General features: G+C 38.6%; 3 protein-coding genes across 8 annotated transcripts; all 3 read right to left on the bottom strand.

Annotated features, from left to right (window-relative positions):
• Nucleotides 1-69,963: 69,963 nt before the first annotated feature.
• On the bottom strand, nucleotides 69,964-216,646 carry LOC149208279 (uncharacterized). Of its 6 annotated transcripts, none has more exons than XM_089395981.1 (8): nucleotides 214,455-216,646; nucleotides 177,187-177,356; nucleotides 106,478-106,533; nucleotides 71,173-71,258; nucleotides 71,030-71,086; nucleotides 70,660-70,694; nucleotides 70,503-70,541; nucleotides 69,964-70,324 (listed from the first exon to the last, which is right to left on the bottom strand). In XM_089395981.1, exon 1 carries the CDS (start codon nucleotides 216,515-216,517, stop codon nucleotides 214,490-214,492), a length of 2,028 nt encoding a protein of 675 aa, XP_089252107.1. In that variant the 5' UTR covers nucleotides 216,518-216,646; the 3' UTR covers nucleotides 69,964-70,324; nucleotides 70,503-70,541; nucleotides 70,660-70,694; nucleotides 71,030-71,086; nucleotides 71,173-71,258; nucleotides 106,478-106,533; nucleotides 177,187-177,356; nucleotides 214,455-214,489. The 6 variants fall into 6 exon arrangements, with proteins under 6 accessions (XP_089252107.1, XP_089252106.1, XP_089252104.1 ...); XM_089395980.1 differs by having other exon boundaries at nucleotides 69,964-70,309; XM_089395978.1 differs by lacking the exon at nucleotides 71,030-71,086.
• A 22,373-nt stretch (nucleotides 216,647-239,019) lies between these two features.
• On the bottom strand, nucleotides 239,020-239,610 carry LOC149208278 (uncharacterized). The gene has a single exon (XM_089398291.1). The coding sequence runs from the start codon at nucleotides 239,608-239,610 to the stop codon at nucleotides 239,020-239,022; it is 591 nt and encodes a 196-aa protein (XP_089254417.1).
• Nucleotides 239,611-240,227: 617 nt separating this feature from the next.
• LOC149208277 (uncharacterized) lies at nucleotides 240,228-242,312 on the bottom strand. The gene is made up of 2 exons (XM_089398290.1): nucleotides 241,858-242,312; nucleotides 240,228-241,335 (listed from the first exon to the last, which is right to left on the bottom strand). The coding sequence occupies exons 1-2, from the start codon at nucleotides 242,310-242,312 to the stop codon at nucleotides 240,228-240,230; spliced, it is 1,563 nt and encodes a 520-aa protein (XP_089254416.1).
• Nucleotides 242,313-288,358: the final 46,046 nt, after the last annotated feature.

The raw sequence follows: 288,358 nt of genomic DNA, 5'->3' as shown, positions 1-288,358 counted from the left end.
AATCAAGGTAAATTATTTACACAAATCTATTTATGAGAAGGAAATGTTGGCAATACTACATGCCTTGAAGCAATGACACCCTTACCTAATGGGAAGACACTTCAAGGTAAAAATATGTCATGATAGTCTTAAATACTTTTTGGAACAAGTATTATCTTCTGAAGAGCAGGAAAAATGGGTCATTAAGATGTTAGGTTATGACTTTGAAATCATCTACGAAAAAGGGAAGCAAAATGTTGTTGCAGATGCACTCTTAAGATTGGAAGAGGATGTGGAAGCATTGTTTTATGTCATTTCTATTATCCACCCCGTCTGGATAACTAAAGCAAGGGAGGAATGGAAGAATTATGAATAGGTGTGGGTGAATCATTCAAATGTTGCAGTAATATCATAATACATCTAATACCTTTATCTAGAAAAATGACTCATTATGGTATAAAGATCGCTTATATCTATGTAAGAACTCCTAACTCAAACAAAAAATTCTTTTGGAATTGCACACATCTCCTTGAGGAGGGCACTCAGTATTTTTAAAAACTTACCATAGGGTCATCAAGGAATTTCTTTGGGATGACTTTAAATCTGATATTCAGAAGTTTGTGGTGGAATGTTTGCTTTGCTAACAAAATAAAGTTGATACAATTAAGACCCCAGGTTTGTTACAACCTTTAGCCATTCCAAGTCAGCATTGGAAGGAGATCTCAATGGATTGTATCATAGGTTTACCCAAGTCCGAAGGAAAGAGTGTCATCATGGTGGTAGTTGATAGACTTACTAAGTATGCACACTTTTTTGCATTATCTCATCCTTTTAAAGCCAGTACAGTTGCTATTGCATTTATGGAAACAATTCAAAAGCTACATGGAAACCCAAATATTATTGTAAATGACAGAGATCCCATTTTCACTAGAAATTTTCGGAAAAAAATTATTTTCTTGTCTTGTTACTCAATTAGCTCATAGCTCATCTTATCATATTCAATATGACAGGAAAACTAAGATGGTGAACAAATTTTTTGAATGATATCTTTGTTGATTTGTATCTGATAAACAAACACAATGGGTCAAGTGGTCACCTCTGGATGAATGGTGGTATAACACTTCCTTCCATACTGCAACAAAAATGATCGCATTTATGGCACTTTATGGAAGTTCAAGTAGTGGAATATCACATCGAGCATCAACAATAAGTTCTCTAACTCTTAAAGGATAACCTCACTCTAGCTCAGAATTGAATGAAACAACAAGCAGATCAACATCACAGTGAAAGAAGTTTTGACGTGGGAAATTAGGTATTTTTACGGCGACAACCATATAAACAAATGTCCCTCAAGCAAGCTAATAAGAATAATATATTATCACCAAAGTCCTACGTGTCCTTACAAGTTGTTGCAAAAGTTTGGAACTATTGCATACAAATTGGAGCTACCTGCATCTTCTCGAGCACACCCAATTTTCCATCTTTCATGTTTAAAGAAGGTTATCAGTGACAAGCTCTTAATTCAAACAATATTGCGAAAACTTGACGAGGAAGGAAAAATCATATTGGAGCCTGAAGCAATCACTAAAACAAGAACTCGACAACTACGGAATCGATGAATTTTAGAATATCTCATTAAGTGGAAGAAATTACATGTTGAATATTCCACATGGGAGGATGAGAATTTTATATAGAAGCATCCATAACTACTCAAGCGTTGATGAAAACACTTTTTCTGAAGGAGAGGGGCATGTTAGGTCCCTATAATACTAGTATAACCCCCTTATTGTTATTATTGTCCCCATCTATATCGTGCCCCATAGAAGCTCACTATTAATATTGGTGTACCCCATAGAAGCCCACTATGTTATTGTTGTGCCCTTACATTATTATTGTTATGTAGGCTCTGATTAGATTGTGACCCCTACACTCCTATATATACCAAGGAGGTCTTGTCATTTGTATCATCCAAGAATTATACATTTATGTGATGTAAAGGAGGTTGCCCCCTCAAAGATGCTAATTTTCAAGTCGTTGATCTATCTTTTCTTATGTTTTGTGATCTGGTTACATAACATTCTTACTATCACATAATCATTTAGTATAAAAGCCCCAACCTTCTTGATCACATACAAGATGGTATCAATGTTTTCATTAATGTTGTTCAAGCCTAGAGTTGATCATTCATGATTGCAATGTGTTTACTAGGATTTATCAGACTCACTCATTTCAAAGTTTACTAAGCCATTGATATCTTTGTAATACCATAGCATTGATTTTATAATTTGAGGAATTTACACCAAATCATATGACATGGGAACACTATTCGGCACTTAGTCCATTTCCATCTTAATTTTCTCCTTGCAACAATCATTTAAAATTGTTTATAAATAGCACTACTAAACCTAACTCTATTTGTTCTTATGCCTATTATTACATTTATGGTTTGATCACATCCATTATGATATCATCGATGATATTGACCTATCTTTTTAATCATCACACCAGCTCTAAATGAATTTGAATCTTTCGTATTCAAATATTATGTTACTTTCTACCAATAATTCATCCCCTTAACTATATAGTATGTATGTAAATGGAATTTTCTAAATACCACTTTTAAATTGATAAAGAATATTATCATTTTATAATGAATGTAATGGTGTAATTATCTAGTCATTCAACTTATCGTGTTATGATTACTTGTTAAAGTCATAAATTTTATCTGGCTCAGTTTAAATATATTTTTGTTTACATTTTCAAATTTATTCATTTAAAAGAATTTTAAATTTTTATTAAATATTTAGCAAAATATAGGTTTCATGTCTATTAACATATATTAGGAGAGTGATGGGAAAAATTCAACTAATTATGAAGGGAAACAACATAAAAGGGCATTTGAAAGCTACTACCTCAAGCGATGGAAACTGCATTAAAAACAAAGAGAGGAAAAGTGTATGTGATATCCAACGTTGGCCTGTATTGAACCCGTGGCCACTAAGTTGTTATGACAAATTCAACTTGTCAACAAAGGTATCCGATTTTTTTTTAATGAATTTATATAAAGTTTAAAGAAATTAATACATAATCAAAGTTATATTTATTTCACATATATGGAAACTTTATAAATAATTCCATTCACATTTTTCTTTAAAAAAGTATTTTGATAAATTTATTTCACACATATGGAAACTCTATAAATAAACTTTACAGGAAATTCCATTCACATTTTTCATGAAAAAAGTATTTTGATAAATTGATATGGCATGAGTATGTGTGACTGGTTTCACTTGATTTTTGCGTGATTTAAGATTAATAATATGTAAATTAGTTTTATTTAATTATAAAATCATGGTGTTAATGATTGATAATAAGAATGGAGAACTATAAATATTAGAAAACTAACTATGTTGATGTTGAGGTTAGAAATTGTTTTTTAATGTATAACTATTTATAAGCGAGTTTTTTAATTAATCGTTGGTTTCATATTTTTTTAGTGTAATTATAATTACATTTCCATAAAAAAAAATCACATTAATTTTCAATTCAAAATTTTTATTGTAAGCTCAAAAATTATGCCAAGATTATTTATAGAATTCTTTTAGAAAAATTCACATATAATTCTCTCATTGCTAATCATTACCAATAATAATAATATGATCATTATCTATAAAAATGTAAATATGATGTATCTATTGCATTGATGTATCATTGAGCTTCATCATTTGAGATTGAATGTATAATTGCTACTAAAAAATGGTATAAGGGTGGTAGATGGACAATCAAAGCCCCAAAATATTGTTGAAGCAAAAATGTGAACCAAAAGAGTAAGCCAATCATTGAATATCGAAGGTTTTAAGTGGGAAATCTACCTCCAAACACATGGATGCTTAAAAAATGCAATTATTGGGCGTCCTTTAGAGCCCAAAGATATAGATACTAAAATAGAAGACCCAAATATATAGATACTAAAATGGAAGAAACTCAAGGAAAGTATATTTCTAAAGTATATAGCTAAGAAAAATATAGGATAGAGGGCATTCTCAGAAAAGGAATTGGATCTTAAAGATAAGGAACTAGGAAAAAATGTTGTGAGAAACCATATGGATGAGGTTGTCAAGTGTTCTTTCCTAAAAAAGGTTTAAGTAGAATGGTGCTCTAAAAAATAAATTAAATATAAAATGTGAAGAGATGAAGAAAAAATGGAATGAAATTCCATAATATTTTTTGTCGAGGGTTTTCCTAACAAGATATATGCAAGGGGAAATCTTAAAAAAGAGAACTAGTTGAGAAAGTGGTCCATGCAAGCTTAGAGGATAGCCTTAAAACCTAGATTTGAATGAATGAGTAAAGGCCTTAATCACAAGCTTTAGAAGTTTTTTTAAGTGCATGTGGATCCAAGAGGAACTCTGACATGACCAATAGCTACCACAATAGAGCTTAAGGAAACCAGCATTTTGTTTTAGGTATTCAATTAATCTATTTTTTTTAAGTTTTTAAAATTTTAGGGTTAATTTACCTTTTTCTCCTTTGTCTAAATGACCATTTATCTCATTTGTTCTCTACCTCTCTTATGTATTTACTGCTAGGCTGCATTCTTCTCACACCTGTAATCAAAAGTCGATATAATTAGGACTTTTTAAGAGATTATATTTCATTTTCTACCCTCCAAATTGTTAATACCCTAAAAGTTTCAAATATTTTCCAACATTGTGTTTCACTATGGATTTGGTGATCATTTGTATGATAAAAATATTATTATCATAATATAATAGTGTAGATCCATATTAATTCTTGATCTATCATGGGTCTAGAGTTATCAAACCTCATTTTAAGGTGAAATACTTGATGAAAAGTTTGCACATCCTTCTAGTCACATGATAAATCCAAAGTTAAGATGGATCTATGCTAATAATAATATTATCATAATAAAATACTCTCAGATTGGGTTCCTGTGATGAAAGGGCAGGAAGGGGGAGGGGGTGGCGGGGGGGTTCCATTGTCCCACCTAGCCACACGACTAGGGGATTTGGCAACACGCCCCCATAAAGTGCTTTTATAGTTCGTCTACTCTCGAGACTCTGCATCATATGAGCCAACTTCACTCCGCCTAATATCATGCTTATACACCTTAACAGTATTGAATACATACCATCCTGCCAAGCTACTTGTTAGACCCCTACTTGTGTGGATACCATTCTTGCTTTAATTCAACTCTTGACACTCTCTTTCATGGTGAAATTCTTCTTTGGTTCTCCTGGATGTACCAATTCTCTTTATATGCATCTCTACTTTGACTTCTACTAATAAAAACTGGGGGAACTAGCCAACTCACCTCCTCAAGCCTTTGCCAAATACCCCTCTATTGTTCCTAATGTATTCTAGATGCAATAAAATTCGTAGGACCCCCTTCCTTAACTGAAGATACAATGACAATTTCCCATTGGTATCCTCGAATCCCAAACCAACTCAGTTGTTTCCCTCTCCTCGAAAGATTGTTTCCTAAGTCTTTGACTCCTCGTGCATGCTGAACAGAAGTCTTTCTAAGCATTGTATACCTTGGTGAGAGCCTCCTCCAATTCTTATGGTTTGAATTCCTTTCCTCTCCTGGTTTCTATTTTGTCACTTAACCTTGCAATGGTTATTCTCCTCACCAACTTCTCTATCTAATGATCTTCATAATTCTTCCTAGTTTTCTCTCAATCCCTTGTGCTCTCACTCTGGGTCTTCTCTCGAGGTTTCTCGCTTCCCACTATTGGTTCCTCTAATGGGCTTTGTTTTTTTCTCTCATTTCCATCTTGATATGACATAGCATTTACATGGGTCATTGACCGCTTTTAATTTTGAAATTTCCATCTTTCTTAGCCTCCTGGTCACTTGTCCCTTTCCTTTCTGCATGTGGACTTTCTCCTTGCATTTGTTTCTTGCTCCCTTCTGCCCTAACAACATACTCTCAAATCCTTGTTTTTCCTCCCACAATACCACGTCAATGTGCTTGTGTATGTTACAAGGAAGCTTACTACCAAGAGTTGGCCTCTCAATGACACACCCACCCCCACCGTCACTTAGAGGAATCAGATGTTCATTTATGGGATCTCACCCTGAGCCCCATCTAGGAGGAACTCGCTAGGCTGGTACATGAATGAGCCTCTCAAAATTAACATATTTTAGAAAAACGTTTTAGCTAAAATGGAATATTGGGTGTTAGAAGTGGGTCACGTGTTTCGTCACTTCAATTAGTATATTTACACCATCAAGTTATATTGGAATCTAAAGTTCCTTCTCAACATAATCCTGATGGATCGATTTGAACATCAAGAAGACATCTTAGACTTCCTAGATCACTTTCATCACCAATTAAGGGATCTAGACTAGTGCCTTGATTGCATTTAGTGTTGGATATTGGAAGCTTCAGTGGGAATTTTCACTAGAAAATTGATGGAGAAAAATAAAGGATGAAATTTATATTTATATTTATATTTTCCCTCCCAAAATAAATCTACAATTCGACCTCAAATTTTCTTAGGTCAACTATGCCACCAAGAGGCACCCATTTGACCCCCTCTTCAAGTCGATAAATATGAGGCATCCTCTCCTCATTTGTACACATCAAATTGCTCTTGTCTATCTCTGATCCAATGAATATTAAAAGGAAAAAAAAGAGGCCAAAAATCTAGAGGAGGGTTATGGGACTTGGGTTGGAATTTATCTTATTCATAGGTATTGGTATGGATATTATCTTGATGGTGTTTCTAATGTATTACTGAACTATGAACTCTCTGACTCTCATAAGGAAAAATTTATGGGTTTTCCCCTTATGGGTTTTTTCTTGGCCTCAGGCATAATTTTTGTGTCTCTTGTCTCACGGTTTCTTGGTGTTTCTACTATGATTTACTACTTCTCTTTCATGCTTATGAATGAATTTTCTTATAACTACTTAATGATGTAAAATGTTAATTCTATGTTATTTGTATAACAAAAATGTTCTAACATTTCCCTAGTAAAATCAACATGGTATCAGAGTTGGGGAGCGGGGGAGGGGGGGAATTGAAGAGAAATTTGAAGAAGACGAGAAGAAAGCTTAGCTGAATTTATGGTAGTTTTGGGCATTCAAATTAGATTGGAGAAGGCTAAATATTATATTACACTTGAAAATAGAGGTAAGAACCTATAATGACAGTTGTGATAGGATCGAATGTCATCTGAGGTATGTAACTATGCCTTTTATTCATGCAAGCCTCCATGAGTATATATGTGAGCTTATTCTTTATTGAGAGCATCTTTGTGACATCGTGTGAACCTCCTATGATGAACTATGGTATCATTCATAAATTGTGTGAAATTTTTTGTGTCATTCACAATTTACTATGCAATATTTTGTTCTGCTATGAAATTTTGAACCTAATCCAAGAGTGAGTAAAACCTTAGAGCAATGTGATCTCTGTGGCACCTTTGTGGCATCTCTGTGGCATCAAGTTACTTTGAAGATGAGAATTCAGGTGGCATCTCTGTGGCATCAAGTTACTTTGAAAATATGATAATTCATGTGGCATCTTATGAGAATTCATGTGGACCATACAAAGTGATTCATGTGATGTGGCATTCACTATATCTCCAGTGAAAAGTTGCAATCTCTGAGGCATGTTCATTCTCCGTTGGAAGGCTTAATATATATCTCTTTTTGCATCACTCAGGCTAATATGGAAGGTGAACTTCATTGTTTCATTATGAAACCTATCTGGATATCTTGATTTCCTCCTCTTCTCTAAATTTTTGTGCTATGTGGCTAGAATCACTATGGAAATATTGGAGTTTTGTAACATCATTACTCTGTGGATATATGCGAGACCATCCTCTGTTGTGCGAACATCTCTGAGGTATCTATCTTTGTGGTATGAAGAGTTACATCTATGATATGTGATAAGCGAGATCCTATGGTGATAAATGTTGAGTCAAGTCTAAAGATCCTCTCTGAGAGGAACCCAAGCTCTCTCTATGGATATGACCTCCATAATCTATCTTATTGCAGTAACAATTGTGATATGAACCTAGGCCAAATTCTATATTTGTCTTATACAAATTTTTGTAGAATCTTTGTTCCACGAAGATCCTTTGTTTTATGCAACTAATGGATATGTGAATATCCTATCCTTGTTTAAAAATATAACGTTCTTCCGTGGGACTTACTCATGCAAAGGTTTTCTCATGAAAGTGTTGTGTGTTTCCTCTTCAGTGGTTCATATGTAAGTATTTTGGCTTCTCTGTGGTACTTTTGTATGAGTTCTATGGAAAATTTCATTGTGGAAGTATAAGAGTCATGTTGATCTAGAAATGAAGCTGAAAACCCTGATTGTATCAAGCCTAATTACAATAATACTATTTTTACAAGTGACATAGTGCCAAAATATGAGATTTCAAGAACAACATGTTATTATTCTTTCCACGATCCAAATTCAAATGTTAATGGGTCTACAAGAAAGTTAATATTGTGCTTCTGGAATAAGAAGACCATGCTTGATGAGCATAGACTTTTCAATCTTAGGCTAAAATGAATCAATTCTTAATTTCCATTGAAAATATGCACACTGATCCATTATTATGGGAATTGTACACCCTGGGGTATGAGTTGAGAACCCCAACAGGTTGAAGGGCACACACTAATAAAAAGTAAGAAAACAAGAAGTCCTAATGCTTAAACTACTAAAGTAGGATGAAGAGATGGTACCCGAAGGTCCTACGTTTGAGGATGTTCCTATAGGGTCCAAACCCTCTGCTTCCTCCAATTCTTCAAAACTTGCAACTCATTCAAGAAACGCATATATACTAATAGTAGTTCAAAGCATGTTCAAGATATGAATGTTAGATAATATAATCATATAAGTATAAATCATGAAATCATACATAATTAGATCATAACATGAGTTAAAGAATAAAGATCATAACATCAGGAACAAGACAGAGCTTCTTTATTGATGCCTGCAAAAGACTGTGGAAGAACACAACCTGATTCATCCATTGATCCAAGTGAAACCTTCCTCTGGATCCGTCCAACCCAAGCCTTAGAAATCCTCTTTAAAATGCACACACATAGATGCCATATAAAGGAGATGGACATCTGTATGAGGAAACAAGGGTTTCCTATAGCTGGGAGTGCAAGAGGCATAGGGATAAATTAGACTTGATCCAGGAATAATTGGATATAATATCAATATCCTATATTTCTCCTCCCTTTATGCCTTTCCATGAGGTGTATTTATATCACCCCAAAACAGTTTTTTCAATTGGGATATAGCTAAGCAACGAGCTCTTGTAGGTAGGCTTCCGGTGCAACTCGTAAACCCTGCCCATAAAATAGGGATTTTATATTTTTATAATATTTAAATCATTTATGTGAGTTGGTTATAACTTAACCCATGTGTGCACGTGATTTTTGAAGGGTAGAGTCGCATATGGAATTTAAAATAATGTTTTTTAACAAATAGACCAAGTCTGAAGGGAAAGGGTTTCCCAAGGCCATGAATCAGAGCATCAAGTATACAAGGGTGAGAAATGATGCCCAAAATGTGGTCAAAAGGGGTACATGATGGCCAAAATGTATTAAGTGTATAGAAATAATCATGCGAAGACTTGGGAGGAGATCATCAAATTCCAGCCTGCCAAACCAGTGGAAGAGATTAGAAAGAAAGCTCATCTTTGAGGTGAGCATACCCATGCTCAGATATAGTAAAGCACGTCCATATATCAAGTGTAGAGTGAATCCAATGTATGCAAGTACAAAGGAAACTAAGAAATACATAGTGGATCATCTAATCATAGCCACAAAAGTACATATCAAGGCCATGTCATAATATCACATATAAAAGACTGATCAATGATGTTGAAGGAGATATATGATCATTGATGTCACATAACTAATCCTCAAAAGTACCAAGTCAAAAAGTGGAATAATGGTACTACATGTAACTTAGGTTCCAACAAATAAAATGTTGTTGTGATGAACTACAACATATAAGGTGGATGGTTTCACTGGCAGCAAACTAGAGGAACTGACAAGTGAACCAAAAAATGTTGATGCAACCTGAGGTCTTCACCAACCACCATGGTACATTTCTACACTATGGGAATAAATGAGCTGAGGTCGACCATGTGAGAAATATTTTGATTACCATTCATTAATGTATACCATTAACAAACACAAGGCAACTCACCGATAATGATGATGATAGTCAAGGTACCCAAGTACAATCTAATAAGTGTGAATAAATGAGTTGAATTCGAACACTTGAGAGAATCTATCAATCAAGAGATATTGATATATTCTCATTTTCGATAGAAAAGGAGTCTACCATTGATGACTACAAACCCTAAGGTATTGAAAAAGGACTCTAGACCTTATTCCCAGAGAAATGAGTTGGATTCGATGGGAAAAGATCTACTAGAAGGAAGGCATTAAGGCATCCCACATCAATCCAGCGCGAGTGTAATCCGCAGGCCAATAATTTGGAAGGAATCGGACGAAGAAAGATGAAGTAACGATACCAAAGCACGTTTCCGGCATACACAAGATGTGGCTAGCGCACAACAGAAACCCTCTGAACCAACCAATAATGAATGTTGACGCAAAGGTGAGGAATCCACTAATAGGGTCAAATGGAAACCAAGGTACTAAACAAATCCAAATGTGTGATAATGTAAGATGAAGTCGAACACAAGGGAAACCACTCAATTAAAGACCCATGATGCTGATTGATGTTGAGCACAAGGTCACCTATCAATGATGGAAATAGGGCCAGGGTGTGGCTCTAGGCCTACTCTCAGAGAAATTTGTCAAAGTCGATAAGAGCATACCTGCCCACAAGAAGTCAATGGATAACTCTTAACCAACATGAGAAAAGGACCAAATAGTTGATGTGATACTGAACATAACTCTGACAGACTAGGTATGGACGAATGAAAATGAGTCAACGGACACCTCAGAAAGGTCGACTTGGGTTAACTTCCCCTGAAGAAAAGCACAACTTAAATGTGACTATATGGCAGCATATGATAACTTTGTATAAGTTTGTCATGCATGAGGCACAAACAAACTCTCCATATGATTAGAAGAGATAACCAACTGAAGGAGTAATGACTCAATGACAAGGTTATGACTCTCCTAAGTCAAACTAAAGCCCATCCTGATGGAGGAAATACTTTCTTTGAGGGCTGATCCGGATTTAAATAGGAATGAAACAAAATACAGAAATACCCATATACACAGAGATGCAATAGAAATAATACTTCATTTCATTAATGTAAAATACTGAACTCTTATTACAAACAGAAATGGAAATAAACCAGCTAGGGCGATGGTAGCTTATCTCTGAAAAGAGATGTGGCGGCTACATGCCTCTGAACTGTGTTACAATGAGGCTCAAAGGCCTATTTATTGTTTAAAAACAATGTAAAACCTTAAACATCCAAAAACCTAACCCTAGGAGATGAAACACCAAACTGTGGGCCCCATTTGGGCAAATTGGTACTTCAACTTCCTGAGGTCGTAACTTTGGCATACGATCTCTGTTTGACGCACACAATATCTCATTAGAAAGATCTATCCGAGGACTACAACTTTGGGAAGAGAAACATCAGTCCATGGTCCCATGTTGCTCCCATATTTCCCGAAAAACGTTGTTTAGGGCCTCAAAATGGCTCCAGAAGTTCAGGACCCGAAAAATTGCTAAAAATAGTAAATTGTGCTATGATTAAGGAAACTGAAAGAGACAATTGTGGGGGTCCAAGTGGGATAGGTGGGTGGCCACCAACATCCACCTGGATCATTCCTCCCCCCTTAGGAAGTAATGTTCTGCATTGCGTTGAGTTCCTCCCTAAGATGAGGAATCTTCTGTTGAGTTGGGTCCCTGGTGAGTTGTTCTGCAACCTCTGATGTGTCGAGTAATGGTGGGAAGCATGGTCGACGGTGGTCCACATTGAACACTTAGTGAAAGCAAAGGAATGGGGGAATGCTATGCTCCAAAGCATTGTTTCCCATAGCCTCGGTAATGGTGTAAGGACCATGTCAGAGTGGTATGAGCTTCTGATGGGCTCTTGTAAGGAGTTATTTCTACAGATGCAACTAGAATTTGTCACCCAATTGAAACTTGTGTGGTACCCCTATGGGTTAGGAGAAGTGTTCCTGTGTTCTTTTATGACAGTATCCCTTTGTTGTTTCTGCTGTGTGGAGGAACACTTCATGGGGGTCATGGATGTGGCGATGATCTTCCCCTTACTTTGGGAGCGGACTAGACAAAAAATAAATTTCCTAGTCTGTGAGATGATCTTACTGCATTTCTTAGCAGAGATCAAAGAGGTGGTGGTAGGTGGGGCTACCTTCGGTATCCTGTATAACGAATTATTCAAAGAAATAATAACAGCGGGAGGCCTTGACTCATACACAGCATGTCACCTCCACAAGTATGGTTGGCCTAATAATACATCACAAGCATCCAGAGGTGCAACATCACACAATACCTCGTCTGTGAAGGGTTTGATGTTGTACGGAAGGCGACACTACTTGCGAACTCGAAGATCTCATCCTTAGTGAAGCCACCCGATATTGTATGGTTATGAGTGTGGTATGGTCGATAGTCCCAACCACTTCATGACCTTTGCCGAAATGAGGTTCTTTTGGCCACCACTGTCGACAATGAATTGTAGTGGTGAACCCTTCACCCACATTTGTGAGTGGAAAAGATGATGCCCTTCCTCTGGATCTTAGCGGTGGTAACAATGGCGTTGGGATCCGCATCAATGATCTGCTTCCCTTTTCCATTCCCCTTATCGGGTTCTAACTCAAGGTCGGAACATTCATCTGATTCTTAAGCCTTTAACTCAGCCACTAGTGACTACTTGGTTCAACGCTCACTTGTGTTGTGAGTGGGGCTCTTATGGAACTCACACCACTTTCTTGTGTCCTTCTTCGACTTTATGGTGTTGTTCTTTTCTTGTGGCTTCGACAGGTTGTCTTGGGTTGCCCCGTCTTGGCTTTGTCCTTGGTTCTACGATTTGGGGAAGCCTTTCCCTTGCTTCGGATTCATAGATCCAAAGTCTCGCTTCTTTTGTTTGAACTTCTGCTTGATTTTGACAGCATATCAGTACGTCATGCCGAGCAAGGAGATGTTCAGGAACTCCATCTCTTCCTAGATGTATCTATGTAGGCAACCGTGGTATTTGAGTACCAAATGCAGCTCAGAATCCTTGATACCTAACTGTGTGCGAAGGGTATGAAAAATGTTTGTGAACTCTGGCACATCTTGGTCCCTTCCCTGCCGTAGCGTGGTCCACTTTATGTATTTGTCCTCATAGCTTTTGACAGGGTAATACTGCTCCTTGATGGCATCCTGAAATGAATTCCAAGTGGGTGCGACTGAAAATAGTGAGCCCGTACTTTCATCCTTCTACTCGTAGTAGGTTTCCCACCAATCCTTGACATGGGGGCCTTCTTTGAGAAGAGCGAAAATAATCTTTTTCCGACTGGAAAAATCATGAACAAAAAAATACCCTTCTATCATATTTAACCATTTATTTATGACATCTACGTCTATTTTACCCTCAAAGATGGGGATTTCAAAATTAACTTGTACCTTAAAGGGTGTGGTGTTTCCAGAGTAGCTGTTGGACGCTGATGCGTCGCCTCTGGGTAGCCGCTGAAGGATCTGGGCAAAGTTGTCCATCATCGCACTCCTTTGTCGCTCGAAGGATTCTTTGAGCAAGATTTTGGTACGATCTCCTACCCCCTTGTATTTCTTTTCATCTGCCATGGGAGGCCTTTGGGATCTGCGAGGCTGATCTTGCAAAGGTTCGACCAGTTCAAGCCCTAACTCCTTATATCTTGATCTTGTTCGGGACATGCAAAGAAAAATAGAGAAAAAGCAGGTCGCTCTGATACCACTGATCCGAATTTAAACAGGAACACAACAAAATATAGAAATACTCATATACACAGAGATGCAGCAAAAATAATATTTCATTTCCTTAATGTAAAATATTGAAAGATGCTTATAAACAGAAATGGAAATAAACCAGCCAGGGCGATGGTAGCTTATTTCTGAGAAGAAATGTGGCGGCTACATGCCTCTAAACTATGTTACGATGAGGCTCGAAGGCCTATTTATAGTTAAGAAATAATGGAAAACCTTAAACATCCAAAAACCTAACCCTAGGAGATGAAACGCCAAACTGTGGGCCCCGTTTGGGTAAATCGGTACTTCAACTTCTCGGGGTCGTAACTTTGGCATACGATCTTCGTTTGATGTGCACAATATCTTGTTAGAAAGATCTATCCTAGGACTACAACTTTGAGAAGAGAAACATTCGTCCATGGACCCATGTTGCTCCTAGATTTCCCAAAAAAATGTCGTTTAGGGCCTCAAAATGGCTCCGGAAGTTTAGGACCCAAAAAACTGCTAAAAATAGTAAATTATGCTACAATTAAGGAAATTGAAAGAGACAGTTGTGGGGGTCCAAGTGGGATAGGTGGGTGGCCACCAACATCCACCTGGATCAAGGGATTTTTTCAAGGGCGACACAACTGGCCCTTGCTACCATCAATTATGGAAGTAAAGTCTTGTTCCCTCTCTTTTTGGAATATATAATATTTTTTTTTCTTTTTCATATTTAGAAAACCTGAAAAAAATAATAAAAGAATGCCTATGGTATAGTGGAAAGAACAAGTGTCAAAATATAGATGCACTAGTTCCTGGGAGGGGAACATTCCTATGCTCAATGCAAGGTGATGAAACTGATCAATAACACTCAAAGGAATGTTCTTTCCATGGGTATAAGGTGTCAAGTTGTAGAGGCTAAGTGATTGCAAGGTTGATTTTTCAAAAAGACATGGTCAAAAAGTGGCTTATACACAAGTACAAGTGAAGTCAGTCTAAGGCTAAAAGGTACAAATAGTTAACATGTAATGCAACAGTACAAATCAACATGTGGGAGCCTCTAAGGTATAAATCCAGAAAGATAGCGAAGAGGAAGGATAATGAAGCTTCATCGCAAAAGTCATGATGGGACTAAAGAGGACTCCCGAGCCTAATCAATACTTGTAGCATGGGCAACATATTCTAGTAAAGACCTAACTAAGAAGCCCATGTAAAGGATGGATCTACCATTATGTCATGATTTTATAAGTTGGTGAGTGAAAATGGTTTAAGAATCATAACACAATGGGGTCGGCCCTGTAGCAACATATCGCAGTATGGAGGCTAGAATGCATAATGCAATGGAAAAAGTGATCTTCCCTAACCTATATTCCAGTGACGAAAAATGATACCTACCACGATGGGTCAGTGATCATGGAATTGAAGTGGTAGAAAAAGTCTCAAAGTATTCAATTTAACCTGAAAGACAACCTATCCTAGCACGGAAAGCCAAAACCCTAAACAGGTCACCGAATTGCAGGATGACTATTACATGGAAGGAAAGAGGGCACAATTCGGTAGATAATGAAGTGATGAATGATCCATTAGCACTGGATGCACTGAGAGGATGTGGATTGTTGAAATTTTTCAAAATGCCAAATATGAAAACCAACACAAGGTTGCTAGAAATGCTCATCCTTTACTGGGATCTAGAAGAACATGCTTTTATGATTGAGCAGATGCCCTGCGCATTGAAGTAGAAGACATCTACTTGATTACTGGACTTTCCTAGAGAGGAGAGCCAGTCAATTTTCAAGGAAAGGCCCGAGGAAGCCTTAGTATGGATGATTACATTCGCATTTACTACCCCAGAAACAATGAGAAGGTAGGGACACATATCCCGATCAAGAATGTGGAGAGCTTTCCCCTAATGATTCTCCCTTTTACCATTGTGAGGGTAGCAGGGTCAGCCTCATTGCACCAAGCTTCACATATGACAATGAGCTTGGCAGTAAACTATCTCACCATATTTTTTGATTGGTGCACAACCCTCCTAATCAATATGAAAAAACAAGTTACTTCTATTAAGAAGAGTAATACCAAACATTTTGGGTATGGTACTATCCTTTGCACTTTCTTATTTGAGAGGCTACCAAGACTTCAACCCAAAGTAATTTCCACCATTAGGAGCCCAAGAGATCCACGGATATGTAGGTGGGTTGGCTTGATGAAGAGACTAGGGGGTGGTGAGGTCCCTAGAATGACATTTGATGATGATTTTTTCCTTTGGTGGGAACAAAAAGTCATTGCCATCGAGGACTACCCCTATGCAGGCATGGATTTTAGAGAAGATCTAGATCTAGTGCTTCCACCTGACGCTACATTGGGTGCCATTGGTAAAAAAAAAATGAAGTTTTTAATGTTATTTGATTTTTTTGGATTTCAAAATTATGAATTGAAATTATTTTTGATGAGAAAAAAATTCTTACAAATTTTTTTGATCATGATACAAATGTGGGACCAATAAGACCTGACGATCTACTCAAGCATAGGCATCATGGAAGAGATGTGGAGAGTGTCGCAGCTGAGACTGAGATATTTTTCCATATTGTATAGAGGAACTTGGAGAGATTGACTCACTAGGTACCTATGGCAGCAATAGAGGATCTACTAGAGGCAATGTAGAGACACGTGATAGGAGTACCACGAGATTGGGTGTAGCTTTTCCAACAGGTGGCTACTACCATCGTCTTCTTTCGAGATGCACATCCGAGGTTGGACCCATAGATATAGATTATATATGCCTAGATATTTTTGACAGACATGATTGGGCTTAAGCCCTAATTTTGTAGGAGATTTTGTCCCGATTTTGTATAATAATTTGAACATAAAACTTCTATCTATATGCATACAGTTTCATGATGTGATGATCATATATACAGATGATTTTTTATTTTAATGTGATGAATGATTAATATGCCAATCTAATGCTTGATTAGCTATGGAATCAGCAAATTAATTTTCTGATCGTGGTTAAATGTGATAAAATTAAATGATCTTTGTAATAAATGCAATCTCATAAACTGGAAATATAAATAAGGATCTCTCATACAATTGATGTTATTTAACTGAGACACCACCGATTGTGAATCCAAGTATACTACTAATGAATTAACACCAAGAGATATTACTTCAAATAGTAAGTTAACAACAATAGTATATTCGACAACATTGTTTGAAGTAGGGCCAATACATATGCCTCTTGAAACCAACAACTGACTGGATCGATAGCAAATCACCCAATCTGCGAAAGCCAAATTCCAGGTATGTCGACTAGCACCATTGGAGAACCCTAGATATACCAGACCATCCATTGATACCTGCCGAAGCAGATAAAAAATATCAATATCACTATGAAACCTATAGACAAATATGCACAAATATACACAATATCTACAACTAAGAAAATCCTAGGCAGAAGCCTAGGCATAATACTTTTTATGATAGATCCCATTTTTGGGCTCCACCAACTCATTTCCATCGAAATCAACCAATTCGTAAGCTCCTTTTTTAAAGACCTTTTTAACGATAAAAGGACCATACCACATAGGTTTGAACTTACCTGCCCCCAAGGCGTCTTTTTCTTGGTCATAGACCAGGACAAGGTCACCTTTAGAGAAAACCCTAGGACATACAACCTTATCATGTTGGATCCTCACTCTCTTTTTATGAGCTTCTTTAATTTTGGTTGTGCCTAGACTTTGCTCGACAGACGTTCCAAATAAACGAGGTGTTCTTCAAGACTGGGAGTGTCTGGAAGAAGTTTTACAACTAATTTAAGAGAAGGAATTTCACATTCCACAGGGAAGATAGATTCCAAACCATACACTAGTTGGAAAGGAGTGAAACCCATAGCAGTCTTAACCGACATCTGGTATGCCCAAAGTGCAAGATATAAGATGATATGCTAATTGGATCAAGCTTTATTAATTGTCCTTTGTAGGATAATTTTTAGGGATTTATTCATGACTTCCACTTGACCATTAGCTTGATGATTGTAAGGAGATGAATGCTCCTGCCGAAAAATCAACTTGAGAATCAATTCGGCTATCATCTTGTTATGGAAATGACTGCTATGGTTAGTGACAATATCCATTGGAATACCGAAATAAAAAATGACTTGGTTGAATAGAAACAGGGTTGTTGTTTCACCATCATTCACAACAGTGGGCATAGCTTCATCCCACTTAATAAAGTAATCCACTGCTACAATAATATACTTATGACCCTTTGCCGAAGGTGGTTTACAAGTTGTAAAATCAATGCCCCACTTTGTGAATGGACCGATGGTAATAGCAAGAAAGAGCTGAGCTGGATGAGCACGCATTTCTAAGTATAAACCTGATAAGGATGGAATTTTTTGACCACTTCAACACAATCTTCGAAAATCTAAGGCCAAAAATAACCTGCACACATGATTTTTTGGGTTCTAGAAAGCCTAGATAGATGACCACCACAAGCTCCACTATGGCAATCATTCAACACTAACTCAGATTCTTCCAAGGTTGAGTAGTGTCTAAGGATTGAATCAACCCCATGACAATATAAAGTGTCACCGATAATAACATAACTTTTAGCTAAGTGACGTAAATTTCTCTGCTCATCCTTTGAAAAAGTGAGAGAAAATTTTGAAGTCTGAAGTTATATTATAATATCTCCATACCATGGATCTTGTGAAGAAATAAGCAAAAGATGTTCGTTAGGGAACGATTCCTCATAAACCATTTCTTCTTCACAAGGAAACTCTAAGATTAATTTTGCAAATACTAACGATTTCTTAGATTTGGCTAATAAGAACTCGAGATCGAATTCTTGTAAAATAAAAATCCACTTGTTATATTTTCCCCCAATCAATCGCCTATTGAGAAAAAACTGAAATGGGTTGATAGCCGCAAAGACAAAAGTTTTTCTAAGTAGAATGTAGTGTCAAAGTCGCTAGACAGCATGAACAGCTGCCAAAGCTAATTTCTCTATAGGAGAATATCATAATTCAGGACTACCAAGCCTCGACTTAGATAATAAATCATGTGCTCCTGGAGAGTATCATCTTCCTGAACTATAACCATACCGATGGTTGAATCTGCTAACCCGAGATATAAGAGGAAATCCCCACTATAATCAGATGGACTCAGTAAAGGATCAGAGGTCAATGTTTTTTTCAAAGCATCGAATGAGCGTTGAGTGAAATCATCCCATAGAAATGGAACTCCTTTTTTCAGTAATCTCATAAATCCCTTTGTGATCTCAATGTAATTGACTACAAATCTCCTCAATAAATTGGCTTTTCCTTGGAGACTTTGAAGTTGACGGATGCTAGACGGGGGAGGAAATTGAATTATTGCCTCAACCTTGAAAGGATTTATGCGAATCCGTTGAGTAGATACTATGGATCCTAATAACCGACCGGATGTGATAATGAAAACACATTTATTTGGATTCAATTATATTTTATAATAACAACATCACTCAAAAATCAATTAAAGATGATGAGGATGATCGATTCCCTTTCGAGAACGAGCAGCTAGGTCATCCAAATAAGCTTCGATGATATGTTTGATATCATGGAAAGTGTAGGAAATGGCCCGCTGAAAAGTCACTACAAAATTTTTAAGGCCAAAATGCATCTTTTTGTATGAAAAGGTACCCCAGGGGCAGATAAAAGTTGTCTTATGCTAATCTTCAGGACGGATAGTAATTTGATTATAACCTGAGTAACCATCCATGAAGGAGAAAATCTCATTTTCCTCACATTCATCAATAATATGATCAATAAAATGTGTGGGGAAATTATGTTTTGGACAATACTAATTTAAATCCCTAAAGTCTATGCATACATGGCTCATTCCTTATTTTTTATCAACCGAGACTGGATTTGAAACCCACTCAGTCAATGGAACAGGGTATATGAAACCCGCCTTAAGCATCTTCTCAACCTCTACTTTGATAGCTGTCGCTTTCCTAGGTTTACTGATCAAAGCTTTTGCCATATAGGATTCACATTCGCATAACTCTTGATCTCATGTTGGACTATAGATGGATCAATTCCAGGAATTTCTACATAAGACCAAGAAAACACATCACGGAACTTGATGAGCCCCATAAATGGGTAATTATATGGGCTCATTTTGCCTTCTAACATAGTTTAATAACCATTCTCTTAGCTTATTGCATTTTTTAATTATATTTATGCTTATGGATTGAGTTGGGTTGGTTATGATGCCATGGAGTCCAATATGTGTTTAATGCCGATTTTTGTTGAAATTTGAAGACAAAGTCAAAGATTTAATGGACAGTTGGTGGCAATAATTTGAAGTGCACAAAGGAGAGGATTTATAGGAGGTAATCCCCCTCATTTATTACTCCCCACTGCGAAATCTCCTTGATGCAGCTTGGAGCACAAACAACGAAATCAATGCTGCACTAGGAGGCAACCGAGCAAGTGGAGGATAACTTATGCTTATCTCAAGTTTTGGGAGCCAAGCCTCCCTAATTTTGAGGAAGCTATTGGAAGCTTCATTTGTATAAGTAGAGAGGCCTAGGGCCTCACTAGGGAGTTGGTCAAATTTTTGTTCAATTTTTTTTGCAGCTTTGCTCTGCTCAACTTCGAGCTTACTTTTGTTGACAGTTTCATGTAATCCTATTATTATTTTGATAATAAATATGAGATCCTTTTTGAGATAGCACTGATTTACCTCAGAGGGCTGAAGCTCTTGGGTTAGGGCCCAATCCAAGCAGTCAAGCTCCTCTTGTTTGTATTTATATGCTTTGTTTCAGTTTATGAATTAGTTGTTGTTAGATGAATTTCTTTCTTGGTTAAGAATAGGTTGCTTTTGGTGATTTAGAAGGTTGTTTCCATTTGTGTTTTTCTATAGCAATTTGAACAGTGGTAAACAGAAGATACAAAAGTCCAGAAACAATGCCTTGGCCTCCTTTCCTCCCTTCGGGACCATGAACTAAGGCCAAGACCCTCTTGCTGCAACAAAAACACAGATTTTCCTTCTCCATAGGATTTCTAGTGTTACAGTCTGTTAGAAGGTTAATGCTTTGCTTTAGATCTCTTTCACCATGCTCATTTCTGTCTTTGCAATAAGTCTCCTTCCATGCTTTCTCTCATTATAGCATTTTTCAGCACTTCTTTCCATAGCTCAAAATTTATACTATCTTGATGCAAAATTCTGTTTTTTTGATGAACTTAATTTCCTTGCTTGCTTGATCTCCTTGTTTGATTGTCAGTTCTTTTGCAGCAAATCTCTTCTCATAGCAGGTTAGCCTATCATCCATCACATTCTCTCCCTAATCTATGCCCTACAGGTCGCCCAAAGTTCACCTCAAATCTGCCTTAGTTTTCTGCATTTTTCCATAGGATTTCTTCCTCTCTCCCAACCATATTTCCCTCTCCTAATGATCCTTGGTGAACCCTAGGTGCCTTAACACATCATCCCAGCCTTCAGCTACCCTTTCCACCCACTCTCACACCTTCAAAACCTTCAAAACTGCTCTCGGCATCCTCCTATAGACCTCCTGTAGATCCCCTGCAGCCTCTTGTAGATTTTCCTGTAGGCTTCCTTTTGAAGTTTGATTGTGGGAAAAGCCTCTAGAAGGCCACCTAAGACCTCCTAGGACCCATCCACACCATCCTACATCTTCTCAAGTCCCAAAACCGCCCTCCATCGCCACCTAATTGCTGCCACATTCACAGACAAATAAATTACATGCATGACAATTTCACATAAAAATCCAAAAAGATGTTTTTTGCTCATTTACTTCTAGAAATAGCTTGAGTAGATGTTGTTTACTTCCTGAGTAGGTAATGGAATTCATTTCATGTTTTTCATATTTCTTTCTGCAAAAGTAGGATTAGTTGGTTAAGTAGGGTTTGCTAGGTTTACTTTACATTTCAGTCTTCTTTTCCTTTCTACAAGTAGAGTAGCCTCTGTAGAGTAAGCTTTCCTTTCTTTCATCACATATAGAGATTCTTCTGGAATCCATAGAAGTTGGCTTGAGCTCCTAGTGATCTTGCACCAGCTGACCAACTGACAACCTATAGTAAGAACTAGTACTTGTGCATACAGCACCGTTGCTTCCAAGTTTGTTACGAACTACTGGGTTGATAAGAGTAAAGTAGGTAGCCCAGGAGTTACAGCATTATTGCTGCAATACTAGTGCTCACCACTTTTTGGCGCCATTGCTGGGGAAGCATCAGAGTATTATGTGATTACTGCGTTCTTCTATTTTCTCTTGCAACATTCTACTAAGTAGTTTATTTCAGCAAAAGTAGAGTAGTTGTTTCTTTTAGTTTCTGCATTTCCTTGCTTTCCTTTTCAATTCTGCAATTTCCATTTCAGCAAAAGTAGAATAGTTGTTTCTTTCAACTTCTGCATTTCCTTGCTTTCCTCTTCAGTTCTGTAATTTCCATTTCAGTAATTTCATTTCAGTAAGTTGCAATTTGTTTGTTCAATCAATTTCAGTTTTACAAGAACAATCAGTGAAAAAAAAACAAAAACCAACCAAAAAGATTTCCTTTCATGCCTTGTAGGAATAGAGATAATTCGAGAAAATTCTTGCCCAACACCCCCACTACATCACAAAGCCAACCTTCTCTCTTCTTCGGTGGCAGTGATCAAGAATAACCTTTAGGTGAACAACCAGAGATATTTGAAGAACCTATAGGGGAAGAAGAAGAAGAAGAAAACATCCCTCTTGAGCCAATGGCTGAAAACAGAAATGCTAGGGGAAATGGAGAGAGAATAGAGGGTACCTTTCCACGTAGTTAATAGGGGGTTTGAAGGGCACCCGTAACCCCACTTTATGGGGTCCGGGGCAGCGCCCCGGAAAATTTTGGTTTTGGATCATATGTTAGGTTGGGTGGACCCACCTATGGTTTTGTGCATGATTTTCGCACATGTTTTTTGGACGCGATGGTTTTCGGTCCATGGTATTGGATGCTTCGGCATGTATAAATATGTATTGTAACATTGAAAGGAACATAATGAAAAATCAAGCTGGTAGTCCCGGTTTTGGGATCCAGGGAAAAATATTTCTGCATATGTGTTTTATGGGTTATGCTCTCGCATTGTTTATTTTCTTTGTTTAAGAATTCGTATGCAGGTAATTTCTGTACAGGGTTAAAACCTACATTTGGTATCAGAGCTGTTTTGGCTTCAAGGGGACGCCTTTGTTGCTGAGGGGTTTCGCTCGGGCCTGTGGTAGACCCTGTTCAGTGGGAGATCTACGAGATCGATTCTGGTGGTGAAAGAAGATGGCGAGCAATGGAAAGATAGAGATTGAGAAGTTCAATGGTCAGAATTTTGAGTTGTGGAAACTCAAGATGGAGGATCTGTTGGTGGATAAAGATCAGTGGATCGCGGTAGATCCGGGTACTAAACCATCGGGAGTGACCGATGAAGAATGGAAGAAGTTGGATCGGAAGGCAAAGAGCACAATACGATTGTGTGTCTCGGATTCAGTATTTCTGAATGTATCAGGGGAAGCTACGACAAAGGCTTTGTGGGTCAAGTTAGGGACTTTGTACCAATCTAAGTCTCTGGTGAATAAACTGTTCCTGCGGAAAAAGTTGTATAACCTGAGGATGAAAGATGGAGACTCGGTGACAGAGCATCTGAATGCGTTTAATACTGTGGTAAGTCAGTTATTATCTGTTGATATTAAAATTTCAGATGAAGATAAGTGCATCAGTCTATTGTGTTCTCTACCAGATTCGTGGGATAGTCTGGTTATTGCAATAGGTAGCAATGCAACTGCTTTGCAGTTTGATGAAATAGTCTTAACCTTGCTGACGGAGGAGATGAGACGGAAAAATATGGACAAATAGAATGGTGATGCCTTGTCTGTATGAGGACGGTCCCAGAACAGAAACAAAAATAAGTCATCGAGTGGGAGATCTAAATCTCCAGGAAAACCTACAAAGGTGGTGTGCTGGAAATGCGGAAAGGAAGGGCACTTCAGAAGGGATTGTAAATCTAAAGCTCTTGATAAAGGAAAGGGATCTGATGATGCTCCTTCTGCAGAGGCGAAAACCACCTCAGATGAAGGTGGGGATGTGTACTTGGCTTCTTCAAGTACACATGTAGATCATGAGGCATGGTTGATTGACTCAGGTGCATCCTTTCACTTCACTCCCCATAGAGATTGGTTCTGCGAGTATGAGAAATACGATGGTGGTGATGTCTTCTTAGGAGATGAATGGAAGGCTAGAATCATTGGTCGGGGAAAATTAAAGTTGAAGTTGTAAGGTGGAAGGGTTAGAACACTTTCGGGTGTTCTACATATTCCTGCATTGGCCAGAAATCTGATTTCTGTAAGCAAGTTGGATGATGCAGGTGTAAAGACGGTGTTCGAGAAAGATACCTGCAAGATGGTTCGAGGAGCACTGATATTAATGTGGGGAGTTCGGATTGGAACTTTGTACAAGCTGCAAGGTAGCACTGTTGTTGATGGGTGCAATAGTTCTATGGTTCCTGAAAATGGAGTAGAGAATCTAGTGGTCTCTAGAGAGAAGACCATGTTATGGCATCAAAGGCTTGGACATATTGGAGAGAAGGGCCTTCGAATACTTCTCGTAGAGGTATGGTAGAAGGTATGAATAATAGCTCTCTGGATTTTGATTTCTGTGAAAATTGTGTATATGGGAAGCAGAATCGGGTGAGTTTCCCCTCTGGTGGTAAGAGCACGAAACAGAGATTAGAGCTTGTGCACATTGATGTGTTTGGACCTGTGAAGGTTCCATCACTGGGTAAGTCTGTGTACTATGTATCATTCATAGATGACTTCTCAAGGAATACATGGATATATTTTCTTAAGAAGAAATCTGAAGTCTTTGATAGGTTTAAAGAATTTAAGGCTCTGGTGGAAAATCAGACAGAGAAGAAGATAAAGGTGCTGAGGACAGATAATGGTGGAGAATTTTGCAGCAAGGAATTTGAAGAATTTTGTAAGAAGTGTGGTATAGCACGGCAGAAGACTACTCCATATACACCTCAGCAAAATGGAGTCGCGGAAAGAATGAACAAGACGTTGATGGAAAGGGCAAGAAGCATGCTCAGTGGTGCCGGGTTAGGACAAGAATTCTGGGCAGAGGCGGTGGATACTGCATGTTACCTGATCAATAGATCACCTTCATCAACGTTGGAGGATAAGACTCCACAAGAAGTATGGACTGGTAAGAAACCCTCTCTTTCACATCTAAGCGTATTTGGATGTGATGCATATGTACATGTTCCAAAGGAGAAACGAACGAAGTTGGATAGTAAATCTGAAAAGTGCATCTTTATTGGGTATAAGGATGGTTTAAAGGGTTATAAGCTTTGGAACCCAGTCACACGGAAGGTTGTGTACAGCCGAGATGTGTTGTTCAGAGAGGTTAAAGATGTTATTCAACATGAAGTCCAACCAAAGGAACCTGAGAAGATAGAGTTTGAGCCAAAGGAGGAAGAATCAGACTCTGCAACAGAGGAGGAATCAGAAGATGAAGAGCCACAAACTCCGGCTGTGAGAAGATCAGTTCGAGAAAGAAGGCAGCCAGAAAGGTATAGTCCATCTACTTTTAGTTCAAATTTTGCTTTGTCTGTTACTGATAATGATCCCAGAACTATGAAGGAAGCAGTGAATTCAGAGGATGGAAAACTCTGGAAAGAGGCCAAATGGCATCTTTGCACAAAAATGAGGCTTGGGATCTGGTGGAGTTGCCGGCTGGAAGGAAACCCATTGGCAGCAAATGGGTGTTCAAGAAGAAGACAAATGCAGAAGGAAAGGTGGAGAAATACAAAGCCCGGTTGGTAGCAAAAGGTTATTCCCAGGTGTCGGGAATTGATTTTGGTGATATTCTTTCTCCTGTTGCCAAGGTAACTTCTATTAGATTACTTTTATCTGTTGTTGCTGCTTTTGATTTTGAGGTAGAACAGATGGATGTGAAGACAACATTTCTTCACGGGGATTTGGAAGAGGAAATCTACATGAAGCAACCTGAAGGCTTTACGGTGAAGGGTAAGAAAGAACTGGTATGCAAGTTAAAGAAGTCTTTGTATGGGTTAAAACAGTCACCAAGGATGTGGTATTAGAAATTTGATACATTTATACGGGGACTTGGCTTCACCAGAAGCAAAGCAAATCATTGTGTGTATTTTAAATTAATTGGTGACCGTATTATTTATCTGGTCTTGTATGTGGATGATATGTTGCTAGTTGGAAATGACAAAGAAATTATCCAGGATTTGAAGACCCAATTGTCCTCCAAATTCGACATGAAAGATCTTGGTGCTGCAAACTATATTTTGGGCATGGAAATTAAAAGAGATCGGTCAAAGAGGAAGCTCTGGTTAAAACAGAGGAAGTATGTCGAGACAATACTCCAGAGGTTTAATATGCAGGATAGTAAACCGGTGAAGGTTCCTATTCCTGTAGGTGTGAGGTTATCTGCTGAACAGTGTCCCAAGACACAAGAAGAGCAAGAGGACATGTCCCGTGTTCCATATGCAAGTGCAGTGGGTAGCCTGATGTATGCAATGGTCTGTACTAGACCAGACATTGCACATGCAGTGGGAGTATTGGGCAGGTTTATGTCAAAACCTGGGAAGGAGCACTGGACAGCAGTGAAGCGGGTTTTCAGGTATTTGCGTGGCACTAGTGATTATGGTTTGTGCTACCAAGGAAGACCAAGATTGGACAGAGTGTTGGATATTCATGGCTTTGTTGATGCAGACTGGGCTGGAGATCTGGATCAGAGAAGATCTACAAGTGGGTATGTGTTTAACCTATTTGGAGGTGCAGTCAGTTGGATGAGTAAGAAACAATCTATAGTGGCACTATCAACTACAGAGGCAGAATACATGGCAGCCACTCATGCAAGCAAGGAAGTAGTTTGGTTGCAGAGATTGTGTTCAAGTATGGGGTTAGTACAGGGAGCTATAAGAATAGACTGTGACAGCCAAAGTGCAATTTTCTTGGCAAAGAACCTTGCTTAACATTCAAAGACAAAGCACATTGATGTTCAGTATCACTTTGTGAGGGATTTGATAGAAGACAGAAAGGTGTTGCTGGTAAAGGTGGACACTTTGAAGAATACTGCAGATGCATTGACAAAATCTATGAGCTCTGAGAATTTCTCTTGGTGTAGAGAAGCAATGGGAATCTCAGGGCTGAAAAAATGACTAAGCTCTCCTGTGGCCCCCTGTGGAAAGAAAACAACAAGTGGGAGATTGTTGGGTTGTGTTATATTCTTTCCACATAGTTACTAGGGGGTTTGAAGGGCACCCGTAAACCCACTTTATGGGGTCTGGGGCAGCGCCTCGGAAAAAAAAAAATTTGGACCATATGTTAGGTTGGGCGGACCCACCTATGGTTTTTTGCATGATTTTCGCACATGTTTTTTGGACGCGATGGTTTTCGGTCCATGGTATTGGATGCTTCGGCATGTATAAATATGTATTGTAACATTGAAAGGAACATAATGAAAAATCAAGCTGGTAGTCCCGGTTTTGGGATCCAGGGAAAAATCTCTGTGCATATGTGTTTTATGGGTTATGCTCTCGCATTGTTTATTTTCTTTGTTTAAGAATTCGTATGCAGATAATTTATGTACAGGGTTAAAACCTACAACCAAAATGAAGAATATAGTCCTTCAGTCGTACCTCACTTCCATGGTTTGAATACAGAAGATCTTGAAACCTTCTTGTCTGAGTTTGCTGTCACCTATCGAACCTATGATTATGCAGAAGATGAGAAAAAGTTGAAACTATTCCCTTCTACTCTCAAGGATGCAGCGTTGCACTGGTTCATGGATTTACCTCGCAATAACATCACAACTTGGGCTCAGATGCAGTAGGCCTTTAATAACAAATATCGAGACTATTGTAGGTTAAAATATACCAAGGAAGAAATCTTCTGAATAACCATGGGAAGTGATGAAACCTTGGAAGATTATGAAGAGAGGTTCCAGCTCAGTTACAAAAAGGCTAGGTGCACACTTGACCCTGAATCTCTGAAGTTGGTCCTGCTCAGGGGAATCCCGGAAGACCTTCTAGACACCCTCCATCTACTGGTCGGGGGATACATCTACAAATTACCTTATGAGGACATAAAGACTGTTTTTAGAAACTATTCTAGAGCAGCCAGAAAGACAGGTAGGGGGAGTCAACCCATAGCCAGTACCTCCTCATCCAATTCATCCATCAAAGGTGAACTTGGAAACATGCTGGAAGAATTCAAGAGGGAGAAGCTACAAACTCTTTCCATGCAAATGGACACCTTGCATATCAAAAGGAAACAAGAGGAAGTAGAGAGGTCTTTGGCCATTTTTTGTCCTAGGTGCACCAGGAAGCATCCTAGGAACGAATTTCCATTGAACTCTATAGAGGTTTGTTCAGTCTATGAAGAAGATCATTCTATAGATAAGTGCCCTTCCTTGCTCGGACTCAAAGCTGTATACCAGGGGGCCGAAGGAGCCACTGTACCACTCCATTTCATGAACCAAAGGAGACCGCATGGACCTAGACCATACCAGCAGGGGATGCAAGGGATATCTCAAGCATACTACAACCCCAACCAAGTCACTTCCATACCTTCTTGGGGACCCCCTGCTCATCCTTCCTAGTCCACACCTCCTCCTTGGTCATTTCTATCTCAATATCATGCCTAACCAGCTCCTCATTCATTTCAATCCTATGTTCAACCGCAACCTCAGTGGAATGCATCTCATCAGGGGTGGAGGCCCCAGTACAACTCTCCTCCCGCTCTTTTACCTCCACCACTTGCTCAAACACAACCATTACCTTCTGCTCCACCTAGGCAACCCCAAATTCCTGCCCAGCCGAACCCAAACCTGAACAACAAACAGGCTCAGCAAGTATATAGTGGGGAACCATCATGCCCAACTTATGCTATGGAGATTCAAGAGATTAACCTGTGATCTAGGAAGGTTCTCCCAGATAGCCAGCCTCCACCTAGGTAGGTTGAGGAAGATAAAGAAGAAAGTGAACCTAAAGCAATTCCACCCTTTCCTGAGAGACTATCTAGGACAACACAGCCTACCCTAGAAGAAACTAAACTTCTGGGACAATTGAAATAGTTATGAGTGAAGATACCACTTCTCCAAGCCATAAAAGATGTGTCTATATACAATAGGTTGATCAAAGAGAAGTGCTTTAGGCATCCAGGAAGGCGCAAGAGAGATGCCCCAACCATCAGTGTCATAGGACAACTAGCCGACCTGATGTTGGGACAGGTAATCTGTTGAAGATATCTGGGCCCTGGAAGCCCAGTAGTTGATGTCCAAATCAATGGCACCATGATCCCACATACCTTGATTGATCTGGGAGCTGCCATTAATGTGATGACAAAGGACACAATGCTCAAACTTAACCTCCAGGGCTCCTTGAGGAAGACCACAACAGTACTGCAGCTAGCAGACCGCTCCACCGTGACCCCTAAAGGGATTGTGGAAGATGTGATGGTCTCCATTGATTCTTGGGAGTACCCTGTTGATTTATTAGTTCTCTAGCCAAAGGCAAAGCTCACTGGGTATCCTCTCATCCTGGGAAGACCCTGGTTGGCTACTATCGATGCCTACATCAACTGTCGAGCTGGGAACATGACCATCAAGAATGGGCATATGTCCAAATAATTAATCCTATACCCTCCTACCCAACCCTTGCTAGAACATGATCTACCTCTCTAGTTGGAGGAGGATGACGAGTATGAAGTCTATTCTGCACCGCTTTGTGCATTAGAAACCGCCATGAGATGAGGATGATATGATTGAAAATTTGATTCAGAATCCACCCCCAGTGTCTTACCATTAGAGGACATAGGGAGAGAAACCAAAAACAATCCCTTAAATGATCTCTGTGTAGCCGAATCGACCTCTCTCCGTGTTAATAATATAGAGTTCGGCCCAGAAAAAACCTTGAAAATCAATCCATCCCTATCCACTTCCCAAGAGAAGGAGCCGTGGAGCTTATTGAGAAAACATCTAGATGCCTTCGCTTGGAGTTATAAGGAGATGAAGGGAGTGCACCCTTCAGTGTGTACTCATCATATATACATTAAGGAAGATTGCAAACCAGTCAGGCAGCCTCAAAGGAGGATGAATCCAGCACTTAAAGACATTGTTAAGGAAGAGTTGCAAAAATTACTTGATGCAGGATTCATCTACCCCATCTCTAACAGTGAATGGGTCTCTCCTTTAGTGCTAGTGCCAAACAAAAATGCTAAGTGGAGAATCTGTGTCTACTATTGGGAATTGAACAAAGCCACTAAAAAGGACCATTTTCCGTTGCCTTTCATAGATCAAGAGTTAGATGGTCTAGTGGGGAAAAAGTTTTTCTCCTTCCTAGATGGGTTTAGTGGGTACAATCAGATTCAAATCAGCCTGAAAGACCAAGATAAGACCACTTTCACTTGTCCTTGGGGTACCTTTGCATACTGAGTCCTTCCTTTTGGTTTGTGCAACGCTCCAGCCACTTTCCAGAGAGCGGTATTGAGTATATTTTTTGAACTGGTTCATGATGCAGTGGAAATATATATGGATGATTTTACTCCTTATGGTTTTGACTTTCAGGAAGCTTTATCTAACCTAGGAAAAGTTTTGGACAAGTGTATTGAGATGAACCTATCCCTCAGTCCGAAAAAATGTGAATTTTTTATGACTAAAGGGACCGTGCTAGGTCATGCAATATCTAAAGAAGGATTGCAGGTGGACCCCAACAAAGTTACTATCATCCAAAGGGTCCCACCTCCTCAAAAGGTGAGAGATGTTAGAAGTTTCTTAGGCTTAGTTGAGTTTTACAAAAGATTCATTAAAGATTTCAGCAAGCTATCCTCTCCGTTGTTTGGTCTTCTAGGCAAAGATGTCGACTTTGTATGGTCGGAAAACTATCAAGAAGCCTTAGGTACGTTGAAGAGTAAACTTGTGACTGCCCCAATTTTGAGAGGCACAAACTGGGCCCTACCTTTCCACATTCACACAGATGCCTTGAACAAAGCAATAGGAGCAGCCTTAGGAAAAATCGATGAAAAGTTACCTTATTCCATATACTTTATAAGCAATAAAAATTCAAAGACAGAATTAAACTATACAGTGACTGAGAAGGAACTCCTAGCTGTTGTGCATTCTTTAAAGAAATTTAGACATTATATCACAGGCTATCAGACCTTCGTGCACACTGATCATGCTACAATTAGATATTTAATGAACAAACCGGATGTAAATCCTCGCATTATTAGATGGTTTCTTTTTCTGCAGCAGTTTGATTTGACCATAGTTGATAAGCCAGATAAAGAAAATGTTGTTTCCGACTTTCGGTCTAGAGTAAATTTGCCTGTAGGTGAAGAAGGAATGGTGGATGATCAAATGCCAGATGAACACCTGTTTGCTATCTCAGTACTCTCTCCATGGTTTGCTGATATAGCCAACTACTTGGTTTCAGCACAGTTTCCACCACACATGTCCTCAAAGTAGAAGAGCAAGAACGTGAGGAAAAGCTCCCCTTTCACTTGGATTGGGGGCAATCTCTTCAAACTTGGCCCAGATCAGATCTTGAGAATATGTGTCAGGGAGGAGGAAGTTTTTGACATTCTCCTGATCTATCATGATGGGCCTTGTGGAGGTCATTTTGCAGCAAAGAGGATTGCCTTCAAAATATTGCAAGTAGGCTACTATTGGCCCACTCTTCATCAAGATGTGAGGAGATACACCAGCCAATGTGATCGGTGTCAAAGGATGGGGAAACCTACTCCAAAGGATGAGATGCCCATGCAACCTCAAGTGACCTTTGAGCCATTTGAGAAGTGGGGCATGGACTTTGTGGGTCCTATCAACCCTCCTTCAAAACAGAAGCAATACATCATTGTGTGCACCAATTACCTAACAAAGTGGGCAGAAACAAAAGCAATCAAAGCAGCAACAAAGGAAAAAGTAGTTGAGTTTTTGAGAGAAAACATATTCTACAAGTTCGGGTATCCAAGAGAATTGGTCACAGATTAAGGCAGTCACTTCACTTCCAATTTGACTGAAGACCTACTCACACATCATAAAATAAAGGACAGGACTTCCACCCCTTACCATCCACAAGCCAATGGGCAGGTGGAAGTCACTAATAGAGCTTTGGAAGGAATTCTGACCAAGGTAGTGAGCAACAGTAGAAAAGATTGGGCGGACAGATTAGTTGAGGCCACCTGGGCCTACAACACAACATGGAAGACCACCACAGGGTTCACACCCTATGAACTGGTCTATGGGAAGAAGACTTTGTTGTCAATAGAATTTGAATTCAATACACTAAGGATGGCAGCTCAGTTGGACCTAGACCTCAACCATGCACAGAAGGAGAGACTAATCCAGCTCAATGGACTGGATGAATAAAGATTTCAGGCCCTTCTCCACACAGAGGTAGTTCAGCTTCAAAGGAAGATATGGCATGACAAAAATATCAAGGAGAAGTAATTCCAAGAGGGAGATTGGGCACTACTCTATGATTCAAGGTATAAAGACTTCAAAGGCAAGCTGAGAGCAATATGGCTGGGACGCTACACTGTGGAAAATGCAATGACAATGGTTTAGTTCTAATCAGAACCATTGATGAGGAAGCCATCCCCATGCTTGTCAATGGACATAGGTTGAAAATTTACAAGAAGCCCCTCTCCAAGTGAGAGTTCATTGAAGATCTGAATAAGACAATGATGGTAGTGGAGCATGTCTCAGCCTCCACACACTGAAGAAACAAAAAAATAAAATAAAATAAGGACTCAAGTGAAAACCTCCCTGAGGCGCTTGAGTCCCATCATTGGGTTGAAAACCTCTTCTGAGGCGGCCCAGTGATGCCAAAAACAACAAAAAGAAAAAAAGAGAAAAGAAAAAGAATAAGATCCCTGGGTGAAAACCTCCCTTGGAGGTGCCCAGGGTAGGCAATCAGGGTGAAAACCTCCTTGAGGCACCCTTGTTGTCTTTCAAAAAAAAAAACAGAGAAAAGAAGAAAAAGAAAATTGACTTTTAATGTGTATTGCAGGTTGCAGGAGGACCACAGGGAGGAAGAGAAGATGCCAAAGATCCTATTTCACCTCCTCCACACTCTTCTCCATCATTTTCTGACCTTTCTTCCACCTCACTATGTTTTTTTTTTTTCCGAAAACTGTGTGTTCTACAGGAGGCCCGGTGTTTTCTACAGAAGGCTCCTGTAGGAATCATAGAGAGCCAAAAATGGTTCCAAAAAGCAGTTTGAGGGGATGGGAAGCTTCATGAAGAGCATGTAAACCCTCCTATAGCTATCAACCCTCCTTGCCATCCATTCCACACCTGCATCACATCATCATCATCATTTTTTTCCCTTCCTGTCACAGAAAAACACAGAAAACCAGTTTTTAGAAAAAAAAAAAAAAGGAAGCAGCACCTCAAATCTCACCTGCAGCTTACCTAGTACCTCTCCATCTCCATCATCATCTCTGGCATCATCCTCATAACTTCCAATACAGAAATAAGCTGAAATTTTAAAGGGAGAAGCAACTGTAGGAATTCCTGTTGCAGTTGATCCCATTAAAATCAAGACACAGCAGCAAAAGAAGTGCAATCATGGGATTGAAGGAGACATATGAAGCTTAGATCCAGCCAGAGGATACCTTCACAAGACAAACAACCACACATCAGAAAGTAGAGAGCATGCAACAAAGGAAATACAAGCATGCAGCAGTAAAAGGAGCCAAAATACCTCACAGCACATACATTCAACTCACAAGTAAGTGACTAACCCGCTCCTCTATTGCATTTGTGTAATTGAAAGATATGCATAAGCAAATGAGATGGTTGGGGTTGAACAAGAAAAGGTGGCCAGTTAACTTGGCCACCTTCATCCAGTTGACTGCACTCATCCGAAGATTCCACCACACGTGCACATAGTCAACTTAGAGAAAGATCCCAAGGATAGGTAGTGGAGGGTTTTCAAACTCCGAGGAAATGATGAGAGGTGATTGTGGGAAGAAACCATGATGACAAGGTAGGTGGGGACCAACGGTCCAAATATGGCCAACGTACCTTTTTTCCAGCTTACCCCCATCACTGGAAATATCTAAAAGAAGAAATAAGTACTCCCCTCGAAACTCCTTCGCCACCTTTTCCTTCATTCCACCCTAGTGCACTTAGCTGTAGCAAGCTCCTTGTCACCCCACAGCCTTGAAACCATCGTTCTTCATTTCTCTTATCCATCCTCCTGCTATCAGCGTTCTACAGGGGCACTTACAGGTTCTACAGGAGCACCTACAGGTAGTTCTACAGGAGGGGCAGTGAGTTGTTTTTAAGGAGAAAACGCGGGTTTTTTGCTCGATTTCTAGCTTGAGGAGGTAGGTTCCATGCATACCCAACTTTATTATCAATATGTGTAAGGAATGATATCATTTTTAAGGAGGAATTGAGTCCATAGAAGAAGGGGAATTACATAAAAAAAAAAAAAAAAATTACCTGTTTTCTTAAAAAAACACAGTTTTCCTCTGTTTCCCTATGTTCTTCAAAATTCTTGTCTCCACCTCTACATTGGGTGTTCAAAAGGGGTATAAGAACAATGACAAGAGGATTCATGAGGAAGGAGCCCACCAATTCAACCAGGCTCCATGAACATCCCCAAGTAGTAGCCATATTCACCAGGGCAAATTGGATGTCATTTTTTGAGAAATTCCGAGGGTTTTATGAAGAAGTTGCTCAGGAATTTTCCCTTTCTTTAGTCCCTCACTCAAGGACCCATGCCACTATCACTTTTAGAGGACTTTCCATGGAAATGACCCCATAATTTATCAGTAGGGTTACTGCCCTTCCTCTTGGATTACCTTGGAGAAAAGATGAAAAACCAATTGGACAGGTTGCCAAGAAAAACTTCCTCCAAAACAATGAATATCTTGTAGAAGACAAAAATGGCATTAGAAAGACAAGCATACCCTACCCTTGGGATGAGGTCAGTTACCAAATCATCAAATAAAGTTCTTGTGAAGGGAGGTATAGCACAGTCTATGGGTACCATTTTAGAATCCTCCGTGAGCTGAGATATGACATGGACACTCCAACACCCCAGAAACTTAGCATCCCCTATTTTCTCTTGTAGTCCCTCATAGACTCCAGCATTAAGTTAAAGGAAGGAGGTCCAGATCAGCTGGCTCACCATGGGTTAATCAAAATTTTAGTGGAAGAAGCCCTCCATACCTTCACAATCCCCATAGCATGGGAGATTTTCCAAAACATGACAGCAAAAGATGACATAAAGGCCCTCACCTATGATATCAGTCCTTCTGATAGTGAGGAGGAAGAGCAGCAAGGGGGAGAAGGGGAAGAAACTGAGGAACAAGAAACTAAGAAGGAACAAACCAAAACAGAGCAGGAAGAAACAAAACAAACAGAGACAGAGAAAAAGACAGAAGGAGGAGAAGAAGGGGCATAAAAGACAGAGGCGTCTGCTGAGACCCTAGAAAGAGAGACAGCAGCTACTCTCACTACCGTCAGCACCCAAATTAAACCAAAACAAAAGAGGTAGAGGCTCAATGTATTTTAGGGTTACGAAGAGCAAAAGGATCAAACAAGGGAAATACCAACCTTCTTCTAAAGTGCCTATTGTTATTGAAGATTCACCCTCTGCCCAAGGGAAGGAATCCCCTTCCAAGACACCTATCACTTATGAAAGGGGGGACTCCTAGATCTCCCACATGGAAGGAAAAAGTAGAACTACAGGACTCAAAAATAGTTCTATAGGAGGCACAGATTGTTCTACAGGAGACCAAAAAACTTGAAAGAAGGATAGAAGGACAGCCACAGAGGAAGGAGGAAGCAACAGAGGCACAAGAACCTGACCCCCAACCTAGTCTGGGCTCTTACTACAATCTTCTTGAGGGGGGAAGAATCATTCCACAAAAAATTGCAATCCCACTTTTCTTTGAGTTGGAGAAAGAAAGGATAAGGACCCATAGATGGATGCAAATAGCCAAATCTAAGGGAGTTGAGGATATTAGCCATATGGAGGATCAACTCAGGGAAATGGACAGAGAATTGAGTGTTGTCAGACATAGAGAAGAAATCATAAGAACTCACCTTGAAACAAAAATGAATTGCTAAGAAGACAACTGCAAGAAAAAGAGACATTATTGGCATGCATGGCCAACTAGTCCATGGAGGCACTGCACTGCAAAACACCAACAAAATCATATGGATTATACCTCAGGGACCAATGGCTACAGTTTCAGATAAAGACTTTGGCACAGAGAGGCACAATGCCTTTCCAAGATTACAGATAATTTATGGACCTATGTGACTAGAGTTCATCAGAAGACAAGGCAAAAATATCATAATTCTATTTGCATAACATGGCCCTCACAGACATGAATGTGTGGGACCCCAATGCTAGGCTAGGGGACCTGCAACTAATGGCAATGGCATCATGGATGAATAATGAGGAGTTAAGGGTAGCAGAAATAAGAAAGTTGATGATAAAGGAGCATAATGAGCCCTTAATGATCAGAGCTGAGCCATCAGATCCCATGGCTCTCATTAGCACACACCAACTGCTTGTAAATAATCCTCAAATTTCCGCTAAATATATCAATGATCAAGCTCAAGCAATTGCACATTTTAAGGATATGGAAAGATTACTTGGGGATGACTATATTCATGCTTGTATGAGGAGGTGGAACACCTTACCACACAGTTTGCAGATCAGGGAGTATCACTCCCCAACAAGGATGAAAGAGGCATTAAGGAGAGTGCCAATGTATAAGCGCTCCATGCAAAATTTGAAGGTCAATTGGATTGGCCTCAAATTGAGTCCCCCACTGTTGCTAGGCATGCTAGAAGGTAGAAAAGAGGAAGAAGAGAAACAATAGTGGGAAGAGGTAGATGGGAAGGCAGGATTCCATGACAAAGAAAAGGAGCTCACATCAAAAGCATGCGATGTTAGGGAGGCCACCAGGGCCATAAAAGATGAGGAGATGGCCTAAGTTGCTCAGAGGATGAGCAACACCTTCCGTAGGGGGGTGATGATGAGCCACATAAATGGGTAATTATATGGGCTCATTTTGCCTCCTAACATAGTTTAATCAACCATTCTCTTAGCTTATTGCATGTTCTTTTATTATATTTATGCTTATGCAGTGAGTTGGGTTGGTTATGATGCCATGGAGTCTAATATGTGTTTAATGCAGATTTTTGTTGAATTTTGAAGACAAAGTCAAAGATTTAATGGAAAATTGGTGGCAATAATTTGAAGTGGACAAAGGAGAGGATTTATAGGAGGGAATCCCCCTTATTTATTACTCCTCAATTTGAATTCTCCTTCATGCATCTCAGAGCACAAATAGCCAAATCAATGCACTAGGAGGCTGCCGAGCAAGTGGAGGAGAACTTATGTTTATCTCGAGTTTTGGGAGCCAAGCCTCCCTGATTTTGAAGAAGCTATTGGAAGCTTCATTTGTATAAGTAGAGAGGCCTAGGGCCTCGCTGGAGAGTTGGTCGAATTTTTGTTCAATTTTTTTTGTAGCTTTGCTCTGCTCAACTTCGAGCTTACTTTTGTTGACAGTTTCATGTAATCCTATTATTATTTTGATAATAAAGATGAGATCCTTTTTGAGCTAGCACTGAGTTACCTCATAGGGCTGAAGCTCTTGGGTTAGGGCCCAATCCAAGTAGCCAAGCTCCTCTTTTTTGTATTTATATGCTTTGTTTCAGTTTATGAATTAGTTGTTGTTAGATGAATTGCTTTCTTGGTTAAGAATAGGTTGCTTTCAGTGATTTAGAAGGTTGTTTCCATTTTGTTTTCTATAGTAGGTTGAACAGTGGTAGAAAAAAGATACAAAAGGCCAGCAATAGTGCCTTGGCCTCCTTTCCTCCCTTTGGGACCATGAACTGAGGCCAAGACCCTCTTGCTACCACAAAAACACAGATTTTCCTTCTCCATAGGATTTCTAGTGTTACAGCCTGTTAGAAGGTTAATGCCTTGCTTTAGATATCTTTCACCATGCTCATTTCTGTCTTTGCAATAAGTCTCCTTCCATGCTTTCTCTCATTATATCATTTTTCAGCACTTCTTTCCATAGCTCATAATTTAGATTAGCTTGATGCAAAATTCTGTTTTTTTTATGAACTTAATTTCCTTGCTTGCTTGATCTCCTTGTTTGATTGTCAATTCTTTTGCAACAAATATCTTCTCATAGTAGGTCAGCCTATCAGCCATCACATTCTCTCCCTGATCTATGCCCTACAAGTCGCCCAAAGTTCACCTCAAATCTGCCTTAGTTTTCTATGTTTTTCCATAGGATTTCTTCCTCTCTCCTGACCATCTTTCCCTCTCCTAATGATCCTTGGTGAACCCTAGGCACCTTAACACATCATCCCAGCCTTCAGTTACCCTTTCCACCCAACCTCACACCTTCAAAACCTTCAAAACGGCTCTTGGAATCTTCCTATAGACCTCTTGTAGACCTCCTATAGATCCCCTGCAACCTCCTGTAGATTTTCCTGTAGGCTTCTTTTTGAAGTCCGATTGTGGTAAAAGCCTCTAGAAGGCCACCTGAGACCTCCTAGGACCCATCCACACCATCCTACATCTTCTCAAGTCCCAAAAATGCCCTCCATCGCCACCTAATCGCTGCCACATTCACAGACAAATAAATGACATGCATGACAATTTAACATAAAAATACATAAAAATCCAAAAATATGTTTTTTGCTCATTTACTTCTAGAAATAGCTTGAGAAGATGTTTTTTACTTCCTGAGTAGGTAATGGAATTCATTTCATGGTTTTCATCTTTCTTTATGCAAAAGTAGGATTAGTTGGTTAAGTGGGGTTTTCTAGGTTTACTTTACATTTCAGTCTTCTTTTCCTTTTTTCAAGTAGAGTAGCCTTTGTAGAGTAAGATTTCCTTTCTTTCATCACATATAAAGCTTCTTCTGGAATCCATAGAAGTTGGCTTGAGCTCCTAGTGATCTTGCGCCAACTGACTAAGTGATAGCCTGCAAGAAGAACTAGTACTTGTGCATATAGCACCGTCGCTTCCAAGTTTGTTATGAACTACCAGGTTGATAAGAGTAAAGTAGGCAGCCCAGGAGTTGCAAAATTATTGCTACAATATTGGTGCTCACCAGAACTCTTTAAAAATATCAGTATAAATTTGAATTTCTTTAAGGGAGAATTCGGCTCCGATGAACTTTCTCAATTATATTGGGATTCCTGGAGATATTCACCAGAAGAGTTTCTGAAATGATAGAAATGTTTTCTTCAACAAAATTCTGTGTTGGAGCCAAAGGGTTTAAAATTGTGTGAGAATCACCAGTTGACAAAGGGTTAGAAAAACTTGAATCTACTTCATGCAAGTCTGGGAGAAAATATGACCGATGATGCAAATCATCCCACAGTCTTTCTATACCTATCATTGCTTCTAGGATTGCTTCCTCATATGGTAAAATAGTATCAAGGCAGTCCATAGAAGAAGTAGATTCAAGAGTCTAATATGGATCCACACCTCCATCTAAATCCTCAAGTGAAAGAGGAGTAGGATAGAAATATGTAATATTAACTATGAATTGATAGGAAATTTCAGTTGCATACATGGGACATGCCATTCCACCCACTTTCCCTTCTTCTAATATGGTGGTAGAAGAGGGTAAGGGCCAAGGATCCAAAAAATAATGAGTTCTAAAGAACTCTCTTCGAGAAGGGGCCTTGGATGATGAAATGAAATTTATTCGAGCAATAGGAGAAGGAAGATCAAAAGTACCCATCAACGAGGAATTAATTCTGACTCCTAAATTCTCAACATGTTGCTTGGAATTCTTCAACAAAGGAACAGAAGAATTAGAGGAAGCATTAGATTCTTTCAGAGAATACTCCTTCTGATCAACAGTAACAATCCTCCCTTCATGGGGAAAGCATAGGATGCGAAATAGTGACGATACAATGGCATCCATTTCATAAATCCAATTTTGCCCCAATATAAGATTATAATCCAAATTCACATTGACTATTTCTACCTCGATATTAACCATCTTGCCCCCAACACAGATGGGAAAGGTTGGAATAATTCCAAGTGGTCTATGAGAATGGCCATCAAATACAGTCAACAGAGTAGGTGAAGGAACAACTTGAGGAGATCCGAAAGCGTTCGAACATGCAATGAACATGACACATGTGGAAGTACCCTCATCAACTATAGTTCGAAAGATATTGATCTTTCGATACCTAGATTTAATCTGGAATTCCATATGATGAGGTAGTCTCTTCCTCATATTCGACATGTCAAATGTAACAATAAGAGATTTTTTCATATCTATCGCCCTTATCGTAGTGTGCAGCACACTCCTTTGTGATGGACACGACTAGAGTACCTCTAACGCAGACATCACACAAGGACTTTGAGATAGATCTTCAACAATGGAGTAGTTTTGGGCAACCATGGCATTAGGGTTAATCACTAAACATTTTGCAAAGCCTTTTGGCATATGAGGTATAGGCTCAATTATGGAGCAACTTTGGAACATTGGGATCGGCCTTAGTCTCAGAGGATCTTGTTCACCGTAATCATGTGATCTTTTAGCAACATCAACATGAGAACTCATCATGTATACATTCGATGGATTTTCTCTTCCTGGTTTCCCCACGGGGGTTCTAGTATTAACATTCGCACCAATAAACAATTGCTGCCCTTGGGAAAAGGGTTAGTTAGAACATCCTGGGAGCTAGAAGAACCCTGCTACACTAACAAGCATTGAGCATCCCGAATCTTAGGGAAAATACGAGTTAAAATGTCTCCATTTCAGAATTTGCAAGAAAACTTAATCCTCCCTCCACTTCAAACCCTAAGTCAATCAAGCCTTCTAATGATTATCACACACAAAACATCATATTTTGCCAAAGAAGGCATTGTATGACATCACAAAACAAGACAAAGGTAAGCAGGTTTCAGTTGAAGAACAACCCAATAATCTTGAGATGGAGACTAGCAGGCCTACTACAAGAGAAACAAAGTTGAAACATCGATGGATAAAACAAATGAAAGACTTTATTTTAGCCACCATTTTACATAAAAAAATTCAACCACATGAAAAAGAATATTTGTAAAAGGAAATAGGTTTTTCTCAATGACATGAAAAAGAACAATAACCTCTTCCAAATTTGTTACCGGTGTCACGGATCGGGAGATTTGATTGCATATTCAAAACCTATTTTTGGACCGCACAAACACTATGTTTTAGTCATGATTTTGTAGAGACGTTTATGGGTCTTTGGGGATGAATTTGAGGAAACAGAGTGAGGTTGCTCTCAAAAACAAGTTCATATACAAAAATCGCTCTTATTTTCTACACAGATGTCGCGGTTTTGGAATTATAGGTATCACTTGGAGACCCTTTTTTCACATTTTCCTGCTTCCAGAATTCTAAAATTTGTTTGGAAATTCGATTTGTAAATTCTGATTTTGAAATTTTGGATGCATGTTAGGAGTTATAAGGTGTTTCTTATGAATTTGTGGAAATTTTAATGCTTTTGGAGTAGCATGGTGGTGTTTTTTTAAGACTGGAGGGAACTTAAGAGACAATTTTGAAAAATGTGTTGTGCGGGTGGTACATAGTCATTGTGCAGTTGTTGCGCGAGCCATGCATGTACATTTGCACGTATGATGGGATGAATCAACCTATCATAATTTGAATATATGAGCGTGCAGAAGGTGTGGAAGCCAACTCACAGCTTCTATAGCCAGCCACGTTTCAGTTTTGAAAGAAAAAAGTCATTGCGCAAGCGCTGCCCAGTCAACACTAGCTTTTCCTGTTTTTTCTACTTTATTGGGTTCACGAAGATGGACTTCAAAGATATTATTGTTTTATTAAGACATTTAGTTTTTCTTTTTCATTGTAAGAGGAAAAAGACTCATGACAGTGAAAAACCTTTCCTCTTTTTATTTTTGATTCGATCCTTTCTTGGATCAATGATGCAACGAACTTAGACACATATGATACTTTATGTATGGTCTATTGAAGATGATGAATGCATGTGAAGAATTTTGTTGATGGTTCAACACTATTTTGGCTTCAATTTTTCAGAATTTATGTGATTGTGATCAATTCATGGTTATAATACTTATGACTTGAGGGTTATCGGTTATACTTTGCAAGGATTCTTATGGTATGATGTCTGGAGTTATCTTTGTTTATTTCTTAGTTATTCTATTGTTCCTTTTCATTTTATGAGTATAATGATCTCGATTGATTTAGAATTCAGTTAAGCTGCTCTAGTCAATTGTTTTCATATTTCAGTTGCAAATGGAATGTTATATACTCATGACTGTTATTTCTTCTATTTAATTCTCTTTCTTATGTATGAATAGCATTATTATTCGCATAGGAAAGATCTGTTTCTTTAATTTTTCTCCTCTATACTACAGCCTACTATTGTGTCCAAAGTCATGCCTAACAAGCCCTTGTAGAAGATGTCGATTTTACTTGCATAAGTAAAATGAATAAAAGGAAAATTGATCACATGTTATCACCCTTTCTACCATTTGTACTTCAACCAAATACATTAAAATCCCCTTTTCCAGACCTGGTCTCTATAAAAATTGTGCTTTAAAGTCTTTAAACTTCATATTTTTCGAGTGAGGGAGCCCCCTCCAGTTGGAGAAGACCAGTCTCTCAACCCAAAGCAGTTTGTGATTACCTCTGGGTTCCTCTCCTCAGCTTGGATGAATTACGGAGTGCTAACAGGTCCCTTGCATAATATGGGTTAACCACTTTATTTATTAACTAGGGCCCGTTTATAACTAATTGTGGTCCCTTTCCTATAATGTGGGTCAACCACTTACAATTAATATTAATGCAAATAATCACTTATGATCTTTATTGACTCAACTAGCTAAATATGACTTTGACTAGGCCCCTTGGGCTTATTACATAAATACAGGGGTTAGGGTTGGACCCTAACATTGATCTTCTATGGGATTCCTTAGATTTAGGGGAAAGATTTCTTGAATTAGATGATCTTCCTCTTCCTTCCATATTCTTGCCTTGAGAAGAAAATGCATAGGGTTCCTCTTCTTCATTCTTTTGAATTCTCCCTCTAGATATCATCCTGGTCTCTTCTTGAGTGCACTTTCCAATGAGCTCATCAAATGTCAGGAACCTGTCATTCTTGCTAATAGTTGTAATAAATGTCTCCCAAATTGGTCGAAGACCTCCAAGTGAAACTAGTACCAAACATCTATTAGAAGTAACTTTTCGATAGACAATAATTAATCATTCATTTGGGATATCCTCATGAAGTATGACTGCATAGTTTCTTCCTTATTCATCTTGATGTTGATTCTTCAAAGAAAGAATGTGGCTCAAGTTGTTGAATTCCTACATATCGACCAACTTATCATACATTTCCTTAGCCTTATTTAATTTTTAAATATAAACAATCAAATGGTTTCTTAAACAATCAACAATAATTTTCTTATTCTTTTATCTCAAATTTATTGTATTTGGCTTTGATGGCAGCAGAAGCATTCTCAGGAGACTCAAGATCCTTTCTTTCAACATATTCCAAGACATTATTTTCATCCAAAGTCACATCCAACATGGTTCCCCAAACAACATAGGTAGATGAGTTATTTAGCTTCTCTTAAACCTTGAAGTACGAGGTAAACATCTTGACCAAGTGAAAATAAGTTCCTTCAAATCAAATTCCTTCAAACGTGATTGCTCTTGTCTCCTTGGACTTCTCTTCAACTCAGTTCTAGTACCATGTTAATTTTCTAGTATTCTATGTTGACACAATCACTTGTTACAATTATTGTTCAATTAGAAATAAATTTATCCAGTAAATTCAATCTTCCAACAACAATAAGCAATTGAAGATAGAACAGTAAACTAAATAAACAATAGAAGACAACCAAGAACAATAAAGACAAAGAATTTGGTCAAAGACCAAGGAAAAACTCCACAAGGGGGAAAACCCTTTCCAAATTCTTCTTCTATTAGATTTTCATCAAATGTTTAGCAAAGAGATATAATGTACAACTACATCAATAATGAGTCAAAGGTTAAAGCCTTGACTATCCCAAACACCAATCCAATATCCAATAAAAAATGAGCCAAAATATCAAATCTGGTGAAAAGTTGAATATGAAAATTATGGTCAAAGGCAACAACAATAAAAGTAGTCCTAAAGAGTCAAAAGTCAACATTCAATTCAACCTCCAAAGAACTTTTTCTTCCAGTCAAAGTATGTGTTCGTCTTCCTTCATTCAAACCTTGTTAAAGTAGCCTCAAAACATCGGTTTGCAGTGAAACCCAATCAAAGTCTACGATTAAAGGTAGTCAACATGCCTAGAAAAAAAAAATTCCACAACCAAGTCAACTCGGCCTCCCAAAATAGGCCAAAATCCAAGTCAAATGAAGTCAATTCCTCCTTGTTTAATGTTGGTCAAAACATTCCAAAACAGAAGTCAAAATCGGTCAACAGAAAAAGAAGAAAAATGACTCTCTATCCTTCGCACTTGTGAACTCAGACCTACAATTTCAGATTTATAAGAACCAATCAAGAGAATATGTGATGTGTTGATGATTCCTCCAAGTGATGTGACATGTGGTTTATTTATATGAGGTTGTGGAGGACAATTTCCTTGCCTAGGCTGACTTGTACTTTTGTGTAGATGATGACTTCACATTAAAAATAATATATTTCCTTGTGCAAATAAAATTCTTCCAAGGGCTAGAAGGGTCTCTGTAGGATGAGGAGGGCTTCCCAAAGAAGGTAATTTCTCTGTGAGCCACCAAATTTCAACAAGTACCATAATCAGACAACAAATATGGCAAATGGTAAAAAAAACTTACCATAATTGGGTTAACAATTGTGACACATGGTACAACAATAGCATCAACGTTTACCATAATTTCGGTAAACACTTTATACCAATGGTATATCCTTACCATAATTAAGGTCAATGGTTTAGACACATGATAAATCAACTGCATCAGTTAATCCCATAATTCAGGTCAATACTTTAGACCTATGGTGTGTGCTCACCATAATTCGAGTTTGTACTTCAGACAAATGGGATATCATTTAGCATACAACTAGTCACCATAATTTGGGTTGGTACCTGACTCATGGCATCCAAACTAGTCTTGGTTCACCATCATTCAGATCAGTGACACATGGTGAATCACCAAAGGTCAAACTCTAGCAACAAAATCCACGATCCAATTCTAAATGAACATGATGCTCCAAGACTATTCTTCCTAATTTGGGTCATACATGACACAAAAAGAATGTTAGTCCTCTTTTCGACAATTCTATCTAATTTGGGTCAATGTACTTGTCACGGGGATGGTCTCCTTAATTCCAGTCAAATACTTGACACAGGGAGAATATCATTCCACGATGTTATCTCATCAACACTCTCTCTTAATGAACATAGGTTTTACCAACAAATTGCTATAATGTAGAGTAACACATAAGCCACTCTACTTATTTCTATACCATAACTTGGTACTAGATCTCATGGTGCTTCAACCTATCATCATGGACGTTACCTACACCTTCTCAAGACAATTTTGCAACTAACCTCTAAACCCAAATTTCTTCTCAAGTTTCTGATTCAGCTGCAATCATCAATACTAAGTGCAACAAATTCTACTTCACGCTCATATAAGAAATTATAGAGGAGCCCAAATTGAAGCAATATCTTGATGAACTCTTTATGTCCTTGACACTTTATTCCCAATATAAATTTGTATTTGTACTATAATTGTCCTTTCCATGACAAACTTTACTATTATGGTACTCCAAACTATGCCGAGAAACATGCTTGGCTCATAAAATGCATCAACCTTCTTTTACTGGATTCATCATCACAACTGCTTTCAAAGTTTCCTGTCATCCTAACTAGATGCTCCCTCTCACATTGAAGCATATTCAACTATGGTAATTTAAGTTTCTGCCTCTACCATTGTTGTCTTCTAGCAAACATTTATCTAGTCTATCAATGATGTTCCATTATCTCAAACTCAGTGGTCAACTCCCTCTTAAGCTAAAACATGGCTCTCTGACTACTCCCTTTGTTATGGAGGAAATTCTTTCTACCACAGTTTCCACCTCTAACACATGAGTCCCACTGCCATTAGAGACAAATCATATAGGATCAATATTGATCCATTAATCCAAGCCCAAGCTCAATGTGTCTACTTATTATGAGACTCATTCTCATGCACTTGAAATGGCTCTATGTACACTTCTTCTTCTTCATTAAGAAGAACAATATTTGCATCCACTTGGTGCGATTTCAAAGAAATGACAATGATTTTAATAGAAGTGTACCTTACAACTAGAGCAAGTATTTTGCCATGATCATATCCCTATTACTTACAAAACCTTTTATTCTCAATTCTATGTTGTCAACTACCGCTTTCCATATCTTGAAGATTCATTTGGAAGTTACCACTGACTTCTCTTCGGCACAATCTAGGTATAATTCAAACTTGTTGATATGCCTGCTCCCTTTGAGCTAAGATATGTATAAAATCCTATAGATTCACAAGCTAATGCAATTTTCTAAAGCAAGAGACAAGAATCTACTTATATTCGTTACATCGGAAGCCCATAAACATTGAGAAAACAATAATCAATAGAGGAAGAGACTCAAAGGCACATAACACAATAAATATCCAAGAAAAGCCACAGCTCAAAACCCCACTATTTTTTTTGTATTAATTTGAAAAATCAAGATGAAATTACAATGCTTGTTCTCTCAAAAACAATCCCAACACTCGGCAAAATCAATCTCCAACTCATAAGCAAGCTCAACGCCAAATCTTATCCAATTCACAATCTCTCCAAGTCTCTATTCCAATGTGTAATAACTATGAATGGTAGCTTGTAAATAAAGCCTCTAAAAATAGCACAATCCAAGGATCAGTTCCTAATTGTATGCACTAACAATGCAACTTAGAAAAACCTAAAACAAATAGTACATTGTCCCTACACTCTAGTTTCAACTAGGTCTTTGTTAGAATCGACATACATGAGTTTCGGATGAGTAAATATTCAGTTAACTAGAGTAGCATTGGTGGATTTCATTACTGTCACCACTCACTTTTAACTCATTATTAGTTCTCTCAATCAGTTTGAGAACTAATTTAATTGAATTGACTCATGAAACTGAATCTTCTATTTTATAACTCACAATTAACTCACACTGAACTCCTACAAAGTAGGGAGAACATATAAATGACTTCAAAAAGACTTCCAACTCGAATTTCCTAAGTTAAGTAACTTTAATAAACTTAATTTAACTATTTTAAGTTGCTATGAGAATAGAATTTGAATTTAATTCATAGTTTAATTCAAGGACAAATTAAACTGGAATTTCTTCTTGTCATTTCTCAGCATTCCCTCTCAACAAAAAATGGATTATCAACTACCCCAATCCTGTCTCTGTGAAACTCGAATTTACATCTTTACAATGCCTTTGTCAAGATGTCAACATCTTTCTCCTCTGTGGGAATGTAATCTAACAACATGATCTGTCTCAATACACAATCTCTGAGATGATGATACAGGATATCAATATGCTTGGACCGATCATGAAAGACTGGATTTTCAAAGAGTTTGATACAACTCTGATTATCACAATAAATCATTGTCAAATCCATCAGCTAACCAAACAAACCAACCAGGATCTTCCTCATCCAGATAGCCTCACATGCTTCCTAACTTGTAGTCATGTACTCTGCCTTTGCCGAACTAAGTGCAACTGATCTTTGTTTCCTGTTGTACCAAGAAACTATCGCTAACCCAATGCTAAAGATCGCTCTTTATGTGCTATTCTTGTCAAATGGACTCCCTACCCAATCTGCATCGGTGAAGCCTTGAAGCTTCACTCCCCCTGTCCGTCTATACCATAACCCAAACTGAATAGTGTCTCTGAGGTATCTCAATACATGCTTTGTTGCCTTCAAATATAGCTTGGTAGGCCTAACCATCACTTGACTAAATTGGTTAATTGCATAGAACATATATGTTCGTGTGTTCACTAAGTACATGAGTGAACCCACGAGCTGCCTATAAAATGTAGCTTCTACTACTTCCCCTGAAGTAGCATCCTCCTTCCTCTAGTTACCAGCTAGAGGAGTCTCCATGGGTTTACTACTCTCCCTGCGGAATCTCCTAAGTATCTCATTCGCATACTTGCCTAGAGATACAGACAACTCCCCATCTACCTTCCATACCTCCATGCCAAGAAAGTAATGCATGAGCGCCATGTCCTTCACCTCAAACTCTCTTGTAAGGTCCTCATTGCAAGATTTGATGAGCTTCTCATCACCTATCAGTATGATATCATCTACATAAAGTACAATGATAAACATCTTACCTTCCACCACTATGTGGTACATGTTCGCATCTACTTCACTCTTTGTGAAGCCCAACCTAGCAAAGTAGTTATCTATCCTGGTGCACCAAGCACGGGGTTCTTTCTTTAGCCCATACAACGCTATCTTGAGTCGGCACACATGCAACTCGCAGTCCAAGGTTTCAAAACCTTCGAGCTGCTCTATGTACACCTCTTCCTCAATCATGCCATTAAGGAAGGTAGTCTTCACATCCATCTGATGGATCTTCCAACCCATCTGTGTTGATAATGCCAAAATAGATCTGATTGACGCGTACCTTGCAATAGGAGCAAAGTTCTCATCATAGTCAATCCCCTCTACCTGTGAAAATCCACGGGCCACAAATATGGCCTTATGCTTCTCCACAATACCATCTATATCTTGGTTTACCTTGTAAATCCAATGGGAGATCACAACTAACATGTCCTCTGGTCTCGGGACCACATCCTAAACACTATTTCGAACTATGGAGTCATACTCCTCCACTATTGCATTAACCCAAACTGGTTGTTGCACTGCTTCCTGAAAGGAAGATGGCTCTGTCACAACACATTCACCCATAAGTGTCATGTATCTAGTGTACCTCTCTAATGACCTCCTCTGTCTGCACTGAGAAGTGGGTGCTCCCACATTACCCATGCATCATCCAACAATTTGTCAGCCTCTCTAGTGCGCTTTCTTCCCTCTCTAGAAGACTTTGCCTGAGTGGATGTCTCCACTCTGAACCTCTGCATGTGGCTGCTTGACATCAATCTCAGGCCCCTCGCCCTTAGGAGCTAAAAGCTCCTCATCCACAAGTATCTCAGGCTCCCTCTCAAGGGATACTCGCATGGCCTTCTTCTCATCGAACCTGATATCCTTGCGAACCACTGTCATCTGACTGGTCGGCATGTACACCTGATAGTTGTGGGGTGTATCAGTGTACCCCACAAAGATCCCCAACTTTGTTGTTGGCTCAAGCTTCTTCTGTGCATCTTTGGTCACATGGTAATAAACTGATAACCCAAAAATCCTGAAGTGACCAACGTCTAGCCTCTTACCAAAATAAGCCTCCTTTGGTGTCTTCATCTCAAGTATCTGATGTGGGCCACGATTCTGAACATAAACCATTGTGTTTCATGCCTCAGCCCATAAATGTAATGGTAGGCCCTGATCATGTAACATCGCCATTTCTGCCCCTACTATGCTCATGTTCTTCCTCTCGGAAACCCCATTCTGTTGAGGGTTATGGGGTGCCGACAACTCTCATTTAATCCCTTCCTTTGCACAGAGGTCTTAAACTCAATGGAGACATACTCACCACCATTATCACTATGTAGAGATTTAACCTTCTTTCCAGACTCTTTCTCTACCAATGCTTTGAACTCATAAAACTTTGTGAAATTTTGATTCTTTTTCTGCATAAAAAGTACCCAACATTTACAAGAATAGTCATCAAAAAATATAACATAATACTTGTGTTTTGTCGTGGATGTTGTCGATAATGGTCCACACACATATGAATGGACTCTCTCCAGAATAGACTCTGCTCGCCTGTCTTTGTATCCAAAGGAAGACTTGGTGTATTTTCCCAAACTAAAACCCTTTCATGTATCAACTTGCTCAAGCATACCTTTGGGAAGATCGGTAAAGATTTTCTGAAATATCTTCAAAGCCCCATGATGCAAGTGGCCCAATCCCCTGTGCCACAACTCAGCGATGTCTCGGCTCAACATATTTTCCACTTTTGAACTCAAAGAAACACATTCCTCTACCTCTATCTTAGAGAGATTTTGAACTCGGATCCCTATCTTCTTTACTTAACTCGTGGCTATGTGTCGAAGGAACGCCTTTCCTTTTGAAAAGATCACATCATAGCTCTATCCTCAAGCATGGCAATGGATACCAATTTCTTCGTCATTCCAGATACATGCATAACATTCTTCAAGGAAAGACACACCATATCCTCCTCATAACTATGCCAACTCCTTGGGAGTCCAAGAAGAGAAATTCACACCATATCCTCCTTAACAACCGTGATTCCAACAATTCCAAGTTCATCCCTACATTGATTGAACTTGGTCAAGTACTTTGGAATCGTCTCGCCTTTCTCTGTCTTGATTTTACGAAGTCTATCCTTTAGTGCCAACTTCCTTTGATCACTGCTATTCTGATACAAGTCCGTCAATGTTTTCTACATAGCATGTGGGGTATCCTTTCCATGGAGACTCGAAAAAATATGATCTCGAACTCCCTCAAGGATTATCCGCCTTGCCTTCGCCACTCACTTATTCCACTCATCCAAGTTCTGTGCATCCGTAGTTGTTGGCTTGGGGACTTCTTGATCAATGAATTCCTTCAAGCCATTATCTTCTAACACACCCTCCATCTTGTCCCTCCAGGCTATAAAATTCGAGTTGTCTTCCAAGGCATACTCAACCCTCAACCCATGGAACGCCGTCTGCCAATCCTGAAGTATGTATGCAAATTCAACTTTCACCTATAACCCAGAAACTCAAAACTTCAAAATATCCTCTAGAGAGATGATTTTAAATTAGTGATATCTCCCTCATCCGAACTCCATTCGGCCAATTGTTTTTTTGAATTTGGGTATATTTTCCCAAGGAATCCAAATCTGCAATTTTTTCCTGAAAATTTTTCATAGAAATTCTCAAATCTTCTTTGTAAACTCTCGGCCCAGAAAACAATCTTGCTCCAATACCATGTAGAAAATCTTGTATATTCACAAGCTAATGCAAATTGCTAAAGCAAGAGACAAGAATATAATTCTACTCTTTACAGTGGAAGCCCATAAACATCGAGCAAAAAATAATCAATAGAGGAAGAGAATCAAAGGCACATAACACAATAAATACCCGGGGAAAACCACAGCTCAAAACCCCACTATTTGTTTTGTATTAATCTGTAAAATCAAGATGAAATTACAATGATTGTTCTCTCAAGAACAATCCGAGCACTCAACAAATTCAATCTCCAACTCATAAGCAAGATCAAAGCCAAATATTAACCAATTCACAAGCTCTCCAAGTCTCTATCCCAATGTGTAATTCCTATGAAGGATAGCTTGTATTTAAAGGGAAATAAAGACTCTAAAAATGGTGCAATCTCTCAAGGATCACTTCTTGATTGCATGCACTAACACTGCAACTCAAAAAAATCTAAAAAAAATAGTACATTGTCCTTGCACTCTAGTCTCAACTGGATCTTTCTCAGAATCGACATGCATGAGTTTCTGATGAGTAAATATTCAGTTAACTAGAGTAGCACTGGTAGAGTTCATTAGTGTCACCACTTACTGTTAACTCGCTATTAGTTATCTCAATCAGTTTGATAACTAATTTAATTGAATTGACTCATGAAACTGAGTCTTCTATTTACAACTCGCAATTAACTCACACTGGACTCCTACAAAGTAGGGATAACATATAAATGACTTCAAAAAGACTTCCAACTTGAATTTCCTAGGTTAAGCAAGTTTAATAGCCTTAATTTAACTATTTTAAGTTGCTATGAGAATAGAATTTGAATTTAATTCACAGTTTAATTCAAGTACAAATTAAACTGAAATTTCTTCTTGTCATTTCTCAACAAGATATCATCTAATATACTATCTCTCAACACAAACCATGATTTTGGGAAAGTCCTCTTGTAATATGATTTGCTTCATTCATCCACTTCTTTCATCTACTGCCAAAGCCTTGGAAACCTTCAACACATACCTACAATACGTACAAGGAGGCCACGGAAGAAAATTTACAACCAACCAAAGAATATCCATATAAGGGACTAACTAACAATAAAAAAACAATAGTAATAATCAAAGAAGAGAGATATGAAATACTTATCTTTTGAGGACTATAGAGGAATCTCAACTCCCTCGTGATCTTAGCTTCCTTGTATCCATTTTGTAATTTTATCATTATCGTCCACATCATCAACATGATATCATTATGTTCTTCCATAGGCTAGGGTTTTTTCTTTCGGCGGGAATGATCATTTGTATTTAGTACTAGGGATTTTTCAATAAACCCTAAGGCTTTCTTCTCCAAACCCTTTTAGCCTGCTAGGATTTTATAACCCTAGATCAATGTATAAATTTCAAAACCTTAAATTTGATATGATCTTTGCACATGAGATGAACTCCATCATTCTTCATCAATCAATCACAAGTTGACTTGATCAATGATTATCAATAGCCTATTCAGACCAAGTAGCTTTTCTTTTAAAAATTTTGTGGCAATAATAACTTGACCTTGGATACTTGGTCTTCATTTCGAGTAAAACCCATCATTCATTCTGAGCATTTTATCTCAGTACCAATATTTTCCACAGCAATGTGTCAATAATTTAGAAACAAATCCATTCTAGAACTTTATTCAACATTTCTTCAGTTAATTATATCCATGGCCTGCTACAGTAGAGACAAGGCAATGTTGGATCTGCAAAGAGATTTTTGATCCCTTCAAGAGTATGTTTTCATCAAAGACGTATTATTGACAGTGATCCTTGTTGACTTTCTAAGTGTAATGATAACTAGCATAGTATTTTTGAAAAAATGATAATTACTTTTGATGTAGATCTTTTTTTTACTTTTATTCCAATATACGATTCAGTAATTATACTTCAGAAATTCAACCATAAAGAATAGTAGAAGAATAGAGATCACAATGCATAGAGAAGAGACAACATTTACCCTATGAAGACCCACCAATGGGAAAAACCCCACAACCTTTTCAATAGAGAAATTCTTTTTTTCAACAAGAGACACACCTAGACCTTGTAGAAATTTAGTGATAGAATTGCAACTACTCAAGAAATTTAATATAAAACAAGAGACACAATTCTACTCTACTGCTTTGTAGAAATTAATTCACAATTTAAAACAACATTTTCAAACATGTGTCAATCACACATACAAGTAAACAAATTTATCTAGGGGAAACCAACTAGTAAAACCCCCTTAAGCCTACTTGCATTAATCAAATGAATAGAGAATGTATTACAATTGCTTGCTCGCTCTAAGCTCAACTTGCAAAAGAATAACTATTATCTTTTTTCAATGGGAAGCTCTGACCCAAATTTGGTCCATTTCTGCCTCCACCTAAGCCCCTATTTACTTGCACAAATCCCGAGGAATTAAGCCCCTATTTTTTAGGAATTTTCCTCCAATTGATTGTGCAATCCCCAAAGATTGATCATTGGTTGCATGCAATGCCTATACACTTAATATTAGTCTAAAATTGATGTTACACTTCCTTGTAATCTCCACCACTACTCAAGAACTTGAATTCCTTGCATGCACTAGCTATTTTGGTTGATTGATCAGTTAACTCGATGATCCCTGAGTTAGAATGTTGTCCCACTGCACAACTAACCTCCAACTAGTTATATTAACTGTTAGAACTAGTTTAACTGAGTAAAACTTGAAATAACTGATCTCGGTTGCTACAAATTAGCAATCACACATGGCTAACTGAACTTCAAGCCCTCTAACTCGAATTTACTGAGCTGAGTGAGTGACAAGATCCATGTCACCTCAGTTAACTGCCTCCAAGTTGTCTTCTAATGTGGAAATTTTGAATTTCCTCAATTTGACTAAGGTTAAGTCAAATTGAGCCTTTCTTGCTACACTTCTCAAGACTCCCTCTTAGCAAGAAAGGGATTTTCAACCACCCCTATCCCGTACCTATGGAATTTCAACTTCCCTCTTGACAAAGACTTTGTCAAAATGTCAACATCCTATTCCTCTGTCGAAATGTATTGTAGCAACATTATCATCCTATGCACATAGACCCAAAAATTATGATACCATATATCTTTATGCTTGGATTGATCATGAAATATCGAATTCTCAATAAGCTTAATGCAACTCTTATTATCACAATAGATCACAATTGGATCCATTTCCTAACTAAACAGTCCCACAAGTATATTTATCATCTAGATTGCCTCACGTGTTGCTTGACTTGCATCCATGTGTTCAGATTTTGCTGAGCTAAGTGCCACAGACCTCTCCTTCCTATTGTACCAGGAAATTTTTGTGGACCCAACACTGAAAATTCCACTTGATGTACTCTTTTGGTCAGATGGAATTCCTGCACAATATGCATCTATGAAGCCATGCAAATTCACTCCCTCTGTCTATATGTACCATAATCCATACTAGGTAGTGCCTCTGAGGTACCGTAAAACATGTTTTGCTACCTTCTAATATAATTTGGTTGGCCTAACGATAGCTTTCCTCAACTGGTTGACTACATAGCACATATCTAGTCATTTGTTCACAAGATACATTAGTGAACACACTAACTACTAGTAAATGGTAGCATCAACCTCTTTAGCTGAGGTGTCATTCTCTTTCCTCTAGTTGGTTCTTAGAGGTGTCTTTCTGGGCTTGCAGCTCTCCATGCAAAATCTCTACAACATCTCGATGGCATACTTTCCTTGAGATGCAAACAATTCCCCATCACCTTGCCATACTTCCAGCCCAAGGAAGTGGTCTATGAGACCGATGTATTTCATTTTAAATTCCCTTGCAAGGTCCTCCTTGCAAGAGCTAATCAACTTCTCATCACCTGTCAATATTAAATCATCAGTATATAAAACAATGATATGCAATTTACCTTCTACTAATATATGGTAGAGGTTTGCATCCACTTCACTTTTGGTGAAGCCAAATCTAATGAGATAACTATCAACATCAGTGTACAAAGCTTGGGGTGCCTGTTTGAGACTGTACAATGCTCACTTGACTCTGCACACATGAGAATCCTAATTAAATGTCTCAAAACCTTTTGTTTTCTCTATGTACACTTCCTCCTCAATAACACCATTAAGAAATGTTGTTTTTACATCCATCTGGTGGATCTTCCACCCCGTTTGTACAACCAATGAAATAATTGATATAATGGATGAACACCTTGCTATGGGAGACAAGGTTTCCTCACAATCAATTCCCTCAACTTGAGAGAATCATTTCACCACAAATTTTGCCTTATACTTTTCTATGCTTTTGTATGTTGCATGCTTTACTTTCAAGATCCGTATCGAACCCACAATTGATTTTTTTTTTATCTTGGGAACACTTCCCAAACACTGTTCTTCATGATGGATTTGTATTCTTCCACCATTGCATCAACCCACTTTGGTTTCTCAAATTCTTCCTCAAAAGAGGATGGCTCAGTGTCTACAATCTCAGTAATTAGAGCCATGTCACCAATGTACCTCTTAGGTGACCTCCTTTGCCTATGAAAATTTGAAGGAGCTCCCAAATTATCCCTAGCATCCTACACTAGTATTTCAGCTTCCCTAGTTCTTTTCCCACCTTCTATGGATGGTTCTACTTAAGTGGTTGTATCCACTCTGCCTCTTCTCTTCTCCTCCATTTTTGGCTACTCCACAACTTCCTAAGGCTCCTCCCGAGGCTCCTCCTTTGGAGCTAAAATAGCCTCTTTTGGTGATATTTACAACTCCTCAAGAGAATATCTCATTGCTTTCTCCTTGTTATCACTTAGAGAAAACGTTGGTTTCCAAAAAAACTCTAATGTAACCTCTAACCAATATTTTGATTGAAAGCTATCCCTTTCAATCCGAAGGGGGATCCTTTCTATAACTCAGTCACAATGAATGGTTATGTATTCAACACATTGACTAGATCTAATTAAATTTGAGAAATGTTGCTATGGAAAATGACAGAAAAAATCATTAGGCATGGAGCCTGTTTGAGACAAATTACTACTTATCGGCTATATGAATAGAAGACAAAGGCAAGGTAGCAACAACTTTCTTAGACAATTTGTCACTTGGTTGTGATAGAAGCAAGTAGGGATAAACACCAAAATCAGAGAAATTAATTAATTATGTTTAATATATCTAAGTGGAAAACATATAGCAGTTTGGTATTAGTAAAATTGAGTTGATAAACAAAGTTCAGTTTTAATAACTTAATCTCCAAAATGTAGAACACATATGGGAAAATATTATGAAACAAGAGAGATAACAAATACTAGAAGACAGACTGGAAAACCATCACACATGAATCTTTGAACTTATAAAGAAATAAAAATGGTCACATTAGCTTATGTTAATGTCAAACTATATACAAAATGTCAAATTTATATATAAAAAAATTCTAACCCTTTCTCATTTTTCAGAAACTGTCTTTATAGAAAAGACTATAACTAAAACAAGTACCTAGCATATTCTTAATTGCAAATTGCTAAAAAGAAAAGAGATAACGCATATCTCTAAAATACATGCACATAAAAATATTTACAATCCTATCTGCATCTAAATATAATGTTGTTGTTGGAGTCATGGTTGGAGATAAGGATCACCAATTGGAATTTGATGAGTTGGCATCCAAGTTAACAACTATCCATGAGTTTTTTTCCTCACGAATCCCTGAAAAATAATGTCCAGTGATCCCTTTGAAACGCAAAAACCATGAAAACATTTAGAAAACAGAGAGAGGTTTTTGTTAATGGGTATGTTTTCGACAAAAAAGCTTTCGGTTTTCAAAAATTCATCACTAGTTGTTGTAAAACTTAGTTTTAAAACAATGAATAAAACGGGAAAAAACTAAATTGCAAAATCTTCAAAAATAGGTCTCAAATATTGATTTGAATCTCTCAAATAATTACACCTGTGTCAAATATGAAAGAGGTTTTTTTTAATTAATCTGATACCAACAAAAAACTCCTTTTGTTTTTAAAATTTCATTTCCAACTGTTTTGAATTTGTGCCTAAAATTATTGTTGTATAGGAAAAAACAGAGTTTTAATTACCCATTTTTTACAAAAATGTGTTGACACTCCCATTGTCAGCTCGTTAACCCTGTTTATTACAAATTCGTGTTGACACTCCCGTTGTCAATGCTTTTAAAAAAATTCAGATTAAACAATGTGATAAAAATTGGCTCCAGGGGATGTCGTCGATCATGGATGGTAGCAAGAACCCCATAGACCAGAGGTCCAATCCATTGGGTTGATCCCAAACAAACTCTGAAACCCGTGTCCTACTTTGTGACCTACTCTCTCACTTATTCCAATCATCCATTGAAACTGAACCAAACCAATTGAAAACTATACTACAATCTGAAAGCTGAAAAATTGTTTACTGCAATTGAATCCACACTCAAACTCTGGTTTCAACTTCAACACCAAAATGAGAGGATGATCCATCTTGTGAGATTATTTATGTACACTATTCCTATTCTAACAAGTTGAATTTATCTTTTTTCAAGTTATATGAAAATTCCAATGCAACCAATCTAAAATCTAATTTGAAAACCAAACTCCTTGATTATAATTGATTAAAACAGAAACTTGAAATTATAATGACAACTCACAATAAACTTGATCTTCACAGTGAAACCATGGTTGAATATTGAACTAATAAACTCTTTAATATAAATGTCTACAGGATCATCAAATTCATAGATGCCATATCTTGCTTGATCTTCAATGTATTATGTAATTTGATTATCAAGGTTGAACTTTTCATGCATGTTTTCTATTTCAAATTCATAATCCAAAACAAAAAATCCCCTCTCAATAACAGAGGAAAGCACTATGTCTTTTCATTGTTGTTGAGAAGAAATTCCAAACGAATGATCTTGATATGGAAAAATTTATTGATCCTCTAAGGCTACAAGCTCTATCTGAATTTCCTTCGAAAACTCTTCTAAGAAATGAATCTTTTCTACTAAGCTACATTTGCATGACTTTAAATAAGAGGACAAAAATATAGAAAAAATTTAATCCACTTCGCAATCAATATACCCACCATTCCATTCTCTAAAACCTTGAATGGAAACATGATCTACTAAAGATTCTTTTTTCTCCTGAGGACTTGGTAGAAATATCTTGCTCCTCCTTGGTAGCAAACACGTGTTTCTTTGTCATCAAAGCATCCAATGTATTGATATTCTTCCTTAGAGACAACCTCATCAACAAAGCTCTTTGGAAAATAAGGTCTTCAAGACCCTTTTTTTCTCTTGGAAAGTTTTGTGAGCCTTGAGGTCTCTTGAAATTTGGGTTCTGAACTTGAGGTTGATTTTCACTCCTAGGAGGAGTCAACTTGTCAACCAACTTCTCCATTGTTTTCAACATCACATCAAATTTCACATCTGGTGAGGAAGATGATTCCTCCTTGAATACCACTCTACTCCCAGTCTTCATCTTCACTTTCTTAGCAACAAATTTGCTTCTACTCCAATAGCATTGCTCTGTGTTGCTTCCAAGGTGGCATGATTCCTTTCTCAGAGCTGATAAGCTAATTCGGCATCAAAACTGTCGATATAGTGCAACAAGGGTAATCCAGGGCGGATTTTATCTTAGCTAGGATTGAATTGTAAACTCTTTTGAATCATGGTGTGAATTCATGAGTTGACTCAATTGGATTCCTTTTTAGACCTTCATAATTCAGCTAATATCCGCGGGGGATTTTTCTTCACCTCCCACCTAGCGAAAAAATATTGTTTAAAATGTTGGAAATTAGTGATACTTGTTGTTGGTAAAGATCTAAACCATCTCTTTACGTCCCCTGATAGACTCTATGAAAAAATCATAAGCTTCACATATTCATGATCTACTTTTGTAGATCAATCAAGTCATTTAACTTGTCTACATGTTGTTGAGCTGTGAAGGGTTCGTACCATCGAATTGAAGTAGGTGTTGTCCATATTTCAAAGCGAGATCATGTAGCAGCGTTGGGAGATTAAGAGGTGCGTATCTAGAAGCCATAGTGTTGTGAGATGAGGTTACACTGACAATAGGATTTTGAAAAGAAGATGTCAAGGGAAATGAGGTTGTTGTTGTAGTAGTTGATGAGATGGAAGTATGAAATCCCACAGAAAATAGAAGACCAGTTGAAGCAAAAAATGATGGAATAAAAAATGGAAAAGTTTGATATTTGGATGCAGCTACCTAGAGTTCATGGACTTTCTATTCCAATTTTTGAAAATGAAACCAAATCTCTTAGTCTTGTGGCAATAAATCTAATTCTTGGATGGCCGAACTAGGAATAAAGGTCTTTAAACTAGCTTGATCAAGGACAGTGTTTGAAAGATTGCTTTCAAACTTAGTTATGAATAAAAAAAATTCAAATTTAATATCAAGTTGTAAATCATCAACAACTTCAACGTTTTTAGGTAATGAATAATACCTTTTTAAGTGAACCGTACCAGATTTCTTTGGAGCTCTCTTCTGAACAAATTTTCTTGAATTGACAAAATCTATGGTGGATTCGGATCAAGGTTCCTCCGAGTATGAACCTCTCTATGAGCCAGAACTTTGTCAATATGATCACCTTAAATTTTCAAAGTGGAGTCACTAGAGAAAAAATCTTGTAGCCAAAACTAATGTCCAAATTTTTATTTTCCCCCAAAGATCTGATCTTAGACAATCAAATTGTTCGAGGAGAATATATCTTTCGTTCCTTGAAAATGGTGCCAAAATGTTATCACTTAGAGAAAATCCTAGCTGCGGGTAAAACTCTAAGGTAACCTCTAACCAATCTTTTGGATTGAAAGCTAGCCCTTTCAATCCGAAGGGGTATCCCTTTTATAACTCAGTCAAAATGATTGGTTATGTATTCAACACATTGACTAAATCTAATTGGATTTGAGTAATGTTGGTATGGAAAGGATAGAAAAAACCATTGGGCATGGAGTCTGTTTGACAAAAATTTACTATTTATGGGCTATATGAACAAAATACAAAGACAAGGTAGCAAAAAATTCTTAGGCAATATATCATTTAGTAGTGATAAATTCCCTAAGATCTTCCATGCCACTGCTAGTGTGATACTTTGATTTGGAAAAGCTGATATTGGTTCAGATTCAATTGCTTAGATCATTTCATGTCCTTTTACTATAGTTCTCTCGCATGTTTTCCTATTCATAAGGTACTGCTCAGCATTTTCTGGTTGTAGGTCAGAAATTAGGTGAAGCTAGACAAAACTCTGTTTTTTGTTCTTTCTTTGGTCAGTTTTGATAAGTAAATGTGCAGATCTCTTGCAGGACATCCCAGATCATCATTCCTCCATAAAACAGCCAGCACCAGCTCCCTCCTCATAGATTCCCCAGCTCATTCACCACATTTCGCTAATCTGCCCTAATTTCTGCGTTTTTTTCCATAGAACTACCTTCTTGCCATTTGAACAAATCCAACCATCACGTTCATCCATAATCTTCCTTGACAAGTTCTATACACCTCAACACCCTCATCTAGCGTTCATTTCCCTTTTCCCATCATTTTTCTACCTTCAAAACTCCAAAAACAGCTTTTGGCCTCCTCCTGTAGATCCTCCTGTAGAAACTCCTATAGATCCCCTGCAGCTTCCTGTAGAATTTCCTGTGAGTGATTTTTCGAAGTCTGATCCCAATGGAAGTCTTCAGAATGGTACTAGGGGCTTCTTAGGACCTTTCCACACCTTCCTCGACCTCTGCAACAACCAACTCCATCTTCCTTTGCCACCAATCCTCTGCATAGTCACAACCAGATAAATCACAAGCATAATATTCCACATAAAAACACTCAGAAGTACAGCAAGATGATTTCTCATTTCTTTTCAGAAGTAGCTTGAATAAATGCAATTTACCTTTTCAGTAGTCAATGGCACCCATTTCAATAGTTTCCATCTCTTTTCTTTCAAAAGTAGGGTTAGCAGGTAAACTAGGGTTTGTTAGGGTTTGTGTTCCATTTCAGTTTTCACTCTCTTTCTACACATAAAATAGCCTCTGTAGAGTTAGATTTCTTCCATCACAGTTAAAAGCCTCTTCTAAGAACTCATAGAAGTTGGTTTAAACTCCTAGCGAACTTGCGCCAGCTGATCAAGTGACAGTCTGCAGTAAGAGCTAGTACTTATGCATACAGCACCGTCGCTTCCAAGTTTGTTACGAACTATTAAGTTGATAAAAGTAAAGTAGGAAGCCCCAGGAGTTGCAGCATTATTGTTGCAATACTGGTGCTCACCAAAGGTATGCCCACCCTTGCAGATCAGCATAGTCCCTGCAACTAGCCAAATACATGCATGAAATGACCAATAACATAGTGAAATAAATTAACATGGAGAAGATGAGTTGAATTTGACTAAAATCTATTTTATCCCACAACACTACTTTGATCACTAAACAAATGACACTAACTCCTAAGTTGTAGAGGATAAGCATGCAAAAGGATCACAACTAACATCTATCCATTTCCAAGAAATCATAAACAAATATTTTTGGATTGTGATTGTCAATCCTTCCAATCACTCTTCCCACAAGAGAGGTGATAGGAAAGCCTACAATCACAAGTTTTTATGCTATAACATCTACTAAAACAAGAGAAGGACTACAATTCCTTGAAACAAGAACAAGAAGGAAATACAAAAGAGGGACTAAAGCCTCTGGGTTGGGCCCAAACCCAAGGGTTTCAACCCTCCAAACTAACTCAGATGCAAATCAATGGTAAGCTTCTCATTAATAGAAAATAATAGTCTCATACATCAGATGAAAGTTAAGAATAACAATGTCAAACACTAGGCTCAATAGCTACTCTTAGTTGCAACAAAAATTCGAATCCTAATGAGCCTTTCAGCAAGTTTACTTATACAAAAATGATTAAGGGGCAACTTCCTTGAAAGGAGGAATGCTCCCCTCCAAAATCTCGAGATTTTTGGATCTGGTTCCCTTTGTCCTTCTCATTCACTTGGAGTTCCTCAACTACTAGTGAATTCAAGTTGTTGGAGAGGATTTTGTGATCTCAAGCCAAGTTAGGGAGTTAATGAGGTGGAAAATCTCCCTATATTCTCTTTAGGTGTCTCCATTAAGCCCTTGTACGATAATTTCTCCAAAAATGCTTCCTTGACCTACATATTAATCACGTTAGGCCATACAATATGAAAAACACTTTTTAGTCTTCCTACTAAGCATATTATGGCTAAAAATGTGAATTAATGTGAGAAAATGAGAGTTTTAAGTGTTCGAGGATAGCACAATGAACACCAAAAGATACCTATTGATGGAACCCATCAATGCTCTATGCATCTATGCGTAGAACAGACACACGGTGGTGGGGCCAAGGTCCATGTGGCTTAATGAATGACAAATGTGTTGATTGCGCATCTAGATGACACTTTTACGTGGTGCGCCACGCGCCTGTGAGAGAAACAAACGCACGGTCGCGCACCTATTATTAGAACAGGGACGTGAGAGTAGAAATCACTGTTTTTAGGGACAATGAGGGAAAATTTTTATGTTTGCATCATTTTTGGCTGAATGGGTATGCTATGGGGAAAGTGTGACTGAGAGCCTCTCCACATCGTGATTATGGGTGATGCAGTGGCGAGCGCTAAAATAATGTGATGGGGGTTGTTGAATTTTGCTTATAACCCCTTATTAAGGTTGCAGGATGAGTTCCTGCAGTTTTTAATATGGTGTTGGGACCCAGAGCGCGAGGTGTTCCGAATCCAGAGCAAAGAGTTTCCCTTCATTGCAATGGTTGATATTTCTTTTGTCACAAGATTAGTTCCTTGTGGAGAGGAGTTGCCACTATCTAAACCAATTGGGCAAGTGGACATACATGAGTGGGTGAAGGGTCATTGTGGGCCCCATGTTGTTGATCAGGGGAGCATCCAAATTGGGACTGTCTTGGACTTAGCCGAGCGTGTCACTCTGGCAATAATTGTCTGTATTGCTAAATCAATCACCCCTTACAAAGTGTTAGGGCCACAAATTGTCATGTTAGAGAGGATGCATGCGGTCCATTTCTTTGCTTATGTGAGATTCCTATATAGAGGGATCATGTAACAGCTTATGCAAGTGCGTCGGGGGCAGTCCCAGAGTTTTTTTTTATGTGAGCATCTTATGTAGCAAGCTCTACAAGCGGGTTGTGATGCTCTAGCCCATAGTAGAAGTTCCATCAGGGACAATGAGAGACCCACGGATCCAACAGTTGGAACCAGTGATGTCGCGAGTGGGTGGGGTTAAGATGGGGTGCTATTGGACCATATCGATGGAGGGTTGGTTTCGGTCCAACTCTCAGATGATTCTAGAGTACCCCTATCATGGTGTGGACTTTAGAGGTGATTCAGACATGGGACTACCTTCTGGCGATGCCTGTGGGCCAACGAGTATTTAGTTTGTGTTTTCTACATTTTTGCTTACTTTCATGTACTTATGATGTACCTTTATGATGATGGTGACGTCATTTATGTTTGCTTTCATATGTGGGCCCAATGGATGATTGTTGGCCTACCTAGTGGGCAGCTATACTCGATGGTTGGGTGTATTTGGTGCGACAGTTGTGCTGCAACAACATAGGGATGAAATTATTTGGGAGGGTGATAGGCCAGAGTAGAACCGACACATGGAGTTAGTTGGTCCCTTTGGGGAGAGAGGTAGCTCCTATACCCCTTCAAAGACGACGAGGTTATAGGAGCGAGCAGAGGTGGTGAAGGCTCGTGTGGCTGCTCTAGAGGTGCAACAGATGGATGTAAAGGACGTTTGGTGTCCGGTGACAACCTTGCTGAGAGGGATGCCCGAGGAAGGATGGGAAGGGCTGGGAGAGGAAACGATGGAGACATTCATGGATCGAGATAGAGCGTGACGTCTGACTCTCCATCGTATTGCTATGGTAGTGGTGATTTCTTGTTCGTTCCTTGCACCAGATGAGGTTGGGGGACCTCAGGCAGGGGGCACTGAGGGTGGGGGGCCTCGACCCTAGATATTTTTAGTATGTACCAAGGTAAGCACCCATTATGAGCATGCTCCCCTACTTGATGACTTATTTTTCTAGTATGTGCCAACAAATGTATATATTTTTTGTACACATATATTTTGATATATATATACAAGATATGTATTTTTTACGGATCTCATGATGCGTAATGATGTACATGCTTCTATACAATGATGTATTTCTGCATTTATTTGATGGATATGATGTCTATGGTTTATGTGTCTCAATGATGGTATATGTGTGATACATGCCAATCTAGGATTTGATTAGCTATGTGATCAGCTATATGATTTTGATTTCTTGGTATATGTGAAAATGTAATATGATAAAAACCACGAGCTAACCTTTGTGCATGCAAGTATTTCCGAAAAAGGCATGGATCACATACTTTGAAGGCTTTGTTCAACTGTGAGACAACAAGTTGGGAATCAAGGAACACCTGCAGGGACCGATACCTAGATGGGAGGCATTAGTGAAAATTCCAATGACAACATCATATTCTCTTGATTATTGGTGGCTGACCTCATACAAATCCCATTTTGGTGAAGGGGTGTCAGGTCAGGAAAGTAATGGCCTAGGCTGTTGTGGCGAGGTATTGCGACCATCGAGAAGAACCATCGATGAACCTGTGATGATAGGTTGGAGGGTGATCCATCTGCGAAATAGGATGAGAGATTCATTTTAGTGTACATCCATGATGAGGTGGTCATCATAAATAATAAGTCATTGCACATACAAGTTTAGGGGTAGAATTTTTTGTGGTAAAGCCCATTGATGAGATTTTTTAGGTAAGTCCCATCCGACTCTACTAAGATGTATGCCCCCTTGCAAAGGCAATGCTTAATAATGTGTGGGCCCTTCCATAATGTCTCAAACTTCCCTAGTCCTAAATCTTCTTTAGAAACATTGTAGAGAAGGACTAATTACTCTTTAGTGAATGATCAAGGGGTGATAGTGTGATCGAAAGAGGCCCTTGTCAATTTTTTGTGTGCTTCATTGTGCTAAAGGGACTCTCGCCAACTTTCATCGACGTGTTCCATCTGCACCAACATCTTCTCTAAAAATGTGTTGTCGGGGAGAATTTCAATCGCTGAGTGTAAGGTAGGGATCTCGCACTTGATGGGGAGAACAACTTCAACCCCATAGACTAAATGGAAGGGTGTGAATCGCGTGGATAATTTGTGGTACACCCATAAGGCAAAAAACACCATTTGGTGCCAATTGGTTTTATGGTTATTCACCATACATTGTAACATCGTTTTGAGGACTTTGTTGACAGATTCTACCTAGCAGTTGGATTGAGGGTAGTATGGAGAAGGCGAACTCATGAGAGAAACCGAGGTGTTATGATAGCTCCTGAAATATCTCATTCTCGATGTGTTTGCCATGATCTAAGACCAACTCCTTGGGAACACTGAACCATGTTATGACATGGTTAAAGAAAAACCATGCAGCAGTGTCGGCGGTGTGATTATATGTGGACATGGCCTCTACCAATTTGGTGAATTAGTCGACGAAATCCACAATGTACTTATGGCTGCCTGAAGACGAAGGGTTGGAAGTCATGAATTATATGCCCCATTTACAGAAGGGGCCTGCAATGATGATTGGGTGTAGGGGAGTTGGTGGAGCTCAAGACTTATGAGTGTATTTTTGGCACCAATCACATCGTTTGACTGCTTGAATGTAGTCCTGAAATAGGGTGGGCCAAAAGTAACCAACACGGAGGATTTTATCAACGGTGGTCATCCCTAATAAATGGTCACCGTAAGCTCCACTGTGGCAATCATTTAAGCCCGGCTAAGCTTGTTCAAGAGTAAGGCATTGATGAAGGTAAGGCATTGATGAAGGATGGTGTCGATGCTTCAACAATAAATGACATATCCCATAAGGAGGTAGCAAGGGCTTGGTGGCCAATGTGCCTTCTATCGTCATGAGTAAGCGGAGGTCTGAATTTAGAGTCAATAGGAAGAGGAGGATGTCGTTGTACCAAGGGTCATCTATTGATACGAAGAACATGTGTTCATCAAGGAAGGCATCATTAACAGGGGACCCTTGGGTCTCTGTAGGGAGATCAGTGATGAACTCTGCAAGGATAAGCACCTTCTTGCTTTTAGGGGAAGAAAATTGTAGGTCAAATTCTTGCAAAATAACTACCCATTAGGCATATTTGTGGTTCATCATACGAGGAGTGAGCAAGTGTCTCATGGGATTGATATTTTCTATTATGGTGGTGGTCCATAGGATGATGTAATCCAAATATTTTGTACAAAGTGTACTACGGTTAAGGCAGTATATTTAGCTAATTCATTCTTCAAGGCAGGCCCGGATAGGTTCTTGCTAATATAATAGATTGTGTCCTCTCTATTGTCAAGTCCTTCTTGAACCAATACCCCAGCAATCGCAATGTCATATGCTGATAGGAAGAGAGTGTAGTCCTTATTGTGGTCAGGAGGTATAATCAATGGAGCTTGAGATAATGCATATTTTAGGGCTTCAAATGATTTTTGTGCCTATTCATCCTAGTGGAAGGGAATGTCCTGACGAAGGAGGCGGAAGAATCCATGCACACAAGTGGAATAGTCAGGTACAAAGAAGTATAAGAAGTTGGCCTTACCCTGCAAGCTTTGTAACTTATTTAAAGTTTTTCTAGCGGGTACTTCTTCGATGACCTAAACTTTGAGAGGGTCGACTCTAATACCTTGCTAGAAAATAATGAATCCCATTACTCTTCTCACGTTAACATAGAAGACACACTTGAGAGGATTCAAGTGTAGGTTGTATTGTAGACATCTCTGAAAGACTAGGAGGGAGTCCTCCAAATGATTAACGTGTTTTTTGGATCGTATAGTAAAGTCATCCAAATAGTCGAGGATGAGATGATCCAGATTGTGGAAGATATAATTCATTTCCTGCTGGAAGATGGCACCAACATTTTCAAGACCAAAGGGCATGACTCGATATGCGAATGTGCCCCATCAGGTTGTGAAGGTTGTTTTATACTAATCTGCATGGTGAATTTGAATCTAACTATACCCAAAGAACCCACCCAGAAGGATAGGCCTTCCTGACTGGCACAAGCGTAAATCACTTAGTCAATGAATGGTGTAGGGTAATTTTCCTTGGGAAAAGCTTTGTTCAGATCTCAAAAATCAGTACAAACGCAAATGATGCCCTGATTTTTCATGACGATATAGGGTTAGAAACATAAGAGGTGTAAGCAATAAGTTAAATGAAACCAACTTTGTGTAGCTTCTCAATTTCCTGCTTGATCACTTTGGCTTTAGAAGGGTGGAGCTGATGTTGTTTTTTCCGAACAGGGTGAGCATTAGACCATGTGTCAATATGGTGCTCCACGATGATGGGATTGATGCCTAGCATCTCAGAGTAGGTCTATGCAAAGATATCCCTATATTCTTGAAATAGGGCTTTGTATGAGGTTACTTGGGGAGCATGCTGCCCCCAATGAGATCTCTTCGATAATGCCAAGTTTGATTGAAATATCAACCTTAATGGTAGGTGAGATATTAGACATGTTCCCTTCCTTGAATGCATCTGGTGTAGGGATGGGATTTTTAAACCAATCTACCTGTCTTGGTGGCAGGAAATCCTTTGATTCTATGGTGCAAACATTGTGGGTCGGCGCATCAATAGGTATGAAGGATGTTTGTTGGCTTGAGGGGGGGTTGGACCCATGTTCAGAGAGTTGCGCTAACCAACAAAACCCTACAGTACTGGCCCTTTCGACAACAACCGCGCAAGTTGCAGTCTCACCCGAGGCAGTATTGGAAGATGCTAGAACCAGGTTTTTGCATCCAAAAGGCTATGTGCCCTATATTACAATCTAGAAGAAGCCTTAGACATGGACGAGAAAGAGTCCTCTTGAAGATCCTACAGCAACCCTAATAGCAGTCATGATGGAGAACCTTTAACATTGTTCTAAAGACTTTAATGTAGCCATGGAAACACAGCGAGGAGTGGGTAAAAATGCAAGTCTATAACAGACCCTAAGACATTGTCCTTATATGCCCTAACGTTGTCCCTAACACAATCATGGAAGGAGGTTTAACACAGGCCCTAACTGCTGGCCTTATTTCACTCATATGCTGGAAAGAAAGATGTCTCTTCTGCAGACAAGTAAGGGTTCAATGCAGCAAGAGGAGGATCTCTTCACACTGTCCTAAAAGAGACCTCTATATGCAGCAAGGAGAAGCCCTATAATACGCTGTCATAAAGGAGCTGGAAGAATAGTGAGGAGATCTGATCGCAAGCAAAGAAGGGAGATGTATTACGAAGCCCTCTAACATAAACGCAAGGCTAAAGTCAAGGCACAGTGATAAGCCCTAAATGTTGTCATAGGAGATGACCTTAATGCAGTCATAAAGGAGGTTTTCATCGAGTTTGAACATTGTCCTAAACATTGTGTCATGAAGACCTGTTGAAAGAGTTTGCATCTATAGCCTAGCTGCTCTGCTAGGTTGCAAGCCATAGCAAGCAGCTAAGGCTGGTATGCATTGATAATTGCAGCAGCATGTTGCAGTATGCATTGAGTGCATGATGGGTGCAGCATAGTGCAATGAAGGGTACAACATAGTGCAGCAAGTAGGGCATAATGATGATGATGTTGCAACATGATGGATGCAGCAGGATAGGCATGGTAATGAAGTGTAGCACCGTGATGATGAATGGTGCAGCATAGTGCAGCATGACAATGGTGCAGCATAGTGATGAATGGTACCGCATAGTGCAGCGTGACAGTGGTGCAGCATAGTGATGATGAATGGTGCAGCATAGTGCAGCATGAATGGTGCAACATAGTGATAATGAAGTGCACCATGATGGGTGCAGCGTAGTGATGATTATATGTCGTATGTTGAGTGCAGCATAGTGTAATGAAGTGCAGCACAGTGATGGAATCATCTGTGTTCAGATCTGCGACCTCATGTTATCTTCTTAGTGAAGATCTCTGCTCTTACTTTGTCAAGTCAAAATGTTGACTTCTGATGTATATGTATTATCTCTCTCGGTTGAACTATTGAAGAACATAAGAAGAATTGATCAAGGGTTTCCCCACATTGGGGTTTGTCTCTGGCTGGCACCACATCTTGTGTCCTCTTGTCTTGGCTTGTTTTATGCAATTTATGTTTATGTTCTATTTGCATTTTACTATCATGCTAAATGTGATTGCTAATCTGGAATTGATATTGAGCTAATATGGAAAATTGAAGTAAATTTGCTCTCAGCGTAGAACATACCTAAAATTAACATATTAACTTAATATGACAGTCCGAATAGGCAAAGGAATTGATATCCACAGGTATAAATCTAAAGTATTAAACCCGGTATGGAAATGGTGAAACTTATGTATAGTAATCACTTAGTAACGAAGTTCAAATCGACTTCTACTTGACGAGAGTTATAGGAAAGAGCCATAACGAAATAAGAGTATTGCACTTGCAACTAACAAGAGAAATTATCACAGTGATACTTATGTAGAGGAAATATAGATGGACTTCATACATAACGAAAATGCAAAGAGTTGAATTAAATCCATTTAGAAACCAATAATCAGATATCCTATATCTGAGCTATTTTTGTAACAGTAATTAAACTCAGGCTTAAAAGATCCAGTGAACAAAATATATATCCAACGATACAAGAAGAAAATAAAGGGCCGAAACCTTTTCTTCAACTCTATAAATCGATATAGAACAATAATAACATTGTGAAGCAATTACCAATTCGTGTATAAACAAAAGAGACAGGAACAGTTAAAGGAGAATATAGGTAAATCCTAAGTACGAAAACAAAGAGATTTTCGTCTAGGTTGCGTTCGACCAAACATTATTGTATACAAAATATATATAACCAATCCATGACAAATTCTGAGAATCATATATGCGCCTACATAGTCATATTATTAAAAGTAGAAAAGAACAGAGTAGCAAATATAGAGGTCTCATACAGGACCTTGGAGTCTTTTAGTTGCAAATATAACAAAGATTTAAATGTGTTATAAAAACATAGCCATTACAACAGTAATTGTCATCGGAGGTCTAGACCAAAATAGGCCTTTTATAAGCCCTTCAGACAATAATGAGTCGAACCCTAATAGGCTCGCTCTAAACAACAGAACAAACAACAACATTGAAATGAAAACTATGAGAACTCACGATTGAGTCCATAGGTATGCGCCCAGCTTAGCCACCCAAGATAAGTGGAGGTACCAGAGATAGTGTTGACCTGTAGGGTGAAAAGCTGGAATCAAAGTGTTGAAAATCCAAACTTATAAACCATTGCAGCTTCAACATTTATCCTGCAAGTTCCACAGTCGTTACCTGGAAGAAAAAACAGCATAAATCATTTTAGCATGAGGTTAAAAGGGAATGAACAGTTACAAACAAATTGAGAGAGAATTATGTCAAACCCTAGTTACCTGTAGAGATAGGTTGCAAGGCTATTCGAAGTCGTGGCGCTGATTACAAAGAAATTGAAGGGTTTAATATGCAAGCTTTATAACAAACCAGAAACATACCAACAACTATATGCCCAATTCTAGGATTGACCCCAAAGCGAGCCTTGGCTACATTTACCTGACGGAGATCTGATAAATTTTCTCCATAGAGACCTGTAGAAACAATTTGGGTCATATTAAAAAAAAATTATAATTATATTATCCATATTTCATATTGACATCCTGAAAGAATCATACTAATAAAGTCGGAGGTAAAAACCTTAATCGTAACTGAGGGTTTTAAACCCAAAATTTTAATAGAAAATAGCCATAACACAAGAATTACATCGTATGCCAAAGTCCAACAAAACAAAAGACCATGGCGGATGTAGGAAATCTTCTAACCGCTCCCACGAAAGACTTGGATACAATAACCTCCGCCACAATTGTGTCAAATGGCCACATTGTACAAAGAAAAGGAAGGGAGCTCAGAAATTTCAGTGTATTACTTGCTCAATAGACCTAGCGCCAAAAGTAGAGGAAAATCCTGGAACCTCCTCTGCAATCTTGCACGTGGAGAAGATAGGGTTTTAAAGAGGAAAATGAATCACCATGAAAAACCCTAGAGGCTCTAGAATGTCCAAAAACTTACCTGCAAATTAAATTGTCGACCACGCCAACGACTCATGGGGTTGGGCGCGAAGAGAATGTTAAATGCACGAGTATATTAGCTCTCACCTGCGACAACAGTCATGAGAATTAGTCCAAAAGAGAATAAATCTCAAGCAGAGATGCATATAAAATCGAACTATGGTATTTTCACTGTAAACAAACCCAAAACGAGAATTACCTTCATAATGTGGGTGCAGAACATAATCTTCATCGGATTTCCTTTGGGTAAATCAACGAGTTGCAAGCTATAATCATAATAAACACCTGGAAGGTCCAAAAGGTCGAGATCCCTTACCAGCATGCAGAGTGGAGCTTGTCCATGCAAAAGAATGGAATGAGTTTTGAATTGGGAGGAAGGCTTTTGTGTAAAACCCTAAACAAGGATCCATCGTTGGATCAGAACATTTCATTACAGTCGTTCGTAACCTTACCCATTTGTACGCCATGTGAAAACCACGTGAAAGGTGCAATGTGGTCTATAGACCAAGCGGCCGGTGTCAACCGCGACTCAAACCAATTAACACTTATCCCACATTGTTATGCAAACCAAGAAGGTGCAAGGTATATATATATATACCATCGCCTTGTTTAAATCAACATATGAATTGTATATGCGCCAGAACTTGAGACTTGGAACTATGTGTACAATAGTTGTAATTTGTTCATAATCGAATCAAGGGATTGAGTTAAAGTGCGAATGATTAAGGTTTCGACTATCCACGATATATGGAAAGGTTTCCAAATTTTACCTTACGAATAATGTGGAAACCTTTAATGTAAAGGTTGTAAATATAACCTTTCAATCAAGAACTTTAGTACAATAGATTAAAATGAAGATCCTTTGTACACATGATTTAAACTATAACCAAAGCTTTGAGAACTTAATAGTAAAAGCGGATAAGGAATGTGAGTGAAATTATGGGAGTTAAAATAATAATGTTATCAAACCAAAGGACAATATATATCCTTTAACAATGCAGAGATTTCAAGGAATTATTCATATAACCATGGGCACAAAATGGAACCCATTATCTGGAACGTTTATCCCAGATAAACGTTCCACTTCGTAATGACTTCCTAAAAGAACAGAATGTTCAGAACTTTGATGATGACAGTTAACACAATAAAATAAGGGATGGAACCCATTATCTGGAACGTTTATCCACTTCGTAATGACTTCCTAAAAGAACAGAATGTTCAGAACTTTGATGATGACAGTTAACACAATAAAATAAGGGATGGAACCCATTATCTGGAACGTTTATCCCAGATAAACGTTCCACTTCGTAATGACTTCCTAAAAGAACAGAATGTTCAGAACTTTGATGATGACAGTTAACACAATAAAATAAGGGAAGAGGTACTAGATTGCAAATATAATTTACAATGAAGACAAGTACAATTATAGTAGTACTGTATTAAAGAAAAGAAAATTTGGGTCTGAATTGAGGTATGTTACATCTAAATTATAAATAAGTATCCATCAATAAAATAAAATTGGCTTTCGTTCTTTTTTATACTAGCATGGTCTCTAAATTATAAATAAGTATCCATCAATAAAATAAAATTGGCTTTCGTTCTTTTTTATACTAGCATGGTCTCTTTGCTATCTATCAATAATCGACACCTTTCACCCATACCCATTGAGCTCATTCTCTTTTAGCTTCCTTTGACATCAATGACAACGCATGTTCAACATATATCCCCTATTTTTACCAAATACCGCTTCTTTTTAATAGCCCCCAATACCTATATAGCAGTGTTGTTAAAATCGCGATTTTATCGGAAAATCGCGATTTTTTCCTCTGCCCGATCAAATCGCGATTTTTATACCAAAAAATCGCGGACTTTTTTTTATAGCGATTTTTTCCAAAAAATCGCGATTTTTACAGAAAAAATCGCAGAGGCACGGGGCAGCGGGCTTTTAATAGGCGAAAATCGATTTTTTTTATGTCATTTTGCTGTTTGCGCGCGGAGGAGGAGGAGAAGAGGTGAGGGAGAGGAGCTGGAGGAAATCAATAGGATTAGACTTTCATTTTATTGTATATGACATTATGACATAATGAGATACATTATCATATTTTTTGTTGATATTTTGAGGCTGAGTTGGGACTCAGGACTTACTATTCAGGACATGATTCAATGTTATGTGTGATTTTAGCGCTAGAAATGATATTAAACATCTTATATATTAGTTTTTTTATCATATTTATGTGTCAATGTATTTATTTTATGTTGTAGATGGTTTAGATATTAAAAAAATTGAAAAAAAATGAAAAAAAAATGAATATTTTTGTGCCAAACGCTTTTTTCCCGCTTTTTTCCGCTTTTTTCCCGGCGCCGATTAAATCCCGATCGCGCTTTGTGCAACATTGCTATATAGTATAAACCCATTTATACCTCACACTTCCCTCCTCCCCTCCCCCGCCAAAAGAACAAAATTAAAAATTAAAAATTAATTTCAAAAAATATATATATATATATATCTATATACACCTTATTTTCCACAATTTTAAAACCCCCCTTTATAAAGAAACATGATAAAATATTGGTAAATGAGGTGAAGCCCCGTGCTATCAGAGTACAGCCAAGAGAGCAACGAACAAGGAAATAACATGCTAACACCTAGGCCACGAGCATAGCTCTGATAAAATACTTAGTCCAGGCAGAATTATCATGTAAGAAGAAAGCAAGAAGCTATCGTCCTTGTGATAAATTGGCATAGTCAAAACAATTTTGTTATGAACCAATGCAGGAATGCCCTCTGACATGTAGCTAAGTCCCCTATTGTCCACGAAACAATAATTTTTGCATTTTCCCCACATTGCTGCATGGCATCAGCATTTTTTATAATTACAAACATTTTATTAATAAAAATGTCTGCATCAAAATCAAAGGGATCCTCGAACAAAATAAGCATACGAAAATCATTTTCCACTAGCTACCAACTAACTTCAAAATACATGATATCTTCCAAATGCAGATGACCAACTCGCTGGGTTGTTTCTCTAGAGGTGGTTTTATAACCATTATTAGTAGCCATGCCAGCAGCATGACTGAAAACAATGATGGTACACAATGCTGTTTAGAGCAGCACTGCAATGTCCAGTCCGAAATTTGAGTCACCACCCCTATCCGGCTGGGAACCATAACTGCTTGAATCCTGTGAAACAAGAATTTTTGCATTTTCCCCACATTGCTGCATGGCATCACCATTTTTTATAATTACAAACATTTTATTAATAAAAATGTCTGCATCAAAATCAAAGGGATCCTCGAACAAAATAAGCATATGGAAATCATTTTCCACCAGCTACTAGCTAACTTCAACATACATGATATCTTGCCAATGCAGATTACCAACTTGCTGGGATGTTTCTCTAGAGCTGGTTATATAACCATTATTAGTAGCCATGCCAGCAGCATGACTAAAGACAATAATGGTACACAATGCTGTTTAGAGCAGCACTGCAATGCCCAGTCCAACAACTTGAGTCATCAACCCCTATCGTGCTAGTAACCAGAACTGCTTGAAACCTGTGAAAAGCCTAGGCTGTGCAAGAACTGCTTGGTAATAATCCAACCACTGTTCGACAGCTTTCAGAAAACAAATGGCCTCAAAATATTAAATTTCATTTTAATGACTTGCTTGCAATTCCATGAAAAGATTAATTTATTTGGATGGTGGCATCTTGATCCAGCTGAAGGATATGAATCAGTTTCAGAACTATAATATGAACTTCACTAGCAGCCAGTTTGGCCCTAATTTGAATAGTATTACGCACAAGCTTAATTTGGTATCTCCTACATAAGGGCATTCAATTCCTTGATCTGATGAGCAGTGGTATCACATTCTATTTCATGACAACTCAAAAGGTACTGTGTTTGGCATGACAGGAGGAATGGACAAAGCAATCATACTCCCAAATACCATGATATTAACAGCTTCTGGCAACAGGGAATTCCAAACCATTAGCTCCATGAGGATTGATGATACTACAGTGATAAAAGTACTTCCAGAAGCCAGCTAACCAAAGCATTCCTGATGCAAGACACAAAACTTACATACTATCTGTAGGACTTGAAGTTAGCTTCAAACACAAGCTACATAAACTTAAAAAACATTCATGCAAACATAAACATGCATAGAAATAACTTTCAATAAAAGTAACATGAACAATAAATCTGGCCACAGAGATACCTTGGTGACAGTTTGCAAATTTACAAGTAAAATACAAACACTTAAACCAGAGATTGGCAAGGGGTGGCAACTATTCATATCTAGATGGCATGTAGACACTTAAACAATGCATGAGATTGCCTGCATGATACAACATAACTCAACAAGGGGTCAGGTTCAAAAGCAAGAAAGTACCAATCTGTATGCTATTAGACAAAAAACCAAACATATTCAGATGATGTCTGGAACAACCAAAAATTGTACGAAGTTGGCTACAACTTCAAGTTACAAGGAACAGTATATAGGGTTGTTTTCAAGAGCAAGGGTGTATCAATAGACATGAAGTTGTCAAATGAAAAATGAGACAAAAACAAATGATAACAGCAATGAGACAACAAGACCAACCATAAAAACACTGATAGCCAAGGAACTGATAACAAAAACATTCAAAACCATAATTAAAAGACACTGCTAATCATGGCCTCGTGAACAGGCTTTTCAACTTTCAATCATAAAATGATCCATCGGATGATAGAATCAATGTTATTGGAACCGAACCGGTGACTGAACCAGAAAACCTTGTGGATCAAGAACCGATCATAACTGGACCAGAACTGGTTTTAAAAAAAGACCAAAAAATTGGTTGACCAAAAAAACATAAAATATTCAAATTTTAAAGAAAAACATATATATTCGTGTGCATCCATACAAATCCAAACTATTTATACACAAATAAGCAAAAGTTTTCATTTATATAGCATGTAAGGGTGCATATAACCAAATTAGCATCGAGTGCAATCCATATCTGCACCGAAAATACATTAACAAATAGGTTCTAAATGGCTTCTAACCTCCAAAAAAAATCATGCTACAACAAATACCTACATATCATCAAAATCATTGCCTATATTGGGATCTTCGTCATCAATAAAACCCTCTAAACATTAAAATAAGATAAGAAAAAATGTAGCACGTCAAGTCAGATTTTGTTTGAGTGCTGAGTACATTTTTAATAGAGTCATGATAGAGGAGTTCAACAACCAATACCACTAACATCAAAGGACATAGAGGGCTTGGTGCTCTTTATTAAATACTAGTTACATACCCTCGTACTGTTGAAAATTGGCAGCTGAGGGAGCAATTTACCCATTTGGGAAGACCAGCAAACACTAAAGAGACCCCACTTGCCCTTAGAAAATTTAAATTTGCACACGGGAAAATATTAATTTTAATGCTGGTCCAAGTCACCTCAGAAAGTACAAGTCAGCCTAAAGGAGAAATTTGTCCACTTGGACCACTTATAAAATTTAAATAGAACAAGCTTGGCATCACTTGGAGACATCATCACACACATCAATCTTCTTCATTTGATTCGATCTGGTCTGAAATTGCAGGGTCAGAGATCACATGTGCAAAGGAGAGAGAGGAGATTTTTGTTGACTATGTTGACTTTCTGTTTCGGCATCTTTGACCAGCATAGACATTGGGTGATTTGTCTTGGTTTGACTTGGCTTTTGGATCTGTTCTGGAAGGCCAAATTCAAGAAGAAGACCTAACCTTTCTGGGCACCTTGACCAACTTTGACCACAGATCTGAGGCTAGGGTTTCCGCAGGACAAACTATTGACTTTGACTGATTTGTGTGCAAAATTCTTGGACTGTTTTGACTGGGTTTGACCGAATTCTATGGAGCTGATTTGATCGTTGACTTTGGGCTGGTTAAGACTACGTTGGCAGATGTTGACTTTGACGGCTGAAAATTTGCAGAATTGATATTTGAGCAGATTTGACTTTTGTCTCATCTTTGATTGGATATTGGTTTGTTTGACTTGAAAAGTCAAGGCTTTGACCTTTGACTAGTTGGATGTGCTTGGACTATGTATCTGTGCTGAACATTTGATGAACATCTAATAGACGAAGAATCTGGTTGGGTTTTCCCCCTTGTGGGCTATTTCCTTGGTCTTTGACCTAAATTTCTGTGTCTCATTTATCTTGGTTGTCTTCTATTGTGCTTATTGTTTATTGTTCTATTTACAATTGCTTACTATTATTGGGTGATTGAAATTTAATTGGAAAAGTGATTGCTATTGTGAGAAGAAATTGTTAAAGTGATTGTTACAGCATAGATTGAAAAATTAACATGGTATCAAAGTTGAGGTGAAGGCAAGCCCAAGGAGACAAAAGCAATCACCCCTTTGAAGAGATCTTAGCTGCTGCTGAAGTTTATTTGACTTGATCAAGATGTCTACGTCATACTTCAAGATTGGGGCGAAGCTGCATGACTCATCAAATTTTGCTCCATCGAGGGTTGGGCTGGATTTGACTTTGGAAGAAAACGATGTCATGGAATATGTTGAAGGCAAGTTACCTGAGCCTCCGGAGCGTGCTTCCGCTGTTGTGAAGTCCAAGTACAAGAAAGGTGAGGTCAAAGCTAAGAAAATCATTATTGATTCTTTGAAAGACCATTTGATCATTTATGTTCAAATTTGAAGAAGTCTAAGGAAATGTATGATAAGCTGGTTCAAATGTATGAAGTCAACAACTTGAGCCAAATTCTTTCTTTGAAGAATCAACTCAAGGACATCAAAATGAACAAGGGGGAGACCATTCAAGCATAATTCATGAGGATAAGGATCAACTTTTGACTGTTGGAGAGATTGTATCTAATAGAGAGTTGGTGTTGAATCCCTTGGAGGTCTTCCTATGATTTGGGAGACATTTATCACAACCATTAGCAACAATGACATGTTTCCCTCATTTGATGAGTTATTGGGCAAGTGCACTCAAGAGGAGACCGGGATGATCTCTAGAGGAAGAATTCAAAAGCATGAAGAAGGAGAACCCACTACATTTGTTGCTCAAGCCAAGAAGAAGAAAGAGAAAGGAAAGCCCTCATATTGGAAGTCAAGAAAGCAAGGTCAAGGCTCCAAGAACAACAATCAAGGATTCAAGAACAACAACAAAGGATTCAAGAAGGACATATCCAACATCCAATGCTACAATTGTCACAAGCATGGTCACTATGCCCGAGAATGTCCGGAAGAAAGAAGTGCTCCAAGGAATAGTCGAAGAACGAAGAGAGGAGGAACCCCTACTTGAGAAGAGACTCATCGTCCTCCCAAGAGATCAAGGAATTCAAGGTATGATTATAATGCAATTGAAACCAATGTTTTAAAACTCCGACTCCGACTCGACCGAGGGTCGACTCTAACTTGGTATCAACTCGGTCGGCTCGATTTCAATGACTCGGTTGTTGTAAAAAATACATTAAATATTTAATTATTTTTATAAAAAAAACATAATTTTAAAGATTTTCATGCATGTTTCCAAACACACAACATTAGAATATAGATAGAAGATAACATATGATCAAAGTAGGCTCATGAATATATCCATTATATCAAAATGGCACCCAGTGCACTTTCCAATACAGTGTTACTTGGCAGCGGGAGCGAAAACGGGTGCAGGAGCGACATTTTCAGAAGCCCCCAGTTTGGGAGCGAATCCCGGAGCATTATATATATATATATATATATATATATATATATATATATATATATTGATACATATATGTCAACAAAAACATGTAAAGTGATGAATTAGATATAAAAACATTAAACAAAAAAAAAGACCTAGATTGAACCATATAACAACAATCATCTAGAAGTTATAATCTTCATCAACCACATCCACAAGTTAGTAATATAGTGACTTACAACATATTGAGTTTCATGATTCATCAATGTTAAAGTTTCAAGCTTTCAAAATTCAATATATAACATTTATCATCATTGATCACCAAAGTTGTACTTGTAAGCTAAGTGTAACCATTACAACAAATAATATCTAACATGAAATGAAATGCTATAAAATGAAATGAAATGAAACAACTTTTAACTTTCATGAAGCATCATATTCATAATTCATTACTAATGAGCAGTGTTGAAAATATCGGTATCGGCAAAATATCGGCAAGGGTCCAAAAAATATCTTATCGGCAATATCGGCAAAAATATCGGCAAAATATCGGCAAATATCAGCAAGCATAAAAAATAATTTTTTCAAATTTTTAAATATAGCCGATATTTTCAAAATATCGCGATATTTTGCCGATATTTGCCGATATTTTGAAAATATCGCGATATTTGCCGATATTTTGAAAATATCGCGATATTTTCAAAACAGAAAATATCGCGATATTTTCTCGGCGATATATCGTTTTGCCAAAAATATCGCGATATTTTCGAATATCGCCGATATTATCAACAGTGCTAATGAGTTATAATTGCCAACTTCAAACTTAAATTGTCATATATTGTTTGAAAAAATATCATAATTAATATGAAAGAGTCAATAGTTATAAAAACTACTAGAAACTAGAAAAGACAAGTAAATCTATTATCTATTGCTTATGCTTGGGCCTCTTGCCACCACGAGAAATGTCTAATTTTTTAGTCTTGTTGGAAAATCAGGATCTTTGTCATTAATATCACCCTCTAAGCATTAATATCCAGAGGTATCTTTGTCATTACCTCTCTATCTATATAGGGATCTTGTCATTAATACCACCCTCGAAGCATTAACATAAGATAGAAAAAGCATAGCATGTCAAGTCAAGATTTTGTTTGAGTGATGCGTACATTTTTAAGAGAGTCATGATAGAGGAGTTCGACAACCAATGTCACTAACATCAAGGTACATAGAGGGATTGGTGCTCTTGATTAAATACGAGTTTCATACCCTAATACATGACAAAATTCAATGGAAACATTGCAATCCCCCAATCCTGAAATCCTGAAACACTGATAAGTCTGTTGGATTTTGAATGAAATCTAAAATTCTACTTTCTCCATATGAAATCCAATGAAGTCGGAACCACTCTCAAACATCCTGAGTCATTTCATGGTAATGTTAAAAATTTAAGTAAAAGGATGAAATGAAGATTAAGGAGAATGTGACTTTTACTTTAAGAATTTAACATTACCATGAATCGCATATCAATACTAAGGCCATAGACTTGATCATTAAGCTACCCCACTCAAAACTTATTTGTTTCTTTGAAAAAAAATTGCATTTGGAACATTACTGCAAAAAAAAATTGCAAAAAAGGCTGAACGCTCCCAAAAAGGCAGGGAGCGGAAATTTTTTTAGGGAGCGCACTCCCGAAATCGCTCCCTTTTCGGGAGCGATTTCAGGAGCCCACTCCTGAGTCGTTCCCGCCCGGAGCACGGATTGGGAGCGGGATCAAGGGGGTGGCTCCCCCACAACATTAGTCCAATACATGCATGATCATGATATAGAGATCAAAACAAAAACACATAACCAAGGAGGCTAGAAATGGCCTCTACAACAAAAGTAAATTGTGACCAGTACTACTGGCCACTGCTAGAGGAGCCAAGATCATGTGGATCAATCTCTGGATCAGAGTCAGACAGAGGGCCCCATGGCTCCTCCTCATCATCATATCCAACTACAACTGTAGAAGTGGTAGCACTAGCAAGTTGTGAAGGAACTGCAAGCTAAGATAGATGAGATATGCGCTTCTGTCGTGGCTGAGCAGAGGAAGCGCCTGCAACTGGAGGACTCGCTGGCTCTGAGGTTGAGGCTGGTACAAGTGGATCACGATCTGCATTCAACTGAACATTATGTTCGAGTGATGCTACTGTCTGTAATTCATAATCCATATCCTCATCAGAAGCAAACTCTGTTGGATGACTCTCCACTTCCCAATCTAATGTTGGATCAATGTCTTCCAACACGATGGGATCTAAATCAGGTCTTTTGTTCAGCAATTGGTTGCGCCTGAGCCGGAGGTTGTATTGGACATATACTAGATCATTTAATCGTTTTTGATCCAAACGGTTTCTCTTCTTTGTGTGGATCCTCTCAAAGACAGACCAATTGCGCTCACACACAATAGCACTGCAAGTTTGACTCAAAATATGAATAGCAAACTTCTACAATTCAGGACAATGACTACCAAAAGCCTCCCACCATTGTGCTGCAAAAAACATTGGAGTGTAATGAGTTAGCTCAACAAAATTACAAATTATATACAACTTTCAAATTATAAACGATTTAACAAAATAAGTATTAAGAATTTGAAAATTGAAATTTTTGTTTACCTGGCTCATATGCTTCCCTTGCAATCTTTGCTAGGTTCTTCCCAAAGGTACCTGAGGCAGCGCTGAAGGTTGTGACCTGTTAGTGTATCTCCAGCTAATCACACTCCAATGGGATCATGCGATCAATGCAGTCAATCAATCCATCTCTAACCCCCCCCCCTCAAAGCTCCTGTCGCCTTAGCTTTAAAATGATACTGTGGGTTCAAAAAATACCCAGCTGCATGTATAGGGCGATGGAGTTGATTGTTCCATCTTTCATCAATGATTGCCCAAATGGGCCCATACTTAGCCACATTATCCTTGTATGCCCTCTTTATTTGCTCCTTTGCTTGATCCATAGCCTCATAAATGAAGCCCATAGCCAATCTTTCCCCATCCACCCACCACAACACCTTAACCAATGGCTCAGCAAGCTTCACAATCTCTGTTGTCTTTCTCCAAAATATTTCTTCATTAACTTTCTTTTTCAATTCTTTGCCTTCCAATTTGTGAGACCACTAGCGTTGACTCCATTATTCACTAGAAAAAATCTTTTGCAAGTTTCTATGTTGTGAAAGCATAGATTGCAATGTCAAAAAATGAGTAGCAAATCTAGTGATGGCAGGCCTAATAATATCCCTGCCCCCTGTGTGTTTCCTCATCAGGCTCAAAATCCATGAAAGATAAATTTTGTTATGCTTTTGGCATGATCTACAGTGTTTTTGACCCAATATAATTTGCCAATATCCTCAAGCATGAGGTCTATGCAATGTGCAACACATGGGGTCCAAAAGATGGTTCTGTGTTTTTCCTCTAACAGTTTACCAACAAGAACATAGTTAGAGGCATTATCTATGATGACTTGAACAACATTAGCCACCCCCACCTCCTCAACAACCTCATCCAATAGCTGAAACAACAATTGTCCATCTTTTACCTTATCAGATGCATCAACTGATTTTAGAAACATGGTTCCCTATGGGCAGAAGATAAGAAAGTTTATGATGGTATGGTTTCTTTGATCAATCCATCCATCTAACATGATGGTACATCCTTTTCTTGCCCATGAGTCCTTGAAATCTTTCAAATACTCATTAATGGAAGAAATTTCTTTCTGCAAACGATACCCCCTTAGCTCATGCATAGTAGGGCCTTTGAAGCCTTTTCCAACAGCATGTATGGCATCAAACATAGGCTCATAATATGATGAACGAGAAGCATTGAAGGGGATATCAACATCATACCACCATCTAGCTATGTGATCACAAGCAGTCTCCCTCAATTCTTTCTTCCAATGGTCATCTAAAGTGGGTTGCATATAACTTCTACTAGCTTGAGGACCATGTGCATCTGATGGAGAGGAGGGAGTGAAATAAATTTTGATATTCATATCACCCTTTTTCATTTTACCCTTTCCCTTTTCTTGAATAGGCTCAAAAGAGGGAGGAACATATTGGAAGGGGTTGGATGCATCAGTACAAGGGATAGAGGAAGAACCCTCAAAATCAAAATGGGGGTTGGTAGCCAGCAATTTTTGTATATTCTTCTTCCTCCCAATTTCAGCCTCTAACTCTTTTTGCCTAGCCTTATCTTCTTTAAACTTCTCAAAGCTGACTAACAAATCCTTCCTAATCTCCCCAATTTCTGGTAAGGTACATGGAGTAATTTGGCCTCTAATTCCCGCCAAGTGTTGTTTCAGCCTATTAATGCCCCCGAGACCTTCCTTAATTTTCCTATGGCAAAATTTGCAATGCATTTGACTATCAACCATTTCAACATATGCCCAAGCAACATCTTTCACTCTAGGTGCCATTTTTTGACTTGAAAATGAAAGCAAACAATCTGAAAATGAAAACAAAACAAAGCAAACATTGATTCAATGTTCATTTCTTTCACAAAAAGAACTCTTTTCAATTTCCAAATTTGCACATAAAGTTTAATAAGCAAAAACAGATTTTTACAAGTGAAAAAGAAATACCTCCAGGCACAAACTGCCTCCTCAAGGTTGCTCCAAGAAACCAACTCCTCAATGCTGCTCCAAATGGCTACCCAAGAAGCTCCTCACTCCAGCAACAACGCTTGCCCAAGACTCCTCACTGCTGCTCCAAAAACAAACTCAACAACTCCTCACAAACTCTCACTGAAATTCTCACTCAAATGCATGAGATGGCTGTGAGGAAATGAAAGGGGTTGGGTGGGTTAAATAGGGTTTAGGAGAGGGGAATGGACTCCAAAGACAAAATAAACAAAAAACAAACCGGTTTGGAGTCCCCCAAATAAAACATTTAAAAAAAAATCGTTGTTTTTACGGGTTAATGGGTTGTTGTACACAACCCGGCCTAGTTAATACGGACTCGACCGAGTTAATACCGAGCCGGCCGAGTTGTTAGACAACCCGGCAGGCTCGTTATTAACTCAGCCGGCCAAACTGTTTCCTAGGCCGGGTCACAGCTGGAGGGTCTGGCTCGGACCAACTCGGCCGAGTCGGTTCCAAGCCAGCCATTTTTGAAAACACTGGTTGAAACTCAATCTGATCACTTTCTTGTTTCTACTATTTCTAGTTCCTCTCCTCTAGATTCTTTTGATAGTTGGTTGGTAGATAGTAGGGCTTCTAGACATTTCACTGGCTATAGAGAAGTCCTCTCAAATTTGGTTGAGAGGGAGTCTGATTTGAAGATAATACTTGGGGACAATTCTACATATCTTGTGAATGGGTTTGGATATGTTTCTTTTCATTTGAACAATGGTCAAATCATACATCTACATGATGTCTTATAAGTATCATAAATGAAGAAGAACCTTGTACCAATTTTTGCCATGGAAAACAAGGGTTTTAAAGTTGCTTTCATTAATGGGAACGTCCTTGCTTGGCCAAGGAGAACTAGCATGAAAGATGCCTTCACACGTGGGACTAGAAATGAAGGCCTATATAAAGTTTGTGAGAGTCCTATGCAAGCCTTGGCTCCTGATGTTTCTCATCAATGTGAGTTGTGGCACCAAAGGTTCACTCACCTTCATTATGAAGCCTTGCCTAAGGTAAGAAAGATGGTTTCCAAAATGCCTAAGGTTCAAGTAAATCATGATGGAGTTTGTCAAGGATGTGCAAGTGGAAAGAAGGTTAAGGGACCACTCCCTTCAAGTAGAAGCAGGACAAATGGAATACTTCAACTTATACATTCTGATCTATGTGGACCTATGCCAGTGACTTCTCTTGGTGGCTATTTGTACTATATAATCTTTGTGGATAATTTCTCCCGCAAGACATGGATTTTATTATTAAAACACAAGGACCAAGCATTTGATATGTTCAAGGACTTCAAGGCACTAGTGGAAAATCAAACAGGGAAGAAGTAAAATATCTTCAAGTTTGACAATGGAGGATAATTTACTTCAAACAAATTCATTGAATTTTGCAAGAAAGTAGGAATCAAGAAGGAGACCATCATACCTTACAACCCCGAACAAAATGGTGTAGCTAAAAGGAAGAATAGGACTATCATGGAAGCAGCCAAAGCCATATTGCATGATCAAAAGCTACCAAAGTTTCTATGGCGAGAAGTCACTAAAAATGTGTTGAAGAATGTAACTAGGTTCGGTCTTCATAATTGTACTCGAGTCAAAATGAAATATATTTGTCAAAAGAAAGTAAAAAGAAATTTTATTATTATTTTAATTGACTTGTTAAAGCATGGGTTTCATGCTTGGGTCAACTGTTATAGGTCAAGCCTCCATTGTAGGCTTTAGGATTGTTTACTTGAGTCAAAAGTCAAAATTTGTTTGGTCAAAGACTCCTCCATCAAAGTCTCCTAACTGTCGACCACATTATCAAGTCGGCTTCCCTCAATGAACTCATGTAGGCCTAATATAGAGACACTTCTATTCAATAACTCATGTCGGCTCATTTATGATGGACAAACAACTATATATACAAGCCTAAAGACTTCGCATCAAGCATAGATAGGAGCTAGGATTTCAGATGAATGAACTCGCAGGATCTCAGAGACCAGTGCGGAAATCTCAAGTATGGGTTTGGTGTAAATCTCAGAAGAAGGTTAATTTCGGTATACAACAGTGAAAAGAAGTTTGATCAAATTAAGAGTGATGAGTTCTGAAGCAAGTGCAATTCGATAGTATCACAGTGTAGAAGCTCGGTGCTATTGCAGTGAAGAAGTTCGGTGCTACCTCAGTGATGAAGTCTGAATATTACAATGAAGACTTGGTGTATTACAGTGAGGAAACTCAGATTCTTGCAGGACCGAGATTTGAGTTTGGGGCAGTCATCACAGGATCGAGGTCAAGAAGTGTTGAGAAATCTAGGGCATCATGATTACGTCATTTCTCTACAATTAGTAACTGCTTGTGAGTGCTTTTTACAACTTTAGATTAGGATCTTCTTTACTTTAGTTATTAGTGTTCTTCTTCATCAAATAGCTACCAAGGCGTGAACAAAGAGATACAGAATGTAGGCTATCTACGAGGGCCAAAACCTCTCACTCTTTGAGAGGAAAACCCGCACAAAATCTTCTTATAGAGATTCCAATTGACGAATACCAAGACGAAGGCCCTTGACCTATTTGCCACTCCAAGACCAAGACACAAGTCCTCTTCTACCTTCTCATTCACTCTCTCTCGGTTCCTTCTCCTTCAGATTTCGCACCATATGAGATCATTGTAGTCATGAGATGACATTGAACTGAGATCACAAATCATAGTCACACCGAGACCTTCTTCATTCAATAACCTTGATGCATAGTCACACACTTGTGACCTTCTTCTTGAGTGGCATTGATCTCTCCTTTGCTGGGAGACAGAGTATCGAGGTCTTTGTTGTGATAAATCATGGGATAGTGAGGAGACATCAATGTAGTATCACCAAAACTTTCTCTGCTCCAATCCGCAATATTACCTCTGCAATTAGACCAAAACAAAGAGAGACCCTTCTTGTGATTATACCGAACCTTGATCATTGTAGTCTCACTGAATTTCTCCTTGTTGTACCGAGACAGAGTTTCACCCTTGACAGTAAGATAGAACCGAATTTATCTACAACATTTGTTCACCGAAAAACTCAGAGAGACCTTCGAACTGCTGACTATGATTTGTCCTCTGAAATCACAAAGATATATGCGAGCTTCTGACTGTCTGAAATGTGAAGACCCTAGCCACATATATATAGTAGTTCATCCTATATAATAAGCCGACATGTGCATCGAATAGGTGTGTCTTTATTTAGGTGAGTCGACATGATCTTTTACTTCGTCTTGAGGCCAACATGAAGAGGAGGACTTGTGCTTGTCGTTGGAAGGCTTTATAGACTCATATACATTTGACACATGCCCAAGAAGGGCTCTTCATACATGACATTAATTCTTTTGACAATTCCTAAAGGCTCACAATGGGAGCCATCTAAAAATAAAATCTCTTGCTCATGAAACCCATGAAGCAAGCCAATAATAATTTTATTTTCTTCTTTACATCATTTACAAAAATCACAATTACATGTCATTATGAAGACCGAACCTAGTTACACTTTTCAACACTCCCTCTTAACTAGGGAGGTATTCATAATGGTACTTAGTCATTCTCAATTTGACGAATTTCTCATAAGAAGAATCGGATTGGTAACCCATCTGTCTAGCATCATATTTAACCAGCATTATCACATAGCAAGGCCTTGACTAATAGCTCTATCCACATGATCAGAGCACAATGTTGGCGAGACCAATGATTTATAGACACCATAATCATTGTCTCTCAAGGTACATACCCCACCCGAGTGTTCACAGAGTATGACCTACTTTTGATTATTCTTATCTTAGATAGCCAATCCTCAAAGAATATCTGTCCTCTACTACTACTCTTATCTTGGATCCCCTATCTCATCCTCAAAGAGCATCGGATGCCAGATGTTTACCCAATCCTCCATTCTGTCTTCCCAGGTGAAGACCAAAATGATGTGTCTATCTCTCCCTCTCAATTAGGGAGGACATATCAATTCCAATAATGAAATGTACTCATTCCTATGGAAGGAATGTACCTAAGCTCCCTCTTGGCTTAGGAATTTCCAAGTTTCTTCCAAGTAAGAAACTTGTTTTCAAGCTCCCTCTTAATTAGGGACCTATAACAGCTCCTCAACCAGCTGCTTGAAGAGCTCCTTCCTTCGATGTCATGAATTTCTTTGTCAATGAGTCTTCATCTTTTGGGGCTTTTTCATAGGGCACAGACCATCCATCACTTTCATCCATGAGTCAGTCATGTCATTATTCTTTTCATCAGAAAGTGATCCATTAGTCTTCATCTGGCCTTGCTTCATGTCATGTTGCCTTCTTCATGCCATACTTTCCGAAAGGATCTTACATACTTCTATATGGTCCTCTTGGAAGATATCCACAGCTCTTCCCTTGGCAGAACTACATAAATCCATCTAAATAGTTGTTTAAAAATAAGAAATGGACACTTAAATCAAAATTACCTTTGTGATGGTCTTTCATCATGACATCTTCTAGTGTGCATCAACATCCTACATACATGTTGACATATCTCCCAAAGATATCCATTGTCAATTGTCTCCATCTTTTCTAGACTTCCATCAGAGTCTTCATATCTTTCTGGGAGATTTCCTAATCAAATCTTCTTGGCCTTCCGGATGTTGATTGTTTTTATCATGGTTGCATATCTCGCAATCTCTTTCGTCCTTTCTTCACACATTTCATTTCATTCCCAAAAGCTTCCAATCAGAGATCCTCAATTGTAGTCAACCACTTCATACTTCATATGAGAACATATTATGTTGATTTCATCTATGTGACTCATGCCTTCCAGAATCCTTTCATAGGAGGAGATTCCTTTCCTTTGATCATGCTTCTCAAGATAGAGCAGTGATCCATGTTACCTACAACCATATAACATGACTTTATAATATCGAATACAAGCACACATACCTCATTTACCTTTAGGTCATCATGGCTTCTTTCAACGGCTTCCTTGATTGAAAAGATCTTCAACCCCTTGATCTGCTTCATCTCTTATGTCATCATACCATCATCCCATGAATTTCACAAGTTGGAGTTCTTGATGAAACACTTGCTTCCTCTCTAGATTGGTGGACCCTTCGATGAGGATTCCATCAGAGAATCTTGAGGATCTTTCATATTCCTATCCAGCAAATGTTTCCTTTTGACTTGATGTATGAGGAGACTTGTCATTCCTTTCCTTAAGTTTCCAATGAGGTTCCCAAGAGCTATATCCTTCATATTTGACTACCATAGATTTTGTTCCAGCGGTCATTCATGTTTCCTTATGGTGATGTCACGAGCTCTTGCTTCTAATGCTTTTCCTTTTACAACTTCCTCTAATTATTCAGTGAAATGGACTTCTTCTCTATCTTCCTTGTTATTGCCCCTTTTTGAGCTTCGGACAATCTTTCCTGTAATGCTCATAGCATCAAGTCTTAGCTATGATCTTCTCCCCTTTTGACAAATGTATGAATACTTTTTGCCCTCAACCAATCTTCTTCTATAGAAACCACAAGTTGTTGAATGGGATAGCCTTCTTTTCCTCATAGACATTTGTTACCTTGTTCATTAGTTAGTGCATTTAGAACAATGAGGATTATCTCTACCAGATCTTGCAATTGAGATCTTATGAAGATAACCCTTTATCCTTTGATACCTTCAATTTGTGTAGATCAGATCTAAGTGATGTGACCTTCTTTATAGCATCTTCAGAGAATAATTTTACCAACTTATCATATATCTCCTTTGATGTCTCCAAACCTTCTATATGGGAATGAAGGGACCTTTGACTAATTTCATGACTTCACTTTCTTCAAGGACTATGTCTATCCTCCTTTTCCATGCAGGGAAGTTTAATGACCCAACCAACTTATAGATCTCCTTGCAAAACGAAGTCATTTTACTAGATTAGATTATAGAATAAAAGATACTTATTTGACAAGTGAAGATGAAATCTTCAACTTGATCACTTTGATCTGTTAGTGCCCCTTTTGGATGATCTTCTTCCAAATGAAAATCCCTTTAATAAAATGAGATTGCTCCTTTTATGATGACGTCTTTAGATCTATCTTCCTTTGTTGATGGTGATTGATTTGGATGTCTTGATGCTTCCTCGAATGATCTTCTTCAAGGATAAGGAGGGGATCCTTGCTTCAATGAGAGGGATCTTGCCTTATAGCCTTCTTTGGATAACTAGCCTTCAAGATACTTTGACCTTTTCGGTGGTGAATGAGTGCAAATCTAGAAATGTTTCAGCTTTCTCCAAGATGATGTGATCTTTGTCCTTGAAGTGCTTCTCTTGGATGTATATGCTTTGGGCTACCTTGCTTTGTAGATCTCTTCAACTTGATGAGGGTCTTTGTGGTCTTTTGATGATGACTAGAGGATCCAAAACTTTTGTTGGTGTAGACTTCTTCGATCTAGGGTTCGATGTAGATCTCGACTTCGCTTTGATATCCTTCAACTTGCTTTGATGTCTTTCTCGAGATTCGATCCTTGAGTGTCTCTTTGATTGCATGCCCTTTTCTTGACTTTGACACCTGAGCTCTGAAACCATGTTGGGAAATATAGGGCATCATGATTAGGTGATTTCTCTACAATTAGTAACTGCTTGTGAGAGATTTTTACAACTTTAGATTAGGATCTTTTTTACTTTAGTTATTAGTGTTCTTCTTCATCAAACAACTACCAATGCATGAACATAAATAGACAAGAGACACAGAATGTAGGCTATCTTCCAGGGCCAAAAATTCTCACTCTTTGAGAGGAAAACCTGCACAAATTCTTCTTATAGAGATTCCAATTGACAAATACCCTTGACCTATTTGCCACTCCGAGACCAAGACACGAGTCCTCTTCCTCATCTCTCTACCCTAGATTTTTCAACATGGTATCAAAGCTAAGGTGACAAGGGCAACTCAATAAAGGACACTCAAGGATCAAAGTTTGAGAAAAGTATCAAGGACATCAAAGCATCAAGAAGATTCTCTCATCTCCAAGGCATTTCAAGGACAAGGATCACATCATCATCTTGAAGGAAGCCAAAACCCTAGTCTGTTCAAAGAAGGCATCTACACTTGAAACATTCTTGGGATCCTCGCTCTATCAATCATCAAAGGGAAACAAAGGACTTTAAACCATCTTGAAATTTTCTCAATCAAGGGTAGAAGAAGAAAGGTGTTATCATCATCATCAAAGATATCAAGGCAATCTCCCTCTCATTGAAGCAAAGGATTTCATCTCAAAAGGGAATCCTTATTTCAAAGAAGATCATCCAAGAAGTATCAAGGCATCAAGTTGAAGAGTTCATCATCACTTGACAAGTAAGTATTTTTATTTCTATGACTAAATCTAGTAAAATGAATTCATTTTGCAAGGAGATCAACAAGTTGGTTGGGTCATCGAACTTCCTTGCATGGAAAAGGAGGATAGACTTAGTCCTCAAAGAAAATGAAGTTATTGATCATGTCAATGGCAAAGTCTCCAAACCATCTGAAGGGAAAACACTATCTAAATATATGAAAAAGGATCTAAGGGCTCAAAGGATTCTTATAGAATCCATCAAGGATTCCCTCATCCCATATGTAGCAGAGTTGGAGACATCAAAAGAGATATATGATAGGCTAGCAGAATTATTCTCTGAAAGCACGATAGGAAAATTCATATCACTAAGATTGAACTATACAAGTTGAAAGCATCAAAGGATGAAGGGATATCTACATGTCTTACCAAAGCATCACAAATAAGGAATCAACTTCAAGATCTAGGAGAGATGATATCCGATAAGGAAATGATTACCATTGTTGTAAATGCACTAATTGATGAACAAGGTAACCTTGTATCAAAGGCATCTGAAGAGAAGAAAGCTATCCCATTCAATAATTTGTGGTCACTATGCAAGATTGAAGAAAATAGGTTGAAGGCAAAAAGTGATGTAGGATCAAATGAGCAAGTTCAAACATTTGTCGTCATAACAAGAAGAAATAGAAAATTTGGAAAGTTTGGTCCTTGGAAAAAGATCAATATGTCACAAATACAATGTTATAGATGTCAAGAATATGGGCACTACAAGAGAGAGTGTCCTAAGCTCAAGAAGGACAACAACAAACAAAGAAGGGAATAAGCTCATATCACTGAAGAAGTAGAAGTAACTGAAAATAAGAAATCCAAGAAAAAGGAAGTAAAATATCTCTACTATTATTGAGATAAGTCTTCCCAACCTAGTTCTTTTCAAGTTTTTGTTTCAAGTTTTTTGTTGAAAAGTATAGCTATCACGGTAGGAATCATTATAAGCATGATAGGATGCATCATGTTAGGAGATGGCATGATAGAAGCATACAATTGAAAGCAAGAGCTCGTGACATCATCATAAAGAAGCATGAAATATAGCTGAAATAGAAGGCTATGGTTGTCACCTATAGAAGGATGTAGCTCTTGGTAACCTCATTAGAAGCATAAGTAGTACTTATGGGAAAAGGAAAGTCATCTAGTATAAATCTCATCACACATCATTCAAAAGGAGCATTTGTTGGATGAGGATGATCAAGATCCTCCATTAAAATCTTCATTGGAAGGTTCACCTACTGGAAGAAGCAAGTGTCTCGCCCAGAATTCCACCTTGTATGGGATTCATGGAATAATCAGGTCAAGGGATTGAAAATTCTTTCAATCAAAGAAGTTGTTGAAGGAAGTCTAGATGACATAAAGGAAGAAAATGAGGTATGTATGCTTGTATTTTATAAATTTAAGTCATGTCATATAGTTGCAAGTAACATGGAAGAATGTTCTACCTCAAGAGCATGATCAAAAGAAAGGATATACTCCTTTGGAAGAATGCATGAAGGCATGGTTCACACATTGACTAGATGAAATCAACATAATATGTCCTCATATGAAATATGAGGTGATTGACAAAGTTGAAGGAACTATGATTGAATGTTACAGAGAAGAAACGTGTGAATAAAGAAAGGAAGAGATCATGAAAAATGCAACTATGAAGAAGGCAATCAACATTCAAGGACTAAAACATTTGACTATGGTGTCTCCATAGGAAAGATATGAAAAGGAAAGTATCAATATCTTTTTGGAGACGTGTCAATATATGTGCAGAATGTTGATGCAAGCAAGGAGATGTCAAGATGAAAAGACCATCACAAAGGTATATATATTTTTGGAGACATGTCAATATATGTGCAGAATGTTGATGCAAGCAAGGAGATGTCATGATCAAAAGACCATCACAAAGGTAGGTTTGATTTTATGTTCATTCTTGATTTTTGAATAATATCTGGATGGGCTGATGCAGGGCTACCAAGGAAAGAGTCGTAGATGTCATCTACAACTGATACTCATGTGATAGGATGAAAGATCCTGAAGTGAAAAAGGTAGCAAGGCATTGAAGAAGGCCAGATATGGACTAATGAAAATATGGATGACATGACTAAATTCTTGAATGAAAGTGATGGATGGTCAATGCCCTACGAAGAAGTCCCAAAAGATGTAGGCTCCATAACAAAGAATAAATTCATGATATCAAAAGAAGGAAGAGTTGCTGCTAGAAATAGGTCCCTAATTAAGAGGGAGCCAGGAAGCAAGTTTCTAGCTTGGTAGAAACTTAGAAGCAAGTCCCTAAACTAAGAGGAAGCTTGGGTACATTCCTTTTATGGAATGAGTTGGTCATCCCTAAGAGGGAGTGACGGATATAGTTCTCTACTTCATGTGTCATGCACTAGAACAGGACTAACAGCTGTAAGTCTTAGTGAAGGCCATGAGGAGAGATTGACACATCATTCTTGTTTTCAGTTGGGAAGATAGAATGGAGGATTGGGTAAGCAGTTGGCATCTGATACTCTTTGAGAATGTGATAGGGCATCCAAGATAAGAGGAGTCGTGAAGGACCGATATTCTTTGAGGACTGGGAATCCAAGATAAGAATAGTCCTAAAAGGACATATCCTGTGAACACCCGAGTGGGGTATGCTCCTGGAGAGACAATGATGAAGGTGTATAAATCATTGATCTCACCAGCATTGTGCTCTGATCTTGTAGAGGGATAGAGTTGTTAGTCAAGGCCTTGCTATATGACAATGTTGGATTATATGATGCTACACAGATGGGTTATCAATCCGACTCTTTTTATGAGAATTCTTCAGATTGAGAATGTCCAAGTACCTTATATGGATTATGAATACCTCCCTAGTTAAGAGGGAGTGTTGAAATATGTAACTAGGTTTGGTCTTCATAATGACATATGTAATGTGGATTTTACGTATTCAATGAAAAGAGAAAAATAAATTATTATTATTGTACTTGAGGCATGGGTTTTGTTGACCACTACCGGTCAACTACCCATGCAGTACACCCCCTCTTTTCTTGGCAGAAAGGGGTTGCACCTGATCGACGTATTCGTGCCATCCTGCAATCATCAGCAGCTTGATCATTTTAATTGTAAACCCAGTCTGCATGTATGAATTGTAAATAATCTTAGCAGATCAGAGTCATGTATGTAAAATTGCCTAGGTGGACCTAACTTTCTAATGATAATCTACGTCCCGGAAGGTTTTTCGTCTCACCGATCTACGATCGGCAGAGTTTTCCTTCAACCTGACCCCAAAGCCAGGATGCATTTTGTTATTAGAACTTTAGGAGAATCCTAGTGTGTTAATCTGCTAGATTATAGTTGTGTCGCAGAACTGGGTGGTTTATGAGGGTCTATGTTAAGTGGGTTTGTCCCCTTAAGATGTAAATTGTAAAAGTCATGATGTAATGTGTCTTGAGGGTTGAAAAATGTTTTAAATCCCCCTCATGAGTCCTAAGTCCTAGGTCCTAGGTGATGTTTCCAAGGGCTTAGTTCGATGATCCATTTAAAAAATGAATTAAAAATTAAAAAATAAATTAAAATAATAAAATAATAAATTAAAATTATAAAATTATAAAATGAAATAAATAAAAAATAATAAAAAAATTATAAAATAAAGCAAAAACCCTAAATAATAAAATAATAATATTTTAAGTGAATGCATGCAAAATATCATTTTTTAATAAATCGACGGATGAGATTAAGAGATGTCTTGATCCTCATCGACGGTCGAGATCATTTCGACATGGATCACTCGAACTAGCCGTTGGGATCATTTCCTTTAAATAGGATGCTAGGGGTCATTTTCAGATCATCTGATCTGTGAGTCTGGTACTGAAGAAGCTCTCTTGTAAATCTGTTTCTGGTTAATAAAAGAAGACTTTGGGGTCCATATCTTGCTGGTGTTACTCTCTTGAAATGCTGTGAGATTGTTTAATTTTCTGCATATTTTATTTTCAGCCATTAATAATAGCTTATTGTAGAGTATTGTGAGCACAGGTATCTTGTTCACTTGCTAGGGTCTGAGTGTTGTTAGGGTTTCTGAAGTAATGGCAAGTATCTCCATTACTTTTTGAGATCTAGCAGCATTTTTGCCCTTTTTATTGATGGTTGTTTTGAGCTGTGCAGAAAACCCTTTCTGAAGGAAATTTGTGGGCGTTCGGGGAAGTTCTCGGCTGAACCAGCCAACTCCCACAAGCATTTTTTGTTGAGCCCAGTTGGATTTGATCCTGGGTCTATCATTCGGTTTATTTTTCTAAATTTGCATGAGAGATTTTCTGAAGTTCTTCACAGTGAAAATCTGAAATTTCTGCTCTTTAAATATTTATGTTCTCATTGCTGAATCTGGCTGTTAAGGGGCCAAATCTGTACATTAATCAGCTGTTCTAGGGTTTCAATTTTTTTGCAGTTTTCATTAGGGTGTTTTCTGAAGGTTTCAAAGGGATCTACTTTAAAAAAAAAATTGCATCTTGCAGATTACAGAGAAGATCCTAGCGTTTTGATTTCTTGAAGGGGAAATGCTGTAGTTTCAAGCCATGGCAAAGACAACCATATTCTCTTGACCTATAACCCACATATATGCCAAATTCCACACCTTCAATAAGGTATCCCGCCGCCTGACAGTGCGCTGATTTTCTACGCCGGAGGAGATCAGAGGCACGACTCCGCAGGAAGTGTTGGCCTCATTGCGCAGGGTGTGGGAGGATCGGGCTGTCAGCTGGAAGAATCGAATTCATTTTCAGGCTGCCGACAGACAGATCTGCGCATCGATTCAGCGTTTAAGCGTAAACGTATTATCAAATAAGCGTTGATCTCTTCTCCGTTTGCGTAGCAGACAGTCCACGCCCAGTGCAGCATCGTGTTTCCAATATTTCGTGCGAATGATTGTATGAGGTATCATTTCGGGCCAGGATCAGTGGCGTTTTGTGCATAAAACATCAAAATTGTAGCGGAAATCTTCAGGTAAGTCTCGAACCGTTTTATATTTACCATTGTCGTCGTCTTCAGGTATGTTTGCAAGCTTAAATCGATTTATATCTTCCCTGTCGCTGTCTTATTCTATCGCATCACACATTCAGGGTTACGATTCTGCGCCATTCGACTGTTAAAAATTTTGTTTAAGTTTTTGAGTCCGGGTCACGCTCCTTCCTCCGGCGGCTGAGACATCATAGTTTCAGCGTATTTTTTGGTTTTACGATATGTCATATTTGCTTAGGTTAGGACCTTTTTTTATTTTAAGTTTCATTTTTAAGTTTAGTTTTAAACTATCGTAGCTTTGATTTATATTAGATCGTAGATTTTTCTCTTTATTTTTAAGCTTTGTATTTTTTTTTTTTTTTTAAATGTTACTTTTAAAATCGTTTCTTTGTTTTAGATTTTTTTTTATAATATAAAATATATATATATATATATTTGAAAAATAAAAATTTTGTGGAAAATTATTTTTGCCAGATTCAGTTGTTTTCATGTTATATCTTTCATGCTGAGATCTAAATTTTCAAGTCGAGATACGAAATATGATATCTGGTTAATGGTTTATGATTCTCGTGGTGGTTTAAAGCATTCATCTCTTTAAAATTCTCAGTTGCTAGATATCGTTTTGATCATTCTAAGAGCATTGTGATGACAAATGATTGTTGTTCACGGTTTATGTTTCTATATCATCTAATAAGTAATCGTTTAAATAACAATCTCTTAAGGCACTGGTCTGCTAAATTAATCAAATCATTTTAGTGCTTATCTTAATCGTGTCTCGTGTCTCCCAACCAACTGGTCGACAGTTGGTCTCATCATCTCACAGGGACTACCCCCCTTAGCCGCGGGAGACAGGCTTAAACGGAGGGATCGGGGATCAGAGTGACAGCCCCCGGTCTGAGCGTTGTCGTGTCAATCCGCGCGACAACAGGTTTCATGCTCAAGGGAAATTTATTTTAGGTCAAGCTCCCATTAAGAGCTTCTAGGATTTGTCATTGAGTATATAAAGTCAAAACAGTCATAGTCATGTATGAATAACCCTTCATGGGCAGGTTACATATTGTAATAAATTTATTTGAGTCATTGTTAGAGTCAAAAGACACTCCAAGACCTCGTCATAATGCAAAGGACAAGTTGGCCTATCAAAAAGACATGTTGGCCTAGAAGCAATGTCAAGTCGGCCTAATAGGAGGCTCTAGGAAGCCTATATATAGGGCACTCGGCCTCATTCAAGAAGACACAGTTCTTACATCAAGGAACTCGATCAAGGATAAGAAAGAAGTCTCATATCTAGCGAAGAAGAGGGAGTCGAGAAGATATAAGAATCGAAATAAGTGTGGGTCTGTTTTGGGTCTTTACTCTCACACGTGCGAAGAGAAACTAGTGCAATCTGAAATTGTAGCAAGCCATATTGCAATCTAGGAAAGCCGAGAATCGTCTTCAAAGGAGTCTTCACTACAAGCCGAAGTCCAAAGAAGAAGAATTGATCCCAAGCAAAGTAAAGAAAGAAGTAGAATATTCATCTTTCCTCACACGTGCAGAAACTAGGGTTTCTACACTAGCAGAAATTATAGTCACGAATTGCGAGTCGAAGTTGCAGTACAAGGGTGCAGGTCTGAGATCCAAGACTAATGAAGGAAGGGTAGTTGTTACAAGACAACATTGACTTGGTTTGAATTTGCAAAAGAAGAAAGGTTTGACTTAGTCTTCGAGGAGTCTTAGTCAAGTCTTGGAATTCGTCAATTGAAGATTCTATAAGAAGAAGAACTTGTGTGGGTTTTCCTCTCAGTTTGGAGAGGTTTTGGCCCTGCCTGATAGCCTACATCTTGTGTCCTTTGTCTCATTGTTCTTTTTGGTTTGGTAGTTGTTTGATGAAGAAGAACACATAATAATAAACAAGTCAAAGAAGAACCAACTAAAAGTAAAAGTCTTCACAAACAGTTATCATTAATAGAGAAATCTCCTCATCTCTCTGCCCTACATTTCTCAACATTTAGAAGTGGATGCTCTAGGATATGCCCCCTTACTCCTTTATTATCCTTCCTTGGAATTTTGAGCCATAAAGACTCGATTAACCCTTGTAGGATCAAGCGTTGGTCTAAAACTGTGTTGATCACCTAAAAACTAAATAAAAACCTTATTATTTTTCTCTCTCCTAGACGGCTATGGTACCCACTAGGGTTTAGGTCTGATTTATGGATAGAAATTGATGTTGATTGCATGAGGGTGGTTTATAATTGAGGGTTAGTCTTTATAAACCACATACAAGCAAAACCTAGCATAGTGAATAGCCTTATACACCCTAGAAAGGCTAACGTCACCCTTTTACCTTGTTAGTCATGCACATCTAATAACCCTAAAATAGTTTACCCTAGTTAAACCCAAGCCTCTATTTGAATTCCTTGCTCCATTATTGTTGAAGATCATTTTCAAGCTTTTCTTACATTGTTATATGACATTGTATGCTCTATTATTGAAGATCATCCAAACCCTAACTTATAGCAGCCCATCTATTGGTCTAAATTTACAGCGCTTGAACCTTAGCTTTGAAAACCTAGCTCATCTTTCGCCTTGCAAAGCTCACTATCCATCTTTAGATCTTCAAAAACATACCTTGAGCCCTAGTATTAGAATACCCTTATAGGTGATTTAGGGATGCCTCCCTTGTGGTTTAAATCCCACAAAAGAGCAGGAAGAAGGTTGTTGAGGTGACAATAGAAACCCTTCCTCATTGTCGCTATAAAGTCTTGCCCCTCATCCAATGAGGCTTTGCATTGGGCCTGCTAAATTTTGCAGCAATAGGTACCTCTATGGATTTCATGAGTGGATTCCCTGGAGCAAGGAAGGGGCATCATTATCTGCTTGTGATAGTTGAGAGGTTTAGCAAGATGTATATTCTCATGCCCTATAAGAAGAACATCAAGGGACAAGTAGCATCAAACATATTCTTTGAAAAGGTCTAGGTGCACTTTGGGATCCCAATGAGCATCGTATTAGATAGAAATGCCAGATTTTTTAGTTCCTTTTGGACTACACTTTGGGAGAAGATTGATACCAACTTGAAGAGATCCACAGACTACCATCCACAAGTATATGGGCAAACAAAAATAGTGAACATGGCATTTGGTTCAACTTTTGAAGGGTTATAATCAAAAGCATCGAAGGACCTGGGATGAAAATTTGATATACATTTAGCGCTCTTATAATAGACAGTGTGCACTTCTACCAGCAACTCCCCATTTGAAACTTGTTTTGGGTATTTGCCTCACCCTTACATGTTATATATGGACAACAAGGAGGACTGAGGGAAGACAACACATGAGAGAGATTGAACGTTGAAAATTTGATTGATAAGATTAAGCTAATCCATTTGCAAGTATAGGAGAGATTGAAGAAGTCACAAGAGAAGTACAAAGTGTTGAAATTTGGGGCAGTTATGGGATGAATTTCCCAATAGGAAACCCATCTACCCCAAAAGAAGCCCACCTCGCCCCAAGGAAGATTTCGATTGAACAAAGAGAAATATTATTATTAATATGTGCAAATTGGTTTGGCACTCCTTTCATTAATATTTGGCGTGGCAAATTCCATATTGGGCAAAGTAATCCTCAAGTCAGCCCATCAAGAACCCAAGTAAAATAATTAAGTGGCAAATAATAAATTGTTATGACACAAACTCAGGTCGGTTCCACAAATACAGGCATCCATTCGGACCATATAGAAGCTTATATATTCGACCCCTTTGTGCCTCATCTTAACACACATCTTCTTGGATCGCATTGGTTTGTAAGACCCCATTTATTCTCTATGGTTTGTAATTCTTTGTGGATCCCATTGGTTCATAATTCGTTGTGGCTCGCATGTCTCTCTATGGTTCAATGTGTCTTGTATTGTATCCTTATGAGGCTCGCTTTGTTTCTATGTGGCTTGCATTTGTATACATAATGCACACATTCTACAACAGTTGGCTCGTATTCATACAGTGACATCACTCATACAATGGCATCGCTTATACAATGGCATCACTCATACAGTGACATCGCTAATTACAGTGACACGCTATACTTTATGTGACTCACACTTATATTCCAATAGCTCACACGAAATACTTCCTATAACTCACACATATATTCCAATGGCTCGCATTATAATTACAATGGAACGCAATACCCACAATGGCTCGCATTAGCATTTCTCTAAGGCTCGCATTAACATATCAGTGGCTTTCATTAAATCTACTATGGCTTGCATCACTCTTGGTGGCACGCACTAACATCTTTGCGGTTCGTATTACTATGATATCTAATAGTGGCTCTCATTACTATCTGTGGTTCGCATCTTAATCTCTATGGCTTGTATTATACTCTATGGCTCGCATTCTATGTAACAGTGGCTCGTTTTATATATATCTATGGTTCATTTATATATATGTGGCTCGCATCTATCTCGGTGATTTCCTTTGTTTTGTTTAGGCAGTAACTCTGCAGTGATGAAGGGAAAGATTTATGACAGTGATCACAAAGTAATCATATGGCATTAACCTTAACACGACAGCAACCTTGTTTTATGATAGAGCCTTTGATATGTATCTACATGACAATGCCTTTGATAGATATTAGTAATCTACACAGCAGTAACATTTGATGTAATATGACAGTGACTTTGATGTAACAGTGGCAGTAACTTTGTATGGCAGTGACCTAGTATGGTTGTGACCTTTGGAAAGGCGGTGACCTCAATATGTATATGACAGTGACCTTAATGCATGGCAGTGATCTTGAATCTTGATAAGGCAGTATTCTTGACATGGCAGTGATCTTGATAAGGCAGTATTCTTGACATGGCAGTGACCTTGGGTGCATGACAGAGACACTTTGATGTATGGCTTGTCTCTATGATGATGATATGACTGTGATGGCAACAACAGTGAAGTGTACAATGCTCTATGACTGTGACAATGATGTATATGTGATTTGGAGGAGATGTTCTAAGATGTGTCTGATATTTATTGTACTTTGCACTGTTGCGGGGGAGCGCCCCCCCCCCTTCGAACCCGCTCCCGAAGCGCGCTCCGGGCGGGAGCGGGTCGGGAGCGCGCTCCCCAAATCGCTCCCGGACGGGAGCGATTTTCGGGAGCGCGCTCCCGTAAAAAAATTTGCGCTCCCTGGTCTGTGAGGGAGCGCTTCAGGGAGCGATCGCTCCCGCGCTCCCGGAGCGCTTTTTAATGCCCGGGAGCGATCGGGGAGCGATCGCTCCCGGGCATTAAAAAACGCTCCGGGAGCGAATTTTAAAATTCCGGGAGCGGTTCGGCGGAAAAAAATTCCGCCGGACCCGAAAAAACAAAAAAAATTAACTAATTTTTTTTGGTTTATAAGCCCAATGGGCCAAAAAAAAATCATTTCAATGAGATTGAGCTTGAGCTTGAGAGCTGAGGAAGAGCAAAGGAGCAAGGAGCAAGAGCTGAGGAGCAAGGAGCCAGAGCTGAGGAGCGAGGAGCAAGTGCCAAGGAGCGAGGAGCAAGCTTGCAGAGGTAAGTAACTTAATCATTTAGTTAGTTTAGTTGGTTAGGTAGTTAGTTTGTTTAGTTTAATTTACCTGTTTGAGTTTAAAGATCATTAATTTAAATTAAATTAATAAATTAAATGAATTAATCCCAATAAACTAAATTAATTTGCAGATTCAAGACTCAAACCCTACAAACATCAAACACGATGGACCTGGGGATTTTTATTGGCATTTTCCTCTTCCTGGTCCCTTTTCTGGTTATTATGGTGGTGGAGAGTAGGAAACGGAGGGGGCCTGAAACTGAAGAGGTGGATGAAGAAGCCGAAGGAAGTCAAATAGGTGAAAACCCCAGTGAGGAGGATGTGGAGGAGGGTGAACATGAGGGTCAAAAAACTAAACAAGACCAAACTCCATTGTGGAAATATGTTCAGAGGCCTGAAACAGGGAGAGGGGGTGGAACCACTAAATTTCATTGCCCCCATTGCAACACTGATTACACAGGCTCATACACCCATTTGAGAAGACACCTTTGCGGGAAAAGGGCATGGGATGGAGAGAAACAAATAGGAATCAGAACTTGCGACGCGGTGTCAACAGCAGATAGAGCCAAATACATAAAGGAAGAGGAGGACGCCCAATACAAAGCAAAAAGATCAAGGGGTTTCTTTGAAAGCTCACAAAGAACTCCTTCAGCATCCTCCCAAGGCAGTGGATATGGACATGGAGGCTCAGGGTCATCATCTTTACGCCGTAGAACCATATCAGATTTCCTTGATGAGGGGTGTAGGAATGATGTGGATTCAAAAATTTACAGGTTCCTCTATGCAAATGGGATACCATTCAATGTTCTACGCTCACCTTATTGGCACGAAATGGTTTCTGCCATAAATGATGCCCCTAAAGGATACAAGAGCCCTGGGTATGACAAGGCAAGAACAGTTGGCCTTGATCATGAAAAAGCAAAAATATCACATTCTTTGAATAAAATGACAAGTTCTTGGACTGACAATGGGGTGTCCATTGTATCTGATGGATGGACAAATGTAAAAGGCAAGCCATTGATAAGTGTTCTTGCTGTGTCCCGAAGTGGTCCCATTTTTCTAGCTGCACATGATTACTCAGACAAGTTCAAGACCGCTATCAACATTGCAGAAGCATTGCTTGAAACAATTGAGCGTATTGGCCCATACAATGTCATCCAAGTCATCACTGATAATGCTCCTAATTGTAAGGCAGCGGGAGCAATTATTGAGGATAGATACCCGAACATATTTTGGTCTGGATGTTTGGTTCACACATTGAACCTTCTGTTGCATGATATTGTCAAAAACAAAAATGAACAATACCAATGGATTGGTGATTTGTACAAGAGAGGAAAAAAAATGATAAAATTTATTACAAATCATAGCAATACCCATGGCCTTTTCCGCAGTCACTCGAGATTGGAGTTGCTGAAGATTGCGAGGACTAGATTTGGTAGCTATTACCTCACCTTCAGGCGCCTTTTGAAGGTAAGAGAGGGTTTAGCTAGCATGGTATCAAGTCCAAATTGGCAGGTGTTAAAGGAAAGGGCTACAAATGTAGCTGACATTGCAGGTTTTGAAACGGTGGAGGAGGCCGCTCTTGATGGGCAGTTTTGGACAACTGTGAGACAGGTATTGGATTTCACCAAGCCAATTTATAACATGATTCGGTTTGCAGATACAAACAAACCAGTGATTGGCGAGGTGTATGAGCAAATGGATACCATGTTGGGGGAAATAAAAGACATTGTTAATAACAGAGATCCCGACTTGTACAATCTGATTCACGATTGTGTGTGTGAACGGTGGAAAAGGCTTAACCTTCCACTACATTGCTTGGCGTATATCCTTACGCCAAAATACTACTCAGATTCTTGGTTGGGCAAACCTGCAGCAGGGGGTGGTGTTAGGACCAAACCCCATTTAGATCGAGAGGTAACTAAAGGATATCCGGATGCATTAGAAAAGTTGGTGCCTGACAGGGAGGAATGTGCAGCTGTGCGCCTTGAAATAGGCAGATACTTCACTGGCAGTGGTTTGTATGGTAACTTCCATGCAATGGACGACAAAGATAAATTTGATTCTCTCACATGGTGGGAAACATATGGCGGCGACGGACTTTTGCGAAAATTGGCATTGAAAGTTCTTGCACAGGTTGTAAATTCTTCTTCTGCAGAGAGGTGTTGGAGCACCTACAGTTATATACATAATGTGAAAAGAAACAGGCTCAACGAAAACCGAGCAGAAAGCTTGGTTTATGTGCACTACAATTTGAGGTTGTTGAGCCATTACTGTGATCGGGCTAATGAAGATCCCACATATAAAATTTGGGACAATCACCCTGAGGACGACAATTTGGAGATGGCATTGTACATATGGAAGAACTAGAAGATGAGCTTGTACGGGATGAAGCTGAAGCAGCTGCAGCAGCCATGCCACCTCCACCTCCACCATCCAGTAGCAGTTCTCGGGGCCCGAGTCTTGTTCCATTGCTGTCGCCACCTCCATCGACACCCTCGCGTGGAGGCTCTAGTTCTGGTCGTCGGTCTGGGCGGGAGACTCCTAGAAGACCGCCACGACCTACTTATACTCCTGGAGACTCTCGTGGCAAGGGCCACTTGTAGATTTACAGTTTACTTGTCTTTTTTAGTTTCTATTAGACTTGTCACTTTAGTTTTCATAACTGTTCAGTGTTGAGTTTTGAGTCCTTGACTCTTGACTCTTGACTCTTTCATATCATTATGACATTATGATATTTTTTGTAAACATTATATCACTGTGACAATGAAAATTTGAAGTTTGAAGTTGGGCCTTGGCAATTATAACTCATTGGTAATGATTGTGAATTATGAATATGATGCTTTGTGAAAGACTAAAGTTGTTTCATTTCATCTCATTATTCATGTTTCATTTTATAAATTTTTAACATTTCATATCATGTTAACAGTTAGAAGTTAGGACTTAGAAATATCTTCGATATTACTTCTTGTAATGGTTAAACTTGGCTTACAAGTACAACTTGTTACTTTGGTGATCAATGATGATAAATGTTATTGAATTGAATGTTATTTTAATTTATTATTTTACTAAGGTTGATGACGATTATAATTTCTAGATGATTGATGTGATATGGTTCAATGATCAATTTATGTTTTTTTATGTTTTTTATGTCTATTTCATCATTCTACATGTTTTTGTTGACATATATGTATCAAAAATTAAAAAATATAAAAAATATATATATTTTTAAAAAATCGCTCCGGGATTCGCTCCCAAACCGGGAGCTTCTGAAAATGGTCGCTCCCGCTCCCGCTTCCGCTCCCGCTCCCCGCTCCCAAGTAACACTGGTACTTTGTATCTCAGTTGAACATTTGATGAATATCTAAAAAGAAGAATCTAGTTGGGTTTTCCCCCTTGTGGGGTTTTTCCCTGGTCTCTGACCTAAATCCTGGTGTCTCTATTGTGCATGCTTTTCTTCTATTGTTCCTTTATTGTTTCGTTGCATTGTCAATATTGTTCTCTCTACATAATTGCTAATGATGAAATGATGTTATGGGGTGAATGTTATATGAAAATGTTGAAAAGTTTAAAATTGCAATTACCTACAACAGAGAACAATCTAGCCCTGAAAATTAACACAAAGCTAGGTGCAATCAATGTAGAAATAAGAAGATAGTCAAGGTGGGAGACAAAATTTGGTTGCATCTAAACAAGGAAAGGCAATCGGTTCCTAGTAAGAAGATCAAGGCTCTATGGTATGGTCCTTTTGAAGTGATGGACAAGGTGGGTAGTAAAGTCCACATACTTAATCTACCCCGATATGTGTGTATTTAGTCAATAGTGAATGTGGAAAATATGAAACTCTATGTGCCTTCCATGTTGGACCAGGAAAATAATAAGCAAATTTTGCCTACCATAGAGGGCATAATGCTAGAAGCTTAGGTAGAGATAGCAAAAGACTCAATTCTGCAGAAAAAGTCTATAACAACCAAATGGGGGTAGCATGAACTCTAGCGAGTTGGGTTGAAAGGATAACTTCTAGGGAAAGGTCAAATGGTACTTCTAAAGATTCCCTAAATGACGAGATATGATCTAGAATGGATCATTATATAATTTTTCATCTATGTTTGAATATTTTGGGTGGAAAAAATAGAGCTATTAGCTTGTAGGGCCCCATTTTAGGGGTAGGTCCCACTTTGGTGATTTGGGGTCCAAAAACTTCCAGAGAATATTTAAGGCATTAAATGGTCCATTTTTGGGGTCAAAATGTTGTGAACAAATTTTTCAAACTCTCAACATTGTTCTACACATTGTGAGATTTCCAACAACATGAAAATCATCTTAATCAAGGTTTGTACACAGAATTTATGCCTCCCACAAGTTGATTTATCCTATTGACCACCACCATGAAACCAATTTGATGCCACATCAAATCACATTACTCACACATGTGAAGATAGTCATGTGTGTACATTCAAGAAGATTATAGATGGTCCAAAACACTAACGCTAAGCTAGAGTTGAGGCATGCAAAAACTCCAACCCTAACCCTAGATGGCTACAAGGCCATGTTAAACACTAGGCCACTAAGAAAAGGTGAGGTTACATTCTTAATGTATTGAGGATTGTTCCATAATAGAGCAAGGCATTAAGACCGAGATATTGAAGTAGAACAAAGGAAGCAGAATCTATGGTAGCCATATAGGCTGGCAACTCTATAGTGAGTACACTTTCTTTGTATTTGCATTTCATAATTGAGAATAAATGAGCAAGGCATGGGCTTTTCCATATTGAGTTTTCCCAAACTACATCTTGTGTTCATTCTGTGGATGGAATGATATTTGCATAGCTTCTTTCATTTCCATTTTTGGTTTTATTTCAATTCTTCATGTGCTAAGCTAGTCATATTAAATCTAAAGTTTGAAGTAAAACACTGCATAATATGAGATTACAGAATATTCTAAGATCTATTGTGATGAACTGTTCCAATAGATTATAAACAAAAGACATTTTTTGCAGAGTGAAGCAAACAAATGGCATAATAGACTGTTGAAACATTAAAGTCGGTAACACACACACACACACATATATACCGCTAATATGGCTGAGGAATTGACCACAGCATCTCACCTTCTCTGCAATATGAAGAGGCATCTCTCTACTACCCTCACCAAGACCGACCATTTCTGACAAAAAGCAAGATTCATGATTACAACAAAGTATACCAAGCTAATTGTAGCAACTATCACTCTTATAGGAGTAATCATCACCAAAGAGATAAATAAACAAAAGGTAATATTTGGCAAGCCAGCTACAATGTTGCATACAAGTTAGAGAACAATGTTCAGTGAAAAATGGGCAAAAAGTGCAGTAAAAAAAAGGGCATAAATTATTTCAAACGTACAAAAACACCTTTGAATTACGTTTTTGTATTCCCTTAATAGAAAAGTGAACATAGAAAGAGAATTGACGCATTCATAGACCGGCCAATCAAGAAAGGGGAATCAAACTTCACACTTACCAGAGAAACCCTTATTAAAGGACAGACAACCCTTATTACATCTTGTATATTTAAGTAACTAATGACAGCATAAACCCCTGAAAAAAGAAGAAATGTTCACATATGAAAGACACATTCCTCAAGAAATAGCAATCCAATGTCATGCTGTAGTAATGAATATAATACACGGGGGGAAACACTGACTTAGGTACAGAAGGACCACGTGATTCAGGATGACATCCTGACTTACAATCCTAACTCTAAGTTAATATGGTACCACAAAAAGACAGATTTGAAGGGCTGCTGTTAGTATATACTATAAATATTTCATGACAGGTGATTCCACATATTTTTCTCTTCAAAAGGACCCACATTCCTTCCTCCACGACTGCAGTGACTTGCCTTTCAACTACAATTTTACATATTGCGATGTATATTTGGCAATCTCTATCTATAACAGAGATATATTGATGAGTGTGCATCTAGACCATCGATTAAGGTATTGGCATAGTTACGTGCAAAGGAAGCTGACAGGCATGCAAGCACACAAGAAAGGCATGCACAAGAGAGACACAGGCACAGAGCTGTTTGTGTAAGCAGCAGACATAGATGAATCAAAGCAGAACAGATGTCTGTATGCAAGAAAGAAGTTCAAGTGTAGATGGAGGATGGTGCATGGAGGATCTGAGTTGCATGCCAGAGTGTTCATGCAAAACAAAAGGGCACGCAAGCAAGCTATGGCACATGAAGAAGCATAGGGAAGTTGAACCAACAGACAAGAAACCATTACACCCGACCTAAATATGTGTCATTTGTATATTGGCAGAGAAACCCATAAAAAAGATGATCCTGAAAGAGATCAGGTGGGCTCGAATAGAGATCAGGTTGTCTGGAGTAGAGCTGTTTGGTGATCATATGCTGAAGAAGGATGAAGGGTCGAGCAAAGAAATAGTTCAAAGGAAAAGGACTAGTTCAAGGGTGAATGTCAAAGTCTAAGAGAGTTGCAGAGGCCAAGTGTAGATATTAATGTTGAGGCAAGTGCTGCTTGTATATTTAAATACTCTATTCTGCTTGATGATAATAAAAGTAGACATGTTCTTTATTCTTCTTGTCTTTAAATGATCTATGTATTGTTTCTACATACATTCTTCTATAATTTTCAAATTGTTGTTTAAGCATCCACTGCATAGAAATTAGGGTTTGTGGAGAGCAAAGGCACAACCCTTGACCCCTCAGAAGACAGGCCCATTGCACATCCCTTGCACCATTTCGTATTAAAGAGAGACAAAACTTGGTAAGGATCCAATTGTTTTTAAATTTAAAATTTGTCATTTGGAGTGATCCACAACTGCAGAAATAGCACATAAAGGATGTATAGCTGTTTGCAGAAAATAGCAAAAGAGAGTACTTCCAAGTTCCAAGTCACAACTCGATGAAAATGAGAACCAAGGTCAACAACACAAATGATCCCACAGCCCAGTTGATAATTTTATTGTGGGATAAAGAAACACAAGAGTGAAAATCCCAAATTATAATGGCCACTTGAAGGCTGTGAGAGGTAATAAGGACCATTACTTAGTGCGAGAAGATCAAGGATCCCCAAATAACTATGTTTGCAGGAACCTGGCACCATATTGAAGGGGCATGTTGCTGTATGATGGGAGTTTGTAGAGCAAGAATGGGACTGCAAAGGAGAAGAAGATAAGGACTTAAATAAAATCGTTATCAAAAAGCACAAACACTGTATGGATCATAAGCAATCCTTGTTTAGACAAATGAAGAATCTCAAGCAAAAGACATAGATTGTACATGGGTACACAAAGGAATTTTATACACGTTCAATATGCATTAGACATGAAGAGGAGGAATATCAACGAGATTCCAAGTACCTAAATGGTCATAAATTCACCATTCAAGATGATATTAGCCTACACAAAGTGCATTTCATGGATGAAACTTATTAGTTGGCATTGAAACTCAAAGATGTAGGAATTTACAAGGTAAGTTCATTAGATAAAACACCAAAGGACACTGCTCACAAACAGATCACAGATCGGTACACCAGTATTCTTGACGTGGTTAAAACACTCAAAGAGAGAAACAGTCCATAGCTTAAGCCAACGCGGCCACTTCAAGGAATTTATTAATGTAAAAGAAAGAAAATTTACATAAGCTTCTCTCATGAACGGTCACCTAACAAATGACCATCCATGCTCTTTAAATAGAGATCATGGACCAATCGGGTGTTAAGCCACGGATCAAGTGTATTGTGTCAGTAATACTGAGAAGAGAATAAACCGTCAAATCACTTCATGTCTAGAACATATCATGACCGTCGGATTGTAAGTTACAAAAAGTAAATACTCAAGAAACACACTTTACCTAACTATACACTAGACCAAGTTATACTTAATTATTTCCTATGTGTTGAAATATCCTAACATCCCCCCTTAAGAACAACTTGGGATAGGATTGAAGGATGTACAAAGATGACAAAATAGGAGAAGGAATGAGGCATTAGAGCCTATCCCCCCTTAGTGACAACTTCCTGAACTCCAACCATAAATCGAAGTTTAGTAAACTTCGCCTCTGTGAGAGCCTTTGTAAAGATGTCTGCACCTTGATCATTGGTTTAACAATAGTGCACTTGAAGAACATGGTCATGAATGAGCTTTCTGATGAAGTGCTTGTGTAGTTCAATGTGTTTGTTGCGTTGATGTTGGATTGGATCTTTGCATAGTTGAATGACACTTTGATTATCACACCAAAGTGTAGTTAGATGTTGTTGCTGAAAACCAAACTCTAACAGGATCTAACGAAGCCATAGGGCTTCCTTACTAGCTTCAACGGCGCCACGATACTCTGCTTCTGCTAAAGAAAGAGAAATGGCACTTTGTTTCTTGCAAGCCCATGTAATAGGTCCAGAACCAAGAGTGAAGACATAACCTACAGTAGACTTCCGATCATCAGGGTCACCAACCCAATCAAAATCAGTAAAACCAACCAATAGAGGAGATGCTTCTGCACTGTAATGAATCCCAAACTAAACTGTACCTCGAACATAACGAAGCATTATTTTAGCTTCTTTCCAATGACTTTCATGTGGGTTTTGAATAACCCAAGCAACAAGACCAACAGCAAAGGAAAGGTCAGGATGGGTATGGGTCAGATACAAAAGTTTTCCAACAAGCTGACGGTATAAGGTAGCATCAACTTCAGGGGAAGTACAAGTGACTGAAAGTTTGGCTCCAGACTGAAAGGGAGAAGGGGCTGGCTTACAGTCTTCCATGTGAAAGTGGTGTAGAAGATCATAGGCATACTTGGACTGGGAAAGGGAAATACCTTCTTTGGATTGCAAGACTTGAAGACCAAGAAAATAATGCAAGTGTCCTAAGTCTATCATTTCAAACTGCTTTTTAAGGTTGGACTTCACATGGTTTATAAGGTTGGGATCACTACCAGTAAGGATAAGATCATCAACATAAAGAACAAGAATGATAAGGGACTTACCCACTTTCTTGGTGTAGACAGTATTGTCAAAATGACACCTAGAAAAGCCAGTATCTAAAAGAAAGTTATCCATTTTGGCATACCAAGCCCGAGGGGCTTGCTTGAGACCATAAAGGGATTTCTTAAGATGACATACAAGGCTAGAGTCTGTTTGAATAAAGTCGGGAGGTTGTTCCATATAGATTTTTTCATCCAAGTCCCCATGCAAGAAGGTTGATTTAACATCCATCTAATGGACTTCCCATTTGAAAGAGGCAGCAAGGGAAAGAACAAGGCGGATAGAGTTCATTTTGGCAACAGTGGAGAAAGTTTCAGTACAGTCAATGCTTTCAACTTGTGAAAAAACCTTCGCAACAAGACGAGCTTTATGTTTATCAATTTTTCCATCTAGTCCAAACTTGGTTCTGTAAACCCATTTGCATCTAACAAGTTTTCGTGACTTTGGAAGAGGAACAAGGTCCCATGTATCATTTTTCAATAGTGAACGATATTCTTCATTCATAGTTGTGTCCCAATTTGGATGGCCTGAAGCTTCTGCAAAGGTGTCAGGATCATAATTCGTTGAAGCTTGAGCCAGTAAAGAAGAGGCTCTATCGAACAGAGAGCGCATACGACGCTAATCTGTAGGATTGCCTACAAGAGCACATGCTGCATCTCGAGTAGCGCAGACCCATTTTGGAAGTTGAGGAGTCGAAGGAGGATCCCGAGAAGGTGGGGGAGGATTGTCATCCTCGCTGTCATCATCTGAAGAAGGAATATTTTCAAAAATAGAAGGGATAGAGAGAGATGGCACATTCGCCGAACTAGGCTCGTAGGCTGATATATTTTCAGCAAACTTTACATCTCTTCTAATGATAACATTTTTGGATTTAGGTTGAAAAAGTCTATATCCTTTGACATCTTCAGAATATCCAACAAAAATACATTTTTCACTCTTAGGTTCTAAGCTCAGTTGCACAAAACGGGGAAACGGAAACGAGTTTCCGAAACGGGAAGCGATACGAAACGCGACCTCCCCAAATTTTGGAAACGGGGAAACGCGAATATATATATGTGCAATCATAAAGCATTAATGATATCTGCTGCTACAGAAGAGAAATATGGTTGTAGCTGAGTCAAATCTGCTGCTACTGAAATCTCCTGCTGAAATCTCTTTCTCTTGCTGCTGAAATCTCTTTCTCCTGCTGCTGAAATCTACTTTGCTCACTGCTCAAAACACCCTAGCTGAAACAACTGCCAGTCTCCAAGAGAAACGACTTGCTGAATAGTGTGATGAGAGAATGAGACAAACTGCTCTTTTATAACTTTAGAATAGGTTTCTAGAACATCCTGGAAACCCTAAAAAAAAATAAAAACAACTGTTTTTTGGGGAAACATGGCCCGTACGACCTGGAAACGCGTTTCCGGCCGTACGGCCACGTTTCCGTTTCGGGAAACGTGGCCGTACGGCCGGAAACGTGTTTCCAGGCCGTACGGTACGGGGAAACACATTTTGTTTCGTTTCCCCTGGGGAAACGACCCCTAGGGCCACGTTTCCTACAACTTAGTTTCTAAGGCTTTATGTTTCTCATCTAGAATATGGGCCCATGCTTCACTTCCAAAAACACGAAAGTGACTTACATATAGTTTAATTGAGCTCCATGCTTATTCTAGAGTGATATTCTTTAAAACCTTAGTAGGAATGTGATTTCCTATGTAATTTGCACAGTTAATTGCTTCTACCCAAAATTTAAGACTAAGTCCTTTAGATTGAAGCATGCAATTAACCATTTCCTTTAAGGTTCAATTCTTCCTTTCAGCTACACCATTTTGTTGTGGAGTATATGGAACAGTATGTTGCAATTGAATTCCATGCTCAGTGCAAAAGTCGATAAATTTGTTGTTAACATATTCTTCGTGATTATCAGATCTTAGCTTAAGAATTTGATGTCCAAATTGTTTCTCAACAAAGGCCTTAAAGGTCAAAAACATGTTGAAGACTTCACTCTTGAGTTTTAAGAAGTATACCCAAGTGCGTCTAGAGAAATCATTAATGAAAGTTAAGAAATACTTGTAGCCAGAGAATGAAACAACTAGAAGTGGGCCACATAAGTCACTATGCACAAGCTGTAAAGGGGTTGAGGCGTTTCAAGAGGCACATTTTTCAAAACTATCCCGATGATGTTTTCCGAGTACAGATCCGGAACAAACACCATCTCTGCAAGATACCATAGGAAGACCTGTCACCATATTTTCTTTACATAGATTTTGAAAGGAGCGATAGTTTAAGTGACCAAATCACTCATTCCAAAGTTTGCTCACTTCATCATTATGAGCAACAAATACCGAGGGAGGAGTTGATGACCCAAAGTTGTTAAACTTATACAACCATGTAGAATCATCAGCAATGCCAGTAGCTAAAATTTGTCTAGGATCTCCTAGGTCCTTAATTACAACATCATGAGGTGAAAATTCAACGGTTTTACCTTCACCTGATTGAGTTATCTAATATACAGATAGAAAGTTGCAGGATAAGGTAGGAACACATAATACATCATTAAATTGACCATTGTCTAGATGAATAGTTCCAATCCCTACAACACTAAGAGATCTATCATCACCAACATATATATTTTTGGTGTTACAATCATTTAAAGAAGAAAACATGGCTTTGTTTTTGGCCATGTGATAAGAAGCTCCAGAATCAATGAGCCACTCATGAGAATGAGAAGAAGAAGATACATTTAATGCATAACCAAACCGAAATGCTTGACAACCACATGCAAAAAGTGTTCTTCCTAAAGTTGAAGTTGAAGTTGAAAAGTGCACCAAATGGATGTTATGCTTTTTCATTGCTGCTTTCAAGGCTTCCATCTTTTTAAAGCATTTGGATTCTAAGTGGCCATCACGATTACAAAAGTTGCAATGTCTATAAGTGTTCTTCCCTTTATTTTTAGTTGCCTTATCATTTTTTTGAGTTGATTTTTCATTGTGAGACTGAAATTGCTTAGGACCCTTGTTTGGTTTAGGACTATTCTCTTTAGGATGTTGTTGCTTAGGATTCTTTGAACTTGGTTGTTGTTGGGCTGCTAAGGCTTTCTTAGAAGAGTTTCCAGTGTTAAGAAGACCAAGATGTAAGAGTTTTTCTTTCTCTCTTATTAAAGAATCACAAAAGACATCAAAAAAGGGGGACTTGTAGTCTTGTCCTTGAGAAATAAAGGTTTCTGTAATAGAATGGAAGGTGGAAACAAACACAAAGTAGGCTGGTCCTAATAATGGAATAGATAAGGCTACCATCTTCTTTCTTAACCTTAACACCTTCCAAGAGAAGTCTAAGGGTCTTGGACTTGGACAAAAAATCTTCAATGGAAGAAAAATTATTAGGGTCCAACATAAGCAATTCATTTTCGAGTTGAAGGGCTCTAATTTCATTTTTAATTTCAAAAACTTTATTGAGTTTCATTGTTTCATTGGGGGTATCAATTTCTGTGATATGGAATCTACGGTTTGGAGAAATAGACATCCCTATCAACCCATGTGCTTGATTTTTCTTATTTTCCCATTTGGCTTGTTATCTTCATCTTTAGGTTTAGACTCTTGGCCTGAGGCTATTCTATAAAGACCTTTACTTCTAAGTAAATCCACAATGTAGGATAGTCATTGGAAGTTGTTGGTGTTGTCAAGAATAACTAGGCATGGACTTTCCATTTTAAATGAAACTGAAATCGTATATACTAAAACTAAGTGTTCTAATGGAAAGATCTCGAAAAATTACGCTGATTCAAAAAAACGGCTCTGAAAACGGCTTCTGAATGAAAAGTTATGGCTTTTTGAAGAAAAATTGTTGAAGATGCCAACGAACCACGTGAATGTTTGGAAGTGAATAATAATATTATATTTTAAAAAAATCTCCCCCTTTCCAAACTTAATCTAATTAGCTCACTTTTAAAAAAAAATTACTTTATGTGGTCCACTTTTATAAATAAGTGAAAGTCATTTTTACAATGGTACTTTATGAATTATCCACTAAATTGTAACTTAAATAAAAGATAAAGTGACTTTGGAATTATAAGTGACTCACTTTTTATAATGGGTGAGAACACTTTTACATAAAGTAACTTTAAAACATAAGTTACATGTGCTTTTTGAAAAAGTAACTCAACAAAAAGAAAGACTTGAACCGAAGACCTCTATTCTCATAAAGTAACTTTAGACCAAGTGAACTAGTTTAAAATGTTATTAATTTTTGGAAAGGAGGAAGGGGTTTTTTTTTTGCTCACTGAAGTTTTGGGATGCGTGCTTACTTGAAAAACCCCTTTTTGCCTGCAAAACAAAAAACAACCACACAAACCAAATGAACAAGCAAAAGTATCCAAGTCTTACGGCTTAAAGTTAGATTTGGCCGGAAACTAAATATTTTCCTCAATGTTTCTGATTTTCCGTGCGGCAGAAAAGAGCATACACATGAGAAAAATCCTTTCTTTCCGTTTCTGGTTTGCCCAGATCACACAGAGTCGCAGGACAAAGAGAATACACAGAAATGGAAGGTACAGATTCAGTAATATAAAAAAAAATTATAGAGGACTATAAACCGAAATAAACATAAAGATAAATAACTATAATTGCAAATAAAGACTGTATACCTCCAGATCTCAAAAATGACGTAGTTAGGACTACCGGAAACCTTTTCACGTGAAACGAAGGGGTTCCTCACTGGAACAAATGCTCCTAACACAATAAAGCAGTCCTCTCAGCCCGAAAGCAGTCAAAAACAGTAGAACTAGGAAACGACAGTCAGATGCAATTGTATCGGCTTCGGATTTGGATCACCAACAGATGCGGCCCTCGAATAGCTCTGATACCATGTAGGAATTTACAGGGTAAGTTCCTTACATAAAACACCAAAGGACATCACTCACAAACAGATCACAAATCAGTACACCAGTATTCTTGATGTAGTTAAAACCCTCAAAGAAGGAAATAATCCATAGCCTAAGCCAACACGACCACTTCAAGCAATTTATTAATGTAAAAGAAAGAAAATTCACATAAGCTTCTCTCATGAACGGTCACCTAACAAATGACCCTCCATGCTCTTTAAATAGAGATCATGGACCAATCAAGTGTTAAGCCACGGATCAAGCGTCGGTAATATCGAAGAGAAAATGAACCGTCGGATCACTTCATGTCCAGAACATATCGTGATGCTTGGATTGTAAGTTACATAAAGTACATACTAAAGAAACGCATTTTACCTAACTATACACTAGACCAAGTTATACTTAATTATTTCCTATGTGTCGGAATATCCTAACAAAAGAGAAGTCAACACACAATGCAAATAGGAGAAACTTTAGCAAAATAAGAGGAGTTCATGGTTAAATGCACAAAGGATATGTTGTGCATGGAAAAAAGACAAAGAATGCCAAAGAATATGGGACTTTGGATGCATACAAGGAAGGGGTCACAGAGAGTCGAGAAAGCATGAATGATGAAATGCATGTAGAACTATATTGTAATACATGTGGAGAAGAAGGCCATAAATCCTTTGAATACCCACAAAGGAAAGGTGTGAGAAGACTTTAAGAACTTGGTTAGCAGAGTATGAGGTTAGACAAGCAATTGCAACAACAGTGCCATAGTTATGAGAGAACCTGATGTTGCAGACGCATGACCGTGCAAGAATAACTAATACTATATGAAGAGACATGGGTGAAAAACAAAATTCAAATCCCAAAGCTAAGAGCTATAAAGTCATCATTGATAATGGAAGTTCAGAAAATATGTCCCATGTAGAGATGGTAGAGAATTCAGGGTTAACACAACAGAAGCACACCCCCTACCAAATAGTTTGTTTAGGTTCCAGAAGATTACATCGTGATGGTCCCAGATCAGTGCAGAGTATTTGTTTTCACACAAGTGAATATAAAGATGAGATTTTGTGCAGTGCCATTTCCATATCTGCTTGCAACTTCTTGTTGGGGAGACCACGTTAGTTTGACAAGAGCATACTGCACGACAATAGGAAGAACATTTATAGCATCAAGAAGAATGGCAAGAGAACTCAATCATTGCCTTCGAAGGGCAAGGATCATAGTGAACTGTTGTTAGTGGTACTCGAAGAATTCATGAGCACAATCAAACAGACAAAGAAATGTTATTTTGTGGTGCAAAGGAATGTTGCTAGAGTAACACTCAAAGATGAAGTTAAAAGTTCTAGGAAGAAAGAACCTTAAGCAGATTTAAGATCTGCTAGAGTATGAAGATATTGCACACAACGATGAACCAGTAGGTTTCCTAGAAAAGGGAGATTGTGCATGAGATATAGTTGATTCCAAGAGTGACAATGTTGAATCAGGTTGAACACAGAATCAGTCCTTCAAACTGGTTTTTCCCTTTGGGCTTTTTTCCAGGGTCTGAGATTGACAGAAAATATCAATGTCCAGATTTATGTGTGTGCATGCTTGTTTATTATCAACTGAAAGTGAAAGTGAAAGAGTAGTGGTAACCTAGCAGTGTTTCTTTTGAATTTAATATTCATGTTTAAATGTGCAACAAACATGGGGTTTGGGCATTAAACATGATAAGCAAAACAAACTAAACCGGGTGGGGCTACAGCACACCTAATTTTTTTACATGGTATCGGAGCACTTGTGAACCTCAGCTGATAAACAGTGAACAGAAAGATTAAAACCAGACCATATACCAGAGATTTGTGGTTGAGAGGGAGGTTGTTTTCTCAGTTTTCAGTAATTGAGAAGTTGTGTTGGTTGTGAGAGTCAGATGGCTATTGGTTTGAGGGTGGAGGATAGGTTGAGTGGGGTTGAAAATTTTGGTCCCTGGAAGGAGAGGATAATCTTGTTGCTTGAGGAGTTTTGGCAGTGGGATATTGTTGAGACAGCAGTACAACCACTTACTGATCCTGTTCAATTGGTAGAATTCAACAAGTGGAATGTCAAGGCTAAGAGGATCCTTCTAGATGCAGTGAAAGGCCACCTTATACCTTACATATCAGGGAAGAAGTTTGCCCATGAGATGTGGGAGTGCCTAATCACGCTTTACCAGAGCACCAATGAGACAGGAAGATGGTGTTGCGTGAGAGAGTAAGAAACACCAAGATTACCAAGACTGACACAGTGACCTCATACCTTACATGAGTTGGCTGCAGTGGGAGAGGTTACCCCTGATGACCAGTTGGTCATGACGGCACTGAATGGTTTTCCCAAGAAGTGGGATGGATTCATAGATGGCATTGTTGCTAAAGAGCATCTTCTATATTGAAAGAGAAGGTGGAATGATACCATTCAGGAGGAGACCAGGAGGAGTGCCAAGAGTGGCAGTGGAATGGATAAATAATGAAATGTTGTACGCCGAAGACTTCAATCACAATTACCTTGAAACTGTAATATTTTATTTATTAAAAGAAAAGATGATGGTTTACATGGTCATGGCGGTTCTCCATATATAGGAGTTGACTGGCCATGCCAACAAAGAGACATGTCTCTTTGATTCATGCCTTTTCACTAACTTACTTAGTTTAATCTTAATTATTTATAAATTGTTAATATTTTAATATTTTATTAAAACACTAATTTATGAATATTTAATTCATAACATTGCCTTCTTAAAAATGCTTTGTCCTCAAAGCATGGGTAACGCTGGATGATGCTGAAGAAAATGTTTTGATTCCCAAGGTGAATCTTCCTCTGGTAATTGCTTCCATTTAATGAGGTACTCTTTTATTGTCTTGGATCGTAGTACCTTCTCTCGGGTAGCTAGTATACCTTCTGGTTCTAGAATGATTCTTCCTTCTTCATCGATCTCCAGAATTTATGTTTGAGCTACTTGTTTTTGCCATAGTATTCTCTTCAGATTTGATACATCAAAGGTGTTATGGATTCGAAAGTTGTCGAGTAACTTCAGACCATAAACCACACTGCTTATTTTTTTGATTATTTGATATGGTCCATAATATTTAGGTGATAGTTTATTCTTTCCTTGTTGTTTCAATGGCAAATGCTTATAGGGTTGAAGTCTAACAAAGACCAAATCTCCTTCAAACGCCCTTTCAGTGTGATGTTTATCATCCTGTTGTTTCATTCTATTACGTGCCATTGTTAGATTCTCTTTCAATAAGTTAATGATCCCTTGGTTCTCTTCTAAGTGGTTTTTGACAGTTTGAACCTTAGAATCAAGTAGTGCAAAATCCTTCCATCTGGGTGGTTCATAACCATAGAGAGCTTGGAAAGGTGTCAATTTTAGCTGACGTATGGTAGGTGATGTTATACCACCACTTTGCCAAGTGTAGCCACTGAGTCCACATATTTTGTTTAACACTGACAAAGCAATGAAGATATGTTTCCAAGCACTTATTCACAACTTTAGTTTGACCATTTATCTGAGGATGATAAGTTGAACACATGTTGAGGAATATTCCTGCCTAGTGGGAGAATTCCTTCCAAAAATTACCTTTGAACCTTGCGTCTCTATCACTTACTATGACTTTGGGGAACCCATGCAGATGTAGATTGTTTTACAAAACATTTCCGCAATTTGTTTAGTTGTGTCTATTTTTTTGATGGCCATAAAATGGTTATATTTAGTGAGTCTGTCGACTACAACAAATATCTTGTCCTTACTATCATACGCATGTAATCCTTCTATGAGGTCCATCGAAATCTCTTCCCATTTCTGGTTGGGAATGTGTAGCGGGTGTAACAACCCTGGGGTTGGAATATTTTCACTCTTATTCCTTTGGCAAATATCACATTTTGCAACATATTTCTGAATTTCCTTGCTCATGCCCTTCCAACAGAATGACTATCGAATGTTGTAGTAAGTTTTGTAGAACCCGACATGTCCTGCTGCAGGTGAATTGTGAGATTCCTTTAGAATTTTCAATTTAAATTTGGATGATGGTGTTAAGTAAATTCTACCCTTGTACCACATTATGTCGTTCTTCCACTCGAAATTGGTATATTGATTGATATTCTTAATCATGGAATCACAATCCCCATCCTTGGCATATTCGGCTCGTATTTCGTCCAACCATTCTGGGACAACTATCATGGCAGCACATGTTGTGTTGTCATCATCCTTACGTGAGAGTGCATCAGCTACGACATTTTCCTTCCCCTTCTTGTGCAATATTTCTAGGTCAAAAGCTGACAACTTCTCCATCCACTTCTATTGTTTTGTTGATAATGTCTTTTGCTGAAATAAAAATTGAAGATTGTTGTGGTCAATTCGGATTGAAAATTTACTCCCGAGCAAGTATTGACGCCATTTCGTTAAAGCATGTATGATGGCGAGCATCTCCTTTTGGTATGTTGATTTTAAGCCCTCTCATTTATTAAGCTTCCTGCTCTCGAATGCTATAGGGTGATTGTCATGCATTAATACGACTCCAATTCTGAATCTCGAAGCATCACATTCGACTACGAACAGTTTGGAGAAGTCCGAAGTCGCTAGCACTGGTGTGGTTGACATTACTTCCTTTAGATTCTCGAAACACTTGTCTGCTTGGTTATTCCACTGAAAAGCATTCTTTTTTAACAAATTGGTCAAGGGTGTTGTCAGATGTGCATAGTTTTTTATAAATCTTCTATAATACCCAGTTAGCCCTAGAAATCCTCTTAGCTTGGATACATTCTTGGGTTTGGGCCATTCTTTGATTGCCTTGATTTTGTTGGGATCCACTTTGACTCCTTCACTAGATATAACATGTCCTAGGTATTCAACTTCCTTTTGCCTGAAGGTACACTTTGATAACTTGGCATAGAACTGATTCTTCTCCAATACATGTAATACTTCTTCTGAATGCTTGAGATGTTCCTTACATGTCTCACTGTAGACCAGAATATCATCGAAGAAAACTAATACAAACTTCCATAAATATGGGTGAAAAAGTTCATTCATGGTTGCTTGGAAGGTGGTTGGCACATTTGTTAAACCAAATGGCATAACTTTAAACTCATAATGCCCTTCGTGAGTTCTGAATGTTGTCTTTTCGACGTCTTCTAGTCTTACTCGTATTTGGTAGTACCCTGATCTTAGATCTAATTTTGAGAAGTATTATGCACCATGTAGTTCATCTAGCATTTCATTAACGAACAGAATCAGAAACTTATGTTTGATAGTGATTTTGTTTGACCCTCTGTAATCTATACACAGACGGAAGGACCCATCCTTCTTCCCGACCAATACTACCGGTGCAGTGTAAGGACTTCTACTTTTTGTAATGATTCCATGCTTCAGCAGATCTTGTATTAATCATTCTATTTATGTCTTGTGGTGATGGAGATAACGATATGGTTTAACGTTTACCGGTGTTGAGTCTAGTTTGACTTTGATGATGTGCTCAATTTGCCTTTCAGGGGGTAATTTCATTTGCAGATCTTGAAAAACCTTCTCGTATTTTGGGATCAAGAATGAGATTTCTGATTGCTGGTGAGTCCCTTCTATCGATAATAACTCCAATTGTTGACATTGTGCGACAAATGTTGGAGCTCCCTTGCGAATAAGTTTCTTCACCTGCTGAGCAGAGATGACTTGAGTTGGTGGAGCTTAAAACCCAAACAGTGTATATTTCCTTCCATCTAGTTTGAATTTAATGGACTGCTTTTGGTGATTTGTTGAATACATGCCTAGTGTTTGTAACCATTGTATCCCTAAAACGACGTCTACTCCCCCTAAGGGGACTATATAGAAATTGGACTCCATTTCATATTCGCTTAGTTGCAACTTGACTTTATGGCACTTGCCTACTCCATCTATACGTTTTCCATTTGCTACCATAACTTTTAAATCTGCTACAGGGTAAGCAAAAATGTTCAATCTTTTTGCAACATTGACATCTACGAAGTTGTGCGTACTCCCTGAGTCTATTAGAACGATAACGTTTTGCTTCTTGATGTGACCTTTAAGCTTTAGTGTCTATGGCTGAGCTATCCCTGTGATGGCTACCAAAGAAATTCGTGGCATATCTTCTTCTGATTCTGGAGTAGGGTTTGCATTTTCTTCATTGTTCTCTTCGTCAGAGCAAGCTTCTAAAGATTCTTCTTCTTGTTCGGCTTCGCAGTTGTACAATTTTGGCGTTGCGCATTTGTATCCTCCATAATACTTATCTCCGCATTTCCAGCATTTGCCAACGCTTTTCCTTTCACTACTAGATTGTTGTTTTCCTTCATTTCGCATTGGTGGTGGAACATACTTGCTATTGTTCTCTAACGATGGTTTACTTGACTTCCCCTTGGAACAGTTGTTAGTTCTCTCATTACTAGCATACGGTGCCTTGTGGAGTTTATATTTTCACTCGATAATTATAGCTACGTGTCTGGCATCCTCAATGGTTTTGGGTTTATATAATTTTAATTCTTCGTGAAGGTAATCTTTAAGGCCACAACAATACATTTTTAACAGCTCTTCATCTAAGAACCCTCTCTGCTTTACTGCTAATACTTCCCATTCGTGAGTGTATTCACTCACTGACCCTTTTTGTTTCAAGTGAACGAATCTCTCGTAGACATCATCCTCCTCCTCATCATGAAACCTTTTTAGCAGAGCATTTTTAAAGTTTTGCCAATTGAACGAGCAACTTGTACATTTAGACGACCACCACAGAAACTAATCATACGCTTTTGCTTCTAGGTAGTTGGATGTAGTCATGACCCTTTCTTGCTCGCAGAGTGGGGGGTTCTCTAAAAAAATGCCACCCATCTTATTTACCCATACGACTGCGCCTTTATAGTTTTTACCATCATATGTATGTAATTCATTTTTTATTTTAAGATGGTTCCTTTCCGAAGATTTGGTATAGTATTGGTTCCCTCAAAGTGTATTTGCTGAATTCGCAACTTTTCGTGTATCTGGAACTCCTGATCTAGCGAATTTTCTCCTTCCAAGGTTCGGGGACTTTGCGTGGCTGAAGGTGGATTGGCTCACGATGTCTGTTATGCCTCGGATATTTTGTGCCATGTCGTTTTGAGTCTTCCCAAAATTGTCTTGCTTCCTTTCAACATCGTCAAGGCATTTCCACAGCCTATCGAGTTCTTCTTTAATTTTTTTTTAATAATTATCATGAGCCATTTTGTTCTTTTTCTTCCTACTGGACCCAATTTTTAATAATAATAATATATTATTTTAATAATACTTTTTTTAATTATTAAAAATTATAATATAATTATTATAATGTTAATATTATTATAACAATGTTAATTAACCTCTGAAATGTCTTACCTGACGGTCACGTTTCGTTGATCATGGCTCCCGCAGCTATTATTGGTCGACGTACAACTGTCCACGGTGGTCGACGGTGTGACTAGTCCACAGCGCCACGCTCCAGGGTACGATTGTTGGAGACGGGATAGGTGATACGGTGGTCAACTTCTCAACAGCCAGCACGAAGTCGTAGACGGGAATGCGCAGGTGTAGCGGATGGCGAAGCAGGTGCAACAAATGGTGACAAGGGTATGCAGGTGCAGCGGATGGCGACGCAGGTGCAGCGGATGGCGACGCAGGTGCAGCAGATGGTGATGCAAATGCAGTGGATGGCCACAGGGGTGGTGCAATGGATGGTTACAGGTGTACGCAGGTGCAGCGGATGGCAACAAGGTGGATGCAGCAGGGCTGGGGAGGGTTTTGGCTAACTGTGGAGGGCCCGCAAGGCCAACGGCCCATAGGAAGTGTGGCGCTAGCTAGCAAGGGCGCAGCTCTAATACCACTGGAATGGATAAATAATAAAATGTTGTATGCCGAAGAGTTCAATCACAATTACCTTGAAACTGTAATATTTTATTTATTAAAAGAATAGATGATGGTTTACATGGTCATGGCGGTTCTCCATATATAGAGTTGACTGGTCATGCCAACAAAGAGACGTGTCTCTTTGATTCATGCCTTTTCACTAACTTAGTTAGTTTAATCTTAATTATTTATAAATTTTAATATTTTAGTAAAACACTTATTTATGAATATTTAATTCATAACAGGCAGCCAGCAGGGTGGGGTTGATGACGAGGAGAATCTTTCCCTCACAGCTAAGCACAAGAAGAAGGCCAAGGGGTCTTCTAGTGGAGCCAAGCAAAACGGCAAACAAAAGGAGAAAGAGAAGGGCATGAGCAAAGTGAGATGCTTTGCTTGTCAGAAGATGGGTCATTATGCCTTTCAGTGTCCCAATAAGGGGAAGAAGAAGGGCATTGCAGCTTCAGCCGAGGTGGATGAGTCTTCCACCAAGTTTGATACAAAATTTGCTTTACTGGTGAGTCTTGCCACCAGTGTTGCGTCTTCCAGTGTCTAGTTTGTAGACAGTGGAGCTCCCTGCCATATGACTAAAGTGAGAGAGCACTTTACGAGTCTTACAGAGAGGGATATAGACTTGGAGATGGTTCTTGGGGATAACTCCACGATCAGAGCAGCAGGTGTGGAGATTTTATCCTTTCAGAGGGATTCATTACCTCCTCTGAAAATGACGGAGGTCATATATGTTCTAGGGCTAAAGAAGAACCTGATTTCAGTCACGAGTATTGAGGACAAGGGATATGTAGTTCTGTTTCGGGATGGACAGGTGCTTATGTGTCCCAGAGGATCCAGTATCACTTGTGCTAGAGTGATTGGAGCCTACAGTGCGAGATTCTACAGGTTTATGTCTCGTCGTACCAAAGCCTTAGTGGCTACGACCACCAGCAGTGATTTCTGCAAGTTATGGCACAAGGGGATGGCCCACTTGCACCATGAAGCATTCAGGATGCTAAGGGGGATTGTTACTGGTGTACCAAATTTCTGCACTAAGCATCATGATGTGTGCAGGGGGTGTGCTTTGGGAAAGTACACCAAGACTCCTTACCCAAGCAGTGATAGCAGGGTAGCAAGTATCCCTGAGTTTATTCACTCTGATGTGTGTGGTCCTATGTCTTCTATATTGTTGAGTGCATACGAGTAATATGTGACTTTCATATATAACTAATCTAGGAAGACTTGTATTTTCTTTATAAAGACCAAGGATCAGGTCTTCAAGAGGTTCCAAGAGTCTAAGGCTCTTGTGGAGAACCAGAAAGGGAATAAGATCGGGGTCTTGAGATCAAACAATGGGGGCGAGTATACCTCCAATGAGATAAAGGAGTTAAGTGTGAGAGCAGGCATCGGGGGAGAGTTCATAGTGCCATATAACCCCCACCAAAATGGGGTGGTAGAGAAGAAGAAAAGGATCATAATGGGGACAGTGAGAGCCATGGTGCATGATCAAAGGCTACCTTTCTTTTTATGGCCTAAGGCTTGTAACATTGCAGTGAATTTGCAAAATAGGAGACCACACTGTGTTGGGGAGTAAGACTCTTGAGGAGGCTTTTTTCTGGGAAGAAGCCTGATATGGGCACATCAAGATTTTTGGGTGCCTTACTTATTCACACGTCCCTGAGGAGAAGAGGACGAAGCTGGAACCCACAAAGAAGGGTATCTTTATGGGTTACAACAAGATCAGCAAGGCATACCACAGATAAATTCTTACGCAGAGGAAATTTGTCCTAAGGCAGGATGTGAGATTTGAGGAGAGGGCCTTGCGGAGGTCTCGGGAGGTTGATCATGTAGAGCAATAGGCTCCTCAACAAGGGAGCACACCACAAGTTTTAGAATCTATAGGTGGCTCATTGGGTTCAGGAGGATCACCGACTTCTGGCGTGACGGGATCACAGGGCACAGATTTCCAAAGCATAGGTTCATCGCAAGCCACAAGAGGTGCATCCTCATCATGAGGACAGACTCCAAGGGAGGATTTTCCCACACCAGTTCAAGAGGCTACTTCCAGGAAGAGGAGGCCAAGATGGCTCTGTGATGCCTTGCAGGAAGTCGTGGAGTCACTGGGGAAACCCAAGTGGTCAGTGAGAGAGAGCAAACCACCAAAGAGGTTGGGTGGCTATGTGGCGAGGGTTGTGGAGACCAAGCTAGCTAGCTACAAGGAGACTACGAATCAACAGATCTAGAGGGATGCCATGGTGGAGTATGCATCCATTATGAAGAATGATGTGTGGGAGATATTGTCAAGTCCTGAGGGGAAGTCAGTGATGACTTATAGGTGGCTTTACAAAATTAAACAAGTTGTGGATGGCAGCGTGGAGAAGTAGAGGGAGTTGACTACGAGGATACCTTTGCACCTGTGGCTCGGTATACCTCGATTAGAGCAACGATCTCCATAGCAGCAGAGATGGGTTGGAAGATTCACTAGATGGATGTGAAGGTTGCCTTTCTTAATGGGATCATACAGGAGGCGGTTTACATTGAACAGTCACAGGTCTTTGAGGTGCATGGGAGAGAGTCTCATGTGTGTAGGTTTAAGAAAGCACTTATGGACTGAAGCGGGCACCAAGAGCATGTTATGAGTGGATTGATGCTTACTTGCAACTGATGGCTTTCTAAAAGAGTGATGCAGGTCCGAACCTATATTTCATTATGGCTAGTGAGGATCCACTCATTCTAGTCCTGTATGTGGATGATCCGTTTATTATAGGAGAGGAGAGACTCATAGAGCACTGCAAGAGACATCTTACTTCAAAGTTTGTAATCACTGGTCTAGGACTTATGCACTATTTTCTGGGGTTGGAGGTTTGGCAGGAGGATGGGCATATCTCCGTGGATAAGGGCAAAAATGCAGGAGACATACTGAGGAGATTTCGTATGGAGGATTGCAGGCCTATGGCTACTTTGATTTCTTAATTTCTAGGGCTTGATTGTTCTCTACTGAAGATAATTGCATTTTTCAAACTTTTTCATCATTTACACACTACATTCACCCCATTACATCATATCATCCTTAGCAATAATGCAGAGAGAACAATAAACATCAACAATGCAGTGGAACAATAAAAAAGCAATAGAATAAAAAGCAAGCACAATAGAGACACAATGATTTGGTTAGAGACTAGGGAAAACCCCCACAAGGGGGAAAACCCAACTTGATTCTTCTTCTATTAGGTATTCATCAATTGTTCAGTTGAGATACAAAGTACATCCATGATAAGATACATCAATAACATCAAACCTCCTAGGGCCAATCCAAGTCAGTTCACAACTTCGTTTGTGAACTGAATGATCTGACCTCTGATATTCAAATGAGTCCAAGAGAATTGTTACCATATCATTGTCATCTGTCTTTGTCAAGCATAAGATTACTGCATGCATCATAGACATGAAAGCACTACCATGTACATCATGGTCATAGACAGACCTGCCATACTATCATATATACTATCCCAACTGACATACTGCCATAATCAAGGGTATACATCAAAATTACTACCATAACAGACACCAAGGTCATTGTTATATATTATTCCTCATGAACCTATCATCACGTATCAAGCTAAGTTGCAGGAAACGTGGGTCCAAGGCCTGTTTCCGTACGGAAACGAAACGGAAACGAGGAAACCCATATGGTACAGCCCGGAAACTTGTTTCCAACCATACTGGCTCGTTTCTTGAGCAGGAAATGTGGCCAGTACGGCCAAAAACGAGTTTTCGGGCCGTACGGCGGAGTTTCCCCATGCAAATTGACTTTTTCTTTTTCTTTTTTTTATTATTTTGTTTTCTATTTTTTAATTGGGTGACTAAAGTGGCTTCTAGTTGCTTCTAGATGCCTCTCTCAAGTTATAAAAGTGACCTTCGCCTCATTCTCTCATCACACAATTGAGCAAGTCGTTTCTCTTGGAGACTGGCGATTTTAGCAAGGGAGAAGAGAGGAAGAGAGCAGTGGTTTCAGCTAGGGTATCTTCAACAGTGAGCAAAGGAGATTTTAGCAGCAAGAGAAAGAGATTTCAGCAGCAGATTTAGAGTGCAGAGTTTCCGGCTACGGCATTCTTGGCTTTTTGGCTCAGCTACAGCCATATTTCTCGTCTTTTCTGGCATTTTGGGTAGCTTCAACTACAAAAAATTAATTTGGGTAAGCAACATTCATTTTCTTAATTTTTTCCTACTATTTCTTCAATTTTTCGAGGCTTTATGCTGCCAAAAATATGAAAAACGTTTTTTATTTACAGATTTGTTTTTTTATTTATTTTTGCAGCAACGGCTTCCAACCAAACTACAGCTGCAGGTTCAAACCCTAGGGCCAACCCAAGGGCTGAATATTATTATCCTCTTTGGAGTCATGTTCAGAAGCTTCAAAAATGTGGAGGTGGTGGCTCATGGGAATGGCGATGTAATCTTTGCAATAATTCGTACAAGGGCTCCTACCCAAGAGTGAAGGCACATCTTTTGCATGGAGAAGGACAGGGGGTTGTGGGTTGCACAAAAACAGCAGACCCATTGGCAAGGAGGCATATCAAAGAGAGAAAGATGAGGCGGATGTTATTAAGAGAAGGCATGATGAGCTTACTCAAGCTACTCCTCAAGCTCCATCTAACATTGAGCCAAGGATTGTAGATGAAGCAAGAAAGAGGAAATCCGGTGCCACTCAACAACATGAACAACCAGCACCCAAAAATACCGAGGGGCATCCCCTTCAATTCAGGATAGCAGAATTGCTAAATTGGTGAATGTGCAAGCGAGAGAAGAAACTGATTCCAGAGTGGCTAGGTGCATTTATGCACGCGGTATCCCATTCAATGTTGTTCGCTCTCCTTACTAGCAAGATATGATAGGGGCAATTAACAAAGCTCCTCAAAGGTACAAGGGGCCCAACTATGAGAAATTCAGAACTCAGCTACTCAAAAATGAGAAGGAGCTTGGGGAGGATATTTTATCACCAATTCGTTCTTCCTGGAGTAGCTTTGGGTTACCATAGTCTCGGATGGATGGACAGATACAAGGCGCAGACCATTGATAAATATCATTGCCACTTCCCCCAAAGGAGCAATGTTTATCAAGGCGGAAGACTGCTCAGGAGAAGGAAAAAGATGCACAGTTCATTGCTGATGTTATTATAAAAGCTATTGAACAAATAGGAACTAACAAGGTGGTGCAAGTTATCACGGATAATGCACCAATTTGCAAAGCTGCAAGTTTAATTATTGAGGGGAGGTATGACCACATCTTTTGGATACCATGCATTGTCCATAATTTGAATCTGATCTTAGAGGAGATTGACAACAAAGTTTCATGGATAAAGGAAATCACAGGGGAAGCAAGGGAGATTGTCAAATTCATCACCAACCACCACCAATCTCAGGCCATATTTCGAAAGTACTCCAAATTGGAGTTGTTGAGACAAGATATGCCTCAAATTTCTTGATGTTGCGCCGCCTTGTTGAGTTTAAGCATGCATTAGTTTCTATGGTGGTGAGTCAACTTTGGATTGAGTGGAGACAAGCAGATTCAGAGCAAGGATATATGGTGCGTAGATTGTGCCTTGATGAGGATTGGTGGAGCAAGGTAGATTTCTTGCTAAAGTTCACAACCCCTGCATTTGAGCTTCTTCGGAGTGCTGACACTGACCAACCTTTCTTAGAAGAGGTATATGATCGCATGGACTCCATGGTTGAGAAAACTATGGAAATCATGCAAGAGTCTCCACAACTTTTGTTTGTTGATGATCATTTTGTTGGTTTAGTCAAAAAAATCATTGTTGATAGGTGGAACAATTTCAACACTCCATTGCACACTTTAGCACATGCCTTGAACCCCAAATTTTATGATGAGGAGCTTATTGCTCAAAGCAATGGGAAGAGGAAGGCAACCCATAAGGATAAAGAGGTGGCTAATGGGGTGAAAAAAGCCCTTATGAGAATGTTTTCTTCTCATCTACACAGGGAGGTAAAGGAAGAATTTGCCAGCTTTGCTGCAGGAATAGATGATTATGCAGATATATCAACTTTGGAGGAGAGAAGCACCATGAATCTTGTTAAAGTGGTGGATTTGTCATGGAGTAAATGGTGTATATTTATAAGATGACCCATGTGGAGTTTGGCCCTAGTTGCCAATTTTAACAAATATTGTATATTTCAATAAAATTTGGACCCTTGGACCTTGGTGGTTAAGTCAAAGTCAAATTTTTGAGGAAATTAGCTCAAAATAATTAATTTTGAGCTAATAAAAATGGAATTAAATGATAAATTCGAAAATTCCTCAAAAATAAAAAATCAAGGGCCAAGATTAAAAAATCTTGAAGTGTTTATCAACGGTCAAGATTATTTTGACAAGGATCAAAGAAATTAGTCGTTATTTTTCCACTTGGAGGATAAATCTATAAATTAGAGAGTCATTTGAGTCTCTAGCATCTTGATCTCTGGCTAGAAATTTTCTACTAAAGCAGCTTTGTAACTATTGTCCCACTGGGAACTATTTTTTCAATCATAATAAAGACTTTGGAGTGCAATTCAAGGTGTTCTTGCTTATTGATTTGTGGTATGTGTTGACTATGGGCATCTCTATGTTGTGTTGAATATTGGTAAGATTTTTTTTCATTAGATGGAGATAGAACCATACTATTGATAGTTTTGGGTTAATCTTAGGTGGTTTTATTGTTGGCATTATGATACATATGTTGTACTTGATGGCAACCCACTCATCTCAGATAATAAATTATAGTGTAGAGAAAAGTTCACGCACTTATATGCAGAGAAAAGTTTATTTCATGTAGAGAAAAGTTCACGCACTTTTATGCAGAGAAAAGTTTATTTCATGTAGAGAAGTTCACGCACTTTTATGCAAAGAAAAGTTTATTTCATGTAGAGAAAAAGTTCACACACTTTCATGCAAGGAAAAGCACGTATATGTTGGAGAACTTACCTTTGGTCCATGGTAGTTAGTCCTTGGTATTTGAACCTATGAGGAAAAGTGCGTATATGTTGGAGAACTTACCTTTGATCCATGGCGGTTAGTCCTTGGTATTATTGAGCCCCGTGTTTTTGGGCCCCTTGTATTGGTTATCTATGGTATTGATCCATGATTTTAGGAAGAAGCTTGCCTATATAAAGCAAAGGAGATCACTTGGCTAATTCATCCTTGCAATTGAATATCTTAAGATCTGAAATATTGGGTTATTGTTTTGAAAGTTTGATCTATGAAAGTGAAGTTGAAAGCGAATCTGTGAAGGGTGATCTCTCGAGCGCTGCAGCTGCGGAAGTGCGGAGGCACCATAGAAGGCGCAATGTGGAAGCGCCACAGAAGGCGCAGTGCGGAGACGCCACAGAGGCGCCACAGAAGGCGCAGTGCGGAGGCGCCACAGAAGGCACAGTGCGGAGATGCCACAGAGGCGCCACAGAAGGCGCAGTGCGAAGGCGCCACAGAAGGCGCAGTGCGGAGACGCCACAGAGGCGCCACAGAAGGCGCAGTGCGGAGGCGCCACAGAAGGCACAGTGCGGAGACGCCACAGAGGCGCCACAGAAGGCGCAGTGCGGAGGCGCCACAGAAGGCGCAGTGCGGAGGCGCCACAGAAGGCGCAGTGCGGAGACGCCACAGAGGCGCCACAGAAGGCGCAGTGCGGAGGCGCCACAGAAGGCGCAGTGCAGAGGCGCCACAGAAGGCGCAGTGCGGAGACGCCACAGAGGCGCCACAGAAGGCGCAGTGCGGAGACGCCACAGAGGCGCCACAGAAGGCGCAGTGCGGAGGCGCCACAGAAGGCGCAGGTGCGGTGGTCGCGGCGCCATAGAAGGCGCAGGTGCGGAGGTAGTACAGATATCCGCAAATCTATACCAGTGAAGTTGCGATCCCTGCTTAAAATTTGTTTTAACTGCCTTTGACTATTCTACAGGGTTTTGGGTGCATAACTGATGTTTGGTTACTGGTATTGAGTTCAGATAACAACATGATTAATGACTTATCTTTATGTACTAGATCTGGTTGATAACTCTCATAATATCATTGTATATGTATGGATCTGGTGATTGGGTGATTCAGAAGGTTGTTTGACTATGAGCTTCAATGTTGTTGTTGGGTCCAGTATGAAAATTGGATGAAAAGTGGCCTTTCAGATTATGTGTTGTGCTTCAGTGTATCCAGTCTGAAAATTGATGAAACGTGGTACCTGGAGGAGAGAAGATTGTAGGCCAGCGCCTATGTACTAGTATCTAAGCTAGTACAAAAGCTAAGGGAGATCTTTGGAGCATTGTAGCAGGTAGCAACCTGCGTACTAGTAAATGGATCGGCTAGTACAAGAGAAAAGGGGGTTGTAGCTCCCGTACTGGTATAAGACTGCACCAGTACAAATATTGTAGAAGGATTTTCTTATTAAGAAGAAGATTGAGATGACTTGCAGCAGGTGGTTTTTCTCCCGCATTGGGTTTCCACCTTATATCATGGTGTTCATGTGTGTGCCTTATGTGTGATGATCTATTCTCTATTACTGCATTTGTTATATGATAATATGGTTGATAATGTTCTAATGCACTCATTGAAGATCAATTAACTTAATCATAAGAAGTTGTGGAAGTAGCATATATGAATCTGATTATGGAAATGAAAAAGTTTTATTAATGTGATAATATTGATTCACCCCCCCCTCTCAGTATTATTTCCAACAATTGGTATCAGAGCGGGTCCTTTGATAGAAGCTTGATCGCTTGAAGGAGATCTGTGGAACAATGGGAAAGAAGCTTAAGAAGAAAGCACCTAAGAAAAAGAAGTCATCTCAGAAGAACTATGACAGTGGGAGAATCGATTGGGGATTAGGTATAAGAAGCTCTTCAGATTCAGAATCAGATTCAGAATCATTATCAGGTATGAATATATTATCCTCTGATGTTCCAGCTATCTTTCCTTTTGGAAGAGATGAAAGTGATAGCGAAACTAGTGGAGTTGCCATGGGTTCCCCGCTCTCACCTATTGTCGCTAACCTATACATGGAGTACTTTGAAAGGAAAGCCCTTGACTCCTTCCACTTGAAGCCAGCATGGTGGAAAAGATTCGTAGATGACACCAACCTGAATTGGACTCATGGTAGGGCTGAGCTTGAGAGGTTCTTCAATCATCTTAACTCTATATCTTCCGAAATCAAATTTACGATGGAGCTTGAGGAGAATGGCAAGATCCCCTTTCTAGACGTTCTGATCAGTAGAAAGGAGGATGGTACTTTGGGTCACCAGGTCTACAGAAAGAAAACGCATACTGATAGCTATCTTCACGCTGACTCTTATCATCATCCCTCCCAAAAATCCGGCGTCTTAAACACCCTAGCTGTGAGGGCTTTTAGGATCTCGGACCCTGATCACATAAAGGATGAGTTAGAGCACTTGACCTCTGTCTTCAAAAACATTGGATACAAGGAGTGGAGTATCAAGAAAGCTATAAGAAGGGCTCGGGATAGGGCCCTCTCTGAGCGTCCCCCTGGAGACAAGGAAGAAAATCAAGGGAAAGTTTACCTTCCATTCATCGAAGGGATTACAGATAAGATTGCAAAAATTTTAAGGAGGAAGAACATTCACACTCAATTTACAACATGTGGAACAATAAGGCAAATAATGAGGTCAGTTAAGGATAACATTGATCGTCAGCAGCTCAAGGGGGTGTACAAGATCGATTGTTCTTGTGGCAAGAGTTATATTGGGGAAACAGGTCGATCTCTGAAAATAAGGCTTAAAGAACATACTGCTGACATAAAGAATGAAAGATCCCGCACATCAGCCCTTGCTGAGCACTCATCCAAAACCAAACATCATGTGTGTTTGGAAAGCGCCAGGATAATTGCAAGGGAAGACAACTATCATAAAAGAAAAATCAGGGAGGCCATTGAAATTATGAAATACCCTCAGAACCTCAACAGGGACAATGGAAGTGAAATCAGTGGAAATTGGCTGCCTCTGATAAAGCAAATGAACCCCCCCGGACCCTTGGAAGCTCAGGATCGGAAATAAAGGGTGTTGCATTCAGGGGTTTACTTAAAGCAATTAAGGTAAATTTATATAAGTATATAATTATATTAATTATATTAATATAAAATTAATATAAATTAATTTATATTAATTTTATTAATTATATTAATCATATTAATTAATTTATATTAATTATATTATTTATTATATTATAATCTTTTAAAATCTTATAAATTGTATTAATTAATTTATATTAAATTATATTAAATTATATTAATTATATTAATTAATTTATATTAAATTATAGTATTTATATTAATATAAATATTAATATAATTTATATTAATTATATTAATTATATAAATCATATTAATTAATATTAATTATATTATTTATTATATTAAAAATCTTATAAATTATATTAATTAATTTATATCAAATCATATTAATAAAATTAATTAATTTATATTAAATTATATTAAAATGATTATATAAATTAATTATAAAAAAATTTATTTATATTAGATATATTATTTACATATATTAATTATAATAATATAATTAATATAATCTAGTTATATTAATTAATATAAATGAATTATAGTATAGATTTTAATATAAATTAGAAGGATTATATAAATTAATTTTAATTTATATATATTAGATATATTATTTTTAATAATATAATTAATATAAGTAAGTTAGTTATATTAATTAATATAAATGAATTATAGTATAGATTTTAATAATTGTTTATAATTTAATAATTAATATATTTTAACTATGGTAAAAATTTTATTCATTAATTTAAATAATAAAATCCTTATCTAATAAAAAGAAAAAAGAATAAAATTAAATCAATTAAAGCAAATTTATATAATTATATAATTACATTAATTGTATTAATATAAATTAATTTATATTGATTATTTTAATTATATTAATTATATAAATCATATTAATTAATTTATATTAAATATATAAATTTTTTAAAATCTTAGAAATTATATTAATTAATTTATATTAAAATATAGTAAATAGAAAATTTTTTATTAAATATATAAATTAATTAAAATAATTAGAATGATTATATATATCAATTGTAATTTAATTTATATATATTATATTATACATATTATTTATATATTAATTATAATAATATAATTAATATAATTTAGTCATATTAATTAATACAATTTAAATATAGTAAAGGTTTTAATATTTGTCCATAATTTTAATAATTAATATATTTCAATAAAAAATTTAAAAATTGTAAATAATAATAAAATCCTGTTTTAATGTATAAGAAAATAATAAATAAAATAATAATTAAAAATCATATGTCGGCCTCTATCTATTTATTTATGAATTTAGGGTTCTTGTATTTATTTTCAGGTCGCAATTCTATTCTCTCTCAATAATCTCTCATTCTTATTCTTTCTTATTTGTCCTGATGATGGACCCCCTTTGGGGTTTGAAACGTTGGCAAAATGAACTAAAGACTGTGGTTAATCCGGATCAGGAATCAAAAAACTCCCACAGAAGCCTAAAATCTAACATTACTGAATTTGCTCTTATGGGTGAACAAGAAAGATATCAAATAGAGGCAGAATTTAAAAGGCTGACAGACAAAATTAGAGATCAACAAGATCTATTGAACAAAAGGGAATGTGATTTCAAAGAAGAAGCTACCAAACTAAAGGCCCAACTAGAAGAAGGAAACAAGGTAAGAAAACTACTCAAGGACAAGGAAGACCAATGTCAAAAATTGCAGCATGAAGTGACATCATTAAGAAAAGAAGTCAACGAAAGAAGCACAACCATCAAGAAACTCAAAGATAGATCCAGCTATTATGAAAATCTTGAAGCTACAATCCTCTCACTAAAAGGAGATCTTGAAGAATCAAAGAAGCAGAATACAGATCTACTCCAAGCTATTGCAAAACAAGAAAACGAAGTCACCAGCTTAAAATCTCAACTAGAATGTGCCTTCCGAGTTCGTCAAATGCAGCAGGATCTGAATGAAGAACAAGAAAAGGAGATTCTCAAACTAAGGGAACAAATGGAAGAAGGAAGGAAAGCTGAAGAAGATTTGAAAAAGCAATCTCTTGAAAAGGAAGAACAGCTTCAGGTTGAGGTAAATATCTTGAAAGGTAAACTAGAAGAAAAGGATAAGCTTTTACGATTTCAAGATAGTTCTAAAGTCTTGGATGATATTCTTAGTAGTCAAAGGTCTCCTGCTATAAAGACTGGTCTTGGTTTCCATGAATCTGTTGAAGGTGAATCTAGTTCACAAGGTGAGGCAAGGAACTCTAAAGAGAAATCTAAAGTGATCAACGAAGAAATGAAAGATCAATCTCATCATCAACCAAGAAAAGAGATTCCTCAAAGAAAATCCTTTACTCCTCCTATGAATAATGTTGAATGTTATGTATGTCATAATCTTGGACATGTTGCAACTAGATGTAGAAGAAGAAGGGTTCAAGACCATTATGCAGAAAGATCATCACATTCAAGGTACTTTTATGGATATTGCTTTGCTTGCAATATGTTTGGTCACAAAGCTGCTGATTGTTACAGGAGGAATATGAAACATGTAAGATGTTATGCATGTAACAAGCTTGGACATATAGCTAAGGAATGCAGGAACAAAGTGTGGGCACCATATCAAAAGGAGAAAATGTCATCATCACGCTTGAAGATATGGAGAAAAAAGGAAGTACAGTCAGAAAAAGGCGGCACTGCACAACGTACAGACATACCAGAATCAGAGGGAGCTGAAAGTACAAAACTTCAGTGTCCTGAATCTCATATGCAAACTCCATAAAGGAAAGTTGCATATATACGCGAGTTAGTTACTGCACAGTCGCGTATATGATTGTTTGAAGAAAGGCAGTAGGGACAGATTCAAGAGAAGGATCAGTTTTGCTCTAGTTAATAATAATGATGTGTGGATATGATGGTTAGAAGTGTTTTGGTTCTAACTTGATATTGATGATGTCTTGATACTTCTTATTGATATGCATGATCAGACAGATGGCACAGGTTTAGAGGGAGCATATGGACTTAATGCATTATTGGCATTATGGTTAATAGTCCTTGGTGATGATACTTATATGGATAAATGATTCATCTTGCTATGGTTATGAGTTGTTCACATGGTTCTTGGATCAGATTTATGGTTGATTCTCTAATGATGCTTGCATGGGAAGCACTTAGCTTGAATTCACATCTTCTTGATGTTGAGTCACTCATATGCTGTTGTCGTCATATGCATAAAGATCATATATTACAGTTATGATTCCTTTCATTCTTGGCACAAATGGATGAGGATTGTTGGCTGGATACAGGGATGATTATTCAAAGTTGCATTGTTGGAGACATGATGATAATGAGCTCTTATCTATATGATGATAGGATTGTTTCATACATATGTTGATTAATGCAGATATTCCCAATTGATGATACTTGATTCATGTAGACCTGGATGGCTATAATGTTTCTCACATAGAATGTGAAATTCTGTTGATGCGGACATACCTTGATGATTCATGCACTAATACAAGTTGCTGGTCTAGTTGCTGTTGACAGATACTATGGAGCAGATCATACAGTGTTGTTGCTGATGTTCATCTTATTTAGGTGATGTCATATCAAGACTCATGATGTAATAGTGTCATCTCTTCAGGTCATGTAACGACCTATGTTGGTTTCCCCACTATGCCTGGGATGAAGATGTAATGTATTTGGTTTTCATTTTTCTGATATATCCCCACTTGGTTGGGTGATGGATGTATGTATTGAATCTTTTAGGAAGGTCATTTGTGATGTAGAACATCCTTTTGCAGACCTTGCTTACAGTCAGGGGGAGCCTGAGCATGAACAACACTATATAGCAGAGCAGACATTTCAGCTTGTTCTCAGAAAGAGCATGATCAGATTGGTGCACCATGACAGGTACTCAGGGGGAGCTTCTAATGCATTGTTGGCATTATGGAGGACGTACAGAAGGAGATCTTGGATGCTGGTCTGATTATTGCTGCAATCTATCTCTTTCATGGTCATGGATTATGGTTCTTCTTTGCAGATCTGGTTTATAGTCAGGGGGAGCATGTTCTTAGGGGGAGCATAACCCTTTGCCCTTGATGTCAAAGGGGGAGAGTGATTGGTTGTTGTTGCCATCAAGTCCAAAGGGGGAGATTGTTGGCATTATGATACATATGTTGTACTTGATGGCAACCCACTCATCTCAGATAATAAATTATAGTGTAGAGAAAAGTTCACGCACTTATATGCAGAGAAAAGTTTATTTCATGTAGAGAAAAGTTCACGCACTTTTATGCACAGAAAAGTTTATTTCATGTAGAGAAAAGTTCACGCACTTTTATGCAGAGAAAAATTTATTTCATGGAGAGAAAAAGTTCACGCACTTTCATGCAAGGAAAAGCGTGTATATGTTGGAGAACTTACCTTTGGTCCATGGTAGTTAGTCCTTGGTATTTGAACCTATGAGGAAAAGCGCGTATATGTTGGAGAACTTACCTTTGGTCCATGGTGGTTAGTCCTTGGTATTATTGAGCCCCATGTTTTTGGGCCCCTTGTATTGGTTATCTATGGTATTGATCCATGATTTTAGGAAGAAGCTTGCCTATATAAAGCAAAGGAGATCACTTGGCTAATTCATCCTTGCAATTGAATATCTTAAGATCTGAAATATTGGGTTATTGTTTTGAAAGTTTGATCTATGAAAGTGAAGTTGAAAGCGAATCTGTGAAGGGTGATCTCTCGAGCGCTGCAGCTGCGGAAGTACGGAGGTGCCATAGAAGGCGCAGTGCAGAGGCGCCACAGAAGGCGCAGTGCGGAGACGCCACAGAGGCGCCACAGAAGGCGCAGTGCGGAGGCGCCACAGAAGGCGCAGTGCGGAGGCGCCACAGAGGCGCCACAGAAGGCGCAGTGCGAAGGCGCCACAAAAGGCGCAGTGCGGAGACGCCACAGAAGGCGCAGTGCGGAGGCGCCATAGAAGGCGCAGTGCGGAGGCGCCACAGAAGGCGCAGTGCGGAGACGCCACAGAGGCGCCACAGAAGGCGCAGTGCGGAGGCGCCACAGAAGGCGCAGTGCAAAGGCGCCACAGAAGGCGCAGTGCGGAGACGCCACAAAAGGCGCAGTGTGGAGGCGCCACAGAAGGCGCAGTGCGGAGACGCCACAGAAGGCGCAGTGCGGAGGCGCCACAGAAGGCGCAGGTGCAGTGGTCGCGGCGCCACAGAAGGCGCAGGTGCGGAGGTAGTACAGATATCCGCAGATCTATACCAGTGAAGTTGCGATCCCTGCTTAAAATTTGTTTTAACTGCCTTTGACTATTCTGCAGGGTTTTGGGTGCATAACTGATGTTTGGTTACTGGTATTGAGTTCAGATAACAACATGATTAATGACTTATCTTTATGTACTAGATCTGGTTGATAACTCTCATAATATCAGTGTTTTACAAAACGGACTCGGATTCGGACTCGGCCGAGGATCGACTCGGACTCGGACTCGGAAACGGCAATGACTCGGCCGGCTCGATTTCAATGACTCGGTCGTTGTAAAAAATACATTAAATATTTATTTTTTTTATAAAAAAACATAATTTTAAATATTTTAAACATAATTTTAAAGATTTTCATTCAAGTTTCCAAACACACAACATCATCTCATCCCGTGGAGATATCTGTATTAGAGAAGGGAAACGGCTGTCAGTTCTTGTGATTTCTAGCTGACAAGCAAAGGACATTTGAAGCCACTGTAAAAGTTAGATAATAATAGACTTAGGTGTCTGCCAAGTGAAGAAAGATGAAGTTACCATTGCTGTAGCCATGGAATAGAGATAGAGAAAGGAATTGCAATTATAAAGGAGATGCTTGTGGAGATAACCGTGTTAGAGAATGGAAATGGCTGCCAGTTCTTGTGATTTCTAGCTGCCATGCAAAGGACATATGAAGCCACTGTAAAAGTTAGACAATACTAAACTTAGGTATCTGCCAAGTGAAGAAAATTGAAGCTACCATTGCTGTAGCCATGGAATACAGATTGAGATTCTGTTGTTGCAATGTGTGAATAGTTTCAAGGTTAAAGTTGTAGCCAAAAGGATTTGGTGCAGTCTTGGCAATCATAGAACTTATTTGGTGCACTTATGTCATGCATATTCCAAGCAATTTGTCACATGGAATATGATTAACTAGACTCTGACACAGTCATCAATTCAACCCAACCTCACTCTCCAAATTGTAATATTGTAGGTGAAACCAATTCCTCTTCACAACATCACACAAGCATTAGTGCCCTTTAACGACTAGCTTCTTTTATTAGCAATTCAACAGCTCTGAATTTCTCTTTGATTCTGACCATAAGTGTATTTCACCTTTTTTCCTAATTACAACCTATCAAAATTAAATGACAATTAGCAGTTATATGCGGACCTTCACACTCTGACAACAGCCTAGTTATATGCTATGACTCGGCCGTTTTTTGACGAGACCCGGCCGGGTTGACCGGGTCAGCTATGACCCGGCCGAGTCATTGGCTGACTCGGCCGGGTCATAGCTGACCCGGTCAACCGAGCCGGGTCAAAGGCCGTTTCAAATTTTTTTTTAATAACTCGGAACGAAACGGCCGTTTCCATTTCGGTACGGCCGTTTCGTAAAACACTGCATAATATCATTGTATATGTATGGATCTGGTGATTGGGTGATTCAGAAGGTTGTTTGATTATGAGCTTCAATGTTGTTGTTGGGTCCAGTATGAAAATTCAGTATGAAAATTGGATGAAAAGTGGCCTTTCAGATTATGTGTTGTGCTTCAGTGTATCCAGTCTGAAAATTGATGAAACGTGGTACCTGGAGGAGAGAAGATTGTAGGCCAGCGCCTATGTACTAGTATCTAAGCTAGTACAAAAGCTAAGGGAGATCTTTGGAGCATTGTAGCAGGTAGCAGCCTGCATACTAGTAAATGGATCGGCTAGTACAAGAGCAAAGGGGGTTGTAGCTCCCGCACTGGTATAAGACTGCACCAGTACAAATATTGTAGAAGGATTTTCTTATTAAGAAGAAGATTGAGATGACTTGCAGCAGGTGGTTTTTCTCCCGCATTGGGTTTCCACCTTATATCATGGTGTTCATGTGTGTGCCTTATGTGTGATGATCTATTCTCTATTACTACATCTGTTTTCTGATGATATGGTTGATAATGTTCTAATGCACTCATCGAAGATCAATTAACTTAATCATAAGAAGTTGTGGAAGTAGCATATATGAATCTGATTATGGAAATGAAAAAGTTTTATTAATGTGATAATATTGATTCACCCCCCCCTCTCAGTGTTATTTCCAACATTTATTCCCCATGTGAGCTAACAAATTATTTTGAGATAAATTCATAGTGCTTGCAGGTACTTCAGTCCTTGGCTTCCAAGTTCACAAACATGGGGAAGAATCATCATTGCTTGGATTCCAAAAATTTATATGGTGGATTAAATCTTCGCTAAGACTATAGTATACATTGCGGTTTCTGAAGTATTTTTAGAGATGCTTCTAAGGAAAAAAACTCTATAAAAATATTTTTCTCAAAAATTTAAAATTTTCAAAACCCTTGTATATATGTAAATCTTGTGAATAATTTTGTAGATCTAACTTGTAAATTATTTTTTCTAACTTGGGTTTTGGGGATTTTTAGTGTTTTGTATATATTTGGGGTTTTGGGGCTTTAAATTTTTGTACAATAATTGAGGTTTTGGGGTTTGAAATTTAACTTTTTTATATTGGATGTTGGGGTTTCTATTCTAAATTTGTTTCGGGATTGAGGAAGAAATTGGCATTGGAGACCTCAGAAACCCTAGAAATCTAGGGTTTTCAGACTATTTTTGCAGGTTGCTTATTTTCAAATCGAGGAAAGAACCCATTTTTTGAAGACCCTAGCCCTTACCCAACCTAAAAGGCTAGTGTTTGGGATCTATTTTGCAAGCATTAAGAATGCCATAAGCCCTACAAGGGCTAGATCTCATTGCAAACAGGGTTTCTTCAAAGGATTGGTATTTTATCTCTAACAATTTGTTTTGCAGCAATTTTGGCTCAAATCTTGTGCTTTTAGGGGCCAAGTACATTGGAGAAATTTGGGCAAGTAATCTACAAGACCTTGGGCCAAGGCTTTACTCTCTAAACCCTAGTTTTCTCACTATTTTGTTATTGTTGTATTTTTTGTTTCATAACAGTGATACATAAGCCCTAAAATCACATTTAGTTGGTCAAAATACTCTAAAATTGCAAATTTAAATTTTCTAGAAATTTGGCCACTTGGGCATCCCAGATCTAACCTAGATCTAACTTTTATGCTTGTTGGAATTTACTGCATAACTGAAGTTTTCAGATCTAAAATTTTTTAAGCAGACACTTAATAAGGGTCTAAAACTTGAAATTTTCAATTTCCGACCATTTTTCTATTTCTAGGCAATTTTGGCATTGATTGTAACTTCATTAGTTAGTTAATCTGTCAATTATTCACCACTGTAGTAAATAGATCAGCTCTGAAATTTTCTGAATCACACTCTAAAAACCCTAAAATTGATTTTTTCAAGTTGGGTGAATTTTACTATTTTTGGGTATATTAGGCATTGTTTCTGACATTTCTAGCTCGTTGATCTGTGGGTCAATTTACTGTTGTAATAACTTCTTTACAGGTCTAAAATATCATTGAATACATCTTCATAAAGTAAGCTAGACACATAAATTTATTTCTGCTGGTCATTGGAAAGTTTTGTATTTCATATGTTGAGCAAATGTTATAATTTAGAGTGATTTTTCTACTGTTGTCATAACATTAATAAGCGCTGGAATTTTATGAAGTACTACTGTTGAGATCTAACACTTGTGTGGTTTACTCTAAGTTTGCAAAATTTCTGGAATTTGGCACCTAAAGCACTCCTACATTTAAGCTTTAGATCTGATCTTATGATAATTGGAATCTAATTGGCATCTTTGTCTTTGGTAATCACTCTAAATCTTGACATCTAAGTTTTCGCTTGGCTATCTTGAAGGGTGATTAGTTTATCTTAAAGAGGTATCGAACATTGTTGAAAAATTGGCATTTTACATCTTGTGAAAATTTGTTGAAGTTTTGCATTGGTGTCTCTAAAGCAATTTATCTTGTTCAAGATTGTCATCTCATCATTGTTGAGTATTTTCGCTATAAGCTAATTCACACTAAGTACTTAAGTAACATAAACAATCTTAATTCAAGATAATCTCATTCACAATCTCTTGCATAAGCATCCTAGATCTAGCTTGCATTAAAACTTAACTCCTAGCATAAGCTAGGTTGATAGAAATCTAGAGCAACCTTTCTCACCTTGCTTGAGGGGTTTGGCAACTCTTCGGTAGTTAACATGTTGACCTTGCAGCCGTCAAAGCCACAGTCTCTGCAGCGCCGGAGGCATTGGGTGATAGGAGCACAAAAGAAAGTATCGTTAATCAAGGCCTAGTCTACTTCCTATTGGCCTCCTTCCCACAACCTACCTTGGAGCCCAGCTTCAAAATAGTTAAGGGAAAGCCATACTTAGACTAGGCATATAATTAAAACAAATCAAGATCACTGCATCTCACATAGATCCTAGGACTTGCACATCATATAGGATAGTTAATCATTCAAGCAGTGGGTGTCCATCTAATCACTTGGTTTCAAATTACGATAAGCAAGAATCATGACTCCATTAAAGCACTAGTCTCATACTTAAAATCTAATCTAATCATTAATCTTGCTAAATTTAACCAAGTAACTAGGCCACTCATCCATGTCTTCCAAACAATTTGGTTTCCAACTTGTTTTCCTTCACCTCATTCCATAGGTACTACCCCCCATAGCCTGTTGTTGGGAGACAACTATAACGAAGTGGGTGGGGATCAGAGTGACAGCCCCCGCCTTGAGCGATTGTCGCGGTGCTTGTACAATCTGAGCGATAACATGTCCTAAAAACCTCTTTTCGGCAATATCAGCGAAAATATTGGCAAAATATCATAAAATATCTGCAAACATAAAAAAATGCATAATATATTCATTTTTTTCAAAATTTTAAACATATAAAGTAACAACAACATGAAATAAACACATTGGCACATAAATATGAAGAAAGCAGTGATATATATGAAGTAGTGGATGTCAAATAAAAATGATACATCAAAGGCAATTCCAAATCCTGTTGATCCTTGATAATTGTCTACTCAAGGACTCAAATGTGGAGAACTAATACAAAATAACATCACATATATAAAATTATCTCATCATCATGAGTTATATGTAGCAAAACAAACAAAACTAGCAACTAACTATCTGAGATCAATGCCCTCTCCCCCTTTTACAGGAAAACATGATGAGCTATTTGTCAGGCCTGCCCCTAGCAGTAGAAGGCCCTAACCCTGCACCTAATGTCAAATGATGATTGTTGAGTATGGAGTTGTGCTCTCCTATATCTGTAGCAGATGGTGTTGTCGTTGTTGCTCTCCTATTGCTCCTCCCCCGTGTCCTCCTCCTCTTGTTGCCCCTATACTAATGGTTCCTCCTCTAACCATGTAGGTGACTCCTCCATGATGGGAACCTCAGACTCCACCCTCCACTTAGATAATACATCAATATTGTCTAAGGATATGGCATCCACATCCAATGGTTTCTCTATAAGCTTCACTCATAGTCGGAGATTGTAATGCCCATATACCAAGTCATTGAGTTGTCAGAACTCCAACCTGTAAGAGTGTCATAATAAAATTAATGAGTCTTGACACTTGAGGGTCATAAATTAGTAAATTACAACAAATGTAATTTCTTAATTTAAGGTTGAAGCTCAAAGTTATAACATGTTGTGCTTCTTTGAGTGTATTTTCTCTAATACACTCCAATTGTGCTCACACGCTGAAGAGCTATAGGTCTGACTCTGGATTCTAATGGCCAATTTCTGCAAATTTGGTGCCCTTGCACCATAGCTTTGCCACCAAACATCTACAAAAAAATAAAGAAAACTTAAAAGCTATGTTGCACAGGTTCGGGTACGGGTGCTTCTAAGAAGAACCCATAAGAACCAGGTTCTTCTATGAAGAACCGGTTTCTCCATTAAAAAAATTTGGGTTCTTTTGTCTTGACGGGTACAAAAAACCCTCCTGATGGGTACTTGGAACCCCAAAATCAAGTTCTTTGGGGTTCTTTGGGGTTCTTTGGGGTTCGTTTTAGTTTTCATTTTTAAATTTTTAATTAATTTAATAGGCTTCCCCTAATATTCCAGGTAGCTAGTTCTTCATGTTGCGAGAGGAATTGGAGTACTTATGCCTTTATCCATTCAGTAAAGAGAAATAGGTTGGGCTCAAAGAAAGCAGAGAATTTAGTGTACATTCATAGCACACTTTGTCTCATATCTCGAAAAGACCTTGGGTACAAGGAGGGTCCTTTCAAGAGAAGAGACCAATACACAGATGATGTTATGTGTGTGGATGAGGAGATACAACCAGATGGCCTTATTGAGCTACCTCCAGTAGCTATGGATGAGCAGGAGCCTCAAGATGAAAGTGATTCCTACCTGGAGAGCATGCTAACTGAAGATCTGAGTGATGTTGATGACATGGCTTGAAGAAACCATTGTTCACTATTAGTTATTTTTATTTTAGTATTTTAAAATTTCTTAGTTCTTGTTTGGAGATGCCTTAAGGCAAATTTTGAATGTAGTATGACAATGGACATATATCACGATTCTTATTAATATGTAAACCATAGTTTTAAAAAACGGCCGTTTCGAAACGGAAACGGCCGAGTTGGTCCGTTCCATTGCCCTCCGGAGTGACTCGGTACAGAAAACGGCTCGATTGGCCGAGTCAGCCAACTCGGCCGTTTCCTGTACTGACTCAGCCGAGTCAGAAACAGTGGCCCGTAACCCACTAAAACAGCGATTTAACATTATTTTAATGAAATTTTAAGGGGTTTGCTAATTGGTTTGGACTTCAAGGTGTTTTATGAATTAGCTAAATGTCATTTGGGGTCCATTTCCCCCTCCCAAACCCTATTTAACACACTCAAATGCTCTCTACTATTGATATGCTATTCAAATTTCATGGTAATGTTAAATTCTTAAAGTAAAAGTGACATTCTCCTTAATCTTCATTTTCATCCTTTTACTTAAATTTTTAACATTACCAAGAAATGACTCAGGATGTTTGAGAGTGGTTTCAGCCTCATTGGATTTCATATGGAGAAAGTAGAATTTTAGATTTCATTCAAAATCCAGCAGACTTATCAGGTTTTCAGGATTTCAGGATTGGAGGATTGCAATGTTTCCATTGAATTTTGTCATGTATTAGGGTATGGAACTCGTATTTAATCAAGAGCACCAATCCCTCTATGTACCTTGATGTTAGTGACATTGGTTGTCGAACTCCTCTGGGATTCGCTCCCAAACCAGGAGCTTCTGAAAATGTCACTCCCGCTCCCGTTTTCGCTCCTGCTCCCAAGTAACACAAAGAAGAGAAACCATTTGGATCAAAAACGGTTAAATGATCTAGTTTATGTCCAATACAACCTCTGGCTCAGACGAAACCATTTGCTGAACAAAAGACCTGATTCGGATCCCATTGTGTTGGAAGACATTGATCCAACATCAGATTGGGTAGTGGAGAGTCGTCCAGCAGAGTTTGATCCTGATGAGGATCTTGATTTAGATTTAGATATTGAGACATCAGTTGAACTTGAACATGTTGTTCAGTTGAATGCAGATCCCGATCCACCAGCCTTAGTCTCACAACCAACAAGGACTCCAGTTGTAGGTGCTTCCTCTGCTCAGCCACGACAAAAGCGCAACCGCATATCTACTCTATCTCAGCTTGCATCTGCTGCAGTTGCACAGCCTGCTAGTGGTACCACTTCTACTGCAGTTGGAGATGATGATGATGATGAGGAGCCATGGGGCCCCCTATCTGACTCTGATGATGATCCAGAGATTGATCGACATGATCTTGGCTCCTCTGGCAGTAGCTACTAGCCAGTAGCTGTAGTACTAGTACTGAAGTCTGGTCACAGTTTACTTTTGTTGTAGAGGCCATTTCTAGCCTCCTTGGTTATGTGTTTTTTGTTTTGAGTCTTTGATCATGTATGACAGTTGACTATGTATTGCCATTGGGTACCATTTTGATATAATGGATTGGTTCATGAGCCTACTTTGATCATATGTTGTCTTCCATCTATATTATAATGTTGTGTGTTTGGAAACATGAATGAAAATCTTTAAAATTATGTTTTTTTATAAAAAAAAAATATATATTTAATGTATTTTTTACAACAACCGAGTCATTGAAATTGAGCCGGCCGAGTCATTACCGTTTCGGAGTCGGAGTCGGAGTCGATCCTCAGCCGAGTTGGAGTCGGAGTCGGAGTCGATCCTCGGCCGAGTCGGAGTCGGAGTCGGAGTTTTAAAACTATGATGTAAACTCCAATTTGCACTTGATATCAAACTAGAAACTTTGAAATTTCATTGTGAATGTTGAATGTTCAATGATGTGCATGTTTAAATATATAAAGTTTAAATCATAAATATTTTAGTGTTCTTGTTTAAAGTTGAAAAATATACAAATTCATTTATATTATAATTTATAAAATATAATATTTATATATTATATATATAAATTATAATATACCCTCGACGAACCCACGCACCCTGTTTCAAAAAATGGCGTACCCATCTCTGTCCCCGTACCCAAACCTACGTTTCCTGGCAACATAGCTTAAAAGTTAAAAACTTAAAACATAATTAAGCTTTCAAATAAAACATGATTGAATTTAAGAAAACTAGAATTATAAATTAGTAAACTGAAAATTCTAATGAGTCGTGACTTGTCACTTACCTGGCATGAAGAGGGTCCTCTCACGAATAGCATCTTCAAAGCCAAATAGGCCATCGTCGTCTTGATACATCTGTATCTCGCGATTGATTTTGTTGCAAAGCTTAGGATCAGGTACCATCCTATGAATACAAGTATGGAGCCCTTCCATCACCTCGCCATCAAAATCAAAGCCACATTTGTATGAAAATCCAAGTTTGCAGAATATTGTTGTTGTATGAATGGGTTGATGAAGCACCCCTGTCCACCAACTATCAATCGCATCCCATAACATCATTTGTCTATTAAACCCAGTGGAACCCTTGTTTTCATAATAAGCACGAAAGGTGTCCTTGGCCCTATCCATGGCCTCATACAAATAAACCATTGTAGGCTTATCCCCATCTACCAATCTTAGAACCTTTATTAAAAATTCACTAACTGAGCACACTCTTTCTACTCCTTGCCAAAAAGTGTCAGTGTACAGTGTACACCATTTTTGCAATGGCTCTCCCATCCTGTCTCTTGTTGTATCTACAATCATGCCACTCATCGGAAACAAACATTTGCTTTAACTCAAACTGGCATCGAAGCAAACACTGAAAAGTAATAAAATTGGTGGAAAAACGTGTGATTACAGGACACTGCAACTCCCTGTTTCTGATGTATCTCCTCATGAGGCTAAGAACAAAAGCATGGTTATATATAAGCTCAAGGATGCTCCTAGCCATATCAATCACCTCCTTGATGAAGGAGAGTTCCCCATATCCTCAAGCAGCAAATCGATACAATGTGGTTCATGTCCATAAGCAACCTGTCGGCAACCACCTAATTAGTTGCATTATCTGTTATGACTTGCACCACATTTTGTACACCAATCGCTTGGACGAACCCATCTAACAACTCACATATCAATGTTGCATCTTTTATGTGTTGATGCATCCATTGATTTAATAAACATGGTACCTTTAGGACAATGTACCAGGAAATTTAGAAGGTACCTACTCTTCCCATCTGTCCAACCATCAGACATCACTGTACATCCAGAGACCTCCCATGTCTGCTTCAACTCCGTCAATCTAGAGGTGATGTCCTATTTTTCTGCTTGAAGGATTGGCCCCCACAACTCCTCATATGTAGCACTTTTGTACCCTGGGTCCACAATAGCAATAGCATCACACATTGATTGCCAAAATGGATTGTTTTTGGTGATGCTGAGAGGTAAGTCACTCTAGAAAAGACACCTCCCCATAACTTTGTCTACTTCTTGCTTCTCATTTTTTTTAACAACTGACTTTATGGAAGGTTGTGCTCCACGCCCGGTTCGTGGAACAAAAAATGATGACCTCCCACTCCCAGTAACATCAGTAGGTGACGCTATAGAGCCCCTCCCATTACCCTCAGGCTCAAACTCGGAAGCAAATATCCCTAAAGATTTGCCTGCACGTTCAGCCTTGTTTCTTTCTACCTCTTCTTTCTTTTTGTCTTTTTCATCAATTGCTTCAAGTGCAGCGTTTATAAGCTCCACACTAGAATTCTTACAAAGCCCAACATCATGTCCAGGGAGTCTAGCCAAGATGGTATTTCAATCGCGTAACCCCTCCTATCATCTTGGTCCCACACAATTTTCATGACAAATACGCCCAATTTGTCCCACCATCAGGTTCCCCATACTGCCAAAATGGGTCCAAGGGCTTCGGCATATTTATAGTGGATTAATGGACAATGTCAAAATTCAAACCTATGGCACCAAAAAGATAAGAAATTGGCATTAAACCCCCTTACACAAAAAATAACAGCCACCTCATTTTAAAAAATCAATTTTTTACTACATCATTTGCAATGAAAAATGGCAATAAGAGGATCCATAAGAAAGTTTGAAAAAAAAATGAAGCTTGTTGTCCAAATATGGCGAAAACCCTTGCATTGGCTCATGGGCATGAAAATCATAGCAAATGACAAAAAACCAAAGAAGTAAATATGTTGGTAGACAAAGAGGCAAGCAAGCGTAACCCTAAATCTATGAAAAAACCCATTAACATAGGGGTTTTTAAGAACATGCCTATTAATGGAAGAAATGAAGTTTTTCTCACTAATCTTGAATCTTTGATCCATAAAAAAATTGGTTGGTGATTATAATGGTTGCTTGATCCTCAATCCCTCCTTGAAAACCACCACAAAGCTCCTCCCCTTCCTTCTCCAAGACCAACAAAGCAAAATAACCAATTAAAAGTCAAAAAATTGGTTTTGTAGCTGCGGCCGCGTGCACCCAGGGATATTTTCAGCGGTCACGCGATTTTTGGCCGAAATATCGGCAATGTTTCGTAAATATCGCGATATTTTCAAAATAGAAAATATTGTGATATTTACCCGACAACATATATCTTTTCGGGGAAAATATCGACAATATTATCAATGTTGCTACAGCATTGCATGCCTCTACCTACAAGAACATAGGCAGTCCCTGATCATGCAACATGGCCTTGGCCGCTCCTACAATACTACGGTTGTTCCTCTTAGCCACCCCATTCTACTGAGGGTTATGGGATGTTATTAGCTCTCTCCTAATGCCCTCCTTCGCACACAAATCTTTGAAGGCATTAGAGACATATTCTCCACCAATGTCACTCCTCACTGCCTCTATCTTCCTCCCGGTCTGGTTTTTCTACCAAGACCTTAAACTCCATGAACATCATTAAGACCTCATATTTCTTCTTCATAAAAAATATCCATGTTTTTCGAGAATAATCATCAATGAAAGTAACATAATACCTATATCTCATAGGAGACGCAGAAGAGAAGGGCCCGCATACATTTGAATGCACCAGCTCCAAAATCCCTTTGGCTCCGTTGTCTCAGCCCTGAAAGGAAATCTTGGCATACTTGCCAAGTGTGCACCCCTTGCACACATCATGCTAGTCAAAATTGTGTGTTGGTAATCCTATGGCTATCTGCTGAAGAATCTTCAGTGCCCCATGATGCAAGTGTCCCATGCGCCTGTGCCAAATTTCTCCAACATCTTTATTCTGCTCACCACTTGCCTTGTTGCTCAAGGTTGTGCATGTCTCAACCTGCAACCTGTAGAGGTCCTTCGTCCTCACACCTATCTGCTTCACTGCTCCAGAGGCTAAGTGCTTAAGGTAAACCTTACCTCTGCTAAAGATGACAACATATCCCTTGTCCTCAAGGGTAGCTACTGAAACAAGGTTTTTCTTCAAGCCTGGGACATAGAGGACATCTCTAAGATGGAGAGGGCTCCCAGACTCCCCCTCAAAGTTAATTGTACCAACTCCTTTGGACGCATAATTGCCATCATCTCTTAGCTTGATCTGAAACTGCAAGTCCTTCTCCTTTAGCTGGCTAAAATACTCCCTATTCCTGGTCATGTGGAAGAAGGCTCTGGAATCAATATACCACGTGTTACTACCTATTAAGCTTGCCATGCAAGCTATCAACGAGAAATCTTTCTCGAACTAAGAAGCAAAACCATCTACCTCAACTAATGCAACTGCATGGTTCTTACTGGACCTCTTATTCCAATTAGGACACAGTAGCATAGTGCCCAAACTCATGGCAATGGAAGCACTTGATCTTACTCAGATCCTTCTTGTTCTTCTCGCCCTTCTAACTCGACTTGACGTTTTCTTTGCCTTTCTTGCCCTTGGCTTTACCTCCCAGGGAAAAGTTCTCCTCATCCTTTGTCTTTCCTGATCTACCATCTCAAGTTCATCTCTGGATCACCTCCTAAAAGCAATCAATCCATAACCTTTCCCTGGGAAAAAAATTTCTGCCACTGACAGCGTCCTAGAAACCATACTAAGTCTTGTGAAGTCCTAGTAAAGCAAAACTCACAAGGTCTTACTCAGGTACAGTGATACCCACATGACCTAGTTCATCTTGAACATGAGTGAACTTCATAAGAAATGTGACAATGGGCTCTCCTTGTCTCATCCGGATACTCCTTAGCTTCTCCTTAAGAGCAAGCTTTCTGGTATCACTGGTACTCTAATATAGATCTAAAATAGTTTTGAACATCTCAAAAGTTGTCTTCTTCTCATGGATATGAGAAACTATATGATCTTTGAACCCTTCTAGAATAATCCTATTGACTTTGATATCATTCTTAGTATGTTGGGTCAACTGTTGGGGATCTTGTGGTGGTGGTATAGCGTTCTTAACAAACTCTCCCACCACATTATTCTCCAATACTATCATGATCCTCCCTTTCCAAGAGACGAAGTTAGAGGCTCCCTCTACACAATGGTCTGATCTCAATCCTTAGAACGCATCTTGCTTACCCAAAGAGCTCTCCTTCACAATCTAGCACTAGCCTTCTTGACTGATCTGCGTTGGTCACAAACTGATCTCAATGTTGGTCTTTATATTGATCTCTACTCTGATACCATGTAGAATTTCCACGAAATCCTGCAACTGCTACGACGATAGATCTGAAACTAATTTCGTTGCACTAAGACACATAATTTCTCTATTATAGGTAGGCAGCAGAATAAAAGAAACATAGAGATAAAGAACATAGTCACACAATAACACAATATTTTTCTAGGGAACCCAACTGAGAAAACCCTCTTCTTGCTGTAGATTTTATTGACAGAAATTGAGCAAATAGAATTTTTTACAAGGCAAATTGTTTCAATAGAAAACAAGGTTGCTCTCTCTACTAATACTTAGCTCGAAACCTCCCTGCAAGAACTCGAACCAGCCCCTATTTCCTTGCGCAGCTTCTGCTCCTATCTTCTAGAGCTGGAAATCTCCTATTTCTTAGCGCAGATCTGAGCCCCTATTATTTAGGAATTTCTCACTAAATACTAGCGCACATCAGCAAGGAAATTATCTCTGTAACTGTGTATAAGTGTAACAGAACCCACCCGCCCCCCTATCTAATCTGCTAACTAGAGGTGGTTATTAAACTAACCCGACTCTAATTAACTAGTTAACAGTTTAAGGCAGAGATCTTTTGTTATGTCATTCACCTTTAATGTCTACTCAAGCTTTGTATTTTGTTTTGACTATCGTTCCATACAATTACGGTTTTTATACCATTTACTCCACTATAGAGCGCCGGTGCTTCCAAGGTTATCCTTTCCCATATAACATCTGAGTGTTGTTGTTAACCACCTTGGAGAATAAATCACACCATATTACCTTCCAAACTAGAATAAGAAGATAATGACAATAAAATGTACCAAGCCAATAGTTGACAACAACTTAACATGCATATGTGGACCATCATCGGAACAAATGACTGAAAGTTAAGCTGTAAGCATTACTTAACAGTAACAGCCATATTGGACAACTTACGCAGACCATATTACTCTATTCAAGAGATTCAAACATAGCAACAACCTTGGAATCAAAGACATAAGTTTTTCCACCCAAGAATGATAAGATAAAGGTCCAAGAGCAGAGCCATGCCAGGCAGCACAATTAAATCTTTAACCAAGGTAACCATCCACTGAGTGCTCCAGGTAATTATCACAATTATTTATGGATCTCAAAGAAATAAAACCCAGTTGAAAAATATCCCAGAAAACCTCTAACTATCTTCAACAAGGACAAAGAATACATAGTCGTGAATGCACATGATATGCTATTATTTTCATAAATCACTTAACTAAGCCTTTGATATGCTTAACGCTAAGGTCAAATATAAATATCTGCGAGACAAATATGAATTCGAACAACACCTTCAGGTGGGAGAGCGAGCTTGAACAATTCATTGACAGATTGACGAACTAGCAGCATTGACAACAACAGATATGGTCATTCTACCACCCTCCATGACATTGGACCAAATGCCTCGGTCTTGGTTGACTTTCAACCTTGCAGCTCATCTCACATTTAACTCAGTAACCACAACTTATATGAGCCACCACATTTAGATGAGGGTATATAAGTTGCAATTCCAACATATAGTTGTAGAGTTTCTACCACCCTCACAACCTATCAAATTGTTCCTCATCTACACAGAAACTTCTGCTCATCAAGTGTAGAGGGGTAGATACAATTTTGGGGTCTTGTTTGTGTTTGAATTCGACAGCACATTTCCTAGCAGTATCCATTTAGGGTATGGCTCAAGGGATTGTTAGTAAACACTATTGTATCCTGTGCCACGCTTGTGGTGAGCTTGCAAATACAAATAACATTATGCTTGGTTAACGCTTCACATTGTCCTCTAGGTTGTCCACATGACAGCATGTAATAATAATACATTGTGTCTGTCCAACTAACTTGTTCACACATATGGTATGTCTGTGCTTGGAGACAATGCATTACTAGGTAACAATTCCTACAGATTTCTATATATATTGTTATTACCAAGGACCATGACTGAATTTCTTATAGTTATATAGCATTCATCTAAATATATGAATGCTTAAACAATTTTCCACAGAACTTATTTCGAACAGTTCGAAGTAGGTCTATAATCACATAGTATTCCTTTTGACACATGATATTAACAATACTAATTAATTTGCCATTAAACAATAGATATCATTCCTGTCTATATATTCAACAAACAATATTCACAACACCATTATACCAGGTTGGATAATGAAATCGTGCAAGTGTAGGTCCTTTCACGATGTCATTGTTACATCTTGAATTATTACAAGATGTCGTTGTACATCTTGAATTATTACAATTGCTTCACTCCAACATTTAGTGCAAGCTTACATAGCATGTAATAGCATCATAGAACATTGCAATAAGTAGTGGATTCATTTTTAATCTCAACCTAAGTCCTTCTTTACCTATATGCATTTAGGTTGTTGACTATAGGCAGGATTTGTATGTTGTAGATGTGGGAAAGATTTGAGATCTATGAGCACATGTAATCAATGTGTCCATTAATTTATCATCTGTTTTTCATGACGCATCTCACATTAGTAATGGTAGATTAAAATCCTTGGTTGTGTGAAGTCAAAGGAACCTTTTACATATTTGCAAATATGAGAAAAACCAACAAAATGTTCATTTCGCAGCTCGGGGATAAATTCATTTCATTCAACAATATTCCTCATTCAGAGAGACCCAAAATTGCCCCTGGAAGCACTCAATTTGGTCAAGGAAAAAATAATTTTTGAAGTAAAAACCCACAATGGCACAAAAGTCAAGGTCGGCCTCTAAGGGTCTAATTAGCCCTCCTCCAACACCTCTAAATAGAAGTTTAAGGCACACTCATTTGGCATCATAATCACACATCTCTTCTTCTCTCTCCACATCTGATTGGTTCGTACAGGTCTGAGGCAATCGTCTTCTCTTCACACGTGCTAGGATTTCTTAGCAGCTCTGAAATTTCAGCATTGACTTTCTATGCGGGAGACTTTGACCAGCGTTGACCTTGATGTTTTGGGCATGATTTGACTTCGTCTTCTTTGGAAAGTTTTGTTTAACTAGGCCATGTTGCCACCTCGCTTACACACCCAAGTTAATGTGAGAAAAATCCTCAACCCCACAAGATGTGGTATTGGTGGCAAAGCTCGGAGAAGGGGCTATCACCTGATCCCAACTCTCTCCGTTAAAGCTCTCTCCTAGTAAAGCTAAGGGGGGTGGACCCTAAGGATGGATTTTAAATGAAGGTTTGTTAAGATAACAAGTTTTAGGAGATAGTTAGTACATTAGAACATTCACCATTCAACAACTTGAAAGATAACTTGAAAGCAAATAAATGATAAGCAAGTTCAAATAACCATGAGCATGCATATGAAGCAAATAAATTTCAACAAGATAAATCCTACAAGAAAATTATAGTTAGACCAATGCCAATATACTTGCAAGAAATAATATGCTCAAAGTGACATTACAATACTTGCATATAAAATGTGTCTTTCAAAATACAATAAATTGCTAAAATGGGAAAGTTGCCAAACAAATGTTAATTCAAGATATGAAATATGATCAACAAGAATATAACTTGCAAAAAATTAAATGGAACTTGCACTTGAAAGGGAAATGCTCAAATAAAGTGATAAAGCATCAAATAACCATGAGCAAATAAACTTAAAGATGACAAGTACATGAAATGGTATTGCAAGTAAAATGGAAAGTGTTCATAAATCAACTTGATGAGATGATGCTAAAACTAGACTATGTGAGATGCAATTATCTTGGTTGATTTTAAATCTAAATGCCTAGTCTAAAGTGAGAAATGTTCCTTTCAAATTCTTGCCACAAGGTAAAGATTGGGGTGAGTTGCAAGGAAGATGGGCTAAGGAGGCATTGGTCCATCGTTAATGATACCCTTCCCAGGATCCTTGTAATCCATATGTCTTTGTTCCTACAACGGCTCAACCACAAGAGAACTGCAAGGTCACGAGTTTTAACCTTACTCCGTACTAGGTGAACGAAAAATTAGAAAAAACTTGTCCTAAGATGTCTATTCAACCAAGCTTATGCTTGGAGGTAGTTTTTAGAAATGCAACCCTAAATTAGTATGCAAGTTGAATACATAAATATGAGTGAAATGCTTCCAATGAGATATGTTGATGACAAAGTACTTCAAATAAAGATACAACAAATGATATTAATTTTGAAATGGCACTCAATAGAATATGGACCAACAATTATTGCATGAAATCATAAGTTTAACAAGTTGTTTGTAAATGGAATGAGCTAAACACAATTAAATTGCTCAAGGTCAGTCGCAAATAAATGGACTTGTAAATATGTGTTCAAAAGATGTGCTCAAGAGTGAGATACATTATTTTGCCAATAAACCAAGATAAGCATGAAAATTCAAAATAAAATGGCAACTAGATGACTTGAGACAAAAATTAATGATTAGCATGAAATCATGAAAACGTTAGCTTGCCAAATAAAATGAAGGTGCTATGCCTTGTTGCTTGTCTATTGCAATAACTTGAGCAAATGGAAAATAAATAGCACAACACAAGATACAAGTGTTGGAATTGGCAAGTTTGATTGCAAAATACAAAAATGTTAGTGTTATGTGTTAAGGTTATGAGTTAAACATGCACAACTAAATTAGATTATCAAATGAGATAATGCATGCAAGTAAATTAGTTGAGCAAGTTGGAAACTAAACCAAAGAAAGTCAATCACCCAAGAAGATTACCTCCCTCTAAATGAGGAGGTGGGATACCATGGGAAAACTTCCCAAGCTCCCTCAAGAAAAAATCAGCTCTTTTATTAAAATTTAGAAGAGATGAGAACCCTTCAAAGGCCTCAACTACACTCAAGGAGGGTCTTTACAATAGTTGCTGCTATTAAACACTAGATCTTCTCCTTGAAATGCAAAACTAATAGCCAATGAAGTACAAGAGGAAAGGTCCTCCAATATGAAAATTTAAAAGGATTGTTGCATCCAAAAACCAGCCTCCAAGAATATGAAAGTTTGCACAAGAGAGAGGTTGGTGTTGATTTGGGGTAGCATCAGATGTGCTCTAGCCACCAAATTTGGTGGAGAGGTTGGGGCACATGAGATCTCCAATACCCAGAAAGGGTTTGGACAGATTCTAAACAGATCAGGAGATATTAAAATAATTAATATTTTTAATGGAGTCCCTAAGTCTAAACTTAGGGAAAATAAAATATTAATGTGTATTAATATGACTCCGTGTTAGAGTGGTCCAAAAGACATGGATCAAGACAGATCTAATCTTAGTCGTTGATTAGGGACTTAATCTCGACCGTTGAGATGTCAACAGGAAAAGTATAAGAGGAGGCTTGAGGGTCACTTGGAGAAGACACTAGAGTAATCAGTCATTCTATTCTCTAGAGCAGGGTTTGCTAAGAGAGATAGAATCAGTGATCGGGAGAGCAACTGAGGGGCATTGAGTACAGAGAGGCAGAGATAGTGTCGGGATAGCAGCAAAGCAGCCAGAGAGACATAGGAACAGCCAGTGCTCACACAGGACCACGCAGAGGCAGCTAAGTGTTGCGCAAAGCACTAAAGGGGCCAGCGCAGCTAACGCAAAGGCTCAGAGAGCTGATGCAGGGCCTCCTGGGCTGACATAGGGCAAGCGTTGGGTTAGGAGAGGCTGACGCAGTCCAAATTGGGCAGACGTTGGGGTTTCTGGGGCAGATTGGTGCTGAGTAGCTGCCGAAAGGATTATCTAGGGTTTCAGCGAGTAGATTTGTCAGAAACGGAGAGGTATTACTGCTAAGGAAATTCTCTGTTGGGTAAGCCAGTCTTGGCGCCCAGATTGTACTCTGATATTGCTTAATAAGAAAACCCTCAAATAGCTGCACTAGTTTTCCCGCATTGGGTTTTTCCGGGGACATTAGTCCAAAAATAATGGTGTCATGTGGTGTGTTTGTTCTTGTTTCTTTTAGTTGTTGATCTGTAATATGTTGAGCATGCACTGGTGTTTATTTTCAGTATTTACTTTGTAAGTAACTTGTTAAAGAAAAATAACAAGTAGGTAGGAATAAATCAGAAAAAGTGCACGAAGGGTTTCTAAACTAAGTAAATTTAGAAAATTCAACATGGTATCAGAGTGTGATTGTAGTTCACAAGAGGACTAAAAGACACCAGCCGAGCGGAGCAATAGAAGCCAAGGAAGTGTGACGCAGAGCCAGCCAGAGCCACGCAAAAGAAGTCGGGAACTGCACCGAGCCTCAGAGAGGCCAGCGTTGCTAACACAGAGGGCCAAAGGGCTGATGCAGGGCATCCCAGGGTTGACGCAGACCCAGCGTGGGGCATAGAGGTGCTGACGCAGTTCACAGAGAGGCAGTTGCTGGAGTTTAGAAGTCTGTAGAAATACTGCAGAGTGGAGTTGGTGAGGTACTGTAGTCAGAACAGTACCTGACAGAGCAGGGCCAGAGGAGTTGTTACCGAGGGTTTCTAGCCGAGGAACCTGGATCAGCAGTGTAGTTGCACAAGACGATCAGAGTAGGGGACATCTCGACAAGCGGCAAAAGGATTTCTAGGAGGGAAATCAGGACTCAGAGGGAGTCTAGAAGAGAACTTCCAGACAGGAAGTAGAGACTCAAAGAAGTTGAACAGAGAACTTCCAGGAGGGAAGTAGAGGAGCGTCATGGCACTATACGAGGTAAGAGACCAGGATAGACTGGACGGAGCATCGAACTTCGCAGTCTAGAAGGCCAAAATCTTATCAGTGCTTGACAAGAATCGCGTCAAGAACTTCGCCTTGAAGGTTATAGCTGTCCCAGTTGACCCCAATGAAAATGAAAGGTACGAAGAGGCAATGGCGAGGGCCAAGTGCATTATCCTTGATGGGGTCAAGGATCATGTGGTACCACATAAATCCGAGAAGGAAACGGCAGTTGAGATGTGCGAGGCTCTCAAAAACCTGTACCAGCATACTTTTGTGCAGAGAAGAATGTTGCTCGACAACCAGATGAGGTCGTATCAGATGAAGAAGGGTCAATCGATTGACACCTTCCTCGGAGGACTGAATGAGATCTGAGACCAATTGACTGCAAAAAGAGCGACGCCGGATCAGGAGCTTATGGTGAGGACAACCCTGAATGTTGTCTCAGAAGATTGGGAAGTGTTTGTCCAAAGTATCCTGGGCAGAGGGACTCTCCCACCTTGGGACGAGATGTGGGCAGCTCTTTGCCAAGAAGAGATCAGACGGCAGTCGAAGACAGGTAGCAGCAGCAAAGGGATCAAGGTCAAGCAGGAGGAGGAGGATGTGGCCCTAGCATCTGAGGGAAAGCAGGAGAAGCGGAAGAAGAAAGATCTCTCCAAGATCAAGTGCTTCCACTGTGGGGAGATGGGTCATTATGTGACCTAGTGCCCAAGGAAGAAGAGTAAGGGAGAGTCTTCCGAGACTAAGGCAACGCCAGCACGGGCAGAGAAGGAAGTTTTGACAGACGATGACTGTGCCATGAGTGCACACGCGCCACTTGAGCGGAAGTGGGGAGACATCGAGTTGTAGTCAGGCGGACTACAGGCGATGAGGGGCAGGATCCTTGAGGTACCCAGCCTCTTGGATTAGACCTTGCTACGGGAGCCCCGACGAGGAGTAGCAGGATTGGCTGGGTGGGTAGAGACGGATGCGGATGGAGCGGCAGAGAGAGCTACAGTGCAGGAGTCCCAAGACAGCGCAGAGCTAGCAGGCTGCAGCAGTGCGAGAGGCACAAGAGTGTTGCACCAATGCAAGACGGCACAGAGAGGTGTGCAACGGTGCGAGATGCAGGAGAGTTGTTGCAGCAGCGAAGAGGTCAGAGAGGGAGCACTTGTTAGTGGCAGAGGGAGCTTCAGCATCAGAGGGTGTTTCTAGCCCAACAGGGAGGTCAGTTGGGAGATCAGTTACTTACTTCTCAGTAACTGAGTTGCAATGCAGCAGTGGGCAGCATGATGAGAGGAGGAGCAGTGTGGATGCAGTGTTGAGAGAAAGGACCAGCAGCAGCACGGATGCAGAGGGAGCTGTCATACAGATGCAACAGTGGTAGTGGCAGAACCATGGGCAGCAATACAGGAGGCAGCAGTGCAAAGGATGTTGGACAGGAAGACCTAGCATCAGCATAGGTACCGATGCCGGATGATCAGAGTAATACTCAGTGAGGAGTATTGCTAGAGCACAGTCCTCGCTAAGAGGGAGTGTTGATTTGAGGTAGCATCAGATGTGCTCTAGCCACGAAATTTGTTGGAGAGATTGGGGCACATGAGATCTCCAATACCCAGAAAGTGTTTGGGCAGATTCTAAACAGATCAGGAGATATTAAAATAGTTAATATTTTTAATGGAGTCCCTAAGTCTAAACTTAGGGAAAATAAAATATTAATGTGTATTAATATGAATCTATGTTAGAGTGGTCCGAAAGACATGGATCAAGCTAGATCAAATCTTAGCCGTTGATTAGGGACTTAATCTCGGCCGTTGAGATGTCAACAGGAAAAGTATAAGAGGAGGCTTGAGGATCACTTGGAAAAGACACCAGAGTGATCAGTTATTCTATTCTCTAGAGCGGGGTTTGCTACGAGAGGTAGAATCAATGATCGCGAGAGCAGCTGAGGGGCATTGAGTACAGAGAGACAGAGAGGCAGAGATAGTGTCGGGATAGCAACAGAGCAGCCAAAGGGACACAGGAGCAACCAGTGCTCACGCAGGACCATGCAGACGCAGCTAAGTGTTGCGCAGAGCACTAGAGGGGCCAGTGTAGCTAATGCAAAGGCTCAGAGAGCTGACGCAGGGCCTCCTGGGGCTGACGCAGGCCAAGATAGGCTGACGCAGGGCCAGCGCTGGGCTAGGAGAGGCTGACGCAGTCCAGATTGGGCTAGGGTTTCTAAGGCAGATTGGTGCTGAGTAGCTGCCGGAAGGATTATCCGGGGTTTCAGCGAGTAGATTTGTCAAAAACGGAGAGGTATTACTGCTAAGGAAATTCTCTGTTGGGTAGGCCAGTTTTGGCACCCAAATTGTACTCTAATATTGCTTAATAAGAAAACCCTCAGATAGATACACTGGTTTTCCCGCATTGGGTGTTTCCGGGGACATTAGTCCAAAAATAATGGCGTCATGTGGTGTGTTTGTTCTTGTTTCTTTTAGTTGTTGATCTGTAAGATGTTGAACATGCACTGGTGTTTATTTTCAGTATTTACTTTGTAAATAACTTGTTAAAGAAAAATAACAAGTAGGTAGGAATAAATCAAAAAAGTGCATGAAGGGTTTCTAAACTAAGTAAATTTAGAAACTTCAACAGTTGGGCCTCTAAAAGCTCACGACCTAGTCAAAAGAAGAACGTTGCCTTGAGAACAGCTCACAGCCTATGTAAAAATTTGTCCAAAAAATATGCTCACGGCCTTGATGAAATTTTGTCCAAAAGGTGCTAGGATCTGCAAGACAAAGATTAGTAGTTCAGCCTCCTCGCTTTCCTTAAGCCTACCAACACAAAGGGTGAACAAAATCCTCAAAGTAAATCTGATTTTTCTGCAGAACAATCTTCAAAGTTAGTGGAAAAATGCATAAGAAAAGCATATGAATATCTACAAGAAGTATACAAAGGCTAAACTAAGGAGTGTGAGTAGGACTCTCCTCCTTGTCTAGCTATCGACATGCTCTTAAGTAGCAAATAAAATTGATATAAGCACAAGGTTTGCAAGAAATGATTTTAAGTGGAATGGACTTGTAGAAGCCAAAGCCCAAGAGACCCTGCAAACACAAATCGAATGATGAAAACTTTGGAATATCACAATGTGGGTTCTTCCATATTCATGCTCAAGAGTGGGATAATTTCTCCAAAAATGTCCCCTCATGCTTGAGATTTGATCCAAAAAAAAATCTACAACACTTCAAATCAAGTCATTAGATCCATATGGGTTAGAAACATATAATGAGAGAAATTTTAGAGATTTATATGAAAATCAACTAAAACATTCCTTATCTAGAATAAATTTCTAAAACCAAATGCTCATGCAAGATAACTCTACACAAACAAATCTTTAGCAAGCATATGGAAATAATGAGCACAATATTACCAATAGAAAATGAAGCTCATGATCAAGAATTATACCATGCTCATAGAAGAATAACACCTCATAGTTGAACCCCAAAGTCTTTTATTGCAATAGAATGTAAATGTGCAAAAGAGTAGAGCTTCCCCAAGCACAAGAGCTTGTATCAAGATGCTACAATGAGAGTCAAAGGCTCATACAAATAGAACTATGGGAGCAAATCCCAATGAGAGAGCCTTAATCCAAGTGTCACCATAGACAATCCCAAAGCCACACTCCATGCAAATTGAACTCCAAGAATGCCCCATGCAATCTTTGATGAGGAACTCATGGTGGTAGTAGAGAGACATGTGTATAGTGAAGTGGAGTGGTAGGAGACCACTCTCCACCAAATCGAACCATGTCATCACTTAACTCTTGACTTGATCTTGGAACTCGAGCTCACCTCCTCAATGTATGTGATTTGACTCTTGGAACTCGTGGTCCCTTTCTAGAAGTTTGATTTGCACATGTGCTCCTCATTTCTTGGCTTAGGTGGAGTCCTCATCATTTTAGAACTTGACTTTAACTCTTGATGAATTTCCACCTCATTTTTTAGCATCTTCAACCTAGAGAGAATCTTTATTTTCTCTTATTTCTTTTTGGCTAATTTATTCCCACATTTTCCCCTAAACTTAGAAAAAGTAGGTTTTCAAGGTTTATAATTTATTATTTACCCCAAAAAGTGTGTCTTACTAGGAAGTTGAGAAGAGGTCCAATTTTTACCACTCATACCCCCTACAACTTCTCTAGATATCACTTATTAAAATTTACATAGACAATTTATTAAAATTCTCGTCATGCAAGAAATTTAAAAAATTTAAAAGTCAACCCCCTAGACCTAATCAAATTCCGCGAAACTTTACGAGTGATCTAACATGGTAATATACATTGACTCTAGACACTACGACTCACTTAAGGCTTCACTATCAAGCCGCACTCCAACTTTAGGATTCTATTTTAGAGAAAAAAAGTCAATTAATTATTGCGCGCTAAAAATCACAAATAATCAACCAAGTAAAAAAAATCCCTAGATTGAACTCACTTGAGAACAAAGTCCTAAGCTACCTAGGCTTGTTACATGACCCTATTTCATCATGCTAGCATCACTTTACAATATCCCCACAGGGCTTGCAAAATATGAGTACAATAGAGAAGAAGAGAGCGAAGAAAGAGCTTAAAAGCTTTGATGACATCTGAGCTCTGCAGGTGCAAGAATCCTTTGACATATCCTTGGGCATGAAGTCTTCAAGTTTACTTCAATAATCAACAGGCCACATTAATTGGCACAGGAACCGAAGCATTCTGAGCACTTTGACCTGCATTGACCGCAAAGTTTGACTACAGAGAATTGGCCGTAAATCTCTCTCTATTGACCAGGTTTGACTACTTTTTTTGGGACTATTTTGACCTTTGTTTGACAAGCAAAGGAGGTTGAGTTTGCTAACCTTTGATTGAGCTTCATTAAAGGACTTTGACTACCGATTTGTTAACTAGTTAGGGCACACTTTGACTATTGTTGACTTGGACAGAATTGCAGATTTTGACCATTGACCAGAATTGACTATTGGTTCATCCTTTGAATATTTGTTGGATGGTTTCTTGGATAAGTCAAAGTTGTTTACCTTTGACTTCTTACTGATTGGATCTATGTACTCTCTCTATTGAACATTTTATGACAATCTAATAAGAAGAATTTGAAAGGGTTTTCCCCCTTGAGGGGTTTTTCCCTGCTCTTTGACCAAATTTGGTGTCTCTTGTCATTGCTTCTGATTGTCTCTTATTTTGCATTGCATTTACTGTTCTATCTACAATTGCTATTGATTACTGGAAGATTTAATTAATTGCTAATTGAAGTTAAGAACTGGGCTAAAGTGATTCTAACAGCATAGAACAGTGTAAAATTAGCACGGAATCAGAGCTAAGTTGGAGAGCAAAGCCCAAAGAGACAAGAGACAAGAGCAATATTCTTTGAAAAAGTTGATGGAGGCTATTTGATTTGGACAAGATGACTACCTCTATCTTCAAGGATAATGAGAAATTGGGTGATTCATCAAACTTTACTGCTTGGAAAATCAGGTTGGAAGTTAATACTAGATGAAAATGATGTTTTGGAGTATGTGCAAGGAAATATTTCTGAGCCTCCAGAGAATGCTCCCACTGCCACCAGGTCCAAATATAAGAAAGGTGAAATCAAGGCTAAGAAAATTCTCATTGATGGTTTGCAAGATTATTTACTTGTTTATGTTGGTAACTTGAAGGAGTCTAATGACATCTATGATAAGTTGGTTGGACTGTATCAAGTCAACAACTTGAATCGCATCCTCTCCTTGAAGAATAAGCTCAAAGAAATAAAGATGAACAAGGGGGAATTTGTGCAATCTTATGTCATGAAGGTATCCCAATTAAGGGATCAATTGCAAACTACTGGGGAGCCCATATCTAATAAGGAATTGGTGATGGTCACTCTAAAAGGTCTTTCCTCTGATAAGTCAAAGTTGTTTACCTTTGACTTCTTTCTGATTGGATCTATGTACTTTCTCTATTGAACAGTTTATGACAATCTAATAAGAAGAATTTGAAATGGTTTTCCCCTTGAGGGGTTTTTCCCTGGGCTTTGACCAAATTTGGTGTCTCTTGTCGTTGCTTCTGATTGTCTCTTATTTTGCATTGCATTTGTTGTTCTATCTACAATGTTATTGATTACTGGAAGATTGAATTAATTGCTAATTGAAGTTAAGAATTGGGCTGAAGTGACTCTAACAGCATAGAATAGTGTAAAATTAGCATGGAATCAATGCTAAGTTGAAGAGCAAAGCCCAAAGAGACAAGAGACAAGAGCAATATTCTTTGAAAAAGTTGAAGGAGCCTATTTTATTTGGACAAGATGACTACCTCTATCTTCAAGGATAATGAGAAATTGGGTGATTCATCAAACTTTATTGCTCGGAAGATCAAATTGGAAGTTAATACTGGATGACAATGATGTTTTGGAGTATGTGCAAGGAAATATTTCTGAGCCTCCAGAGAATGCTCCCACTGCCACCAGGTCCAAGTATAAGAAAGGTGAGATCAAGGCTAAGAAAATTATCATTGATGGTTTGCAAGATCATTTACTTGTTTATGTTGGTAACTTGAAGGAGTCTAATGACATCTATGATAAGTTGGTTGGAATGTATCAAGTCAACAACTTGAATCACATCCTCTCCTTGAAGAATAAGCTCAAAGAAATGAAGATGAACAAGGGGGAATTTGTGCAGTCTTATGTCATGAGGGTATCCCAATTAAGGGATCAATTGCAAACTACTGGTGAGCCCATATCTGACAAGGAATTGGTGATGGTCACTCTACAAGGTCTTCCTCCGATTTGGGAAACTTTCATCACTACTATTAGCAAAAATAATCAATTTCCATCTTTTGATGAGTTGGTGGGAAAATGCACTCAAGAAGAATCTAGGATGATCTCAAGAGGAAGGATTCAAAAGAAAGGAGGAGAGTCGTCAGCATTTGTTACTCAAGATAAGAAAAGGAAAGGTAGAGGAGGTCCATCTAATTCAAGGAAATCTGCTCTAGCACCCAGGGACTCCAATAGAAGAACAAGAAGATACAAGGATATGTCAAAGATTGAATGTTATAATTGTCACAGGTTTGGCCATTATGCTCAAGATTGTCAGGAAAAGAGGAATGCTCCAAGGTCAAGGTACAACAACAATCGTGGCTTCAATAATAGCAAGTTCAATAATAGAAGAATAAATGATAGAAGAAGAAGAGATGCTCTGGATGATCATGAAGAAAGACATCTTCCTGAAAAGAAGTCGAGAAACTCCAAGTATGAAAGTAATGTAGCTGCTAGTTAATCTTAATATATTCTTATTTCTTCCCTTTTTAGTTCTTCTCCTCCGGAATTGTATGATAGTTGGTTGGTAGATAGTGGGGCTTCTAGACACTTCAGAGTACAAGGAAGTCCTCTCAAATCTGGTTGAGAGGGAGACAAGTTTGAAGATCATTCTACATATGTAGTAAAGGGCTTTGGTTTTGTCAAATTTGATTTGGACTCTAGGGAATTTGTTCTTCATGAAGCAATGTATGTTCTAGAGCTAAAGAAGAACATGGTATCTATTTCTGCCTTGGGAGACAAAGGGATGAGAGTAGCCTTCATAAAAGGAAAAGTCCTCACCTAGCCAATGGAATCCTGAATGAGAGTTTTACTTTGGGATCTAGAGTTGAAGGACTCTATAGAGTCACTGGAAGACCTCTATTGGCAATGGTCCATGATACCAATCATCAAAGTGAGCTATGACACTGAAAATTGGCACATATGCATTATGAAGCCCTACCGAACTTGAAGAAGTTAGTCTCTAGGATTCCTGATGTTCAAGCTAAACAAGATGGAGTGTGTCTAAGATGTGCCAGTGGAAAGAAGACAAAGGGAGCATTCCCCTCAAGCAAGAACAAGACTAATGACATTCTCCAACTCATTCATTCTAACCTATGTGGACCCATGCCTATGTATTCTCTTGGTGGCCGTCTCTACTACATAACCTTTATCGATGATTTCTCCAGGAAGACATGGATATATTACTTGAAGCATAGGGATGAGGCCTTTGAAATGGTCAAGGACTTCAAGACATTGATCGAAAATCAAACAGGGAAGAAAATCAAGGTCTTCGGGTCTGCAATGGTGGAGAATATACGTCAAATGAGTTCGTTGACTTTTGCAAACAAGTTGGAATCAAGAAGGAAGCTATTGTGCCTTATAATCCCAAACAAAATGGAGTGATTGAAAGAAAGAAGAGATCCATTGTGGAAGTTGCCTAAGCCATGCTGCATGATCAAAAGTTGTCGAAGTTCCTTTGGGGAGAAGCAACAAATACAACAATATATGTTCAGAACAAGGTTCCTCATCAAGCAATGGACAACAAGACTCCCGAAGAAGTATTCACAGGTGTGAAGCCCGACATTGGACATTTCAAGATATTTGGATGCCCCGTATATTTCCATGTGTCGAAGGTGAAGAGGAACAAGCTGGAAGCCACTGGAAGGAAAGGTACGTTTGTTGGGTGTTGTGAAAATTTTAAAGCATTTAGGATATATATATAGTCAAAGGAAGATTGAGTTTAGCAGGGATGTAACTTTTGATGAAGATTTTGCCCTAGGAAAAGTAAGGGACCTCCCTCTGCCTCCTCCTCCTAAGAAGAAGGGTGATGATATGGATCTACTAGAAGGTCCTTCCGTGCTGGAATCTGAGAAGGACATTATTGATGACCCCATGGAGCCCATGGATCCTTTGGACACTCCTCTAAGTGATCTACTTGCCAGGAAGAGACCATTATGGCTTCGAGATACATTACAGGATGTTGAGATACATATTCATGCCTTACCTTCAGAGAAAGCACGAAGCCATGCCAATATCAAGGATATGTTGTGGCCATGAGTTTAATCATTTGGGCTAAGCCTTCTGCCTTTGAAGAAGCTGTGAAAGAACAAATTTGGAAGGATGCCATGGCCGAAGAGAATGAATGATTATGAAAAATGATGCATAGGGTGTCGTTCCGAGATCAAAGGGAAAATCAGTTGTGACTTCAAAATGGCTATACAAAATCAAGCATGGAGTTGATGGTAGCATCGAGAAGTATAAGGCAAGGTTTGTGGCCCGAGGGTTCTCCCAAAAAGAGGGAGAAGACTATGATGATATGTTTGCTCTAGTCACCCATTGCACCCCATTAGATCAATTGTTGCCCTTGTTGCTAGTCAAGGGTGGACCCTTCACCAGATGGATGTGAAGACGCCATTTCTTCATGGCATACTACAGGAAGAAGTTTACGGTGAGCAGCAGCATGCATTTGAAGTGACGGAACGAAAGGCGCATGTTTGCAGGTTGAAGAAGACATTATATGGATTGAAGCAAGCCCCTAGAGCATGGTGTGCCCACATTGACAGTTACCCGGTGAAGCTTGGATTCACAAGAAGCAGTGTCGACCCTGACCTCTACTTCAAGGTGGTCCAAGGTATGCCTTTAATTTTGGTCTTTTAAGTTGATGATCTATTCTTGACAGATAGTGAGCCCCTGATGATCGACTGCAAGAAGGAGCTGGCCTCTGAATTCAAAATCAAGGATCTTGGTATGATGCATTACTTCCTGGGATTAGAAGTTTGGCAGAGACCTGGAGAGATTTTCCTTTCTCAAGGAAAATATGTTGTGAAGTTGTTGGAAAGATTTGGAATGAAAAAATGTAAATCCTTGGCCACCCCGATGGAGATGAATTTCAAGAAATTGTGTGGAGATGTTGTTGAACCTGATCTAGCTAACCCTTCTGAGTATCGAAAACTGATTGGTGCATTGATGTTCCTTGTGAACACCCGTCTAGGCATATGCTTTGTAGTGAACACTTTGAGTCAATTCATGACCGAGCCCCTTCATGCACATTGGGTTGTTTCCAAACACATTCTGAGATATTTGCATGGGACAATTAACCTTGATTTGAGATGCATTACTGGAGATGTACAACTGCATGGATACACCAATGTTGATTGGGCTGGAAACATTATTGACAGGAAAAGCATATCAAGATGTTGTTTTAGCTTTGGGTCCGCTATGATATCTTGGATGAGCAAGAAAAAGAATTTTGTAGGTTTAAGCACAGACGAGGAAGACTACTTTGCTGATAGCATGGCTAGTTGTGAGGCAGTTTGGTTGAGAAAGCTCTTTGGAGAGCTATAAGAGAAGGTCCTGGATAGAACAGTGATATATTGCAACAACAAGAGTGGGATTCGTTTGCCAGAGAATCTCGTATTTCATGACAAGTCCAAGCATATTGATATCAGCTACCACTACATTCGAGACATGGTACAGAGAGGAGTCGTAAGACTCCATCACATTTTGACAGACGAGCAGATAGCAGACATCCTCACCAAGGCTTTACTGAAATGGAAGTTCTTGGTCTTCAGAGGGCAGCTTGGACTGATGGATGGGACCCTCTCGGGTAAGGGAATTAGCTGATCGAGAACACTGAGTTATGTTCTTAACCCTTGTTTGAGCTCTCAGGGAGAGGAATTGAGCCTAAGATCTCCTGGGGTTGAGGGATCTCTGGACAATAGGATGGTTGTGATCCTTACCCTTTGTGGTAAGTAGTATCTCACCTATTGTCACCATAGGGTGTGTGTGATCCTTGTCATTTATGACAAGTTGGGTATCTCCCCCTATCATGATTGACAAAGTATACCCTAGTATGCATCCTACCCACAAGCAAGGCTTGTTGGGATTGCCTCCCCATCTAGCCAATGGGTTGAGATGACTTGAGATGGTGTGATCCTTGCATAGCAAGTGGTATCTCGCTCAAGTATAGAGGATGCAGGTGTTCTACCACTTGACTCTTGAGGGTCAACGTGGGAAGATCAGCAGACATTGGGATGGTTGTGATCACTACCCTATATGGCAAGTTTGGTCTTGCCTGTTGACAAAATAACAAGATGGTTATGATCCTTGCTAGTAGATGGATCTCGCCCATTATCATTGGACGATAGGATGGATGTGGTCATTATCTTCTATGGCAAGTTTGGTCTCCCTTGTTGATCTAACAACAAGATGGATGTGATCCTTCCCTGGTTTATGGATCTCGGCAATTGTCATTGGATAGAGGGCAATAGCTTGAGCTCCCCTACGATGTCAAATTCCTCTTTTTTTAGATTCGAGAGTGTTCAACAGAGATGAGCAAAGATTAGTAGAGAAGAGCAGAGACGACAATTAATTGACGATGACAAGATATTGGAGATGAGACATATATATTGCAGTCGGAAATTTCTCCCTACATGAGAGGGAGTGTTAATTTTGGCAGCTCAGGGATAAATTCCCTTCATTGGACAATATTCCTCATTCAGAGAGACCCAAAATTGCCCCCGGAAGCACTCAATTTGGTTAAGAAAAAAATATTTTTTGATGTAAGAACCCACAATGGCACAAAAGTCAAGGTCGACCTAAGGGTCTAATTAGCCCTCCTCCAATGCCTATAAATACAAGTTAAGGCACACCTCATTTGGCATCATAATCACACATCAATTCTTCTCTCTCCACATCTGATTGGTTCGTACAGGTCTGAGGCAAACATCTTCTCTTCACACATGCGAGGGTTTTTGAGCAACTCTGAAATTTCAGCATTGACATTTTGTGCAAGAGAATGTGACCAGCATTGACCTTGATGTTTTCACATGATTTGACTTCGTCTTTTTTGGAGAAGTTTTGTTCAACTAGGCCACATAATTGGCACAAGAACCAAGGCATTCTTAGCACTTTGACCTGCATTGACCGCAGAAGATTGACTACATATCTCTCTCTCTGTTGACCAGCTTTGACTACTTTGTTTGGGACTATTTTGACCTCTTTTTGACCAACAAAGGAGGTCGAGTTTGCTAACCTTCGACCGAGCTTCATTGGAGGACTTCTGTTGATTTGTTGATTGGTTAGGGCACACTTTGGCTTCTGTTAACTTTGACAGAATTGCAAACTTTGACCATTGACCAAAATTGACTATTGGTTCAGCCTTTGAATATTTGTTGGATGGTTTCTTGGATAAGTCAAAGTTGTTGACCTTTGACTTCTTGATGATTGGACCTATGTACTCTCTGTTGAACAATTTATGACAATCTAATAAGAGGAAGAATTTGGAAGGGTCTTTGTTAAGATTGGCAACTAGGGCCAAACTCCATGTGGGTCATCTTATTAATGGCAGTTGATATTTTTCTTGGATCCCTCTCATCGAGAGGTGTAGGATTGATCTAAAGATCATCCAATTCCGATAAGTATTCATGGAGATATGAATTTATTTGTGTTATGGGACAATTCGTCAAGGTCGGCCAACAACCAAATAAACCCCACTTGTGCTCAACGTTTTAATATAAATAGAGGTGGCCTTCAAGTCATTTCAACACACTTGGATCTCTTCCTCTCTACTTGTCTTTGGGTTTTAGTAGGAGGAGAGATCCTAAGGGATAACGATGCCCTAATCTAGAGGGAGTGCTCTAGGCTCTATGCTGCCCTAATGAAGAAGCCCTAGACGCAGGAGGAAAGGGAGATATAGCACAGTGAAGGAGGCCTAACAACAAGCCCTAACGCTGCCCTATGGAGAAGCCCTAACGCTGCCCTATGAAGAAGTAATAATACGCAGCCATGGAAATGAAGGCAGAAACCCTAATCGCAGGTCTAAGGAGAAGAGATGTCCTAAACCTAGTTGGTATGTTGCCTAATGGAGATGGCACCTAAACGTTGTCCTAGAAGAAGTGCTCTCTACACATGGAATGCCCTTGGTGTCATGAAAGGAAAAGCCCTTATCCTATACGCAATCATGAAAGGAATACCATTGTTGTCATGGAAGGAATGCTCTCACATGTAAACGTTGAGATAAAGAAGCCACACCTTCAGTTATCCTTAATGCTGTTCTAAATAAGGATGCTTTATCTACCGTTTGGATTGAATCACAATCATGAATGATAGATCCAAGTCTTATGATGAATGTTGTAACATTATAGACAGCATAGTATATGACAGCGAGATGTATGGTGCAGCAATGGTGCAACAGTATGGACAACAAGAAGTATGGTGCAGCAATATGGACAACAAGAAGTATGGTGCAGCAGTGATAAGCAATGGGACAGCAAAGGCAACTTGGTGCAGTATGGTGCAGCATATGGTACAACAATGGGACAGCAATGGTCAATGGCATAGAGTGCACAACGGGACAGCAATGGTACAATGGTACAACATGGGACAACTAGTATTTAGTGCAGCAAATTCACGGTGCTGTTATGGTATGGCAAAGCACAACGGGACAGCCATGACATTGTGCAGTAGTGGCACAATGGTACAGCAACATGCAAGGGACAAAAAACTACAATTGCGACAGTTGTATGGTACATAGCAGCAAGTACACCAAGAATGCAATGGTACAGCAAGCATGCAAGGGACAGCAAACAAGCAATGTGAAGCGAACAAAGTTCCTTCTATAAATTAATTACTCCAGAAGACTTGGAATATGAAGTTATCCATTGAGGATATAAATATAATATTAAATATATGAATAAGAATGAATGAATGATTTACAATGAGAACGAGAGGCTTGCTTATATACCAGGCAAGTGTCTCTTCATGAAGAGTCATGTCTCATTTAGACATGCCTCTTCAACCTAATTACTAATTAACTAATAATTATTTATGCTTATTATCATTTACATTATTTTACATTATTTATATACATTTTATTCGTTACATTGCCTCCTTCCTCAAAAAGATTTGTCCTCAAAGCTTGTCGATGACAAAAGGCTTGATCTCTTTTTCGGCTTTGAACGTCTTTTTGTCTTGGAACAGTCATCTTTGTCGATACAAGCTTATACAATCTTCTTAGTGACAAACAGAATTGTCGCACTGAGAAGGGATCAAACCATCCCAGATTAATCTGCTATATAGTATTCTGATCACTGGAATTTTGTAACAACTTGTTAGCATAAGACTGGATTGAGGTTACATCACTATTATATGGAACATTAGTTTATTGTTTCTGGTCTGAATGGTACCGATACGTAGCATGGTTGATTGGTCTACTCTCATGATTCGGATGACGATATGGAGTTTTTAGATTTTCTTCTTCTTTTTTTAATTTATTATACCAAATGAAGCGAACAAAGTTCCTTCTATAAATTAATTACTCCAGAAGACTGGAATATGAAGTTATCCATTGAGGATATAAATATAATATTAAATATATGAATAAGAATGAATGAATGATTTACAATGAGAATGAGAGGCTTGTTTATATACCAGGCAAGTGTCTCTTCATGAAGAGTCGTGTCTCATTTAGACAAGCCTCTTCAACCTAATTACTAATTAACTAATAATTATTTATGCTTATTATCATTTACATTATTTTACATTATTTATATACATTTTATTCGTTACACAATGGGGCAACTAACATGGACAACATGGTTCAATCATGACACATGGGACAGCAGTACAGCATTAGGTGCAGCAGCCATAAGGTCCAGCACTGTGATGATGGGTGCAGCATGGTGAGGTGCAACATGATCACAAGATGCAGCACGATGATAGGTGAAGGAGTCACCTTGGAGAATCAGTTGAAGCAGCATGTCTTCAACTGATCTCATGTATCATCTTCTTAGAGATGATCTATGCTCTCATCTAGATAAGTCAAAGTGTTGACTTCAGTTGTAAATGTACTATCTCTCTCTGCTGAACTATTGAAGAACATATAAGAAGAATTGATCAAGGGTTTCCCCACATTGGGGTTTGTCCCTGGCTAGCGCCACATCTTGTGTCCTCTTGTCTTGGCTTGTCTTCTGCGATTTATATTTATGTTCTATCTGCAGTTTACTTTAATGCTGATGTGATTGCTAATCTGGAAAAGATATTGAGCTAACTGTGAAAATTGAAATAAATTGCTCTAGCATAGAACATACCTAAACTTAACAGTCTTCCCCCTCGAGGGGTTTTTCCCTGGTCTTTGACCAAATTTGATGTCTCTTGTCATTGCTTCTGATTGTATCTTATTGTGCATTGCATTTACTATTCTAGCTACAATTTGTTATTGATTACTGGAAGATTGAATTGATTGCTAATTGAAGTTAAGAATTGAGTTAAAGTGATTGTAACAGCATAGAATAGTGTAAAATTAACACACAATTGTTCCAGAACTTATGCTGCTCTGTTGTTCATTTTACAAGATTCCACTCATTCAGATTTTTAACCAACTACCAAGGAAATCATGCTCATAGAAGGTAATATATGATGAAATTCAATAACTTGTACAGAAAATACTAAAATGCACGTATTGACAGAAATTATATGAGAATGAAAAGGTCTCAAATCCAAGGAAAAATAGGTCCACGATAGCATAAGCTAAGTTGAGTTTGCATAAGCAATTATTAACAACTTGAGAAGCCATCCACAGCACTAACTGTTATATTTGTACATATTTTACTTCATCAAGACTAGTAGTTAAACTCCACAAGAGTCAAAACCATAAGCACTAGGTCACTATTAAATGTTTAGAAGCCTAGCCTTAGGAAAGTCTGATACCAGCTTTATGACATACCTAGTCCCCAATCACAATTTATCTGGTGGGAGTATTTTAGCCTATAAAATGACAGATTGCATTTTTAGCACAAATTATTCCATCAGTTTACAACAACCTACCATGAACAGAGTTGGAAATTGGCACTCATACCAGCAATCCAGGGATGTTTTGGTTATTACAGTCAATACACCATTCAATACTGTGGAAATTTAGATGAGCACTGAGACATAATCAACGATTCACCTCCCAACCATTGACAGGCTGCCATTACAGTCGTCACCCCCTAGCTCATGAAGACTTGTCCCAATGACCAGACCTCCAGGGATTCCAGAGAATATACTCCAATCTCCACCTTTTATTATAGGTCGATACAAGGATTCCAGAGGTAAACTTCCTCCACCTACGAGTTATTAAGGGTCTCCAGAGGCATGATCCTCCACCCTTAGGTTGACTGCAGCAGTGACTCCACTCTACACAGGTAATCTAGAGTTTAATGAAGTCTGAGTACTCATCAAGGAAGGCTAATTTAAGGGCAGCCAAAGGCCTCCACCCATTAGCCCATGAGGGGTTCCAAAGGTAAGGGCTCCACCCTCATTCAGTTCTGGGCCTACTAATCCACTGATCATAAGTTAACCAATCTTATCCCAGCAAGTAGTACACGGATTAGAAGATGTAGTCACTCTAACAATCACTTCCATAGATACAAAAAGAAACTCAGTCAATCTGCCTTATTTGAAATCAATGCAAATAGTAATAGCCTAGTATACCAGCTACTACAATGAATAGTTTATACAGTTATCTGGCTTCTACAGTTCTGTATACCAATGATGCCTCCAAAAGGAAACAAAACAATGCAATAATAACAGAATTGGGTGCACAAAACTGACTTATGGTTTCACCGGTAGCATCCTAAATCAAGAATTTCTACAAGTGCCCCATTCCTAGCCCCAAACTGGTATTCCCCAACAGGACCACCTGCACATGGCAAACCGGTGTTGCCCCAACTAACAACCTGTTGAGTTCATTATGCCCACACACCTACCGACACAGAGGTCGCAATCACTCCCTTGTTTAGGAAACAAGTCTGCTGGCAACTTACAGACAGCGATTATAGGATTAAAGATGAAAAGAAGGGTTTAGGGCATTGCAGCCCTGGTAAGCCTATTTTTCACCTCTTATAGGAAGAAAAACAATGTTGTAATAATAACAGATTGAACACACCTGAAGTCAAGGCAACTTAACAGCATAAATTGATATCATAAGTTATAAAATGGCCCTCTGTCAAGCCAATTCCACACATATCTTGCCTATTCGATGCACACTAAGACTGATATCTTCAATAGTGCAAACAGAGAATTAAGTTGTTGGGCACAGATTACAGGTGAAGCATAGTGACTAACCTTCAGCGCTAAGCCTGTTGAGGTGAAGTTGGTTCACCCTTCTCTCTTTGTGTCACAGCACGTCTAATTCCGCTGCCAATGCACCCTTTCTCCTGCACTCCTCATTTCAATCCTTCTCCTCCCCTTTCTATAGTTTGGTTTCGGTTTCCCATTAGTTAGGGTTCCCTGCAAGTAGTTAGAGTCTTGCCTCACCTGCCTTTTTGAAATGTGTTTATAATGACCTTTATAGGTATTTGCATCAAAACATTGACGCTACTCACACACATATATATTTGTGAATATATTTTCATAGGTGTATGTGCCATATATTGATGTTACTCACATATGTATGCGAAATGACTGGGGTCATTACAATAGGCTTCTCCTTACACACTCTCCTAGCAAGAACTCTTTCTCACACAAACTCGAGCTCAACAACTATGATATAATGATGTGCCTTTGCCCTCCTTTTAAGCCTTTTGACTCATGCTATAACTGGCAAGTTAATTTTTAGAACTCAGACTTGTGATTGATTTATTAACTGAGGCAAACTAACTATTCTAAATCAACCTTGCCTCAATTAGACACTGAGGCTCTCACTCATCTTTTTCCAAATATAAACTCGCACTTGGAGAACAAAAAAACTAAGCCTCCAATTTCTTCGCATGAGTTAACTGCTCCATGAAATCATCCTCGAACTCGTGCATGCTAAAGAAGGACTGAACGAAGTCTTTCTTGACCAAGGCACAAGTCAGAAGACCGTTCTCGCTACTATTTTCAACAAAATAGGCCCTTTAAGAAAGTCGCTTGATCCCATTGGCAATAAGAAGTGTTTGGCACTAATTTCAAACATCAACCACCATATTAAAAAATCCAAAACATTTTCCCCTTTTTTGTTTATTTGAAATCTGAACTGAATCTTTGAATATCTTTCTATTAGTTTTCATAATCAAGTCTAGTCATTTGGCATATATAAAATCGTATCCAAGAATTGTTTTATTTGATCACGATTTAGAATTCTTTCAAATTCATAGACATAAAATCTAAATTGTGATTTATTCTAAGTTTGTGCTTCAACTATTTATAATTTACAATATGGAATTTCATCTTGGATACTAAAAGTCAGATATATAAGTTCACATTTTGAACTTAATCTCAAATCAACTCCATAGGTTGAACAAGTGGTTTTCACCACTTTGTTCAAATCTAGAAATCGTCCTTACTAACACCATAAAAACCAGATTTGAATTGGGATCCATATAATTGTTAATTAGTTTATTTAAAAGTTGGATCTAGATGATGTATGCTTGGTTTATAAAATGCTAAAATTGACTTGTATGAAACATCACATCTTTAAATGTCGAATCCTTTACTTCCAAATCTATATCTTATGTTTGATTTTGTTCTTTTAATTCATAAAGTAAATATTTGTATCTCAATTATCATTTGGATTTACTTTTTAAAATCTTAAGCTCTCATATTCATCATATAACAAAGGAAAACACCCCTTGCCTCCACTAAGGTCATAGTGGTACTTCTAAAGGCTACCTCAAGGTTCATCAGTGAATTAGGACTCTTTCCACCTGAGGGTGAGTTGAAGAGATAGCACCTATAACTACATAATTTTTATTATTTTTTGTAACTTTGTAGTTTTAATACCTATGTTTCCCCATTTTCTTAATTTTTGAACTTGCTGTTTTGAAAGGTGTACATTTTTCAGAAAATTTTGGTGTACACCTATTTCATTCAACAAAGAACAGAATCCACTCCGTCATGACTCATCATGCTTTCCATCTTTAATAGCAATCTGACTTCTCTTAATATAATAGTTTGTGAGATTAATTATATTCATGTAGTTAAATTTAGATTGACAATTTACAAACTTGTGATGAAGAACCACAAATGGTACGGAATGAATGAAGTATCCAAAACTAAAAATACTATTTATTTAATATCTATTTTAACCCATTAAGAGGTGTCATAGTGTGTCCGCAGCAATACACAAAACCTAGAGTTTTACGATAGAAATTTTTTATTGCAAAATTATAAGGAAAAAAATTCTTCTCCTGCATAATAAAAATGGCATATTGTTGTCCCTAAATTTTCAACCCAGATTACAGTTAATTTCCTCCCCTCCTTGACTGTTACAATGTACTTAGAATGGTTTGCAAAAACTAACACTTTCTCCCATAGAAAAATATACATTACCATGTCTCTAAGGATTTGTAATCCAGCTGGTTTTATTGTGTGGTGCCTTTAGCATTTGCAAGTTACTGCCTTTTGAATATCGATAAGCATATATAAATGAAAATTAGTAGAATATGTTAAGAAAACGCACCAAACTAGAGAGCTGTTTTAAAATGCAGTTTAGTCCAAAAACAATCTGTAGCCCTCAAACATTGTATTGTCAGCAGAAATGACCATCTTGTTGCTACCATTTGCCAATTACAAAAGCACAGCCCAAGAATTGTGCTCAACTCCAAGCTAATTTCATTTGATGGCAGACATCTGATGCACAAACAAACACACTCCACATGAAGTTTCGAACATTGACATAAATTTAAAGAATAGTGGAAACAAAGATGTATCAGAGGTATCACTGAAAACAACACAAATAATTTTGATAGGAAGAACAAAATATTCAGTGATTTTTTTCCTGAAATCCAGTCTTTACCAAATTTGAACACAAATACCAAGTGACCACTGTTCTTATATTCTATTTTATTAGGGATATCAATTTGTATTGTTAAGCTTTTATTTTTATAGAATAAATATTACAAAATGAGCTAGATTACTAAATGAGGAAAGCATAGATAAGCACATAACCAAGCTCAATGGAATATACGATAACACAATAGATATTACCAATGATAACTGTCAGACCAGGCAGTAACTCCTCAACACAAATCAATTCATATTATTCCTTCAGGTTGGTCTTTATTATATACATGAGGGAGACTGTTCACTTCTCCTTAATTTTCATTTTCATCCTTTTACTTAAATTTTTAACATTACCATGAAATGACTCCGGATGTTTGAGAGTGGTTCTGGCCTCATTGGATTTCATATGGAGAAAGTAGAATTTTAGATTTCATTCAAAATCCAACAGACTTATCGGTTTTTCAAGATTTCAGGATTGGGGGATTGCAATGTTTCCATTGAATTTTGTCATGTATTAGGGTATGTAACTCGTATTTAATGAAGAGCACCAATCCCTCTATGTACCTTGGTGTTAGTGACATTGGTTGTCGAACTCCTCCGAGATTCGCTCCCAAACCGGAAGCTTCCGAAAATGTCGCTCCCGCTCCCAAGTAACACTGAGCCAGATGATGTTGACAACTCTAGCAGTAGCCAGTAGTACTGGTCACAGACTTTTGTTGTAGAGGCCATTTCTAGCCTCCTTGGTTACGTGTTTTTGTTTTGATCTCTATATCATCATCGTGTATGTATTGGACAGTGCACTGGGTGCCATTTTAATATAATGGATATATTCATGAGCCTACTTTGATCATATGTTGTCTTCTATCTATATTCTAATGCTGTGTGTTTGGAAACATGAATGAAAATCTTTAAAATTATGCTTTTACAAAAAATAAATATTTAATGTATTTTTTACAACTACCGAGTCATTGAAATCGAGCCAGCCGAGTCGATACCGAGTTGGAGTCGGAGTCGAAGTCGACCCTCAGCAGAGTCGAAGTCCGAGTCGGAGTTTTAAAACATTGCTCATGACAAGTGAGTGGTCAGATGCTTTTCTTACCTCAAGCTTGCCATCAAACATATGAATGGAGTGACCTTGCTAGCGGATGTGGACCAAGGACAGCGACTTTCTCTTGAGCTGTGGGAGATATAGAACATGATGCAGAAGAAAGTCTGGAAGACCAGGCAGTTTAAGCCTGATTGTGCCAAGCCCTAATGGCTTGATTTTTGATTGGTCTGCAAAGTATATTGCTCCATCAACATTGTCATTAAATTCTTCAAAAAAATCTTTTCTATGAGTCATGTGGCAGGTTGCTCCTGAATCAAGAAACCAATCATTTTTCCAAGAAGCAAGTGAAGCATTAAATAAATCTTCATTTACTCCAATATTACATTGTGCCACAACATAGTGAGCCGATTCAGGTGTTACCTTTGTTTGTATCATCAGTTTTACCTTTCTGTTGGTTTCTTTGCTGCTCAATTTTGTCCCATGGTAACTTGCATGTAGAGGCATCATGTGATCCATTTCTTTTGCAGCGTATGCAATGCAAATCTGCCTTTTCTCCTTGAGAGTGTCTACCCCCTTGCCTCTGAAATATCTTCCTCTTCCTCTTCGACCACCTCTTCCTCTTGAAGAATCTTGAGCAAGATGCTTTTCTTTATGAGCAAGGCACACAGCCTCTTCAGAAGATTCAGGGGTTGTCTTCTTTCCAAAAGCTTTCTCTCTTTCAGCAAATTTTTTCACAAGAGAGTCAAAGGTAATGTCTTTAAGATTTCCATTTACTTGCAATGACTCAAGATAATTGGAGTAAGTAGGATAAATTGCCTTGAGAAAAGCGATAAGAGGAATATCCAAATATATTTTAGTGGCTTGGATATCATGCATTGTAGACTTTACTTCAGATGCAAAAGCAAGAGGATCATTATTTTGCAGTTCAAGAGTGAAGAGTTTAATCATGAGTTGAACAACTTCAAGTGCAGAAAGTGAGTCATAGAGTTCTTTCAGCTTTTGTAAGGCTTCGAAAGCAGTTGAAAATGGCATAATATGGCAACTCACCTCTTCACTTACAGATGCTGCGATTAATGCATAGGCTTTGTTGTTCTTGTTTTCCCAAATGGCAAGCTTTTTGTCTGATGTAGGTTGTTATGGCTATTTGTCTTCGTCTCCAATGCACAATCCTTTCCACAACTCATTGAAAATGAGGGTGTGTTTTATCATCCGGGACCGCTCAGGATAATTCTCCTTGCCAGTGAGAACTATTCCCGCAATGGATATGATTGAATGCATTCTGTAACAAAAACTTTTGCTGCAAAACTTTTACTCTTAATAGGAAAAAATATAATTCTGATATGACTGGACAGCAACCTCAAATCGACAGCAAATGTCAATACCCAAGACTGTAAATGCATTCAACACTTCATGCCACAGTGCTTTGACCCACGACTTCGTTTTTTAAAAAAACTCTATTCAACACATGGCATTTAACGATTTTTATATGCCAAAAAAAACTTCAATACATATACAAGTGGGGCAGCATATGGTGATACCAGCGGCCTACTCATATCTATAACATTACATGATAATTATTTTCACAGATCCTCAATGTAACATTACTATGTAAGAAGACCATAGTATTGCTATCATATTATTGGCAAATTTGTCATATAAACCAAACCAATAGACAAACCTAAAAATCTCTCATGGCATCGGTTCGACTCCATCAGAACATTTTATAAAATCGCTCATAGATTTTCTAATACGAGCTTCTGAAATTATGAGTACTTGGCCAAGAATATATTAGCATCCAGCGGCTGAACAAAACTGTCCAGGGGTCATTGAATGAGATTTTCACCAGAATATATTAGCATCCAGTAGCATCATCGGTTATGGGGATGCGAACCAGGATTGCGCGCGCTGCCTTGTCTGCTGGTAGTTACTCGAACCATCAACGCAGCAGTGTTTCATTGCTCCTCCACATAGCTACTCAAACCATCAACGCAGCAACATTTCACTGCTCCTCCGCATAGCTACTCGGACCATTAACGCAACAACGTTTCACTGCTCCTCCGCATAGCTACTCGGACCATCAACGCAGCAGCGTTTCACTGCTCCTCCGCATAGCTACTCGGACCATCAACACAGCAGCGTTTCACTGCTCCTCCGCATAGCTACTCGAACCATCAACGCAGCAGTGTTTCACTGCTCCTCCGTATAGCTACTCGGACAATCAATGCAGCAGCGTTTCACTGCTCCTCCGCATAGCTACAAAACTGTCGGCCTCGAGGCATTCAATGCAGCGATTCAGAAATGGCATAGAATTAATTATGGCAGACAGAGCGCAGAATGGCACAGAATCAATTATGGCAGACAGACTCCACAGAGGGATAGACTACAAGACAATGGCAGAAGGGAGTTACAACTAATTTCGGGAGTTGGCTCTAATACCATGTCAGACCAAGCAGTAACTCCTCAACATAAATCAATTCATATTATTCCTTCAGGTTGGTCTTTATTATATACATCGGGGAGACTGTTCACTTCATCTCCCGATGATTGTTCATATCTCTTATTATTTATTTACATTGATTTTATTTATTCACCCAATCCTGATGATTAGGTGTCAACAATAATTGTTGTATTATTACAATGAATTTTACGGTTTACCTCCTTATATATCATTGCTCAGCAAGCAAGTCATTTCCACTTATGAATATGGGATAGAGCACCTTACACAAAACTTAGATATTAACAAATCCTAAAGTCATAAAGTAACTTTATTACATAGTAAGCCTTATATCTTGACACCCCTCTTAAGGTCTACAGTAATGAAAGAAAAACATATTGACTGAAGGCAAACACATACTGAATGAACATAAAAACTACAGAAATAATCAGAACCAAACATTATTCATCAACTTCTTCTTTGGAAAACAATTACTGGACCAGGTAGAGCTCCATAAAGCTGCTTTGTGAGCCTCATAAAGGTGTAGCTCCCAAGTTCAATTCTTGAGTTCCTGAATCCCACCTGCATGAACTTACAAATTACAAATCTCTCATATTAAATTTCCAGACTGCAATCCACATGCACGTCTCATAACCTCATTGTAAGAAAGATATCCACAAGGATATCTCAAAACTCTAATGAGGAACAATTCCCTAGAACCAAAAACTCCTAAACTATCAGGGCAACCATCCATGTTGCGCTGTATCTACACTAGATTCCTTCATGTCTTCAAATTACGGGCCACTTAAAATCTGTAAAATGCCCTTTCTTCAGAAAGTTCACACCACTGTCAATATCGATGGATCTTTAACAATGGCTACACTCACTACATGCAGTTTGTCTCTGACCTTGCCCTTGAGACCATTATTAGCTTGAAATATACAATTCCAACCCATGCAACCCATTTTCTTACAACTTTTGGATAGGTTGTCATTGATGTCAAAAGAGAGTTGTCACTGATGTCCAGAGTGTGAACACTGTCATCAGTATCCGACATTGAATGAGGATTATGGTCTAGTGGACCAGGTTATCTTTCATAATGGTATGATGGTTGGATTTCTCTTGTTGAGTGCTTTCCATCCATATGTGGTTCGTCACATAACTCCTCACTGTTGAGGAGATATGTCCTCCTAAATATGAAGCCCTGAAGTTTGGTCAAGGTGCCCCAAAATGAAAGGTTAATACAGTAGTATGATTTGGTTCAAAATTTGGAATAAGAATTCATGATAATAAATATTGCTTATGTTGGACCTTGTGTAAAGATTATGGGTCCTGGAAGTTGTTAAAAGAGCCTCCCTCTCAAACAAGCCGGCCCTTAAAAGGTAGGATTTCTATTTTTGAAAATGATTTTAACGTGGATGCTCAGGTCAACCTCATTAAGGGTTATCGAGTAGCAGGTGGCAAAGAAGCAGCACAGTAGATTTCCAGAGAGTTCCTAGTTCCAAAAGAGTCAGAAGAGGAGACCGAAATTATTCTCTAGGAGGTTGCACAAGCGCTGCGCAGAGCCTCAAGATAGGCAATTCGATTTGGCTGAAGGGAAGGTCGTTTTAGTTTCCAGAGGCTAGGAGGATTTTCCAGAGTGTCGAAGAGACATTTTCCCAATCAGCAGCAGGCAGGATGGCTTGATTAGCATCAATTTCAGGCCAAGTGTGTGAGGGTCTGCACAGAGGGTTTGGACATCTTGCTTTTCATAGGTCAGACTGAGTCGGGATTGCTTGGAGCGATGGTAAAATTACCTCAGATATTTTTGTCAGTATTTCTCTTAGATAGAATCGCCAATTTGGCAACATTTTATTGTACTCAAATTTTTGTTGTTGCATAATAATAAAAACTCTCATTGTTGCAACGGTTTTACAACATTGGGTTATTCCAGGGACTTTTGTCCAAAAATAACAGTGTCAATTTTTATGTGCATGTGCTAGCATTTCTCAGTTTCCAATATTTTTTTTATTTCCACAGCGTTTATTTCATTTTGTGAAGAAATTGTAGTGTGATTAATTTGATATTAATCAGAAAATTAATAAACTGAATAATCAGTTAGGAGAATTATTTCCAATTGTTGCATTTTAAGGAATTTTCACATGTTATCAGAGCATATTTGATGGACACAAAGCTCAGAGGCGGAGATAGAAAATCTCGTTGTTCAAAGTGAGCAGCAAGCCCAAATTTTTTGGTGCTACACAGTGCCTAGCCAGGCAATGTGGATTGTTGGACAGAGGGTTTGATTTTCAGTTGCAGGGTGGCAGAAAATTCGTTTTGTCCAGAATAGCGATTCCAACGGGCAGAGGAAGCAGCAACTCAGTATTTTTGCAAAGCAATCTCTTATTTGGGCGCAAAATGGTTTTGCAGCAAGTTTTGCTAAAGTAGAATCAGTGTCGAGTGGAAGAGAAAATGCACAGACAGAGGGATTTTCTCTCAGTGGATTTCTAGCTTCAGAAATCCAACAATTTCTAGTTGCAAAAAGCAGATTTTCTCACTCCAGAAGGGAGTGAGAAAAGCAGAGCAAGCAGTTGAGTAGGAGAAAGAGGGAAATTTCCATTACAAGTTTTGCAGAAATGGCCACCGCTAGGCTTACAGATCAAGACAGGTTGAAGGGAGCTTCCAACTATATCAACTGGAAGTCAAGAATGTCCTTAATATTAGATGAGCATGGCCTGAAAGTCTATGCAGAAAACGTTGAGGCAGAACCTACCGATGCAAATCAGTTGAAAGAATTCAAGAAAGAGATGACCAAGGCAAAGCGGATGATCTTGGATGGAGTCTGACACCATATAGTCTCACACATAACGACCAAGAATATGGCGGATGCTCTCTCAAGGATATATCAAAATCCTTTTGAGCAACAAAAGATGTTCTTGGAAGAGAAGTTGAGGAACGCTAAGGATGCAGAAGGGTGAAGGCATTGATCCCTTTCTCACCAGAATTCAGGATAACTAGGATGAGCTTGCAACCATAGGGGAAGCACCTCAAGATACAAAGCTTGTGTGTTTGGCCTTGAACAGTGTCCCTGAGGAATGGGAAATATTCATCCAAGGCATTTTGGGACAAGATACATTACCAAGGTGGGAGAGGATGTGGTCAAACCTGCAACAGGAAGAGATGAGGTGAACTCCAGTGAAGGTCAAAATCAGCGGCAGTAGCAACAAGGGATCGAAAGGTGTGAAGGAGGAAGATAATGTGGCCTTTGCATCAAAAGGGAAAACAAAAGATCTCAGTCTAGGGCAAGGCTTGCAAGGAGAGAAGAAGAAGAAAAAGGATCTATCTAAGATCAAGTGCTTCAGGTGTGGCGAGTTTGGCGACTACAGTACTCAGTATACTCAAAGGAAGAAGAACAAGCAGGAGAAGCAGGATCAAGCGGCAGCATCCGCAGAGATAAACAAGTTGTCCTCCAATTTGAAGGAATATTTCACCATGTTTGCAGCTATACCTCTAGGAGTGAGGTGGGGCGATATGGAGCTTTAGTCCTAGAGTTGTGCAAAGATTTGGGTAGGGTCCAGTGACACGGGCATTGGATGGTGTTTGCATCGAATGGTGTTTCCTCATGGATCATTACCCTCGCTACAGGGGCCCACAGATTCAGTAGCACAAGAATCAGTGTCAGTTGGTGCAATTAGTTCCAGAGTGACAGTTGTAGACAAGTTGCAATAAGATGCTAAGGGCCGTAGAGCAGGAGGCTCAGTAGCAGAGTCAACAACAATGCAGATTCCCCAGTGAACAGTCCAAAGGCTAGTAGCAATCAGATGCTCAATAGACAGTTGCAGCATAAAGACAAAATTGATTCAGTATTTTGGATGCTTCTAAGTTGCAGTAGTTGCAGTAGCAGCAGCAACAGTGAGAGGGATGTTAGTTGCGTTGCAGTGCAGATGCAAAGTTGGCAGCAGTACAAGATGTACAGTGCAGTGTCAGTAGCAGCACAGATGTAGCAGTTTGGTTCAGCTACAATCAGTAGCAGCGCAAATGTAGCAGTTTGGTTCAGCTACAATCAATAGCAGATAAATCAAAGTTAGAGCAGTGGTTGGTGGGCAGTGGCGGGCAGCTACAGTTGTCAGTCATCAACAGCGTGGTTGGAAGATGTTACAGAGACAAGAGTTTGGAGAGAACACCTTCCTCGCTAAGAGGGAGTGATAATTTTTGTAGCATCGGATGGTGTTCTATTCTCAAGACTTTGTGGAGAGGCTAAAACAAATGAGTTCTCCAAAACTCAAAAAACATTTCTGGAAATTCCACCTAGAGTTGGCTCAATTAAATTAATTGACCATAATTTAAAAATTCCTAAGTCTAACTTAGGAAAATTTGTTAATTAATAGTGATTAATTAAGAAAAGTGAGAATTCTCTAGAAACTCACACGAATTGACTTGTAGATGATCTCATCCATCGATTAAGTTTTAATCTTGGTCGTTGGAGTCCTAACTAGAGATTATAAGAAGAGGTCGATGGCTAGATGGAGAACACACTAGTGCAAATACTCCGCAATCAAGGCAATTCGATTTTGCAGTAGCAGGTGATTCAGCAGCAAGATTGAACCAAAGATCAAGTAGCAAGTGGCAGAGGGGCAACACAGTAGATTTCCGGAGGAGTTTCCAGTTCTAGAAGAGTCAAAAGAGGAGGCCAAAATCATTCTCCAAGAGGTTGCATAGGGACTGCGCAGAGCCTCAATATGGGCAGTTCGATTTGGCTGAAGGGAAGGTTGTTTTAGTTTCCAAAGGCCAGGAAGATTTTCCAAAGTGCCGGAGAGACATTTTCCTAGTCAGCAGAAGGCAAGACGGCTTGATTAGCATCAGTTTCGGGCTTAGCGTGTGAGGGTCTGCACAGAGGTGACATAGGGCTTGCACAGAGGGTTTAGACGACTTGCTTTTCAAAGGTCAAACTGAGTCGGAATTGCTTGAAGCGAGGGTAAAATTCCCTCAGATATTTTTGCCAATATCTCGCAGATAGAATCACCAGTTTGGCGACATTTTATTGTATTCGAAACTTTTGCCGCTACATAATAATAAAAACCCTCACTGCTGCACCAGTTTTCCCACATTGGGTTTTTCCAAGGACATTCATCCAAAAATAATGGTGTCAGATTGTATGTGTGTGTGCTAGCATTTCTCAGTTTTCAGCATTTTTTTATTTCCGCAGCGTTTATTTTATTATGTGAAGAAATTGCAGTGTGATTAATTCAATATTAATCATAAAATTAATAAACTAAATAATCGGTGAGGAGAATTATTTCCAGTTGCTGCATTTTAAGGAATTTTCAAATAATCTTCACATTTGGCTATGACCAACATCATTTGTACTTTTATAGTGTATTTTTATGTTTGGTTAAGGTTGATCTAGTAAACTCAATGTAGGCCCATAACCCCTCCCTAGGGACAGCACCTTACCTCTTTAACTGTATATAAATAAACAATGCTTATTTTTATTTTCATATATTGTGATCATTAGCCTAAGGGAACCATAAAGTATTGCACTCTCTTCTTCTTAGATTAATCTATCTTGTGCCTGGGCTATTTCTCTCTCTAGTGCACTTATTCTTTCTCTCTCTAGAGCTGCACCTTTCTTGGCTGCCCTAGTGTTGCCTATCTCTTTCTTCATTGCATTTGGGCCAGGGGGGGCAGGTTGGTTTGTTCCATTCAATTCTCTTGCTAACACTTGTGAATCTAAACATGTTATCTGAGTGGGTGTGAACCTCACCCATTCAGTTCAGCAGCTGATTTTAAAGGCCAGCATAACTTTCCAGCGTTTTCAAAACCCTCTTTTACACCCAGTGCACTCTCCCCTTTTGCAGCAGATTCGCTTTCTGAAAGTTGCTGGGTTTTCCTAGGGTTTAAAACCCTCTTTTACAGCTAACACAACCTTATCTTTTGCTGCAGAGCTGTTTTCCACAGCTGCTGATTTGTTTACCAGAAGTTTTTGGGTTTTCCTCCGGTTTAAAACCCTCTTTTACAGCCAGCACACTCTCCTATTTTGCTACAGATTTGTTTTCCAGAGTTGTTGGTACCTCTCATTTCTTGGGTCTATCAATGTGATTTTTGTAACTTTATAAGGCCGCTTGTTTTGCTTTTTCAACATAGTATATTTAAAATGACGTATTGCCTAATTGATTGGGGCAAATTATCAGTTTGAGTATGCTAAATGATTGCCTTTGTTCAAAGCAAGGATTTATGGATGTATCAGACAAAACATCTTCCTCCAGACAATGACGACAGCTATGATCTCATATGTCTAAAAAGGAAAGAATCCCTCGAGCTAATAAACCAAGATATCAGGCCAAATCACATTCATCATACCAAGGTCAATAAAATTGTGAAGGAAATCTAGGATACCTTCGAGAATCTTTTTGGAACTGTGAATACTACTCAAATCAATAGACTTTAAACCTAAGTAACTTGACACGTGGTTTCGGGATTCGTCGGATACGGAGATTCAAGTGTCGGATTTGGACACGTTGACCCCCTGGAACAGGACACGTTCGGATACATTATATATATTATATATATATTAAAAATTAGATATTTCTTACACAAATTCTCATTAATGATACAAATTCATTGGTTTCGAACATAGATCTTCATCTAGATGTAAGTTTTACTGTTTACAAAGTAAGTTAGTAACATTATAACATGCATAGTACATACAAAATTCAAATACATGTCACATATGATAAATCAATGAATCATAAATTCTAAATTCATAAATGATAAATCATAATACATATTCAATTCATCAATGATCCAATAGGAGAAAGACAAGATAGTAAGATAAAGACACTGACAGCTGTAGTTTTCTCATTAAGTCATCAAAATCAAAATGTGTTACATAGGTAGTGCAATGCCAATGGCAAATAGAAATAGAAAATACAAAACAACTACAAGTATACAAGCCTCAAGGCAGTAGGTAGCCCATGACTCATGAGTCATCAATCCTCATAGTCATCATCAAAATCAACATCAGGGTCATCATCATCATGGTCACCACTGCTCTCCTCTGCATCCTCCTCCTCCCCTGTATCCAAAGTCGTCTCAGCATCTGTTGGTGTGGAGGATGACCCCTCTGTAGTATCACCATCATCAAATCTAACCGGCTCTAGCACTGGATCATTGAGATCCATGTTGGCCAATGCCAACTCAACACTGTTGTCCAAACCCATATCATCAGGAAAGACATTCCACATCTTTGTCTTTCCCTTCAACCACTCTTCCCTCTGCCTGTAAATAAGACGAAGGTTGGTGTGCACATACACCATTGTCTCTACCTTGAACTGCTCAAGCTTGCTCTTCTTAACACTATACAAATTCCCATATGTGCTCAAATTCCTCTCGCAACAAGAGGATGAAGTCACCTGAGAGAGGAACCTCATGGCTTACTATTGTAGAGGAGGGCTTGTTGCCCCATGATTTGCCCACCAAGAATAGGGCTTCTTAGCCCCCCTATCTCTAATCACATCATATCCTGCAAATCGAGCAGTGCCAATGGAAAACTCTGCAAAGGTATCCTCCACCTCATCAAGCAATGCTCTATCCTGAAAAACCCGCCAGAATGCATCTTTCCTCCCCTGTGAGATTTCACCATCCATGTGAGAAGGGAATTTGCGAGAAGGTCCACCATTCGGCTACTCATGGCTATAGTATTTTGGGTTCAATAAGTGAGCCAAACAATGAAAAGGTGTGCAATTCTTGTCCCATCCACTGACAAGAATATCCTGTATAGTACCACATAAGGCTTCTGGTGATGTCTCATACTCAGGGCACTCACTCTGTAGAATAATGCTCCTCACAAACTCAATCATGGAATCCCATCCCTCATAAACCTCTCCTAGGATGGGTTTGTCTGTATCTGCAAATCGAAGCAAAGAAATGATAGGGTCCATGATCTGAATAATTAGATCTACCCTCTCCCACCAAGCATCATCTAGCACTGTGTCCTTCACTCTTTTAGAGGCTACTTGATTTGTCTTTCTCCAAAAAGACCAAAACTCTGAAATAACCATGGCCCCAAGAGTGGTCTTGACCTCCCTCAACCTCTTCAACATGATGAATGAAGAGGCAAACCGTGTATCCGCAATCTTCAACAATGATAGATTGTTGTACTCCTTGTAGATAGTGAGGGCATTTGTATGATTTTGTACAAAGTTACGGATATGCCATGCATCCTCAATAATGTTACCAATCCAAAGCACATCAGAAGCAATGAATTTCAGTGTCAAGTTCAATGAATGGACAATGCAAGGTGTCCAAAACACTTGTGGATATTTAGCTTCCACAATCATGCCAGCAGCCTTGCAAATAGGTACATTATCTATAATGATTTGCACACAAGAATCAACACCTACATCTTCAATAACTTTAATAAACAACTCACCTTATATTGTGCATCCTTGTATTCTCCAAGTGTATCCACTGCTTTCAAGAAAACTGGACCATTCAAGGAAGACACCATGAAGTTGATGAGTGGGTGTCGTGCTGGATCTGTCCATCCATCAAAAACAATGCTAACCCCCGATGTTGGCCATGATGCTTTAATAGGCTCGAGCATTTTTTGCACCTCTTTTTTTGCCTTCGTCGACAATGTGGTTCTAAGCTTCTTTGAACCAGGAGGCACATACCATGATGGAGCCTCGTGAGTTAGAGCTCGACACATCTCAATAAATAGAGGTGAGCATGCAACATTGAAGGATATGAAGTTTTGATAGAAAAAAGGCAATGGTGAGATCAAGTTCTTCCCGTTTCTCTTTTTGAAAAATCTTATCCATTGGACCAAGTGAGATTTTCTTTCTTTTTGCTGCTTGTCCCCCACTGGAACTCTCAAATGGAAATTTGTTGTTGTCTTTCCTCAAAAATGGAAGGGGGTCATCATTCTTGGTTTTCTTTTTTTTTCTTTTTTTTTTCTTTTTTTTTGCAGCGATATTTGCCATACCAACAGTAAACTCTTTTTCCATTTCTTTCATCTTTTGTAAAAGAACTTGTGTACAAGCTCCAACTCCACAACCTAGTAAAGCCAACAAATAGCCTTTCACACGAAAATATGTGTTTGTGAAAGTACTGTGGCAAAAGTTGCATCTCCAATTCACAATGCCTCCTCCCTTCACCTTGTTGCTTGGCCCATCCTCGCTTGTGACATATTTCCACAAGGGATATTTCTCAATGTTACCTTTAAGAGCAAGTCTTCCCTCAACATTACTTGTAGCAGACTCTAATGAAATTGGGGGAGGAGAGGCATCTCCAATGGGGACATTCTTCCTCTTCCTTTGCCCCCTACCCGCTGCCCTTGATTGAGCCATGAATACTGTAAAAAATAAACAAAACATGCACAAATTGGTATAAGAAATGCATATACAAACTGTTGTAATACAAATGCAAAAAATAGAGAGGAAATGCACTTACCTATTGCTTGAATCTCCTTGAAAACGCTCCAAACCCTTGGCTCATTGCTCCAAACTCCTCACAGCAAACCCACAGCTCAACTATTGCAAAAGAAATGACAGCAAATGATGAAAAGAGTCATTTTCGCCCTTTATTGGTCGCGCGGGTCCCAGAATTCTAGATTCGTGTCCGAATTTCGGGACACGATGTGTCCGATCAGGACACGATCCAGATTCGATCGTGTCACGAAATCCAGACACGATTTAGGTCAAACCGTATCGGATTCGACAGATTCGGACACGTGGCCCTCTAAGAGCGAATTTGGTTTCATAGCTTTAAACTAAGTTTCCCAATCTCAAGATGGGTGACTCTAAAAGTGCTAAGTATATTAGGAAGTTTTAGAACTTGAAGCATTACATCATTTCATCAGGAGGAAAGACAAAAACAGATTTGAAATATATAATTATTGTTATGAATAATCTATCTTCAACACTCAAAACCTTTGTAACTATGTACTATAGTATCCCACTATTTGTGAAGGGATGCACAACTCCTCGTGAGGAGGCTTTTGTTAATCTTATGTGACGTCAAATCACATTGAAGAATATGGGAGAATCACACTTAAAGATCAAGCCCATCCAAAGACTACCTCAAACTTTGCTAAGCATAAGCGCAAGCAAGTTAAGGGCAAATGGATAACTCAAAATCGCCATTCAAGGAGTTGAGGCTAGATGCAAGTCCCAGGCACTTAGTGCAAAACATCGTTGAACCAAAAAAGTTAAAAGTTAAAACAATAAAAAAAAAGGCTCTAAAAGGCCCTTTATAGTCCAAAATAACATGATAGTATGACACAACAGTCTACAATACTACAGCTACAGCCTACAAGTGCTAATTGTCAATGTCATCAATGATCAATCATCATCCTCATCCTCATTTAAAGAATGAGTAGCAACCAAGTCTACAATGGGATTATGGCTGATTCCCCTAGCCCTGAAGCTACTATTGGTGCTTCTAGTATATCTGCCTCTACAACCTGTGAAAGTGGGTCCATGTCTAACCAAGAAATGTCTGCATTGTAAAATTTTAGTGTTTGACTTTTCACAACCCATTCTGATGTTGGATCAAAGTCATCCAAGACAATGATGTTTGATTCAGGGATTTTATTCAGCAATTGGTTGCACCTCAATTTAAGGTTGTACTAAACAAAAACCATGCCATTCAACCGCTTTTGCTCCAAATAGTTTCTCTTATTAGTTTATATATGCTTAAACACACTCCAATTCCACTCACGCCCTAAAGCACTACATGTCTAGCTCAATATTCGAATTGCAAATTTTTGCAATTAATTGCATTCACCACCAAATTGTTGCCACCAATAGGCTGCAAAAAGGGTGGAAGGAAAAAAAGTATTAGCAAATGAATTTGCAAGTTGAAACTTGGACTCAACAATTGCAAATTGAAATGAGTAATATAAGAATTTGTAAATTTTGGCAGTTCTTACCTAGAGGATTCTTTGCTCTCACTGAAATTCAAGAGCTTGTTAGGAATGTGATCTTGAGTCTTGGAATTTGGGACCATGCGCTCAATGAATTTATATAATCCCCCTCATACCTCCCCATCAGTCTCAAAATTTGTAGTGTAATCGTACCTTCAAAATTCAAAAACAAAAACATATTCATCAAGTCAACAAAAGTTAAAAGTTAAAACTTATAAGCAATGAACATTGAAATCCAAAATTACATACCTTGGATTTAAGTAGTAGCCAGCTACATGTAAAGGTCTATGGAGTTGTTTGTTCCATCTTTCATCAATGATTCTCCATAGAGGAATGTACTTATGTCTTTTATCCCCATATGTTACCTTTATTTGTTCCTTGGCCTGATCCATGGCCTCATAAACAAAACCCATGGCAAGTTTATCACTATCCACCATCCGCAAAACTCTGACAAGAGGCTCACTAAATAGCACAATCTCCTCTACCTTTGACCAAAATCTTTTGTCAAATACTTGGTCAACCATTTGTTTCCCTTCAGCGTTTTTGCTCCACTGAGATGCATTCCATTCATCACATGAAAACATCTTCCTCAAGTTCGATTTTTGTTGAACAAGGGATTGCAACGAAAGAAAGTTGGTTGCAAATCGTGTAATGGTTGATCGAACAAGCTCTTTACCCCCTGTGTTCTTTCCCATAAGATTCAAACCCCATGAGTGATAGTAGATGTACTTGGTTATGGATTTTGCATCATCCACACACTTCTTCACCCACTCAATTTTTGCCAATATCCCCAAGCATGAGGTCCAAACAATGGGATGCACATGGAGACCACCAAATGGTGAGGTGTTTTTCCTCCAACATCTTTCTCGTTGCAACATAGTTAGAGGCATTATCTGTGATCACTTGTACAACATTTTCAACCCCTACTTCCATAACTAATTCATCCAAAAGACGAAATAGCAATTATGCATCCTTCACCTAATCAGACACATCAATAGATTTGAAAAACATAGTACCTTTTAAACAAGCAATTAAGAAATTTAATATGGTGCGATATCTACCATCAGTCCATCCATCAGACATAATTGTGCATCCTGTTTTGGTCCATGATTGCTTGAACTCTGTACGGTACTCTTCTATTCTTTAGACCTCATTTTGTAAAAGTGGCCCCTTAGTATCTTGAAAGCTAGGGCCTTTGAAGCCTACTCCACATGAAATTATAGCATCAATCTTGAGTTGATAATATGCAGAATTAGTAACATCAAAAGGCATGTTTGCATCATACCACCATCTAGCAATGCATTCATATGAAACCTCCTTCTCTATCTTCTTCCATTTAGCATCAAAGGTTGGTTGAGAACCAAGGGTGGTGCGGAGTACAAAAAATGAATCAATCTCTTTACAGATTGTTGTCTTCTTCAAGTTAAAAGCACTTGAACTAGGGCTAGAACTACCCTCTTCAACTCTAACAAGGAAACTAGAGAAAACTTGAAAACTGGGCATGTATTCTTCAAAATCAGGGTCACTAAGCATACCATCATCCTTTTGACTTTCGCTTATATCTTTTTTAATTCTCTTGTTTTCCCCTTTTTCTTCATTGTAGGCTTCAATTAGACTTTCCATCTCTACTTTAAGATCATCATAAACATTTTCACAAGGTTTTATTTGCCCTCTCCAATCTGCTAGGTGTTTTTTAATTCTATGGATCCCCCACCCTTAACTTTCTTGCCACAATAGTTGTAGACTTTTGTCTCTTGTTCATTTAAATGGCAGTGAACCCAAGCCGTATCATTCTTGTTTTTTGGGGCCATGACAACTTCTACAGTAAAAAATGAAAATTTGCATAGAAAACCCTAGGGTTTTTAGAATTCTATGGCAATTTTTTTTAGAGAAAAATAAAAAAGGAATAGAAGCCACAAAATACCTGGAGAAGATCTGTAAATTTTGAAAAGAAAAGAAGCTCCCACAAATCAGAAAATAAACTCTTCAATCAGCTCCAAAATCTCCCTCACAAATTTGCCAACGAAATCCCTCAAAATAACCTTGCAAATTTCAACAATTGTTGAGAAAAAATAGAAGAAAATAGTGGCCAAAAAAATTACAAATTTGTATTTTGCCTAAAAGCACGGGGGTTTTAAATTTTTTAGAGACAAAAGAACAGATTTTTGGAGAAAAATAGAACAATAATGGATGGCAAAAAATACCTTGATTTTCCCTCTAAATTTTCTAAAGAAAATCAGCTCCAAAATCCTCCCAAATCAGCTTTGTAGCAACCCCTACAAATCTGCATAAAAACACTAGGGTTTTTAATTTTTTTTGGAAAAAAGAACAATTTTTTGGAGAAAAATAGAACAATAATGGATGGCAAAAATTACCTTGATTTACCCTCTAAATTTTCTAGAGAAAATCAACTCCAAAATCCTCTCAAATCAACGATGTAGCAGCCCCCACAAAATAAAATAAAATAAAAAACTCTTCAACCAACTCCAAAAACCACTCAACAAAACCCAAAGATCTATGAGAAAACAAGAATCCTTTAAGTAGCTGAAAAATCTCCTTTAGTAATCAACCCATTAGTTCCCCAAGACTCCAATCTCCCTCATAACAACCCTGCAAAAAACTCTAAATTCTCTTCACCAAACTCAGCTCAAGAATTGCAAGATACTCGAATGAATAGTATGAGTGAAATAGAGGGGGTGGGTGTGTTTAAATAAGTTTAGGGGGGCCATATTACAATTAGATATTAGGAATTAAAAAAATAACATATATATATATATATATATATATATATTCTTTCCCTGGGTCGCGGGCAATGAGGACCGACGGAACCAGCCTATTCAGGTTCGAACCAGAAATGGCCCCAAACGAATCAAACCGGTCGGTTCTACCGATTCTGATAACAATGCTTAAAACTCACGAGGAAGTTGTCCCCAAGAATTTAGGCTCTTGTTAGACATCCCTTTATGATTGCTCAATTTTCGTAAATGCTAAGCCACTCAACATGATGGTTGATGACAAAGCACCTAATGTATATTTGAAATAAAGGAATTATACTAATGTCCACAAATGACCAAAGTAGGCCAATGGGACTTGTTATCATGCAAACCTGCACAAGCAAACTTGCTCGACAACTATAGACAAACCAACGCTTGTCACAGTCGAAAGGCATCTCAATTTAAACTAGTAGTGTTCCAGTCTCAAGGTGGCAACCCTAATAAATGTATGTTGTTATCAAACTAAGATTCCTTCACATATTCTACAAATGATCAGCACAGTAAACAGTGAAAAGCAAGGGTAAATTTAAATGATAGTAGTTTAAATGGTTGAGATCAGATTTCAAAGATGCTTATAACAATTAAAATAAATGATTAAGGTATGAAAGAAAAGTGCTTTAAGTGAAGAAACTTCAAAGTAAATACATGAAAAAACACAGCACACGAAAACAATTAGATCAAATCCAAGAGATCTAAAGCATTAGAACAAAGAATAATTATATCAAACAAGAAAAAACTTATTGCCCAGAAGATTGTTTGCATCATAAGTAGTGATAGGTGACAAGCTGCCAGTGAGTTCCTTGCCTGTAGTGGAGAAGGTGGCCAAGACCTTGTGGATGAAGGAATGAGAGGTTTTCCACAGCTAACATTGTCTCGGGAATGAACTGTATAATCCCTCAACTGCTTCTCCAAACTCCATATATAGAACTGTCTCCTCCCTTAAGCAAGACAACCCTACTCAAAGAAGAAAAGAAAATTGGAAAGGCTAAAATACATGCATGCAGAGTAAGCATTTCCTCCTTTTCTACCTTTGAAATGCTTTTATCCTTCTTTAGCATGATTTTGTGTGGTTCACCCCTCCTTTACTGTTGCATGCCTTATGACTTTTCTTGTCGCTTTTAAAAGACTTTTTGTTAGAAAATTATATATTACGAAGCAATGAAACACATAAAATATTGCAAAAATATAAACACAAAAAACACATAAAACAAGAGAGACACAGATATACGTGGTTCACCCAGTTTGGGCTACATCCATGGAGACACAGCCAGTCAGCCAGTCCTTTTTTTATTATATTATCCAGCCAACTGAAGAGATACATCCTACAGCAGATCTGCTATAACTCCCTCTCCGCTCTCAATCTCCTCACTCTTCCTCACTCAGAATACAGATCTACATAGACGCAATACAATTCCCTCATATATAGTGAGGGGTTGCCTTCTAGGGCAAAAAACCCTAAATTAAACATAACTTATATCGTCATATCATCTGCCTAATGAAGGCCCAGATTGACTAGAAATGACCAGACTTTACAAGGCAATTTTACATCTATTTTTAGCTTCGGGGGCGCTGCCCCGAACCCCCGCCGAGGGACCGTTGGCCACCGGACCCCTCGGCCGGGGGGGGACAAGTCCCCCCCCCCCCCCCCGCATGGAGGGGTGTACAGTCTTCCTGGGGTATACATCCGGCTGAAACCTTTGAATACAGAAGATAATCAGGCTCCACACCCAACAATCTCCCACTTGGAGACTGATTATAGCAACTCCACCGCTGCTTCATTTGCTAGACAATGACTCCACTTTGGACCTGGTTGTTTCTCATCTTCTTCATCATACTTGAAGACCAATTGAAACTGAGAAGATTCTCAGTTTCTCCCTGGTTACAACTTTTGTTAACATATCTGCAGGATTCTAACTAGTGTGTATCTTTTCCACAGCTTCAACTGTCCATCTTCCAATGCTGACCTTATGAAATGGTACTTGAGATTTAATATTTATATGTTTAGTCTTGGAATGAAATGCAGAATTCTTTGCAAGATGTATGTCACTCTGGCTGTCACTGTATAACCTTCCCAACTCCAGTTTTTTACCCAATTCATCCAAAAACCTTTGTAACCAAATCATTTCTTTACTAGCTTCTGTAGCAGCAACATACTCTGCTTCTGTTGTTGAAAGTGCAACAACACTTTGGATTTTTGAAACCCAACTGACAGTTGTTCCACTTACAGTAAATACATATCATGTAGTGCTCCTCCTGTTATCTCTGTCACCTGCCATATCTGCATCAACATATCCCTGTAGAGCAATGTTTGAACCACCAAAGCATAATGCTTGATTTGTGGTACCTCTCAAATACCTGAGAATCCACTTCACTGCCATCCAATGTTCTTTTCCTGGATTGTTCATGTACCTGCTTACAACTCCTACTGCATGTGCAATATCAGGCCTTGTGCAGACCATTGCATACATTAAGCTTCCAACTGCTGATGCATATGGAACTTTAGACATATGAGCCATTTCTTCCTAAGTCTTGGGACACGCCTCCTTAATTTGAAATGGCTAGCCAAAGGTATACTAACTGGTTTTGCATTCTGCATATTAAACCTTTTCAACACCTTTTCTATGTACTCACTTTGAGACAACGTTAATTTGCGATTCTTCCTGTCTCTAGTTATTCTCATCCTAAGGATTTGTTTTGCAACACCCAAATCCTTCATTGCAAATGAGTTTGCCAATTTCCTTTTGAGCACATTTATTTCCTGCATGTTAGAACCTGCAACAAGCATGTCATCTACAATTAATAACAATATAATATAGCTGCCATCATTTTGCCTTTTGAGATAAACACAATGGTCAGAGTGACATCTAGTATAACCTTGTTTAGTCATAAAACTGTCAAATTTTAGATACCACTGCCTTGGAGCCTGTTTTAAGCCATACAAGCTCTTCTTCAACCTGCACACTAGTTTCTCCTTCCCTTTCACCTCATATCCTTGTGGCTGCTGCATATATATCTCTTCCTCCAAATCCCCATGGAGGAAGGTTGTCTTTACTTTTAACTGCTCAAAATGCAAATCTTCAGCTGCTACTAGACATAGAATAGTTCTGATTGAAGTCATTTTCACAACAGGAGAAAATATCTCATCAAAGTCTATACCCTTTTTCTGTGCAAACCCTTTCACCACAAGTCTAGCTTTATACCTTTTCCTACCTCCATCTTCTTCCTTCAACGTGTAAACCCATTTATTTTGCAATGTTGTTTTACCTGCAAGCAACCTGACTAAGTCCCAAGTCTGGTGCTAAGGAGTCCATCTCTTCTTTCATGGTTTGCTCCCACTTCTTCCTGGTTTCTACCTGCACTGTTTCTTCATAACATTCTGTTTCACCAGAATCAGTCAACAATACATAATATAATGAAGGAGAGTATCGTTCAATGGGTCTACTTATCCTAGTAGATCTTCTAACACCACTTTCAGGTGTTTGAAGTGCTTGTTGTTGTTCTGGTTGTTGTTCTGGTTGTTGATCATTATGATTTTCAGGCACCATCACTTTTCCTGTGATAGCGTCAAGCACCGTGTATTCTTTGTTTTCTTTTTCTTGTTTCTTTTCCTGCAGCTGATCCTTATACAAAAACTTTTCATTGAATATGACATCTCTACTCCTAATGATTTTATGTTTTTCATAATCATAAAAGCGATAACCAAAATCATTAACACCATATCCAATAAAGGTACATTTCTTTGATTTTGCCTCAAGCTTTGTTATATTTTCTTTGTTAATGTGGACAAAGGCTTCACAACCAAAAGTCTTTAAAAAAGAGTAGTTTACCTTTTTACATGTCCATGCCTCCTCTGGAATACCACCATCCAAGGAACTTGAAGGCCCTCTGTTTATTAGATAAACAGCAGTATCTACAGCATCTGCCCAAAATTGTAAAGGCAATCCTGCATGCAATCTCATGCACCTTGCACGCTCCATGATTGTCCTGTTCATCCTTTCTGACACGCCATTTTCTTGTGGTGTTCCTGGAACTGTCTTCTCTCTACGAATTCCATTCTCTAAATAGTACCTATCAAACTCTTTGCTACAATATTCACCTCCATTGTCTGATCTGAGACACTTCAATTTCTTTCATGTCTCAATCTCAACCAAAGCTTTCCATTTCTTGAAAGTATCAAATACATCAGATTTATTCTTAAGACAATAAATCCAAGTTTTTCTAGTTGCATCATCAATAAAAATAACATAATAACGAGAGCCACCGAGAGATGATACCTAAGCAGGTCCCCATACATCTGTATGCATAAGCTCTAATTTTTCGCTCTTCTTTTCTTTCCCAACTCTGAGAAATCTAACTCTCTTCTGTTTTCCATAAATGCAATTCTCACAGAAATCCAAATCAACATTCTTCAAACCCGGCAACAAATTCCTTGAGTGAAGAATCTTCATCCCCTTCTCACTCATGTGTCTGAGCCTATGATGCCATAATGCTGCATCTGCTCCTTTGGAAGTTAAAGCATTAACAAAGTTAGAAATACCATTGCATAAATACAATGTATCAACTTTTTCGCCTTTTGCTATTACCAGGGCTCCTTTGGTGACCTTCCAAGCTTTATCTGTGAAAGTTGTCACACAACCTTCACCGCCTAACTGCCCTGTTGAAATTAGATTTTTCTTCAGATTTAGAACATGCCTTACCTCCTTTAGTAGCCATTGGTTTCCATTCTACTGTTTTACAAGAACCTTACCCATTCCAACAATTTTACAGGGTTTATCATCACTCAAACGAACTTGTCCAAAATCTCCTTGAACATAGTCATGAAAATATTTCTTATCAGGTGTGGCATGGAATGAGGCCCCTGAATCTACCACCCAGGATTCAGTAATATTTTCGAAAGAAAGAATCAAAGCATCTTGTAACACCTCACCTGTCACATTTGCTTCATGATTGTTTTCTTGTTGTGCATCTCCTTCTTTTCCCTTCCGAGATCTACAGTCTTTCTTTAGTTGTCCTTTCTTTCCGCATTTTCAGCACACTATCCCCGATCTGGACTTGGATCGGCCTTTCCTTAATTTACTGCGATACCTGAGCTCTTTCCTCTTTCCATTTTTCTTCCCCTAGACTCTGCACTCAAAGCATTACCCAATGTCTCACAGGAGCTTTTCCGTTGCATTTCCTCGCTAAGGATAGCACCAACAACATCATCAAACTTTAAAGTACTAGATCCAGAAACAGAGTTACTAATGGCCATTACTAAACCATTCCAACTTTCTAGCAATAAGCACAGAAGTAACAAAGTCCTAACTTCATCATCAAAATTTATCCCTACAGAACTTAACTGACTTGTAACTGTATTAAAATCATTTAAATGGTCTGCAACAGATTCACCTTCTGACATCTTCATGTTAAATAAACGCTTCCTAAGAAATACCTTATTTGAGGCCGAGGGTTTTTCATATAGTTTGGCCAATGCTGACATTAAACCCTTTGTTGTCGTTTCCTTTGAAATATTAAATGCTACCGATGCCGCTAGGCACAGCCGTATTGTTCCAAGTGTCTTTCTGTTGAGAATATTCCATTCTGTGTTTGTCATACTCGTCGGCTTCTTTGTCTTTCCGCTCAATGGTAGGTACAGATCTCTCTGATACAGATAATCTTCCATCTGCATCTTCCACAGCTGGTAGTTTTGGCCGTTGAATTTTTCGACCCTAAACCTACCATCTTCCGCCATTGCTCCCACTCGAACCAGGAACCCTTCTCTCCTGCGAGTTTATCAGCCAAATAGACCTTTGGCTCTGATACCAGTTGTTAGAAAATTATATATTACAGAGCAATGGAACACATAAAATATTGTAGAAATATAAACACAGAAAACACATAAAACAAGAGAGACATAGATATACGTGGTTCACCCAGTTTGAGCTACATCCACGGAAAAACAGCCAGTCCTTTTATTATATTATCCAGCAAACTGAAGAGATACAACCTACAGCAGATCCGATGTAACTCCCTCTTCACTCTCAATCTCCTCACTCTTCCTCACTCAGAATATAGATCTACATAGACGCAATACAATTCCCTCATATATAGTGAGGGGTTGCCTTCTAAGGCAAAAAACCCTAAATTAAACATAACTTCTACCGTCAGATCATCCGCCTAATGAACGGCCCAGATTGACTAGAAATTACTAGACTTTTACAAGGCAATTTTACATCTATTTTTAGCTTCGAGGGCGCTGCCCCGCACTCTCGCCAGGGGACCGCTGGCCCCCGGACGCCCACGGGGGGACAAGTCCCCCCGCGTGGAGGGGTGTACAGTCTTCCTGGGGTATACATTCAGCTGAAACCTTTGAATACAGAAGATAATCAGGCTCCACACCCAACACTTTTCTCTCGTTTATTTACTAGTACTACCTAAATAATTGCCTTCTCCCCCCAAGTCAAACTCCTTCCTTTCCATCATGACTGGCGTTTCCAAGAAAACAATGTTGAAGTTGATGTTTGCTTTCCATTTGATATGTGAACATCCTCACCCTTATAGCCACATTGTTTGTTTTTGGTAGAGATCCTCGAAGCATTGGTTGAAAGTTTCAAATCTTTGTTTTAAAAAAGACTTTGACACAGTTTTATTCTCTACAATCCTAGCACTTGCTGGTGTCGCTAATTCTTTGCCAACAATATGAACTATAGCGCCTTGCTCCAGGAAGTACACTAGCAACCACTTGCATGTTGTTCAACTAAGCAATGATGCCTCTGCACCCAATCTTCACCTAACAAGTTCCTTGCTTCATATTTTCTAACAGATTTGGCTATATAATGGATGTTGTTCATTAGAAAGAGATATATCAAAGATGTGGGATGTCATCCTGAAGTCATTCCAAAATGCTACCATAAATAGGAAGTTGATCCTCCGAGAGGAGCTAAGAAACACCAGGATGAACAAAGGAGAAGGCATAGTCAATTACCTCACCTGGATTAGACATGTCAAGGATGAGTTAGCACCTGTTCAGAGAGAAGATGAGTGATGGCAAGCTCGTGAGAACTACCTTAAACAGGTTCTCAAAGCAGTGGGGCGTGTTTGTCCAAGTGATTAATGGACGACATGACCTACCTGACTGGGATCGTTTGTGGAGCGATTTCACTAAGGAGGAGCTTAGGTTGAGTCTTTCTTGCCACCTGTTCAGAGAGAAGATGAGTGATGGCAAGCTCGTGAGAACTACCTTAAACAGGTTCTCAAAGCAGTGGGGCGTGTTTGTCCAAGTGATTAATGGACGACATGACCTGCCTGACTGGGATCGTTTGTGGAGCGATTTCACTAAGGAGGAGCTTAGGTTGAGTCTTTCTTGCCAATGGCAGCAGCAGTATAACCCAGAAACATGAGGATGACAAGAATTTTGCTCTAGCAGGAAAGGGAAAAGCCAAGAAGGGCTCAAGCAAAGGGCCTAACTCCAAGGGAGAGAAGAAGAAAAAGGACTTCAGTAAAATCAAGTGTTTTGGATGCGGTCAGCATTGTCACTATGTCAGACAATGTCCAAATAAAAAGAAGGCCGACAAAAAGAAGAAGCAGCAGACAACAACTTCAGTGAATATTGACAAGCTATCTTCAAGATTTGAAGATGAGTTCGCTCTCATAACTTGCTTATCTAGCTCTACCTCCCCAGAGGCCTGGCATATTGACAATGGGGCATTGTGTCATATGACAGAGGTTAGAGAATATTTCTCCAACTATAAGGAAGAGGAGATAGGCTTCTAGATTCAAATGGGAAATAAGTCCAAGTGCACTACAGTTGGGAGAGGGACAATTACCTTTCAAAGGGAATCAGGTAAGAGTACTCATGTTACAGATGTGTTGCATGTACCAAGTTTAGGAATGAACCTGATTTCAGTTTTTGCTCATCGGGATAAGGGATATGATGTCTACTTTCAAGGACATGAGGTGTACTTAAAACACCAAAATTGGAAGTCAATGATTCATATTGGGAGTTAGAAGAAACAAGTTATACAAGTCGCAGTTGGATGCTCCAAAGGCACTGGTTAGTAGCAACAACAATAACATAGATATGGGAGAATTATGGCATAGGAGGATGGGACATATCCATCATGGAGCACTTAAGTTGCTAAGGGAGACCATGACAGGGTTTCCAAAAGTAAACACAAAGCATGATGACGTGTGGAGAGGGTGCATACTTGGGAAGTTCGTGTTCGCAAAGCAGCATTTCCAAGGAGTGACAGTAAGGCCAAGGGTGTCTTGATACATTCTGATATTTGTGACCCGTTGTCCACAAAGTCTCTCAGGGGTTGGGAGTACTTTATGACCTTCATTAATGACTTCTCCAAGAAGACCTGGATCTACTTCTTGAAGACATGGGATGAAGTCTTTAGTCACTTCCAAGAGTTCAAGGCTCTTGTGGAAAATTCAACAGGGAAGAAGATAAAGGTTCTTCAGACAGATAATGGAGGCAAGTACATCAAGAAAGCCTTCAAGGAGTTTTATGCGAAGGAGGGCGTCAAAAGAGAATGTACAGCCTCGTATAACCGACAACAAAATGGGTTTGTATAGAGAAAGAACAGGACAATAGTTGGAGCAGTGAAGGCAATGTTATATGACTAGGACATGCCTAGATATCTTTGGGCCGAGACATGTAGTACAGCGATGTAGCCCTACACAAAGTGTTGGGAAAAATGACACCCGAGGAGGCACTTACAAGGAAGAAGCTAGAAGTTGGACATTTCAGGATTTTTGGCAATATCGCATATTGTCATGTTCCAGAAGAAAAGCACACAAGTTAGATTCGACTGCAGAGAAGGGATATTTCGTTGGTTACATCGAAACATCCAAGGCATACGAGATATACGTTCCAGGTAGCAGGAAGATTATTGTGAGATGGGATGTAAGTTCCAAGAGGAGAAAGCCTTCAAGAGATCTTGAGAGTTGCTAGCAATTAGTCAGAGTCAGCGAGCAGAAGCTCCAAGGGATGAACAGGGATCTCAGGTTCGAGGCACTAGTATGAGCGCAGTGACTAGTACAGACACAAGTACAAGTGCACAGGAGAGTCCACTGCAGGTGGAGTTGTTAGAAACAGTGAAAACTAGAACACTACTAAGAGGGGCTGTGAATCAGTAGCATGACCAAATTATATAATTCTTCACAGATTATACTTTTCAATCACTTTAGCAATCATTCATGGATCAGCAACACAACTCAATCATGTAAAACATAACATAATCATCATCATGCACATGAGCAACATATACATAAAACACCAATTTGTTGTTTATTTCTTTGGAAAAATACAAGCTTCAACTTGATTACATCATTGCCCCACAAGCTACTACTTGTAGGTTTATTAGCTGTTATTGAAAGGAACTTCTATGCATGCTCGTTTATCAATCTTCACTGAAAGGGACTGTTGCCCCTGCTTGTTTATCAGCGTTTGCTAAAAGGCACTGCTGCCCCTGCTCGTTTATCAGCCTTTGTTGAAAGGGACTATTGCCCCTGCTCGTTTATCAGCCTTTGCTGAAAAGGACTCTTGCCCCTGAAATACAAGCTGCCACTTATTGGCCCTGTTGATTCATCTTTCATTCATTTTCAAACTAGAACCAATAGACCACTTTCCTTCATAAACAAATAGATTGCTCAATTGCTCCTGCTCACCATAACCTCTTTACAAACATCTTCAACAATCCTTGACTACTGATAAAATCACTATCAAAACCACCTTCAGCAATCTCTCATTATTGAACACACCTACAACATTAATTCTTTCACCAATCACCTTCTCAAACACCTCTCAGACACCAAGATTGGTCTTTGATTCACCTCTGATGCATACCACCACTATGCATCTCGTTGCACTAACAACAACCTTCTTTGTTGCTCGAATTTTGCTTATAAAGAATTATGGACTGATATTTTGGTTAATGAACTTTAGTTCTCTCAAGCTCTTCCTCATGCATAACTCTTTATTTTTGTCTTCCTCCGCTTCAACTAACTCTTATGTATGTCATCTGTAGGTCTCAAACACTTTTCTGTTGTTTAAAACTCAATCTCTAAGTTAAACTACTCAAATCTGTTGTTCTAGAATTTTATCAGAATTTAGTTGAAGTTTTAACTTGCACTTTGATCTTTGCCTAAATCTATGATTTGTTGTCTTTGTCATGCTTCACTTGAGTCTTCTAAATCTTCTCTTTAAGTCATCAATCACTGATTGCCTGATTCTACAAGAAAATTTGATTAAAGCTACTAATTCTGGTAATCTGGCATTTATCAGGGTTTAGCTACAATTGTAACTTTAGTTGAGTGCTAAATTCAGCCAAACTACCAAATAATCCACTTAAATTGTCCATTCCGCCATATTTGCCTTTTAAGCCACTGTGTGTTGGCCTTTTTTGCCCATAAGACCACGGGCCATGACATTGGCCTTATCCTCCAAGCGCTTAACCAACCCATGCCTGTACACTAGCCCCTTCGCCCATACAACCAAAGGTTGTGGCCAAGTCCTTGGTTCCTGAGCGCTTAGCCCTCAACTCTTTATCCCAACACTTTTATATTGCGCCTTTGATTTCCTTTCGGGGTCATGCCGCAGGGATTACGTGTCCCATGGGGCCGCCTCTCCTCTTCTCTCATTGGCCACTGTTGCCTGACTATCTGCCACCGTGTCCCGTGCCTTGTCAGCCTACCATTCTCCTCTTTCACACTTTTATTTACCTCCAGCGTCACATAATCAGGATGAGTTGTCCCGGTGGATCCCTGTGCCATGTCAACCTACCATTCTCCTCTTTCGCACTTTTATTTACCTCCAGGATCACATAATTGGGATGAGTCGTCCCGGTGGATCCCTTGTTACACTTGAGCACCAAAAAAATGCTACCCAGGTTGAGTTGGCTCTAATATCTGCCACGTCATTGGCTGCCTCATCACCCCGCGGAACTCTTCACATGCACTGCTCAAACCCTCCGGGGTTGACCTTACGGGATGACGTCATGCTCACGTCATCAATGTCGCATGGTGCTCTGAGTGGTCCACATGTCACATGAAAATGGCCCATTCGAGTACCCTAAAACATCGAATTTGTATGCCACATGTCCACCTCTCATTGGGCCATGTCATGCTAACATCATCATCCACCTGTGCATCCATTTGTCTGTTACGAGCCAATCACATTGCGCCACTTATCTATTAGAGAGGAGAGAGAAAGAGGGTCTAGGCCTTTGGTTTTTTGTTGAATTCCATTGTTAATTTTTCAAAGGAAAACCACTGGGTTCAAGCCTTTTTTGTGCAACCATGTTGCCCGACATTACTCCATTATCACGAAAACCACTTGCGGTTTGCGTTGGGCAAACCACATATTCTGACACTCCTTTGCATGGTTTGTGGTATTGAGGGGGGAGGGTGTCGAAATCAATCTCTGTCGTTGATCACAAGATCGGCGGTATGGGCAAACCACCCATTCTGACACCCCCCTATGCTTTAACATATGTGCATGCTGACCCGTCAAAACTATCTCTAATTCTTTGGTGGGACACATGGGGCTTGATCCACCAATAAATATGTGTGGTGTTTAATTGTTGCCTCCCGCTCTAAAAATACGCCAAATCAATGTGCCTGCCACTACTGTCACAGCCACACGTTCGCCCTAGCTCACGTCATCCCGATTGTTCCCTTATGCGCTCCTTAAGCTTCTTTCGCGAAAGACCTACCAGGATGAGCTATTAAGTGGGCTTCGCCATGGGCAAATGAAACTACTTCCCGCTACACTATTGTCTGCCACATTTGCCCAGAGCTTTGGATAGTTGCTCTACCAACCATCTTCGTCGTATGTGGCTATGTGCCAAACTTAAACATGCACCAAAAGGTCCTCCAACCAACTTTAACTCTGCACATTTGACTTTTAGGGTTCTTCAACTTTGACTGGTCATAACTTATGATTGAGGAGGCCATTTTCAAACTTCCATATACCTTTCAGAGCGCTATCCATCTAAGTGGATTCCACTTGTGTTTGAGGTGATCTTTTGCACTAGAAATGGCTTAAAAGTCATTGGATCTTCTCAATCCATGTTGATCTTCATGCTTCTTATTGTGCCTGAATCTTGATCACCTGCGGCATCATCAATAACACTTTTGACACCTTTTCCATCCCTTGCCATCAATGACAACACATTTCTAACAGGAGGAGCATGAAACTCCACCCACCACTAGTGGGAGAAGGAACAAAGAAGTGCTTCAGACATTAAGAGATGCACAGGAGTTTGTGGGAGCTCCCAGATCGAGCACTAGGGACAGGAGACCACTAGAGAGATATTCAGGGTACAAGGTGTTGATGAGTGAGTTCATTGTTAGTGAGCCTTCCAATTATCAAGCGGTTGCACAGCACCAAGTATGGTAGGATGTGATGGTGAAGGAGTACAACTCCATCACGCAGAATGATGTTTGGGAGGCGGTGCCTAGACCGTTGGGCAAGGCAGTGGATAGTTCTTGTTGGATCTACAAGATCAAGCATGTTGCAGAAGGCAGTGTAGAAAAATTCAAGGCAAGGTTCGTGGTCAAGGGATTTGCTCAGAAGGAGGGAATAGACTATGAGAAGACTTTTGCTCCAATGACCAAATATATTTCCATCAAGGTCGTGATCTCACTTGCAATACAAATGGGAAGGCAGATCCATCAAATGGATGTCAAAATGGCTTTTTGAACAAAGTGATAGAAGAGGAGGTGTACATCGAACAGCCAAAAGGATTTGAGATACATGGGATGGGTACCCATGTATGTAGGTTGAAGAGAGCATTATACAAACTCAAGCAAGTTCCCAAAGCATGGTATGGTCGGATCGACAATTACTTGCAGCATATGGGCTTCATGAATAGTGAGACAGACTCGAACCTCTACTATTTGATGGTAGGAGGTGAGACTCTCATTCTCGTGTTATATGTGGATGATCTATTCTTGACTAGGTCATCAGGGTTCAAAGAGGATTGCAAGAGGGACTTGGCACTTGAGTTCGAGATGAAGGATTTGGGGTTGATGCATTATTTTCTAGGTCTAGAAGTATGGCAGACAGATGGGGGGATCTTCCTTGGTCAGGATAGATATGTTATGGAGATCTTGAAGAAATTCCAGATATTGGATTGTATACCCATGTCTGCGCCTATGATTACCATTAGGAAGAAGATTGATGTGTCTAAGCAGGAAGAAATGGACCCCACCTTGTATAGACAACTTATTGGCTTTCTCATGTATCTGGTCAACACAAGATCAAACATTTGCTTTGTGGTCAACACTCTTAGTCAATTCATAGTGGAACCAAAAAGGGTGTATTGGACAACAGTGAAGCATGTGCTATGTTATCTACAAGGTACAGTCGAATATGGGTTGAGATATACTCCACGTTATGGTGTCAAGTTGATGGAATATACAAACGCTGACTGAGTAGGTAGTGCAATGGACCGGAAAAGAACTTCAGGGTGTTGCTTCGGCATTCAATTAGGGGTTGTCTCTTGGTACAACAGGAAGCAGAAATTGGTTGCGTTAAGTTCTGCAGAAGCAAAATATATGGCAGCGAACATGGCTAGATGTAAGGCCATATGGCTTTGAAAGCTGATACTGGCACTATTTGGTCATAGCATGGAGACGACCAATATCTACTATGATAATTAGATTTGCATCAAGCTATCTAAGAATCCAGTGTTTCATGATAAGTCAAAGCACATTGACATCAGATACCATTTCATCAGAGATTGTGTACAGCGTGGATCAATTTGACTACAGTGTGTTCCCACATATCAGCAGGTTGCAAATATTTAGACGAAGGCCTTAGGTAAACCAAAGTTTGTTTTCTTCATGGATAAGTTGGGTATAGTGGAGAACACCTTCCTCGTTAAGAGGGGGTGATAGCTTTTGTAGTTCGGACGAGTGCTCTAGTCTTGCGAGGTGTCACTGAGACTAGAGACACAGAGGAGTTAATTATCTCCATGCCCATGTAATTTTTTCTAAGGCTCACCTAGGGAAAATATCTTAATTAAGTAAATTAGTGATTTTTCAAATATTTCCTAAGTCTAACTTAGGAAAAGAGAATAATTAATTGATATTAATTGGGACACGTCGATTTTACTCTAAAAGCTTGTAGAAAGCTTCTAAGACAAACTTAGCCATCAATTAGATCAACTGAACTTCTAATTCTGGCCATACATTCGTGAATGAATGATTATAAAGGAAATTGAAGGGCAGCTTTAGAGATTATACACATATTCGAGTGGGTGATTTTCAAAAGACAACAGGAGGGTTTCAACAGCAGTGATTGGGATAAGACTTTCAGGAGAATTTTGCTATCAGTATTTTCTGCAGGAGGCCAAGTTTTTCCCTGTGAGGCCATGAGTTTTAGGAAGTCGTTGAATTGCTTAGTGTATTCGCAGGAGGAGGTTGAGATTAGTTGTCGGAAGGCAATGCGAGTCTTCCAAAGGTAAAATCAAGTCTTCCAGTGCCGGGGTGAGTTCACCTGAAGCCAGTGCAAATTTGTTGGAGGCCATTTGAGTCTTCCAGAAGGCAGATCCAGTTTGCTAGAAGCTAGTATGAATTGCTAGAGGCTAGTGTGTGTTACTGGAGGCAGTGCCAATTGCAGAAAAGGGAAGTCGTGGGGTTTTCCAGATTAGCTAAAGTCATGAAATATTTTGCAGAGCTTTGACAATGGGAGGCAAGCAATTGTATTTCTCAATAGCAGTTTATTTTCTTAAGATAATAATAAAAGCCCTCAGATCTGAAAATTGGTTTTCCCCACATTGGGGTTTGTTTTTCCACACCGTTTTGTCCAAAAATATTGGTGTAAATTGTGTGATTGGTTTCTCGTATATATTCCTGCATTTTTAGTTTGTGATTGGTGTTGTTTATGTTGTGGTTTGTTGCTTCCAGTAAATCAATTATTTTTCCGTAAATAAGTGACAGGAAATAATTAATTAGTTAATAGCAACTTATGGGTAACCATAATTTCACAGGGGAGTCTCGAGGAATAGGAGACCTCTATTTTTTATTTTTTAGCACTCCCTGTGCACCAACGATGAACTCAGGGGACAGAGAATATCCCGAGCTCCTCCAGGCTCTCTAACACTCCTACCATTTGATTGTTATGATGGTGAATTTGGGAATTATCTCTCATGCACTGAGTATTCATCCTTTCAGGTGAATTCTAATATCTTTATTCAGGGCATATGGTGCAATGGGAGTAGCATATGGCTTCCAATTGTGTTACTTTGGCTCAGGATTCAAAGAGCTCAATGGGTAACTAAGAAGACCTATTGTGTGAGACGAAATATTTGTGACAAGGTGAAGAAGAATTTAAAATCCCAATCTATAAAGGTCTAGCTCTCCTCCTCTACATACAATTGGGATGAGGAGAGATTTCAAGTAGTACCCGTGGCACTTTTTCGGGAAAAGTCAGGACAGCTAATGGAACGTGTTTCTATACTTCAAGAAGATGTTCTAAATCTGCAATTTCAAATAAATTAGATTATAACCAGTGTGACTACATGTATGGACCGAGATGGAATATTCGTGACATCGCGAAGAATAATTCAGAATCCCAATCTGTAAAGGTTCAGCTCTCCTCCTCTGCATACAATCGGGATTGGAAGAGATATCGAGCAGTATTCATGGCACCTTTTAGGAAGGAGTTAGGACAGCTAATGGAACGTGTTTCCCTACTTCAGGAAGATGTTCTAAATCTGCAAATTCAACAGATTATAGCCAGTGTGACTACATGTATGGACCGAGACGAAATATTTGTGACGAGCTAAAGAAGAATTCAGAATCCCAGTCTGTAAAGGTCAAGCTCTCATCCTCTGCATACAATTAGGATTGGGAGAGATTTCGAGCAGTACTCATGGCAACTTTTAGGAAGGAGTTAGGACAGCTAATGGAACATGTTTCCCTACTTCAAAAAGATGTTCTTAATCTTCAAATTCGAATAAATCAGATTCTAGCCAGTGTGACTACATGTATGGACCTGATAATTGAACAAAGAACGACCATGCAGAGAACTCAAGACAAGGTAGTTTCCACCAACAAGTGGAAGAATTGCAACTCTCACTCAATAGGACCTGTATGGAAGATTCCACCTCCAGCAACTCTAGTGCACAGATGCTTCTTGATCTAAATGCTCCTCGTCTTCAGTTTGAGAAGGCAGGTTCAGGGAATGATCCACCTTAGATGAATTAACATGTATTGCAAGTATTGTAAAATTTTGAATGTATTTCCCACATATTTCCCTATCAGTATCGGCGAAATATCGGCGAGGGTCCAGAAAACATCTTATCGGCAATATTGGTGAAAATATCAGCAAATATCGGCAAGCATAAAAAATGCATAATATATTCATTTTTTTCAGATTTTTAAACATATAATAAAGCAATAACAACATGAACTAAACACATTGGCACATAAATATGAAGAAAGCACTGATAATATATGATGTCAAATAGAAATGATACATCAAAGGTGATACCAAATCCTGTTGATCCCTAATAATTGTCCAATCAAGGACTCAAATGTGGAGAACCAATAAAAAAAATATCACGTATAAAAGTATCTCATCATCATGAGTTATAAACTTATATGTAGCAAAACAAATAAAACTAGCAGCTATCTATCTGAGACCAGTGCCCTCTCCCTAGCAGCTATCTTTCTGTCTTGTTCAACAATTGCTGCAAGAGCTTTTTGTATAACCTACGCACTAGAAACCATACAAGGCATTACATCTACATCATGTGAAGGGAGTCTAGCCAGATGGTATTTCAATCGCGTAACCCCTCCTGACATCTTGGTCCCACACAATTTGCATGATAGATATGCCCGATTTGCCCCACCAACAAGCTCCCCATACTCCCAAAATGGGTCCAAGGCTTTTGGCATATTTGCCATTTGTAGTGAACTAATTCAAACCTAGGGCACAAAAACAAAAAATTGGCATTAAACCCCCCAACACAAAATATAATAAGTAATAACCACCTCATTTAAAAAAAATACTACATTATTTGCAATGTGAATGAAAAATGGCAATAAGAGGGTAGAGGCTCCCCATACTCCCAAAATGGGTCCAAGGCTTTTGGCATATTTGCCATTTGTAGTGAACTAATTCAAACCTAGGGCACAAAAAAAAACAAAAAATTGGCATTAAACCCCCCAACACAAAAAATAATAAGTAATAACCACCTCATTTAAAAAAAAAATACTGCATTATTTGCAATGTGAATGAAAAATGGCAATAAGAGGGTGCATAAGAAAGCTGAAAAAGAAAATGAAGCTTGTTGTCCAAATATGGAGAAAACCCTTGCGTTGGCTCATAGGCATGAAAATCATAGCAAATGGAAAAAAAAAAAAAAAAATCAAAGAAACAAATGTTGGTAGGCAAAGAGGCAAGCAAGCGTAACCCTAAATCTATGAAAAAATCATTAACATAAGGGTTTTTAAGAACATACCTGTTAATGGAAGAAATGAAGTTTGTCTCACTGTTCTTCAATCTTTGGTCCACAAAAAAATCTTAGTTGGTGGTGATAATTGCTGTTTGATCCTCAATCCCTCCTTGACAACCACCACAAAACTCTTCCCCTTCCTTCCCCAACACTCAAAAACAGAAATGCGGAAAAAAAAAGGCAAATTTCCCTTTTTCTAGCCGTGGCCTAGCCTGCCCGGCGATATTTTGCCGAGATACCGACGATATCTCGGAATTATCGCGATATTTCGGCGATATTTCCGATTTTTGGCGATATCTCGCCGATATTATCATCACAACTTTAGATATGCTAGATATCATAATATTTTGAGGAAGATGGTATTATTTGGCTGATGACACTTCTTAGAAGGCTATCTTAATCAGCTTTCCTTTAATGTACTGGCTGCACTCATCCCACAGATTTTAGTAATATAAATTTCTTGTTCCGGTTAAAAAAAAAAGGATGCGTGTCACAACATAGGGTGGTACTAAACAAATATAGGGGAGAAGAAATACAAGCTGCAGTGTACCTACTGAACAGAAGTCCTACAAAGGCAATACGGGACATGACAACAAAGGAGGCTTCATCTGTGAGAAAACCACAGGTGAGTCATTTGAAAACTTTGGTTCCATAGCTTATGCGCTAATTCCAGCTGATAAGAGGTCCAAGTGAAATGTAAAACTCGGAAATGATGTTTATTATAGCAAACAATCTAGGGCTTATAGATTGTTGAAACACTATTAACAAATAAACAATCAATAGAGATGTGATTATCAATGAAAATTCAGGAATTTCCCATTTGAAACAGATCCGATATCTAGCGATAATAGCTGATTCGATGCTGACAAATCAGCCATGATGCAAGGAAAAATGTTGAGGGCAAAGAAGAGATATGCAAGCTACACATGTTGATCATGATGAATAACACTAAATCAAGCAATAGAGAGCATCAATTTGGAGGGTAGTAAGAAGTTGCAGGGGGGAGGGGAATCGTCAAGAGTAGAAGATATGCAAGCTGCACATGTTGATCAAGAGGCTGAATAACACTAAATCAAGTGGTAGACAACATTGATTTACAGCGGAGAATTGAAAAAGGGAGACCAAAGTGTTACTACAGCTCTTTGAAAGACGTGTCCTTGGAGGAGCTTCCTCAATCAAGAGAAGAATGAAGAAATGGGAGCCCTGTGAGGAAAGATGAGCAGCGGGAGCATATTTACTTTGGTTTATATATTATTGTAGTAAAGTCATCAGTTCATTGTGTTGCTAAAATGATGAATGGATAAAGTGTTCAAGGAGAATATAGGCAAAATTGTTTCTATAACAAAGACAGACATGATATAGCCAGCATTGGGAGTCCAGTTTGACAGGTGAAATTCCAAAATGAATGTAAAGAGAGGTAGAGTTCAGCTAGAGGTACGGTGGACAAGTTGAGCTCTTTACAGGTCATGGCAGGTTCAGAAGGCCTGGTTTTTCAGCATTCGTACATTACACTAAGTGTAGAAAAAGTCCATTTGTCAGAGGAAAAAATAGATTTTGCATCGATGATAGCCAGGCTGAATTTTTCATCCATAACGAACTCCAATCCAAGTTCCAAAGTCAGCTTTATTTCTTGTGCAGTGGCAGCATTAAAGCGATATATGTAATGGACAGATCCATAGTGTATATGTAATGGTCATACTTAGTACTTTAGATGTTAAGCTAGAAAGTACATTTTGAATTCCATGTAATATGACTTTAGTAGCTTAGTTTAGCTTAATTGCTTGATTATTTCCAATCATGGAATATGAAAAGCGGCAAGCCTTTTCTTCTATGTACTCACATAAAAAGACATGTCTTGAAGAAATGTCGGAAGTCATTCGAATGGTCCTCTTTCTTATTTGCTGGTGTGCACTTTCCGGCTATGGTGGTGTGACATGGTGTACAATTACTAACAAGTGGCACTTAAGTACTTATGATCTAGGGCAGTTTTAACTTTTGATTGTGATGTCAACCCAAACAAACAGCTTGCAAAATCTGCTTATGCAGCCCACTTTTTTTGCGTAAGATGCCCTGCGTGTATATACCAGTTTTTTCTTAATAACTAAAGGAAGCATTTTATTCAAAAAAACAGAAACAGCAAACATCCAAACAATCAACTTCTTTAACATATAACCAGGTCTAAAGCACAAATCACTGCAGTTCTTTAATAAACCACCAATGTTGAAGAGAGACATTGCAATGACTCAAGTCAAACAACACGGAAAGATTAGGTGTTGAGCATTCAGTCTAATAGCGTACCATTCGTTCGTGTTAATTGAAGGCAGCTTTACCTTTGTGTTAAGACATGAACTGAACCTCCTTTAGATCAGCCACGGATCTTTCTCCAACAATCATCAATTGTTTGATGCACCTTTCTAATTTTACAGGCACCTCTGACTGCAATTATCCAAGTATAAGTATCAGGAGGAAAGCCCTTCTGTAACATTACTTCCAAAACAGTCAAAGCACCATGCATTCTTCCTTTCTTGGCAAGACGAATGACTAATTCCTCAAAAATTTGCCCAGCATTTTCTAGCTTCCCATTCTTGCATAATCCACCCATAAGAATATTGCAGGTAACAACATCTGGATCACAGTTGAGGTGCAGCATCTCATCTAGAAGGTCCATGGCACGATATATGTTGCCTTGTTTGCAAAAACCACTGATTAATGTGTTATAGGTCACAACATCAGGTTGGCAACCTTTGTACAACATCTCGTCAAGCATCTTAGCTGCTTCATCCAACCTGCCCGCCTTGCAGAAACCACTGATCAATGCACTGTATGTCACGACATCTGGATTGCAACCTGTGTCCAGCATGTGCTGCCATATTTTAGTGGCCTTTTCTATATTCCCATCCTCACAAAGCCCATGGATCAATATGCTATAGCTGACTGCATTTGGAACACATCCCTTATCTATCATCTCGTGCCACATAGTTGTTGCTTCATCTACATGGCCAGCCTTGCAGAGGCCATCTATCAAGGAGCTGTATGTGACAACGTTCGGGACAAATCCCTTACCGGACATTTCCTTGAGCTGTTCTTTTGCTTTCTCAATATCCCCATCCTTACAAAGACCATCAATCAGAGTGCTATAGGCAACGACATTTGGTTCACAGCTCTTACCTCTCATTTCATGCCAGAGTTTGACCGCTTCTTGCACCTTGCCCTCCTTGCAGAGTCCGTGCATTAAAGTGGAATACGTAAATACATTCGGACTGCAACCTCTCTCCAACATTCCAGACAATATTCTTGCTGCATCATCGACCTTGCCACGTTTGCAGAGACCGTTTATCAGCGTACTATATGTGATCGTATTCGGAACACCCTTATTTTCCAGCATTTTATGCAAGACCTTAACAGCTGTATTCACTTTGCCCTGCTTACACAGGCCATCAATCAGAGTATTGTAAGTTACCTCGTTCGGCGAACATCCTTTAAGCACCATACTGTCTACTAGCTTCAAGGCCCGGGCCATGTCACCCTTTCTACAGAGACCATGAATTAAAGTATTGAATGTTACCACATTCGGCAAGCACCCATCAACCTCCATTTCATCTAAGAGCAAAATCGCCTCATCGATCCTATTATCTTCGCAGAGACCGTTCATCATAGTGGTATATGTAAAAACATCGGGAACGCAGCGCCACTCCGGCATTTCTCTAAACAACTGATAAGCAGTATCTACACGATTGCTCCTGCAGAGTGCCTTGATGAGAATGTTGAAGGTAAGGAAATTTGGCCTAATTCCAGTTGCCTTCTTATGTGAATACAATTGAAGGGCCTTATGAAAGAGCTTCTCATTGACCAGGACATTCAGCAGACAATTTAAAGACCTGAATGTGGGTTTGCAAGCATAGTTGTCAAGCATTGCGTTAAAAATGCCAAGAGCTTCTTCGGGCATATGGGCAGTTCCATACGCTTTCATAATGAAAATAAATAGTTTCTCGGGGAATAAGCGGCCCTCTTTCTTCATTCGATTCAAAACGCTATGCATTGCAGAAAACTTACCTGATGACGCGAGTCTTTGAATAACAGTATGGTAAGTGGCGTCCCCTTGCTTGTAAGCGCCTGTTTCTGGAACTGTATCGAAAATTTCTCTTGCGAGAGGTATCTCGTCATCAGTTTCATCTGCCTTAAACCTCGCTGATGCCTTCTTTTCTGGGGTTTCATCCCTTGGAGGTATAGAATCGTCTCTCGCAGCTGAGTAATGGGAATAAAATAATTTTGCAGTAACGGGATCCGAGGGTAGCGATATGATACACTTGCAGAGCGGAAGCAAGGAAGTTCGTCGTCTTCTTTTCCTGCGTATGAAAATCGCCATGGCCGTCGTCACGGCTGCTGATACCATTGGGCTTTAACTCCTGCTGCTGCTTGAATCCATACTGCGGCGCGGGATATGCGTGAATGTTTGGAAACTCATGCTGTGAGTTACACAGTGGATTGGAATCGATTTGCAAGAGGCTTACCGTGTTTTATGTTTTATTACGTTACCGAGGACGAGGTGTATTTGAGGACGAGGTGTATTTGGATAATGAATTTTTTTTAAGTCTTATAGAAAGAAGAAATAAATAAATTATTTCAATTTTACAGGGTTAAAGATAGTTTATGAGACAGATTGCTTCTTCATCTGCTTGATGTATTTTATCTTTTATGTTTCCAGCGTTTCGATAAACCCCCCCTCGCTAAATAGATTATCCCAAGAGCTAGCTGCCAGCATATCTACATAACTTTCCTTGTTGTCTTTGAAGGCCTCACATTCTAAAATGAAATGTTTTTTTGTTTCCACTTTTCTGGAAAAACAAAAAATGCATACCCTTTCCTCCCACACTTCTTTTGGCCTTTTCCAGCGCCCTCTTTCACAACAGAGTTGATGAGAATTTTTTTCAAAAAAATAATTACGATTACGATTTTGTAAAAAAAATGGGTTAAATTTAAAATTAATTGATTAGTGGTATTATTTGATTTTTATGTTATTTTAATTAAAGAAAAACTATGAATTATTTGGTGATGTTATGTTTAATCATTTTAAGTGTGATTTTTTGGAGTTTTTGGTGGATTTTTTGTCTGAATTCAGCGAAAAGAATTGTGGCCAAATTTTGATTTGTGTTGTTTAAACTGGTTTTTGACTCTATATATATATATATGGATTCAACATCCTCAAAAACCTCTGGGGCACTTCGAAGACTTCACCTATAACACCCTCCTCCCACATTTAACCAAGTTAACCAGTCCGCTAAGGTAAACATGTAATAAAAGGCTATTGTGATCTTATTCAACTCTCCATGTACAGTTAAGGAAGTGGAGCCGACACAACACAACCAATCTGACCTTCTACACATGTCGCTGAACCTCCAAGAGCCAACCACCCCCTTTAGGGGATCAACTCTTGAGACAACTTGACATTTTACTAATATAGAGCCTTATTCGCTCCCATGAAATGGGCATGCATGCGACAAGGACCCTCCAGTCGCTCTCACAACAAGGGCATGCAAGCAACTGCGGTCTTTTTCAACTAGTTCAAAGCCAGCAACCCCAAATTATGTGCCACTTTTTCAGGGCCAGGACTCAAGCCATTGCGCAGAACTTCATGAAACCTTCTGGAATGAAAAGTAACATCAAAACAATGATACTAAAGCAAATACTTGAACAAAGACTTGACTGGACCCCTACTAGCCATGACAAGCATTTCGTCAAACATGTCACAAATATGCATTCTACAGGTCATAACAACATATCTGAGTATAGGGGTCTCATACTTATCTGAGAATTGCTAAGAAGCATTGATGCCTTATCACATTGGTTGCATTATCATCTATTAAGTCATATATTCATTGTTTCATTTACAAATCAAAACATGACAAGAGCCATACATCATCGTCGTCATAAAACATACTCATAACCAGCGTATAAACAACAAAAATAATAAGGATGCAACAACCATAAAATCCACATATAAACTAGTACATTTACACATGAAATACTAGGAACAAAGAGCTCTTATTAATGAATGCAAAAGCCAACTCGGTTTGGGGCTTCCACAAACCACCCAACCATAGATTGGTTGAACCAAATCTTTCTTTCAGTCAATCACATGCCATATTCTAAGCATGGATGTGGGACTCATAACCAAAACTCAACCAGGGCTTCCTGAGGCTACACCACCTCACCCTCATCAATAGAATCACGTTTTACCGCAATCCACACCTAATCATTAGGCCCTAAACAAGCATGGATGCCACCAGATTTCTCCACCTATGTCGTGAGGAATTTGCTTGTCTCCTAATCTCTAGGATTTACTACAATCCACACCAGATCACTAGGCCCTAACCGAAACCCCACCCTCTAGTCTTTACCGTATATCCTTCCATTCACTGGCCAAGGATTCCTACGCCTGATCGAGGGCATCCACTTTTAGGCTTTACCATATATCTCGCCATTCACTGGTTGAGGATTCCTAGGCTCGTCGAGGTAACACAAAATTTGGCTTTACGGCAACCCACAGTCTTGTTCAGGGGTTACTAGGCCAAAGATTTACCACAATCCACAGTCTGATTTAGGTATCACTAAGACATGTGTTTTTTATTTCAGAGACCACCTCACTCAATTTCGACTCCATTTGACAATCCAGCTCAACCAAAACATGAGAACCCCATCACACCATGGTTATTCAGAAATGGCAAGGGAAGGTTCAAGAACATTGTCACACCTGACAAAACCCATGCCAATGGCAGCAAGAGAACCAAGAACACATATGCATAACCATGCATGCCAAAACTAGCAAGGAAATCACACATGCAAATCGATACCTGCAAATAATCTTGTTGTAGTTGCTTGATCCTGCTCTTCATGGCTTTCCTTGCTTTCCTTTGGCTTCTTTGCTTTTCTTGATCCAATGTTGAAGTGCTCCAAGAAAACTCTTAAGTGTCCAAGAGTGTGACAAAGAGAGAATAGAGAGAGAGCTCCAAAACTGAACTGGCAAAAGGTACCAACTGATCCTCAAAAGCCTTTTTATTATTGAGGCTTCTATTTTCTTCAAGTTTTCATTATTTTCCTTCATTTTCTTCTCCACTTGCAACTTGTGACCTTTCACCTTCCTTTTCTCATAATTTCCTTTATTTTCATAAACAAAATGACAATTAATGTCACTTTACATTTCCAAATCCTTTGTCATTTCCAATTTCCTTAGCCATAATAAACCAAATGAACACCCACACTAGGATGTCTTGCCCAACATTCAACTTGGAATGAGTGTCCCATAACCATGGTTATTATTTTACCTTTATTAACTTCATTTACATGGAATTTTCACTAGGGTTGTTAAATCATCTGTCAAACTTTTTGATTTCAATAAATCCTTATCAAATTCTAAACAAAGTAGATTGGAAAATAAATTGGAAATGTTTCCAAAAAGTCGCACTTAAAAACTATTCTCAAGTTAAGCAAAAGTCCTTCACATGAATCTATTTTAATGAAATTGCAAAATTGAAGTATTGTTATGACATAAAAGGGGTGTTTTCAAGGGTTTTGATATTATTGTATGGGAAATTATAATTCACAATTATTATTGTTTTAATGTTGATTTTAGTAAAATATGATTTTTTTTTTTTTTTTTCATTGAGTTTTTCGCGAGTTATCTAGGTTTGTGAAAAAATATTTTTTTTATATGGCATTTATGAGATGGAACATACGAAATAGTTTGAGTATTAAATAGTCATACAAAATAGAAAAAAAGATACTTCATAATTGTTGAATTGTATCATAAAATATATGTCATGTTATTCATAATTCACATTGTTATTTTGTTATAGTTTGGATTATGTTGAGTAAGAGGAGAATTGATAATCAAATTATTTATAATTTTGAGAGAAAATAAGTTGTGTTGGAGATTTTTGGAATTAAACTGTGTAAAAATTTTGATCCATTCAATGTTTCAGATGGTCATTTGTAACCATATGAAATGTTGGACGGATCAAAATCTGTACATTGTTTAATTCCGGAAATCTCCAACACAATATGAATAGTTGCAAAAGTCTTCAATCACTTAGACAATAAGTTATTATATACCATCGGGTTAGGATGCATTGACATAAGTTTATGTGCAACATTGAAATTGTTAAAAAAAATGTTTAGCATTAAGACCTATTACATACTCTAGAGAGAAAATTATGTGACCGTGAAATTATGATGTGCCTCGACATGTTTTGTTCTATGAGTAAAGCATAGTATAGTTATGAATTAGAATGCATATCAATTTCCACATACATGCACCATAAGGCTTTGAACAAATTGTGGTATGAAACATTTGTAAATCATAAATTTATGTATGTCTTATAGATAGTAATTGTCAATAATTCAAGCTATGTTTAGTGAAGCACTATGGAAATTGATAATAAAAAATTTGTCTAATAACAATACTTTTTTCATAACCATGGTGAATTGGTAGCTTGTTAGAGTAATATGGGCAAGGCCCAAGATCAAACCTAGTCGCTGCCACTAGTGGTTTTCATTATAACACCAAGAGTGTATCCAACAACCCATAAGCTACATATACCAGTGATTTATGACTTAGCAAGAGCCAAGACTCCTTGAGGGTGGGAGAGCCTACTTCTTGAGTCGCATTATCACAATGAGCCAAAGATGTGCCCTTATGGAATTTGGAACTGGGTGGAGGAAATAACATCCCATTGTGCCAACCACTTGGTCGTCCCATGAGGAGACACCTAATAGCAATACTCATTATACATAGTTAAATAAAAAACCCATGAAATAAGGATACCTCAATAAGTGAAATTTAGTGTTACATCTAAGTCACTAAAAATAAGGTTTGTCCAATGGTGGGGCCCTCTACACACAATGAAGAGAGAATGGGATATTGAAAGAAATTTTAACCCAACAAGCCATGACTGTTTATTGTGTCAAAAATGCTAAAAAATAGTTTGTTTGATAATGACACACTTTATGCATGCTAAATAATAAATATACCGACAGAAGAGGAGGAGGAGGAGGGAGAAGAGGTTGTAGGAGGAGGAGGAGGGAGAGGAGGCCAACCCTATTGAGCCCAAAGCCATCATAATTTTCAAGTCTAAAAATAGATTTTAAGGTTTCAAGCATCTGCATAACTTAGACAATAAAAAATGTAGTTGCTTTACATATTTACATAATATGATTAATCCTTTAGGGACTACTCAAACCCAAGCCATTACAACAAAGGCTTTACATATTTACATAACATGATTAATCTTTTAGGGACTACTCAAACTCAAACCATTACAACAAAGTTCATCATGTCACTTGTAAGAATTGATCGTGAGTAGTGAGGATAACAATCACTCATCTCAACCACTCAAGATAAACCCGATTGACTATTTTTTTAACAATTTTAATGGACAATAAATTAGTAAATATCCTCAAAACATAAAAACAATTTTGTATTCAAAATTATTTGATCAAGACTTATATATGTAACACTTGTGATTATATTAATGTGTCGTTTTTTCTAAAATACTATCTTTATGCCATACTTAAATTTTATATTCAAATTTGTTTGATAAAAAATATATATATATATATATATATATATATATAACACTATTATTATAATAATATGCTATTTTTTTTCCAAAATGGTTATCTTTCTGCCATGCTCCAAATAATCATTGCACTACTCATAAAGCTATTGATTTAGCCTTCATATAGGTGTGGGTGCATTTTGGCTTGCTTTGGAATATGGTTTATGTCTGATATTTAGGTTTTCTTAGTCATTTCTGGAAAATGTTATGACAATTGTTGGGGTGTAAGTTGTAATATCCACCTTTAATCCTCAAATGGATGGATACATAGAGATGTCAACCATACTTTAGTTTGTGCTTTGTGTATGGCCTATATGCCTCGCCACCAATGGGATGCACTACTCTATGTCACCCATCACTCCTATAATCAAGTTGTTCATTATGCTACCACTTTCTTACAATTCAAGGTTTGTTATGGCTATCAATTGACAATCTCATATGGGATGCCAATGCTGGTCTACCCAGTGACATCTACTAAAAAACACAACAAACCAAGAAAAGTCACCACTTTCATCCAACATTTGCAATGCATTCGTGAATAAGTTTAATAAGGTTTCTAGTGCAAAGTTCATCATGATAAGCCTCATAGCCCTTTCAATTTGCAATTTGGAAATTGGGTCTAGTTATATCCCCAAAAGGAGCATTGGAAGGACTCGAGGCATCATAGACTCCACCCTCACTGATATGGCTTGTGCACCATCCTACAAAAATTGGTGAGAATTTGTTTCAACTGGATCTCCCCAAAATCTCGCCATTTATTTCCTTATTAATGCCAAGCAACTCAAACCATATGAACTAACACATTTGGAAGAGGATGTGCTGCTCTTCCATCATGTAATAATGTCCCTGATTTTAGGGACTTTTGACATTATTTTGGAGTTAAGCAACTAAATTACCAAAGGAGAAGTTTGTCAACCAACTTCCTCCTTTCATAGAGCAAGTGGGGACATTTATCACTCGATATTGGAGGGATTGTAATAACTTAGACAAGGAAACATTACCGGTATTTGTGGGAATCCTATGTATGGCACCTATTAATGGGTTGTGCTTTTGCATTCAACATAGATTATGATCAATGACATTGTCAAAGAAATATCTACCTCCTATTGGTCATCTCTATGTTTACCATTATAAATAATAATGAAAAAACAGACACAAAGTTATTTATTTTTGCCAATATTTTTTAGCTTAGTCTAATAGTGTTAGTTTTTTTTAGTTATTTTTTCCATCCAATTTTACCTTAAATCCAGCATAATTTTTTTACATTGGTAAGTCAGACATGTAATTTATAGAATCTGAATGCCCTAAAGTTTTGTAGGGTGTTGAAACTCTTTATGCATTGAAAAATGCATTTTAAACAATAGAAAATTACAATTTCACCCAAAATTACATCACTAGATTCATGTGAAAACGACCATAACATCTATTAGTTAGACTATGCCATATCTTTGTGTTCGCTTGTTTCTCTATGCATATTGGAAAAAAGAAAGAAAAAAAATTGATTACATTGATACATATCTTCTTACCTAAACTTATTTGAATATAACCAACATACCTAAACTTTGAATCAACCAAGCACCTTGAAAGATCAAATATCTCAAGATGCAAAAAAATTGAGGAAATATTTGCACCTTGAGAGATATGATCCCTCTCAATACTTAATAGATTCAAAGTTAAGATGGATCTATGTTAACTCTTTACAATACAATTTATATTATATATAATTTTCTCTCTCTCTCTCTCCAACATATATATATATCATTGACTTTTATCTGTGAATGGATCATCACCGTTATTCAAGTAAAATCATACCACCTAGAATTACCTACTATTAGTCCTTAAGGGGGTAGACTTACTCCTGTCGAATGCCTGTGAATCTTGGGCCATTAACGTGTTTCCTTACGTTCTAGGAAGATGAGCTCTTAGCCAAGAAAAAGCATAGAACATACTCCTATATATATGTGCTTTATATATATTTATTAATTAAATATCATAGTTATAAATGTGGATCATCATTGTTTCAATTTATATAGTAGATGAATTTATATATATATATATATTTCACATCTTTATATATATATAAATATTTTTATTTTTAGTTTTATTAAAACCCTCATAGTACATACAACTATACACATTGCATATAATATTTTTTTAGATGTTTTATAATTCATTTTATTTTAATTTTTTAATGTGATATGCATAACATAGATTGGTTATATACCTCGATCGGGGTGCAAGCCAGTGGTTGGGAAATCAAATAGAGGTTTAATGGAGGGTACCTCTGAGTACTATACCACCGTCCCCACACGCTCGAGGTGATGGGTGCGGTGACCCTTTGCATGATTGCATGCAAGGAAGGTGGGAAAGGTGGCAGTGAGGGTTATGGTTGTGAAGGCATAAATAGGAGAAAAGGGAGACAGTTGGGTGTTGTAGTTTGGTTCGATCATGGACGGGGAGGCTAGTGCACAGGGCAGTTTTGCGACGCCATCCACAACACCAAGCAATTCATCTGACTACAGGAGTTCACAGGTATGTACTCTGGTATCTCTCATCCCTCGCAATGTTGACATGTTTTGGTTTTCGTTGGAGGGAGAGGGGGAGAATTATGGGTGAAAACTGTGAAATTGAGAAGCGATGGAGGAATTGGGGGTGGAGACTGGTGGTTTTTGCATGGTCTTGCATCTATATCCTGCATCTACTTGGTATTGTTTCCATTTCCCTTTGTTTCAAAATTTTGTTGTCTCGCATGGGAACCCTGGGAATTCTAGGCAGAGGGCTGAGCAAGGATGCTTGTAGAGGTCTTGTGGGTATAGGTAGAGAGATAGGCTTGGGGAGGAGAGTGTGTCAATCCACCTGCAATTTAGGAGAAGGTTCCTGTTGTAGATGCAAGTGTAGCTGTTGGGTGGTAGATAGAAACCACAACAGAGAGGGAAAGGCTAAGAACTATGGGCGAGAAGTCTGGCAAGGGAACAATAATGGCTATAACAGGCAGATAGGTGATGGTGGCATCATGGGCTAGGGATGAGGGGATGACTGGGTTGGGCTCTTTGATTGCATCTTGGGCAGAGGGGAAAGGGTATGCATACCATGGCTAGCTGAACGAAGGCATGCGGCAATGCTCACCAAATGGTAATTGGGGAGTGGTAGCTAACCTACCTAAGGCTGAGAGGAGGTGGTTGTGGCGACGGGGTACCACTGAGGATGGTAGTGGGTCAGCCCCCTTTGGGGAATTGACCTACGATCATGAAGGCCCTAGCAATTTAATCGATGGGGAAGGGGAGGAACAAGGTGGGGTGGGAACTTGTAATAATACCACCCGAGGGCGAGACTATTGTTATATCATGTTTAATTGTTTCTAGTTAATGAATTGTTACAATGAACAAGATTTGGGCAGCACAACCATGGCTCATCATGCGAAAAGGCGTGGCCATGGAAGACGGGCCCAAGCGACCATAAAGGAAACAAACTCGGGCATGTTTGAGGCATGCAAAGGTAGGAAATGTGTGGAAAGACTTATCAGTGAAGCGATAAAGGCATATCGTGAGGGCACAGATGAAGGTATTCGTAAAATTCTAGAGGAATGGGAAGAGGAAGTCAAACAGGAAAGCGAGACGAACACGAAAATGGAGGATTGGAGGACCCTTGTCCCAGACCCTGGAAACACTAGAGGCAGGATCACCCAATTTAAACAGACCTTATACCTGTACTGGCTGATGAAAAGCCTGCTGGGCAAGGCTATGGAGCAGATTTCGGTGGGCATGGCTGTCACTGTCCAAGGCATGCCGAATTATAAACAAGAATTCCAGAAAGTGCAGTTTCAACTACACAAGCAGGATATCAGACTTGACAGAATTGAGAGGCACATCCCATGTATCTTGGAACTGACAGAGATGCCAGGTTCGAACGCCAAAGACCCAGTGCCAGTGGAATCAGCTTCGACTGATCAGAATGATTAGACAATCTCCCCTGTTAAGTTTTGTTTATATATGTGGGTAGCTTTTACATTTCCTTATGCAAGAATATGTATAGGTAGATATCTAGAGTATGGACATGAATCAGAGACTTATATAGCTTGGATAGAAAGACTGAAACTCTTTTGTTACTAGATGGCATACAATGCAGATAGGTGGCCAACAGACTTGGTTTCCCACTCGGCAAGTTGAGGCCACATAGTCAATCTATGTGGTGTAAATTTTCTTTATAAATGAATGAAAAAGGAGGACCTACCAAGCTTAACAAAAAAAAACATAGATTGGTTATATATATTGAGAGAGAAAGAGAGAGAGGTTATATATATATATATATATATATATAATTTTGTAAATATTGAGTTTATATGTAGTTATTATTTTAAATTTTGAATAATCATTATTTAATGTGATATCTATATTATTATTTTTTCACTTTAAAAATTGTTTATAATTTTATTAATAAAAACAAAATTGCAATATAATAAATTGGCTTGTTATTTTTTAGTTACCTTTATTACTTTTTACTTTTAATTATTTTTAGCTTAGTTAACATTATGTTTTATTGTTATTATTTTTTGATTTAATGTTTTATTACAACATCTCCCAAAGTAGAATATAGAGTGTCTCTCACCATAACAATATTTTATAAACATTTGTTTTTATGCGAAGAGGCGTTTTCCAACTCAGTATAAAAGAGATGTTGTAATGTCATGTCGTGTAAATATTTTGACTTGGTCAAATCACATAAAAATAAAAGTGAAAATAAAATAAAATAAAAAATAATATTAAAAAAATCATAATTAAAATAAAATTGAAGTAAAATAGTCAATTTATTGTTCGTAGATATATATATATATATATATATCTTAGCTTTCAATCTACCAGTGCTGAAAGGAATCAAATCTTTTGAGGTGAAAATTTCTTTTACAATGAAAAGAGATCTAATTTATCTAGACTTGGGAGATCTGGAGTTAAGATGAATATATTCGGGTATTGTAAATCATATATATACAACTTTAATATATATATATATATATATATCTATCTATATATATATATACAACTTTGATGCTTTTTTAATTCAATTTTTTAATCGCATATCTCAGTCTTCTTTGTTTTCCCTAAATTCGAAAAAAAAATAAAAAATAAAATAAAAATCAATGATACTCTCGACAAATTTCTTAGAGTCGATTTTTAAAAATCGAGATTCAGTTTCCCTCAATTGATTTTCAAATGTTGGACTTTGTCATCCATCATGTCCATGGCCTCTACAATCCCCACCATTATTTTTTCGATCTTCAATTTATTGTTGGGGTCCATGGTTGTTTGTTATTCACAAGAACTAGGGTTTGAATGCAATTGCTTTTGATTTTCGTCAATAAAGCGTGGACAATTTTTTCCCCTTAATTTCCTTGAAATCATTGCTTTCTTCTTGGAATATCAACGAAATCTTGTTATTGAGAAAAGCATATATTTGATGACTATTGAATACTGGGGAAAATTCTCCATCGGATTTTTGAATGGGGCTGCTCATAATTTAGCCTGTGGATGCGACACTTATTTAGTTCTGGATCCTGGTTTATATTATGTTTTCAGTTGGTATGGTGGTCTTGGGACAAACTCTAAGGCGAAGGTAATGGCCTTATGGGGTCTTCTCTATTATGCCCTATGGTTATCACTCAGATCCCTATCGATCTTCAGAGTTTCCAAGGTTACCATAGATTGGGTTAATTATAAATCTTGTTTTAACTCTCCTCTACTTTCCAAGTGGTTAAAACACACTAGGGCATTATCTAAGCATTTCAATGATCTCTCTTTCACATATACTCGACATTATGAGATAGCTACAGTTTTCGTTTTGTTTAGCCTTGGCAATGATGTGCCTTGGCATTTCTATAATTATTACGACATTTATCTTCTGAATATTCATCTATAGGATATTCTTCTGTCTTTGAGATATTGTATTTTGTGTGAGCATAAAACACAAAACAATATACATCTATGAACTTTGGTACATGTAAAGTAGTTCAATTAATATAAAAATATTGTTTTTTCTTTCTTAAAAAGAATAAGAGGCACGCATAATGCAAGTGGGATTCATGTCATATTTGTATATGAGATGCAAATGTTAGAAACATTATTAATGACTCCAAAGACATTTGAGTCATATCTTGTAACGCATCTTTGTTGGGGCAAGATAACCTTGAGTGATTGACTTGAAGTTGGAAGATAGAATGGCCTCTTTTTCCACTTTTATGGAGCAAGTGTGAAAGTTGAAACATGAATTAATATGAAAACTTACATTATAAATATGAGTTGCAGAAGTATCAAAGCTCAAATATACATTAATATGAAACTTGCATTGTAAGTTCATTATAATTTTTTTAAGAGAATTTCATTTATTTATTCTATATAATTTAAAGATTTTTTATATGTGGTAATATTGGAAATCAAGCAAGTTCATTATAATTTTTTTTAAGAGAATTTCATTTATTTATTTTATGTAATTTAAAGATTTTTTAAATGTGGTAATATTGGAAATCAAAATAACATTGTTATAAAAAAAAAATCAAGCTTTGATAATGAATTTTATGGTTTATATTTACCTATAGTGCAATTCAGCTCAAATTAAGTGTCCTTGGTATATTTGAGCAAAATAAATCAAATGTTTTTTCATAAACCTAAATGCATAGTACCAACAAATGTGGATTAGTGAACATCGCCACCTAAAAATAATGAATGCCAAATTGAAGTTCAATGACACGAATTATAGAGATATTTCAAAATTTTAAAATCGTTTGTCTTCAACTCACATAACAACCAAAGTCTCGTTTCCTCATTGCTTTGGAGTATCTTTAAGGCGAAAATTAACCTATTTTGTTGCTAGTATTTTCTTTCTTGTTTTAAGATGGGATACATGGAATTTTAAATGAAGGTTTGAAAACCACATGACATAGAATTACTAGTATATTACAATCATGGTTTGGTCTAAAGATTTTTTTAGTATGATGGAGTATTTTTTTTTTTTAAATAAGAATTAGTATATTTTGTATTATTACAAAGTTGTTATACTGGTTTTGTTCAACATAATAAAAAAAAAATTAGGATAATTATCTTCAAAAATAGATATAGTTTAAAATTTGAATTTATTAATTTTGAGACAAAAATATCATTTGCATAAGGTTTTGGAAGCTATGGTTAATATAGATTTTGAAAACAACTTATATTATTAAATAAAAGTTGTAAAACATTAAGCATTATTATTGAGTCAAGACATGATGATTGCAAGCTTCATCTTGATTCTCTATGTTGATTTTCGAGTCTCCAGTTTGATGTTATTTTCAGCGCCACATAATCCCTTTCCACCTAAAATATCTTATCCTTTCACATTCCCCTTTAGCCTTTTGATACATTATTTGATGATTTTTAATATAAATGGTATCCAAAGATATAAGGTAGCTATGTTGCTCATTTAAATGTCATTGCTATAGTTTTAAGTGAATTAAGAGGATCAAGAGTCTATTATTGCTAATCACAATTTTTAGATAGTTCAGTCCCTATAAATCTTGTATAGTTCTGATAATCAACATCTAAGGTTAACATATATGCACGAATCCGGAAGAAAACTGAGGACATGGGTTTCATTCTTAATATCTCCAATATGGATTCTTATTCCTCGGATCGTGCCTAGGTTGCACGTGTGAATCGCCAACTCACAAAAAGTGCTCTAGTCAAAATTAGAAGCAAATTCTAGGCAACAAACTTCCAGCGTGATTTCCAAGTAGATGGTAATGAATCTGAAAAATATAAAACATGGTTTTGTGCAAAACACCCCCAATTAGGTGTCTTGCTAATTGATTTTCTAGGAAGTGCGTGATTTGAGAGTAATGGGTAGTTCTTCCAATAACAATTTTCTTGTTATGACCATCCCTAAATCACGTCCCAAACATAATGCCTTCAGTAGAGAAATCAGGTTATGACGCGAGATATTGATATTCTTATGCATAAAAATCTTATGAGGATATCTTATGACTCAATTTCGACCTTATTGGTCTAGGAATTACTAATTAACCGAGTTGCAGCTATTTTCATCATGTTACATTGTTCACATCGTTGTGATGTAACATAAAATGGGGGATTGATCTCTTCTGCATCTTTTTTAGATGCAAATGTATAAAACCTAACATATTAGATAAGGGAGGTTAACGGTAGTATTGTATAATTTTCATTGTAAACCAATCAAGTTTTATTACTGGGACATTTCTACAAGTATATGCAATTTGAAGAACATAGTAATATAAGTTGTTGTTGGTATTTTGCTTGGATGTATTTGTGTCTCATTTGTGTGTGATATAAGTTTGTTTCTCAAGCAACATGTGTTACTTGGAAAGGGCCCACCAATCCAACCATGTTGCACCTCCCTTGTGTTATATTTTATAATGTATTTTTGGTTGCATATTTGATCGTGGTTTCCAGTGTGCATTTGATTCATTTTAGATATATCACATATTTGATATCCATTTATAATGTATCTCTAGACGTATTTCGATTAGGATTTGTTATGTGAATGATTGATTTGTTTCATTAAATCGTGGGCTCTAATGCATCTTGTATGTTGGAAAATGTAACTAGTTTTGGTCTTCATAATTTTCAATGTACTCAAATCATTATGTATATCTTTTGTTACAAGAAAAGGAAGAAATAAATTTTATTTTTTAGCATATGTTTCATGCTCCATTTTGATGGTCATTTAGGTCAAATATGTTCTTCATGCCTCTAGGATTTGTTATGTCAAAATAATAATTTTCTTGAGTCAAAAGAGTATTTTATACTTATATAAGACCCTATTGAGCAAGATGTAAGATGTAAGATGTAAAAGATATTGATTTTGAGTCTAGAAGGTCCTAGAAACCTCCAAGCACAAGTCGGCCCAAAAGAAGGAATTCAAACCCCACAAATGTGCATAAATAGAAGCAACATCGACCTCATTTAGCACCAATTCGATCTCTCTCATCACGAATTTTGATATGAGGTTGGTAGCATCAAGGACGCAAGTGCAAAGGTCTAGAAGGCAAGAAAAACTCAAGAAGAAAGAATAAAAGTTTATTTTTGGGTCTTTCTCTCTCACACGTGGGAAGGTTAGGGTTTTTGCAACTTCGAGGAAGGTCACAAATTGTAGGTATGAATTGTAGGAGGTTGAATTGCAGATCCAACTTATTGGAAAGCCAAATACTCTAGTTTAATCTAATTTTACTTTGGAGACCTTGTCTTGTATGAAGGAAGTCTTCTTGAAGAAGTGACGCATGCTAAAATCAGAGTTTCTACAGCTGCTATAGGGCCGAAGTTGCAGATCGAAGTTGGGGGATGAAGTTGAAGTAGGAATTTGGTTGAAGAAGGATTGACTGTTGTTATATTGGTTGATCTCCAACTTAACTAGAAGGGCTTCTTGAAGAGTTGACTTTGTGCTTGGAGGAGGGCTTGTTCTAGGGTTTAGGTCTTGGTTTTCTCATTTAAATTAGATTCTATAAGAAGAGAATAGTTTTTTCTGGGTTTTACCCTTGAAGGGGTTTTTCCCTGGCTTGGAGCCTAATTTCTGTGTCCATTATCTTTATTGTTTTTGCACTTGATAATTGTTTAATGAAGAATATATAAGAAAGAAACACAAGAATAAAAATAAAGTTCACAAGCAACTAGTAAGGTTAAGGAGAAATTGAATTAATAGTTGCCCTATGGCATTCTCCAACATGGAAGCAAAGCTAATGTGAACAAGAAAATGTAGTTGGAAGGACACAAAAAAGGTTTGATTGTAAAGGGGGAATCATTTGCAGAAGGACACAAGGAAAGAAGAAGAAGATCTATTGATTTATAAGGAGGGTTTCCACATCAAGCTTTTGTTGAAGAAGACCTCATCATCAAGGTCTCATTAAAGGAAGGAGGGTCAAGTATTTGTTAAATATTATCTAGTGCATCATCTTGAAGAAGAGGAAGCATCAAATGATCTTAATATCATCACTCACTCTTTGAAGTTGTATGAATACATCATTGCTTAAGTTATCCTAGAAGACATCCTTCTAAGACATCTTTGAAGTCTCCTTAGAGGTTTTGACAAACATCAAGATAGTTGGTGACATCATCAAGAGGGAAGACTCTTGGCTGACAAGTAAGTAGTATATTATTTTCTTTGTCCCAATCTACAGATAACATGGCTACATTTTGCTAGGAAAGCAACAAACTCATTGGATCAATAAACTTCCTAGCATGGAAGAAGATGATTGATTTGGCACTCAGATAATGAAGTCATGGAGTATGTACTAGGAGAAGTAGTTGTACTAGAAAAAGAGAAGACTCAAGAGTTAGCAAATTACAATAAGGGAGAAGTAAGGGCACAAAGGATCATTGTTGAATCCATTAAAGATCATCTAGTTCCCTTTGTTGTTGATTTAAAGACATCAAAGGCTATGTATGACAATTTAGTAAAGTTGTACTCCATAAGTACACAAGGTCAAAAGATTTCCTTAAGGAATCAACTATATAGAATAAGGAAAACAAAGGATGAATACATGGCCACCTATCTAATGGAGATCTCACAAAAAAAGAGATGAGTTGTAAGGGGTTGGGGAGATTGTTACGGATTCTGAAACGACCAGTTGTGTATAAAATGCTTTGCCACCTGATTGGAGTAGTTTTGCAACTAGCATCTACTTAAAGAAACATGCCACACATTTTGATGAATTGTGGGCTCAATGTATCTTGGAAGAATCGAGGATCAAGGCAAAAGATAATACTGAATCAAATGAAAGATCTCAAGCCTTAATTGCAAGAACCAGGAAGTTAAGGAAAGGAAAGCTTGGAAAGTCCAAGAAGAAGACAAACATGTCCAAGATTCAATGCTTTGGATGCAATGAGTATGGACACTTTAAGAGGGATTTTCCAAACAAAGTGAACAACAAAAGAAAGAAAAGAAGTGAATCTCACATAGCCCAAGAAAAAGGAGAATCTAATAAGAAGCCGAAACGAGAAGATCCCAAGGATATTTACTATTGAAGGAAGCTCCATCTATACCAGGTTCTTTATGCAATTTGTCTTTCTGGTATTAGGTAGAAATTAGAGTAGTAAGCATTATTGTATACTCTATAAGAGCCTTGGTTTTTATAAAAGAATGACATCATATATAGAAGCATATGATAATAGAATTAGATTCTACATGATCAAGTTGCTTTGGTAGGAATAATCTAGCTTTCAAGAATGAGAAGATTGGGACCATATTGCATATTATTATTCATCCAATCATTTTATAATATCATATTAGAGGTAGTCATTTTTCAAAGAGGGATCATCAAGATTCTGTAAGAAACATTGTTTTGGAAGGTTCTTGGAAATAACATTATGACATGACTAGTATATATTCCATATACTATGGAAAAATTCTTTTGAAGGATGAAGGAATGAAAATGGTAAAGTTGAAGTGTGATAGGCATAATGAAAGTCTTTCTACTCCTGGGAAAATGAACATAACTTCAACATGTACAAGAAGGAAGCTCAGTGAAGAAAGGATGGCTAGATGATTATGGAAGCAAGTTATACATATTTTAAGTACTCTTCTCTAAGGTAAGGTTCATATCTACAAGAATCTTGCAAAAACAATTGGATATAAAGTGTGCTCGGTAAGTCTTCCATATGGCTGCATGATGCTGGAGAGAATAAACCTGACATACTTTGGAATGAATGGAGATCAAGACTCTCTCACAAGGTTGCATGACACAAATATGACAATATTGATCAACATCAAGTATAGTCCCCAAATGAAAGAAAGTGAGTTAACAATGATAACTCCAAGAAATATGTTGTAGCTTGGTAATCAAGTTTGATCCATGGGCACTCTCATTAAAGTTAATGCATGGAGAAATATTCATATGGAGATGGATCATGTGAAAGGATGTTGATATCGAAGAAATCAAGTAAGTTGATGTTTTGATGAGAAGGCCATCATGATAAGGTAAGTTTGATATTTATATATATATATATATATATATATATTATTGGTTATCCTGTTAACATATTATTTTGCTACCTTGAAGGATATGCAAGAATGCATGACGACAGTTGAGGAAAGTTAAACTGTTAGTGTTGAACTCGATTCAAAGAACATATGAATTGAGTATATGGTGTTGTAATTTTTGTAGTCAAGGTGTTTACATCATCAACTTGGGATTGAAAGGTAACAATATATAAAGATAACATGATGTTCATCAACAAAGATCACTTTTTTGTTTAGAGGGAGTTATGACTAGCTTAAAGTTTGATAAGGCTCAATATAAGTCCTTCATTGATGATGACTAGAGGAAAGTGATATGCAAGATTGATGGCGTGAACCCTGACATATGACTAAAGAAAGAGGATGGCTCCATAATATCCTAGAAGGAAGAAAGTTTGATATAATGATATGAAGGAAAGAGGGAGCCACGACACTTATACATGTATGAAAACAATCTATTAAATCTTGTGGTGATGACTTCCCAAATTGGAAATAAGTCAACAATCTCCTCTATATTTAAGAGGGAGTAATGGGGAATCCTTAAATAGGAGCAAGGATTTATTCCCTAATCAAGAGGGAATGGGGATCTACTATTTGGTTGAGAGGGAGTGATGATGAACATTACATTTATATTCTCTTCTTCATGTGTCATGCACTTGACCAGGAATAATAGTGGTAAGTCTAAGCAAATGGAATGAAGGGAGATTTGTGGAGGATTGGATAAGCATATGTGATTTCTTTGAGGATAGAAAAATCCAAGAAATGAAATGGATCGACACTCTTTGAGGATTGGACAAGTATCCAAGACAAGAGTGGTCGAAGAGGACAAATATTTTTTGAGGATTAGGAATCCAAAATAAGAATAGTACTAAAAGGGCGTAGCTAGTGAACATTTGATGGGGTATGTGTTTTGTAGAGGTAGTGTGGTATCTCATGTAAAGCCTCCCATCATTATGCTTTAGTACAAGAAAGATCTTGTGAAGTTAAGGTCTTACTATGTTGACAATGTTGGTCATGGTGTTGATAAAGATGGCTTGCCAATCTGACTCTTAATATGATAACTCTTCAGTTTGAGAATAACCTTATATTAGGTGTACAATTATGACTATCTCCCTAGTTAAGAGGGAGTTTCAGAAAATGTAACTAGTTTCGGTTTTCATAATTGTTAATGCACTCAAATCATTATGTATATCTTTTGTACAAGAAAAGGAAGAAAGAAAAATATTATTTTTGAGCATGAGTTTCATGCTTCATTTTGATGGTCATCTATGTCAAGCATGTTCTTCATGCCTCTAGGATTTATTATGTCAAAAGAATATTTTACTTGAGTCGAAAGAGTCTTTATCATTTATATAAGATCCTATCACGCAAGATGTAACATGTAAAGGATATTGGTTTTGAGTCTAGAAGATCTGACACACCTTCAAGCGCAATTCAACCCAAGAAATGACAAGTCGACAAAAAATAAGGAATTTGAACACCCCATATGTGTATAAATAGAAGCAACATCAACATCATTTAACACCAATTCGATCTCTCTCATCAAGAAGTTCGATATGAAGTTGGAAACGTCAAGGACACAAGTCTAAATGTCTAAAAGGAAAGAATAACTCAAGAATAAAGAAGAAAAGTTTTATTTTTGGGTACTCCTCTCACACATGTGAAGGTTAGGGCTTTTGCAGCTTCAAGGAAGGTCGAAAATTGTAGGAGGCCAAATCAAAAATCCAAGTTGTTGGAAGGCCAAATACTATAGTTTGATTTTGGAGACCTTGTCTTGTCTGAAGGAAGTCTTCTTGAATAAGTGACATGTGTTAGAATTAGGGTTTCTGCAGCTGCTACAGGGCCAAAGTTGCAGGTCAAATTCGGGGGCCAAAGTTGAAGCAGGGAGCCAATTGAAGAAGGATTGATTGTTGTTGTCTTGGTTGATCTCTAACCTAAGTAGAAGGGCTTCTTGGAGGGATGACTTGGTGCTTGGAGGAGGACTTGGTCTAGGGTTTGGGTTTTGGTTTTCTCATTCAAAGTAGATTCTATAAGAAGAGGAGTTTTTTTGGGTTTTCCCCTTGGAGGGGTTTTGCCCTGGCTTGGAGCCTAATTTTTGTGTCAATTGTCTTTTTTTTTTTCACTTGATAATTGTTTGATGAATAAGATATAATAGATGAACACAAGATGATAAATAAAGTTCACAAGAAATTATTAAGGTTAAGGAAAAAATTAATTAATAGTTACCCTATTTCATTCTCCAACATTGTAAACATATAAATACTGCACATAAGACATCTCTAGATTTGAAGTTGGGATGTGCATGCTAACCCAACAACATACTTGATAGGTTTGATGGAAGAATTGCCTGTTAGCTTCAAGCTTCCTTATAGATTCAATTTCATATCTTCATTTTATTTGGTCTTGAGTTTGTACTTGGAGTGGCGAGGTTGATCATTGAAGGATATCAACGATATATTGCAACCTTTTCATGTTTATATGAATGCACTACTTACTTGGTGTGAAAGACTGAAATAAGGAGAAAGTGCTCTTCATTAGCACCCAATGATCCCTCTAGTTAGGGATTTCTATTTAGATTGTTTATGTAGTGGGTTGCTCACTAAAGGTTCATAGACTGCACTATAACCTTGTCACTCAAATACTTTTTTCCAAAGACATTCTAAAGATATTATGATTTGAGAGCAGGGGATTTGCAATTAGATACTCCGAAGAGTAGACACATTGTAGGATTTCCTCTTTGAACCTAGTTCCTCTTACTCACAAGCACAATGGGTGAGGATTCTTTATGATAAGACTTATAAGTAGTCTATAGGAACCCTTGAGGATCATTTCCATCCCCTTATACAACTGTTGATAGGTCTATTATATAGTAATCCAATCCTTTGAGGACTTCACAATAAGTTGTTTGACTTTTACACAAGAATTTTTGTTGTCGTGTTAGGCTAACATACCTATGAATGTCCTAATATCCACACATACATTGTAGTGACTTAAAGCTACATTCTTAGATTAACAAAGTAATGTCCTGAAATTAAAAGTAATTAAATTCAGCCAACATTTTTGGTGTCATTGGCGAGGAGGTGCTAAAAGGATTTGGGCATTAGTAGTCTACCTTTGTTTTTCTTACAAATTATTTTTCTTGATTTCCCAAACACTTAAGACTTGGAGGAGTGAGAAGGTAATAATTTGTGCATGCACTCTGGTGAGTCTCTACAAACCCTTGTCTTGTTGGAACATAGTGTTTCTTTTATGAAAGTGTGTGTTTTTTAGTTTGCTTCATGTAAAGGAAGAAGCTAACTCATGTCAATAGACAAATTTGAGATAGTAGGGTCTTATTAGTGCGAGGGCATCTAAGTACATGATAAATTTTGCTATGAAATTGTTTTATTTTTGCATATTTCATTTTTTAATTTTATTTTCAAGGTGTTGTAAGAACCCCCATATATTATTCCCTATGCCAGACAGGACCTACCAGCTAAAAAAAGAAGGATGCTAAATATATTGTGGAGCAGAGGAGGAAATGTTACTGTAGGAAATCTTTCAAATATTAGAAATAGCTAGAAACATATTTGCATCTCAAGAGGAGAAAATCTGGACAATATGCAATAAGATACATGTGCTCCAGGAAGTAATAAAAGATAAAAAAATCCATGAGAAACATCAAGAAGAAGACCTAGAGGAGACCAAAGAATCATGGACCACATTTAATGGAAAGCAACCATTAGAGCCCGAGATCAAGGAGTTTGTAACATACCTATCATCATATCCTTTTTGCATCTAAGAGACCAACAATCTTGTTGAAAAATGTAACTAGTGTTGGCCTTCATAATTGTATTTGACTCATAATGTAAGTATTTATCAAAAGAAAGAAACTTAAATTTTATTATAAAATAAATTGACTTATTAAAGCATGTGTTTCATGATTTTTAGGTCAAATCCTCCATTGTAGGCTTCTAAGGTTTGTGTCAAGTGTCATTGTCCTTATCAATATGGAAACGATCCTTCTTAGGCTTTATCTATCAAAGAAGAAATTATTTTGATGTAAATTAGGTCTTTTAGACCTCCTCCACCAAGTCAGCCTCAAGAAGGAAAAGTCAGCTTCATCAAGGGAATTTGACCTCACAATTTCACTATATGTTGGAAACTATTTGACCTCATTTGAAGCAAAAACTAAGAAGACCGATCTTTAATAACTGGAAGGGTAAAAATAAGAGTGAAATACCTAGAAGAAGTAGGAAACCCTAGTGAAGGATAAGGAGACACTTGTCTAACAAGAATAGGTTGATTTTCTCTCTCTTTTGTCTCACACGTGCGAAGAAGCTGAAGCTGTAGGAGGGAAAAAGTTGTTGACTTGAAGCTGGGCTGAAATTTAGAAGTAGTAGGGCCAAAATTCAGTCTTTGATGCAGTATTGTTGGAGTTGATCTTTGAAGATTGGAAGGACAGTTTGAGGGTTGACATGGTGGAGGAGGAAGGTCTTTTGGTTTGGTCTAAGGTCTTGGATTGTGTCAAGTTTGATTTGAATATGCTAGTGGAAGAGTTTGACTAGATTTTCCCATATATAGGGGTTTTAGCCCTGGCTAAGTTCCTATATCTTGTGTTGTTTTTTTTTTCGACAGTAACGGTTAATTTTATTTGGGCGGCAAACAAGCTACCGCGTGCTTTTACAATGCTGCGAAGTCAGAGACAGAGTTCTGAGGAAATCAGAATGGAATTGGATTTGTTCGCCTCCAAACCGGAGATTTACCAGTCCATCCGATGTTCGAAGTCAGTGAATTGAGCTTCATCGACTTTGACATGAAATCTCTCAGTGCTGGCTGTTGGACAAGGTGGAACATCGCACAGAGCCAGAGGACTTCCTTGGATGAAATCTCTCAGTGCGTCGATGCTGTTGAGTGGTGGAGGAACCTGATTGACCATGCTTTGGAGAGATTGCTTCTGCAGCGGGGAGCTCCATCGCAATTTTTGCGTAGCTCGGTGGATGCTGCTTTCCGGGAATGAGAGGCTCTGTTTATGCTGATCACGGCCTTCAGGATTGAGAATAAAGAGAAGATCAAAGCTGAACCTGAGTTTCCCCCATGGGGATCCTTTGATGGCTCTTGGAAAGCAGGAACTCGACAGGAAACAGTGGTCAATGAAAAGGAAACTGAGATCAGGCTTGAGATCATCGATTTACTTAGTTTGATTTGAGAAGAGGTCCCGTAGAGCAGGAAATGAGGAGAGAATAGGTAGCCTTTAGATCAAATAGGATAGGAGGATCGGTCAATAGGCATATTAAGGGATGGAGCAAAAGGATTCAATCGAGTTGACCACCAGGGATCTCCGAGTACAGAGGGAGCCAAGATTGGCCTCCATGTCAACTTGAGAGTTGAGGTTCCTTAAAATATGAAAAAAGGAGATTTTATTGAACTTGGGCAGTAATAGCTGGATTTTTCTGATAATAGTGGCTAAATGAACCTGATGGGAGGTCTTAGGATATAGCAGTGCCTGGATGATAATTCTTGAATCTCCAAAGACAGAGAGAGAAAGGATATTTCTGTCAATCGCCAGAGTCAGCCCCTGCCACAGTGCAAGAGCCTCCGCTCTGTTGTTGGTTTCGATTCCCAGACCCCAATGAAATCGCAGTTCCGGAAAACCTCCAGGACTCAATAGAACTCCACCACTGCCAGCAACCCCAGGGTTTCCTTTGGAGGCCCCGTCGAAGAATAAACAGTGATCATCCAGGGCCGATCTCCACTTAATGAACTCCAGTTCTTCCAGCCTAATCTCCCAGTTGGCATGGACGGATACAGGAGGAATGGGTCTTTCCTTCAGATTTGGAACCAGATCTTTGAACCATTGCTCCTCCTCTTTGACCAGACTCATTTCGTTCCTTGAGGAAGTATTGGCTTCCAAAGCCTCGCCCAGCAAAGCTTTTATTTTTGAGATAACTCTTATAGCAGTGCAGCTTTCTTCTCGAAAAATTCTGTTGTTCCTTTCCAACCACAGTTTCCAGCAAATGAATTTAGGGATCCACATCCAACTGGTTTTAAGAAGACTTTTATTTTTAAGGCAGAAGGGAGATAAGCTGGCCCAAGTTCGAAACAGGGAAGGGATGTTATCTGGAAAATCAGGGTTAGCTGGATCTAACAACAGAACTCCCCTCCAGACTTCTTGAGCAAAGGGGCAAAGCAGTAACAGGTGACTGATAGTTTCTTCATCAGACCAGCAAAGTGGACATCTGGAAGGTCCTTCCATCCCTCGTCTTCGCAAGTTATCTCTGGTAAGAATGCTTTGGTGTGCAACGGTCCAACATAAGAAGTCGATTTTGGGGAGAGAAGGGAAATCCCAGATAAATTTCCATTGGGCTGGATTGGGAGGAGCATATGGGACAGCCATAATTCTTTTATAACCTTCAGAAACAGTGTAAGAGCCTGAGAGGGAGCCCCAGCCTCTTTTGTCTTTAGTAGTGGCCTTTGAAGGAGATTTTCCTTGGAGCAGATCTAACAGTAAAGAAGCTTCCCCCTGCAGCATAATGGGGACCTCCCCCAGGTTCTATCAGGAGCTTCCTTCCAATTCGAAATATCCCATAGAGTGTGCAAATTGCAAGACTGAAGCCAATCTTTGATGTTTGCAAGACCTTCCACATGGTTCAATGGTTGGTCACCCAAAATTGAGTCATCCCAGATTTTGATTTTTCTTCCATTACCAGGGATCCAATAAAGGTAATGGCTGAATTGCTCCCTAGCAGCATTACAAAGATTGAAGATCGGGGATCCTTTTAGAAGTCTTGGAGGCTTATCCAGGCATCTCAAGCGTTGCCCTTGGAAGTATTTCTTCCAAATAACTCTTTTACTCCAGCTAGAATTTCCAGAGACAAAGTTCCATAGAGTTTTGGATCCCAAAGCAAGATTTTGGGCAGCCAAGTTACGCAGATGGAGGCCTCCTTCCAGAAATGGTCTCTTGAGAGTTTCCCAGTTCACTAAATGGATCCTTCTATCATTGTTATTCCCACCTTCCCACAGAAATCTTCTCAACAGGCTGTCCAATTTGCTGAGAAAGGTTTTGGGGGCAAGGAGAATAGAGTTTTGGTATAGAGGCATACTTATTAGGACCGATTTCATAAGGGTGACTTTCCCTGCATTATTCAGCCAAGAGGCACCCCAAGCTTGGATTCTATCCTTTATCTTATCGAGCAGAGGAAGCCAGTGAGCAACTTTAGGCTTAGATTTGAAGATTGGAATCTCGAGGTATTTAAATGACTCCCAGTTTCGAATTCCATCCATTTCTAAAAGTCTTGCAATATCAGACAGCTCTTTGATCGAGCAGTTCCAGCCATAGATAGAGCATTTTCGATAATTGATTTTGCTGCCCGAGATCAACCTGTAAATGTCCAGCTCCCTCTTGAAATGTCTGGCAGAGATTATGCTGGCTCCTCCGAGCAACAAGGTGTCGTCGGCGAACTGGGCATGATTAATGTCTTTCACCTTGTGAGTGGTTCTGAGGCCAGGCAGAGTGTGATTTTGCTGATTATGATCGAGTTGGAAACTAAGCACCGAGGCCTGAACAACATATAGGAGCGGAGACAAAGGACATCCTTGTCTCAGGCCCCTAGAAGCTTGGAAGAAGTCAGTAGAACGGTCATTGACCAAAGGCGCAATCCATGGTGAGGCAATACAGGCTTTCACCTAGTTTATGAAATCTGTTGAGAAGCCTAGCTTCGTCATCATAGCGAACAAAAATTCATGTCTCACCCTATCAAATGCGTTAGCCAGATCGAGCTTAATCACCATACCTTTCTCGTTTCTTTGGCAGCTAGAGTGAACTGCTTCTTGCACCAGCACAATGTTGTCCGATATCTTTCTTCCTTTTATGAATCCGCCTTGATTTTCAGGGATGATGTCTGGCAAAATGTTTTTAAGCCTATTGGCTATTATTTTGGAGACCAACTTATAACTTGAGTTGCACAAGGATATTGGCCTAAATCTGCTGAAGTCTGAGGCGCCTTTCTCTTTTGGGATCAAGGCGAGAAAGGCTGAGTTGATGCCACCGCCCAGCTTTACACAATTCTGGGATTTTCTGACCATTCTCAATAGGTCTTTTTTAATTGTTGACCAGCAAGTCAAAAGAAACCTGACAGAGAACCCATCTGGGCCTGGGGCTTTATCAGGATCCATGCTGTTCAGAACATCCTTTAGCTCTTCCATACTGATCGGAGCTGTCAGCATGGCATTGTCCGAATCCTGGACGCATTTGGGAATTAAATCAATCGGATAGGCCTGGGGATCAATAGCTGGTTCTTTAGGAGCAGAATAAAGATCTTGATAGAAGGAATATGCAGCTCTCTTAATGCCTTCGAAATCCTTAATCGCAGTATTTTGGTAATGAATCTCTAAGACTGATTTGAAATTCTTTCGCGCTTCGGCTTGCGTATGAAAGAAGCTGGTGTTCTTATCTCCGGATTGCAGCCATATATTCCTAGACTTCTGTCGCCAAAATTCTTCCTCCTCCCTGCTAGATCTATGAACCTCTTTTTGAAGCTCGACTTCTTTTAGGAGCAGGCTTTGAGAAACAGGACTATGCTCCATATCTAACTGATGAGCAACGAGCCTGTTTAGAGTTTCTTTTCTTTTGGCTGTAGGGGATTGCAATCTTTTAGCCTAATCTTTAAGGTTTCTTTTTAGAACCCTGATTTTCTCTTCCCACACAAAGAATGGAGAACCATGGACGAGCCTATTCCAGGATTCAGAGACCACCTCTTGGAAGCCTTCTTGCTGGATCCAAAGAGGGCTGAACCGAAAAGGAATGGGGCCTAGATTGCTATCCAGGGAAAGCTCGAGGAGAATGGGCTTATGATCAGAGGTGAGATTTGGAAGAATTTTAGAGGTTGCCATGAGACCGCAAATCAGGAAAGAAGAGTGGACAAGGAATCTATCCAACCGGGCAGCAATGTGATTGGGGGCTATTCTTTTGTTGGACCAGGTGTATTTACCTGAAGAAGGTTTAATGTCCTCCAGGTCCTAGCCCAGCATTATATCTTCAGCCCATTCTCTGGCAGGATCCCTGACAATGGAGCCTCCCTTTTTCTCATCAAGAGCAAGGGTGACATTCAGGTCACCTGCAATGATGATATTCCCAGGATTTTGCTCTAAAAGAAATGAATGAAGCGAGTTCCAACAGATTTTTTTCTCGCTTGGCAATACAGGAGCATAAACATTAAACATACTTACTTGCTGACCAGAATCCTTGTGGAGAAGCTGAATGAAAAGCCAATGGGGGCTGCTTTTTTCTTGAATAAAATCATATATGGCGCTGTTCCAGAAGGTGGCTATTCCACCAGAAGCGCCTCTTGCACTAACCGCTCTTCCATGGCCTTTTTTCCAAAAAACTTTACTGGAATGGAGGAGAGGAAGATCCTCCAGCTTTGTCTCCTGGATGAGGAGGATTTCAGGCGAGTATATTCTCACTATATCTTTCAAGGCTTCCTCTTTCGACCTGCTACCTAAACCTCTGCAGTTCCAAGAGACGTATTTCATTATTTACTGGTTTGGGGGGATGAGGCTCCTATTGGAGCCTTGTTACTCTTGTGCCCAGATCTGGTGTTCATCATTGCTTTGAGAGTTTTTTGGGAACCTTGGAGAACATCTATGTAAGTTTTTTCCTCTCTCTGTTTCTTCTTGGATTTCCGCCCTCTAGTCGTCTTGATTGGGGTGACTAGCGAGTTGTCAGCTTCAGAATCTCTCTCTTCTGAGTCTCCCTCAGAGTCTGAGGCTAGACTGATGTGTTCTTCATTGCCTTCATTTCCCCTCTGATAGTCCTCAGCTGGGGGAACTGTTGGTTCAACTTCATTTACTTTCCCTTGTTTCTCCTTATTTTCTGTTTCCTCTTGGGTCTCCTTGACATCCACCTTTTCTCCAGAGGAGGAGCCGTCTTTAGAAGCAGCTGCGGCTTTTGGATTAAATTGAGACTTCCCCATTGGAACGAAGATGTTCTGTCCTGGAGGCTTTGGAACAGCCTTTCCCTTTCTGATTTCTTTCCATCCTTCTTCTTCAACCGTGTTCCCTGTTGGAGCTTTTGGGCAGTTTCTCTGGAAGTGTCCGTGCTCATGACAGGTTCGGCATTTGAAAGGCAACTGCTCGTAGTCCAGCTTCTGGTAGTGCTGCCATTCTCCAACTTTGAGTTTGATCGCTTCTGGAAGCCCGGATTCCAAATCGACTTCCACGCAGATTCTAGCACATGTATATTGGCCCTTGTGATCAGCTTTGTCAATGAATCGACCCAACCCATTACCAATCTTCTACAGAGATTGATAGCTCCAACGGTGTAACGGGAGGTTAGGTAAGCGAACCCAGACCGGCACCTCCTTAGGGACATCGACGGATGGGTCAAAGTCAGGACTCCATTTGTTGAGATACAGTCCCTGATTTCCCATAAAATACGGCCCGTTTCTGAACACCAGATCGCGATCTTCTTTGGTGGTAAATTCAAAAATGAAGTAGCCTCGTCCCACAGCATAACAAATCACATTATTTTTCAGCTGAGGTCTCCAGTTTCTCTGAATCCAATCGTTCGTGGTTTTAGTGGACGGCCATCGGCCCATAAACTGCCCTACCAGGCCTCTGTCAGACAGAGCGAGAGCTATTTTAATCGGTTGTTCCTCTGGAAGTGCTATCTCTGGTATTTCCTCAAGCTTTTTTATGAATTTCGGCACCTCAGAGTTCTGTTGCTTCTTCCCTTTCTGCGTTAAAAGTCTTTGAAATGCTTCTTCAGAGGATGATGGAGGGGTGGGAGCGGACTCCCCACCCCCAGGTCCGCTCATGGCTGCGTCCAAGATTGGTGGCGGCAGCAAACCTAGTCTCGGCTCCGCGGTCCCTATATCTTGTGTTGTTGATCTACATGTTTTGATTTAATGATTTCTTGATGAAAAGAAGATTAAAAAAAAGTTAATAATACTACAAGAATACCACAAGTAATTATCAATATAAGAGAATATTTCTGCCTTTCTGATTTTGTATCATGGCATCAAAGCCAAGGTGAAGGAGGAAAGAAAAAGGCAGCTTGAATATCTATTGAAAGGACGGTTAAGAGGGAAGGAACAAAAGACGATCATTTAGGAAAGGATCATCTATATCAATTGAAGGAAATATTATAAAGTCTATGACAACCTCAATGAAGAGTGAAAATAAGCTAGAAGGAGCCTCTAATTGCAAGGCATGGAAGAAGAGGATAGATCTTATTCTCGCTAAGCATAAGGTTTTGGATTTTGTTTAAGAAAAAGTTAAGAAACCTATAGATGATGTAGAAAAGAAAGGTAAAGGGAAACTGACATCTTGGCCATGAATCTAATAATAGATGGAGTGAAGGACAATCTAATCCCATACATATCTAATATAGAACACGCAAAAGAAAAGTATGAATCCCTCTCCATGTTGTTCACCATCAAGAACATTGGTTAGATAATGAGCCTCAAGAATGAACTAAGAACAATAAAATTGACAAAAAATGATATTGTATCATCATATTTTATAAACATATATAGAATAAGAGATGAACTTCAAGCTATTGACGAAGTTGTACTAGAGAAAGAACTCATGATTGCTGCAGTACTAGGTCTTCCAAAATCTTGGAGCTCTTTTGCATCAAGAATTAACAGTTGGAAAGGTACACCAAACTTTGAACAAATGTGGAATTCATGCAGTCAAGAAGAAGCCCGCATCTCACTAGTAAGTGACAAAAAGGAGGTTGAAGAAAACAACACTTCAAATGCCTACTCTGCTTGTCACAAAAATAAGGGAGTATACAAGAATTTCAAAGGACTAAATAATAAGGTTGATCCATCAAAGATTAAATGGTACAATTGTCATAAGACGAGACACTACAAAGTTCAATGTCATGAAAATCCTAGAAATAAGAAGAGAGAAAGAGAAAATGCAAATATTGTCAATGAAGCTCCACCTAAGAAAAACAAGATTGAAGAATATGAAGTCAAAGACTTATACTATTAAGTCTTCTCTTACATATCCTTCTAAGTCTACTATTTTATGTTTCGTAATGTTTTCTTTTATGTTTTGATTTTTAGAATTCATAATATGCCTTGCTAGAAATTCTTGAATGGTTTAAAGTTGTAGGTATCCCTTAGAAAGACTATATTAAGAGGAAGCCTTCATCATTTTACCAAAAGATAAGTATATTTCTCTTTGTTTCATTTTTCATGTTTGATTTCCTCCTCACATTAAGACTTGTTTGTATTGAATTCTCATAATCTTTTCTTTATATCTTCCTTGGTAAGAAAGCTTGCAAGAATACACAAAGGTTATGGGGGAAACTTAAAAGGATAGACTTGAGTCATGAAAGGAGTTTTGTAGCAAAGGAATCCCTTCAAGAATTGATGCCTTGCAAGGTTTGTGAAAGAACAACTCAAGGTATGTCTTAGACTACAAGTTTTGGTGCAAGGTTTTCTTCATACAAAAGGTTTGATCACTCTTTTTTTGAAATTTATTTTACACTACTAACATCTTTATGTCTAGAATTTCGAGTCATAAAGATTCTTGTTAGGGTGATTAATCATTAGATTAAATCTACCCTTGTTATATTGTCTCTTTTTATTTAATAATTTTTGTGAAAACCTAACCTTTAGGGTTCACTGTGAAAACCCTAACCTCTTGATACTAAAGGTATGCCAATGTTAATAATGAAACCCTAGTTTACTTAGTGGTTGTTGATAAAGTCTACAACACATGATGAAACCCTATTCTTTTGAAGTTTAGGGTTTTCGTAATGTCATAGTAAAAACCCTAGTTCTTTAGGGTTTGTTGTTAATGTCTAGGTTATATAATGAAACCCTAGATTTTAAGGGTTTGATGAATTAGGGTTTATGAACTAAACCTTTGTAATAGTCAATATAAAATCCTAGAAATGGATCTTTGGGTATTTGTGCTTCTGTATAATTAAAACAATAGCTTGGTCAAAATTGTTGTATATCTAATTTCGATGTCTTGATGTTTGTATCTAGGGTTTACCGAATAGATATTGATATGAGATGTTAGTGCGAGATAATGAATCCCTCGTCATTTTAATTTTAATTTTTCTAAGTTACCTCAGTTTGTTGAGATGATAAAGATTGTTAATAACTTGAATTTTGAGAAAAGATGAAATAAAATTTTTGAATGCAAAATGACAATGTAATAGTATTGAACGATAGAAAATGTGAATAATTAGAATGTACTCAATTACAAATAGTCTTTGTTGTGATCAATCTCAAACAATTTTCTTCTATTGTTCGTATTGTCACACCTATTAGTTTTTCCATCTTTTCATATCAATCATATGAAAATGGTGGTTGAAATCATAGGCCATTGAAATCTTTAAGTCGAGCTATTGTAGTAAACGTCATACCTTGTCTTGCTTGCTCTCCAATATTAATAGTGCCTTTCTCCAAGTCAATCATTGTGACTTATGGACTGTTAAACTCCAAGTAAGTTTCAAAGGTATTTGTTTTCTATTACCTCATTTGAATGCAAAGTGACTAACAATGTTGAATAACATAACATGAGAATAATAAGAATATAGTCAATTACAAATAGTTTAGAGTTTCAATAAGCAAATATTTCAGGTAAGTGAACATTTTATATGAGATTTTTTCCCCAAGGAAAAATTGTAACTTTCAATATATAATATATTGAAAATTACATTTTGTATATGCTTCAAAGGAGAAAATCTCAAAAAGGGTGATCATGGCTGACCACACCAACTGTAACATAACCCAAAAAATATATGATGGGACAATATCAATCCAATAAATAGAAATATAGAAAGAAATACATAAACAATCATCATAATAGTAACATCTGTATAATCAAAATAATAAAAAAATTCCATAATATGTTGCGATGGATCATGAAAGAGTTGCATCCTAAGGTTGATTTTCATTGAAAGGTTGATGATAATATTGATAGATTTCTTGTCCATTATGTTTAGAAATCGTCCAAGAACCACATACTTGTTGTGTTGTTCTTTGGATAAACAGTCAGAAACTTGATTATTTTCCCTGTAAATATGACGACAGATCACAAAATCAAATTGGGATTTTAATGATAAAAAATTTTCCAGCAGATTCCTGAGTGTGTGCACATGATAATTTGACTGTTGATTGAACCGGTTACTAATGATTTTAGAATCTCCAAATATTTAAAGTTGTCAGAAACTTTTCTCAAGGGCAAAGAGGAGCAAAAGCCTAAGGTTGTTGAGCTTTGCATAATTGTTTGTACCACTCTATAACATTTTATTTAAGATGAAAAATCAAGTATTTTATTTATGGTTGAATTACTGTAACTCAAAAATCAATGCACGTCGTCAATAATTTTTTTTGTTCTTACACTGAAATAAATGCGCACTTAATCTAATTACTTTGAAATTAATTACATCATACATCAAGTTACATCAAATTAGAAATCAACATCTACACTTAAATCAATGCACATGTTGCAAGCAATCAAATAGGATTAGAAATCAATATCCACACTGAAATCAATGCATCTAATGCAAACAATAAAGTAGGATTATAAACCAACATCCACACTTGAATCAATGCATCTAGTGCAAGTAATCAAATAGGATTAGAAATCAACATCCACATTGAAATCAATGCATTTAGTGCAATCAATCAAATAGGATTAGAGATCAACATCCATATTGAAATCAATGCATCTAGTGCAAGCAATCACATAAAATTAGAAATCAACAACTACACTGAAATCAATGCATCTAGTGTAATCAATCAACTAGGATTAGGAATAAACATGTATACTAAAATTAATGCATTTATTTCAGTGAATAACATTGTCTTTCCCCCTCTCTTTCTCTCCCATCTCTCTCCATCTGCCCTTCCCTTTCTCCCCCATCTCTCTCTCTCTCTCTCCCCTTGCCATCTTATCTCCTTCCATCCCTCCTTTGTTTCTCTATTTCACCCCCTCAAACACACACACATGCTCTCTCTCTCCATATCAATCTATCTCTCCCTCCCTCCCACTCTCTATCTCTCTTTTCTTCCCTCTCTTCCCCCTCCATTGTGGAATATCCCGTTTCAGAGATATTCCCCAAAAACCCCAGTAAACTCCAACCAAATACACACAGATGATATAATAACCAGGAAGCTCAAAATGATAAAAATAACAGTGGTGCAACATATAATAATGTAAACATGAAATATAAGTAGATACTCGAGAAATGCAGAGAGAAATGCTAAGCCATTTTATTATACTGAGTAATGGAATGAGTACAGGAGGTGATAAAAAAGATGGCACCTCGACTTGCACCAGGTAAGTGAAGAAATACACTCAAAATAACAACTGAATGGCCTCTCTTTGAACTACGTGGGTGCTGTTGGAGAACTTCCGTGCTGCTGCTACTACTGGAAATCAAATGAGGAATTGGGGTTGTTCCCCTCCTCAGAAAATTCTGAAACTCTGGAATCATGGAATTAGCCTCTACTCAGGAAACCCAGAAAAACCCAGAAAGCTTTTCTGAAATGGCCGACCCATGAAAATCGCCCCCTTGGGGAATCACGCAATCCCTCAAGGCTCTGCGCTACCACTGAGTAAAATCCTCCAAAATACTGCCTGAAACTCTATCAAACTCCTCCAATATGCAAGAGATGATCTCTTGATCAATCTCACAGCTCAACTCCTCCACAAACCCCTAATCCGGAACTGCCCCTAGAAGAATTGCGTCCCTCTCTCTAAAGACTGCGTAGTCCTCCAATGCTCAGCTCCACCTCAATGCCAAAGATCAAAACTACTGCAAAAATACTGTTGTAACTCCCTTACCCAAGTAGGCACTCGAAGTCCCCCCCGATTAAGGGTGAGATCTCCGAATGGAGACACTCAGTGCACTAAACAGTGCTACAGATAGGCTAAACAGCCAGCGTGCTCCAAGTCAAAGTGACTAGCTCAGATGCTCATAACTGAATGCCAAAATGAGGAGGCTCCTCTCTCCTTTATAGCGCTGGCCTCTCTCAATCCCAAGGCTCACCTCCTCCAACGTAATCTCCTCTTGCCACGTGTTCCTTTTCCCATCTGCGCAGTCCCTCCAAGTGTCTGGGTGAGCCCCATCTCTGCGTGGTCCTTTGGCCCCCTTGGCTCCCTTTTATGTCACAATGTTGTGCTACTAGGAAGTGAATTTTATTCTAAAAGTAAGTTATGTCCCATTTTCCTCACCTTTTTATTTACAAATAGCTATAGAAGGCAAAATTGAGCAAAATCGAATATTCCAATTAGCCATAGCTAATTAGGAATATTACAGTCTCCCCCGGAAAAATGTTGCTTGTCCTCAAGCAACTGAAGTGATGGATGCTGCAAAATTTTCTCACTTTCCCAAGTGGCATCCTCATCTAGTAAATTCTTCCACCTCACCAAGAAGTCCTAGACCGTCCTGCTCCGTAGCTGCCTCTCCCTGGTATCAATAATAGCCTCTGGCTGCAACACCAAATGCCCCTCATCATCCGTGGGTGGCAGCTCATCTGTCACTATCACATGCTGCCCCAATGCCTTTTTCAGGCATGATACTTGAAAGATGTTTATGAATCTTTCTACCTTAGGGCAGCTCCAATTCATATGCAACCTGTCCAATCCTATGTATCACCCTGTATGGCCCATAAAAGCGGGGCTTGAGCTTCTTAGCCCCCTTCTGCTTCAGTGACGACTGTCGGTATGACTATAATCGTAGGTAGATCAAGTCCCCTACCTCGAGCTGTCTCTCCACCCGACCCTTGTCGGCATACAGTTTCTGCTGGTTCTGTGCTGTAGCCATATTATCCTTGAGAGCTCAGTGAATATCCTGACTCTCTTAGATCCAAATCTTGGCTCTCGGAGCCTTGCTAGCACCAAACATCACGTCAGCAAAAGATAAGGGATGATATCCATACAAAGCATAGAATGGTGACATACCAATGGACATGTGATGTGTAGTGTTGTAGCAGTACTCCCCTAGATGCAGCCACTTCAGCCATGCTTGCTGCTGCCCACTGACATAGTTACGCAAGTAGCCCTCCAGCCACTTGTTAATTATCTCTGTCTACCCGTCTGTCTATGGGTGATAACTGGTACTCGGTGTCAACTCCGTCCCCACCAATCAGAAAAGCTCCTGCCAAAATCCGCCCATGAAACGGTTGTCCCTGTCACTAGCGATGGTCTTGGGAAGACCATGTAACCAAAAAATCTCTCTGAAGAACAACTCGGCCACCTATCTACTATGTAGTGCGCGGATATGGCAAAAAAGTGCGAGTACTTTGTCTGCCGATCAACGACGACAAAGATGCAATCCTTGCCCTGTACCATGGGCAACCCTGTGATGAAGTCCATCGAAATACACTCCCTTTTCCCCTCTGGAATGAGAAGAGGCTGCAATAGTCCTGCTGGATGGTTCATCTCCCCCTTGTTCCTCTGGCAAACATCGCACTCCCGGACATGCTGGAGTACGTCCTCCTTGAGGCCCTTCCATGAGAACCTCTCTCTAATGGCCTTGTATGTTTTGGGAAAACCCTAATGACCTACCAATGGTGAATCATGTGACGCCTGAAGTATCTTCTTTTTGAGCTGAGATCCCTCAGTCAAGAAGATCTGGTCCCTGTAGTAGATGATCTTATCGACCACCCTGTACCTGTCATTCGCCACCTGCCCATCCAGAACCTCACATGCAAGTCTATCCTTGGAGTACTCTACTAGGAGTCAAGCCCTCCAGTCTATGTCCAAGCTCATAAGAGACAATGTGGCTGGTCTACGTGAAACGACATATGCTACCACGTTGTTCTTACCCTTGACATACTCAATGTCAAAGTCATTCGCCTGGATCTTGCTGATCCACTTCTGCTGCCTCTCCTGTAGCTGCTTCTGCTCCAAAAAAAACTTGAGGCTGTTGTGATCAGTCCTCACCCTGAACTTGTTAGCCACCAAATACTGTCGGTACTTGGCCAATGCATGCATGATGGCCAGCATCTCCTTGTCGTATATAGAATACAACCTCTCCTTCGGAAGGAGCTTCCGACTCTAAAAGGCTATAGGGTGTCCTCCCTACATCAACACAACGCTGATCCCCTCTCCTGATGCATCACACTCCAAAACAAATAGCTACATAAAATCTGACAATGCGAGCACTGGGAAGCTGCTCATAACCTCCTTGAGCCTGTCAAAGGCTCGATGCGTTGTATCCGACCAACTGAATGCCCCCTTCCTCATCAAATCTGTCAGGGGTGCAACAAGCTGTGAGAAACCTTTGACGAAATTCTAGTAGTAAGTACAAATGCCAATGAATCCTTAAAGTTCTGTCACGTTTCTCGGCTCCGGCCAATCTCTGATGGCCCTGATCTTCTCCTCGTGGTCTCTCACTCCGTCCACCCCTATGATGTGTCCCAAGTATAACATCTCCATCAACCCAAACTCACACTTGGAGATCTTGGCATAGAACTGCTGCTCCTCCAAGATGCGCAATACTGTCTCAATGTGCTGGAGATGCTCCTCCTAAGTCTTGCTGTAAATGAGGATATCATCAAAGAATACCAACACAAATTTCCTTAAGTGACTGCGGAAGATGTGATTCATGTAAGACTGAAATGTAGCTGGGGCGTTGGTTAGCCCGAAGGGCATCACCAAAAACTCAAAGTGCCCATAGTGACACCTGAAGGCGGTCTTGGGAATGTCCTGTTCCCTCACGCGAATCCAATGGTACCCAGATCTCAAATCAATCTTTGAGAAGAACCGTGCTCCTCTCAACTCATCCATCAACTCATTGATCTTGGGTATCGGGTACCTGTTCTTCAGTGTCTTCTTATTCGGGGCCCTATAGTCAATGCACATCCTCAATGTGCCATCCTTCTTCTTCACCAACACCACGAAAGAAGCAAAAGGACTTGTGCTCGGACGAATGTGCCCAAGAGCCATCAACTCCTGAATGGCCCACTCAATCTCATCCCGATAGGCCTTAGGATGCCTATAGGGGGTAGTAATCACTGCCTGTATGCCCTGCTCAAGCTCAATGGTGTGCTCAAACCCCCAGTCCGGTGGCTGTCCCGGCGGAATCTCCCCAAATACTGTGGCATACCGGTCAAGGATGGACTGTATCTTGGGGTGCATTGTCTACCTTGTAGTCCCTGCCTCTGATGCACGCAGCTCCACTGCCCACTCTATGTCTCCCTTCCATAAGACCATCTCCATCTTATGAGCCGAAACAGTCTGAGGCGGATATGTGTGTTGTCCCCGTATCTTCTCATGCCTCCTTGTCTTCTCATCATCCCACTCCATCTCTAGGGCCTTCCAATCTGTAGTGACCTTCCCTAGAATGATAAGCCACTGAACACTAAGTACTATGTCGGTGTCCGGAATATTGACCACGAAGAAGTGGTCAGTCAGTGTGTAGGTGCCCATCGTCACTGATAACTCTTGAACATAACGAGCACACACTATGGTCTGATCTCTTGGGAACAAAACTGAAAATCCATCGAATCTCTCTATCGGTATACCCCTCCGCTCAACCATCTGTGCATCGATGAAGTTGTGGGTGGCCCCACTGTCAACCAAAACTGATATTCGTTGGCCATGTACTGTTCCCCGTACGCGCAACATCAAATACTTAGTAACTCCTCGCAACGTTGCAAGGGCTCCTCTGGTAGGTGCAAAAGCTGCACCACCTGCTGGTGGTGGTGGAGGCGGCAAGGGACCCTGCATGGCATGACTATCTCCTGCCTCCACATCCTCCTCCTCATACTCTTCCCCGCTGCTCTCGGAGAAGACCTCAATAAAATGTGCTTTGCCAGCAGCACATCTATGTCCTGGTGCCCACGGCTCCTGACAGGTGAAGCACAATCGCTTCTTCTTCAACTCCCTCCTGGCATCATTGTCAATCTGTACTTGTCCTGGATTCCCCTTCGGAGGCGGAATCCTCACATCTTTCTCCTTAGGCTAGAAAGCCTATGGTTGGGGGTAAGGTGTCTGGGTCTTAGGTAAGACATCCTGTAAGTCCCAAGTCCTGCTAATAGCATCCTGAAGTGTGGTTGGTCTAGCGGACTTGACTAGACCCCGAAGTGGCTCTGCTAACCCCTCAACATACATGTAGATCCTCTGTGCCGTGGATAGATCTGGCACCATCACTGAAACCCTCAAAAAGTCTGCAATGTAGGTCTCTGGGCTCCCTGTCTGTTTGAGCCTCGTCAGCTCAACAAAGTGTTGTTCCGGATCCCTCCAGTCAAACCTCTCCATCAATCTCCTGGTGAACTTGGCATACGTCGTCACTGTGGAATGTCCGAGTGTAACCATCCCATGGAACCACCAATCCTAGGCCTCACCATCCAAATGTAATTTCGCCACCTTAATGGCCTCTACCTCCGACATCTGGTTAAGCTGGAAATAGATTTCTAGCTTCTCCACCCAAGACCTTGCCGAACTGTTTGATGAACCATCAAACGTAGGCAAGTGGAATCTACTAGTTGTGCGGTGGGTGTCTCCATCATGATAATGTCAGTGTCCTCTGTGATGGTCGCAGGGTCTACTATCCCACTAGAGCTGAACAAAATCCCTGAACTCCTGCGCATAGGCCTGGTACTCTGCAAAATAATTGCCCATGTGACCGGGCTCTGCCTCCTGTTGGGCTCCGGCCCCCGTGTCTGCTCCTAGGAAAGTGGGCATGGTAGAGCGTGTAGGGGCGTGTGAGGCCATCTGCTGAGTAGTATCACGCTGAGCGGCATCCTGCTCTAGAAAATGGTGGGATGTACTCAATCCTTCACCAACCTAGAAAACCCATGGGTTCTCACGCTGTCTAGCCTCCATTGCCATTAATCTTTGCCCCATCACCTTGATCTGCCTCGACATATCCTACACTGATTTGAGGAGCACGTCCACAAATCTCTTCCCGTCCTCATCTGCCATTAGATCCTCCTGCTCTGCGTCCACCACAGGCCCCCCCTGTTCTGTGTCCACCACAGGCTCCTCTTGTTCTGTGTCCACCACCTGAACACAGTCTTCCTCTCCATAGGTGTTCTCCAACATACGCCTAGTGTCTCTATATCTCATACCTCTATAATAGATGTAAGGTTTCTCCTCTGATGTCATAGATTGCTAGCTTCACAGGCTGAGCCAGATCTATGCTCTGATACCACTATAATATCCCGTTTCAGAGATATTCCCCAAAAACCCCAGTAAACTCCAACCAAATACACACAGATGATATAATAACCGGGAAGCTCAAAATGATAAAAATAACAATGGTGCAACATATAATAATGTAAACATGAAATATAAGCATATACTCGAGAAATGCAGAGAGAAATGCTAATCCATTTTATTATACTAAGTAATGGAATGAGTACAGGAGGTGATAAAAAAGATGGCACCTTGACTTACACCAGGCAAGTGAATAAATACACTCAGAATAACAAAGGAATGGCCTCTCTCTGAACTGTGTGGGTGCTGCTGGAGAACTGCCGTGCTGCTGCTACTACTGGAAATCAAATGAGGATTTGGGGCTGTTCCCCTCCTCAGAAAATGTTGAAACTCTGGAATCAGCCTCTACTCAAGAAACCCAGAAAAACCCAGAAAGATTTTCTGAAATGGCTAACCCTCGAAAATCGCCCCCTTGGGGAATCACGCAATCCCTCAAGGCTCTGCGCTGCCACTGAGTAAAATCCTCCAAAATACTGCCTGAAACTCTGCCAAACTCCTCCAATATGCAAGAGCTGATCTCTTGCTCAATCTCACAGCTCAACTCCTCCACAAACCCCTAATGCGGAACTGCCCCCAGAAGAACTGCGTCCCTCTCTCTCTAGACTGCGTAATCCTCCAATGCTCAGCTCCACCTCAATGCCAAATATCAAAACTACTACAAAAAGACTACTGAAACTACCTTGCCCGAGTAGGCACTCGAAGTCCCTGGGGGCTAAGAGTGAGATCTCCGAATGGAGACACTCAGTGCACTAAATAATGCTGCAAACAGGCTAAACAGCCAGCGTGCTCCAAGTCGAAGTGAATAGCTCAGATGCTCATAACTGAATGCCAAAATGAGGAGGCTCCTCTCTCCTTTATAGCATTGGCCTCTCTCAATCCCAAGGCTCACCTCCTCCAATGTAATCTCCTCTTGCCACGTGTTCCTTTTCCCATCTGCGCAGTCCCTTCAAGTGTCTTCGTGGGCCCCATCTCTGTGTGGTCCTTTGGCCCCCTTGGCTCCGTTTTAAGTCACAACGTTGTGCTACTAGGAAGTGAATTTTATTCTAAAAGTGAGCTATGTCCCCTTTTCCTCACCTTTTTATTTACAAATAACTATAGAAGGCAAAATTGAGCAAAATTGAATATTCCAATTAGCCATAGCTAATTAGGAGTATTACACATTGATATCTCTATCTCCCTTTGTCTCTCCTTCTTTATCTCTGTATCGCATCCCCCAAACATACACACTATCTCTCCATATCTATCTCTCTTTGCCTCCCTCTTCCTCTATCTCTCTCTCTCTCTCTTGGCACTTGGTAGATGTGGAGTTAAGATGAATCTAGGTTGGTTTACTTAATTTTTATGATTTTTTAAATCTTGAAAACATGAGATGTAATATTAGATAGGTGTTTTGATGTTAATTAGGTCAATTAATTTATATAACTATGTTGGTTAAATTTTAAGTCTAGTGATTTAATATGAACATCTCCCTACACTAAATTATAAAACAACGCTTAATACAAAGAATTTTAAACAAATAATTTAAACAAACCCTTCTTAAAAAAAAATTAATTCCAAGAGTAATTAAAATTTACATCTTATCTCTAATCTTACATCTTAATCTTAACTCATACTCATGTAAATATCATATTTACCATCAATTACTTTCCACCATAATTTAAGCAAGTCTTTACATAAAAAAATGGATAGAAATAAGATGTAAGTAAATAGATAAGAGGTGCCACTTCCCACCATTATGCGGACTTACTAATTGTTATTGCCCATCGAAATTTGCAAGTCCTTATGCATCAACAATCAATTAATTTATCCACTTCACATCTCAATTTATTAGCTCCTTCCAAAGTGGGATTATAGGATTCAATTTGCATGTTGACCACTATTAATTTGGTGTTGACCAATTTAGGTTATAATTTTTTATGCAGTTTTTCAAATAGCATAATTTATAATATGAGTGGTAGGGACTAAATTGCTGTGCAACACTTATTTTACTTTATATGGTAAAAGGAATCTTAATTTACAACTACTATTTATATGTGATATTTTAATGTGATATGTATATTATGATTTTCTTTTATCTAAAAAAAGTAGTCAAAATTTTATTTATAAAAACAAAAAAATTACAACATAACAAATTAAATTTTATTATTTTGATTACTTTTAGCTTTTTATTATTAATTGAGTCTACATGTAAATGTTAAATGTTTACAAACATTTACATTTACACATCTCTCCTTCTACTTTATATTATGTTTTAACATATAAATGTTTATGTTAAATGTTAAACATTTTTGTCTACACATCTCCCAAGGCCTCGATTCGAATACTCAATGAAGTTTAAAAGCTGAAATATATTTACTAAAAAAATTATAATTTTTTAATTTATTTATACTAAATATTGAATTTAATAATTAGTAAAAATAATTAAATTAATATTTTAAAGATTTATTAAATAAAATTCAATCTTCATTTAATTTTTCTTCATATTTGAAACTTGATATACTCTTGATTGAAGCTAGCCTTTCCCCCATCTAAATCATGGCTATGTTTAGGTATCTAATGTATAAGAAGAAGCTTTACAACATGGAAGCCAAGAGGTTCCCCAAAATTGTGTCTAGCTCTAGCCAAAACTCCCACCTTGGGCTCAAGCGAGACCGACATAAGGATACCTAGTCTTGGTTCAACCATTGGGAAATAAAGGAGGATATCATCTTAGAGAATAAGGATAATATTAAAAATGTTATTACTTCCAAATTTAATGATAAATTATAGGACAATAAGGAGTTAGAAGGAAAAAAGAAGCTAAGGTATTATAAGGAGGTGATCAACCCCAATCTTGCTAACCAGAATTATCTTTTTGTCTTGACTAGTACTAAGAAGAAAATGAACATTGCAAAAATAATAACTAATTTTCATGAGCTTCGAAGTGACAATTCCCAAAACATCGTGGGAGAAAGAGTTTGTCACATTTGTGATACTAAGAAGGTTGAAGATGAAAAACACTTTCTCTTGGGTTACTCGACTCTTACTCACATTAGTTCTCATTTCCAAAACCTTTGCCACACTACCAATCTTCTTGAATTGTGAAATCAACAAAATTATAGTGTGGGAGAAAGAGTTTGTCACCTTTGTGATACTAAGCGGGTTGAAGATGAAAAACACTTTCTCTTGGATTATTCAACTCTTACTCACATTAGTTCTCATTTCCAAAACCTTTGCCACACTACCAACCTTCTTGAAAACTATAGTGATCTCAAAACGCTTCTCTCCCTTCTTTGTGATCATAGAAATAAAATTTTCAAGAGTTTCAATTAATCTCTTAATTTCTTAAGATCCCATAGACCATATTGGTCTTAGTGGATGTTAATCATCATCATCATTATTAAAAAAATGTTTAAAATAATCTATAACATGTTGAATATATTTCTTTAGTTATTACAATAGTCCATTTAAAGTAAGTGATTTTTATTTTCTCTTCTCTTTGTAATTTTATGTTTTCTTCTTCATTTTTAATATTTATTTATTTATTTTTATATTTGTGATATTTTTTATTTTCTTTATGTGTAGTCTAACTAATAGATGAAATAACCCTTTTCTGAATATTTTTAGGTTAATTTTGTCCAAAATCCACAGAGATTTTTTAGAACCATAAATTTAAGTTGTTTAAGCTACAAAGTTCAAGTACCTTAGGGTTTTTTATGGCGTTGAATCTATTCAAAGATTCAAAAGTGCATTTTAAACAAGTGTTGCAAGGCAACTTAGTCCCTTACACTCAAGTTAGAAATTATGCTTTGTTAACCCACATTTCTCAATGTTAAATCAATAATGGTCAATAGTGTACAAGCCCGAATAAACTCCACAATGAAAGAGCACAATCAAAGAGCATTGTATTAATGATAAAATCACTTATTTATACATTTGTAATCTAGGTACGAGACAATTGTGTCTCGATAACTTATTAACTGTAAAAATGAAATATGAAACTAATTACATATTGTACAATAACAATCCCGAAGGATTAGTTAACATTCCCCCTTAATCCGAAGGGACATTTGAAATGCCGAGTAACATTCTGAACTTTTCAAACTTTTCACGTCCCAGTGCCTTTGTAAATATGTCTGCAATCTGCTTTGAAGTAGGACAATGTGTTAGATGAATAACTTTGGCCTCTACATAATATTGAATCAAGTGATATTTGGTGTTAATATGCTTGCTTTGATCATGAAACTTGGGATTCTTGGCCAACTAAATTACAGAAGAGTTGTCAATAAGTAGTGGAGTTGAAGCCTTTTGTTTCTCTTGCAAATCTTTAAGTATTTTGCGAAGCAAAATGATTTCTTTTGTAGCTTGAGTTGTTGCAACATATTTGGCTTCAGTGGTAGATTTAGGAACATATTGCTTGCATGATCTCTGTTGGGTCCCTATAATACTAGTAATTACCCCATTACTATTGTAGTTATACCCCTTATTTATATTGTTGTGCCCCTATTACCCCCATATTGTTATTTTTGTGCCCCATAGAATCCCTCTATTGTTATTTTTGTGGCTTTATATTATTATTGTTAGGTCGGCTGGATTATATTGTGACTCCTTAGACTCCTATATATAGAAAGGAGGTTTTGTCATTTGTATCATCCAAGAATTGTTCATTTATGTAATGTAAAGGAGGTTGCCCCCTCGAAGAGGCTGAATTCTAAGGCGTTGATCTCTCTTTTCTATCTTTTCTTGAGCTGGTTTCATAACATTTGGTATCAGAGCTTTGGATTCTAGGGTTTCGCTGCTCCAAACAGGTCATCGTGGCATTTTCGCTATAACTTTTTTTCTGTGACGTTTCAGAAGTCGCAAAAAAAAACCCATTTGAGAAGAAATCGCGCTGAACCTTGGGTCCGAATTTCAGAGCTTTTCGCACGATATTTTCGGAGATATGATCTGAGGAAGTTGGTCTTTTTGCAGACTCCTGAATTACATTCAAAACAGGTGACCTGGGGAAAATCGTCATAACTTTCTTTCTGAGCATCGGATTGAAATTTCGTAAGAAGGTACAGAAAGAGGACGGACTGTAGTTTTCTTTTATATAATTTTCAGAGTCAAAGGTTGAAACAGTGACACGTGGCACTTCATACAAGTTCGCTCTACTGAACTAGTCTATAATCAGGTCACTGTGGGAGATTGTGCATAACTCTTTCTTGGAGAATCCAATTTGGATCAGACTTGTGGCATTGGAAAGAGGACATAGAAGGCTACTACAGGTCACAATTTCAGAACTGGATGATTCGAAATTACAGAGATACATCAGATTCAATATCAGGCTTCTACAAAGTGAAAAAAGGTGTGTAGTTTTTTTTTAAATTTTTGCATAAGCTTGGTTTGAAGGAATTCAAAGGGCATAGTAAAGCATTATTATCGGTAACTGATGCCCCGAGGAAAGAAAATGCAAACACCTAGTAAGGAACCTGAAAGCTCTAGCATGACTCATGAAGAAGAGGAAGAAATGCTACATGATATATCAAAATTACAAGAACAAGTGCAACAAATGTCACGCTCACAAAAGCTAACAGATGCTAAGATAAATGGCGTGGAATCTAAGATAAAGGGCATGGAAGCTAAGATGAATGGCATGGAAGCTAAAATTGATGGCATGGATGATAAGATGGAAGAATTGAAGATAAATATGAATAAGTTGCTACAAGAAATGGTCACTAATGGTGAAAGAGTAGTAAAGGAAACTCATGATGAGAACAAAAGAAATGTTAATCATGATTCCATAGACTCTAATGTTGGATCGAAGACTCACCATGTTCCAAAAATCGATATGAGGAAGTTTGATGGCAAGGATCCCGCCACATGGATATTACAGATGGAGCAATTCTTCGATCTCAATAATGTGCAAAACACACAAAAGGTACGTATGGCAACTTTATATTTGGAACCAAATCAGTTTGTATGGTATCAATGGCTTTGTTCTCGTAAACAATTTATCACTTGGGCAATTTTTACGGAAGAATTGATAGCACATTATGAGGATACAAAAAGCAACACTTTTTTTAGCCAATTGATAAGTCTCAAACAAAAGGGTTCAATAATGGAGCACATTGAGGAGTTCCAAAAATTGAACATAAGGGTAAAAGATATTCCAGAGGAGCATAGGATTGATGTGTTCATAGGGTCTTTAAAGGATAATATCCAACATGATGTGCGCCTTTGGGAACCTGATTCATTAGAGAAGGCATTCAGGTTAGCAAGAAAAATGGAAAGCAAAATTATGGCAACTAGGAAGCATACCATTCACAACTATAAAGACGGAAGTGTTGTTGCCCATAGTCTTCCACAACCTACAAGGTTGACACCACAACAATTGGAAGAAAAAAGAGCAAAAGGGCTTTGTTACAATTGTGATAGCAAATACACAAAGGTCATAAGTGTGCTGAGAAGAAATTATTCTACATAGATTGTGAAGAGGAAGAAGAAAAGGAGCAAGAAAGGTCAAAAGAAGAGGATATATTCCAGGAACAAAGCCTAGATGAAGAACAAATAAATCCGACCATATCTTGTAATGCATTGGCGGGAATTACCACTCCTCAAACCATCAAGATAGAAGGACAAATCAAGAAGAAAAAGGTAATAGTGTTGATTGATTCAGGAAGCACCCACAATTTTATTCATTGTAGGGTAGCAAAAGAATTGAATTGCTTCCTATATCCAGCACCAGAGTGTCAAGTGATGATTGCAAATGGAGGAACAATAAATTGTTCTGGAAAGTGCCATAATATCAAGCTATCCATGGGAGAATATGTATTGACTAGCCCAATGCTTTCCATTCCAATGGGAGGTGCTGATGTTGTACTAGGAGTCCAATGGCTACAATCCTTGGGTACAATAGCTTTTAATTTTCAAGAACTTTTCATGAAATTTTCTGTGGAAGGAAAGGAAGTTGAATTAAGGGGTATTGCAGGGAAACCAGGAAAGATAATCAGCTCTAATGGCATGACAAAGCTTCTAAAAAAGGAGCAAAGAGGTGTAATTGCACAATTATGTTCGCTAGATGTTTCCACATTGGAATCATCTATTTCTCCAGATCTCCAAAAAGTCCTGGACAATCATTCCAAGGTATTTGAGACTCCCAAAGGTCTCCCACCTATGCGTGATCATGATCATGCTATTCATCTGATTCCAGGAAGTGTTCCTCCAAACATCAGGCCGTACAGATATCCCTATGTCCAAAAAAGTGAAATTGAACGTATGGTTGCAGAAATGCTAGAGGCTGGTATAATTCAACCGAGTCAAAGTTCTTTCTCAGCTCCAGTAGTATTGGTGCACAAGAAGGATGGATCATGGCGCATGTGTCCAGATTATAGGGAGCTCAACAAGCTCACTATTAAAGATAAGTTCCCCATTCCTGTCATTGATGAATTACTGGATGAATTGCATGGATCAATTTACTTCACCAAGTTGGATCTTCGTTCGGGATATCATCAAATCAGAATGAAGATTGAAGACATTCCGAAAACGGCATTTAGAACTCATGAGGGTCATTATGAATTTTTGGTCATGCCTTTTGGCCTTACCAATGCACCTTCAACATTTCAAGGTTTGATGAATTCAATTTTCAAACCATTCCTTAGAAAATTTGTGTTAGTATTTTTTGATGATATACTAATCTACAGCAAGTCTTGGAAGGATCATGTTGAACATGTTGACAGGGTGCTACAACTATTGGAGGAGAAACAATTATATGCAAAAAGATCCAAATGTTTCTTTGGAGTCCAGGAGGTGGAATATTTGGGTCATATTGTATCTCATGAAGGAGTTAAGGTAGACCCTAGCAAAATTAAAGCCATTAAGGAATGGAAAATCCCCACATCCATAAAGCATCTGCGAGGATTTCTTGGGTTGACAGGGTATTATCGCAAGTTTGTTAAGAATTATGGGAGAATAGCAGCACCTCTAACAACATTATTGAAGAAAGATTCATTTTCATGGACTCCGGAAGCAACAAAGGCCTTTGAACATCTTAAAGAGGCAATGTGCCAAGCACCGGTCTTAGCTACACCGGACTTCACAAAAACCTTTATTGTGGAATGTGATGCTTCAGGAAATGGAATTGGTGCTGTTCTAATGCAAGATGAAAGACCCATTGCTTTTGAAAGTCGTCCAATCAAGGGAAAGTTTTTAAGCAAAGCTATTTATGAGAAGGAAATGTTGGCAATACTCCATGCACTTAAGAAATGGCGACCCTACCTAATGGGAAGACACTTCAAGGTAAAAACGGATCATGATAGCCTTAAATACTTTTTAGAACAAAGATTATCCTCTGAAGAGCAACAAAAGTGGGTCACAAAGATGTTGGGTTATGACTTTGAAATCATCTACAAAAAAGGGAAGCAAAATGTGGTGGCAGATGCACTCTCAAGAAAGGATGAGGATGTGGAAGCATTGTTGTGTGCCATTTCTATTATCCAACCAGATTGGATAAACGAAGCAAAGGAGGAATGGAAGAATGACGAAGAAGTGTGGGCACTTATTCGAAAGCTACAACAAGATTCCAGTACTTCTGATACATTTAGCTGGAAAAATGATTCGTTATGGTACAAAGATCGCTTATACCTCTGTAAGAATTCCCAGCTAAAACAAAAGATTCTTATGGAATTGCACACTTCTCCCTTAGGAGGGCACTCAGGATTTTTAAAAACTTACCACAGGGTTAAGAAGGAATTTTTTTGGGATGGCCTTAAATCAGATATTCAAAAGTTTGTGGCGGAATGTTTGGTTTGCCAACAAAATAAAGTTGAAACAATTAAGACACCGGGTCTATTACAACCTTTATCCATTCCAAGCCAACGTTGGGAGGAGGTTTCAATGGATTTTATCACAGGTTTACCCAAGTCTGAGGGAAAGAGTGTCATCATGGTGGTAGTTGACAGACTTACCAAGTATGCACACTTTTGTGCATTATCACATCCATTTAAAGCCAGTACAGTTTCTACTGCATTTATGGAAACAATTCAAAAGCTACATGGAAACCCAAAGATTATTGTAAGTGACAGAGATCCCATTTTCACTGGAAATTTTTGGACAGAATTATTTTCTTGTCTTGGTACTCAGTTAGCTCATAGCTCATCTTATCATCCTCAATCTGATGGGCAAACTGAGATAGTAAACAAATGTTTGGAAGGATATCTTCGTTGCTTTGTATCTGATAAACAGACACAATGGGTCAAATGGTTGCCTCTGGCTGAATGGTGGTATAACACTTCCTTCCATACAGCAACAAAAATGACCCCATTTATGGCACTTTATGGGTATCAACCACCATCCATCACATCATATTTAAGAGAAAATTCTAAGGTTCAGGCAGTGGAACATCACATCGAACATCAACAACAAGTCCTCCAACTCTTAAAGGATAACCTCGTGTTGGCACAAAATAGAATGAAACAACAGGCAGATCAACATCGCAGTGAAAGAAGTTTTGATGTAGGTGATTGGGTATTCCTACGGCTACAACCATATAAGCAAATGTCCCTAAAGCAAGCTAAGAAGGATAATAAATTATCACCAAAGTATTATGGTCCGTACAAGGTGTTGCAAAAGATTGGTACTATGGCATACAAATTGGAGCTTCCTGCAGCTTCTCGATTGCACCCAGTTTTCCATGTTTCATGTTTAAAGAAGGTTATAGGCGACAAGCTCCCAGTTCAAACAATATTGCCAGAACTTGACGAGGAAGGAAAAATTATATTGGAACCGGAAGCAGTCACAGAAACAAGAACTCGACAGCTACGAAATCGATCAATTTCAGAGTATCTTATCAAGTGGAAGAACTTATCCGCTGAAGATTCCACATGGGAGGATGAGAATTTTATGCAGAAGTATCCAGAACTACTCAAGCGTTGAGGACAACACTTTTTTGAAGGAGAGGGGCATGTTGGGTCCCTATAATACTAGTAATTACCCCATTACTATTGTAGTTATACCCCTTATTTATATTGTTGTGCCCCTATTACCCCCATATTGTTATTTCTGTGCCCCATAGAATCCCTCTATTGTTATTTTTGTGGCTTTATATTATTATTGTTAGGTCGGCTGGATTATATTGTGACTCCTTAGACTCCTATATATAGAAAGGAGGTTTTGTCATTTGTATCATCCAAGAATTGTTCATTTATGTAATGTAAAGGAGGTTGCCCCCTCGAAGAGGCTGAATTCTAAGGCGTTGATCTCTCTTTTCTATCTTTTCTTGAGCTGGTTTCATAACAATCTCCAACTGATGGTTGCTGATCCAAGACTCAGCAAATAACTAGAAGTAGAGACTCCATTTTCCTCATCTCAATCAAAATCAGAATCTAAATAACCGGTGAGATGGCAATTTGCAACATTGGAATATTTGATGCCATATGTTCGAGTTCCTTTAAAATACTTGGCACTCACTTTGTTGCATTCCAATGACCTTCACATGGTTGATGCATGAACCTGGAAAGTATCCCTACAACAAAAGCTATGTCAGGTCGAGTAGTAGTTAGAAAATTCAAACTCCCAACAAGTTGCATAGACTTTGTTGGATCATCAAACGTACTTCTTTCATTGGAAGTAAGTTTCAAATTCTTCTCCATAGGAGTAGCGACAAGATTACAATTCTGCATCCCAAATTTGTCCAATATACTTTTTTCTGAGAAATGAATATGTATTTGGATTTTTGATCAACTTCAATCTATAAATAATAATGTAATAAACCCAAATATGTCACGTAAAAAACTTTCAATAATTCTCTTTTAATGGACGCTATATAGTCATCATTGTTTCCTGTGATCATCAAATCATCTACATACAAAACCAAATATACAACTGACTTTCCAATTTTCTTAACAAAAAGAATTGCATCATCCAGATCAAATAACATATGATTCAAATTAAGAAGGTGTTTAGTTAACTTTTCATACCATGCACGAGATGCTTTTTTCATGTCCATACAAATCCTTCACTAACTTACATACATTTTTCTCTTTGCATTTGACAACAAAACCTTCTGGATGAAACATATAAACATCCTTCAAATCACCATTCAAAAAAGTTGTTTTAACATCCACATGGTGGATCTTCCATCTATTCTGAGCTGCAAGAGAAAACAAAGTTCTAATTGGGCCCCATTTTGTTTTAGGAGCAAATGTCTCTGTTGTAGTCAACACATTCCTTCTGAACGTAGCCTTTTGCTAGAAGCCTTGCCTTGTATTTATCAAGCGAGCCATTTGCCTTGTCTTTGATCTTATACACCCATTTGAAACCAATAAGTTTGACACCTACAAGAGGATCCACTAACCTCCAAGTTCCATTCTTAATAAGTGCAACATACTCCTTTTTTATCACATCCTTCCATTCATCACAATTAGCAGATTCTCCAAACAACTGATCATACCAAAGTTCATAAGGAGTCTTGTTGTTAATAACAGAAGAAGGACAATGATTTCTAATATAAGCCACACAAAGAATTTCTTTGCCCCAAAACATCAATTTCACATTCTTAAAAAACATCAAAGAGCTAATAATATTAAAAAAAGTTCTATTCATTCATTTTGTGACACCATTATGTTATGGATTAGAAGGTATGGTAGTTTGATGTTTGATTCTATTGTCCTTCAAATATTGTTCTAAATCATGAGAAGTATACTCGCCACCATTATCAGTTCTGAAAATGCCTATATTCTGTTGAGTTTCATTTTTAATCATGAAATGAAAAGTTTTAAAAACTTCAAACACTTGTGACTTATCCTTCAATGAATACACCCAACACATTCTTGAGTAATCATCAATAAATGTTAGCACATATTTATTTCCATTTCCAGTTGCAACAGGCATAGGTCCACGTAAATTTGAATGTATACGACCTAATTTTTGTGAAGCTCTAAAAGAAGAACTATGGAAAGGTTGTCTACAATGTTTTCCCAAAATACAAGCATCACAAGGTGTAGTCTTTCTTGGAACTTTTGGAAGACCTTTAATACCTTGCTTTTTCATAATTTTGATGTTGTCATAAGTCATGTGACCAAAAAAAGCATGCCACAACAAGCTGGGAGATAGGATATCACTTTGTTGTGCCAAAACAACGAAACTTTCATGAGAATTAGTAGATGAAGTACCATTTAATTTTAAAAGTTTATCTTCTTGCACATCGGTCATAACAACTGCATGGTCAGATGCTCTTCTTATCTCGATGATGTCATCAAATATATGAATAGAATGCCCCTGCTGCCTAATATGGATAAGAGACATCAAATTTTGTTGAAACTATGGAATATAAAGTACATCATGTAGAACATAATCTGCAAGATTCGGTATCTTCAAACGAATAGACCCAATGCCAGATGGTTTTGTTATTATACAATATGTAATTAGTTTCATAATCCATTTTTATAGTTAATAAGTTACCGAGATGCAATTGTCTCGTACCTAGATTGAACATGTATAAATAAGTGATTTTATCATTAATATGATTCTCTTTCATTATGCTCTTTCATTATGGAGTTTATTCGGGCTTGTATAGTGGTATCAGAACCCAGGTTAAGCTGTTTGTAAACTCCATGCTTACTGAGTTTGTTTTTAAGGAGGCGTTGGTTTGAAGTTTATGGAGAGAAGAATGTACAAGTTTCATAAAATGCATTTTGAGGAACACATGGCTTGCAAAGGCATGAGATAAAGATTACAGGAGTGTTGGAAACCGATTTAAAAGCAACCAAGGTAAAAGTGATTACCCACCAGTAACTTTTATTGTTGGCACAATCGATAGTGAATAAATAACATTGAATATTAGGGAAGATTTGAAGCATTTTTTTTGGAAGTGAATTATTAATTATTTTTAGTGGATTTTTTTTCTCCATATTTGGGGTTTGAATTTAATCCACATATTACTGGAAAGTAGAGAATGCTTCAAGGTTCATGAAAGTGAAAGTAAATTAATATTTACATAATTTTTTGACAAGAATTTGTTAAAAAAATAAATTAATATGGAGACATTTTCCAAAATATGAGACCATGAATAAGGTGAATACATTTTCTATATATTTTATATTACTTCCAGAAACAACATTTTTGTGTGGAAGTAGGCAGAGCCAGAAAGGTCAAAGTGAAGAGAGAAAGAGGTAGAGCTAGAAAGGCAAAAGTGAACAGAGAAAGAGGAAAAGCTAGAAAGGTGAAAGTGAGCAGAGAAAGAAGCAGAGCCAAATAGGTGAAAGTGAGTAGAGAAATAATCATAGAAATGTGAAAGCTAATAGGAGAAAAAGTTGGTGAGTATCAAGTGAATGGAAACTATATTAAATTGTGATTAAATAAAATATTTCTCATTTCTTTTATCAATTGTATTTAAGAAAAAGAAAATGGTTAAAGAAAGGTGAAATGAGAAAGTAAAAGTAAAAATGGTTAATTCTGAAATTAAATTGGAGTTAAAAGTGGTGAAAAAGAAAAAGGGAAATAGTGAGATTTGAACTTAGTTCTCTGCTTAAATATTTTTGGAGCCCACCATCAAATGACTAAGCCAATTTTTATTTAAAACAAAGGGAGAAAGGGATTTATAATTTCTTTTAGAGGACTACTTCACATATGTGAAAATTTGAAAATGATTTTTTTGAAGAAATTATTTGGTTGTAAAACAATTATGGCTTCAATAGTTTCCATAGTTGGATTTTTCCTTAGTGGAAAGGAGAATTATCAAGAGTGGTTTAGAAAACTCAAAAGTGCCCTTGTTTTTTAATTATTTGTGGGAAGTTTGTCAAGGAAAAACATATAAAGATGGAAAAGAAATTGCACCAAAGCTACCTGATAACGAGAAGCAACGTGCAATTTGGGAGAGAAAAGACAACAAAGCATATGCATTAATAACTGCATCGATGATAGAAGAGGTATGCCAATATATCGTTTCTTGTGATATTGCATTTGAAGCATTAAAGAAGTTGAAAGAATTGTATGATTCACACTAATAACTCGAAATTATTCAGTTGATGTTGAAGTTGTTTAATTTGGAGATGAAGGATAATGATCCTTTGAAGAGTGCCTTTGAAATAAAAGCCATTTTTCATGATATAAAGGCCATTGGAATTGAAGTTGATTTACAACTCACAACTTTTATAAAAGTCCTTCACCCTTTCTATTCACACTATTTGGAATCTCTCCAAGCTAGTAGGCAATTAAAAGACATTACATTTGATGAACTTGTAAACAAAATAGCTAAGAGAGAAAAGGTATTTCGGAAGAAAGAGGCTCCACCTAACTCTAATGTAGAAACTTTGTGCCTTGCACAAAAGGATCAAAAGTCTAATGTTGAAACTTCTAGAGGTGATAAAAGTAGTAGAGGTCATGGTAGGAGAAATTATAGAGGCAGGGGGGGCAAAAATAATCAAGGATACAGACAACAAAATAATTTTAATGACAAACGAACTATCAAATTTTTTATATGTGGTAAAATTGGTCATACTACTGCTAAATGTAAAATCCCTTGGGAGAAAGTGAGTGAGAGGAGAGAACAGTCGAAGGATTAGCCACCACCAGATAAGGGAAAATCATCTGAGTATGCACATTACATTGTTGCTCACTATAATTTTAATGTTAATGATGTTTTCAACACTGCATTTTATTCATGGCAAGATAGTTGGATTTTGGATTCAAGAGCCACTTGTCATATTACATTTAGGCGATATTATTTTTTAAGCTTTCAGTGATGATATTGATGGTGCTATTTATTTTCCTGGAAAGTCTCAAATTAAACCATCTAGCATTGGGTCTATTCGTTTGAATATACCGAATCTTGCAGATTATGTTCTACAAGATGTACTTTATATTCCACAGTTTCAACAAAATTTGATGTCTGTTATAGACATATTTGGGCACTGCAACCCCAATCACATATGTCCATAAACCAAGGGTTTTTAAACCCCTAAAAGTGTTGTTTCATACCCTAAAGGAACAAGGTCAGATTACATCATTTCCCAGAAGTTCTCCCTGAAAAACTACTCAAAACTGGTCAAAACTGGACCATACAGACTGCTCAGTGCTAAGAGTGCGATGCATCTCACTTGTGACACACAAAAGGTGCGATGCATACTAAAAATCCCTCCTGTAGGGTGCGATGAGTGAGGGCAGACAAATGGCAGGGGCAGTTTGCTAGGTGGAAACCCATAGAATCTTCTAGAAACTGCTCATTTGACACTTGCCTCTCTGAATTCGCCTAGGGATGAGTAAGAGATCATGAAATCTCCAAGTGGAACCAAGAACTATCAATGAAATGACACTAATCAAAATCCCAGAAGCTGACTCACCCACCTGCAAATATCTACATATGGATCCCTCATCCTAGAAATCCAAAGGCTGGAATTTTGTAATTTGTAAGGAAGTGCTGTTGGTTTCTCTTTGAGACATTGTATTGTTGGGTGATCTAGCTTTTCATGAGGTAAAGAGGGCTTTCATGTTGGGAGGATGGTGCTGGATCAGACAGCTGGGTTGTAATCCTCTCTTCTACTACTTCTATCAATAAAGCTATTTGAGTTTTCCTCCATATACTTGTATATTTCTGAATCTTGTATTTCTGTATGCATTTATATGGTTAATGTACATCTAATTCTACATTGTTTATGGTTATAGATCTCTATGCTTTGATGGTATTGTGCTGTTTTGACTCTATAGGTGTTATTTGAAGTGGGACAAGTGAGAAAGGAGTGGCGAAAGCTCTATCAAAGGAGAGAGGAAACAAGTAAGGAGCCAAGCGAAAGACTAAGGTTGGTGCTCTCTGCTTCTCTCTCATCTATCTCTCATAAAGGAAAACACAAGTAACTTTGAATTGTTTGTTTCTAAGATAGCTACCTGTCTTAGTGGGACTAGCAGCTCTGAATGGACACTAGTTTTCTTGATAACAAAATGGTGACTCCGCTGGGAAGCGAATAGTTTGATTGTTAGTCACTGTTTTTTGCTTTATAAACTACAAAAGGAGCCTGAAGTTAAGCGAGCTAGCCTTCGAACTGCTTTTGCTATGCAACTGCAAAGTAGATCAACGCTGCTTCAATCAATCTCCGGGTTAGTTTATGAACTGAACATTTGAAATGCAAACATCCTAAGTGCCCTGGTGGTAGCTCAAATAACCTCATTAGATCAGCCCCTATACTTTGTGTTTACTATCTATCATTAGCTTAGCCTAAATCCCTGAACTTAGCTGCAAACTGTGAGTGAAAACCAAGCTCAGTCTTGTCCCTGGACCATTGCACTGTGTCTAATTGGCAACCTGGATGCATCGCACCTCTCATGTGTTGCAGGTGAGATGCATCCCTGTTTCCCTGTGTTACAGGTGCGAAGATTGAATGAGACTGTTTATGCCTCCAAATTTTGGCTTTTCCTTCATTGTTTTCACCTCTAGTCAGTAGTTTTGCTGTTTATGATCAGTATATCACTGTTGAAACTCTCTTCCTTTGCATTATTCAGCCTCCATTGATAAGGAATTGTGAATGTTTTTTTTAATGTATTTTTCATCATTTACAGTCCTCCTTTGCAAAAAATATCTTAATCGAACTGTCGTCTTTTGATTTGAAAGTGTCGCAACTGTCATTTTTAGTCAAGTAAAAGAGTGTCGTAAAGTCTTCCTCTTTTAGATAGTCGATTGTACTTTTGCCATTGTATTTGATTTGAATTGTCAATTCTTTGAAGTGTTGAAAGCAGTTTTCCATTCGAAAGTGAAAGTGTCGTCTTAATCTTCATTTTTGTTTTTTGAAAAGAAATTGCTAAGGTGTTGCTTTGAAGAAAAGTAGTTCAGATCTGTACTTAGTTTTGTTTTTGTCATTCCCACATTAAGGAAACTAAAAAAAAAATACATGCATGTGCATTTGCATTTAGACTGCATGCAGAAATTGATTTAGGACAGTGCATCTTAGTGTGTGCTCTTTGCTCTATGTTGAAATAATTTTACTCCTCTTTCCTTAGTAGCTAGGATTTTCATTGCTAAAAGAAAATAAACGACTGTTTATCATCTTAGATCGCATGTTTAGGAATTGCATATCTACATCACGCGGTGAACCTTAAAGGCGAACTTCTTAAGAAAGATCAACTGTAAAATAAACCTCAATGAACATAAAAACACTTTGGAACCTAACGAGCAACATCTAGAAGTTTAGGCTAGAGACGTATTCCGGCATCATAAAGCCTGGTAACTATCTTTTTCATTGTAGGTTGGGTGATTCCTCCTCTTTGATACGACAAGTGCCAGTACGAACTTGTGCTCCCACGTACCGTCGAGTATATATTGGAAGACCACAATAGGTTATATCCTTTATCCTTAGGAAGTTTTGTATGCCGCCCTATCGATCACAATGCACTGAACACAACATTTGGAAATATTGACTGCTGTACGTAAAAAGTATTCTGCAGTTTTGCGATTGGTTTGGTAATCCCTCTGTCTAGATTTCCAGAGTAGTCACTTTCATTCCTTTTTAAACTCCTTAAAAGAAAAGGTCCATTTGAGCACTTGTCACTTCAGGCTCATTAAAAAATCGAAGGCGACTAGAGTCATATTTAGCTTTTTCTCGACTCTTAAAAATTGAAAAAGCAAGTTGTGTCAAAGCGTCATAAAATTTATTTTAATCAGAATAACATCACTGCTCCCTCGTTGGTCTTAGGTTGAGAAAATGGAGTCCACCAATCAAGGATTCCCCCTTGGGGGAATCCTAGTCCTTTCTCTTCTTGGGGGAGATGTTGGTGCTCCACACATGGCTACATTGTCCCTTCCATGACTCACAATTGGCCTACTAGTATGGCTTTCTCGACCTCTGTCGTTCAAAACATCGTAATTCCTCAGCAATCAAATCAGCAACCAGATGATACTGAAGTCGCTTCCCCACCTTCTACTTCGTTTGTTTCTCCCTCTCCTTCTTCCTCTTCGCTTGATGAAGCTAGTAACACTAAAAACCAAGTAACCGAGAAGAAGAAGAAAGGGAAGGAGAAGAATAAGAAGAAGCCAATGGTGAAAGGGGGCAACCATGCATCGTCTGGCAAAAACCCACACACTGCACCATCCAAACCTAAATCTTCATGTGTCATTTGCAAAGGAGACCACTATCATCGAGATTCTCCTTGCATTCCACAGATCTTAAGAGACTGGTCTCCTCGCTTGCACAATCCGGTGTCTTCAACCTCTGACGATCATGTTGAGAGCACACCATCAACTAGTGAAAACGAAGTCAATGAACAGAAAGGAAGATCTAAATTTCCTTGTAGACTATGTGAAGGCGATCATGCCCTCCACCATTGTCCTTTCCTGGACGAAGCTAAAAGAGTCTTAGATAACCGTCCTGCTTCACCGTAGCGACTTCCTCCTGGATACAAGAAACTCTTGCCGAGTCCATCGTTAGTTGAAAATCTGACTGACACACCTTTGTTGTCGGTCGAAGCACCTACCATTGAAGATAAACCCTCTAAGTCCACACCGGACCAAAGTCAACAGGTCAAGATGACAGTTGACCCAATCTGGTCTTCAAAAGGTCCACCTTAGATGATACAGTCATCAAAGAGAATGAGAATGACACCGTTAAAATTCTTTTTGTTAACACATAATCCAATGAACATGGGGGTAATCTACCCGTTCCTTTACCGTAGGAAGGAAGTTCGTCAGAGATTCATTCCGCTGTTTATTTGGTCCCTCCTCCAAGAAATTTAGTCGTTTCCTTCGATTGTAATCTACTAGGGAGACCCCACCTACCATCTAATGTACCATTCCGAATCATAGTGCAAGCTTACAGAATGATCATGGCTGGTACTATCATAGATGAAGGGGCTTCCATGAGTATCCTTTCCTCAACTGCTTGGAAAGCGTTTGGTTCGCCACCGCTTCTGCCTGAGATCCGAAACCTATCAAGCTTCAACAAAGGAACCAGTCGACCTTTAGGGATCCTTCCAAATTTGCCTATAACTTTGAGGAGGAAAACTGTTCATCTAAACGTAATGGTAGTCCAAGGGCCTCTAGATTACAATCTACTCCTTGGGCGTGACTACATTTACAACATGAGAGCTATTGTTTCCTCACTCTTTCGAGTGACGTGTTTCCCATATGAAGGTAGAATGGTCGAGCTCGTTGACCAATTTTCATTCCCCGGTTCAAACATGAATACTAGTCAAATGCCATCCATAACTGGTCTTTTTGCACAAGGAATGTCTCATCAACCTCCAGTCCGTCCACCTAATGAGCGCGAGTGATTCGGTGAATGTGACTAAACCCATGGGGCATGCACCCTGGTCTGCTACGGTAGGAAAACCCCAGGTATAAGGTAGGTTTCCGCGTAGGATATACGACTAGTTTGACACACCCGTCCGTTTAGGAAAATGGGATTAGATTGGAAAAGGATTCCCTCATCAAAGGTTATGTGAGTGGAAGCTCCCACCATTCACCTTTGTCTATTTTGATGGACAGAGCCAAGGAAGTGTTTTGTCTACAAATGTAGACGAAACAACCTTGCTTTAATGCAAGAACTTCCATATGGTAACCTGGAAACTCTACTTCTCTTTATACCTGGGGGCATGCAAACCTTTTGTACACAAGTGAAAAGCAACCAGCATAACTCTAACCCCGTAGTTTTTTACTAACTTCAACTGCTTAAGTTAGGTGATTGGTCTGATCAACCATTCACCTTTGTAAGGGCCAAATGGCACTGGCGAAGTAAAGGAAAGGTTTCCCGTCGAGAAGCTATCCTACCTAACCTCAGTAGTTCTTTAACCCCTAGGACAATAGTTGGTCGTTCCTAGCTTGCATACAAAAGGCTCCGGAGCAAAGTTGCGCATGGGGCAAGCTCCCTAAAAAATGAACCTACTAATGAGAGACATCCTTATTATACGACTGGCACGAGCAATGTTTCCGCAAAGTTCAAGCTCGTTAAAAAATAAACCTAGCTATGAGCATATGTTCCCCCAGAGTTCAAGCTCATTAAAAAATGAACCCACCTTCGGTAAATAACCTTTGTGATCGCATTACTATCAGCTTTTGAGCCTTGGTCGTGTTCTTACCATCACCTCCACTTTTTAGCCGATCATATGCCTCCACTTGATTGTTTACCCTTTTGAGGAACAGCTGCGATGAGTGATTCTGTTAGCCACCTTCTTTACACTGCTGTGATTGAAAAGTTCCAAACCTTACCTGGAACCAGTTGCTACCCGAAAATATCACTCGTTCCTCAAAGACGAGTCTCTTTTAAGCTCTTTTTAGACTCGTAAAATATAAAAATATTGCCGAGCAATTGGCCTCTCCAGCTCGTTAAAGTGATTGGAAGTGCCATCCCTCCTCTATATTTTAATCTTTTTGGACCTGAGGGATCATTACACAAAAAGATCGAGTGCTTGTCTTTTTTGGCTCATTAAAGTGATCGGAAAAGTCATCCCTTTCGTATTATTTTATACTTTTTCGGACTTAAGGGATTATACTATGAAAAAGGATTACTGGAGTTTCCTTTCCATCTCTTTTCAGACTCTCTAAAACTAAAAAGGACCGAGTTATCTTTGTCATTAAACTCGTTAAAACAATAGCGACAAACTTGTCCATTACAAACAAGAGTGAGTTTCACTGTTGCTGGGCTCACTAAAACATAGCAACAGGTTTGCCCGAAGGGAAAATTATAGAAAAAGCACATGTTATCCTCCTCAGGCTTGACAAAAATAAAGAGGTACTGGTCAGCAATGAATGGGGAAAAATTGGGAAGAAAACTTGAGGAACTTCATTGGTAGCAGGTTGCTCTTGAACATGACACTTTCACTCCATCACCATGATTGAATCGGGTTGGGTTATTCCGTTCACTAGCCATATCACCATTGGTCCTCCGTACCATCCATTTTTGGGGTTAACGCTATCAATCCATTTTCAGTGTCACCGATATGTTCAAGAGAAGTTGCTCAGAGAATTCACCAACCCAGCTTACGCCTCATCTACTGCAATACCTTCACTCTCCATTTTTCATGACCGCCACCCTGAACCTTGTATCATCAAATCGTTTTCATCTCCACAAAATCATTTGCTCCGTTCCATGTCGTAGATGTGGGATTCATTAAGGCCCTCCTACGACAGGTCACTTCTTGTCGACATCAGCTCATTATCCAAGAAGTCGACTTAGGAACAACCTTTTTAGTACTTTGAAGCTTGCATGCCTCAATGGCAAGTTTCTCACTTCCAGTGACAGGTTTATATCAATGGCCTTCGACCGAAAGATTTTACGTGGTGTTCGACATCGACTCATGTATACACACCATGTGAATTGTATTGCAGTACCTTGAGGGTCATTATCATTATTGATGATTCCTCTCGCACCTATTAACAACTTACATCATTGGCTGGTAATCAGGCGATGTCTTTCCATGTTTGACACCAGAACATCTTTTCACATGGATCGACTTGTACTTTGGGTGAAGATTGAATGAGTTTGAAGACCTCAGATCTAGTTTCATCCATCTGGGCTACGATATATTCAGGAAAATAAAGAAATCAAATCTACATCATGGCTACACAGATAATCATCCAAGCCAAGGGATGATGACTCTACCAGAATCATCAGTCTGCCACATAGGTGGTTGTGTGTCTTATGTATATGAAAATGAATTTATAAAGCTGAGCATGGGAATGCCTGCCTCAGCTAGATCATGAAAACATTATGAAGATAATGTATTGTATTGTATCTTATTACAGGTCACTTCCAATTCAAAAAAACCTCGGATCCTCATGATAAAGCATTTCACCCAACATCAGAAGATTTACAACCTCATGCTTTAGGGGGCAACTGTTATAGACTTATTTGGGCACTGCAACCCCAATCACATATGTCCATAAACCAAGGGTTTCTAAACCCCTAAAAGTGTTGTTTCATACCCTAAAGGAACAATGTCAGCTAATTACATCATTTCCCAGAAGTTCTCCCTGAAAAACTATTCAGAACTGGTTAAAACTGGGCCATACAGACTGCTCAGTGCTAAGGGTGCGATGCATCTCACCTGTGACACACAAAAGGTGCGATGCATACTGAAAATCCCTTTTGTAGCGCATGATGAGCGAGGGTAGACAAATGGCAGAGGCAGTTTGCTAGGTGGAAACCCAGAGAATCTTCTAGAAACTTCTCATTTGACACTTGCCTCTCTGAATTCGCCGAGGGATGAGTAAGAGATCATGAAATCTCCAAGTGGAACCAAGAACTATCAGTGAAATGACATTAATCAAAATCCTAGAAGCTGACTCACCCACCTGCAAATATCTATATATGGATCCCTCATCCTAGAGATCCAAAGGCTGGAATTTTGTAATTTGTAAGGAAGTGCTGTTGGTTTCTCTTTGAGACATTGTATTGTTGGGTGATCTAGCTTTTCATGAGGTAAAGAGGGCTTTCATGCTGGGAGGATGGCGTTGGATCAGAGAGCTGGGTTGTAATCCTCTCTTCTACTACTTCTATCAATAAAGCTATTTGAGTTTTCCTCCATATACTTGTATATTTGTGAATCTTGTATTTGTGTATGCATTTGTACGGTTAATGTACATCTGATTCTACATTGTTTATGGTTATAGATCTCTATGCTTTGATGGTATTGTGTTGCTTTGACTCTACAGGTGTTCTTTGAAGCGGGACAAGTGAGAAAAGAGTGGTGAAAGCTCTATCAAAGGAGAGAGGAAACAAGCAAGGAGCCAAGCAAAAGACTAAGGTTGGTGCTCTCTGCTTCTCTCTCATCTATCTCTCATAAACGAAAACACAAGTAACTTTGAATTGTTTGTTTCTAAGATAACTACCCGTCTTAGTGGGACTAGCAGCTCTAAATGGACACTAGTTTTTCTGATAACAATGTCTCTTACCCATATTCGGAAGCACGAGCATTCTATTCATATATTTGATGGCATCATTGAGATAATAAGAACATCTGATCATGTAGTTGTTATGACCAATGTTTTTTTTTTTTTTTTTTAATTGGACTAATTCTATTAAAAAAAAATATGGTACAAGATGATACAATCAAGAGAGACAGGAAACCGGGAACCGGAAATGATAAGACTATCAACCTCGGTTCCAGAGAAGGAGTGAAACAAGAAAGAAGCTACAACATATGGCTGGAAGCAAAAAGACTGACTTCTACCCAGAATGGGCAGAAGCCTCAACACAAAGATTTTTCCCTTTCCTTTTTTTGACTTCGACCCAACCATCCTGGGGTGAATGAGCAATAACAACTTGAAGATTGGGGTTCTCCACAGGGGGGCCCTCCTTTTCTGAATCAGAGGAGGAGGTCATATGGACACATTTCTGGGCGATGGCTGTATCAGAGGAATGCGCCGGACCATCGATGGAAGGGACCACGGAATGAGGGGCTTGATCCAATTCTGCATCGCTACCTTCATCTTCAGAGCTAGAGGAATCAGAATCCACAACTAGAGGTGGAGAGCATGGAGCCCATCGTTTGGACTTGGGCTTGGAGAGGTTATCCTTATTCTTTTTTGTCGGGAGAGATGGGCAGGTGTTCTGCAAATGCCTTGATTGGTGGCAATGGCGGCAACAGAATGCAGTATTTTCGTAATCCAGTGTCTGGGTCCAGACAAAGTCATTTATCTTGAGATTGATTTGTTCTGGAAGTCCTTTGCTCAAATCTAACTCCACACATATTCTGGCATATGTGTAGAGACCTTTGTTTTCCTGCCAGTAATCTCCCATAATGAAACTGCCCAAGGTGTTGCCTATAGCTTTATAGACTACAACATGCCATAAGTGGGCAGGTAAGTTTGGAAGCCTGATCCATACAGGTGTCCTGGTAATGACTGCAGTTGCTGGATCAAAATCTGGGAACCAAGGAGTCAAGAAGAGCCTTGCAGTTCCCATGAACCAACGACCTTCTTCTAAAGCCTTTTCATAATGCTTACTATTATCAAATAGAACAATGAAGCATTTGTTATGACCAATGTTGAAGAAGGTACACTTTTAAAATTAAATGGTACTTCATCTACTAATTCTCGTGAAATTTTTTCTCTTTTGGCGCAACAAAGTGATATCCTGTCTCCCATCTTGTTGTGGCATGCTCAATTTGGTCACATCAATTATGGAAGCATCAAAATTATGAAAAAGCAAGGTATTAAAGGTCTTCTGATAGTTCCAAGAAAGATTACACATTGCGATGCTTGTATTTTGGGACAACATTGTAAATAAACTTTTCATAGTTCTTCTTTTAGAGATTCACGAAAATTAGGTCTTATACATTTAGATTTATGTGGACCTATGCCTGTTGCAACTGCCAATAGAAATAAATATGTGTTGAAATTTGTTGATGATTACTCAAGAATGTGTTGGGTGTATTTGTTGAAGGATAAGTCACCCGTGTTTGAAGTTTTAAAAACTTTTCATTTCATGATTAAAAATGAAACTCAACAGAATATAGGCATTCTTAGAACTGATAACGGTGGAGAGTATACTTCTGATGCTTTTGAACAATATTTGAAGGACAATGGAATCAAACATGAAACAACCATACCTAATAATCCACAACAGAATGGCGTCGTGGAACAAACGAATAGAACTTTGCCTAATATGATAAGATCTATGATGTTTTTTAAGAATGTGAAGTTGATGTTTTGGGGTGAAGCAATTCTTTATGCATCTTATATTAGAAATCATTGTCATTCTTTTGTTATTAACAACATGACTCCTTATGAACTTTGGTATGACCGACACTCAACTGTTCAACATTTCAGAGTTTTTGGATCAAAATGCTATGCTTTGATTCCTAAGCAACAACGAAATAAATTAGGAGTAAGAAGTCAAAAATGTATATTTTTTTGTTATTCTAATACTTCCAAAGCATATAGGTTGTATGATGAAGAAAATAAGAAGTTTATTCTTTCGAGAGATGTTAATTTTCTTGAATCAGATAAAGATAATTCCACTATTGATAGACAACTAGCTCATTTGGAGAAATTTGCATCTAAAAAGTTCTATTTTGAATCTGATAATGATGTTCCACATACTAAAGGGGGGGTTCCCATTATGGATTAGTCTGTGGTTTTTCCATCTTTGACTCATGAGAATGATGAGGATGTTATTGCTGAAGAAAATTTGGAGGATAATGTTGTTTTTGCAGGGTCATAAAGTGTTCTTGAAGAACCTGTACTTCAGGATGAGCAACCATCACAACCACTTCAGCAACCTTTATGAAGATCTACACGTGCTCAAAAAGTTCCAAGCAAGTATGATGATTTTGAAATAAGAAAGTATTCTAAAGGTGATTCAGGTAATGTTTCTCATGACTGTGAATTCAATCATTGTACAATTAGCGAACCTAATTGTTTTGAAGAAGCTGCTTATTGTGATGAATGGAAGGATCGATGAAAAAAGAGTAATGTGCACTTTTTACGAATGTAACTTGGAGGTTAGTGGATCCTCCTGTAGGTTTCAAACCTATTGGTTGCTAATGGGTGTATAAGATAAAATACAAGGCAAGGCTTGTAGCAAAAGGTTATGCTCAGAAGGAAGGTGTTGACTACATAGAGACATTTGCTCCTACAACAAAATGGGCCATAATTAGAATTTCTTTTTCTCTTGCAACTTAGAATAGCTAGAAGATACACCATATGGATGTTAAAAAAAAAAAATTGAATGGTGATTTGAAAGAGGATGTTTATATGTTTCAACCAGAAGGTTTTGCATCCAAAGGCAAAGAGAAAAAGGTATGTAAGTTAGTGAAGGCTTTATATGGGCTGAAACAAGCATCTCATGCATGGTATGGTTGGAAAGTCAGTTGTATATTTGGTTTTGTATGTAGATGATTTGATGATCACATGAAACAATGATGACTATATAACGCCCGTTAAAAGAGAATTATTGAAAATTTTTGACATGATATATTTGGGTTTATTACATTATAATTTAGGGGTTGAAGTTGATCGGAAACCAAAAAACATTTTCATTTCTTAGCAAAAGTACATTGGATAGCTATTGGAAAAATTTGGGATGCAAGATTGTAATATTGTCGCTACTCCTATGAAGCAAAATTTGAAGCTTACTTCCACTGAAGGAAGTATGTTTGACGATCCAACAAAGTACAAACAACTTGTCAGAAATTTGATTTTTCTTACCACTACTCGACCTAACATATCTTTTGTTATAGGGATACTTTACAGGTTCATGCATCAGCCATGTGAAGGTCATTGGAATGTGATGAAAGGAGAAATTTCGATAAGGCAATATCCCTTTCATTTCCAAAATATCAATTGCGGACTTGTGGGTTATGGCCCACATTTCTATCGGAAGTGTTAATTGGAACTTTTAAATTAAAAATCGGGATAACAACAGTCACGACAAATACAAAGAAATACATGAAAACCTGACCATTGACGCCTAAGGCCGGATTTCAAATAGAATAGGTCTGCATCCATAAACTTCTTGGGTCCGTCTCTTCACCCAAACTCTATTAGCTTCAATCTATGCCGTCCATCACATTCTCTGATCCAACGGCTCACGCTTCATCACGTTCTCGCTCATCGCAATATCGCAAATTTGGTTCATCGCAATATCACAATCTCGCCTCATCGCATATCACAGTTTTCCACAGTCTGCCAACACTTGACTTCTGCGAAATGTGATTAAATCTCGACCATCGATCTGGCTCTTGATTCGACGGTTGTCACATCATCGCACGAGAACTTACTCGACGTTTAGCCACCATTTCGGAGTCGATAGGATTTTAGGTTGCAATTTATAATTTTTCGGGTCCGGCTTTTTTCATGTGCCTATTTCCTTTGGACGGAGCCGATGGGAATATTAAACTGTGATTTAATCGATATCGGGTCCAGTTTTTGAATTAACTGGTGTGCATCTTCTGACCCAATATCTGTCGATTTCACCCATCTGTAGATCTGATGATCCATATCAGTTCTTGTCTTCGCCTCGCCTTTCGCCATTGATCATCAATACTAACCGTCAATCTATAAGATTCGACGGCTCCTGCGCATTACTCCGTCTATTCCTCCTTTGACTTGATCTCATTCGCTCTTGATGTAATCTGCGTTAAAACATAGTTCCCCTGCCATACTCTGATTTCAGACACACCACCCATATAACAATAATTCGAATAACACTTGATCACCATCGATCCTTCTAGTGATCGATGGTCGATCAACACTCCAACAACACATAATAACTCAGAAAGGCATAACTATCCAAATACACGAATTTCACACAACTCACAGATATTTTCATTATATATATATATAGACTTCTATTACAACCTAAGGCATTTCAACCTTAGTCACACTTCCCCCTCTCAACTAGATTGAATCTACACTTCGGTTCCACAAGTCTCTATCTATCACTCTATATCTCTCCCCTCCTTACACAGACTCTCTTATATATGAAGTTACAAAAGGGAGGGATCGTTTACGATCCATGAATTTCTCCCACAATCGCTCAAAAAACCCCTAAATCTCTCTATACGCATACACGGAAGATTAAATTGCATTAAATAGGTCTTCTAGAGACTTTATCCATTCCATCATTTTAGCACTGTTTTAATAGAATTTGCCTCCTGTTTTGCACGTTTGTCCATGTCTCCTCGTTCTCAGCTTTAGATTCCTCTTTTAATGAAGAGTGCTCGGATTCTCCTGCATCAGACTCTTGAGGCACAAAAATTTGTGACCTCCTGGTCATATGCTTCTCCTTAATCCCATAGTAATTCTACCCACTTCCTAAGTGGAACTACCTTCATGATCTTCTGTGCGCTGCAACCAAACCTTTGCAGTAACAATATTCTCTGCTACTTGATACCTCACCAAGCTTTTTCCTCTGAGCTTAGTCTTTCGACATCCTTCTAGTTCTCTCCTCTGGAACCATTTAGCACTCCTCGTCTAGGTTGCTGCAATATTCTCACCTTCTGCTACTGCTATCCGTACGACATTAAAGACCATAAAATTGCCAAGGTTTAACACAACTGTACCTTCTTCTCTTTCTGCTTGCACTCCTTCTTTCTACTCGTAGGAAACCTTTCCCTGCTCTGATACCACTTGATGAAAGGAGAAATTGTGATAAGGCAATGTCCCTTTCATTTCCAAAATATCGATCGTGGACTTGTGGGTTATGGCCCACGTTTCTATCAGAAGCGTTAATTGGCACTTTTGCCTTAAAAACTGGGACAACAACAGTCAGCGAAAATACACAGAAATACATGAAATCCCGACCATGAACACCTAAGACCGGATCTCAAATAGAATAGATCCGCATCCATAAACTTCTCGGGTCTATCTCTTCACCTGAACTCTATCGACTTCAATCTTTGCCATCCATCACATTCTCTGATCCAATGGCTCACGCTTCATCGCATTCTCGCTCATCGTAATATTGCAAATCTGGTTCATCGTAATATCGTAATCTCGCCTCATCACATATCGCAGTTTTCCAATGTTCGCCAGCACTTGACTTCTGCGAAATGGGATTTGCGATTAAATCTCGACCGTCGATCTGGCTCTCGATTCGATGATTGTCGCATCATCACACAAGAACTTGCGTGACATTCAGCCACCCTTTCGGAGCCAATAGGATTTTAGGTTGCGATTTATAATTTTTCGAGTTCGAATTTTTACACATGCCTATTTCCTTTAGACGGAGCTAATGGGAATACTAAACTGTGATTCAATCGATATCGGGTCTGGTTTTTGAATTAATCGGCATGCATCTTCTGACCCGATATCTGTCGATTTGACCCATCTGTAGATCTGACGATCCATATCAGTTCTCGTCTTTGCCTTGCCTTCGCCATTGATCGTCAATACTAATTGTCGATCTATAAGATCCGATGGCTCCTGTGCATTACTCCATCTATTCCTTCTTTGACTTGATCTCATTCGCTATTGATGGAATCTGCGTTAAAACATAGTTCCTCTGCCATACTCTGTTTTCACACACGACACCCATATAACAATAATTCGATTAACATTTGATCGCCATCGATCCTTCTAGTGATCGATGGTTGATCAACACTCCAACAACACAGAATAACTCAGAAAGGCATAACTATCCAAATACACGAATTTCACACAACTCACAGATATTTTCATTATATATATACATACTTCTATTACAACCTAAGGCATTTCAGCCTTAGTCACACTTCCCCCTCTCGACTACATTGAATCTACACTCCAGTTCCACAAGTCTCTATCTGTTGCTCTATATCTCTCCCCTCCTCACACAGACTCTCTTATATAAGAAGTTACAAAAGGGAGGGATCATTTACGATCCATGAATTTCTCCCACAATCGCTCAACAAACCCCTAAATCTCTCTATACGCATACATGGCAGATTAAATTGCATTAAATAAGTATTCTAGAGAATTTATCCATTCCATCATTGTTACAGGGAAAAGTGTCTATATAGAACTGCTCTATCCCAAGGTGTGACAGCTGCCTTAGAAACAAACAGAGAAAAGCTACTTTCATTTTTCCTTTATGAATTATAGATAGAGAGGAACAGAAAGACCAACCTTTGCCTTGCGCTAATCTCCTGATTTGGTCCCTCTCTTCTTTGATAGTCTTCAGCTACCTGCTCCCTTGCACGCCCAGCTTCACAAAGTACCTGTAAGGTCACAGAAGCATAGCACTATACAAAGACATGGATCTATAATCATAAACAATCTAGGATCAGATGTAAATTGACCATACAAATGTAGCAAACATCAATGACACAAAAACATGGAGGAAAACTTGAATAGCTTTTATTGATAAACAAGAAAAGAGCCAAGAGGAGTTACAACCAATTGTTCTGACTCAGCATCAACCTCCCAGCAAAGAAGCCCCTCTTCACCTCAAACAAAGCTTAGATCACCCAACAATCTGATGTTTGTCTCAAGAAACCAACAACAATTCCTTACAATATGCAAAATTCCAGCCTTCGGATCTCTGGGATGAGGGATCCATATATAGATATCTGTAAGGGGGATGAGTCAGCTTGTGATTTGATTAGTGTCCTCCCTCTGATATTTCTTGCTTCCACTTGGAGATTAATGGTCTCTTACTCATCCTTGGTCGAATTCACTGAGGCAAGTGTCACAGGAGAAGATTCTGGAAGCTTCCATTGCCTCTCCACCTCGCGGAATGACACTGCCATTTGTCATTTCTTGCCCATCGCACCCCACAGAAGGGATTTTTGAAATGAAACGCACCCTCACAGTGTATTTAGGTGAGATGCAACGCACTTGGCCAGTGGAGCAGCTGAAATGATCCTGTTTTGACCAATTCTGAGCAGTTTTTCATGGAGAACTTCTGGGAGAAGCTGTAATCTATTGACCTTGTTCCTTTAGGGGTTAGAACGACACTTTTAGGGACTTAGGAGCCCTTGGTTTATGGACATTTCATGCTTGGGGTTGTAGGGCCCAAAAATTTCTATAACAATTGCCCCCTAAAGCATGAGGTCGTTAATCTTTTGATGTCGGGTGAAATGCTTTATTATGAGGATCCGAAGTTCTTTCAATGCTGGGAGGAGACCTGTAATAAGATACAATACAATACATTATCTTCATAATATTTTCATGATCTAGCTGAGGCGGGCATTCCCATGCTCAGCTTTATAAATTCATTTTCATGTACAGAGGACAGACAATCGTCTGAGTGTAGACTGATGATTCTGATAGAGCCATCATCCTTTTGATTAGATGATCATCTATGCAGCAATGATGTACATTTGATGTCTTTATTTTCCCTGAATATATATCGCAGCCCAGATGGATGAAACTAGATCTGGGGTCTTCAATATCGTTCGATCTTCACTTGGAGTACAAGTCGATCCATGTGAGAAATGTTCTGAAGTCGAACATGGAAAGACATCCCTTGATTACTAGCCAATGATGTAAACTGTTAACAAGCGCGAGAGGAATCACCGATAATGATAATGACCCTCAAGGTACTGCAGTACAATTTACGTGGAGTGAATAAAGGACTTGGCATCGAACACCACGCAAAATCTTTCGGTCGAAGGTCATTGATGTAAACCTATCGCCGGAAGTGAGAAACTTGCCATTGAGGCATGCAAGCTTCAAAGTACTGAATGGGGTGTTCCTAGATCAACTTCTTGGATAATGAGTTGATGTCGACAAGAAGTTATCCGTCACAGGAGGGCCGTAATGAATCCCACATCAATGACATGGAATGGAGCAAATGATTTTAATGGAGGTGAAAATTATCTGGTGATATAAGGTTCAGGGTGGCGGTCATGAAAGAATGGAGCAAAAATGTATGGTAGTGGGTGAGACACAGGTGAATTCTCTGAATGACTTCTCTTGAACATATCGGTGACACTGATGTGATGGATTGGTAGCATTAACCCCAAATGTGGATGGTATGATGTGACCATGGTGATGTGACTGGTGAATGAAACAACCCAACCCGACTCGGACACGGAGTGGAAGTGTCATGTTCAAGAGCGACTTGCTACCAACAAAGTTTCTTCAAGTTTTCTTCCCAATTTTCCCCAGTCATTGCTGACCAGTACCTCTTTATTTTTGTCAAGCTTGAGGAGGATAACATATGCTTGTTCTATAATTTGCCCTTCGGGCAAACCCATCGCTATGTTTTAACGAGCCTAGCGATAGCGAAACTCGTTCTCGTCTATAGACAAGTTTGTCGCTATTAATATTTTTAACAAGTTTAACGACAAAGATAACTCGGTCCTTTTCAATTTTAGAGAGTCTGAAAAGGAACGTAACGGTAACTCCAAAATTCATTTTTCGTCATCTAATCCCTTAAGTCCGAAAAAGTATAAAACAATACAAAAGGGATGAATTTTCGATACTTTTAATGAGTTGAACAAAACAAGCGCTCGATCTTTTTGTGTAATAATCCCTCGGGTCCAAAAAGATTAAAATCTAGAGGAGGGATAGCACTTCCTATCCCTTTAACGAGCTGGAGAGGCCAATGGCTCGGCAATCTTTTCATATTTTACGAGTCAGTTGAAAAGAGCTTAAAGGAGACTCGTCTTTTGAGGAACGAGTGATAAAATGGGTAGCAACTGATTCCAGGTAAGGTTTGGAATTTTCCAATCGCGGCAATGTCACAAGGATGGCTAGTGAGATCATTCTTCGCATCTGTTCCTCAAAATGGGTAAACAATCAAATGGGGGTTAATGATCGGCCAATGAAAAAGTGGAGGTGACGGTGCAAACACGACCAAGGCTTTAATGGCTGAAGTACTACATTCACGATGGTTATTTACCAGGGAATAGTTCATTTTTTAACGAGCTTAAACGCGGGGGGAAACATTTGCTCATGTCTTATGTTTATTTTTTCACGAGCTTGAACTATGTGCTAAAACTACTCGATCAATCCAGTCGTGTGATAAGAATGTCTCATATAACAACGACAACTTTTAGAGTTTTTCCCCACATCCTTTCTTTATGCAAGTTAGGAAATGACCAATCCTATGAGTTTAAAGGGTTAGAGGACCTACAAATTTAAAAAATAAATAGTCACTCTTCGCTTGCACGCCAAAAGGCTTGCATGCCCCCAGGTATAAAACAGAGTTTCAAGGTTACCCCTTCTTTAGTCCGTTAAAACATTTGTTTTACCGAGAGAGGCCTACCTCTTACAGGTTACCAAAGATTGTTCTATTTACGACGTAAACAAAACATCTCTTCAACGATGTCTACCGAGATAAACAAAGGTGAGTGAAGGAGGCTACTCCACTCACATAACTTTGACAAGAGAATCTTGTTCTAGAATAACCCCCTCTTCCAATCACGGACGGGAGTACAGACTAGTCATATTCTCTCGCGGAAACCTACCCTATACCCGAAGTTTTCCTGCCGAAGCAGACCAGGGTGCATGCCCCCTGGGATTCAGTCATGTCCCCCCCGAATCACTCGCGCTCATCGGGTGGACGAACTGGAGATTGAGACATTTCTTGCGTGAAAATACCATTTAGGGATGGTATATGACTATTTGCTATGCGTGATCCGAGAAATGAAAGCTGGTCTACGAGCTTGACCACTCTTCCTTCGTGCGGAAAACACATCACTCTAAAGAGTGATGAGACAATGGCTCTCATGCAATAAATATAGTCTCGTCCAAGGAGTAGATTGTAATACAGGGGTCCTTGAACTACCATTACGTTCATGTGAACGGTTTTCCCTCTCAATGTTATGGGCACATTGGGAAGGATCCCTAACGGTCGACTGGTTCCTTTGTCAAAGCCTGTTAGATTTCTCATCTCAGGCAAAAGCGATGGCAAACCAAGCGCTTTCCAAGCAGTCGAGGAAAGGATACTCACAGAAGCCCCTTCATCTATGATGGTACCAGCCATAACCATTCTATATATTTGAACAATGATTCAGAATGGTATACTAGCTGGTAAACGGGGTCTGCCTAGTTGATTCCAGTCGAAGGAGACAACTAGTTTGCTTGGAGGTGGGACCGAATAGACGGCCAGGTACGACTC

Source organism: Pinus tabuliformis, chromosome 1_2 (assembly GCF_031772625.1).
Source record: "Pinus tabuliformis cultivar Carrire ecotype Pingquan chromosome 1_2, CPIR1, whole genome shotgun sequence".
In the NCBI taxonomy this organism is placed as follows: domain Eukaryota; kingdom Viridiplantae; phylum Streptophyta; class Pinopsida; order Pinales; family Pinaceae; genus Pinus; species Pinus tabuliformis.
This window is presented reverse-complemented; position numbering and strand designations above follow the sequence as displayed.

Excerpts from the sequence above, each read along its gene's own strand:
- LOC149208279 (XM_089395981.1), bottom strand. The coding sequence starts at position 216,517 with ATGGTATCAGCAGCCGTGACGACGGCCATGGCGATTTTCATACGCAGG.
- LOC149208278 (XM_089398291.1), bottom strand. The coding sequence starts at position 239,610 with ATGAGTCTGGTCAAAGAGGAGGAGCAATGGTTCAAAGATCTGGTTCCA.
- LOC149208277 (XM_089398290.1), bottom strand. The coding sequence starts at position 242,312 with ATGGAGCATAGTCCTGTTTCTCAAAGCCTGCTCCTAAAAGAAGTCGAG. Across the intron at positions 241,336-241,857 it reads CCAGATGGGTTCTCTGTCAG|GGGCCTGAGACAAGGATGTC; the intron begins GTTTCTTTTGAC and ends CCAAGCTTCTAG.